This window comes from Lynx canadensis, chromosome C2 (assembly GCF_007474595.2).
Source record: "Lynx canadensis isolate LIC74 chromosome C2, mLynCan4.pri.v2, whole genome shotgun sequence".
NCBI lineage: Eukaryota > Metazoa > Chordata > Mammalia > Carnivora > Felidae > Lynx > Lynx canadensis.
The window spans coordinates 81,021,395-81,293,756 of NC_044311.2; the positions used below are offsets into that span (position 1 = coordinate 81,021,395).

A 272,362-nucleotide genomic window follows, 5' to 3' on the forward strand; every position below is an offset into this window, starting at 1 on the left:
AACGTGAGCTTTGATCCTGATTGCTGGACTTGAGGGATGAGCCCTGTGAACACCTGAAGGGAGAAAGGTACAAGCATCAACAATGTATGCAAAGGCCCTGAGGCAGGAGCATCCCAGGCACGGTCTAGGGCAGTAAGGGGGCCAGTGTCACTAAGCAGGGAGTGTAAAGGAGGTGAGGGCAGAGAGGTAACTGGCTCAGTCTTGTGGGCCATTGTAAAGGCTCAGCCAGTGAGACAGAAAACAAGTGAAAGATTTGGAGCAGAGGAGAGACACAATCTGGCTTACGTTTTGAAAGGATGACTGGTTTTTTCATGGCGAATACACTGACAGGGGGACAATGGTGGAAGTAGGGAAGTAGTGGGAGTTAGGAAGCTGCTGTATTCCTTCAGCGGAGAGACAAAGGTTTCTTGGACCAGCGCGGGGAGAGACGAGGTGGCACTAAGACAGCCGCTGTGGAAAGCAGGGAAGATGGCCACTTAGTAATTAGGAAAGTGAGAAGGCAACAAAGGTCAGAGCCGGACTCCTCAGCAGGGAGACTGAACTTAGCCCAGGGCTATGGCAGGTCAGAGGAGGCTTCCTGGAGGAAGAAGCATCCAACACTAGAGCAGACTGTCCAGGTTTGTCTGGGGCCATCCTGGTTTTAGCCTCAGCTTCTCCCCCAGGAACGGGTGACACTGGCCCACAGTGAGAGTTTCCTGGTGAAGCTAGGGGAGTTGGGAGCTTGAGAGTGCTCCATGTAGAGAGAAAAGATGGCAAACATCTGAGAGGCAAAGGGGGGACTGTGTTTGGGACGAGATAACCAGGAAGAGAGGGGCCCCGATGTGCACAGTTCTGTGAGCCCTAAGAATAAAAAGTCCATAGGCTTTGTTTTGATGTCAGCAGAAGGGTTTTGCACAAGGAGTGGTAACACTAATAACTTGACAGTTCTATCCCTCATTTCCCTACTTGTAAAAGACTTTTTTAAAAAAATCATTTCTAAGTTTTTACTCAAAAGTGAAAAGCAATGGGGCGCCTGTGTGGCTCAGTTCATTAAGCATCCGACTTCAGCTCAAATCACGATCTCACGGTTCATGAGTTCGAGCCCCGTGTTGGGCTCTGTGCTGACAGCTCAGAGCCTGGAGCCTGCTTCAGATTCTGTGTCTCCCCCTCTCTCTGCCCCTCCCCTGCCTGTGCTCTGTCTGTGTCTCAAAAATAAATAAACATTAGAAAAATTAAAAAAAAAATGAAAAGCAAGAAATCAATAAACAGAGTAGGAAATAAGTTTGTGCTCAGCTGAGTGTCCAGCAGCTACTAGGAGTCCTCATGTCCAACAAGGTCATGCTCTCTATGGAACCAGTTTACTTTTCCTACTCATGTCTCTATTTGCATCAATGACATTCTTTTCCTAGGCTCGAGAGCTCAGACTCATGATTTTAATCTTCTTTCCTTGGTGACTCTGTTAGCCACCAAGTCCTTATTTCTTTTTTCTTCAATATGTTCTCCTTAGTCATTTTCCCTCTTGTCCCATGGTCCCCAGCCTGATTGGGGCTGTCCTCATGGTATGCCTTGGCAGTAGTGGGCTCAGATGTGTGTGTGTGTGTGTGTGTGTGTGTGTGTGTGTGATAGAGGGGAGTGGGATTAGACCTCTCTGGGTGCAGGAAGTAAGGGGACGTGCTGTCTATAGGGAATTCAAAACCATCATTTTAAAGTCAGTCTGCTTTGTTTTACTTCTACAAGAGAGGAATTAATGACAATAACAAAATCTCCCCGCTGGAACAGAGCACTCCCATTTACTCCCCAGCCCCAGCCTTGATTTCTGTTAAGAATTTCTTCGCTCGTCTCCCTGATTCCTGTCTTTTTTCTTCCATTGTCTCGTATGCAGCTGCAGCATGTAACATCCGTGTCTAGCTTCCCCAAACCTCAGAATCCTTCCTGAGGTTTACAGGATCAGCCCCACACCACACAGTCTAGTCTAGCTCTTGGTCAAGCCCTCAGTAACCCGAACCCAGACTGACAGCTGAAACTGATCTGCTCTGCGTCCCAAGCTCTCTCTGCTGTGATGGCCTGTGTCACAAGAGCCTTGGTTTTCTGCTTCATGAGCTGGGATGCAATCCAGTTTTGGATCCCAGCACTGCCAGAGGCTGCTGTGTGACTTTAGGCAAGTCACTTTCCCTCTGAGGGACTCAATTTTCTTATTAATCAAATTAGGATAACAATGTGGGTAAAGCTAAAGTCATAGGATTACAGTAAGAGTCAAACGGCATCATGGTTGTGAGAGCGGCCACCCATGTGAACCATGAGGATTTCGTTTTTTCTTTTTTTCTTATATCTTTTTAATATTTTTATTTGAGGGGGGAGGGAGGAGAGGGGCAGAGGGAGAGAGAGAGAGGATCTCAGGCAGGCTCCATGCTCAGCACAGAGTCTGACACAGCGTTCGATCCCACAACCCTGGGATCATGACCTGGACTGAAATCAAGAGTTGGTTCCTCAACTAACTGAGCCACCCAGGCGCCCCGAGCCATGAGGATTTCTGTAAGTCATAGGGGTCAGACTTGGGACAGTAGCTGCCAGGGATATAGTGCTGTTGATGGTCAGGACAGCCGGTAACTCTGCTTTGACAGTTTGTTTCACGTACCCCCTTTCATTTTTGCCATTCTATATTCTACTCATCCTTGAAGGAATGGCTCTAGACCAATTCCCTCAAAAAATTCTACCTTTGCTGTTTAAGCCTGCCGCCATCTTGTTCTCTTCAAAAACCACCAGAACCTACATCCTCTGTGTTCACACAGGTCCCCTGCGTATCCTCTCATATCACATCGTCTTCCCCCCGAACTTTAAGGGCCACCTCTTATGTTTGTTTAGCATCCCTCTCAATATTGAACACATATTCGATGTTAAATTGAGACTTGTCAAAATGAATGAATGAATGAATGAATGAAGGCATCATACTTTTTTTCTTTTCTTTTCTTTTTTTTTTTTTTTTTTTTTTACCCCTTAATGCAAAGTATGCTGATAGTGCCATCTGCTGCTAAGCTTTGATTCTGTGTTTTCTACACCATGGAAATGAAAGTGAGAGAATGCTTAGTAAAAGGACTAGAAAAAAATTGTGCCTTCCAACGAGCTGGAACAGGGACAACTAAGAAACGTTGCTGAAATATCCCAGTGCAGGAGGCTAGGGCATCAGAGGACCAGATGAGGTGGGCAGGGAAGCCAGGATCTCCTTCTAGACTGGGGCTGACAACTAGTTTGGAATTAAAACAGCCTCTCAATATTGTATAACCAGTTTCTCCTCCCCTGTCTGTGCCCCTGCCCCCAGCAAGAAGCGTGCTGTTCATGGCCAGAGATAATTTTTAAATCTAACTGTATGAAAATTAACTTAGAAGATTTTGAGATGCTTCATGGGAGCATGCATTAAAAAAAATCATGAGAACTGAAAAAGCACTGCTAGAGAAATCATAATCATATTCATTTTTCTTCTTTTTACAAAACTGTTCTCCTGTAGTAAAAACAACGGTTACCTTTTAACGTTTGCCTGCTGTGTGTTTGACATTTTCCTTCTATTGTCCCAATTAAATCTGATCACTCAACAGATCATTATTACTACTTCTTTTATGGATGAAGGCATCGAATATGAGGGGACAAGAAATGTGTCCATAATCAGAGAGCTGGTAAAAGGCTGCAAATATTCCAAGTCTGGGTGGCACAAAGCCTGCGTTCTTCCCAGCTATTCTCCCCTGACTCTGTTGAGAGTGCTCTGGATGGACCAGGAGTCAGGCGACCTGGGTTTAAGTCCAGTTTCTACCAGCAGCTTTTGGAGTAAAGTCGGATAAATCAATTTCTTCTCTAGGCCTCAGTTTCCCCAACTCTGAAAGAAGGGTTGTAGGACCAGATACTCTCCAAACCCCTTCCAACCTGGAGCTGGCTATTTGCAGCGGCCTTTATTTGCTGAATTATAAATACAGAACTTTATTGTGTCTGTGATTCTCCCTTGAGTTTCCACCACAGGCCTGCTTGATCTTCCCAGTCTAAATAGCTCTGGACAGTACAATGTGGACTTGAGAAAAACAATGACCCAAAGAACTCTGTGCTGAGCTTTGCAGGCCACTCCAATCTCAGTCTCGTTTTCTGTAGTTTGTAAATCACGCTGCATGTAAATGACACTTTTCTCCCCGCACAGAGTTTGAAGCGTGATGTACATTCTATGCTTATTCTGAAGGCAGTGCGGTTTGAAGCTTTCAGTATGCCAATTTGTCACCTGTGACATATTTGACAACCGGTCTTTAGTTGTGAGTGCCTCAGTAGGCAATGTGTCCCAGGTTGATGGGCACACCTCGACAGAGCAGAGTCCCCAGGAACAGAATCTCCGCATGGTGCCGAGCCTTTGAAGTGTCTCGCTGGCGCTTCAAAGCAAAGTTCATGGTACAGGGAGCAGCATCTGATGTACTTGTATTACCCGTAGAGACAAAAATCATTACACAGATGCCAAATGTCTGGAAGAGAAATCTGTACCCTGTGCTCAGCCCTGCGGCCTGGAAGTTCAGAGGAGGCTCAAAGAGCTCCCTGCGAGGAACCCAGAGCATGTCTGAGCAGAGCTTTCATCACACCTGGCACACTCAGAGTAGTCGTGGCAACCATCTGGCTGAGGACAGTAGCCTCCTTCCAGATTCCCACTGGGGTGTGAGGAGTGGTGAGTCCTGGGGTCAGATAGGCTCGTTACAATTCCGCCTCCCTCCCACCTCTTCAAAAGAATGGCCGGAACTGCAGCGTGTCCTTAGAGAATCCAACCACTTAGTTTTCACTCGGGAAGCTGACGTCTTTGTGACTTTGACTTAAGGCAAAGTATTCATCTATTCCGGGCTTCCTTTTCCCTGTATGTGAATAACGACCTTGTCTACTGGGATGTTGCAAAACAGTGACCACAATGCTATAAACGATGAAGGAAAATGGAACATTCCTCCAGGAATCCAGTCAAGGGAGGTCCAACAATGCCTTCACGCCTGTTTTTCACTTGTACAAAGTACCTAAAAGCAGAATACATTTCAAATGAAGACCACTCAGAACCCAATTTGCTAAAACATATTGTCACGTCTTTATCTTAGATGGGGGGGGGGATAGTTTTTATTTACTTACCAATATGAACTTTAAAGAAATATAATTCTAATTCATATGATCTTGTGAGAATATCATGTCCTGAAACTCTCAACTTCAAATCCAGTAGAAATACTGGTGTCTGTTCAGTAAATGTGGCTAAACACTGGAGTATCAGGAGACCCCAGCATATTCCTCTGACCAGAAGCCTTGAAGTTAGCTTCTAAGCCTCGGGGCTCTATAATTTATTTTAAATCTAAGCAGTATAATTACCTAAGACCTTCAAAGGCATTTGCAAAGGTGAATAAACCAAAAACAGGTACAGAGAACAAACACAGTAAGTATGATTGAACACTTATTGAAGGAGGTCCTATCGCAGCCCTTGGGTTTGAAATGAGGCAAATGGGTCCCATTAACTCCTGTTGGAAATGATTTGCTTCCAAGGATTCCCAAAGCCTCTGAAACCCTGTGCCCTGCTTGTCATTGGAAGAGATGTCCTTACTAAAGCATTGCGCAGCTTTCTGGTTTAGCTAACACCTTGACTAATTTTACCAAATGCTTGAGGCTTTTCAGACAACACACCTGACTGTCCTCAGGTGGGCTGGGATATGCTCATTATTCCCATTTCTAAGATGAAAGGTTAAGAATTTGAGTGAGTGGATTGGCTCCAGGGCATGTGAGATCAGATGCATGGGAGTCCAGATTCGTGGACTCATGGGCAGAAGGAAAGGCCACTGGAAGAGCTCACTGAAGGAAGGGGTTTACTTCAGCTCCCCCTGACACTCACTGCTCCTCTGCTTTTCAGGAAGAGGCATGGTCCTAGGCGGCTTCACCCCACCCACTTAAATATACCTCCTCACAGGGTAATAAGAAACAACTTCCTTACAAAGTGGTATTTATTCGGATTTTCACAGCATTCATTAAAGTGCTTTCCCAGGGCAAACTGCAATAAAGATCCCATTCCGCGCCCCCTCCAGAACACCAGCTTTTACGTGAACTCTTTTTCTGACAGTTTAACATTTCAGAACCCAAGAAATCATCCAGGCAACACCATGTGCTTTTTCAGTGGAGGATACTGTGCTGTGATGAGAGGTCACGTGGTTCATTTCTGCTTATCGGTGGCAGAGTCAGTGTCCTCTGAACTGGTGCCTTTATGGTGAAAAAAGGTCTCTGCAACCACTCCCTTCTCTCAACTCACATGGCCTTTTTTGTCCCTGTTTCTATTGAAACTTTTTATCTTATTTTCTGTTTTTAATGTTTATTTCTTTTTGAGAGACAGAGCACAAGCTAGGGAGGGGCAGAGAAAGAGAGGGAGACACAGAATCTGAAACAGGCTCCGAGCTATCAGCACAGAGCCCGACGCAGGGCTCAAACCCACGAACTGTGAGATCATGACCTGAGCCAAAGTTGGAGGCTCAACCAACTGAGCCACCCAGGTGCCCCCTATTGTAACTCTTTATCACAGCACTTCCTTCATTTTGCATTGTTTCATTTGTTTACATCTTTTTTTTTTTTTTCCACTTTGCTTTGAAATCCTTAAAGGAAAGGATGGGATCTTAGTAATTTTTTTTGAATAACTCCTTAAACCCACCATGGAGCAGCCACTCAAAACTGTCTGATTAATGAATTCAGGGGCGACCAGAGCTCTACTCCAACCCTCCCCCGCAACTGTTCATTTTCCCTGTTTACAAAATGAAGATTGCACTGATGTGTCTCTCAAGATAATTGTGTAGTTATGTATGATTGCCAAGTGCTTCGAGTCCATAAAAAAGCTTTATAAATGCCAGCCATGATTACAACCCTTTGAAACAATGGCATATGTGATTTACAAGTGGAAAAAGATGAGACATAGCAGGTAATGTGTCTTCCTTAGTCCTCTTTTCTACCCCCGCCCACCATGAGGTAGTAATTCCGAGGTCGAAGCACCAACTTGGGAGAAGAAGGGAAGGTTTAACTAGAAGCTGAATAGGGTTTCCAAAGCCTAGGCCATCACACTACCATCGAGAAAGGAGGCACCTAAATCTAACCAAAGGGGTCAAGGGCAAGAGTCCCCAGATAGATGAATGACACCCAGTTCACTGTTGGGAGACTGGAATGAAGAAAGCAGGTGGGTGGCCCTTCCAGAACAGACGCTTGAGGAGAAGGACAGATAGAGTGGAAAGGCTGTTAAAGTCTGCTCTTGTTACCTTCGGTTCCCCTTCCTCTCAGGTGTATCCTATCAAGTGGCTAGAAAAGGTATGTTGTAGAGTGAATGAAAGGAGCATTCAGACGTTCCTCCTGGCAAATATGTGACAGGAAAAGAGAGGGCAGGGACATCTTGTTTGGTTATTTTTCTTGTGGGCCCTTAACAAGATTTCTGAGGGCAGAGGTGACTCCCATGCCAACTTTTCACATGGCTGATGCCATCCATTGCGAAGCAAGCCAAGATCCATGATCAGATTGTTCCAGACTTGACGTTGTTTAGCTTCAAAGGTCGGTAGGGGGCACAGAGAACGTGGTGATTTTCCGTGGATAGGCTGTAAGGGGAAGCTCTGACAGCATCAGTCTGCAGCTCCAACCCAGCAGTGAGCTCAAAGAGTGCTTGACGTTACCTGTCTCAGTGGGTCTGGGGAAATCAACCAGGTTGATCAACCAAACAAACAGCCCTATGTTTCATGCTGGAAACATCAAATTATCTGGGAGTAGGGGATTTGCGGGTGGGCTGTGGGACTAGGTGGGGAGGTCACTTCACATTGCAGGCTTCTTGGCAAGAGGAAGAGAGGGATCGTTACCATGGGCCCAATCTAACCTGTGGTCTGGAGTGTTTGCCAAATGGCTCCTGTTTCCCTGAAGAGTTCTGGATGTGGGAACAGTTCAACTTTCTCCCACTTCTCAGCCACACCACCGTCAGTCACCCCAGAATGTTTAATTATTTGGCAGAAGGGACTGGTGAGGTGGCCCCCATCATCTCCTTCCTTGACGTCAGTTCTTCCCTGTGGCGGTCTTATGTGAAATCATTCAGCATTTGTACTTCAATTAAAATTCACAGGTATATATTATTAAACGGTAGTGACTCATTCTGTGGCTTTTCCTCAGCTGAATAAGCGCCAAAAAGTGCTATGTACGCAGTAATGATGAAGACTGCGTTAACACTAAAATTTCTTGTCAAATAATTTTTATTCAGGGCTCTGAAGAAAGCACCTTGCACATCCAAGAATATCGCTCTGTCTCGTGTCAGTGTTTTCTCAAGAAGAAATTGACCTTCCAGGTTCTTTGTGCCTTGGAGGAAGAGGAAAATGACCCCTGACTGAAAGAACCCTCTCTGTGAGCTTCATGAAGGCAGTGCCTGGTACATAGTGTTTTTTTTCAAAAGTGGGGCTGATCTAATTGAATTATGCAAACTGCATTCGATGTATCTCTGAGGAGAGAAGGGGAACATACATCGCTCAGCAGGAAAATAGGAGAGGAGCAAAAGTTCAGATTTTCTAAACATCTTACTTTTCTCTTCACGCTAATGTATTATTTTATATTTAATACACCTGGAAGAATGGCCAAGGGAGCAAACAACCCCGTTAATTTTTCTCCCCTACTGTTCAATTTTTTTAATGTTTATTTATTTATTTTAAAATTTTTTTGACTTATTTTTGAAGGAAAGAGAGAGAGGCAGGGGAGGAGCAGAGAGAGAGGGAGACACAGAATCTGAAGCAGGCTCCAGGCTCCAAGCCATCAGCCCAGAGCCCGACGCGGGGCTCGAACCCACGAACTGCGAGATCATGACCTGAGCTGAAGCCAGACGCTCAACCGACTGAGCCACCCAGGCGCCCCAATGTTTATTTATATTTGTGAGAAAGAGAGACAGAGTGTGAGTGGGGGCGGGCAGAGAGAGAGGGAGACACAGAATCTGAAGCAGGCTCCAGGCTCCGAGCTGTCAGCACAGAGCCTGACACAGGGCTCGAGCTCACGAACAGCGAGATCGCGACCTGAGCCGAAGTAGGACACTTGCCCGACTGAGCCACCCAGGCGCCCCTCTCCCTTCCGGTTCAAAAGGCTGTGCTTCTACCTGAGACACAGACATTCCAAGCTAAGTGATCACAGCCTCCAGTTTCCCTCCACTGCCGTCCATTTCCTCATCTGGGAAGTGGCATAATGATCTGTACCCAGAACACGTCCTGGGGTGCTAGTGTGTGAGCAAGCTCTGCTTAGAAGCATCCAATGCAATAATACTGTGAAAATAAAAGCTTTGTGGAACTGCAGGCTTTTCACCCAAAGGAGGGATGGTCATCAGACCAGTGGTAGTTCCCCAAGAGGTATAGCCACAGAGGCCCGGACATGAGGTCATAATAAGTGGGCGGGCCTTCCAGCCGGGGCTGTCTCCAGCACATACAGCATTTCTGAGTGAATCAGAAAAAGGCACCGCTTCTGGATCGACACAGCCGTCCAGGTCCATAGACTGGGGAATAAGTACCATCTCGAGCTAAATCGAACAAGGCACCCCTCCCTGTAGTGGACACCATCCAGCGCCAGCATTCAAGAGTCCGCACGCCCTGGCCGGGCATCCTCACATCACTCGACTCAGCAGCCCCGGCTCAGGTTTGTCTCAAGTCATCTGATGACACTCCCTAACTATCTGAAGAAAATCGTGTATGGTTTGATGCGGAGCAGATTAAACAGTAAACGCTTTAGTGGATACATGATGTCCCAGGTGTAAAACGACATGGGCAACCTGAAAAACAGGAATCACTCCTCCATGCAGTCAGCACATGGCTGGCGACGTGGATCCACACGACATCTATGGAGGCCATCACCCACTTTCTGCGGGGCCGCGTCTCAGCATCAGCGCCCAAGTCCCTGCCCCTCCTGGGGCTCCCGCAGCACCCAGGAAGTGGGAGCTACGAGGAGCCAAAGACTGTTTTCTTTGTTGATGCCTTGTTGCCAGAAAACAGAAATTAGATCTTGCCCAGATTCTCCTATCAGCAAATCAGAGTGCCAGCACATGCTTCTCAGCGAGACAGCAAGCAAACAGAAATCTACCTTTTCAAAGCTCAGGACGTTTTAGCCCTAAAGTTGGGTTTAAAGTTCTTGAAATCAGATGTGTACATAATGAACCCATTCCTGATTCTCCGAGTGTTTGTCGAAGTGAATCTGATTATATTTGCACACATTTCTAAGATCGTCTTGTTTTTGTCTTTTATCTGCTTTGTAGTTTGAGTGAGAGGGTGGAGGGCATTTTGGAAACGATTATAACCAATTATGTCGCTGTCAGAAAAGGCAACTGAGGCCCAGAAAGGGAAAGACAGTAGCTCCAGGTCACACAGGCATACTTGATCCAGCTGGGATTATAATCTAATGCTCCTTGGGCTCTCCCAACTGGAGCTTGGGTGGGAAACAGACGGCACATAACTCACTATGACTCAGTTTTTCAGTCTCAAAGGATGAATATGCTTATTGTCAACCACGACCATAAACGGCAAAAGAGTAAATGTGATTTTCAGAAAACGTTTTGATCTGCTGGCTCACTTAAGAACTACTCCTCTACCAGTGCCCATCACAGGGGCAGAGAATCTCCCACTGGTTAGCGGCACAGGCTCCCCCAGGCCGGAACCACCCAGGGCTCCACCCCAAACAGTGTCTCTGAAGAGCTTCCCAAGAATTCTGGCCGCGGACCAGTGGTTCTCCGGACTAACACCGCTGCTAACCATTTCTGTTCCTTCAAAAATAGTGCTTCCACTTTCCTTGTGGCCCCAAAGCACCTGCCAGCACAACCATGGCCCAGTGGTGTCCCTGGGCTGTCCGCAAAGCCACAAAGCCATTCCCTGAAGACAAACCAAACATTTGGGAGAAGACAAATAAATGCCAGATGTTAGAATAAGGCTCCCTGTATTAAACAATCAGACACAAGCACAAATCTGTGAACTGGATAGCAGCAAAGATGAGGGGACACCGAAATACATGCAGGTGAATATTGGAATCAGTCAGAAATCCATCTTTCTTACGAAATGCCCCTTCTGGCCAAAGGACCCCACACTCAGGCAATGTGTGGGCGGTGCCCTGATTCAGGCAGGATTGAAGATTTTCTTCCTAAGTCACCGGGGTGAAGAGTCCTTCTACTTCAACCCACTGAACCACCTTTTAAAAGATGCAAGTCTGAGGGCAGTCCTTTCTGGAGCACTGTGGAGGATGAATCGAAGCTTCCAGTGTCACTTTGTTCTCAGGTGAAAATACCAGAGCCAATTAACTCCACCAAGGCCCTGCGAAGGCTGGGGCCCTCCGTCTTCTGCCGTGCTTTTCAGAGCCAATCAGTGACGCATGAGGCAGTGCAGACCCCACTGGGGGCTCCTCAGACTCCAGCTCATGGCTGCCAGGACCGGGAGAGGGTGTTGCTCAAGGGCACAGGGCCAGAAAGGCTTCGCGTCCAAATCACATGCTAACTTTAGAACTGGAGCACGCATGAGAGGTGTAGTTTCGCCAAGAATGCGCTTATTCTTTCTGCTTCAGCTTTCGCATGTGCAACAAACGAGTGCATGTGTGTATGCACATGTGTGGGGGTTGGGGTGGGGGAGGGTTGATGACCCGATGAAAAACCAAGATAGACAGACGGAGTGAGGCAAAGCAAGCATCCTCGAGAACAAAAGGGGGCTCTGGTGACTCGGATTAACCTGTTAATTTATACCATGGCTCTGTACAAAAATAAAAAGGTTCTCATAAGATTAACAATTTAAATAAATATCTGATAGAACTTTTTCTTTCCTCATTTTTATAGCTCATCTTTGGGGTTGATATTCAGTTCATGCTTCCCTTGTTGTTCTTGATCCAGAATTGCGATCACTTCATCGGCCTGTATTCGCTCCTACAAAAAAAGAGAATTTACACATTTCTATTACAAGAATCAGAATCAGCCCCAGTGGCAGGTGTTTCCCAAACACTTCCAGGCATCCATCTGTGCATAGATTGGTGCTAGATCCAGTTAAAGACTAAACCTCATCTCTGTCCCTCGACTGGTGCCTTCTGCTGACTGCCTCATGTCCTAAGCAGTTACTTTCCAAGATTTCTCTTTGGCCAAGAAGTCTTGTGTATTCAACTGATCCATACCCTTTCTACTTTGTGGTTCCATAGATGTCTCCCACTCAGTTCTCAATCCAGTGTTCAGGCTGGAGTCAGCGTTTTCTGCCCCACACACCTATGCTGGTCCTCCACACAAGTTCTCTCTGTCAGTAAAGACTGCCCCTCCTCAACATTTGCCCTAAAAGCCCAGCCATGGTTCCTTGGATCTAATAAATCACCTACTCCCCTCTGTTCTACCTCCTGTTTCCACTCCTTTTCAGTGCACATTACTGCTGCCTTAGTTTAGAGCAGGATTTCTCAACTGTGGCACTCCTGACATTTTGGAGCAGATGATTCTTTGGTGGTGGTGGTAGGCTTGTGCCCTGTAGAATGTTTAGCAGCATCCCTGGCCTCTGCCCACTCCAGGTACCCAGCAGCACCTCCCTCCCATCTCTAGACATTGCTGAATGTGCCCTGGGAGGCAAAATTGCTCCCACCTCAGAACCACAGGTTTAGGCTCTCTTCATCGAACTCAGCTTCCAAATCATATTCCCATTTCACACTCACTCACACATGCTTCTAATGGGCCTTCTGCACTTTAATTCGGACCCTGTCACTATCTGGTTCACAGCTCACAACATTTACTTGGGTTCTTTTTACTTGAATTTTCAGGCCCAATCTTCTTGATGTGCTTATAAGGAGTTGCCTGAGTCACAACTTTCTCTCTTCATTGGTTCTCCTTGCCTTCTCTTTTCACCTCACCTTGTTCTGTAACTTCCTGAGTTACCTCAAAGTCCCCGAATGCAGCACTCTCCAAGAAATCCCTTGCCCTAGTCTAGGTTAAAGGTATTTCTGGATGCTTCCATCATATCCTAGGCATTCCCTTCCCCATCCATCAAACTGTCAGAAGGCCCAGTTGGTATACTTCCAAATGGCACCTGCAGCCTTCCATGTTCATTCACCCTATCACTATTCTAGCCCACAACATGTAGGCCAGATGCTTCCTTTCCTGTACATACTAGAGTATGACAATGTCTTTCCTATTCTGTAACTTCCTAGGTTGGGGGTAAGTGGGGAGCAGAGGAGGGCACATGGCTTCCCCACCCCAGTTAGAACAGAATTCAGGATTCTTAACTAGTTTGTCATGTCTGACTCCTCCTCCTCTGTGTCCCCTTTTCAGACCACTGTCCATCTTGCATTTGCCTACCACGTTCTGGCCACTCTGGATTTCTTGGTGTGTTAACCACTCCAAGCCACCTCTGATCTCTGGGCCTTTGCCACCTGGTCTCTACCTGGAATACTCTTCCCAGGATCTTTATCACAGTTGGCTTCTTCTTGTCACTCAGATGCCAACTCACATGTCACTTGTCTGGAGCACCCTCACGATTTGTCACCTCCCCTTTACTCTCAAACCAGTTACCTTGCTCCCTCTTCCTCTTTTCCTTATTTTCTTTTTCCACTAGAAGTTAAGTGCCATGAAAGCAGGAGAGCTTGTCTTTTTGGTCATTCTTGTATTTCAGGTGCCCGGAAAACCCACTGACATTTGGCAAGGGCTCCGTTATATTTGATGAGTTAACACATGAGTGGATGAAGGGTCCCTTCTCTGTTTCAAGTATGTCTCTCTCAGCTGCATGCTAAATGCCATCTTTTCAACGAAGCTTTTCTCGTTTCCTCTTTATGTCCCCTAACATGTGCAACTGCCCCTAATAATTCTTACTGAACTTTACCTGGTGTTTTAATTACTTTAGCTCTTGCACTCAATCTTCATTCTGACCTCCAGCTCCTTGAAAACAGGAGTATGTCTTATGCAGTCCACGTTGCCTATTGCTGGCCCCTAGCACAACGCCTTGCGCAGCAAGTTACGGGAAAACTATTTGGTGGCTTGAAAACAAAGCCCTTTTTCCATTCAAGACCTCCGAATTGAAAATGACACTCACATGAAGTCAACCCAAAGGACCCAATGTACTAAATAACAGACACTAAACCGCTGTGATGCTAAGATGCCTGAGCGCTACTTCATGAACGTGGAAACAATAACTTGCTGCTTAACAAACTGATGTACAAAAATGGCACAGACTCTCAAATCTGACTGCCACGAGAGACATCCCAAATCATATCTCTCCTGAACGGAAAGAAGTTCGTGAGCTGGAACTGCGTGTACAGGGAACTGAAGCTTCTGATATTGTACATCCTTAAGAATTTATGATGCTATCCACTCCTTGGGAATTGATACCTTCAAAACAACCTAGAGCACGTGCAGAGATCGGCAAGCTCTGACGACTCCTCCATAGGCTCTCCCTCCTCGGGGATTTAGTCTGAGAAGACGCACCGAACTCAGGACTCTCAAACTTTGTTGCATGTTAGAATTGCCCGGGGAGTTTTAAAGCTCCCCACACCCAGATCACATTCCGTATCAGTAAATGATCCCCAGATCCCCAGAATGCCTGAGGATGGAAGACAGATGCCAGTAGTTTGTAAAGCTCTCCGGGTGGTTCCAGTGCGGAGCAGAGCCTGAGAATCCCCTAGGCTAAATTTTCTAGTAGTTGCTCAAGAGGTTCTGGTCATTCCCTCCTGTGACCACTAGATGCCGCTACTGCCCGGGTTCTGGAGAAGTTTCCCAAAGCTCTCTGGATTAGGAAGGAGCCACAAGAATTTTCTTTGTATTAGTTTATTTTGATAGAAAATATCTTGGAAGAGAGGGCTGGGATACTCAGGAATGAAACAGACTGAATGTCTGTTCAATTGAACACTAAAGAAAGGAAGGAGTGTGATGATGTTCCAATAACATACGACCCTCCCTGTCTACTCATCTGTCTAGATTCCCTGGTGCAGGAGTCTAGTGGCGGTGGAGTGGGGAGGGGGGGGGTGGTGTTGGCATTTCGGAGTGGAGAAGCACGAGCAAAGAATCACACCTGAGGGAGACTGTTCGGTGCCCCCTTGTAGTCTTCAGAATTATGTGCTCTGCCCCCCAACCCTGTCAGGACCACTCTTTTTCCTTTCAGTGCCTGGCTGATGGCTATCATCTCGGTCAGGAGTAAGCTTCTTGATGCCCCCTACAAAACCCACACTGCTGTCTTCGATCTACTTCCTTGTTGACTTCACCAAGCTCCTCACGGTCACAGACTATGTTCTGTCACCCTTGCACCCCCAGGGCCCCTAACAGAGTTTCCCGGGCACAAAGTAGATCTTCTGTAAATGAAGTATGTGAAAGAACGCTTACAGAACGTGGCCTAAAAACCGTGTGAGTCAGACTTGATGGCAAAAAAGTATGAGGCAGAGGAATTAATTTTAAACAGTTTCTGACTAAAGTGGATCCAAGCAAGGTCTCTAAAGAGAAAGTTGGACAGAATGCCATTTTAAAGACTAGAATTTCAGAGCTTGTCAGTACTCGGGGCTGGAGGGGATGGAAGACTATGAAGTTTCTGTTTCCATTTCAGCATCCCATGGCAAGCTATTGCCGAGGCTTGGGCTGGAGCCAGTTAGTGACAAGGAGCTTGGTGCTTCTGAAGCATGCGACTCCACCAAAAGGTCGTGACAATTTGAAAGTCATTCCTATGTTGAGCCAACATTTTCCTCTCATGGGCTTTTACCCATTGGTCTCATTCCTCTGAAGCCTCACAGATAGAGACTATTACCTCTGGTCAGGGCATCCAGAAGGACGGGATCACAGTCCCTTATTCAGATTGTCTCCTTCCAATGTAATAATAATATTTTAACAGGTAATGTTTAAGTTAATAGTAAATAATAATAAACTTCCAGGTTCACTCATCATCTTCCACACGTGTCTCATAAATTATTCAGTGCTCTTTTTAATGATTTGTTGAGAAAACAAATCAGTTTTCTGGTGCCCAGCAGAAAGCGGTTCCTTTCTCCTGAAGCCACAGTTTGTAACTAAGCTCAAGACAAACTAGAGACTGCCAGCTATCACTCTGATGTCTATTTCCACAAACATTCACTTATTAGAACCCATCTGATCAAGAAATGCCTTCCGAGCCCCTCATCTTTCTCTCAACCTCACACTACAGGCATCAGAGGTATAATTGCTTCGTCATGGATCTGAACAAGAAAATTTGAGCTTGCTTGGAAAAGAGAGGCAGTGTTCGAAACCAGAAATAAAGGACTCTGTAATAACCTGGTTGGTTGATCGATTGATTTTTATGATCTCTAAGATCCCTAATGGGTATGGAACAATGAAAGGACTTTCCCGAGAAACCAATCCAGGAAGCAGGTCTTCGGGCATCTAATTGGCCTTCTGAGTGGATCACATACTCACCAATTCTCTATAAAGTGGATCCAAGGTAAACCAGAGAGCCACAGCGCACCTCTGGCCCTTGGTGACTGCCTTCACTCCATGCGGATTCTCTCCTCCGGAAGAGAAACTGATCATGCGCCCACACTTTGGTTTGATAGAGGCCTGAGTAGGAAAGTGAAAATTAGATTCTCAGTTCCGTACCATGGGAATTCTACGCCCCTTTCTCTACCCTTCTATGGGATTATTTAGGTCAAGTTTTGCATCAAAGTAATGGAATCCTGGGGTTGAAATAGACATGGATTGGTTCAATTTCCTCATCTGTAAAGCAAAGATGAGTTCAAAATAATATCTAATTGAGTCACAAAATTATTCAGGGAGAATGGCTGGCATAGTCCATGGCACAGAGCAAGTGTTCAACACATGCTATCTTATGGCCAGCAAACTCCACGAAAACAATGTCTCTTTTATTCCTCCCCACCCCTACCCCCACCCCCCCACCCCCGCCTTGAGTGCTAGCACAGTATCTGGCATAACGTAGATGTCTATTTCATATTTGTGGAATTGTGGGATGACAAAAACAAATCAAGGGGACATCTAGAGTGTGGTAGATTTTTATTATTGATCTAGGTAGGCTTTCCACGGGTGCACTCCTCCTCTGTCTTTAATTGTACATTTATGGTTTGTGAACTTTTCACAATACAAAGATTTTTAAAAGGGAAGTCTAATTTCATACGATGCTTTAATTGCCATTACAATATGCCTGTCCAATGGTCCTCAGCACGTGCTTTAATCCTTCCAGTGATGAGAACACTCTACCCCTTGAGGAGACCTAGTCCATGGCCTCCAGGGCTCTGAAATGATCGACATAGTCCTTCCAAGCTTGTGCGTCACTCAGGCGAAACTGTTCACTAATGTTTAAGTAGAAGAGGGTAGGGAGAAAAGGGACACTGCTAGGGGAGCCTAAATGTTAGATAAAATGAGCAGGCTCTCCAAATCGAGTGAACTTAACCAACAGAATATAAGGGGCCTTGCTTCTGTATTTTAAGAAGTGCCTGATGTCCGTAGAATTCATTTTTCTTTTTTGAGAAACACAGAAACATTACTCATTCCATACTACAGCTTAGAAAAGTAAAGTAGGGGTGCCTCGGTGGCTCAGCAGTCAGTTAAGCGCCTGACATTGGCTCAGGTCCTGATCTCATGATTCACGAGTTCGAGCCCCCCATCGGCCTCTATGCTGACGGCTCAGAGCCTGGAGCCTGCTTCAGATTCTGTGTCTCCCTCTCTCTCTCTCTCTCTCTGCCCCTCCTCCACTCTCTCTCTCTCTCTCTCTCAAAAATAAATTAAAAAAAAACATTAAAAAAATTAAAGTAAAAGAAAAAAATGTTACCATTCTACTATTGGATAAGAGGAGCTCATTTTAACTAGTTATTTTCTGAATACATGCCCATTAGAAGAACTTTTGGTTTCCTTCACCTTAAAATGGGAGGCTATATTTTTTCACTGCCAGCTTCAGGAGGAATATTTGCAAAACTTCCTGAATCCCTTGGATACTACCTAACACAGGTACCCCTAGACTATAACTTACATATGAAAAGGTGGAGGGAGGTGTATTAAGGAGTCAGAAAGTCTGAGGTGTGTGTGTGTGTGTGTGTGTGTGTGTGTGTGTGTGTATGTGTGTTAAAGGGGAGAGCAGAGAAAAGCAGTTGCTGGTTACTCTTCTATTCACAGTAATTGAGGAGTGATTTGTTTTTCCTGGAGAGAGTTGATTTCTTAAAATGCATTAAATTTTTTTTTTAATATTTATTTTGAGAGAGGAGAGAGAGAGAGAGGGAGAGGGAGAAGGCGAGCAGAGGAGGGGCAGAGAGAAAGAGAGATACAGAATCCGAAGCAGGCTCCAGGCTCCAAGCTGTCAGCACAGAGCCCAGCCCGACATCAGGCTCAAACTCACAAACTGTGAGATCATGATCTGAGCCGAAGTTGGACACTCAACTGACTGAGCCACCCAGTCGCCCCGAGAGAGTTGATTCCTTATGCAGCTTCATCAAGGTGACTTTTCTGAGGTAAATCTAGAGAGTTTGCTAGGTATTGGTGCCCTTGGCATCAACCGGATTTCATTTTTCTGGAGAAAGAATGTGTTTTACATTTCCACATAGAAACAGCAACATAAATGATACTTGGAACATATGAAGTCCAGTGGAAAGCCTTTGTAGACACACCGCTTTGAGATCTAGTTTCCAGTTTTCTGAGTGGCTTATGCCCTGGCGCTGGTAAGGATTCACTCAACCACACGTGGTTGCCAATGCTTCTGTGTGATTATCAAATGTCAGCAGTAACATTTTACAATATTGAAGAAAGTGTGTGGGGACAATTTAATGCTTTCTCCCTGATGGAATTGGATGAATTGAAAGTACTTTTATACATGAAGAACTTGGGAAAGTGTAGGAAAAGAAGCTATCAGCTGCCTGAAGCATTTGGAATTGATTATAGGTGTGTAGGCTCACAGAAGTCTCTACAACTAATTTTCTCAAATGGAGAGCGTCACCTGTTATATATCAGCCACATAAAGGAATAAATAATTTTCATTTATGACATTACTTCTACAGGAAAATATGTTCAGAAATTTAGATGACTGTAAACATACTTTTGGCACACAGTTTCATATTGAATTTAACTTTTCACGAAGCAAATAGAACTTATTAAATTTCATCTCTTTCAAACTTGCAGAGAAACCCAAATCCCAAAATACTCATGTTTTACAAACATGCTGCTGTTGAAAATAATCCATGTATCTTCCAAGTATGATAAAAGAAAATTCCTTTTGCTTTCCATCTAACTGATGATTAAAAGTCAGAGAAGCCTTTGTGTTGAGCTTGTAGATGTAAATCTTTAGCCACCATTTAGTTATTCATGCAGTTCCCAGACTTTTCCAAAGTAAAAAACTTAGAAGACTTTTCTTCCTTATAAAGCCCTAAGTTGGGCCATTTCTCTGCTTCATTTTTCCCTTCAGAGTCAAAGAAACGAAAAGTAACACTATCCATTTCTCTTTATTCGGGCTGATTACCTAAGAATTTTAATTACTCACAAAATGCTTTAAAAACTCCACCATATGTGTTCATCTGAAGTAGAGTTAATCCGTGAAAATGAATCTGTCAACTTGGAGCTTTTGAATCAAAACATTGTTTAAATCGATTTCTCTTCTTTTTGGGGGGGGGTAGTGGTGGTTAGATTCAGTACTTTTTAAAATAGTTACAACTTTCTGTTAAAAGTATAGCTACATTAAACAGCAGTATTATCTGCTTTCACATCTTTAAAAGGCAGAATTACAGGGGCGCCTGGGTGGCTCAGTCAGTTGAGTGTCCAACTTTGGCTCAGGTCATGATCTTGCGGTCTGTGAGTTCGAGCCCCACGTCGGGCTCTGTGCTGACAGCTCAGAGCCTGGAGCCTGCTTCGGATTCTGTGTCTCCCTCTCTCTCTGCCCCTCCCCTGCTCATGCTCTGTCTCTCTCTCTGTCAAAAGTAAATAAACATTACTTTTTTTTTTAAAAGGGCAGAATTACAGTTAACCTTGCATTCGATAATTAATGAATGACTGATTCTCACATTGTAGTCCAGGCATCACTTACTTTCAAACATTGCGCATTTCCAAATATGGCCACTAGATGGAGGAGAAGTAAAGAAATCTTTTCAACCACCTGTCTGATGTTCTTTCCAACTGTGTGAGATGTAAGCATTTAAAAATTTGTTTTAGTTTTAGCAGAGCTCAGAAAACAAATGCTTTCTGCACAGAAGCTTTTAAAAAAAAAAAGATAATTTTGTGTCAGGATTATAAACAACCCGGATCATCAATTTTGATTCAATTTCCCAGATCATGAAGCATTAAAATACTCTGTTGATACTTAAGCTGTTACAAAAAAGTGTGAGTCATGATAGCCTTTTAGATATACATCATTGCATGAAACTGTATGAAATAATTTTTCTTAATTATTCCAATGTTTCTGGACAACCTTAACCACAATTTCCATAGGGTTCCCCCTCATCTGCTTATACCCCAGTAGGTATGCCATGAATGATATATGGATGTTTCACTATGAGTAAAGGGTACAAAATAGGAAAGGAAAAACATAAAATTCAGAAAAAGTTGTGGAAACAGCTTGAATAATGCAAAATCCTTGAAGTTTGTCAGATACATGCCTCAACTATTTAGATTTTGTATGGAAGAAAGATATCATTTACATAATCCATTTACAATTCAATTATCTCTTCCCTTGGAAAACATGTTTTCTTACCATGGTGTATGTGCTCTGGCTTAAAGTCCAAAGGATGCTGGCTATATGGCCTATTAACTCAGTAGACTGGTTTTCCAGAGGCATTGATTTGCTTAGGAAGACAGTGATGGAAATTAACTGTTGATTTTTACCTATGAAGGCGTATTTAGAATCTCATCCAAAGTGTATGAATGTATATATATATATATATATATATATATGTATATATATATATATATATCAATTTTCAGGTATAGGTTTACTTACAGTCAATCATATATATACATATGTGTGTGTGTACACACACACACACACACACACACATTTTGATAACTAAAGGTCTAGAGCCCAATGCTCAATCCAAGCATATTATAGAACACCACGTTGCTTGAAAGCTATTCTGTAGAATCATTTGTCTAGCCCTAGGCATGGATGACTTAGAAATTGGTGTCTTTTGGGGAGCCTGGGTGGCTCAGTTGGTTAAGCGTCCGACTTTGGCTCAGGTCATGATCCCACCGCTTGTGAGTTCAAGCCCCATGTGGGGCTTTGTGCTGACAGGTCAGCCTGGAGCCTGCTTCAGATTCTGTGTCTCCCTCTCTCTTGGCCACTCCCTCACTCATGCTCTCTCTCTCAAGAATAAATAAAACATTAAAAAATTAAAAAAAAAGAAATAGGTGTTTTTATGCTTCCATCAGACTAATATATATAATATATATACTATCTATATACATATATATATAGTATACTATATATGTATATATGTATACTATATATGTATATAGTATACTTATATACATATATATACATATATGTATATATAATATATATAGTATATATATATGTGTGTATATATAATATATATGATATATATATGTGTGTGTATATATATCTTCTAGTCCATTTTACAGATGGGCAATTTAAAGAATATATATGATTGGTGATTCCATTTCTTTTTTTTATTAAAAATTTTTTTAAATGTTTTTATTTATTTTTGAGACAGATGGAGACAGAGCATGAACAGGGGAGGGGTAGAGAGAGAGGGAGACAAAGAATCTGAAGCAGGCTCCAGGCTCTGAGCTGTCAGCATGGAGCCTGACACGAGGCTCGAACTCATGAACTGTGAGATCATGACCTGAGCTGAAGTCAGATGCCCAACTGACTGAGCCACCCAGGCACCCCAGATGGTGATTCCATTTCTAACATTTTATGATGTATACATTTATTGGGCCCCTTTATACCTCTTGAATTCTCAAGCTCAGATATTTGAAATCCAATAGTCTGTGAGTCCTCGGAAAATGGCAAGATTGAGATAAATGCTACATAAATTTGCCTGCATAGGTTTACTTACAGTCACAGTCTTGGCATCCATCTCAGTGAATATGAATTCTCCTCCTTCAAAGTCATCATTCATATATAGGAGAGCGCTATAAGAAAAAAAAAGAAAAAAATGTATACTATTATATGTTTACAAAAGCATCATCACAGAATACTGACAAATGGTTGTAAACTGACAAGCCTGATTGGTAAGTTTCTTTTGAACTAGACATTGAAATAACCGACTTTCCTAACCCTAAAGAGTAAGTAAGGACAGATATAGTTTGGGCCCTACCCCGGAAGTATTTATTTGTCTCACTTATGCTAAAATTTTAATTCTATTTTAAACTTCAACTCACATTTCACTTTTTCCCAAGAACACCTAACTAGATTTAATCTACCCCTTTGCACCTGCCCACACTACTTACAACTCTCTTCTTCCCTTTTATGCTTGTAACTCTAATGGATGCATTTTTCCCCTAAGTAGCTACAGAACTCCAGGAGGTGTGGTCTTGCCTTGAAGATAGGGGGTGCTCAAGAAATGTTTTTGTCTGGAGCACGCTGCAGTTAATAATTAACACACTACTATATACATGAGGACTGTAACTCCTGACAATTCTCTTTACACACTTACATAACATCCCATTTCTTCCTCTGACTTTCCAGTTTCTTATGTATAAAAGGCTGACCTAGGTAAGTGGCATTGTAAGATCCCTTTGTGCATTGAGACAGCATATCCCTGTCTTCTCAGACTGAACTATACATACGACAAGGGATATGTTTCGGTGAAAGCCAAATGATCAAATAAACAAAACAAAACAAAAGAAAAACCCTGTAGTTTTTACATTAAAACAAAATGGGCACGTTGTGGATTAAGATGCAACAAAACGTGCTTGGAATTTTGTGGCAAAAATATGAGATGATCACGTCGCTTCCTGGTTGTGGCAGCTGCTTCGGGAGCTTATTTGAGAATCTCTGCCTCACAGAGATGGATATGATGACAAGCAAAACAGATCAGTTTTCTAGTTTCCATGGGTTTTTGATAACTGTTGGGCAGAAGCTTGCTTTAGAAGCTTGTGCTGGTTGTACCTGTAGTCCCGGAATGTGTAGGCGGGAGGCTCCTTCCAGCATTCATTGGCCTCAGGATCCAACAGGCAGTTGTCAGCATGGATGGGATGACTGAGGTCAGTTCTTCTCTCCTGCTGACCTGCCAGAAAATGGAAGGAGAAAGTGGCAGAAGAGCAGTAACCTCTAACAGCAGAGCTGACAACCGGACTGTCTTCTCCTATCGCTGGTGCTTTTTGGAAATTTTTGGAGACATAAGTAGACCCAGATAGATTTAAGAACCAGATAGGCAGTCAAGAGACTGGTCTTGGTTTGGTGCAAACTTGATGTAAAACCTTGGGCAAGTCACATCTGCCTGTTCTGCTATAAAAGTTTCCTGACATAAACATACATAATTGAATTGCCCTGCATTCCATGGGTTGTACTTCATGTAGGGCAGAAAAAGGGGAGGGGTGAAATTAAAATGTAAAAAAAAAAAAAAAAAAAGATCCAGCTGAAAGTTCATATGTTAAAGTCTTAAAGTCTTCTCCCATGACACTGTCCCTTCCCTCCTACTCAGGAGGGTGTGGAAGAGAAGATCTAGGGACGAAATAATGACAGCAAGGAGTGAGGCAGTCTCTGCCTTTTTAAGAACATATCTTTCAACAATCCCTTCATCTTCCATGCTTCTACTTAATGCTTTTGGATGCAAAGGGGGACCGTGATTTCCAGGTTCCTGATTCCCTGGAAGGTAAAGCCTAAAGCAGAAAAGTATTTCTCTGTGTGACTTTAAGCTACTTGCTTAAATGGACTTGAAAGATAGGCAGAGCAATGGTCGTTTGGAACTTTAGGTGACCAAAAAGGAGTAAAAGAAGGAAGGGAAAAATAAGGATTAGCAAGCTTCTTCTGTTTTAGGAATTTGGAACTTTGCTAAACCATTAGTCTAAAATGTAATAGAGCTTTGCGTTACATTGTTTTCTTTCTCATGTCACTGTGGGTGGAAGAGAACAAGTTCACACTCTGGAATCTTACCAGACAGGGCTGTTCGGCAGACCATGTGTGTATAGGAAAAATACAGGGTTGAGTTCAGCATGAAATAGGATTCTACAATCTTTCGAGCCTTCTCGCTGATGTCATAAAACAGACGGGCACTCTTCAGTGGGACTCGGCCTTCATAACCAAACTGAAGAAAAATAAGAACACTAAATAGCACTGGGTTGATTGGAAGACTTGAGAAAAACAGACACCAGGTTTCAGTAAGGCAACAGAGGGATGGCATGTCTGCGTTGACTAGTGGGAATACGATTACATGCTTGTGGATTTGGGTTAGTAAAATGAGCCATTGAAAGTCACCCTTCCTAATCACAGAGGGAACACTGAAAGCTAATCTCTTCATCCTCTCTCCTTTAGAGAACTTTCCTCTTTCTCCCCAATGATGCCTGTTGAGGTACAGGATAATCACGTGGTTCAGTATGATTTCACCATTGGACCAGGAGCTCCCTGAAGACAGGGGTGTTGTATATTATCTGTCAGTTGCAAGTTGATGAGATATAAAGTTTGATAAATTGGTGACTACATGAAGGGATCTAAAACAGAAGGCCCTGGGTTGACACTTAGGAACCCAAGCCCAAAAGAAGCTATGACTGTACCTTGAGTGCTTTCAGGACAGTGGCACCTTCAAACTTTTCATTGGGTGTATGGGGTGAAGTTTTCCCTCTGTATCCATCACCAACGAGCATGATTCCCTGGAAGCAATACACAAGAAGATGCTTTATTAATAACAACTATGAATTAATCAGGTCTCCATTTTTTTCCTTGACTGCCAAGAAGCTAAGGACCAAAGTCAATACTCAGAACCATCCCTATTTTGTACCATGATGCTGGTATCATTAATTCTTCCAATCAAAAGAGATATCTTTATTTAAACTTAACTCTACATTTTCCTTACAAAATATCACTTTTTGTAGAAATGGGTAGAATATAAATGATTAATATATTTGTTTATTATCGATTAAAATAAAGAGATTCTCTTAGTGACTTTATATGGTAGCCAGGGCATGTGCTGAATGGGTCTTGTTCTAGGTATGAAGCCACTAACTACCCCAGATCCATTCTGTGTCCAGATCTAGACAAAAGTAAGATAATTCCAAACAAGGCTATGAAAATGCTCCCACAGTCAATGTCCCTGTCCTAAAGAAAGTGGTATTTCAGATCTGGTTCCTGACTCCAAGTGAGCCCAGGACCAGACAACTCCAGGGCTCATGCCAGGCCAGCCCAATATCAGGCTCCCCTCCCTCTCTGGTCCTCACACTGGCCACGCTGTGGAGCTCCCGGCACTGTTCTTCCGACAGGACGTTATCCAGGAGAACCCGCTGTGTCCCGTTCAGCTGCTCTGAGTTATAGACAAACGTGATGTTCTCGTAAAGCAGAGGACCACCTGAAGGGACAGAACACATTGTCTTCTCTGTTACCTCTGTTCCCAAGGGGGTGAGCACACAGCATCCAACAGTTTTCAATGTGAAATTCATGAGACTCCATTTGCCCATGAATGCTTAAGAAGGCAAAGACAAATTGGAAGCCTGATAAATTCAATATGGATTCAGGAAAAAAGACAGATGTCCGACTGTCAGGCTTCTCCATGGCATCACAATAATATTAACACATTTGTTAGTATTTGGGGTTTGATAAACCATCTTTTCACCTGATTCCAGTGATGAGCCTGTAAAGTAGACTCTGAATCTCACAGGATTCTCTGTGATGACTCTGAGAAGACCTTCCAGAATTCTCTGGGCAACAGCACCCACCCTTCTCCACAACCCTTGGTCCATAATTCTGTTACAACACCGCATGCAATTACTTGATTACATGTTTGTGCACCCACACATGAGATACACACCTCAGTCTCACTTGTTTGTAGAGAAATGTCTTCACTCCACAACTCAGCTGGTAAATCCATCACCAGAACAGTCACACCCAAGCCAGCCAACTCCTTCCCCGTCTTCTTCCACCACTTAACTGACTCTAGATGGTCTTGTTTTTGGAATATTTGCTTTTCTCTGTTCTCTGGGAAAATCTTTATATCATTTTCTTTGCACAGGAAGGTTTCCTATAGCCACCTGCTCTCTCCATGAATAGAGCCCACATCTTTATGAAATTAGCCCATATAGGCTTTTCAGAAGGTGATGCTCTGGGGTCATGTTTTAGGTGGTAACTTACAAAATCTAGACCTGACAAAGCCCTTTCCTCACAGACATTACGACTGAAGGACAAAGCCTCTGCTGGTGAGGAAATCTTCAGATGTAACAGAGTACAGCCCTCTTGACCAGAAAACCGAACAGAAAAGAAAAACAGGTTTTTGCTCTTTATAGTACTCCAAAGGGACCTGACGCAGGTGCTGTCAGTAACAACAGTTTGGCCTGGATGGAGGCACTGGGGGGTGGGGGAGCAGGGGCACAGCTTCTCCCTTCTTCCCCCAGTCAAGCAATGGTCACCAACACACTAAAACACATCAGTTAAAGAAGGAAGAAACCAGTCGAAGTTTCTGTCTATTCTATTTCTTGAAAACAAAACCAGTCAAAGTTGGGAAAACAACAAATTCATTAGTCTAGTTAGGATGAAACAGTCCCCACAGCCCACAATTAGTGAAGAGACAGTGTTTCTCAATCTTCGGTAATATACAGTTATCTGTTAAGGAAACATCCCCTAAGGAGGTGCAGGGCTGACACATTAGTTTGCCACAATTTTGCTTCCGTGCTTACAATATGATAGAACTATGAATGGTATATTTATCCTCAGAGTTTCCAACAACTATAATTCCAAAACTGATTCACAACATTAAATAAAAGCAAGACCATAAAACCAACTACATTCAAGTTAATGATCTTAATGAAACGGTTAATGTTATTTTGCAGAAACAAGAAAGCTACCTTCCATGTGAATATTCTACTAACTGATCTGGCCCAGGTTCTTTTCAGCCAGCATTCTTCATAGTATTTTTGGTGTGTAATGACTCATTCCACTGCAACTTTTCTCTGTTGAAATTACTATGAAATTGTAGTGTTCCATGATGAATTTGGGCCTTTATCTGGTCCTAATACATTACTTACCAGTTTGTTCTACTTCATTTCTTGTCAGCCTTCAACCACTGAAGTATTACGAACTGGTGTTGATGTAACAGTAACTGCACCCAATGCGGTATGAAATCTCACGGTAGTACTTGGCTATAAGGTCGTTATTTACATGACCCACTAGGGGCCACATCAAAACTTATAAATACAGAATTTCTTGGATTCCAGGAATATAACCACAAGTTATAATTTCAATACCAATCTTTTGGATGAGTTAAAAAAAAATACACATACATACACAATTCGGTGCCTTTGTTTCACAGAAAGTTTTTGATGAAAAAAGAGTTTCTTGATCAAATGTGTTTGGGAGCACTAGGTTACATAAGATTTAAGAGAAGTTCTTAGAACTTTTAGTATCTACACAGGCATTATGAATATCCTGAGTATCAAAACAATATGAAGCAGTTCTCACCATTAATCTTACCCTGCCTTCCTTCCCTCCCTCCCTCCCTCCCTCCCTCCTTTTCTTTCTCCCTTCCTCCCTCCCTCCTTTCCTTCCTTCCTTCCTTCCTTCCTTCCTTCCTTCCTTCCTTCCTTCCTTCCTTCCTTCCTTCCTTCCTTCCTTCCTTCCTTCCTTCCGGCAGAAAGACTCTAAGATGGCCCCCTAATGATGACTGCCTCCTGGAATTCATGGGTTTGCATAATTTGCTTTCCTCAAGTGTGGGTGGGGCCTTGAATTTGCCTCTAAGCAACAGAATATAGAAAAAGTGATGGGATGTCACTTCTGTGATTGTATTGCATGAGAATGCAACTTCTATCCTGCTAGCAGACTCAGTTTATTGCCTTCTCCACTTGCAGTTTGATGAGGCATGTGGCTGCATTAGACAGACTCACGTGGCAAGGAATGAGGCAACCCCCAGTCAACAACTAGGAACTGCACACCTCCATCCACTAAGACTTTCAGAACCAAATTCTATCATCTGAGCTTGGAAGATCATTCCCTAGTCAAGCCTTAAAGAGACCCCAGCCCTGATCAAACTACTTGACAGACCCTATGACAGACCCTGAAGCAAGGGACCCAACTAGGCTATCCCCATATTCCTGACCTCAGAAATGGTGGGAACTATGGCATAGTTAATGCATGTTATTGTAAGCTGCTACATTTGTGTTATTTTTTTGTAGCAATAAAAAAACAATAGACCCCCCACACTCCCCAGCAGAACCTCTTAACATAAAACACAGGTTGTTTGAGAAAGGCTGCTCCAATCTCTACAGCTGATTAACATTTGTTGCCAAATTGAGGCAGTTTCTCAAATATCTGGGAAAGTAAACTGGATATTCCACTCCCATTTAGAAATGTAAAAGAGATGTTCTGTCAACAAGCAAGACAAGATACTTGTAGGTTTGCTGAAAAGCATTTTCTGATATAAAACCCAAATAAAAATGGATGACTGAATACGGGTTTAGTGAGCTCAGTTACTTTGTACTTTGTCCTATTTTTTTTTCCTTTTCTATGCTGAGAGTGTATTACTTTAAATATAATTACCTTATTTTCAAATATGGCTTTAACAGTTACTAAAACTAAAACATTTAGAAAAATGTCCACCATTATCAAGTGCTCTATAAGTATTTGGTATAATTATGTTGATTATTATAGTATTATCATCAAATATGCCTGGTATATTGTGTTATGTTTTGACTGAGGCATCTTAATAAGCATAAAAGAGTATATTTTAAAAAGTGCTACTGGGATATCGACAATTCCCCCAGTGCTGCCACATGGAACACACAAAAATCAGGTGAAGAGACAAAATGCAGCATGGAGTCTTAACTCCCTACACACCAATAGGTTCAGGCAGAATCTGTTCTAGATATCTGCTTTTCATGTAGTTAACAGAATCACCACTAAGCAGAGAGTTTTATACAGAGCTTTCCTACACATGCATGTAACAGAAAAACAACCAACTACCCAACTATTAACCAAAAGGAAAAAAAAAAAATAGGCAAAACAAACCCTGCTATCCAAAAATGCACATCTAGCAGCCTACAAATGACTAGTAGCACACCAGACAGAGGAAAACATTGAAATAAAAATAAAAATGTGGTCCAATAAGTTGTGGTTCCTGGGGCCGATTTGATGGCTTCAGCCAACTCTTAACCACAGCTCAAGGAGATTTAGTTAAACAAGTTAATTCTTCTCTCATTCATAAAGTATGTGCCTGGCTCTGACTCTCCGGTTGCAATAAAGAGGGATCGTCTAGGAAAATATTCCTTTGTGCTCACTGCCTGTGGCTCACATGGCAGGAAGAAGCATTTGACCGTAAATATTATAACATCATACAAGTCACAACAGGGATGTGCTGAGTAACAAGCCCTTATGTGAGCATAGCCCTTTATGGTTTACAAAAGACTTTTCACACTGGTCTTCTGCAAAAAGTGGCAAGGCTTCTTTCACAGCCAAGGGTCATACTGCCCAGAGACACCAAGTCTTTAGTCATCCATCACAGCACAGCACATCAGACTAGTTGATCCTGAAAAGTGGGACTCCTGATTCCAAGTTCAGTTTTATTTTTGCTATACTGACTGGGATTATTATGGAGCAAGACCTTTGGAGACTGGTATTGAAAGGAGAATGGGTAAGTGACAGATGGTTTTAGTGAGAGGAGAGGCACGTTCCATGGAGTGGTGTCACTCAGGGATGTCGTCCTGGGTCACTCCTGCAGTGTTTAAGAGCCATCCAGTTGGAATACTACTAAAAACTGTCAGGTAACCAGAGTAGATGACGATGGCTTTGTGAATGATGAGAAAAGCTGAAACGTATTCTACACGGTGAAGCATGCATCCTTTCTCGCCTCCCTGACATCTTTCAGCCAGACTAAGATATGTAAGTGTTTTCTGGTTGGGAACTTTGCCTCTGTCTACCACTACCACTGATTTAGAAACTATTTAGATCTCCAGTGATTACACAGAAGGCTTTCCAGTGGTTTCCCAGAGAACATCGTAAGAAGCGGTGGCCCGTTCAACTAAGCAAATTCTAGAGAAAGGACAGAATTTGGTAGCCCAGCCAATCACGGTCTCTCTCCATCCTGTACAGTCTCCCGCTCTACTCTTTATACCAGCCTTCCTAGTCAGGTTCTGGACATCAGAGTCCCTGGTAGCCAGAAAAAAATGCTTTGAAGTTTGGCAACTATCCTGGAGGTTCCCAAACATCCACAGCAAAGTGCTGGCTTATTGGCATGTACTTCCTGGGTGATTTCTCAGCTTAAAAAGCAATGTGAACTCTGGCTGACCATGAAATTCTCTGGCATTTGTAAAACAGCTCGGGCTTTGTGGCTGCAAACTGAGGTCCAGGTCAGATTAGATGAGCATATTATCCTGTTTACTGCCTCAAACTGACTTGGAAGCTAAGGAAGGAAAGGGCTGGGAAATGTGAGAGCTAGAGAGAGCCAGAAATTTTCAAATCAGCTAGAGGAATGTGCTGACATACTCTCTGGTTGGGGAAAGGAGAACTGTACTTCTCAATGCAGGTTTTTAAAGCCTTCTTATCGTGCACGTATTTAATCAATAAAGAATACACTTTGGATATCTAGACACTTCTATGTTCCATCTCCAGGTAAGGAAGGGAAAATGGGCTTTGGATTCAAATGCCTCGGTTCAAATGCCTCCTCAACCTGTTAAGAGCTGTTGAGACACCAGGCGAGTCACTGTATCTCTGTGAGCCTCACTTTTCTTGCCTGTGAAGTGAGGACACTTGTCTCACATGAGATGCTTTCAGTATTTAAACAAATGGTGGGTAAATTTGCTTGAAAAATCCTAAAATAGATAGCTATCATAATAATTGTTAAGGGTCACAACTGAGTACCATCACTGGGACCAATAACTTATGATTATAACAGTGTTTAGCTCCATTTATAAACTACTTTTGACAACACTCTATATATGTTTGCACTAATTTTGAACTGATATAAATAGGCATATGATGTTCTGCTCTATCTCTGTGCCTTTGTCCCACTTGTTTTATCCAGCAGAACGGCCCCCTCCACACCTCTGTCAATTCACTAGAATCTACTTACCACTCAGAGCCCTGCTCAAGCATATGTGCCTCAGGCATCTTAGGTTAACTCTTGTATATCCATATGACCTGCCTCTTCAAGTTCCCCTGATGCAGTCTATTCTGCGCTATCTAGCACTCACTCCCTGCACAACAGAAGGAAGCCCTGGGAACAGTCCAAGCCTCAGGTACTTAACCGAGGGTCCCAATGATCATTCAATCCCTGCCCAGCTCACGGGATTCCTGCGGGAAACAGATGAGGGAATGACCTTGGAAGCCCTTATATTGAAAACCAAAGGCAATGATACACAAATCTGAGACAGTCTTGTTTTTGAGGCTTGCTTTCAGAAGTTTATAAATGTCCTAGCTTAGTCCTAACTCGTTACTTTCCAGAGAAAGTGGGCTCTTCCTTAATTTTAGTAAGAACTAGCCAAGTCTCATCTCCTTTCCCTCCTGCTGTAAGTAAAAGTGCACAGATACTTACCCTCTCTTAAGTCTCGATCTATCTTGGGTGATGATTTTTTCCCCATTGACAATCCATGAACTTCTGCCCCCTCCACGTTCACTCCTGAAGGGACCCTGCCGTTAAAAACAGTTGGAATTGAATTTCTGACTGCATAAAGATGCTCAAAGACAAAAGCCACCTTACTCAGGTAGTCTGTGACTCCAGATTGTGTATTTTTGTTTTGCACAAGTCCACCTGTTTTTCAGGATCAAATTAACTGCCACTGCCTCCATGAAGACCTCTATTTCCTCAAAGACTGTGCTCTATTTCACTTCTCTAAATCTCCTTAGCACCTTTTTTTTTTTTTTTTTTACAGTTAATTGTATCGATAACTTTATCCCCTTGGGATTAGACATTAAGTCTCAACAGAGAGAAAAGAATTATCGTGTGAATCTTCGTAATGTTCAGAGTGTTTTATTTTTGTCTGGAGCAGAGTGCGTCACTGAACAATGACTGAATAGAAATAAACCGAGACCTAGTGTAGTGATTCTCGACTATTCCAAGAAAGAAGACACAAGTTTTAAACTTGGCAAACATCCAGATCATAGCAATGATGTCCTTTCAATATCCATGGATTGAATAAACCCGAACACGCAGGTGCGCTCTTAGGTATCTTCTGATAATTTTAGGCCACCCAGAGGTTGAGGCCTTGAAGCCTAGTGAAAGACCACAGAATTTTGAATAGGAAGATCTCAATCTGCCAGTCCCTTGCAGTGACACTCTGAGAGAGTCCTTTGCCTTGTCAGAACCTCAGTTTCTGAATTTGAAAATGAATAGGATAGACCATGTCATCTCAAACACGTAACTCCAACGTTCTAGGATTCCTTGAACTGTTCATAACATATACATTGACTTTTCACTTCTATCATTTAGAAAAACGAGGTCCCTTCACTTCTGGTTAGATTAGCTCCACCTAATATTTTAGCTTGCAGTGAAACTTTTTGAGCTTCTTGCTTTCAAATGCAGTAAGACAATTCAGCATTAACAAGGAAAAAATTAAGCTCTATTCTGTTAATAAATCACAAATAGCATCCAATTTTCTCTGATTTAGAATCACAGAATATTTCGCCTTCAGGGATCACCTGCTCCAACCCCTTAAACTGGAGGAAAAACACAAGACTGGGAAGGAAGATAAATCACTCAAGGTCACACAGAAGTATAGGAAGAGCTGGGACCAGAAGGCTGAGGAACTAATTCCCAGTGTGGAATCTTTTAATTATGTATTTCTGCCTATTTCATAGAGACAAGGTCCTTATAATGAGTATGAATCTAAGTATTTCTCCTCATTAAAAATAAACAGATTGTGTTCTGAATGAAGAACTCACCGATTCTCATCCTGTCGTCCTCCATATCGGATCCAATAATTCTGTTTTAAATTAAAAACAAAGAAACAAACATAAAAACCACTTCAGTAGTTTTATCACTAAAACATAACTCACAAAAATAAAATACACACTTAAAACACTCAAAAGACCTAAATCATTGGGAAACTTGCACACTGTATAAAGATCCAGTAAATAACTTAAACAGATTAATAATAAAAAAAAACACAGCTAAAGTTGATGCTATTTTGGCAAAGACAATATGCTGCACAAATGGATTTTTCAAAGTAGCATGGAATTAGCCTAAGCATTTATATTTTTTGTCCAAGAAATTATTTGGAATTTGGTGTCAGGAAGACAATTACATGATCATTTAGTCCAACTCCCTTATGTTTTTTGAACAAAACAAACACACAAAAATGTACAGCTTGATTAATCATCTGTGTAGGATCATAAAGTGACTTTTTCCGAAGTCTCTTGGGAGAATGAAATTTTAAGAAAATAGTAAGTAGGGCTGGTTATAAGCATGTTAAAAATGTTTATTAGAGGGGTGCCTGAGTGGCTCAGTCGGTTAAGTGCTGGGCTCTTGAAGTTGGGTCAGGTCATGATCTCATTCATGGCTCCTGAGATCGAGTCCCATGTCAGGCTCTGCACTGACAGCGTGCAGAACCTGCTTGAGATTGTCTCTTCCTCTCTCTCCCTCTCGCTCTGCCCTTCTCAGACTTGTTCTTACTCTCTTACTCTCTCAAAATAAGAAAAATGTTTATTATATACCTTAAATTATCCTAATTTTTTAATGTGCCAGTAAAAACTGACATAACAAAGACAGAAATGAAAAAAATATGTTACAAATAGGATATATTACTAATAGTGCTTTAAAATTTTTTTAATGTTTATTTATTTTTGAGACAATGCAAGAGACAGAGTGTGAGTGGGGGAGGGGCAGACAGAGGGGCACACAAAATCTGAAGTGGGCTCCAGGCTCTGAGCTGTCAGCACAGAGCCCATAATAGTGCTTTTTATAAACATATGATAATGTACATTATATAAAGAACTTATATGTAGTTAACCAACAGGTAAGCAAATAAAAAACAGGTATGCCCAGATAATTCAAATCAGAGGAAAAGTAATTAATCAGAATATGTGAAAAATTTATTTTTGCCGGTCATCAAAGGAATACAAGTTAAAACACCAATGATATACCATTTTGTACCTAAGAAATATGAATGATTTTAAAATGTTATTTCCCATTGCTGAGATGTTTGTAGTAAACTAGTACTTAAAAAAAAAATTGAAAGAGAGAGATAGAACACGAGAGGGAGAGAGAGGCAGAGGGAGAGAAAGAGAGAGAATGAGGGAGGGAGAGAAAGAGAAAGAGAGAGAGGGAGAATCTTAAGCAGGCTACATGTTCAGTGTGGAGCCCAACAAGGGGATTGATCCCACAACCCTGGGATCATGACCTGAGCCAAAATCAAGAGTCGATGCTCAACTGACTGAGCCACCTACGCACCACAGTAAACTGGTACTTTTATGAATTGCTAGGACCAATGAAGGTATGAGAAAACTCTCTTAGAAAAGCAATTTCAACAACTTTAAAACTTCTCATATCCTTTGATGGCAGAATAATCCCACTCCTGGGAATTTATTCATAGTTCAATACAGAGAAAAATGCTTCCTGCGTTAAATATGGTAGAAAAAAAGTCAGAAACAAAACAAACGCTCAGTCTCAAGAAAATCGTCATTCATTGCATGTCAATTCCACATATGCAGCTAAAAATGATTTAAAAAGGTATAAACATGTAGAAATTGCTTATGAAACCTTAAATAGAAATCAGAACAGAGATCTCTCTGTACCACAGTGCCGGTCCTGCAAAAAGCGTGTCTTCACATGCAGAATGACCGGAAGCGAACACGGACAAGTGGAGGAAAGTCAGCACAATGAATAGTACAATGGAGATCGATTTTGTTCTTCAGCAGGGATTGAAGTCTTTTAATGGTTAAAATGTATAAGAGAAATACAAAATGTTGCATCCAGAGTTCAATAAATAAAACCATCAGGTACAAAACACTTCTCCCCAGAAAAGTTTGCTTTTGACTTTGAGTCTCAGTGCTATGGAGATCTATTAAAGTCTTTTAACATTTAGCATACACATTGAATAAGCATCCCCCCCAACTCCCTGGGTTTTGTTAATGTAAGGCAAGAGATTAGAATTTTCAGTAATTGAAGCTGGGAAATAAAATCATAAATAAGAAGTCCATCAAATAGTTCTCTAAAGGAAACATTTTCTTTTTCCTCTTTGCTCTTACTGGCTCTGTGTATGAAAATCCCAGACCCTCTGCAGCTGATTTTATTAGTTCCGATTCCAGTTTATGACGCTTCACGAACATTGCCAAATCCTAGAGGGAAAAAAAAGTGAAAGAAAAGTTTATATTTAAATAACAGTTAAGAAATATGATAAATGTTCAAGTGGAAATATTTTTCATTAGACAGTGACATATGAGCTAAAAAAATATGCACAGCTACAAAAAAAAAGTCTCCATCTCAACAGATTTTCACAAGCTATCACACATGAGAAAAATATGCTCCTGGCATTAATAAGCAAAGTACAAAAGAACTGGATTCTACAACATTTACTGAATTGCTAGATAGCTTTAAGAGCGGTGCTACATTTTTACCAGTTCTGCCCAGTGCCTCTCACAGAATGCAGTTTCCTCTCAGGACATTGGTCTCACCTCTCTGGCCTCAATGGATGCTGGATCACCACTGTCATCTAGCAGGCTCTCATAGTAATCCACATTGTCTAGTACATCCTCATCATCCGGATGGAGGAGAAGATAAGCTTTAGCACACTCCAAGGCTTTCACATATTCGCCAACTGAAACGCCAGAGAGCTGCAGCATTAGAGTTAGCCTACGTCCATCTAGAGGATTTTTAAGAAATCTAGAAACTGTTAGAGGTCAGCATTCAACATGAATAAGAGGGAAGACAAGGTAAGGCTGGAGAGCACACACAAAAATAGTCACCAATTAAAACAGATTCTCAAATACAGAGAACAAACTGATGGTTGTCAGAGGGGAGGTGAGGAGGGGGATGGGAGGAACAAATAAAGAGGATTAAAAGGTACAAACTTCCAGGTATACGATAAATAAATCACAGACTTGAAACATACAGCACAGCAAATACAGTCAATAAGATTGTAATAATGTTGTTTGGTGACAGATGGTGACTACACTTATGATGAGCCCTGAGTAATGCACAGAATCGTTGTATGCCTGAAACTAATGTAACACCATATGTTAATTATATTTCAAAAAAAAAAAATAGCCACAGACAAAAGGAAAGACATGATTTCAGGTGTTTAAAAGGTACTATCTTTGGTCTGCTTTGGTGCTAGATGTTTTGCATCAATTATTAAAAGTTTCCACCTGAAGATGTTTGCTACAACTTATATCATTTAATAGAGATAAACAGAGCAGAATTTTTGGGAGTTAATTCTGTGTTTGTACTGAGTTTGACAACATGATATCTAAAACCAATTTCAGCAACCACAAGTCTATTGATTTCTTTTAAACATAAGGAAAGATGCTCAGTCTCTCTTTCTCAATTAGATACATAGAAATTAAAACTAATTTGAGATAAAAAAAATTTCACCTAATGGATTGGTGAAATATCTAAAATTTCCCCAGTATATTCTATTGATGGGCAATGAAAAATGTACTCCATATGGAAGAAAATGTGGCAACCTCTATCAAAATTTTAAATGAATAAACCATTTAACACAGCAATTATACTGCTAGAAATTTGTCCTATATATATATTTATGTGTGAATGTGAAATAACTTACATAAAATGTTATTCATTTGATCCTTGATTGAAATAGAAAGCTGTAACAAACAACACAATGCCCATGAATAAGGAGACACATAAAATAAATTATAGGACAATGATATGCTGCTATAAAGAAAAATGAGTGAGGAAGATCTCCATGTACTGACACAATCAGGTCAAACCATATAATATTGCCAAAATTTGACCATTTTTGACTTAAGCAAATGGCAATTTCATAGGCCCAACTTACTAAAAAGCTTTAAAATCTGGTGTGTGCATATATATATATATATATATATATGCGTATATATATATGTGTGTATATATATATATGCGTATATATATATGTGTGTATATATATGCGTATATGTATATGTGTGTGTATATATATGCGTATATATATGTGTGTGTATATATATATATACACATTTTTATGTGTATATATATATATTTGTATATATATATGTGTGTATATATATATGCGTATATATATATGTGTGTGTATATATATGCGTATATATATATGTGTGTGTATATATATATATATATATATACACATTTTTTTAAATTTTATGTTTAAATAATCTCTACAGCCAATGTAGAGGGCTCAGACCTACAACCCCAAGATCAAGAGTCACATGTTCCACTGACTGAGCCGGCCAGACACCACCGATATATATTATTCAGTGAAGAAAACATCGTAAATAACAGTATAAATAATGTGCTACCTTCTATGTATAAGAGGGGGAAATAAGTTGGTGTGTGTGTGTGTGTGTGTATTTCAAAGAGATAAATCAGAAACTGGGTCGTAGGGCATGAAATTGGGTTGCAGGAAAAAGGAAGAGAAGGAGGTTTTTATGATATTTAGTCTTTGGACCTATGAATATATGACTTTTTTTAAGTTTATTTATTTATTTTGAGAGAAGTGCAAGTGGGGGAGGGTCAGAGAGAATCCCGAGCAGGCTCCACACTGTCAGAGCAGGGCCCAATGCAGGGCCTGATCTCAAGAACTGTGAGATCATGACTTGCGAGGAAATCAAGAGTTGGACGCTTAACTGACTGAGCCACGCAGGCGCTCCAATATATGACCTTTTAAAATTAAGTAGAAAAATTCAATTTAAAAATCATGTAAAGTGTCAGCCTAACTTGCAGGGCATTATCACAGCATTTGCCCACTTGTGGTTTCACCTGCTCTCATTGGCCTGAGCTGCAGTGATGTGAGTTGAGAGCAAAAACATATTAATTCCCACTGCCTCACTGGTAAACTGAGAAATACAGAAGAAAATGCAATGTCTGTAATGATGAGCAACACCCCTCCCTCAAAGGTCTTCAGGATAGTCCATGCTTTACCTCGATAGTAGGCAAACTGTAGGTAGTCATAATGCAGGGGAAGAAAGTTCTCAATTGGTGAGAGGCGGCCAGGGCGGGTGGCAAGCTCCCTGACGCATTCGTGCTGACAAACCAGCACCTGCATATAGTGATCTGGAAGACAAGAGAAAGAGGTGGGTCCCTCCTGTCTGCCAGAGTGTCCAGACTTCAAGGTCAGAGCCACAGTTAATAATAGGGCATTCCTCACCTCACCACACTGCTAGAGTGACCTCATTATTATCTTCATTTTATGAGCAGAAATCGTTTTCACCAAGGAAGTAAGTGACTTGCCAAGGCCTCCTGATCAGTGATCACTGAAGTAACTAATAGTAGATTCCAAATCTTCTGGACCCTGATCTTTTCTCTGTACTGCACTCTCCCCTTCCGTGTATCTTTTTTCTACATCTCCTGAGAGTGACACAGGCCATCTCACCCCACCCATGCCCTGCTGCTGACATATCTTTCCTGTTTAATAACTCTGAGGCCTCTCTTTGGATACTGGGTGGCCTGAAGTGTTCTGGGTGGAGATCGGATGTTCAGATCCTGGTCATGCTAAGGAACAGTTGAGAGGAAGTAATTGCCACACAGTTTGTGTACAGAAGAGAAGCAAAGATGCTTTTTCTCCTTAACATTTCCAAGAACTTTTCCTAAAGGGGAATAGAATATATATATATATATTATATATATAATTTACATCTATTAGTCAGGAACCTATTCCACTCACTTACAAAAGGCTCTATCACTTGAACATTGGAAATTCTAATACTATAGGGACTGGTAAAATAGGATAAGGAGGAAAACTAAAGAATTTGGATACACACTCTGACTCTTTGTTCCCCTTTATTTGCTCCCATCCTTCTCACTTACAAATAGGATTCTCCAGTGTAGAGGTTGCCACACTCCCTCTAGCTCTGGGCTCTATCTCATCCAAGCATGAGCTGAGGAAACACAAGTGGCTAATGTCCCAGAGAAGCAAACATTTCCTACATTTTGCCCCAATTATTTTTGCAATGAAGATGGAGACAATCTTTTCCAGATAGAAGAGAGTTTATTCATGCTTGTGCAGAGCAGATTCTCATGAGAATGACGATAAAAACCTTCTGACATTATGACTTTATATTTTATTACCGCAAATATCTCCTTTCAAAAAGGTTCTCTGTTGGGCGGAGTTTGGCTTGTATCTTGATGACTTGAAGAGGGACCTCAGAACACAACAAAAAGGGTGTTTTCTGGTCTGTAGGAAAATGCACCAGTTTTTGCACAGTCTGGCTAACTCAACCCAACGTGGCACAGCAAACAGAATCCCTACAGCCCACTGGTTCTTAACTACAGTTGGAGGCTGGGAGGGAAAGAATGAGTTCTATTTGTTTAGCATCTTATAAATAAATAGCTATATAAAAATCCAATAAATAGTTGTTTTATTTCTTAGGAAAACAACAAACAACCTTCAACTGTTTTGTTCTTAGTTACTTGGCCATTGGCATGTCTCTTACCTTTTAATACCCACTCCTCCTAATTCCAAATGACAAGCAAAAGGGAGAGGTGGAAAACACACCCAACAAGAACGCCAAATCTGAATGGAGGTATTTTTCAATGTAAGATATAAATAGCAACAAAATGAGAGTGACGCAAGGATATTCTTTAGAGTTTCAACAAGCACAGTCATAAACAACTGCATTGAGAAGCCATTTGTATTTTTCTCCAATTTTTAAAGTTCTTCTAACTCTAAAAATTCAAATATTCTGACTTCCTAAATACATTCTGTATTTTAAAAGCCAGTTTCAGTCTTAATTTAGAACAGTTTTGAAGCAGACAAGAATTTACATACAGCTATGCTGTATTTTATTAGTTGTATTTCTTTTCTCCTTTTTATATCACATGTTATTATACAATTATTATGTTTTAATAAGTTTGAGATCTAAGTCACTTGTGTGGGAATACTTTTTAAAATTTCCTTCTCATAATAAATTGGATATGCATCGAATTCCCTAAAAGACTTACCATATTTCTGTAATATACAATATTTGAGTTTTAGGAACCATGCCTTTTTAAATCATTTGTCTTTACTGGAAGTGGGGGTAATGTTGGTGATAGGTGTAGTAAGCATTAAGAGCCTACATTAGGAGATCTCTATTTTTTTCCAGCAACCAACATATTATGATGACCTCGAGAAAATCATTAAATGTTTTTCTGTAAGTATCAGTTAGTTAATTTTCCTAAATCAGATGTAGGACATTTGTGAGACCTCTTCAGTAGCTATTAATGGAGGCAGGTGTAGAGGAGATTGTGGGGGTGGAGACAGGATACATATCCTCCTTACACTACTATAATAAACTATAATAAAGGAAAAGGATTTCCAAATAAAAGATTAAGTGTAAAGAAATACTCAACAGTTGAAATGTGAAACACATATAAAACTGACATTCAAATGAACAGTGCTCTCAAAAATGTAGGCAGATGACTCTGCCAGAGGCCTAGCAAAACAAAACCTTTGGGGAAAAAAATCCTCAATAATTCAGATATTTTTACTGATTTTAGGTGAATTGAGTTGGGTTTTGAGTAACTGATAATGAGGCAAAGAGTTCATCCAACAAAATTGATTTCCAGTGTACTTCTTTTTTTCTTTCACTTTTTTTAATGTTTACTTATTTTTGAGAGAGAGAGAGAGAGACAGAGAGCGCACAAGTGTGGAGGGCAGAGAGAGAGGGAGACACAGAATCTGAAGCAGACTCCAGGGTCTGGGCTGTCAGCACAGAGCTAGATACAGGGCTTGAACTCAGGAATCAGGAGATCACAACCTGAGCTGAAGTCAGACGCTTAACCAACTGAGCCACCCAGGCACCCCGATTTTCAGTCTACTTCTTAATCTGAATTTTAAAAGATGTTTCCTAAAATGTCCCTCTCAAAGACCTTAACAATTTATGACCTACATGTTCAAAACATAGAGTATGAATAACCCTTTCAATCTGCACTGTGAAGATGGAAAGATCATTTCCTTCTTTTCTCCCTCCCTTCCTTTTTCCCTCCCTTCCTTCCTTCCTTCCTTCCTTCCTTCCTTCCTTCCTTCCTTCCCTCCTTCCCCTCTTTTTTCCTTCCACTCATTGGTTTAAAAATATTTACTAAGCACCTACTATCTGCCAGTCAGTATACTTAGGTGCTGAGGACCAAGCAATTAACAATACAGAACATTAGGCAAGTAATAGAGGAAAACAACAAGTTTCAAAGTCTGTGAGTGAAAATGAACCTAGGAGTGGATCAAAGACAGAAAAAGAGAAAGGACGAAAATATACACAAGTGCACAACAATAAGGATGAATGTCCTTATTAAAGGTTTCAGATTTTATTTCAAGTACAATGGGAGTCTTTGGCAGGGGGGGTTCTGTGAACATACTTTCATTTTTTAAGAAGACTGTTCCGTCTGCCTACAGAGTAAAACCTCATCAGGACATGAGGGCCAGAAAGGAGGCTATCACAGTGGCTTTGTTAAAACATACTGTTGATTTGAACCAGAGTGGTAACAAAAGGGGTGGAGAGAATTAGGGAATCTTACATTCTATTAGGAGGTAGTATAGTTTAGTAACTATGCTAGCAATCATAGTTTGGTAACAAATCAGAAGAGAATAATAATTAAGGGAAATGTTGGATTGGAAGGTAACATTTGGGATTTGGTTTGAACTCCTTAGGTGAGTGGTACTTTTCGTGGAGACCGAAAAACGTTGACACTTAGGGAGAACAGACTCACTTCCATAATTTGCCTTTCTACAAGTATTGGTGAAGTGGAGCATTGTTTTTTATATATTTATAACTTGGAACACAATATGCACTCAACACTTATTTGTTAAACACGTATTATTGAATAAGTTATCCTTTGCCCATTTTTCAATTATGTAGACCTAAAACATATGAGCTCTAGAGTGAGATAAGCCTAGGTTTGATTCCCAACTTCACCTTTTTTTGTTGTTAACGTTTATTTATTTATTTTGAGAGAGAGAGAGAGAAAGGGAGAGAGAGAGAGCATGCACAAGCAAAGGAGAGGCAGAGAGAGAGAGAGAGAGAGAGAGAGAATTCCAAGCAGGCTCCATATTGTCAGTGCAGAGCCTGACTTGGGGCTTGATCCCATGGACCATGAGATCATGACCTGAGCAGAAATCAAGGTCAGACGTTTAACCTGCTGAATCACCCGCTGAACCCAGCCACCCCAGATTTCTAGCTTCACCCTAATCACATTGCTATGAGGTATAAATTCCTCAGACAACTACAAGAAGTTGTTTAGAGGATTAAAAGATATATAAATATGTAAAATGCTTTCTACATTTAACTGCTATATAAATGTTGCTTATTATTATGACTATCAATAAATCAGAAATAAATTACCACTACTAATAATAATTTACAGGTTCTACTCAAATATTATGAATATTAACTATTTGCCTCTAAATATTTTGCAACTTTTTCCCCTTGTCATTTGTAATTTAGCTTAATTTATTGTATCGCTTGTATTATAAATCTTATGTAAAGTCTGTCTTTTCATATTTCTTGTCTTTTGTCATGCTGAGAAGTGGTTTTCTTCTCCTTCCATTATAAAAATATTCTTTCGCATTTTGTTCAAATAGCTTTATTTTCATACTTACATTAACATAAATAGAATTTATTTTTGTGTTTTTGCATATGCTTCCCACCATAAATGGTTAACTAGCCAATCTCCCCAATTATAATTCATATTACCTATTTTAAAAGCCACTTGGTAATATATTAAATTTTCATATATAATGAAATGGTCTTTTAATTAATTGAAGAAAACTACACAAAAGTATTCACTAATACACTGTTTACAATAATGAAAGCCTTCAATGTCCTTAATATTCATCAGTAAATGAACCAGTCAATTATGCTTTCCACATATATTGGAACATTAAACAACCATTAAATACAATACGGTAGATCTACATGTACTTACATGAGAAGAAGTCCACCTACATTGTTAAGCATAGAATAAAACAAAAAAACAAATATGCTGAAAATCAGTACCCATAGTATTGTCTTATTTTTATAAAAAATGAACTAATAATTATTGATAAATACATAAACATTTACATATGCATCTGAAAAAGTTTGGGACCACAGTCAACAACATTTAAACTAGGTAGATTTATTTATTGGAGATAGGATGGGCTAAATATATCTTCCACTTTTTTGCAACATATACTTCTGTATTATTAGAATAGTTTACAGATTGCATGTAGTATTTCTATAATCAGGAAATAAATAAAGGGAAAAGTAAGCTTTACCTGCAATGGCTTCATAGAGGCCAGCTTTGTACCCTAAGTACTCATACTCTTCGAATCTCTGAGGCCCCTCACACAGGGCTCTGCACTCCATATCTTCACTGAAATATTCTCTTAAAGCTTGTTCAAAGTACTTGATAGCTAGCTCAAAGTCATCAGCCTCATAATGTTTAACTCCTGCACTGTAACTCTCCTGCAAAGAAACAGAAAAATATTGGGGTGCTTGAATAGCAGGATTTAGACAGATTCAGGATCATTTGGGCAGGGGGCACTGCGCTCTTGTGCTGTGGAAGAATAATGAAGGGTTGTACTGGAAGACAAAAGGTAACTTCCGTGGCTTCAAGTAATTGTAAATGAGATGGGAGTTACCAGCAAGCTGAATGCTGTGGCTCCAATTTCATATTCTTCCTGAGCACATGCAAGACAATATTTTCTAACTCCATCTGCATGTAGCTATGGCCATGCACCAAAGGCCAGGGAGATTGATGTGGGTGGCTGTGACACATCCACTTTCCAGGGCTGGACCAATTTAATAATAATAATAATGATGATGATGATGATGGTGGTGGTGATAATAGGCTTCTGAAAATCGTCTTCTCTTACCCTATTCTTCAATTATCTTGGAGGTCACATGTTGAGAATGGTGACATCTCCAGTTGAAAAAAAAAAAAGCCTTCAACTTACTGTGATTTTAAATAAGCTTTCATTTAAATGAATAATTACATAGCTTTAAAATAATCAGAATTTTAAAAGTATAGGTATGATGAAAAACCACCTGGACTGGGAGCTGGGAAACCACAGTATGACCTGAACAATTCACACTGGCTTCAACTCCCATATGTAAAATCAAAGGGTGGTGGGGGCACTGACGTTCAGAGAGGGTGACAGATGTTTATATCACATTCTACTTTTCATCATATCTTACTTATTTTCTAAAGGTATTTTCATTTTCTCTCAATTTTTTCAGCCCTGATAATGACAATATTTCATCTGAGAACTCTGAAAGTATAAAACTATCACTGTATTGGAAACCGAGACTCAACCTGAAACCCCCATGCACAGGAATCTGCTTTGAGTCAAATGAAACTTAGGAGCACCTTCTGATTAGGGCAATGGTCCCCAGTGCTCACCAGATGTGGTTTGGCTTCTCGGTCTACCAACTGGAGTACTTCAACACCGGCCATTGTTCTATAATTCTCGATGTTCTGCTGCATTTCCATGTGCTCAGGGTTGGCCATAAAAAACGTGTGGGCTGCTTCCACTGCCTTTTCCAGCTGGTTAAGCTACAGAGGGGGAAAAAAAAAAAGGAGCCAAATGAAGACAAACATTTCTAACCCAGCTTGGTACTAGCCCAAGGACTAACAACTAAAGTGGCAGGGCCAGGTTCTAGTTCATATTCACTATACACAACCCCCATGCTGACAAGTGAGAGGGTAATAAACAGGGATCCTAAAATGGTATGTGGAAATCTGGGCTTTGGTGAAAATTGATACACATGCTCTATTCTAAGTTCATTCTTTTCCTGCTCTTTGCTGAGCCATCTGCATTTTCAGGGAAATTGAATCTTTATGCTTCTGTTTGTTTCATGATTGATCAAAACAGAAAGCTGCCAGGGCGCCTGGATGGCTCAGTCAGTTGAACATCTGACTTCAGCTCAGGTCATGATCTCACGGTTTTTGAGTTCGAGCCCCGCGTAGGGCTCTGTGGTGACAGGTCAGAACCTAGAATCTGCCTTGATTCTGTGTCTCCGTCTCTTTCTGCCCCTCCCCCATTCATACTCTGTCTCTCTCTGTTTCAAAAATAAATAAAAACGTTAAAAAAAAAACACACAGAAAGCTGCCAGTGTGGTGCCACCTCTAATTCATATTTTTGACATTTTTATCTTGTATTTTTCTCTTCTTTTCTTTTTGTTCCTTTTGCCTTTCATCCTGACAATGGGAGTATAAACAAACCTATGACTTTCCAGAGGATGGGAATGAATATACCTCTCACTCCACCAAATTTGTTATCCTGCTCTAGAATGTGAAGAATACAAAACTAAGAGTAGTAGAAACCAATGCATAGGAAATGTTGAATACAGCACATAAAACTTTCTACCACACTCCTTTTTGATTGAAATATTTCATTCCAGACATATAACTTTGATTCTCATTAATATAAAAGAAGAATTTTTAATAACCACTCCATAGACACCACAAAATCCTCTCCTAAACCACACAATACATTGCTCTCCATGAAACGCAATGATGCATTTTTTTCCAAGAAAATAGGATTAAATTTACTCAACCTGAGACATTTTGCCCTATGCTCTGGACACAGAGAATGTCTAGAGACAGATCTGTTTGTTCCATAACAGAAAAGTGAATATTCACATTAGCAGTCTTTTTCATGGCAAAATTCAAATTATGTTTGATCTGTTTTGGAGTATGGTGACATGAAAATGCATCGTTATTAAAAACTACACAAAAAAATCACAGAACAACATGTAAGATTCAATTGAGTCTGCTTTTGACAGTCTTGCTACACAGATATTACTAAAAAAGAAGTACTGAGTTCCTAAGTCCCCAGCTACTGCCATTCCGTGATAGATAATCTTAGTCCTAACCACAGAAAACATAAACTGCCTTATTTTAAGACCTAAGATCCTTAATTTTGTCTAATAATAGTAAAATCTCTTTTCCTCTTGAATGTGCCTACTCTTAGCTATTGGCCTTCCTTCCATCAAATCTTGTCTTGTCTGCTTTCCCTGTCCCCTTTACCTTTGTCCTCAATTCTGTACTCACAGAATGATTTCGCTTGTCACTAATTTGGGATGTGGTTTCTTTCTTAATTTACATTTTCTCAACTTCTCACATACCAACACAGATAAATATGAATTGTATGGACATCTACACAGTGATGAGGATATAGATATAGAGGAAAAACAGTAGGTTCTAAATTGGGTGTGGCTACACTTATTGGTCAAGTAAACCTGGAAAAAGTCATTTTAAATATTTGTGCCTTAGTTTTCCTTTAAGACAAACAAAGTTCTCCTGTAAGACAAAAACCCCATACCACCATCTACTGCATAGGATTTTGGGAGGATTTAATTGTGTAATGTATATAAATGTGCTTCATAAATCACAAAAATCCTTAAAAAAAAAAAAAAACAGGGGCGCCTGGGTGGCTCAGTCAGTTAAGCATCCGACTTCGGCTCAGGTCATGATCTCGCGGTCCGTGAGTTCGAGCCCCGCGTCGGGCTTTGTGCTGACAGATCAGAGCCTGGAGCCTGTTTCAGATTCTGTGTCTCCCTCTCTCTCTTCCCCTCCCCCACTCACGCTCTGTCTCCCTCTGTTTCAAAAATAAATAAACGTTTAAAAAAAAAAAGAAAAAAAAAGAAAAACAAACCAATAACAGAGAGGGAGGCAAACCATAACAGACTCTTAAATACAGAGAACAAACTGAGAGTTAATGGAGGGGAGGCGAGTGGCGGGATGGGCTAGATGGGTGATGTGATTAAGGAGGGCACTGGTTGGAATGAGCACTGGGTGTTATATATAAGTGATGAATCCCTGGGTTCGACTCCTGAAACCAATACAACACTGTATGTTAAGTAACTTGAATTTGAATAAATAAATTTAAAACAAAAATACATATTTTAAAACAAAAATTAAAAAAAATAAACAAAAATACAATTTATAGATGATCTGTTTCAAAGATATAAATATATATTCAATAATGATGGTATAATCTATAGCTTCCATGGACACATAATTTACGAGAATATAGTAAGGTCTTCGTGGTTAGTGGAAACTGTCTTTAGTCAAGAGCCAAACTATAAATTATGAACAAAACAGATTAGCACTGACACACTCTGATTCTATATAGCACAAGCCATTAAAGTTGACAGAACATAAATAAATATTTATGATTTTTACTTTCCTACCTTCATCTTCGGCTCAGGCTATTCCACTGACTTAGAGAGTCTTCGTCCTTGGTCTTTTCTTACTGAAATCTAACAAATCCCATAAGGCCAAGCCTAAATCCTGTCTTCTCTAAGAGATCCTTTCTCAACATTCCAGCAACAGGCAAGTACAACAATACCATCTTATCCCTATTCCTCTACAAGCACTTATCAGACTCTTCTGTGCTTTGCGCCTGAGTATATTCGTTTTTTTCTGGTAGAGCTCTTTGAGAATAGGGGTCATATGACTTCTTTTTGTTTGTTTGTTTTCCACCTACTTTACATATAGAGGATGTCTATGATATGTCTAAAAAAAAAGAGGAAAAAAAGAACTTCTAACAAGTCAATCTTTTACACACACATCAAAAAGTGTATTACATGTGAGTGTGCTTCCTAAGCTCTACTGTATTAAACGGATGTCAGTTTAATAACATTTATGAAGTCATCATTCACACTGAGAGCTTCAATACTGATTAACAACACTGACTATGATTCAGTAGCTCTCAAAAACTGATGTTGACAAATTGGTTCTTTTTCTTAAATTTTGCCACATTGTTGTTGTTGTTTTTTCCTATTTGATGCTTTCCCCATTTATAAGCCAGTATTGAGCATAATACCATCTTCACCAATATAAATATTAAGAAGATCTGGGGCACCTGGGTGGCTCAGTCGGTTGGGCGTCCGACTTCGGCTCAGGTCATGATCTCATGGTCCGTGAGTTCGAGCCCCTCATCGGGCTCTGTGCTGACAGCTCAGAGCCTGGAGCCTGCTTCAGATTCTGTGTCTCACTCTCTCTGCCCGTCCCCTGCTCACGCTCTGTCTCTCTCTGTCTCAAAAATAAGTAAAACATTAAAAAAATTTATTTTTGAGACTGAGCATGAATGGGGATGGGGCAGAGAGAGAGGGAGACACAGAATCTGAAGCAGGCTCCAGGCTCTGAGCTGTCAGCACAGAGCCCGACGCAGGGCTTGAACTCACGAACTCATGAACTGTGAGATCATGACCTGGGCCAAAGTCGGACGCTCAACTGACTGAGCCACCCGGGCGCCCCTAAAAGAAAACTTTTAAAAAGACTTGATAACTTAAGGTTAAACCATAAAACTTATTCATGAACTGGCCATGACTTTTAAATCATTGTGAACCAGTTCAGGAAACTGGAATTGGCTTCCAAAGTCTATAAAACAAGTCATTATTTTAACTGGAAGCTTGATATCTTTGTACTCAATTTTAGAAATTAGATATACACATCTGAAATGGTAGGAAAGGTCCAAGTGAACATGTGTGTGCTGCATATAATGCTGTATTTTGGGATGGAGATTATTATAAGGCCTTGTAAGTACTAGGTTTCAACTAAGGCATGATCGTCGAAACAAAGAAAAAGCAAACTGCCCTTAAAGGCTCCACACTGGACCTCCTTTAAGACCAAAATAAAATAAGCCACAGGAGAGGGTAACTCTATACATTAGGAAGAAAAAAAAAACCCTGCAGAATAAAGAGCAACTGAGGAAAGGGGAATGGTCTGACAACAAGATGGTACTTTTCAGGGAGCCGACCGCCCCACTAAGATATGAGAAATTCTGGCCAGAAATGCGTTCAGGACACACTGGGCCATTTCAACTCAGGCTGTGAAGTGAACATTTTCTCCTGCCAGCCCAGAAGCATGACTGTACGTGGCAGTCATTCTGTACGGAAAAAGAAATGAATGCTGATTAAATCAATGCCCTGCTGACATTCAGAAGTTACTCTGTCCACTGGTGAGTGAACGAAACTCTTTTGACTCACTAATGGTTTTCCATAGCTAGTAATAAAGAAGCATTTCAAAAGTACGCATTGACTATTTAGAAACCTTCAGTAGCTATCCATTGACCACAAAAGAGATTCCAGAAACTATGTACTATGACATTCAAAACCTCCAGGATTTGGCCCTAACTAAATTCCTAATATAACTTCCTCATCTCTGCCATATGTAAACTTTTCCCACCAAAGTTCTAGAGGAACTTCTAGATGTTTTATAATTTACCATCTTTCTATTCAAGAAAATACACAAAGGCAAGCACTCCAGTCATTGACAAATTCTTCATTTAATTCATTCACTTATTCAGCAAATATGTTTTGTATTGAATCAGTGCTAGATGCTGTGATAGTTGATGAGAGTATCTAACAGGGTCAAAACAAAGACTCTGCTTTCTACGTACTTACAGCCTCATCCCAGGGGACGAGGCTAAAGTAAGTAAGTCATTAATGAACTTAATTTCACATTGTGCTGAATGCTATAAAGAAATAAATGAACAAACCATACTATAAGAGCTGCCTGGGGTTGGGATGGAAGCAGGACTCTATTAGATAAATTAGTCAAAGAAGGTCACTCTGCAATGGTATTTTTCAGCTGAGATCTAAATGTTGAGAAGCCAATCATGTGTAGAACAGGAGGAAGAACATTCCAGGCAAAAGGAAGTGAACTGAAAGGGCCCTTTCCTGGCAAAAGAAAGTCAAGTGGAAAAGGTATTGACATGTTTTTAAAGCAGAGCAAAGACTAAAGAGAGACACTGGAAGAACTGGAGAAAGAGAGATCATGGGAGAGTTTATTCAAAGTGCAATAGGGAACCATTAAATAATTTTAAACAATATCTGAAACACATTTTAATATAACAATTCAGACTGATGTGTGGAGAATAGATCTTTGGTAATGAGCAAGAGAACATACCAGTAATTCAGGTGAGAGATAATGCTTTTACTTTTAAAATAAAAAGAGGACAAGCATGGGTCAGTGCCCTGTCTTTTCCCCTTCCATTCCTTTCTCTCCCTCTCCATTTTACCTATTCTTTCTATAGTGATGTTTTTCAATTCAGACACATAGAACAAAGCAAACCATTCTAAACTTCCCAAACACAGTTTAGGGGTCATATGTAAGCTCCCTGTCTTCTGAATTAGGAGATATATGAAGCTCAAATAGTTTGAATATGAAATTTAGGACAGCTTGTAAGACATATGCAAGAAAGGCAATTCTAAAGCACATTTTAAAAATGTAAGAATACTGTACTTCTGAGATAGACTATTTAGAATCGCTTTCTATCTTCTGAAGCCTTTTTATGCAACCGGGATAAATCAGCAAGCCCAAAATAAGTAATTTCCATTCTTCTACTCAAACATTCATATTTCAATAAAGAAGGGAACTCTCTCTCTGCTTTCACCACCCTAACTTTGGGAATGCATCCAACATCATGCATTTCATTCTGATGAAGTGCTATATTTTTTGCCTTGGCTCTTTACTTAAATTTCACAATATAGCAACTTTAGAGAATTTTTAACCCACTAGGAGATTTCTTACCGAACGACAAGCAAGTAAGTTGACACTGAAGGCCTTTCTGTTTCTAGGTCACAGCAGAATTTTTAAATTTTAGTTAGCAGCAGAAACACACTGGCTGGAGGGAAAGGAAGTCACTTGATAATAGCATGCACATCATGCTAAACACTGAAAATTCATTGGCTAAAAGGCATAAACATCCTTTTACAAAACAATAAGATGTTTTGTTTTGTTTTGTTTGTTTCATAATGGTGACACCGGACATTTTTGTAGCATTTGCTAATATCTCCAAATTTACCTCAAATTTTTGCCAACTCAAAGTTAATTTTTCTTTACAAAACCAACTAAGCAAACAAATAATTTTAAAAATTGAACATATTAAGAGAATAGTCTTAAAGATCCATTAAGTTTTGAAACAAAATTCGAAAGCATGTTTTTAAGTACTGGATTAAACTAAATCCCATGGATTATAGTATTTCAAATGTAAAGGCCAGGCTGTTTAATAAGAATTCAATTTTATTTTAGAAAATTCCTAAACATTTCCATATAATGTGGTCAGAATTTGAGAGATTCAAAAAATAGCTAACTGAAAAACCACTTTGGGGGCCCCTGGGTGGCTCAGTCAGTTGTCAGTTAAGCGTCTGACTTCTGCGCAGGTCATGATCTCAAGGTTTATGGATTGGAGCCCCACACTGGGTTCTGTGCTGACAGCTCAAAGCCTGGAGCCTGCTTCAGATTCTGTGTCTCCCTCTCTCTGCCCTTCCGCTGCTCATGCTCTCTCTCTCTCTCTCAAAATAAGTAAACATTAAAAAAAAAAAAAAAAGGAAACCACTTTGCATTCTTATTTCACAGTTTCTGATGGTGTTACTATCCTTTATGTTGTTAATATAAAAATACCAATGTGTTGAATTATTTTTATACTTTAGTTTTTTATACTTCAGGAAGTAATTGCTTGCTTCTCTTGACAAATTTATAAAATTGATTTTACCGAGGCGCTTGGATGGCTCAGTCAGTTAAGCATCCGACTCTTGATTTCAGCTCAAGTCATCATCTCACTGTTCATGAGATCGAGCCCCATGTCAGGCTCTGCACTGAACACAGAGCCCACTTGGGATTCTCTTTCTCCCTCTCTCTCTGCCCCTCCCCTGCTCATGCACACATTCCCCCCGCCCCCGCCTTTCTCAAAATAAGTAAACATTTAAAATGAAAATAAAATAAATTTTACCAGATATTGAAGACTGTATAATATATTGTATTGCCCTTTTTGTTCTGACTACTAAGAAGCTCTGAGCTTAATTTTATTCTCATATACAGTAACTGTATTATAGTGGGTTTCTAGTATATTAGACTGAAACTGGTATACTTCCCTTTTATCTTTGATTTTTTTTTTGTTTTTATTCCATTTCAAAAATCTAATGATATAAATAATTACCTTAGGTAATTCAAAGTCCTTTTAGACACAGGAGAGGTATAAAAGATAAACCCCCATGGTAAGGGAAATTTCTAGTAATTAATTCTTTCCTACATCTTAATGTAGAAAATTTAGAAATTTCTAGTTTTAAAAAATACATATTGGGGCGCCTGGGTGGCGCAGTCGGTTAAGCGTCCGACTTCAGCCAGGTCACGATCTCGTGGTCCGTGAGTTCGAGCCCCGCGTCAGACTCTGGGCTGATGGCTCAGAGCCTGGAGCCTGTTTCCGATTCTGTGTCTCCCTCTCTCTCTGCCCCTCCCCCGTTCATGCTCTGTCTCTCTCTGTCCCAAAAATAAATAAACGTTGAAAAAGATTTAAAAAAAAAATACATATTAATTCACAGGTTAGGTGTTCATGCTAATGTAGAAAATGAACTTATCTTTGCATTTACAGAATGTGAGTTTAAAATGTAGTCATGGTTATAAGTAAATATTTATAGCTTTCAAAATGCTATTTGGTAAGGATTAGATGGGAGATGGCGTTTCTAAAGAGTAACGTTTTCTCTGTGGAATAAGTTGGAAAGGAAGAATATGCATTTTTAAAGCATTTTCTTTTGCCAAACTGCTTATACTCTTTCCTTCAATTACTTATGGTCCTGGGCCTGATTAATAGACTCCAGCTCTTTCTGAACTCTGGTAAGTTTCAAGCTGATGTTTACAACTTAATGTTAAACACTGACTCTTGAGTAGCTACAGTCAAATGAGGTTGACCTCATGAGCCCAGGGCAACAACAGATCCTATCAGCTAAGTTTGCTAGAAAGTTTCTTATCTAAATAAAAACCATCTTTCAGGGTAAGGAAAACACTAAAGTGAAGAAGCAGTACTTTTAAACGTACCATTTCCGATTAGAAACTATTTAAAACAAAAAGCCCTCGAAGCTTTTGAAAAAGAAGAAAACCTCAAAATATTAGCCAAAAAAATACGTGTGTGCTTAATTGGACAAAATCCCTCAAGCCATCTGTGTACTGTATTGTCTAACTCCCTAACAAGAGGATAGCCAAAGCTTGGATGCTCTCTGGGTAAGGAGAGAGTACTGTCTTAGGGATGGAATGTGTCACAGATCCAATGAAACTAGTGTGTGTGGCTCACTGGTATGTGCCTGTTGTTTTTTGTTCTAAACATTAGGACAGGGTAAGATTGAATAACTGGGCAGGATCTTAACCTCTGAAGTATTGTCCAGAAGTCTCCCTTGAGGTGTCAGAGGATGACTAATGGTTACCGAAAAGAAGGTTTTGGGCCAAGACCTCTCTGACATTTGCTTCCTGCTACTGTTTTTGGAATCACAGCTTTATTCCTCTTTAGAAATTTCTTTGGAAGGCAGATGTCACTCATTTCCTGTTCCAGTTTTGCCAACGTCTCATGGCTATTGCAGAAGTCATCATTTTAACTGGTAAAGAATCTTATTTGTGTCTTGATTATAAAAAGTAAAATAAAATTAACAGAAATCCAGTGTCCCCCTTTGTGAGCTCAGAACTGGATTCCGTTCCTCTGGGATCCCCATGTTGATGAGCACAATCTTGTTCACGAGGTTGTTAATAAGAATTTACCCTGTGTATTGTTGTATAGTTTGCCAGGCACTTCACAATACTACTAATAAAAATAAAAGTAATAAAAATGATCATTTACTGTCTACCCAATTCCTATTGTGACATTCTTCAAAAAGCTAGAAGAGAAGGCTCCTACCTCATGTCAGGTGCAGGGCAGAAGTACCTGATCATTATTTACAAGTGCACATTATAATACAAACAATGAGCTGTAGCACCACATAGAAGCCAGTGCTGGGATAGACTGAGTTGCCCTTAATGAACTTCCTGGTACCAAAACAAATTTTGTTGTTCTAACAGTTCACTCATGCTTTGCTTCTGCCTGGTTTTCATTATGATAAATGGAGATGAATGTTGTCTTTCCCTAGTGACCCATTAAAAAAGCTCTCGCTGGCCATCACTTCCCTGGAGCCAACAGCCAGCTCCCTAATTGCTTACTACCAGAGTTATGTCTCTGCAATCAGCAGCGGCCGGAGCACATTCCCCCTCCCCAAACTGTACAAAGTTGCAAAACTTTGACTTCATTTGTCAAATACGATTGCAAACTGGCAATTAACTATGGATGTGGGCTTTGTGCTTCTAAGATGGGCTTTAAAGATCAGTAATAAAATAGTTTCATGTAGACTTGCCGCTGACCTTTCTGTTTTTGAGACTATGAAAAAAAAAATTTCAAAACTTTTTGTGTGCCTGCAACATTGTTTTGTGGAATAACAAAGTGGGTATAAAATGCTTGTCATGGGCAAGGAGGGATGGGAGCCCCTAGGACTGAGAATCAAAACCCAGGTTTACTTCCTATTTCTCTCACAAGCAACCGCCTTTCCTGAGTGGATTGCGGGTGGAGGCGCACAGTCAGGGAAAAGAAGTAATAAATTGGGCCTTGCCTTGTTAAAAAGTGTAACAGTGCTAGGATAACACCGGAGATAGCCTGGTGAAACTGATGACTTGGGGAGAGCTTTAGAGTTTAGCGACTGTATAAGAAAATGCTGGCATTGTAATTCCCAACATCTCCCTTCTACTTTGTGTTTATGAAACAAATTTAACATTCCACCCAAACCACTCCACTGTAAGAAATATAAGAAAAGCAAACAAGCAAATCAAAAGCTTTTCCACTTGTACGTTTTTGGTATAACTATGCCACATTCCTCTTTGAAATACAAACTCTCTCTAGCCCCTATAAGGGTGGGGAGATTTACTTCAAAATGTATTTCAAAACCTTTACTTCACCTCATGTTAAGGAATGCACCATGGCTGAAAGCCAAAGGGAGTTTCACTCTAAAGACCCCTCTTGGAGGGCTCTTCAAGGGGAGACTAAGGTCCCTTCAGGTATTCAGCCCATCAAGCTGACTAATGGGTGTTCCTAACCTGACAGGCCACATGTTCTTATTAAAGAGGTGGTTTTGATGATAGAGTTCTTTCAGTGTTCCATAAGTTCCTCTGGCATCACACCTGCACTTTTTAAAGCATTCAGCCACAGCAGTAACCTTCAGGCTGTATTGTAAATTAAATATCCCGGCCACATACACAAGCTAAATTATAAACACAAGCATTTTCTCTGTACCTCAGCCAACAGACTATACTGGAAAGAAGTTCCAGTCCATCTGAATGTCTGAGGAGGTTAAAGCTTGGAGAAGTTCACTTACTGACTGAACTTATCAGGTAGCACCGTTTCTTCAGTTACTTTTGTGGTACTTGCATTGGTCTGTGGATATGAACTTCCATTAGCAATAGGTAAGCAGGGCTAGAAAGGCCCTTTAAATTATTTAGTACCACTGCCTCAAGTAGAAAAAGGTTGTGAATGGAAAACGAATGGCAAGACTGTGGTTAGAATCTCTTTTATTAAGATGTTCATAAACATGTGTTTGGGATTTTAATCCCTGTTATTTCAAAGTAGAGGCAAATTCATATATATCTGGTCCATGTAACAAGCGTTTGCTGATCACCCCTGCCATAGAAAGAACATGATAGGTGTTCTGTGAGGATATAAAATATTTTCAGTATGGTCCTTGATCTTTTATTAAATACAGTCCAGTAGGTTAAGAAGACATACACAGACTATTAATATCAAGAACTAAGTTTCTACAGGATCAGAGGGCAGAGTAAGTGGTAACTGGCAACACAGCACTAGAGAAATTGAGAGACATTTGAAATCAAAGTTGCCTGGGAGGTCCAGGGAAGGCCTCATTGAGAAAGTGGGAATAAGGCTGGGTGATGAAGAATGAAAACCATGTGGATGTCTCAGATGCATGGCTAAACTGGCTCATGTGTAAGGTCTAGATTACAGAGTAATGGGGAAAAAAGGTGAACAGGGCTGTATTATGGGACTTTCTGAACACTAAAGTGAGGTGTTTCGATTTTTACTGTTGGAAAAAGAGAAACAGATACACCTATGTGTGTATGTATGTGAGTGTAGTTGTGAACATCTCCCCTGCCTCATTCCAAAAAGGATTTGAAAAATAAAAACCAGGGGCGCCTGGGTGGCGCAGTCGGTTAAGCGGCCGACTTCAGCCAGGTCACGATCTCGCGGTCCGTGAGTTCGAGCCCCGCGTCGGGCTCTGGGCTGATGGCTCAGAGCCTGGAGCCTGTTTCCGATTCTGTGTCTCCCTCTCTCTCTGCCCCTCCCCCGTTCATGTTCTGTCTCTCTCTGTCCCAAAAATAAATAAACGTTGAAAAAAAAAAAATTTAAAAAAAAAAAAAAAGAAAAATAAAAACCATATTTGAGGTAGCAATGGAAAACTTTTTCTTCAGATTTTATTTTATTTTATTTTTTTAGAGTAAGTTGAGGTTCACAGCAAAATTGAAAGGAAAGAATGGAGATTTCCAGTATCTCCCTTACCCCCACATGAAGATAGTCTCTCCCATTATCAACACCCCCGACCAGAGTGGTATATTCGTTACAACCAAGAAAACTACACCGACACATCATAATCACCCAAAGTCCACAGGATTCACTCTTGGTATGTATACTCTGTGGAATTTGGAGAAATATATAATGACAGGTATATATCATTACAGTACCATACAGAGCAATTTTGTGCCCTAAAATCCTGTTCTCCATCTATTCATTTTCCCTGCCCCAACCCCTGATTTATCTACTTTCTCCACATAGCCTTGCCTTTTCCAGAATGTCATATAGTTGCAATCATATAGTAGCATGCTTTTTTAGATTGACTTCTTTCACTTAGTAATACACGTTTAAGGTTTCTTCATGTCTTTTCATGGTTTGACAGTTTATTTATTTTTACATTAAATAATATTCCATCATCTGGATGCACCACAGCTGATTTATCCATTCACCTACTGGAAAATATCTTGGTTGCTTCAAGATTTCATAATTGTGAATAAAGCTCCTAGAAACATCCACATGTAGCTTTTTGTGTGTACCCAAGTTTTCAACTCCTTTGGGCAAATACTAAGGAGCAACACTGCTAGATGAGTATACTAAGAACAGTGTAATTTTGCAAGACACTGCCAAACTTCTTTTGGAGTGGTCTCCCCATTTTGTATTCTCACCAGAAATGAATGAAAACTCTTGTTGCTCCATATCCTCACCAGCACTGATGTCAGTATTCTGGAACTGGGTCATTAACAAGGTGTATGGTGGTATAGCATGGTTGCTTTTTTTATTTCCATTCCCCTGATGACATAAGATGTGGAGGATTTTTCCATGTACTCATTTATCATCTGTACATTTTCTTTGGTGATATGTCTGCTAAGGTCTTTGGCTCATTTTTAAATTGGGCTGTTTTCTTATTTTTGAATTTTAATAGTTCTTTATATTTTGGGTAACAACTGTTTATCTCAAATGTGCCTTTTGTGAATATTTTTTCCTAGTCTGTTGCTTGTCTTCTAATTTTCTTGACATTGTCTTTTGCAGAACAGAAGTTTTTTTTTTTTGTTTCTGTTTTGAATGAAGCTCAGCCCTCAATTATTTCTTTCATGGATGGTGCCTTTAATGTTGTATCCAAAACTTACTGTCATACCCAAGTTCATGTAAGCTATCTTCTATAAGTTTTACCGTTTTGCATTTTACATTTAAGTCTATGATCAATTTTGAGTTAATATTTGTGAAGGACATAAATTCTGTATGTAGGGTCATTTTCCTTTTTTTTTTTTTTTTTTTTTTTTTTGCATGTGAATGTCCAGTTGTTCCTGCACCACTTGTAGGAGACATTGTTCTATTGTACTGCCTTTGGTTCTCTGTCAAAAACCAGTGGGCTATTTATATATGGGTCTATTTCTAGGCTCTTTATTCTGTTCTATTGAGCTATTTTTCTATTCTTTTGCCATACCACACTATTTTGAATATTGCAACTTTATAATAGATCTTGAGGTTTGGTAATGTCAGTCTTTCACTTTTGGTCTTCTCCATAAATATCGTGTTGGCTCTTCTGAGTCTTTTCCCCCTCCATATAAACTTTAGAGTAAGTTTGTGGGTAATTGTAAAATAAACTAGGATTTTGATTGGGATTATATTGAATCTATAGAACTGACATCTTCTCCACTGACTGTCAATAGTGAATCTTCCTTTTCTATGGACCATGGAATCTCTGTTTAGTTCTTTGATTTCATTCATCAGAGTTTTGTAGTTCTCATATATTTCTTGTAAATATTTTGTTATAATTACACCAAAGTATTTCATTTTGTGGGGTGCTAATGTAAATGTTTTTGTGGTTTTTCTTAAAGTTCAAATACTACTTTATTCATTGGGGTATATAGGAAAGTGATTGACTTCTGTACATTAACTTTGTATCCTGTAACCTTGCTATAATCATTTATTAGTTCCAGGAGATTTTTTGTCAATGTTTTCATATTTTCCACTAAGATGATCATATCATCTGTGAATAGTTTTATCTCTTTCTTCCCAATCATATATCTTTTATTTCCTTTCCTTGCCTTATTGCATTAGCAAGCACTTCCAATTAGAAGCTGAAAATAAGTGGTGAGAAGGGGCATCCTTGTGATCCATCTGTTTACTTGTTCTTAGAGGGAAAGCTTCACGTTTCTAACTGTAAAAATGATGTTAGTTGTAGGTTTTTGTTATATTGACTTTATTAAGTTGCAGAAGTTCCTCTCTCTTCCTAATTTACTGAGAATTTTTATCATGAATGGGTGTTGGATTTTGTCAAATGTTTTTCCATATCTATTATATATGATCATGTGATTTTTTCTTTTTTAGCTTGATGTAATAGATTATATTAATTGATTTTTGATTGTTGAGCCAGTGTTGCATACCTGAAATAAATTCCACTTGGTTAAATGATTAAGGTATCTTTATGTCCTGGAATGTGGTCTATCCTGGTGAATCATCCAAAGAGCTTGAGAAGAATTCTCCTGTTTTTGGATGAAGTAACATATGGATGCCCACTATATTTAGTGCACTGATAGTGGTATTGGGTTCTACTATGCCCTCACTGATTTTTCTACCTGATGCATCCGTCTGTTTCTATTAGAGGGGTGTTGAAGTCTCAAATATAATAGTAGATTCATCTATTTCTCTTTGCAGTTCTATCAACTTTTGGCTCATGAGTTAGATGCTCTGTTGTTAGGTACATACATGTTAAGGATTTTTATGTCTTCTTAGAGAATTAACCCCTTTAGCATTAGGTAATCCCCCTTTATTATCTATAACGTCTTACTTTGAGGTCTGCTCCTCTTTTTAAAAAATTTTTAATGTTAATTTATTGTTGAGAGAGAGAGAGAGAGAGAGAGAGCATGAGCGGGGCAGGGACAGACAGAGATGACAGACAGAGATGGAGACACAGAATCCAAAGTAGGCTCCAGGCTCTGAGCTGTCAGCCCAGAGCCCGATGCAGGGCTAGAACCCACAAACTTTGAGATCATGACCTGAGCCCAAGTCAGACGCTTAACTGACTGAACCACCTAGGTGCCCCAAGGTCTGCTCTTCTTGAAATTAATATGGCTACTCTTACTTTATTTTAATTAATGCTAGCATTAATCCAGACATTTACTTTTAATTTATATGTGTCTCTAAATTTAAAGTGGATTTCCTGTAGACAACATGTATTTGGGTCCTGCTTTTTTATTCACTCTGTCAGTCTCTGTCTTTTAATTGGTGCATTTGGACCATTAAAGTTGAAAGTGACTATTGATACAGGTTGATGAATATCCACAATATTTCTTGCCCTTTTGCTTTGTTCCTATTGTTCTCACAATACTGAGGGGGCTTCTATGACTGGGTCCCCCTGGACATTTTAACTCTCAGAATTGTCCACACTGAGCTTACAGCAATTGGTCAATTAGAGTTCAAGTTTCCCTACCCCAGAACTTGTTCCCACAGTGATTTCTTCTTGTGAGCCATTGCTCTGTAAGCCATAACAACTTGTATTCACCTATCTCTTCAATCCTGAGGGCAGTGATTTGCCTTGTGTCCCCACCTCTTTTTTGGATCCTAGAATAGTTGTTGATTTCTCAGTCCGTTCAGCTTTTTACTTGTTGCTAGGATGTGATAGCAACATCCAAGCTCCTTCCTTACAGAACAAGAAGCTGTAAGTCTGAAATACTTTAAATTTCTCAGAAGGAAGAAGGGTATGAGAATAGGAGTATATTATCAACTTGATATCTTCTCTCTTTGAAAAGATTGGTCTGGTTGTCGCAGGATAAACTGGGAGTAAGGGAAGACTGGAAAAGAGGAAAAATTTGGGGGCAACATTATAATACTCTCTCACACAAAAAGAAGCAAGTTTATTATCCTAGTCAGCATGGGCTACCATAGTGAAATACCATAGAATGGGTACCATAGACTACCATATTTGTTTTCTCACAGTTCTGGAGGCTAGAAAACTGAGATCAGTGTGCCAGCATGGTCAGGTTTTATCAAGAGTGCTCTTATGGTCTGCAGATGGCTGCCTTTTCATTATGTCTTAACATGGCAGAGAGAGTGTGAAAACTCTCTTGTGTCTCTTTCTACAAAGGCACTAATCCTACCATGACAGCCCCACTCTCATGGCCTCATCTAAACCTAATTATTTCCCAAAGGCCCTATCTCCAAATACCATCACACTGAGAGTTAAGGGTTCAACATATTAACTTGGGGGGACACAATTCAGTCTATGTATTAATCAAGAAAATATAAAAGTTAAGGATATCTTTAAAATTTCAAAGCCAGTCAATTAAAAACATGATAGAATAATAATGGAAATCACTATTTTTTAAAGGTGGTTCCAAAGTTTGATTATGGGATAGAGAAAATAATCATTTCATTTTGAACTAGGTTACGTGTGATATAATGCAAAAGAGTACATCTTAGCACTGAAGAAACTTGACTGGAGAACTGATGACTAGAGAGCAGTTGGAGTGAGCACTGGGCAAAGTCTACACTTGAGGCACACTGGAGGTCTTTGGCCCACATAAAGTGAGACTTCCAGACTTCCAAAAATGAGAGCATGAACAATTATTATAAGTGGCTCATAACAACCTAGAAAGACAGGGGAAAATGTCTGTGGGTTTGTAATTAATCTTTATCTTGTTAAGAAGTATATTATCCTCAATGGCCATAAGACTTATTTTAAAAAAAAAGCTTTCCAGAGCGGCTGCACCAATTTGCATTCCCACCAACAGTGCAAGAGGGTTCCCGTTTCTCCACATCCTCTCCAGCATCTATAGTCTCCTGATTTGTTCATTTTGGCCACTCTGACTGGCGTGAGGTGATACCTGAGTGTGGTTTTGATTTGTATTTCCCTGATAAGGAGTGACGCTGAACTGATGAATGGATAAAGAAATTGTGGTTTATATACACAATGGAATACTATGTGGCAATGAGAAAAAATGAAATATGGCCCTTTGTAGCAACGTGGATGGAACTGGAGAGTGTAATGCTAAGTGAAATAAGCCATACAGAGAAAGACAGATACCATATGGTTTCACTCTTATGTGGATCCTGAGAAACTTAACAGGAACCCATGGGGGAGGGGAAGGAAAAAAAAAAAAAAGAGGTTAGAGTGGGAGAGAGCCAAAGCATAAGAGACTGTTAAAAACTGAGAACAAACTGAGGGTTGATGGGGGGTGGGAGGGAGGGGAGGGTGGGTGATGGGTATTGAGGAGGGCACCTTTTGGGATGAGAACTGGGTGTTGTATGGAAACCAATTTGTCAATAAATTTCATAAAAAAAAAGCTTTTATAATTAACTAAGATAAACTATATTAAAAGCTAAACGTATTTATTTAGGGTAAGGCTTTTTAGACTTTCAACTACTATGATAGATAATTTCCATGAGTCAGATATTGTATCCTACATTTTTCTAACTTTTTTGACCAAAGAACTATCCTTCTGCTTCAGTGTCTCAAAAGACTAATCAGCTCTCTGAGACGCTACTTTGTTGTATACATACACATGCATATGCCCACACACACACTCTGGGCAAACTTTGTTAACTTTGATGAAAGAATGGCTTTAGTTGTAAAGTCATCATGTAAGTGATCCCACAATCTCAAAGTGCTAAGACTGAAATTGTCTTTAGACATAATTTGGTATAAGACTCCCCATTTTGTTATACTTATGTAAATAAGATAACTAAAATACAGAGTGAGATATTTTTCCTTTTTAAAAAAAAAATGTTTATTTATTTATTTTGAGGGCAAGAAGGAGCAGGGAGAGAGAGAGAGAGAGAGAGAGAGAGAGAGAGAGAGAGATTGAGCAAGAGCAAGAACCCCAAGCAGGCTCCGCGTTGTAAGCACAGAACCCCACATGGGGCTCAGTCCCACCAACCATGAGATCATGACCTGAGCCAAAATTAAGAGTCAGATGCTTAACCAACTGAGCCACCCAGGTGTCCCAAGTAAGAAATTTTTGTTAGGGCCACATGGATCCTAATAGAAGTGTTGAGCCCCACAACCTGGTCTTCTAAGTTACTGATTTTTCTAGTAAATTTCATTGTGTCTGAGACAAAGTGGCCAATCCTCCTCATTCAGCAGGAAAATAAAGAGTGTACCATTTTTGACAAGTGCATATAAAAAACTCACACCCAAAATATATCTCTCCAAAAATCATAAAAGGAATACCTTTCTCTATGCCACCCAGAATAAACTAAATTAATGCTGCAAAGTAGGTACTAATAAGTACAGAAGAGAACTATGACACTGTGTTCAAATGAAGAGACTGGTTTGAATTGAACCACAGCCTAGAAAAATCATATCAAATAGACTGTAAAATTACATTCAGTGGTTTAAAAAACTCAGGCTTTCTGATTTTGACTTTACACACACTGTGGATTTACATTGGCTTCCTTCCCCTGGAAATGTTATATTGTAGTTTAGCAGCTGGATGTTTGGTCTGTACTAGAAATAGAGGGCCACTATTATCTTCTATAAATGGAGTCCAATGTTCCCATTTTGTCTGCAGAGGGTACTATAAGCTTTGTATTTCTAGGAACTGTGAGGCTCAGGATACTCTACTTTGTCTTTCAGTTCAACCTGACCAACATTCAATGAGGGTCCTGTGCTCGGTACTGGGTAGGTGGGAATGGTGGACAGAAAACTGTGATAATTCTTGCTTTTTAGCAGCTAATCTGGGAGAAGGGGTGAGAAATCAGAGGGAAAAAATACCTATAATTTGGGGTTGAGTAAGGGACCATAAAAAAAGTAAAAACAAACACTGTAAAGGTTCAAACTAGGAAAAAGCACCTCTAAATGGATGGTTTTGGATCTAGGAAGTCTTTATGGAAATCTTACAAATATGGCTTTTGTAATAGACCCTGAAGGATGGATGGCATTTCAATAGGCATAGATGCCAGGAATGGCATACCAAAAAAAAAAAAAAAAAAGTGTTATTTGCGTGTGAGGATTAATTTGTTGGGAGTGCAAGTGTTCAAAGTGGGATTTGGAGTAGTCAAGAATACTTAAAAAGTAGGCTGGGGCCAAAGTGATGTGGGTTTGGAGCTAAGAACATATTGTGTCCCATTTGGGGGAGATTTGAAAACCTCAGAGCATTGGAATAGTCTGAATCTTTTGAAACGATCTTCCAGAAACATCACTATGTCACTGTAGAGGAGTAAGTCTACTTTACTAAGTTATATTAGTAACACAGGATGGTCTGCAGCCAGACAGATAGAGTTAATCAATCCTTCTGAGCTACAGGTGCCAGTACACCTGACTCCCTGCAATCCGATTTCCAGCTGGTCCTGAATCGTGAACATTATGGAACCAGACCACGTACTCACATGTCCAGAGTAGTTGTCAAGCATGCCAATAAAGTGCAAAACTGCCACATTTCCCATTTCTGGAAGACCCACTTTCTGTTAATCTAAAGCCTTTTATGTTTTACAGACTCCATAGCAAGTCCAGTTTTCAACCAGAAAGAAATCTCAGCCAAGTCATGACAAGGAACATATCTTCCATCCGTGAGTTGTCACCTCTGCAATCCGATTTCCACCTCTGCTCTTTCAACCCCGAAGAACATATGGACCTATTAGAAAATAATCTAAGCAGCTTTCATTCTTTTCATTTAAAAACATTCCCATGATGGAATTCTCACTTGCCTAGTGGAATTCTCACTTGCCTCTACCTGTAGACAGCAAGGCAGAGAGAGTCTGTCACTTTCATTCCTCTTTGCCACCTCCCTCATGTCAGCAGAAGTCTCTATGGGAATGGCTATATGAACTGACAATTATTAACCTTGTGCTTTCCTCTTCAGGAGAAAAAGAGATCAATAAGAGATCAATCCTGCTGAGATCAATAAGAGTAAAAGGGAGACCAATGGGAGCCTAACCCTTCCTACTGCCAGTTCTCATGGAAAAGAAGCTAAGAGCAAATGCCTGGATGTGACGTGCATATTCTCAGAGGGAAGAAAGTATGTATGGATGTGTGTACCTAAAATAAACAACAGCCATCTACCGGTTATTTTACAAAGAAAGTTAACATAATTTATCTCAAGTCATTGTCATATATAGATTGGGCAGATATTAATATCCCATGAGAAAAAGGAAGCTCGGGGAAGCTAAATAATAATAGTTGAGCATACAGTATTCCAGAGACCTGAAATAAACATATATTACTACATGCTATAGACTGAATTGTACTCTCTAAAATTCATATGCCAAAACCCTAACCCCAAGTACCTCAGAATGTGACTGTATTTAGAGATCAGAACTCTAAAGAGGTAATTAAGTTAAACTGAGGCCTTTAGTGTGGACCCTAATCCAGTTTGACTGATGTCTTTATAAGAAAAGGAGACTAGGACATAGAGACACCAGTGTAACTGGCACACAGAGGAAAAGACCATGTGAGGACACAACCAGGTGGCAACCATCTGCAAGCCAAGGAGAGAGGCCTCAGAAAAAAACAATCCTGCAGACAACTCTGATCTTGAACTTCTAGCCTCCAGAACCATGAAAAAATAAATGTCTGTTGTTCAAGCCACCCAGTCTGTGGTATTTTTTTTTATAGCAGCTTTAGCAAACAAACACAGCACATTTTAAACATAAAAATAACAGTGAGGAAGAAGTCAATAACTTCATTTACAATTGAGAAAACTAAAAACCATAAGGAATTGAATCTGACTCTAAACCCAGTGAAGGCTTATACCAGAACTCAGGCCCATAATCTCTCAGCTATATTCTCCCAAGTGATAAACTGATCAAGACAACACTAGCAAATTAACTAGGGCACTCTAACTTTTAATTCAGGTTCTCTCCACAAAAGTATCATGAAATTACCTCGGTAGACCCATTGGACATTAAAACAGGATGGGAAACAAGATTAAGAAAAATCAGAGTTCCAAATGAGAATTAAAATACATGGTTTCTTTTATTATTTCTCAGGATAAAACTAAAAATTTCAGGGCAAATTAATCTTCTCTCCTCGGCATTCTGGAGCGGTACATCTGTTTTTATTTATGGTACTTAAACCTCCATTTTGGCTTATTCCAAAAAGGAGTTTGATCAAGACTCTCTTCCTTTAAGCATCTCCTTTCATTTTATTGTTAGGTAAAAAGTTTCCTAACATAGAAAACTCCCAAAGGGAAGATACTTTCCTGGTATTATTTTAATGAGCTGGTAAAGTTCCTGAAAAATGCTAAAAACCCATAATACCAGAGAAGTCTGCCTAGGAAATGTCATCTTAATTTTGTGAAGCAGAATTTCTAAGATTCCATATAAACTGATCTGATCAAATTAACAGTGACGTTTGTAACAACAGGGATGGACTAAATTAAAGCACAATCATATGGTAGAATATTATACGCCCACTGAGGATAATAAGACACGCAAAGATGTTCATAATATACCCTTGAAAGAAAAAAGCAGACTGCATAGTAGTGTGTATGGTATGAATCCATTTATGTAACAGAAATTCACTAGAAAAATGTTATGGACCAAATGTTCATATTAGCTGTGTTCAAGCAGAGTCAGGGAACTTCATTTAGGGCTTAACAATTATTATTTTTTATTTTGTTTTCTAATTTTCCAAAACAGATATATGGTATATGGGTGTTTTGAAGGAAAAGAAATGAAAGTAGAATGAGAAGTAAGCAAAAGTCTAGGTTGATCGTGATTTTCTGAATAAAGAAATATTTCCTTCAAGGAAGGGTTTAATCTTGGAAGAAGGTGTGTTATTGTCACCACTGAATTTGATTTATATAATTTAAATAACTGAAATTCTGAAAAACCTCTGTGTGTGTGCATGTACATGTGCGTGTGAGCGCATGCGTGCACATGTGCATAAAAGGCATAATGTCTAAATATACAAAGAACCATTAGCTGTGGGGAACATTCTTGTAAACTCCTAATCCCCTTAGTCTATTTACTACATTGAAGCCAGAATGATCCTTTCTAAAATACAAATCTGATCTTATCTTTCTCTGATTTAAATTTTCAAAGGCTCCTCCACTGGTATGAGGAGAAAGTTCAAATTCCTTAAGTGACTCATAAACTCCTGCCTGACTGGTCCTGGTTTACCTGCCCAGACTCACCTCACACTATTCTCTGTTACTTTCTAAACATGGGCCTGTTAACTTTTGTGTCAGTTCCATTCATCTCTCCTCTTTCTGGTTACAGTGCTCCTTTTCTTGGGAAATTCTTCTTCCAAATCTTTTTCTGATTAGTTCTTATTTATCTTTAGTGGTTTACTTAGACATTGTTTCCTCTGCTATGTCTTCCATGAATAACCGAATCTCACATGCCAGATAGATCCGTGAACTTGTCATGGTACTTCCCTCCTATAATCATAATTACCCATTGACATATTTGAGCACTCCATTGGTTCTCTGGAGACAGAATTCTGAAGACTTTTTTTTTTTTAACCAGCATACAGAAGCTTAAGAGATATTTCAAGTGAAAGAAAGAAAGAAAGAAAGAAAGAAAGAAAGAAAGAAAAGAGAAGAGGAGGGAGGGAGAGAGAGAAAAGAGAAAGAGGGAGGGAGGAAGAAAGAATAAACTCACTTGTAGAAAAACAAAACAGAACCATCTTCTCTTTTTTAATTTGAAGGGATGTTCAATTCACAAAAAGTTATGTTTCTGTCTCTCTGACTGGTTGTTGTATTCCTAGTGATTAAGCCTCCTTGGCACAGCTTAGGTTGTCAATAAGAACTTTATCAGAAGCTGTTCATGTAGTTTTCCACTCTTCAAACACTTATTGTCATTGTGGGCTAGCACTGATTACACCTTAGGCACATAGGGCACGAGTGTGTCTCTGCATATACATGTATATAATAAGAGACTAGCATTGTGAGGTCTACAACCAGTAAATAAGCAGACAATAATCAGACATTGAGTTAAGTGCAAAAAAGAGTGATGTGGTAACACACAGAAAGAACACTTAACTCAAAATGGTGGCATTTATTAGGTCGACAAGTTTCTAAAATTATGGTAGCCTGTTAAAATTATAGCACTCTCCAGATAACTATTTTTCAAAAAGAGTTTGGTTATAAATTGGAACTAGTAGGTCGTTCTAAAGAATTTTTAAAAAAATAAAAATAAACTAATGGTAACGTTGAGGATCTGTTAGCAAACCTTGATTAACTGAAAGACATCTACTTAAGTAGGCATAGATTTACAACCAGCTACGGAACGATGAATTCATCAGTGGGAAGACAAGCAGATCTGTCTTCTAGCCACGTGGGATGGGGCAAGGGTGAGACATGTTATAAGAGAAAAATAGACAAATAAAATCTGCAAATTCCAAAGGGAAAACAGATTCTCCTTGTAAATATTTCCCCTTAGGACTTCTGACATCCTTTAGGGAAATGATAGTTTTAACAACCCTGGCTTTCATGCTGTTGCGTTTTCAAATATCTTTTCCAGAACCAGAGGGTAAATGGAATGGTCTTGGCTGCCAAATGCTGATGGCTTAAAATCTTTCATAGAGAAAAAAAAAAGAGTCAATTAAATCATCACCTCATAATTTTTGCATATGAAATATTACACCGAGAGACCAAGAATTTGGTGTGAGTAGGATATCAGCAAATCTGATTTGATCTTATTAAGAAAGGAAAAAAAATATGTGCTATCTTTTCTTCATATTTTTCTCCAAGAAAAATACTCTTCTGGGGATTTACTCTCTACTGGGGGGATGGGGGAATGTTTGGTGGCAAAATATAGACAAAGCATAGCTGATTTATGAGAAGCATTTATTACTTACAGGTCAGGAATTAGGGAGAGATTCATGAAGACTATAATAGTTGTGCTGGTCTTTGGAAAAAAAAGATGTGATTTGGAAATGAGGAGTGGGTTCTCACATAATCAAAGGTTTATTAAACTAAAAGAATGAATGAATAAAATAAGTCTAATATTATATAAAATGAAATAAAAAATGAATACCTATTTCATACTTTCATGAAGTTAGTGAATTCCTTGTATTTTCTTGTCATTGGAATTTCTCTTATTTTTATGCAAATAATTTTTATTATTTCTGAGAGAAAAGTAGACAGGGCACCAACAAGCATTGCTATGTGAGAAAGTATATCATTGGGGAAGGGGAAGTAAGACTGCATAAAGGAGGGGACATTTGGTTTTAATCTTGACAGACGGATAAGATTGACAGCTGAGGATGGATAGAAAAAGGCATTGTAGGTGAAGTAACCATGACTGAAAATAGCATGCTATGTATTGGGAAAGGAGTTTCAGTTGGCTGTAACTGAGGCTGACCATGGGAAAATGGGAAATTGGGCTAGAGAAGAGGTTTACATTGTGAACATACTTGAATGAACATAGACACCAACCCTGACCTGCAACATCTTTTGTGGCTTGAGTCAAAACGAGTGGCTCACTGTCTTCTCTGCCATTTTGGAAGGTCTTGTGGCATTTCCAAGGCCTTGGCCTTCTTTATATATCATTCTGATCTGCATCACTCTTTCCAATAGACAGCATCATGCCCTGAAGCTGATGTCTTCAGAGGTACAGAATATTCCTTACTAGACATATGAGGAAGGAGCTACCCATGTAATGAGGGAAATGTGAGACAAAAGCCATAGATTCTAGTTCTGGTTCTGCTGGGATCTTGCTGACCAATCAATATCTCTGAATCTGCTACTTCCTCTGCTGGGTGACTTCTGGCTTGCTATGTTTACATATCTAGATTATATAAATTCCAAGAATTATATAATCAAGTCAACCCATTTTAGATGCTAAATTAAAAAAATTTTAAAGGGTGCTTCAGTATATAACAAGCCTTATCCAGACATCCTTTGGCTATCCCTACCTTGCTTCATTCACTGAAGAATAATTCATTCCTGTTCCAGGATCTTCCTCACATGTCAATAAGAGATTGTATTCTACAGCAGAAATAGCAGTGATCTAGAAGTCAATACTTCAATCTTTTGGATATTACTGGAATGAGCTAGGGTACAACCAGTACCTTTGGAAAACCCTTTGGTTAAGATTATGATTGCTATATTCTTGCCGGGCCTGAAACTCTGCCCCAAGGTTAAGTCTACAGATAAAAAGTCCACTGGAAGTAAGCAATTAGAAAAATTTGAATAGAGAAGTGTGTGTGTGTGTGTGTGTGTGTGTGTGTGTGTGTGTGTGTGTGGTGAGGGGAGGTGGGGTATTTGCATTCTGCTTCTTGATCAAATATTTTCCCTTAGAGTTCAGGCGTGATGGTAGGTCTCTACGATATGCTCCTGCTCTCTACTTTGCTGGCCTTTCAATCCTCTGCCTCAATCGCTGGTCACTACATGTATGGCTCATTTATCCTGAAGGGAGAAGAAATTCACAACATAGATCATTGATGGGATTTCATATTCTGTTGGATTCAGTATATGATAAATCCTAATCTGTCTTAATGTAATTGTCTCATGTGTACAAGGGGAATAATAGCAATGCTTATTTTGTTATTATTTTATTTTATTTTTTAAATCCAGAATGTAATTTGTAGAAAAAATGACAAGTTTGTAAATTACAAATCTAATATATATTTACTACATTCCCACTGCTTTTTCCATTGAATCTCAGAGCTCAAAAAGATCTTAAGAGTCACCTGGCCAAATCTCCATCCTCTGTTCTGTTGCTTAAATCCTCTTCAAAGTTCCATCAATGGTCATGTGACTTCTGACTGAATACCTCAGTGACAGGAAATTCACTATCTTCCTGAGCAGCCCATTCTAGCTTTAGAAAGCTCTGGCCTTTCCAATGCCCTTGATTGTGCTAACTAGAATGTGTCTTAGAACTTCTAGCAACTGGTCTTCAATCCACTGGTCATGACCATTCCAAATAGGCGTAAGGTAACCCTTCAAACATAGGCACATTGAATCAATGAGTCTTTTCAGTAGAAAATGTTGTTCCTTTAAGAATAGTTTCATCATGGGCTTCAGATGTCTTAGCTCTGAAGGCAGATAGGTGGCAGCACTCTCTCTCATGGAATCTGCCCCCATCTTCTCTCTGTGTGTCCCTTGCTTTGTTCTTTAGATCCTTTCCAGCTGTCCTGTCAGTCAGGAGTGGTCTCTCCATAGTCTAAAGGATTTTGTTCAAGGAAGTAGTGTATCATATGGCAATGTCATTTCTTGTTCCTTCATAAATCAGACAGCCATGACTGCAGCAGTGAAATTCTACTTAGTAGTATAAATTTAAGCCACCTCAGCTGCTCTCTCAGGAAAGAAAAAATTTTTTTTTACTGTTGCTTCTTTAGTTACAGAAGCTTGGGGATCATCCCAAAAAATATTTCAAAAAGAGGCATTATTTCCAAAGGCTAAATAGCACACACATGGGATGCGAAAGATTTGTTGATTCTGTAGAGCCAGCAACAGCATGGTAAATATATCTGATTCCTGACAATAACCAAAACAAGTCCCTAAGACAGCTTGGATAATGGGAAATAGATTTTAAAAGAAATTATCCTCTGGATTTCTCCTTAGCACATTCATTGCCAGCAGTACACAGTTATGTGTTTGTCATGGAGCCACATCTCTAAGCCATGATGCACTGTGCAGGTGGTATGAGATATTGTATGCTGAGGGTGCTATGGCCCCTGTTATTCTGGAACAGAAGGCACGTTTTGTTTGTGGATTCACAACCAAAAATTTAACATTATATCTCTCTACAGCCTATTTCCTGAAAGGTTTCTCTCTTTGACTTGAATGATCTTGTCTTTGTGATTAAAGCCAAATTACTCAGGACATCGGAATGGTGCAAATTGGCCCTAAGAGAGCAGAAAAGTGCTTTAATGCCAGAGAAAACTTGCAAATGCCATAGACATGCAACCTCATTTATACACATACACATTAACCTAAGCACAACAGATTTGAACAAATCAGTGAAAATAAATGTGTTTAGCTTATCTTTCCTATGAATTGTCAGGGTGTGACAATACAGTGGTCAATTCTACAGATATTTATGGACTGACCCTCTTATTATTTCACATGTAGTTGTTCAATAATTATATGAAACTTTATCAGAAAATTTTCTACTCAGCAAAGAGAATTTCTAATAAGAGGGAAGCTACTTTAAGCAAGTTATGCCCTTAGACATTGTGGCCTGTCATACTGAACTATTCACATTTTCTCAGTTCAATATCACTTGCACACCGATGCAGATTTCTGCAATGTAATAACGATAATGAAATGGTTACCATGTATTGTACCACTGTGCTAAGCACTTTAAATAAATTGTCATGTTTAGCCTTCTTAATATCACTCTAAGGCAGGTGCTAATAACCTCATTTTGGGTGAGAAAACCCAAGCTTCGATAAGGATTTCAGGCCTTTCTAACACTACTCCTTCCCACTGCTAGTTTATTTTTATGTAAGCATAAGGAGGGAAAGGACTATAAGTGGCTGTGGATATATGTCTTCATGTATCACTTGAGGTTGTTGCGTTCCTCTCTGTAAATTGTTCATTGTTTTAGGACAGAGTAAATATTTTTAACTTTTCCTCTAATACAGACATCTGCAAACTTCTTATGTGGTAATGGGCCAGACTATTATAAAAATAGATGCAGAAACCTTAGTGCCACTGTGACTTATGTAGGAAGAAACTACTGGATTCTATACCACTCATCCCTATCCAAAACACACATGGGAGACTTGGAATACAGTTTGACTAAGTCCTCGCTTAAGAAAGCCAAGATAACTGTCATTCATTTCAATAACTGGGAAGATTCAACACAGTCACTTCTTTGACCTCACATTTAAGGAAAGGCTAGTTAGACAAACAGAGGAGAGGAAAACCCAAGGGGCCTGGTCCTTCCAGTGCCTATGAACACAGACTCCTCTAAAACAACAGAGATCAATGGTACTGATGTTACTTTTAACCACATGTTCCCCTGGAATAAATACCAATTTTTAAGCCAAAATACTTAAGCCCAGAAGTACAATGTGAGTATTCCATATTCAGAATACTTGGAGAGGTTAAGCTTAGTTTCTAGAACTGAAAAATTGTCAAAATACTCAACAGTATTGGTTCAATGATTTATTGATTTATTCTTACATGAAAATGTTCCTCTATCCCTACATCCATACATATCGTGATGCTTACAGTCATTTACAATACTTTTAATTTGACACTTTGCAATAGTAAGCAGACAAATGACCTTAGTCTATCTTCTACTGGCAGAACCTCAGTCAAGTAGCTGTACTGCCCTCTTAGTTTTAATAACCCCATTGATGAAATAGCAATGATGATCCCTGCATGGTCTACCTCAAGGATTTCTGTAAGGAACAAATGAAAGATATTACTGAGAATGAACACACACACACACACACACACACACACACACATATCCACAAACCCACAACTAATGTTGCTATCATTATTTCTATTTAAGTATGTCTTCTCTCCTCCATGATGACAAGAACCTGTCATATCTTTCTTATTACCTTGAGTGTTTAGGAAGGGACGCATTCCCTGGATGTTAATGACAGTGACGAAAATAAAATTTAACATGCCTTGTCCAGTAGACACAATTCTGCGAGTAGTCACCATCACTGGCAGCAGGAGGTGGCAGAAACCTGCTGATTAAGAAAGGTTCACAGTTGGTCTACTTCCATAAAACAAGTAAGAAGCTACCAAGTCAGTTCAAAGTCTTTTCCATTAGCTGTCACCTCCAGAAAAGCTATGGCATTCAATACCAGGTTGCTGGTGAAAACAAAGGGAGTGATTTAAGAAGCCCGCATCAAGTATCTTGATAGCATTGGACATGAAATCAGCACACAAATGTGGCATCTTGATAATGAGAAGGTCAATGAGATTTAGGAAAAATTAAAATTAATTAAAATATTATTTGGGGGGAAGACCTGGAAAACTTTCTTAATAACTAACTAAGTTTGCCTCTTCTTTTTTCTAACTCATCCAAACCCTTCTTTAAAGCAACTTACTGGATTCCCAAATATAGCATGAGCAATAACTCTAAAGAAGCTGTGATGAGTCCATCAAGGACTTTCTCTCATAAGCATCATTTTTTAGGGCTGAGTAGGCCTGACCTCAGGTCTCATCTTAAAAGTCAGAGCTTTCCCCTTTCATGAAAGCCTGCTATGTCTGATCAGTCCCAGATACATAGCAAAGATAAATAAGGTCATAGTTAAGTATGGGTCTCTAGTGTGAAGTCCATCCAGGGGTGGGGTGATTTTTCCTGTGCGTGGTCTGGCTGGGCGGCTGCTACAAACACATGTTGATTATTTTAAGTCTGCTGAAGTGCCTGAAGCCTAACTGGCCTTTCAGAAAAGCGTTCTAAGGAATCATTTTCCAAGGAAGAGTGGACTGCGTCAAAAATGCAAGACAAAAGGAAGCAATGTCTACAAAATCCCAGTTAAAATGCTAGAGCAAAGATTGGCTGGTTATAAAACTGGAAGGAGTTTTAGGCATCATTTAGTCCAAATCCCTCAATTCTATAAAAGAAGAAACTGAGACCCAGAATGGGAGAATGATTTTCCTAAAGTCACTTGGAAACCTCAGTCCTCAAGACCCTAACTAGGGATCTTTGCCTTACACCAGGCTAGAATCCTCCAGATGGTTAGCCTAAACAATGCCAAACTACAGGCATCTGGAAACTGATGCTTACACAACACCCAACATGAAATGTTTCCAAATAATCAAAAGTTGCAGTTAAAAAGTTAACATAACAACAACAACAACAACAAAACACTTGGGTGATTTCAGAGATTTCATACCATTTTTGTAAATGCTTTAATCTGGTGGAGAAATAATCAGAAAAAAACAAGATTGATTTCCTTTCTTATGCATCTTTGCAGCTTATAAAATAATAATAATTTGCCTCTGGCTCTGTTTATTTTTTGGCATTTCTTAAGCCTGGAAAAGTAAAATTAAATTGGCTTATTTCACTTTGTTTTTAAAGTCTTCCTTTTTTGAATTTTTTTGTTATTGTTTTATAACAATTAGATTTTCAACACTGTTTTAATGCCTGAATCCAAAGAAAACACATTTTCTCTTTTATAATTTCCTTTTTTTAAAAAAGTGGCTTTCTCTTCTTTGTAAAAATTTTATTCCTGCATTATGTATAAATCTTTCCCATCCACAGTTTTTAAAAATGAAGTCCATACTTAAAGCTCAAATTGTACAAATCTGTAATATTCATTCCAACAAATGTCTATCCCCTAGCTCTCCATCTGCTGCTTGTCCCTCTATCTCTCCATGCAGCCATTCATACATCCAACTGTTCATTAACTTTCTTTCTCTTAGCCTGTTTACTTAAAAATGAGATTCTTGAGAATTCTTGCCATTCTTTTCTCATAGTATTGTTATAACGACCTGAAATGAGAATAGCTCTGTAAACTGAACAGATCATATAGACATTAATTGTTCTATTATCTGGGTCTGGTTTCTCTTTTTCTTTCTCTTTTTTTTTTTTTTTGTTTTAATGTTTTTTATTTATTTTTGACAGAGAGAGAGAGAGAGACAGAGTATGAGCAGGGGAGGGGCAGAGAGAGGGAGACACAGGATCCGAAGCAGGCTCCAGGCTCTGAGCTGTCAGCACAGAGACTGACTGTGGGGCTCGAACTCACAGACCGTGAGATCATGACCTGAGCCGAAGCTGGACACTCAACTGACTGAGCCACCCAGGTGCCCCTGGGTCTGGTTTTTCAATCAGTGAAATGCATGTCCTTAGGAAAAGATGAATGAATATTTGCCGGGTGTTTTAAACTGCAAAATGAAAAATGTCAGTGAGAAGAGAATCTCTAAATTTTTATTTCAAACATCAGTACTTTCCATAAGTCAAGCAGTGTTTTAGGTGATTTACAAGCACTAACTCATTTAATCCACATAACAATCTTATAAACTAGGGACTATTGTCAGTAGGTAATATTATCAATGCATCGTCATACCTATTTGGGGAAACTGAGGTGCCGAGCACTGAAAAGAAATTGCCCAAGTTAATGGGGTTAGAAACAACAGAGTATAATTCAAATGCAGGCATTCTGGCTCAGAGGCATGTGATTTTTAAGCTATGATGCCTAACTAAACTCCTGCTACTTAGCTCTAGAGAGAGAAATGACCAAATAGGTAATACTTTACTAGAAGTAGGGATGAAATAAACGTGCCTTGTGGTATTCTTCTGTATTCTTCCATAAAGACAACCCCCCAAAAAACGGTATCACAACCAGCTAACCCCCCCATGTAAAATACAATAATCCATCCTTAACCAATGTTGGGGAGAATGGCTGGGTACCTGAAAAGTGTTCGAGTAAATAATTCATTCTGACCTTATAATGTAATATCAGGTTATATGAAGGAAGTCATTACTTGACCTATAAAAGTGCCTATAAGTATTAATGATATTTTCACTAAAATAAAATAGTTCTCCTTAGTAGGTACTGTTAATATTTAGTGAATCTTAAATGCACAATAGACTATATTACTAATTTCATCCATCATTCCTCTCAGGATTTGACTTTGCTGCTTTTCCCCCTCCCACTCTGATCCTTCTCCCCATGTTGGTACATGTGTTCTGCGCACAAGACATTCTCTGTGTTGGGTCTAAGCATCCACCCTCCAATCTGACATCACATAATACAGTTCTCAGACCAGGTTTCTTCCGACTTCTCTACCCACATTTTTCCCTGAGGCCCCTGTACTCTATTCCTTGCCTTTCATTTGAGGTGGCTTTTCTATTCCTGTCAGCAGGTTCCCTCTATTTGCATATATTTCTAGAAGAGTGAGTCAGATTTCTCACAATTCCCATCATCTGGAACCCAAATTTACAGTACCACACCCAATAAGAGAGAAATGTTACCCCTATCCTCAGAGGGATAATTATCATATTTAGCAAGAAGAATTGGAAAGCCATCTCACCCAGGATACCCCAAAGCAAAAACAGGTGACTGGTATTCCCTTTGACTCCTATTCTTACAGAATGAAAAGTCAGAGTGAAGGACTTCATGCAAAGTCAGGATTTGGAAGAATGGAAATTCATATTTGAAGAGCTTTTCCAGCCAAGCTGTGGAATTCAGAAACCTCCATTTCTTCTTTCCAGTTGACACACCCAAAGGGGAATTTTCATTGCTCCATGTTTCCATGTTGAGACGTCCTCACAGTGAGTGGCGTACCCAAATGAACAGTCACAGCTCAGACCAATGGTATTTTTGACCTAATCTTTGTAGGGCCCTGCATAAGGTTTGGTACTCAGTGAATACCTCCAGAATTCATTGAAATTCTATGATTCTTAGAATGGGGACCCTGTGTTCTGTTGCAATTTTATGGTGATTTTTATTTTTGTTTGGTTTTCTTTTAGTTTCCTTACAAAGTCTATTCTTTAAAAGCCCAAATGTATCTCTGCTGATATGAGAGAAGAAAATGATGATGTATCTGGACCTTGGCTAAGAATGTCTAGGGAGAGGAGGGAGGAAGCAAGAGAGAAATTTCCAGGAAGCAAAGAGGAAGGTAGAAAGCTTAAGATTACCACTTACTCATGAAGTCATTTACAGGCCTTTTAAATTTTTTAGGTTTTTGCACTAAAGTGCTGGCCTGTATTTCATAAGTAAATATTTGATTATCTCTTAAGAGCCGGAGTGGGGGGCAGTTAATATTTATTGAATGTCCATGGTAAATGTGGCATCCTACAGGTATCTCACGTATATTATCTGACTTCATTGAGCTCTCAATATCTGAATAGGAGTTCATGATCCCCATAGCTGGGATTCAATTCACTATGAAGTCCTTATACCAGAAGTAGACCTGTTATTTAATCTCTTACCAATAATTACAGAAAATAAAGTCAGATCATTGTCTACAATTAGATTAATTGTCACCAGATTACAGAGGGCACCTAATTACTAAGACAGACTATTAAGTTTTCACTTTTTTTTTGTAGATGTGATTTAACTGAGCTAGCAATATTATGATATTTGCCTTTTATTAATTAAAATAATCAAAATATAAATCTTTATTAAAAATTAATATTAAATGTGTAAAGGCATACAGAAGAATTCATTAAAGAAAGTAAATATCTAGTCCAGTTTGGTAATTTTCTCATACTTCTTTATAGCAAATCACCTGGGTTTTTGTTTTGTTTTGTTTTGGTTTGGTTTGGTTTTGGTTTTGTTTTGGTTTTGGTCTTTTAAAATCTTTTTTCTTTGGGGCTCCTGGGTGGCTCAGTAGGTTGAGGGTCTGACTTTGGCTCAGGTCATGATCTCACAGTCAGTGGGTTCGAGCCTGGCTTTGGACAGCTCGGAGCCTGGAGCCTGCTTTGGATTCTGTGTCTCCCTCTCTCTCTCTGCCTCTCTCTCTCTCTCTCTCTGCCTCTCTCTCTCTCTCTCAAAAATAAACATGAAAAATAATTTAAAATCTTTTTGCTATTTATGCAGAGAAAACCTAAGATACTTTATCTCACTAGTTGCTGTGGTGCTTTTCAGTGCATGCTTTCTGGATCACCTGCATCCATTCTGTCTGTTTCTGGAAGGAAAATTTCAATTTTCATCTGCAAACCATCTCTCAATCCATGTTATTGGGATGTGGCACTTGGCTCTAACTCTGAAAGTTCCTGAGGAAGAAAAACTATTCTTATCGAGTTACCTACACCTGGTTTTCCTGCCTTTTAATTCCCATGGTTTAAGCAATTTACAAAAGACTGCAGAAGCCATCTAGTCTGAAATCCCATGTTTTTGATGATTTTTCCAAGCAGAAGGGAGCAATATTACTATTCTATCACTCAAGATAAATAGGTCCTCTCCCTTTCAATAGTGTTCTTAGTTTATAGTCAAACATTCAATAAACATGAATTTGAATACAATGCCTTAGCAACCAGAGAAGCTAGTATTTTCTGCCTTTGGATATATATTTACTTTCCTGACATAGGTCTCCCTAATTTCAGGCTAATGTTTAAAAACACTTTCTGTAACAATATTCAAACTGAACACAATGTTCAAAAAAGTTTTAATATGGTCTCCTATCAAATGCCAGCCAACACAAGATTCAGCATGATGTAAAGGCATCTAAAAATTTTTCATGGACCTCTTCTATAAATAAAATTGTGCAGAAGTCTGATTAAAGAGGTAGTTGGTATACCAAATTACATGTCAGTAATTATCCTCATAATTTCAATTTCAAGTCGGGTTTAGTAATGTTGGAGACACTCAAAGAAAGTGAGAGCCAAACTAACATTTTCAGTGCTGGTATTCCTTTAGGTATGTTAGGTACAGCCTATAAGTGATGTAATTTGAATACTGATTTGCTTCAGAAATTGGACATCAGGTTTCACAATAAACATAGGAATTCAGCAGTTTCTACAAGACTGCACAGTTCCAGATATAAATGTTAAAAATAGGGAAATAATCACATATTCTCCATGTGATTCCAATCACACATATAAAATATTTGAAAACAGAAAGAAGCCAGACTCAAAAACCTTCACACTCTTTGATTCCATTTATAGACATTCTGGAGTTGGCAAAACTTCAGGAACAAAGAGGAGATCAATGGTGATCAAGGGCTGGGGGCAAGAGAGGTGTAGACTATAAAAGGGCAGCATGAAGAAATGTTGAGGGGATGATGGAACTGCTCTGTCTCTTAATTCTGGTGGTGGTTACATGACCCTTTGCATTTGTTAAAAGTAACAGAACTCTACACCACAAGGTGCAATTTAGTGCATGCAATTAACAATAGTGTTATATGTAAGTGATGAATCACTGGGTTCTACTCCTGAAACCAGTACTACACTGTATGTTAACTATCTTGAATTTAAACAAATAAAAAATAAATAAATAAATAAATAAATAAATAAATAAATAAATTTTAAAGATTTGGAAATATCTGCCAGAATGACTATTTTTCCCTTGTTTTTAATGTGGTTCTTTGGCAATTAAGAATAGTTGGTAAAACAAAGCGCTTGGCATCAGAAGACAAACATTTGACCCTTGGCTCCTGCATAATTTGTTGAATGACTTTAAGAAAATGTATTAACTCCTCTGGGTCATTATATATAAAACAGGTATCAGGATAATTGACACCCTACTCACCCCATTATATTTGGGAATTGGGTGAGTTACCCTATATAACATCCAATCATAGATAACATTAAAATTATCAAATGCTATATGAATATAAAGTTTATTGAAGATATATAAAAAGTTTTAACTTTCTAAAGACTACAGAATCTTAAATCCTTAAAGAACATATTTTCTGTTTTGAACACTTGATTCAATTTGCAGGATATCATTTGTGTCATTCTGTTTTGATCTACCAGTTACAATCTATGTTATCAATTTTTTGTCACCCACCAAGGATCCTATACATTTTCCTTTTATTTCTGCTATCTTACTGACGCTGTTTTCATGCCCTTTGCCTTAATTTACACTAAAAGACAGCAGGGTGGGAGTACTGAGCTATTGATAGCTCAAAGTTATCCCCATGTGAACAAAAGGCAAATGACCAAGAACCATCTGTTGAGCTTGAGGGGGTTTGGGGAATTGAAGCAAACCCGAATCTCACATTGGAATGTCTTATTGGACTTTTTCCCTTAACATGTGCTGCTAATTAGCAGTGAGATTTGGCATGGGGGCAGGGAATGAAAGGTACAAACAGGATATGTGCCCAACTGTTAGGTACTTTAGTTTAAGTAATATATAGTAAGCTGCAGTAAAGAGTCCCTGAAACTATCAGTGCTGTGACTATTTCCTGTTAATTATTTTATTCTTTTGCAATCACTGTCTGTCCTGTTCTATCTCTGAATCGGTTGGCTTCCTATTTTTCTACCTCCAGAACAAAATTTACTTCTGAAAGTCCTGGTTGTTGTCACCACCTCCCTTTTGCTGTTCTCAAATATTCACTGGTAGGTAGTTTCTGTTTTTTTACTCCATGACTCTCCCTTTTCTTCCAAACTCTTTCTCATTTTTTATTTTGTCTCTGATTTCTCATTTGAGAAGTTTGCTCTTAACTAATGATGCATCCTACATATTTAATGGGTCCCCAAACAACAAATAGTAAATGATGTATATATATGTGTGTGTATATATATATACATATATGTAAGTACTATATATATTTATAGTACTTACACACACACACACACACACACACATATATATATATATATATATATATATATATATATACATATGTTTATACTATATATTTACATGTAAATACTAGTGAAATCCCATCAGAACAAACTCCAAGGGAATGATCCAATTATTTTGCACTTTGGAATTGTGTTGAATGATTATTCTTTAATGACTAATAACATTTAAAGTGGTATATCATTTTGTAGTTGAGAATTTGCATCCTACAGATACAATTATTTCATGCTTAGTATATTCTTATGAGATTATTCTTTTTTATCTCCATTTAAAAAACAGCAACATTGAGTCTCAGAAACAATTCTAGCAGTTTCTAGCAAATCTGCATGATTGCATGGAGACAAGGCAGAGAATTCAACTCATAACCTTATGTCAAATCACATTCATTTATTTTTTACTTCTTCCTCAGTCTCATTCTCTAAACCTATCTTTGATCTTTATTCAAAGAAAACAAAATTAGTTCTCCCAAATTCCCTTAGTAGCCTGCCACAGGTCAGGGATACCCTTTGCTCTGCCCTAGAGTTGTGGTCGACCTGACCCCACCATCCCCACTATGATGTAGACCAGGCAATGACCATGGTATATTAGATACTTATATTGATTCATTTAAAGACAAAGGCCTCCAGATACATGGAAAACCTATGAGCTGAATAACAATCATTGAAAAACTACCTTGACAACATTGGCAAGATAGGAAGGATATATTTACTTGGTAATATAATGAAATTTTCAACTAACAATCAAAAGTTATCATGGATTAGCAGTTGTAGAAGCCCAAACAATTTAAGACAATAATAATTATCTTTGTGTTTGCATATTATTAATTATTTACTTCAGCCAACCATATACCCCACATCTTTTGACTCTCAGAAAGGGAGTAGCCACCATTTTAGAGATAAAGATATTGTAGGTCACACACATGAGAGGTCACACTGCTAGAATGGAAAGAATTAAGAACTATAATTTACACTTTTCCATCCCAGTTCTAGAATCCTTCCACCAAACACTATCTTCCCTAAAAGGGAAGCTAATTATAAGCCAAAATTCACATTAGCGATTCTTAATATTACTGGATTATTACTTTTAGAATCTATCGTAAGCTTTAGATTCTTCCCCATAAAAATGATCATGTATATACAAATTTGCATATAATTTGGGGGACTTCATAGATCCCTGAGCCTCAACAAAAATATGGACTCCAAGAAAGAATCACTACTCTGAATAGAGACTGCAGAAAATAATAAGATACTGAGATCTCAGCTTTTAGCAAATGGACTTTTTTACTCTCTCTTAATCTTTATCCCTCAGTCTCAATACCTCAGTCTCCCACACCTATGGATCCTATTTGCATGATACTGCTTTCTTCATATAGTTATTAATCAGCATGATTTCAAAGTTATTTTGGATGGCTGATGCTCATTAATCATTTGAAATATGAATGCTGATTCTATGGTAAGGCATTTTGTTAAGATCAAGTCATAGCAATTGAAATATGGATACTGTGTCTAGTCTTTTTTTTTTTTGCATCTGTTTTAGTGTCACATGTTGCACTCAATGTTTATTCAATGAAATATGATTTTTCTTAAAAATTAAGACAATGGACTATTCCCATAGTAGTGTGAGGATCAATATCTGGGTTTAAATAATATCTATAAGTTGTTACCATTTATTTTCATAACGAAGCCATCTTCCAGTCTGTGCTAAGTTTATACTTCTCCACAGATCTCAAAGACCTCCAAATCTAAGAACACGTCTGAGAATAGTTAGTTCACACTGATGATAGAAACTATCCTTTTGGGAAATAGGAAAAATAAAACTGAATTAGAGTCGGTATTGAGATATGTCTAAACCCAAGAGCAAACTAGAGCAAATATTTATTGACAAACACTCCACAGTATGAATTTTATTCTTTTTAAATGTTTACTTATTTTGAGAGAGAGAGAAAGAGAGAGAGAGAGACAGCATGAGCACATAGCAGGGGAGGGGAAGAGGGAGAGGCAGACAGAGAATCCCAAGCAGGCTCCACACCCAATGCCGAACCCAACACGGAGTCCAATGCAGAATCCAACCTGGGGTTCGATCCCATGACTGCGAGATCACGACCTGAGCCGGTATCACAAGCCAGGCACTTAACCAACTGAGCCACCCAGGCACCCCTCCACATTATGAATTTTAAAACTTCAAATACTCCTGCTGTTTCAACAAAACCACAAAGAGGATATGAACACTTGCCCAGGTGGCCAAGTGTACCAGTGTGATAAGACTCCCCTTGCCAAAAATTTCCCTTCTTGCCCTCCCCTGATTATGATATGGTGACATTCAAATACACCAATGAAATCCTTTTCTGCCTTCTGTTTATGTACTCCACCCTGACACCCAATAAAAGCACTTGCCCATGGGTCCTTGCTCTCTCCCTCCCTCTCCCCAACTACTTAATACAGTCAGCTTCCTTGGTGCTCCCCTCTCATTACAGGCAGTGAGTCTCTCTCTCTAGGATCTGTGAATACAACACTTTAGTTTCCTGAACCTCATCCTTGTCCCTTCTTATGGTTTTACTGGACTGTCTCCTATAAGAATACAAAACACACCCAAACAGTTTCATAAGGTGCTCATCCCCTATACTAATGACAAGACCCAGCACTAACGTGGAATCCTGACTGGTCCCAAGTCTCTTAGAGGCTATGATGAGCAACATGGTATAAGACACACAGAACCTGTTGGCACTAGAACTGCTGAGGCCTCTCCTCACCCCCTGAGCATCCACTCCACCCCCAAACCCTAGTTATGGCGCTGTAGTATTTCAATGCCCTCTGGTGTCTTCTGGATAAAAATCTAGATATAAACAAGAAGAACTCACTCCAGAATGAGGAAAAGAAAAAGAAAAACATGAAAGACACAAGCAAGAATAGAAGAAAAAAAAGTCATCCAAAATAAAAGCTAAATGTTTTTCAGGTTACATTCCATCTAAAACTCCAGGGATGAAATAAGGATAGTACCTGGCATTGTAGCCTAAAGAAAGTTGTTCCTCTAGGATGCGTTAATCACTGAAACCAGAATTGGAAGTAACTGAAAAGTCATTTATTTTTTCCTTAAGACAAGCCAGATACATACCGTATAGTTTCCTTCCCAAAGTACATACAGTATTTATCATACTCTGAATAGAACCATATGCCACAATAATTCACATTATATAGACAAGACAGAGGTTAAAAATTTAGAAAAATAAACTAGACTTAGTATGCTTCATTATAACCTTTTTTTCCTTTTTTTTTTTTTTTAACAAATGAGCATTATAAGGAAGGAAAATTTTATGGGACATATGATGGTTGAATTCTCCACTAATTATAAGGCCTATCAGATTCCTTCAAACATCACTGCCAATTATACGTCAGTGGCAACTCACAGTTAAATGAAAGCACATATTTAATTTTATTAGGAGTGATCCTTCACATTAGTATAGTGCTTCACAGTTTGCAACATTTAATGCACCTAAATCTGATATTATAACTTTATAAGATATAGCATATATTATCCTCACTTCCTTACTTACAGATGAGGAAAAGGGACCCAGAGATACGAGATTACTAGCTAAAAGTCTTACAAATTTAGTGGAAGATACCCATTGGATCACTCCACTCATTCAGTTTGGAAATATGTTAATCTCATAATATGTCCCAAGAACTACAGTGGAAATCACGGATACAAAGATAAGAAGACACAGTTTTGCCTTCCAGATGTTCTGAGTCCACCAAAGAGCATAAAAGTAACACACATAAGACTCTCATGTAAAGTAGACTGTGGTAAACCACCCCCCCCACCCCGCCAAAGACTTCCAAAATAGCATGGGAGTTACAGGAGAGAGGAATTGATATAAGAAATTATTTGAGGGGTGCCTGGGTGGCTCAGTAGGTTAAGCATCTGACTCTTTGGATTTCAGCTCAGATCATGATCTTATGGTTCATGAGATGGAGCCCCACATCGTTCTGAGCTGACAGTATGGATCCTGATTGAGATTTTCTCCTTCTCTCTCTCTCTCTCTCTCTCTCAAAATAAGTAAAAAAAGAAATTATTTTGGTTGATTTTCTATTGAATTGGAACTTGCCAACTATAGAAAATGAGACTTATTCATTCTTATTCCCCCAGAGTCTAGAACACTCTGTAGGTATTCAGCATAGGTTGGTTGGAAGGAGTAAATACAGTGAAGGCATGAAAGTTGTCTGCTTCCTGTATTTCATTCATATGATATAGCTAAAATGATTACTATGTGTTCTAGGAATAAGGAACAGGAACAAAAACTCACTGAACTACTGACAAACGAGAAGAGTGACCACAGTTGCATTAGATATTTTGTGAAGGGATATTCAGCCTTTTAATTCTTTCTACCTAATGATTCAATATGTGTGTCATAATGTTCACTGTAACTGGCACTGCAGAAATTTGTCTTGCAAAAGTGCATGTGACAGCATGTTTGGAGACTGCCAACTACAGAACAACTGCATGTTTGGCAGCATAGATTTCAGGGAGAGTTGAAAGTTCTGGGATGGGGCTGTTTGCAAAGAATTGCCAGAACATTTAAGTAGTTTTCATTGGGTCTATAAATGATTATGTTGTTCAACCTCATACGCATAAAGGAGTTACTTCAGGCTTGTAAAAGAGAATGGCAACTAATGTTAGTGAATCTGTCCCTTGCAGAATAATTTTGGAAAAGTAGAGCTAAGATTCAATGTGGACCGTGGTCTCATAAGACATGGTAACGATTCTGATTCCAGTTCCACTATGTGTGGTGGGGGAGAGAGGGGGTTTCCCTGCACCAGCAAGCGTTGCTCTGACACCGGCTGGGTGTCTTACGGTTCAAATGAATCCCACAGGTTAAGGGATCAGCGCCACAAGACTGACCTCATTGTCCCCCATGTCAGACATCAGTTGCAAGCCCAGGTTATCACCTGTGCTTCTGACTTACAGTCTACATATCGGAGGTCCCAAAGACTGCCTCCTCAGGTTAGATTATTTTGCTAGAGTGGCTCTCAGAACTCAGAAGACAATTTTACTTACTAGAGTACTGGGTTATTACAAAAGCATATAACTCAGGAACAGCCAGATGGAAGAGATGTATGAGGCAAAGTGTGGCACTTTCATGCTCTCGGACTGTTCCACTCTCCCCAAATCTCCATGTGTGCATCAACCTGGAAGATCTCCAAACTCTATTCGTTGGGTTTTTATGGAGGCTTTATCTTATAAAGTTATAATATATAATATGATTGATTCAGTGACTGGCCACTAATGACTGGTTCAACCTCTAGCCCCTTTCTCTTCCCAGAAATCAGGGGCATGGGACTAAAAGTTCCAGTCCTCTAACTAAGGTTGCTTCTCCTGGCAATCAGCCCCTGTCTTTAGGTGCTTTCCAGAAGTCATTTCATTAACATAAACTCAGTTTTGGTGGAAAGGGGCTTGTTATGAAAAGCAAGACACCCATTTCACCTTTATGGCTCTGAAGTGATTATAGGAACTGAGGAAAAGAGACCAACTATTATAACAAAAGATGCTCCCCTTGCTCTCATCAATCAGGAAATTCCAAGGGTTTTGGAGCCATGAGACAGGAACCATAGAGTAAGACCAAATATTTGAGAAATATATATTTGGTCATCTAGATAACCAAATATATATTTCTCATAAATCATAATATCACCAGTAGAATCTGATCTGAATGGTCATCTAAGGACACTCAATGTATGAAATAAACAAATTCATATCTATCCCTTATGAAGAGTCAATGCTTTCATCTTCCTGATCACGATAGGTAAAGTAGTATTTTTCTAGGAGTGGTGATGGTTTTGACTTAAGTCATCCACATTGTTTAGTTTGTTGTCCTTACATAAAGTGGCCCTGAGTTAGGACAAACTGAATTATTATCTGCGGAAAAGCTACTGGTCTTGTAGATAGATTGGATACATTTCCATTATACCACACACAAAAAGTGGGCTGACCAACATGTGACCCATTCAACAAATATTTATTGAGCATATACTACAAAGCTAATATGTCACAGTCATAAATTAAGTTCCATACGGTGGGTTATGTGACCTTTAGGTAAGCACTAAAATCTGTGCTCAACACAAGTTCTTCATTTGTTATTTTCATATCCTGTTTCCTTTAAGCTTTTTAAGAGTACATTTTCACAAAGAGGGTGGGAGTGAAGAGAAGAAAATTCTACTGCCTAATCAGCAAAATGTTTAAAATCTCAGTCCAATAACAGGTCCTAAGAGGTTCACAGCTGGCTTCAACTTAGTGCAATTACAGAATTAAAACCAGTACTTTTGTCAGAGCCTGCTCAAAACTTTCCATGCCTGACTTGCAAATGCTGAAAGCCACTAAAAGCTATTCTGCAACCTGAAAGGCCCCAAAGACCTAGGTCAACAGCTCAACATCTGGTCTGGCCATTGTTTGCCCTCCATTAACATTTTAAAACTTAAATAATTTCTCTCAATTGCTTTTATGTGACTTTAGATGTCCCCAAGGACAGGGAGAGGGACAAACTGCCTTTATTGGCCACAAGGACAATTTTTAATTGTTAAGTGGAAAGCAGTACTGTAAACAGAACTTAAAAAATTCATGGTCATGGGAAGTTCAACTTTGTGATATTTCTCAACATGTAAGAAAGTAATTATCCCATTTTTCTTACCTAGTTTAGAATCTCCCTCTTTCTCTCTCTCTCTCTCTGTCTCTCACACACACATACACACACACACACACACACACACACACACACAAATACATTCCCCAGACGGAAATACCTTAATGATTAAAGTCTATAATTGCCTGTATCTTACCTGGCAATTAGCTGTTTTCAATATCTGAAACTGACCCGTATTATCTGAATGCAATGGTAGAGGAGTAGAGATGGGGAGGAAGAATTTTTTTTATTTTGTTTAGGACCTCGCTGGAGTAGGATCCCCTGATGTCCTGCTAACCTGACAGGAATAGGAATCTCAGATTCTGCACCGTGTTGGTGGTTGTGGGTCATCAGCATGTTGGATGCTTTTTTTTTTTTTAATTGATCCAGTCCAGAGTTTGTTGCAAGTTTCCATGAAATTGCAGTGTAGACAGCAGAAAGAGCATGGTATTAGAAATCAGATGATGTGATTACAAAAATTTTTACTTGTTCACTCTGTATGTCCATGGTCAGGATGCCCTGCAAATGTCATTTAATTACATTGTATCATTGTTGCAATAATATTGTAATACTATGTTGTAATATTATTTTTATTATTATCATTATTATTATAAAAATGTAAGAAATTATTAGATTTGTGAGAGAAGATTTTAAAGATTAATTTAACCTCCTCCTTCAGAACAACAGTATGGACAAAAATGCCATATTTTCTATTTTGCACCATTTGCAGTCCCTAAACTAAATCTTTTGGCCTGAATTCAAAGGAATGGTTTTTATTTTACACTGGTGCAGTTACTGTTCCCTTTTAAGGGTAAGTGGGATTCCAGTACACTGACTATCTTAGTAACAAGAAGCTGTGAAAATGTGTCCCCAGAGCTCCACATTCTGGAGAATACTGGTGAACCCTTGTATTTGTTTTTCACTCAAATAAAATAACACTTTGGTAGGAAGCCAGAGTAGGAAAGAAGGCTGATCGATTCTAACACTGAAAATGAAGGCAGATAGATATTTTCATTTGAAATGTATCCATTAGAGATGGTCATTACATTTTCCTTCCTAAAATAATCTCTAGTAATAGAATAGAGCTGGATACATAGCATATTAGCAAAAGGTTGTGCGAAAGTAAACATAGGAAAGTGCTTGAAAATATACAAAATGAAACAATTTCAAAACCATTCCTATATCATCACTATTATAAGAGAATAAACATGTGTGTGTATATGTGTGTATGTGTATGTATATGTGTATGTGTGTGGGTTAAGATGCAGCATTACATTGATCACATTTCTATTAACGATAGTAAAACCTCATCTGAGTCCTACTGCAGAGAATGGAAATGCAGGAAGTTTTCTTCCTCTAAGAACTAAAGCAGCAAATCAAAATTAAGGCACCAGCTCTCTATCATCCAGAAGGCCTGTGGAACTCACTGATGCCTGAGGTGATGAAACCATAGTGATGAGTAAAACGGTGCTAGTTTGCTCTGGGTAATTCACAGGTCTCAGCATCGTCTTACTCTCCTTGAATGAGTTACTGTTTGATGTTGGTGGAAGGGAAGAAACCAGGATATAGGAAGCCTGGGAGAGCTTGGCCCAATTTAATTATGCAGGAATTTCCTATTGATTTTTAATAGGAAGGTACTATGCTTCTATCAAGCCCTTCTACTGTTCTTGATACTAAGCAGGTGCACGTCCACCATGATTCCGAATGATAATGAGAATAATGGTAATCAATCTGGACAGGCTTCCACAAATCCTCAGTCAGGAGTGTCTCCCCAAGTCAGGACGAGAATCCTGGACTTGCAGGAGGCACAGTGCCTGGGCTGAAAAGCAGCACAGAGGCCACAGAAGCCCATTCTTCTCATGGGGAACTACAGCTCAAAGATGAATGGCATGAGGGTGGGAGGTTTCTACAAGGTTCTTGAGGGTCAGTAGCAGAATCAGAGCTAAAACTCAGATTTTCTGACCCTTAGTAAAATGTTCTTTCCACTACACTCACAGTCCTCCTTTAGATCTCCAGCAAATGCAGAAGAGGAAGGAGTTAAGAATTTGACTGCTAATTAATCTAATTTGACTGCCAAGTCAGCAAGTTCATTTTAAAGGAAGAGGAAACAATAAAAGGAAATTAAAACAAACTAAGCTTTGAAGCCAACGAGACCTCGCACGGATTCCCAGTTCTATCAACTATTGGGCAAAATACTAAGCCTTTATAATCCTTACTTGTTTACCTAAAGTTTAACTAAAATATACATATCTGTTCCCTTTCTAGTTTCTTGGACATTTTGCTTTTGGTAAATAGTAAACAGCAGTGCCTGGGGAAGATGTGAAGCCTTAAAACAAATCTATGGCCTTGCAAATACTCCAGGCAATTTCCTCATGTCTGTTTGTACCTCCACTGCCACTGGACTGTCGAGGCTTTATGGGAACCCCTCCGGGGATAAGGTGCTCAATGGAGTAGATGTGGCTGTGTTGCATTGCAACCCTGTAAAATCCTCTCACGGGTACTGGTTCTGACTTCTCCAGCTATTTCTAAGATGCCCCATCTCATTTCTACCTTACAGTCATTCCAGAACTCAAAGACAGTTCTCAAACCATATCATCATTCCTCCAAGTTGAACTTGTCCATTCCTTATAGCAAAATGAATTCCATCTTTTTTCCCCCCTTTGGCAACTATTATGGTCTATGCTTAGTGTACAGTGTAGGTCCAGGATAAGCCACTGATGACACAAAGCCAACTCGGCATCCCACCGAACATTGAGATGGGACACTTGGAGGGTAGTCAATAGATGGCAATTCGTTTACCCATCTGCCCAAATGCCCAGATGGCATTTGATTACCCAAAGGTAATCCAAATATTTGTATAAATAACCTGCTTGAATTTGCGCCTCCATTTGCAACAGCCCTCTCATTTACTATGTTAGGTTTACATTTACTAAACCAACTTCAGCTAGAGAAGATATTCCCTCTGTAATTTATGAGCATTAGCAAAGCTACTGACTGTGGGTCAAGGTCAATCACTTAAATAGTAAGCATATGTAAATAAATGAGTTGTCTGCTTTTATCTAAGTGATATCTGGTGATATTTCCAGAAAGAAACAAAATCCAGTCAACTAAATTATTTCATAATTCAAATAATACTGACAATGTAGGTGGTCTTAATGCATTGAGATACAGACAGAAAACTACATTCTTACAAGTGACTTCATAGAAGCAAATGACATTTGGGGAAACTTTCTCCTCTGAAACTAGAACATGCACATCTGAAGAAGGGAAATCATAAATCACAAGTATTTATTTTTTGATAATCATGGAAGTATCATGCTCTTTTTTGAGTTCTAATTTGCTCGGTATCCACTCCCTGGCTTGTTGTACATCCTTTTATGTTTATCATAATAAGAGCTGGTGAAGTCTTCTGCAGTGTATTTCCAATCAGAAATATTCTTAAGACATAATTATTAATCCATTACCAAAAATTGCCCTAACGATATCCTGATAATGCACATAAGTTCATATCCTCCTAGCTGAGAACAATGTAGACAACAGGGAAAACAGAGCACAAAGTTATTCCCTGCATGCTATGATATTCAAAGTTTGAAATTATAATCTGCCCATAAAATAGTGCTATATTTTGAACGCACACATGGTGGAGTAAAAAACATACCTTATTTTTTTTTTTCTAGCAAATCTTCCTTAAAATCAGGTCTTTGTTATTAAAATAGGACTTTTGGAATGTTATCTGGCTGAATTCCAGGCAGAAATCCAATGAGAACAATAGAAATATCTTGCTTTACTGGACTTCCCAGGTAATAGTAAACACTGTGCAAACAAGTATAAAATTAAAAATAAAATTGTGTTTTATTTTAATTTAGTTAGGATTTTGCACATCTGTTAAATAATACACAGGGTCAATCAAGTGTTTTCAAAATAAAAGCAGAACAAAAGTACCAATAAGGGAATGAATAGATGTCCAACTCCATTCTCAAGATTTTGATAATTATCAGTTAATACTTCTACAGAATTAGGCAGAAGTAGAAGTTACCCCCCAGATACTCACTGCTTTCTCACCACACTTCATAATCCTAACATATGACATATTAGTTTTGGCTGAACCAGATGCCAAAAGGGAGAGATTTTACAGTACAGAAAAGTCAGGGCGGTGGAAAGATACAGAAAATCTCAGCCAAGGCACATTCTCTCGGCTCCCAATTCCCTTACAGCTGCCACACCTCTTCTTAGAATTCGTCACACACAGAATACAGTTCTGACATTTGTCTCCCTTGTGGTCCCTATAAGAATTCTAAGACATTGATACATTCTACTCAGGATTGGAGCATCAGACACCTCACCAGGGACACTTGATTAATTCTGCAAAGCCACACATTTATCAACAGAATATATACATACAACTTCCAAAAATAATATTATAAACTAGCTTAAAATAAAAATATATATAATGAGAAAATACAGTGTTAGGAGAAAGGTCAAAGAAAAATATACACAGGGATGAGTAAATAATTGTATCTGAAAAGTAAATTGGGATGCATCCATTCATTCAATAAGAATGGTGTGCAGTTGGGGTGCCTAGGTGGCTCAGTCGGTTAAGTGTCTGACTTTGGCTCAGGTCATCAGGTCATGATCTCTCTGCTCATGAGTTCGAGCCCCAAGTTGGGCTCTGGACTGACAGCTCAGAGCCTGTAGCCTGCTTTGGATTCGGTTCCCATCTCTCTCTGCCCCTCCCTCACTCACACTCTGTCTCTCTCTCTTTCTCTTTCTCTCTCTCTAAAAAAAAAAAAAAAAAAAAAAGTTAAAAACATTAAAAAAAAAGAAAGAAAGAATGGTGTAAAGCCTTACTAAATGTCAGATGAGGCTCCTGTCACTGTGATATAGTGGAAAACAAAAAGGGAGTCTTGGGGCACCTGGGTGGCTCAGTCAGTTAAGTGCCTGACTTCGGCTCAGGTCATGACCTTGTGGTCTGTGAGTTTGAGCCCCACATCAGGCTCTGTGCCAAAAGCTTGGAGCCTGGAGCCTGCTTCAGATTCTATGTCTCTCTTGCTCTCTGCCCCTCCCCAACTCATGCTCTGTCTCTCCCTCTCTCTGTCAAAAATAAACATTAAAATTTTTTTAAAAAGGGGTCTCTGTTTTCAAAAAGATCCAGATAGAGTTACATAACTAAGAAAACTGTTAAATCACTAAGATTATTACAGATATAACTCTTCAAAATAAAAATTAAAATTGGATAGTGAGATAGAGTAATTTGGGGAAGAGGGGATTCCTTAGGGTCCTTACTCCTCTCTGAGGAGGTAATAACTGAGATGGGACCTTAGTAACAAAGCCTGGAGACAGAAGACTTGGGAGAAAATATTCAAGGCAAAAGAAAAAGGATGCCTTTGACATCTTTGAGGAATACAAAAACTCTTCTGGTTTTTCCAGAACCTGATAATATATGGTTAAGCCTTGATAATCAAGCAAGGTCCAGAGCAGCAACGGCATGTAGGCCAAGGTAAGAAACTTGGATTTACTTCTAAATGATAGGAAAATTAACGCAATTGGGCATCACAATTAGGTCTGAGCCTCCTGGGAGCCAAAACCTCTAAACTTGCTTCTTCCTCAACAAGGGAAAATAAGACTGTCATTGTAAGAAAAGGCATCTGGAGAAAAAAAAAAAAAAATCAACTCAAATTTTCTTCTTCCCATTATCTTGCTTTCCTGTTTACTGGATTGTATCCTTCCCCACCCCACCCCCAAATTCCTTCATACAGTCTAGTTCTAATCACAGTGGAGAGAAAGAGAGACAGGGAGACAGTGACAGAGAGAGCTAATGTAAACTAAATACCGAAGTGTCATGGCCAGTTTCATATGTCCACTTAGCTAGGCTACAGTCCCCACTCCAACCTGGACGTTTGTGAAGGTGTTTTGTAGATGTAATTAAATTCCACAACAGTTTAAGTAGATTATCCTAGATAACAAGTGAACCTGATTCAATAATTTGAAAGGCCTTAAGAAAATAATTCCTTTTTCCTTAAGGAAAAATAAGTTCCTTCTGTAGACAGCAGCTTCAGCTCATGGCCAAGAGTTCAAGTCTGCCCTTCCTGATGGTCTGTCCTAAAGATTTCAGACTTGTCAGGATAGCCCCCCCAATCATGTAAGCCATTTATTTGCAATAAACATCTCTTAATATACATCTGCTTCCATTTTTCTGGTTGAACCTGACCATACAAGATCACACTTATTTTAAAGTAGTATCTTAAAGATAATCTGTGCCAAACACCAAAGACATAATGATAAACATACTCCTTCACTTCTGAGATCACAAAATATGGATTCAATTTTGTGGAAGATGGGCAAAGGAAGGCTAAACCCATGCCAACCATACACTTTCTCATACTATTCATCCCTTCCTTCCTTTTCTTCTTTCCCCTCTCTCCCTCCTTCCCTTCCTTTTTTTCCTTCCTTCCTTCCTTCCTTCCTTCCTTCCTTCCTTCTTTCCTTTTCTTCTTTCCCTCTCTCCCTCCCTCGCTTCCTTCTTTCCTTCTCTCTTTCTCTTTCCTAAAATCATGATCACTCAAGAGTTTTCATTTGAAAAATGGATTCAGTTAAGAAAAATGGTTTGAAAATAACACTAGATTTTGCTTCCTTTCATTAGAGATCCTTTTTACCTAGTAGATATGGGCTCTGACATTCATAACTAAATACATTACAAAGAGAGAGAGACAGGAAAAGCTAAAATTTAAGCTTGGTACCAAGTCATTGGCCTATTTTAAAGCTAGTACTTTTCATATCTTTGGCTAGCTGTACTGAGGTTTCTATATGTAATATTTACATAAAATATTCACACCAATATTCTCTTAGAGCAGCTTATTAGATTTGAAGACTTATAGTATCTGATTGGACTACAGGGACAAGAGCTGAAGATCAGCTACAATGTATTCTATATTCCAGAAGTGTTGTTGTGTTGCTGTTATTGTTGTTGTTGTTGTTGTTGTTGTTTTGATCAGCATAACATTCACAAGTTAAAAAAAAAAAAAAAAAAAACTTCTGTAAGAGACAGGAAGGGGATTCTCCTTGCTGCTTCCCAACTACATATCATCCCATAGAAGCTTCCAGAGGAATAGGAAAAACAGCTTTGCAGGTGTGTGCATATGTGTGTGGATAGCATTTCAAGAGCCGAAAGGCTGCCTGTCACAGCTGTATTAGAATTTGCTTCAGATTCTGGTTTCAAATTACAGAAGACGTGAGTAAGGGCACGTCCGTGACTCAGTCCTCAACCCTTGCCAAAGTAGTAGTTTTCTAGAAAGAAAACTACAGGAAAAAAAAAAACCAGAAAGTCAGAAAACAGAAGAGGAAAAGAGAGGGCTATACACATTCATCACTCCTGCTCATAACTAAATCCTGACGGTGTGATAATGGGCACAGGGTCAGAGCACTTAGGAAAGAGAAGCATGCGTATACAAGGTCTACCCAATGTTTCAACAGACACACGGTTATTTTCAGTCACATTAATTAAGTTCTGTGCATGGTGCTTGCACAAAAATAAAACCAGATGTTTAAGATATGATTCAACCCTGTATTCTCTCACATCCCTCCCTGCCCTCCCTCACCACTTTCAAGAAATTGGCTTTTTGCCTAAATGGCAGAGAAGGGAAGGGGAGGAGAAAAAAATAATTCTGGGGTTACGGCCTTACTTTTCTGTTGATGAGCAGTTGATGATGTGTGGTGAATATATTTGGCTTTCATGACCTCTCTGAGGGAGAGTTAAGAATTGTAGCTTTCTTGAGGCAGTTGGGATCCTTAAAGCATTATTTATTCATCATGCCATTAATTTACCAACCTTGACGAAAACTATGTTTCAAAATTGTCAGTTATATATAAACATGCCTTAAAACACACCCTCTGATACACACACACACACACACACACACACACACACACACACTGATCAACACATGAATGTGTTAATAAATATGTAGAGAATAGTTTTCATGGAATCAAAGCCATCAGATCTACCTGCTTTAATTGTATTTCTCAGTGTGTGTTCTGAGGATATCTGTTTCACAATATGTGGACATTTTTAGGACTTAAATAAATTTGAAACATGCTGGGTTAAACCAAGTAAATAGGTGTCTTCGTTGTGGGAATTTCAGAACAACTAATATGCTGACATCCATTGTGAATATCCATGGGAGCAATATTCTGTGTACTATCTCTCAAAGCTAGTTGACTAGCTGTGAGAAATGCTTATCTAAATGAACCCAAAGTGTTTGTACAGTCTCTGGTTGAATTTTTGTGTGTGAAGAAAATCACTACTTTCCAAAAAAGTCTACTCTATTCTACAAAAGATCTAAGTCAAAACATAATTTTTCTAAGGTTGAACCATAATCTCCCTCCCTATCACTACCACCACTGCCTCTGATTTTGCACTTTGGAAGAATGAAAAAAGAGTAATGTAATCCCTTTTTCCTGTGATAGCTCTTCAGACATATGAAGGCAGCAATTATATTCCCACACAGTCTTCTATTCTGCAGGAAGAAAAATCTCCAGTTCTTAAATGAATGTGTCAAATTACACATTCTAATCCTCTCTGTTTGTATGTCTTCTTTAAGAGAAGCTACCCAGAAGTGAACATGGAAATTCTAATATGCTTCTTCAGATCCAGTCCTAGATCTCATTAGTTTTTGTCTGGAGGACATGTCTTATCATTGATTCCCATTACTTTACTACAACTTTTGAGTCTTTCTCCTAAGCTTTGTAGCTAAGTGTGGTGTATATATGAGTTTTTTGGAAAATGTTAGAAAAAGTTGGCTGGATTCCAATTGCCCTCCATTGCAGAGACTCTGCTGTACAATAAGTGGGCTCTCTTTTCTGTTATCTTACCAAGTTATTTCAGTTTTAGGCAAATGTTATCACTCTAGGCTACCCCAAAGCTTACTACTAGCTAGAGTCCTTCTTCTGGTTTAATACTGATGCATTATTTGACACCCTTCAAGCAGTTACAAACCCACATGTAATACCAATCAGAAAACATTTCTCTAGCTGGTCATGAATATTAGAATATAATGGACACTGTCAAATGTCTTTTGAAATTAAGATATTAATCGGTAGCAATTTCCTGACCTGCAAGCCCAAGTAAGCAGTTCATAGTTGTGGATAATGTCATTTATATTAATCCACATCTATGACATCAGTAATAATACCTTCATGTGACATGATATGCTATGAATGTTGCGGGTACAGGATGAAGATAATCAAAACTGATGTAGGTGCAGATTGGGATCTGAAGGAAGCAGGCTGTCAGTAGCTAAGTGGTCACTTTGAATGACAGAAGAGCAAGGATGCAACGGAAGAAAATCATCTTAGTCACGATGATAGGCAGTCAGTACATAGCAAGGTTTTTGTTTTCGTTCTCTATAGTAAAATGGGAAACGGGGGCAGGGGGAATGACAGAATTTTATGGCATTAAAATAAACAATGCCATTTCGCTCTTTGCTCAACTAATGCAATTTAATATGAAATAGGTTACATAATTTGCTTAACCTTCTTTACCACTAGACACACTTAAAAAAAATGGATACAAACTGTGGGTGTTCAGTAGCTGCACTAATGAGATGTTACCTAAAGAAGAGCTGATCTTGAAAAATTATAGTTTGGACTATATTCTTTTAAAAAATTACAAGAAGCAAAAGAAATCTGCCATTTGGCAAATTCAAGTGTCTAATTGCTGCTGATAGGCAAAATCCCCAACAATTCAACTGAAACACAGAAAATAATAAAAATGTGCAATACTGGTTTGCCATTTTAAGAACAAATATTACTTTCAAATCATTTTCCCTCCCCAAGATTTAATCTGCCAGGTTTCAGCCCACAGTGAATTCTTGCAGCTGGGTTAGGATCCCTCAAGAAAGGGTGTTCAAAGCAGAAATGCTGAGGGAAGCATTTCAGCCAAGGGAGGCATTTCAGCTGTGGAGGAGGATGGAAAGTTTCTGAGCACAAGATTTTCCTTTCTCAGGCCTGGGAATGCCATCTGAAAGTCTTCTGCACCCATTTGTTCTATTCAGTCTTCCACAAGAGTCCGATCTTGCAACCAACCAACACACCACACAAACAAAAAACAAACGAGAAGTTCCAAAAAAAATAGTTCATGAAGGAACACCGTTGTGTTCCTGGTAGTACAGATGCTCATAAAGATAAAGGGAAAATAAAGGAGAGGTAGAATAAAATCAATAGACTCAAAATGATCACCACAGAGTAACAATTCTGGTTAATGTTTATTGAGCTCTTGCTCTGTGCTCAGCACTGTTGTTCTCCCCAGGAGGGAAGTAATATATCACTATTTTACACAAAATTAAACTGAGGGCAGAGAGGCTATTAATTGGACTAAGAATATATGGTTATGTATGTGTGAGTGTATGTAACTAAATTATCTGTGCGTATACACACTTATATGAGTGTGTGTATCTACATATGTGTGTGGATGTGTGCATATGCAAGCATACATATAGATCTTTACTAAGATATGACTGATGACTGATACATCGTACAAATTAAAGAATGCAATTTGATGAGTTTTGATATATGTATTCATTCATGAAAGAATACCACAATCGTGATAATGAATATATCCATTACCACTACAAGTTTCCTTGCACCTCTTTGTAAAATCCATCTCTCTCCCTTTGCTCATTCAGAGGCAACCACTGATCTGCTTCCTACATTTTTATGTTTTTTGAGGTTTCTTTTAATTCTATAAAATGAATTAAACAGTGTACACTTTTTTTTAGAGAAAGAGAGTGCAAGCAGAGGAAAGGGGAGTGGGAGAAAAAGAGAGAGAGAGAGAGAGAGAGAGAGAGAGTCTCAAGCAGGCTCCATGCTGTCAGCACAGAGCCCAATGTGGGACACGATCCCACAACCTTAGAATCATGACCTGACCTGAAATCAAGAGTTGGATGCTCAACCGACTGAGCCACCCAGGCGCACCCCAGCATATACGTTTTTATCTGTCTTCTTTCACTCAGCAAAAATAGCTTGAGATTCAACCATGTTGTTGCACATCTCAGTAATTTATTTCTCTGTATTGCTGAGTAGTATCCCATTGTATGTCAATACTGTAATTTGTTTCACCATATACTTATTAATGGATATGTGTTTCTAATTTTTAGCAATTACAAATAATGCTGCTAAAAACATTCAGATAAAAGTCTTTAATTTCTCTGATGATAGTAAGCAACTTTTCATATACTTATTTGTTAACTATAGATCATCTTTGGTGAAGTGTCAGTTTAAATCTTCTCCTGTTTTTTAAACTTGGTTTTCTTTTTACTGAGTTATAAGTGTTCTTTATATGTTGTAGATACGTGTCCTTTGTCAGATAATATTTTGCAAATACCTTCCTCCAGTCCATGGCTGCCTTTTCATTTTTATAAGTGTCTTTTGAAAAGAAATCCTTTGAAATTTGATGGGGTCAAATTTCTTGCTTTTTTTTTTCCTTTTACATTTTGTGCATTTAATTCCCTATTTAAGAAATAATCACCAAATCTAAAATTACTAAGATTTTTCTACTATATTTTCTTACAGAAATTTTATATTTTCAATTCTTATACTTTACTCTGTAATCCATTTCAGTTAATTTTTTTTTTTTGAGACAGAGAGAGACAGAGCATGAGCAGGGGAGGGTCAGAGAGGGAGACACAGAATCTGAAGCAGGCTCCAGACTCTGAGCTGTCAGCACAGAGCCTGATGTAGGGCTTGAACTCACAGACCGTGAGATCACGACCTGAGCTGAAGTCGGACGCTTAACTGACTCAGCCACCCAGGTGCCCCAGTTTCAGTTAATTTTTGTATATGGTGTGAGATAAAAGATTGAGTCTTTTTTTGGGGGGGGGGGGCATACGGCTATCTAATCTTTCTGTCACCATTTGCTACAAAAAAAAAATCATTTTTCCTTTGAATTGCCTTGATACCTTAATTGAAAATCAATTGACCATGTATGCAGAGGGCTATAAATGGACTTCATTCTCTTATGTTCTCAACCACTAACACTACATTACACTCTGAAACCACTAATGCAAAAGTGAGTTCACTGAAATAATGCCTAATCGGAGTCCCTCATCCACACTTTAATTTCTAAATGTTTACTTTATTATCAAGAAAGCTATTTAGGTAATGAAAGAATCTGGTTTATGTAATTATGGGGGTCTAAAGAAGATCAGAGTCAGAGGAACTACATTATGAATAATCTAAAAGTAGGCGCCTGTTCTCTGAGGACCTGGTGAAGTCATCACCTGCTACTCAGAATGACTTGAGAGCTCATCTCAGAAGGGACATCTGGCTGGCTTTGTCTTATCTTTGGGGTGTGTGTTTAAGGGTGGAGGAAAAATCATAGAATTGCAGCCCTGGGAGAGATGCTACTGACTCACAGATAGCTCTTTGCACTAGGATCTTCTTTATCATGTATAATATCTTTACTCTTCATCAAGCTTGGATTGGATCCCTACAGTGAGGCCAACATCACTCCCTCCTCTACTCAAAGCAGCCCATTCATCTATGAACCCTGCTTCAAAACTGGTTCTCACATTGTACAATTTCTATGATCCTGAAATTTTCACCTATCAATCCAAGTTTTGTAGTCCCACAAGGATTCTTCTTGGCCACCAGGCATGTGGAGATACTCTCAGGTACTGCCCTAATTCCCCCATCCCACCCAGTATGATGGGTAAGAACCAAGAGAACTAAACTTAATAGTCTTCTCTCTTCACATGATAGAGCTATATCTCCCATACTATCTCATTCTCTAACTTGAATAGTTTTCCTTCTTCAATATCTACCTTAAATGGTTAGCCCAAAACTGAACACATTTCTCTAAGAGTGGTCCTGCAAGCAGTACAGCAGGAAAGTCAAATATAATGTTCTTTAAACTTCCCCAAGCCCTCTCCCCTTCCTCAGCAGTGGGGGGCATGGGGAATACACACCTTCCTTGCTTTCTGAAAGAGGGACCTCAGTCAGTCAGGGGATTCCATATGTTCCCCAGTAGAAACAGGATGTGTGACAGGGACATTACATGGTAAAGAGAACACTGACCTCTGTGCTCGTAAACAAGCCTTAATAGTGCATTTTACAGTTAGGAATAATAACAAGGTGCACATAATATACAGTCTCATTTTTAGTAGTCTTCTTACTCATCCAAGTTTGTTTTGGTTTGGATAAAGACTAGAAATTTCTCAACTTGATTTTTCTTCAGCCAAAGAGTGACGTTATATTTAATTTTATAAAACCAAGTCTGAAAAAACTGAAATTCACATTAATGTGTTTTGTTTCTTTTTTTTAAGTATTATTTTAGAGAGAGAGAGAGAGAATGAGAGAGAGAGAGAGAGAGAGAGAGAGAGAGAGCATGAGTGGAGAGCAGGGTAAAGGAAAGAGAGAATCTCAAGCAGGTTCCATGCTTAGCACAGAGCCCAACCTGGGGCTCAATCCCACAACCCTGGGATCATTACTTGAGCCGAAATCAAGAATTGAACACTCAACTGACTGAGCCACTGAAATACCCCCATATTAATGTGTTTTAAATTACACCCTTTTATTTGAATAACAACCATGATAACAAAAAGGTTTTCAATTCATGTAAGGAAGACTTTAGATGATAAGCAAAACGTAAGAAAAATTTGGGGATAGGCACTCTTGCCAGATAGAAAATGTTATTTTTCCCATTCCTTAGTGTCACTAAAAACCAAAATGCCCAGTATTTACATATGTAAGGTATCTGTTAATTACATTTCAAGAGTCAGGCAATAGTCATATTTCACAAACCAGTCACATTCTCTTGAAGGAAGCTGAAGATTATTATGTGGACACTGGAGCAAGTATGAATAAAATAAACCCTGGTTTCCAAAAAGGCACACAGAATATACTATTATTCTCAATTTTATGTTCCTAGTTTTACTGATTTATATTCTGATGGATAAAATAATCTTTATAAACCAATTACATAGAATACAGCTCTAAAAAAAGAGCCTCTATCTTGTTCCTTCTTGTATGTACCATATATTGTAATTAGGTCTAATTTGTTTGTTTATATTGTAGACTAAAAGTTGGTGTTCTCCCCAAAATTCTTACATTGAAGCCCTAACCCCAAGGTGGCTCTATCTGGAGATAGGGCCTCTAAGGAAATAATTACAGTTAAATGAGATCTATAGGATTAGTGTCCTTATAAGAAGAGACATCAGAGAGTGTTCTCTCCCTCTCTGCCTCTCTCTCTCTCCTATCTCTAGCTCTATTCCTATCCCTATCTCTATCTATCTCTATCTCTATCATCTCTATCTCTATCTCTATCTCTCCCTTTGTGTATGCACTGAGGAAAGACCATTTGAGAACTGAAAGAAGGTAGCTGTGGGCAAGCCAGGAAGAGGGTTCTCAGCAGAAATGGAATGAGATGAAGCTTTGATCTTTGACTTCTGGCATCTATAACTATAAGAAAACAAATGTCTGTTGTTTAAGCCACCAGCCTACGGTATTTTGCTATGCAGCCCCCTACCCCCCCCCCCAAAATAGACCAATATGAATTGTTAAGTGGCTGTCTCCCCAACTAAAGTATAGGCAGTCCCATCAGGGCAGCTACCACCTCCCTTTGGTTATCAACTATATTCCCGAGTACTCAACACAGAGACTCCACATAGCAGTTGCTCAATAAATATCTACAAAAAATTATGTAACTTTAACTAGATTCTTCTCAAATGAAATTTGGAAATTTTAAAAATATTCTCATTCTATTTGATATTGGGACTCTATAAAATGGTTCTGCAACCAATTCTGACATTGGGATGGGGGGCTCCCCCATACCAACACATAATTCTTTAGACACCAACTTGGTGTCCTATAGTTCAACTCAATTCTGCCAGCATCTACCCAAAGACAGCATCAGATTCCACAGGTTAAGGGCTTAGTCCCTCAAGATTCCACCACCACCACCGTGCCGCCCCCCCCCCCCCCCCCCACCGAACACCACCTCATTTCGGACACTAATCTCAAATTCAGGTGTTTACCTGTGCTTTTGCCCTACTGCCTATAGATTGGAGGTACCAATAATCCCCTCCTTGAGTACAATTATCTTGCTCGAGTGGCTCACAGAATTCAGGCAACCTGTTTACTTGCTAGATTACTGATGTATTATAAAGGTTACAACTCATGTATAGCCAGATGGAAGAGGGACATAGGGAAAAGTATGTAAGAATGGATATAGAGCTCTTATGCTCTCCCTAGGTATACCCACTCACCCCACACATCCATGCATTCACCAACCCAGAAGCTCTAGAAACCCAGTCCTTTTTGGATTTTTTATAGGAGGCTTTAATACATAGACATAACTGATTAAATCATTGTCCATTGGCAATTGAACTCTTCTCAATTGACTTGAGACTCAATTATAGTGCCTCTCCCCCTCCCAAGGAGGTGAGATTAATTATTCCAACCCTCTCCTCACAGGGTGGATTCTCCAGGCAACCAGTCCCCATCCTTAGGTTACCAAAGGGCTTCTAAAAGTCATCGCATTAACATAACAGAAGACCATTTTGGCTTTTATCACAGGAAATTCCAAGGTTTTAGGAGCTATCAGCCAGGATCCTTGGACAAAGACCAAATATGTATGAGAAATATATTTTGGTCATCTGAATGACCAAATATATATTGCTTATAAATCACAATATTGGACACTGAAAGGCCAAATCTATAGGGAGCATTATTTCAAGAGGGCATGGATTAATTCATCTGGGTTAATTCATTCCTCTTTAAGAGACTTAAACTCTAACTAAACTTGTAGGTACCAACAGAAATGACAGAGACTTTTCTTTAGCAGCAGGCAACTGGGATGCCTGAAACATGCCAGAACAGAGTCTATTTCCACAGGTCCAGGAGACCGGATTAAAGAAACCCACACAGCTGCTCAGGCCCCCCCCCCCCCCACTTTCCCTGCCCGGGGAATGTCCTCAAATCTGAGCTCTGCCCAGACTCTGCTCTATCTTACACAGGCTACACTTCCCAGGCCTCAACTGCTCAGACAGACCGCCCCCCCCATCCTTCACCACAGACTAGAAACATGTCTTTGGAAAATGTGACCTCATCCCGGGTAACTTGGGTTCATTTATAGCAGAGAGGCCTGATGGAGCTGCCAACCTTCAGACAAGGGAGGAGGGGGAGAGGGGAACTGGAGCAGAAAGAGATGGAATTCAGCACCACCTATAAATCAATTTTGAAAAGTTCGGACAATTTGACTTTATTAAACATCTTCTTATCCTGCTTCCTTTTACACGCTGATGGTTGGGTTAGAGTCTTGCTCCACAAAGAGTGTGATCCTCAGACCAGAAGCAAAAGCATCACCTGGGAACTTGGTAGAAATGCTAATCTCTGGCTCCACTCCACAGCTCCTGAATTGAAACCACATCTGAACACAATCACCCAAGTAATGTGTATGCACAAGAGAGTCTGAGAAGCACTGGTTCTCAAGGTTCAGAGAGAGGCAGAGGAGGCTAAGTCCCTGGGGAAATATCTAAAACCCACCATTCAGGCCCTGCTGAGGCCTTTGCTCTCCCTCACAGTTCTCTCCAGGAGCCCCCTTCCTCAGAGCTGCCCCTTTTCTTTCCCCTGGGGGCAGAATCCTGTATCCTGCCTCCATCTGAAGCAAATGCTTGTTCTTTTAGGGGTTTCCTACAGGTGTCCTATAGTGGCCATAGTGATGTGGACACTGAAGAGGAAGAAAGAAGCTGCCACACTTTACCTCACAGGTCTCTCCCGTAGGAGACAAAGTTGTTGAAAGGTGGGCCAACCAGAGACCGTGTGGCGTGAGGTGTTTGTTTTAGGCAGAATTTTTCATTCATCTACATTTCAGTACAAAACCAAACTTCAGCTATTCAGATCACCTCAGCAGTTGCTGACTTAGAATCACTTAGGAGAGTGCATATTCTCCTACATGTACCCTTAAGGGGCCTGCACAACACCTTGGACAAAGAAAATTTTAGCTCATGTCTGTCAATCGGCTTGTTGACCACCTAGTCCTTTTCCAATAAGATGATGGTAAGTGATATTCTGTGCACAAGTAGCACTTATTAAATTTCTTACGGATTTTTTTATTTTAACCTGAGAGTAAAGATCATGGATATTAATAATCCCCTAGAAGGTAAAAGTATGCCTTGAACACAGGCCAAAACTGTCAGGACCCACAGGAACTGCAAGAGACAGACTCTTGGAGTTTCAAACATGGGTCAAAGTTCTGAGATGGGATGGGTGGTAAATGATCCCAAGAATGCTAGAAACAAGTTGGTAACATAGTTGGAGTGAGGAGAAGAAGGGGTGTGGCCAGGAATAGAAAGGGTGACATGTTTATATCAACTTAAAAGAGCAAAAGAGACTTAATTGCCTCGACAGCTTCAACAACATGCTTGAAGCTGGGAGAAGACCCCTCCTCCTCCATATCCCCGCTTTACTGATATGGACAGCAAGTTATAGGGAGGATGTAAAAGGGTCAGCAAAATCCAACCTTCATTTGAGCTGCTTCTGTTATTTTAACCTTGTGCAAAGGGTCAGAGTGTTCTTCCCCAATAATAAAAGGATGTTGAGAAAAGACCAGAGAAGGCACACATGCAAAGAAAACTCACCAAAGGTGAGATCTCTTTCAGGGAGAAATCTGGGTTTTACCAGAGAGTCTTTGTAGTGACATTCTGTGGCTTTCTCCTTCTCCTGCTGTGTTACTAGCTTAATGGATTTGGAAGGAGAGCATTTTTATTAGCTACCAATGAGGAACATCCAGTTGTGGAAGTTCTGTGTTGATAACCACCTCTCCGGATTGCTTGCTGGTACCCACCATTTCCCTGGGACAAAGGCTGAGCCAGAGAGGAAGCAGGCCCAGGCAGGTAGCACCTGCTTCCTGGCAGCTGCTGAGGCTGAAGTGGCTTCCTACCCCGTGCTTCTGTAGTCTTGTGGGCATGCCTCTCTCACCCCACCTCCAACATGCCACATTAGCATATTAACTGTCTTCATGGCTGCCTCTCCCCACTGACCGTGTGTCCTTTGAACAGCAGGTCTATGCCCTCTGCATGTTTATAAAGTTAATGCACACAGTAAGTGCTCAGTATGCGCTTGGCCAATGTATCAGGTAAAGACAATTTCCAGGAGTAAGGGACTCTCAGCCCAGGTGCACCAGGCAACACCAAAAGCATATACTGTCATCCAACACTAGAGAATGGAAAAGTGGAAAGGTCACTGTTCTCAGTCATGGAGGCCGTGTCCTCCCCTGTATCTCCAGCCATGGTGTCATCATGAAAGAAACAAAGACCAAGGGACTGAGAGAGCCATTAACTGCCAGAAATGGAAAAAGTGACATTTTGTTATTCATCATTATGTCCTTATTTCACTGCTCTACTGCACTCCCAAGACCATTCACGTACACTGTATCACACCCTCCAACAACCCTGGCCACCTTCCATTAATGCTGATGTCCTTGTCCTGCAAGCACTGTAGGATGTGAAAAGCAAACTGATGCCAACTACAAAACCAGGACAAATATATTCTTGAACTTCCTTTAGTATCCTGCTAGAGCCCTGGCCACACTCCCTTTATCACATATTCTTGTTTGTAAGCCTAACTGACCTCTTTTCATACCATGAAAGTGCAGGTTTCTGCTCATCAACAGATTTTGTAAGGCCAAGGAATGCCATCATGATTCTAAGTAAGTTACATTGGTAAATTCTACAAAGCATGGTTCCATTTTTAAGAGCAAAGGTAAAGGTTTTTTTTTTTTTTTTCACCAGGTATGACAGATCAATGAAGAAAAAATTCAAAGTAATAATCTTGGATTACTCAGATATTAAGGCTTTGGACAAAATCAAGAAACTTCTTTTAAAAACTGGGTATATATAAAATCTGTTTAGCTTCAGAGTTTTGAACATTTTGATGTGACCATTTTGCTTAAATAGAATCCAATGCCTGAAACAATGCCTGAGAAAACTACATGGGTTTTGTAAAAAAAAAAAAAAAAAAAAAAGCTGGAAATTTTTGCTCTTAAGCAGCTTTTGGAGGGAGGCATCAAATTCACTGAAATTCACTGCTTTTGAGGTTCGCCAAATGCCTGAAGGTTAAGGGAAAGAAGCAGCTATTTAAAAACTACAGTAACACTACCACTAATAAACTATAAAACTAAATCCTAACCCAAGGCATCTATTTTTAAATTAGGCTTAAGATGTGTAAGGAAGTTCATATCTAACTTGTAAGTCATTCAACAACCAAAGCTGCCAAGTTTCTGAAAGTTACAAGTGAACACAAAATCTATTCAAGCTCACATATTAATTTTGTGGGAATTAGAGGTACCATGAATGCCAAATCAGAAAAATTTCCTGGATATTTTAAACAGTCAGTGAGTCATGGAAGTATTTCCCTCTCACTTGCTCTAATTCCAGCTAGTATTTTTTTTTTTTTTTCGGTAGTTGTGCGTGCTTTTGGTCAAGACATCATTTCTCTGTTGTTAAGTAACTGAATGATACGTTGTACCTTAGTCACAATAGCCTAATTTAGACTATGATCTCTATTTCCTGAGATGTAGTATATTCCCAAGGGACAAAGCAAAGATTTCACACCAAACTATAATTTGTGCCATTTTGTCCCTCTGTCTCACAAATGGGTGAATCTGATTATAAAAACTTGGGAGTTTTTCAGAGTGGATTAGAAGCCAAAATCCACCTATTAACTTGTTAGCAATGTAGGGAACAGGAGAGAGGGATGGCAGGAATGATTACCTGAACATCTTGATTTTCCTATGCTATACTGAGTTCCTGCTTCATTCCTAATGGTAGGACTCTTAGCACATCCAGTGCCAGTGTTTATTTTTTTTAATTTTTTTTAAGTCTATTTATTTTATTTTGAGAGAGAGAGAGAAAAAGAGAGAGAGAAAGAGCACAAACAGGGGAGAGCCAGAGAGAGGGAAGGAGAGAGAGAATCCAAAGCAGGCTCTGCACCATCAGTGCAGAGCCTAATGCAGGGCTCAAACACATGAACCATAAGATCATGACCTGAGCTGAAACCAAGAGTCAGATGCCCAACGGACTGAGCCACCCAGGTGCCCCAGTGTCATTGTTTCTGACCATGAGGCATTCATAAAGGCATTGGGCTGGAATCAAAAACAAAACTAAAAAAAGCTTCTTTCACTGCTTGCCTTTCTTCTTACTTCCCCAACAATTGCCTGACAATCCCTTATCCATTTTATTTCCTTAGGCCTTAGGACGGCACTCACATAGTATGCGGTGTTTGGGAATTTACTGTGTACAAATTTCAACTGAGGGAGATGTGATGTTTCAAAAGAACACATATTTCATTGAAAGGCTGATGAAAGGAGCTTATGGATAGATTTCATTTAATGCAATATGGTTCTATGTCCTTAATGAAACACTCTGGTGATGAGGTGGGCGGGCAGGCAATGGCTCAAGGAAAGGTCAGGAATTACAAAGACCAGCAGCAGGATGATAGGAATGCAGATCTAACCACAAAATTCAAAGACAGAAATAGATCACCCAGTTTATGTTTACCAACCCCTCCTACTGTATGAAAACAATACTAAGCCTTGCAAAGTCTAAATTCACAATGTCCTACAAACCATTTCTTGTTCTCCCATCTTCTACTTGAGGCCACCAGTACATCTTACTCTTGTCTCCTTCCTAATCATTGGGCAAAATAGTGCCTAATGAGTAAATATACTCATGTATTCTTCTCTTGAGAAATCTTTAAGGATTTCTTATTGCCTTTGGAAGAAACAGAGTATGATGGAATGAAAACAACATGTGTTAAGATTCATGCAAGTATGGATTTGAATCCTAGCATATCACCAATTGACCTTGGGCAAGATTCTTAGTCTGATAGGCTTCAATGTTTTTTTTTCCTTTGGTAGAACAGAAAACAACAACTATTCATGGTTGTGAGAATTACATGACAAAAAAAAAAAAAAAAGAAAAATGTCAAAATGTCTGGTGTACTCAATAAATGGCAGACAGACTTTCTTTTTCCTCAAGGTCCTCCATAATATGCCAATTTTCTTTTCCAATCTCAGCATACTTTTACTTCTCAATGTGCACTAAACAAAATGATGCTCTTTTCCGCAAAATTCTCCACCCCACCCACCCACCCCCTCCCTCTCCCCCTTCCCAACCCCTCCCTCTCCCCCTCCCCCACCCCCTGCCTGGAATGTCCTCCAATCCCTCATCACAGGGATCCTGTCAGTTGTATTCAAATGCTTCTATCCTTCAAAGTTCAACTGAAATACTATCTTTTTATTCTGGAATCCTTCCTTATTTCCTTGAACCTTAACCTTTCCCTGTGAAGCTCATAGCTTCTTAGGTTTATCTGTCTTTTGGCACTTCCTAATTCTGTGTCCTATGCCATAAACATATGCACATGACATATCATATCTCCTCATGCCGTAATCCTTGATACAAACGTCACTTTATTTAACTCTCCAGTCTCAAAATGTTTTACAGGCCATAACCCATTTAACAAATTCAAATGAATAAATAAAATAATTTCTCACTCCCAATAACTAGCTCTAATACCTGAAACCCCACAAGCCATATGTCACCCATTGTTCTATCACATTATGCAGAATAGCTATATTTGTATGCCATGGACTTGATAGGTTTCCAATAAGACTTACTGATTAATGGTACGAGTATCATGTGTGAGCATTAAATTTTATTTTATTATTTTTTAAATTTTTTTTAATGTTTATTCATTTTTGAGAGAGAGAGAAACAGAGACTGATTGGGGGAGGGGCAGAGAGAGAAGGAGACAGAATCCGAAGCAGGCTCCAGGCTCCGAGCTGTCAGCACGGAGCCCAACGCGGGGCTTGAACCCATGAACCATGAAATCATGACCTGAGTCAAAATCGGATGCTTAACCAACTGAGCCACCCAGGTACCCCATGGGCATTGCATATTAAAGCAAAGCTAGACTATCTGTGTTGAAATCCCAGCCCTTCTGCTTACTATGTGGCTTTGGGCAAGTTACTTAATCAGTCTGTACTTTGTAATTTGTAAATTGGGGCTAATAATAGTATCTTGCTCCCAGTTGAGTCCTTATTTCCATTATTAATACCAACATCTCTTATATCTGTAAACCCTACCTTCCACCCCAACCATCAGCAATGACTTCAATAGGGAGCAAGACCCAGAAGGAATGTACTAGTGAGAAGAGAATACCAGCATGAGAGAATACCAGAATAGGTACGTGAAGGCAGGCATAGTTGGAACCATGTGCAAATCCTATTGCATAATTTTGTTTATGTTTAGTTCTGAGCTTCCATGAAGAGGATCCTTTATTTGTTTAAGGAAGTTACGTCAAGCTATTCTGTTAGGGTAATATATTGGTACTAAACCACATTCTCCAATGGATGGTTTGTGAAATGGCTTATTTTAAAGTTAAGAGAACTACCTTTACAGATTGCTTCATAACCCATGAAAAATGTGCCATGTATGGAATGTAGCTACTGGTAAAGGACGGGCTGCTTCTAATTAGTCAGTGAGAGACAGTCTGCAGATAGCATGAGATGGGGAGTAGTCAAATGTAAAACAGTAATTCTGACATGAGAGACTCAGAATTAATCATTTCCATGTCTGAGCCTAGAATCCTACTTCGCGGGATGCCAAAGGCAAAAGCAAATGTTTTGGGGACAAAGGTATTTTGCTAAACTCTTGCTCTGGTCCGTGCATTTGACTAGTATATTGTAGTACTAACAGCTGTCCTCTAGCAGACACTGCGTGACGGAAAAAAAAAAAAAAAAAGTTATTTTTAGAAGTCATATTTGCAGTTGCTTCCAGGCTTCTGTTTTGCATTTTTAAACTTGAAAAGTTCTGATGGCATGTTTAATGTTCTATTAAATATCAGGTATATGTTTTATTAGAGATTCAAATAATAACGTTCCATTAAAGTTTCCAACCTTGATGTTCAGTGACATACAAATGTGCCCAAGTCTCCTCCCATCCATTGTCATGATTGTTTTATTATAATTAGTATTACTCGTGGAGTGAATGAAGCTTGTGTGGCGACCAGCAGACACTCTCTGAGCTGCCTCTAAAACTCAAGCCCCGTCACCCAAGGAGTGTAGGGAAAGAGACTGAGAAGAGAAAAGCAGAGACCCTAAAGAAGACTTAACTATTTTCTGCAAGGAAGGAAACTGAGGCGCCTCCATTCTTTTTTTGTGATGAGTTAGATTTGAGACTGCTTATATTCAACTACACAGTTGACTTTAAATTTACACAATTAAGTTTAAACTGACCCTAAATAAACATTAAAACAAAATAAACTTAGAATAAACATTCTCAATAAGAAAATTCTAGGACACAATTAGGTCATTTGGTTTCTGATCCTTTCTGAGGCGTGAGTCACGAGACAAATCAATGCTAGATGAGCTGGATATGGATATTCAGAGAGGGGAACAGACAGTTTTAAACAGGCACATATTTTGTAGCTTGATATAAATACAATTAACAGCTCGTGTATATTTCTAGTCTTTGTGCATTCCCATACGTATATATTTATTTGACCGCTCTTTATTGAGATTCAGAGTGTGTGTGGCTCTCTGATAGGCACGAGGAATAGGTACAGGGCAAGCACATTCCCAGACTTCACTGAAATAACCATCTAAATGTATATATTTTAAAAACACAAAGATTGTCCACATTTTAAAAAGATAAAATTCTGTACAGTTTTGTAAATCCCCATCCGCCTAAATTAACACAGTATCTTGAGCATGTTCTTGGCAGAGGGAAGTAATAGGATGCCCATGCCTAAAAACCCCTTGTCCCAGAATGCAAGATGTCCAAGGTTTCCAGAAGAGTATTATGGCCTCCATTACAGAATCCAATTTCTCCCAGGGTCAGCACAGATGTCAGTATTTCAGAGTTTGTCTGGTTGTTCACTAAACCTACATCCTTTTTACCCTGGGCACAAAGATAGAGTATATTTCTCAGCCCCTTTGAATTAATTGTGGCCACAAGACTGACTTAGACAATGAAATATGGATGCAGATGTTTTATGCCATTTCCAGCCCTGACCCAGAAAAGCCTCCCATGTAATTGTGGACTCTTTCTCCTCTCTTTACTGGCTGACAGATGTCAATACCCAAAATGACCTTGAAAGCCATTTGTTGAAGATGGCTGAGGAAAGTACTCCCCACGACCACCCACCACCACTTGAATTTTAAGTGAGAATAATTCTTCTTGTTTTAAACCACTGATATTTAGGAGTTTCTCTTTTATAACAGCCAGAGTTATATCAATAAAGACACAGAGATTATTTTTTCTGTACCTACGCCATTCTAACTGATGGCTTGCTCGTTCTTGCTCTCCCTCTCTTCAGCCAAAACCTTGGTCAACACAGCATTTGAAAAGAAATATTGTTTTTTTTTATAATGCTATGTCCTTAATTTTATATAAAATGCCCACACAATATTTGATTGTCATATCTGCCTTTGTCACCAAAGGCAAAAGCCTTTTTGGGTTATTACAATAGCTTCCATCCATCTTCCATCAGTCTGTCCTCCTGCGATCAGTTTCACAAATCTGACAGTCAAATTCCTTTGCTTAAAATCATTTAAGACCTACCATCTATAATATAAAATTCTTAATATGCCGTTCAAACTCATTCACAATCTGGCTCCAACCTATATCTCTGGCTTTGTCTATTCAGAGCTTCCAAAAAACAAAAAAACAAAAAACAAAAAAACCATAGAGCCCCTCATCTGTGCTTTCGCTTATGGCATTCCACCTGTCTAGAATGTCTTCCAAATGCCTCCCCTTCTTACTTTTCAAGATCCAGTTCAAATGTCACTCTGGATAATGTTTTCTTTGACAGTCACTAACTGAAGAGTAATTCTCTCCACTATATTTTCAAGTAGTTTATCTTTACATTTAACTATAAAGTGTGTGAGTGAGTGTGTGTGTGTGTGTGTGTTGTTTTTTTTTTTTTTTTTTTTTTTTTTTTTTTTTTTTGTAGATGTCTCCATTATCAGATCCTTGGCTCTTAGTAGACATGATTGGAGTCTGAGCCATCTTTTCACCCAGCACAATGCCTAATATATGGCATTCAAGAAGTATTTATTGAACAAAAAGTAAAGGAAGAAAAAAGAGAAAGAAGAGAAGGAGGAAGAAGAAATACAAATTATTTTGAGGTTCTCTCTATATTCTAGAAACTTGAGGTCCATGTTTCTTCCACAGAAGCAAAGACACAAATACTTGTGTGACTCTATATCCTTTCACTAGTTATTTCCCTCACTACCCAAATAAATGAAAAAAGAAAGAATTAATGACACAAAAACTCCTAATGACAAATCCTCAGTATCCTTTCCATCATTCTGTCATTTCAATCTCTAGGGTTTTTCTTTTGGATAAGTAATGATTTTGCATTACTCTCTGATATTTAATGTTAGTCTACATGTGGGATGGACATGTTTACCTACCATAAGTATATACTTATGATTCTTCCCACCCATAAGTATCTGATAAAAAGGTTTCTTTTTAACTATTTGTGAAAGATGTCTAAGATAAATTTTATAAATCACTTATAAAATCCTTTCTCAGAACTTGAAAGAGAATATACTGTCAGCAAACATTCTGAAAGATCTTTAAGAAGGAAATTAACCTAGTTGAACTGCAACAAGCAATTAAAAGTAAATCAACAGCTAAATAACAAGAATTGGAAAAAAAAATACAGCTAAATAACAAGAATTGACAACACTGTCCCATCCTCTGAAACATTATAAAACTCCAGATACCATAACCAACCCTACTGGTTACTCTGTGGGTCCCCTGGTGTTCTGCCCACACTGGGGTGTACTCTTCCCTGCTTGTCATTCTGTCGGTCCTCTGGTTCTAGCCACACTGGGACCCTGCTGGACACACACAGATGTTGATGGGAAGTTAGCTTCATCTTTTTCTCACACAAAAGTTGTTTGGTCTTAGACATACCAGATTTGGTAAACTAGGCTCACTCTAAACCCTAACTGATGTCAAAACTGAACTAGTTCCTATTTTTTAGCATTTCTCAAGACCTGGCAAAGCCACATAGAGTAATACTATGTACGAGATTAGTTTTCTTTGGAAATCTATTGCTTGATCAATACAATATTCCTGGAAGGAAGATACACAGACAGGGCTGTTTTATAATGGGCAGAGTTGCAATTTCCTGAATGAGAAGTCTCATCACTTAAAAGGATCACCTATGCCTGCAAAATGAAATAGAATAATAAATAAATAAATAAATAAATAAATAAATAAATGGGTTATCTATTTTGCTCAGGAGGATGACTGAAATTTGCTGATCTGAACAATGTATTTTTTTTTCTTTAGCAACAATTTTCAGTTATCCTACTTACTGATGCTTTCACATCCAAAAAATTGAAATTAAAGTATAATTTCTAAGACTTTTATCAGAAAAAGTTCCAAATATTTTTTTAAAAATCAACTGATTTAATCCCTTATTATGACTTTATAAACCCTTGCTATATATGCCATCCCATGCCCAATGGTATCCTGAAAAACTATGGAAAGAAGGTACTTCATGGTGAAGAGGTCAGTGGCACTTTAATTATTAGTTCCAACAAAAACTCCATTCTCTGGTATATTGTCTAAGACAGCTTAACCCATCAGTGCCTTCAACATAATAAAAGCTCAAAAAATATTTGGGTGAATTAAGGAATGAATATCAGCCTCAATGTGGTTTGGCCCCAGACCCTAGAGTAGTACCCTCTAGAGAAAATACACCAAGAAGAACAAGAAAGTCTACGGTGACACACTCTTGGCTTCTCTTCTGGCACATTGCTAAGACTTTGGTTTCCAATGAAAGGAAACTGCCACCCTCAAAATGGGGTTTAATTAGGGGCGCCTGGGTGGCGCAGTCGGTTAAGCGTCCGACTTCAGCCAGGTCACGATCTCGTGGTCCGTGAGTTCGAGCCCCGCGTCGGGCTCTGGGCTGATGGCTCAGAGCCTGGAGCCTGTTTCCGATTCTGTGTCTCCCTCTCTCTCTGCCCCTCCCCCGTTCATGCTCTGTCTCTCTCTGTCCCAAAAATAAATAAACGTTGAAAAAAAAAATTAAAAAAAAAAAATGGGGTTTAATTAGCTCACCAACCTCACTGAGTTAGCACCTTTTGACTTTCACCAATGTCAAGGCTAGAGAAAACTGAGGATACACAGTCCCTAGAAATCTGTTCCTACTCTCAAAGTAGCTATTACATACTTGATGGGACATTTTAAGCTCCTTCCATAAATAAATGTCCCCTTCACCTACCCTAAGCTCCAACCCGACAGAACTTCTTCCTGGTAAAATTTGCAACAAGTTCTTTCCTGCTTTGCCAGTCTTTATCCCTGTATGTTAAAATTCTGCGTCTCTTGAGGTGCCTGGGTGGCTCAGTTGATTAAGCATCCGACTTCGGTTCAGGTCATGATCTCACGGTCTGTGAGTTCGAGCCCCACATCAGGCTCTGTGCTGACAGCTCAGAGCCTGGACCCTGCTTCAGATTCTGTGTCTCCCTCTCTCTCTGACCCATTCCCCACTCATGCTCTGTGTGTGTGTGTGTGTGTGTGTGTGTGTGTGTGTCTCAGAAATAAACAAACATTAAACAAAATTTCTAAATTAAAATAAAATTAAAAAAATCTCTCTTTAATGACTGAAATGGTCTGGCACTTGCAACCCTCAGAGATCTAGCAAAAAAGAAGAGCCAACAAAGAAGATAGAAAACAGTCTGTCAAAAGAAGGAAATCTAGCAAGAATAAGAGAAGGGAAGCCTAGAGAAGTTAGGGTTCCAGATGCAAGATCATGAAAGTGAAACACTGCTGACAGGTCAAGAAAGCTGGAGGCAGATAGCTGACCATTGGCTCTAGCTAGATGTGGACCACTGAGGACATTTATGAGCACCATTGCAGTGTGGTGGTGTAGCCAGAAACCCAATTAGGATGAGTTGTGGAGAAAAAGGGGGAAGAGGCAGAAGAGACAGCAAGACCAGACAAGTTTTGAAAGTTGTGATATTGGAGAAAAAAGTGAAGCCAAAGGAGGTTTATTGTTTCAAGATGGGTGCTTGAATGTAGGTTTATGAACTGATAGCAATCACCTTGTAGCTATAAATATACTGATGATGCAGAAATAAATAAATAAATAAATAAATAAATAAATAAATAAATAAATAAAATTGCAAGCATGAACTCCTTTGGAAAGTGACAGGGAAGAAGCTAGATCCAAGGTACTAGTCAAAATTTTAACCTATTAATCTTTATAGAGATTTATTTTACTTTATTGTCTTTTTTTCATATTACTATTACTACTACTACTATTATTATTATTATTGAGATAGAAAAGAAAGCAGCATGTCTATATGCCTTCAGAAGCTAGTGGGCTGGAGGAATTGATGGTGAGAATATGAGATTACTCTCATCTGATGACATCTATCTCATTTTCTTAGAGGTCATCGTATATTACAAGCTGTAGAAGAGGTTCTGGAAGGTATCTGGTTCAATTTTTGTCTTGCATTTGGAATAACTAAGTCCTAGGAATATCAAGTTCCTAAAGTTACAAAAATTGAATGTGTCCTCTGAAGGAATATGCATGATTTGCCTTAGTCATGCTGCCTCCCCTATTCTTCTCCAGCATAATCAAGAGTTGTAACTAAGAGCACCCAATCCAAGGAGGGAGTACTAACAGTTACAGCAAGGAGGCAAAAGTTTACAAGATAAAAAATCCTGATTATCTACATAGCCATTTCTCCTCCCCACATTAAACACTCTTATTTCTAACAAGCCATATTAATAGCCAGTCTTCTCAAAAAAGTTATCTTTAGTAAATACACATTGTCTGCCTGAAGCAGGAATTTCCATCACCTCAAACTAGCCTCAAATTCCATGCTTTTGCTATAGCTTTATGTTTCACACTTGTATGTTGCCCTCACTTCTTTAACTTCTGTTAATTGAGTCTAAAATGCTCATTGTTAATCTGGCCAGAGCAGAACTTCACAATCAAATTATGTATACACTGCTCAAGGTCTTTTTAAATGATTTAAAAGCAGAGTAAATTATGTCAAGGAAAATAATTTATTGGAGAAACTTTAGAAAGTAAAATCATCTTGGCTCTAATTCTGGATTCTAGAACATTTTTTCCACTAGCTTCCAAGAGATACATCAAATCTAAGTACCTAATTTCCTCAGTAAATTCCAACATGTTCCACAATGACATATTTGCACTGAAATTCATGAACTAAGCAAAATCCCATGACACTGGCTTTAGCTATCGTGATTTGTTTTAGGCATCCAGACGGTATCCAAATGTTTACAAAGTAAATGCTGAAATAAGTGTCCTCTGAAGGGCTTATACTAATTTCTAAATCCTTCTATTATAAACCACAATAAACAGGCTTTTTTTGTACCAGTCCCTAAAAGGAATCTTACATCTAGAAATACTGAATTAAAATATTCAATAATTTTTTTTCCTGGCAAATCAGTTAAATCTACTTACAGTTCTAGGGACATATAAATCCAGTCTACTTCTATAATTCCTAACTAATCCTAATCAATGGGCAAATGTTGGTTGACAGCTACTATGAATTTTTATTAGAAAAGTCAAAAATAGAATAATTTGATTTATTCCAAATTATCCCAATGAGAATTTTAAAAGCACTACTGGGCTATTTCACTACTTTCCATTCCAGGAAAGATTATAGTTATCATCTTCTTGTAGTATTCATGGGTCTTTCTAGGCACATAAATGTTGCAACAAACAGTTGCAAACCTGAAAAAGTTATCTGAGTGATTAAAAAGATAATTTAGGGGCGCCTGGGTGGCGCAGTCGGTTAAGCGTCCGACTTCAGCCAGGTCACGATCTCGCGGTCCGTGAGTTCGAGCCCCGCGTCGGGCTCTGGGCTGATGGCTCGGAGCCTGGAGCCTGTTTCCGATTCTGTGTCTCCCTCTCTCTCTGCCCCTCCCCCATTCATGCTCTGTCTCTCTGTCCCAAAAATAAATAAAAAACGTTGAAAAAAAAATTTAAAAAAAAAAAAGATAATTTATTTTTCTAGTATTTAAAATTTATTTCAAATTAGTACTGGGTAAATCTTCTCATCTCAGATCTGAGTTTGGGTGATAATTTAAGGAACAATGGTGAATTAGGAAAAGTATGTGCAAGGTTAATATCCTTAGCCATAAAATAAATCCTATCATATAGCAATGAGAAAAATAATCAGGGGTTCCTGGGTGGCTCAGTCAGTTAAGTGTCCAACTCTTAGTTTTGGCTCAGGTCATGATCTCACGGTTTGTAAGTTTGAGCCCCACATCAGGCTCTTTGCTGACAGTGCAGTGCGGAACCTGCTTGAGATTTTGTCTCTCCCTCTCTCTCCCTCTGCCCCTTCCCCTCTCACTCTCTCTGTTTCTCTCTCAAAAATAAATAAATAAACTGAAACAACTGAAAAAATCAATACCTCAATAAAATGGACAAAAGACAGGAACAATGATCAATAAACATATTTAAACATTTTTTTTAACGTTTATTTATTTTTGAGACAGAGAGAGACAGAGCATGAGTGGGGGAGGGTCAGAGAGAGGGAGACACAGAATCTGAAACAGGCTCCAGGCTCTGAGCTGTCAGCACAGAGCCTGACGCGGGGCTCGAACTCACAGACTGTGAGATCATGACCTGAGCCGAAGTCGGCCGCTTAACTGACTGAGCAACCCAGGCACCCCAATTTTTAAAGATTTTTCATATTGATAATCAAAAATGCATATTATGACAAGATGAATTTTTTTATCCATCAAATTATCCCAGTTTCTTTTACTTAAATATAATCTAGATAGCTGGTACTAATTCTAGGAAACATGTCTCAGCTGCTGCTGTTTAGAGTATTAAGTGGTACCAACTTTCTCAACAATGATTTGGCAATGTGTTTCAAATGCCTTAAAGTGTGTGTATAATTGATTTAGTAAGTCTACTCCTAGGAATGTACTTTAAGGAAATGAGGAGAAATGAATATTTAAATAAACCAATGAGCATTAAGCAATATTTACGAGAGTGCAAAACTGTACACAGCTCAAAGTAGAGGAAGTGTTTGTTAAACAGATTATAATATAGTCATATGATAGTTTCATTACAGCCATTTAAAAACATAAAGGTTTCATTTTATACATTTTTAATTAATAAAAGTTAGAAAAAAACATGCACCATATGATTCAAATTTTGTTTAAATGTACATATGTATTTAGCGGAAGTGTACCTAAAATGGTACATATTGAAGTGTTAGGAATGGTTAGGTATGGGAGATGATGTTGAGTGAGCATTGATTGCTTAATTTCTTATTTGTACTTTGCTTCTCTATATTTTGCAGATTATCTGCAATGAACATGTATTATTCCAGAAAAAGTAAATATTATTCTTAAGCCACTATTGTAACAGTCTCATATCAGAGTGTCTTCCTGTACTATTTTTAAGCTGCACTTATATCACTCTGCAAATAGCAAGAACAAAATCACATCATATATACAGAGACAATATAAACAGTAGCTTATAATCAACCCTGTGGAAGGCTGATTATCAGAATTTCCATTAACACTACTGGAAAGAGAGATCTAGAGTTCTGAATGGAGCGTGGGTGATGGTAAATGGTCTTTGTTAAAAGGATGCATACGTTGCAACTTATGAGCTGTGCACTTTTCTGTGTGTACGTTATCCTTCAATGAAAAAGATTAAAAATATTTCCAGCCATTGAATGCTGGCTATTTCCATGCAGGCTCACAGAGAGTTAGAAGGAAGCCCACGAGGTCACTCACCCTAACCTCTCAGCCCACTTCTTCAGAGCTACAGAGAAGAGATGCCGCAAAGGCTTGGATGTCATTCCACTGTCAGATAGGTTTGATAAAACCTTATTTTTCACAATGAACCACAAACAATATGCCTTTTTTCAACTTCCAGTCAAGTCTGAGCTAATCAACTACAGACATGCTTGACTGTAGATGCTAAGAGGATCATCAAGCGCTGAGGCCCGGCATGCACTCCTTCATCTGGCCTGAGAACTGTCACTGCCCCCACAGCTCTGGTGGCCGTGAATGAAGGATGATGACAGCAGCGTGGCCAGAAACTGTGGTGTGGTCAAGAAAAGTAGGACACACGCAGAATGGGGCCAGAATGTCTACAGCTTCGCTGATGGCAAACTGAATTTCTGTTTCAAAGCCAGTGGTGCAGTGGCATATGGATGCCCCACAAATGGGAGCTGAAGGAAGAGGTGCTTGTGATAGTGGAAACATACCTCACATGAACTACAAATAAGACTGTTTGGTGAATCGTAGCTGCAGATGTAGGAACCTTGCCTGAACTTTTAAATTGACAAACAAAACTTACAGGGAATATTGTTGAGCACAGTTTACTCTTTTTGGATGGATCAGTTATTGAAACAGATCATAAAATGAATGTTTATCATTAAGTTAAGAAACACTACTGCACAGACAAAAGACAGGACACTTAACCGACAAGTTCGGACACTTGGGTTACTCTCGAATCTCCACAGAAAAGCTATGTGACTCGAACTAAAACATTCCATCTTCTACTGTTTCAATTTATTCATTAAAGTATAATTGGACCACTTCATCTTAAAATCTCACTCATTCCAGGGAGTCCAAATCTAAATGTAAGCACTATGATTCTAAATTTATAATGTCACACTTATGGCTTCCCTGTAAAGGGAAAGAGATGTCTCACTTTTCCAAACACAATTTAACTCTCACATTTACAAGCGGTCTATCTGTATGAGTATTCTAGAACAATCGCATCTCATTACAGCGACAGGGGAAAGATGAAAAGAGACAGTGGTGCACAACTGAAGGCAAGCTAGTGTCTCCCTAACCAGCATCTCTTTTGTCAACTCTTGTTCCATGTCTTTTTCTCTCCCTTCCTCACACATAGTCTTAGGACCCTTCTAAAATAAAGAAACGAAAGATGTGAAAGTAAACAAAGATAGAAACGTACACAGAGCATCAAACTCTTAGACAAGTAGAATGACTCTGATCACAATCACTTCTTTCTAAAACCTCCTCTCCTCTAATTTTGCACAAGCTACTCTCCACTCACACTGAATGAGGACACCAGACAAACAGCACTTCCTCCAGATACCGCTCATCCACTCCGCTATCACTTGTTAGTCCATAATGTGGGTGATCCTTTGACCAATACAGAGGTAAAACAGAGAGGGACTCTGTACCCAAGGACCTCACAACCTAGCAGTGAATACCAGAACGTGAAACAAGTTACTGTCATGCAAAGCAGAAAAACAATCAATGCACTAAGAGGAGGACACAAAGGAAAGCATTCTTCCAACTTCAGGGGTCAGAGAAAGCTTCCTGAAGGGCCTTAAAGAAAAAGTAGGTAATTGAACAGATTTACCCATGTAGAGATGGAAGGGAGAGGCACCAGGAAGAGACAAGTAGGAGAGAGACTGGGCTGGTACTTAGGGTACCTGAAAAGAAGTAATGGAAGATCAGGCTGAATGATAGGATGGGTCAGACAAACTAGAGAGCCTTGAATTCCAGGCTAAGGCAGGCAGACTGTTTATGCTGTAGAGGGATTATTACAGATTTTGTATTAGAGGAACAATATGACTGAATATGCACTTTGCAATGATTCATAGTTCAACGTCTCCAAACTACTTTTCAGCCACGTTTCAGAGAAAATCCCCCAAGGATATTTAAACCCAGCTTAGTCTTATACTGCTTGTGGTAGCGTCAACTGTTGCTCTGCATGGTATTAGATGTGAATTAAACAGATTTTATTTCATCTATTCAGTTCATATTTCTTGGACAACTTTCTTCCTGGGCTTAACCTTTAATGTCAGCAGTGGTATCTTCCAACCATTTTAAGACATGAATTTTATATATATATATATATATATATATATATATATATATATACATATATATACACACACACACACACACACACACACACACACACATATATATATATGTGTGTGTGTGTGTGTATGTATATATATGTATACATGTATATATACATATATATACACACACACATACACACACATATATATGTATATATACACATATATACACACACATGTATATACACATACATATATATATATATATATATGTTAAAATTGAAGCAATTAAGGACAAGTGTCCTTAATTTTGAGATATTTATGTTCTTTGGAAGGAGCACACTCTGGATGTCAACAGCCAAGTGCTCCCTGCTTCCTGGAATCTTGACAAGAAAGAGGATGTGTTTGACCACAAAGTATCAAAAGCCAGAACATTCCCTGAAGTTCTTTCCTGGCTCTAGAAAATGGAATGCTGGGCAATTCTAAAATATCGTGACGTGCTGCATTAATCGTGTAAAGATGAGGTAGCTATCATAGCTCCAGCAACATCCACTAGAGCATGAAATAAGTTACTGCCATGCAAGGTAGAAAAGAATAAATTCACCAAGAGGGGTACACTCTTACAAAGTGACAGTGTCTGCTTACGGATCCACATAGTCTCCCATATCAAGTTTACCTTGTGACCCACGTAGGTGGAATAAACAGAAGTTGTTCCAGGTTGCTGTCACCTGTCTGTGGTCCTGGAATCAAATAAAGCTGAATAATCCAAAAGGTGTTATAATCCACAATTTCTGTCCTCATGTGTCTGAGAAGAAAGGAAATTCACAGAAAAAAGATGACAAGCTCAAGGCCACACCAGCTGCTTGGTGCAAACATAGAAATCAGCAATGAGGTCTTTCGACTACAGGTAAGGACACACCATCCTGTCTTCTCTTGTAAACAGTGTGAGGAAACTTGACTTTGAGTCAGCAGTGATGATTCATTTGATCAATAATTTCAACTACCTCAAAGGAACTCCAAAGACAAGCAAGCTAAAACTCCCCTTGGGCTTAGTATTTTTTTTTCTCATTCTGAATGGTGGTTTAAAACACAGTACCATCTACATCCAAGAGGCACTAAATTTTTTGAAGCGTCCCATACCTACTGTGGAATCTTTAACCAGGAGTCTGTATCTGAAAAATATAAAAATTAAAGAGAGAGAGAGAGAGAGAGAGAGAAACAAAAAAGAGGTAGGAAAACTTTCCTGACTGTTTTTAGCTCTGGTTGATTCTGACTCAGCCCCACTGGCATGCGTGATTGAACGTTTTGTGTATAACACAAATTCCAGCCCAGTGCCCTCCATCCGACATGTTCTCATTCCTGAGCCTGACAGCACAACTGGTCTCCTAGCAACTCTCAACATTTTCTTTGCCTAGTCATCTGTAGCAATTGGCTCTTTTTCATGGTTGTCCTTCTCTCATCTCCTGTCCAGACATAGGAAAAACTTTCTATGCCAGCAAAGGGGTCTTGAGGTCTGGATCCTGATCTGGAAAATCAGTTGAGAGTGAATTTCTTCTCTCCCATCCTAGGTTTCTCTCTCTCCCCCTTTCTCCTTTCTCTCTTCTATCACACACACACACACACACACACACACACACACACACCAGCAAACAGAATGGTCTTGCAATCTTCATGAGTGATGGCGATATTGTCTAGTACAAAAACAAACAAACAAACAAACAAACAAACAAAAAACAATAAATATGGAATCCTCCTTGCCTAATGGGGAACTTAGGAATGCTGCCTCACTCTTTGGTTACTTCATCATGTAAAAGGGGATGTTATATACCCATCTCAGCTCGTTATTGTGAGGCTCAAAAGACATAAGGAATGATAAATGGTTTGAAACGATAGAGATTTCAGTTATTACATTAATGGTATTAATTTTAACACTAAGAAGAGGAAATACCCTTTAGACACACATTTAGAAAGAAAAATAGAGGGGGCCAGTAATTACTGGAAAACCAGTAATTGTTCACTTAAGGCTTGACTCCAGTCATAACATGATTAGAATTTATCCCTTCTTCATCATCCAAATTTCAAGTACTGATTGCATCTTACAGAAATAGGAGACCAGAAAAAACAAAATGTCATTCAATCTAACAATTTTAAAATGACTCAAAACTGCTCCTGTTGGCCCAAGGCAAATCAATCAAGGGTCCTGCCGATTGCCTCCAACATGGCTTAAAACCTCATGTGAGAACTGACAGAGAGATACTCTAAGTCCTCTCAATCCTCTTAAGATACAATAAAGTAGGGGAGCCTGGGTGGCTCAGTCAATTAATGTCTAACTCTTCATTTCAGTCCAGGTCATGATCTCATGGTTTGTGGGCTCAAACCCCACATTGGGCTGTATGGTGACAGCACAGAGCATGCTTGGGATTCTCTCTCTCTACGTCTCTCTCTGCCCCTCCCTTGCTCTCTCTCTTTCAAAATAAATAAATAAACATTAAAAAAAGACATAATAAAGTATAACCGGAGTTTGTAGGTAGACAGAGTAGAGAAATACCTAAGGGGGAAAAGAACTGAGCAACTGTAACCTAGCTCCATGAATCCAGAGATCAAGGGTTCTTTTCCTTGTTTACATATATATTTTTTTTAATTATCACTTTGTTTTCATTGCTTAGAACAGGCTCTACTACTTGGGAACCTTTCAATAAACATTTATTGAAAGATGAAAAAATTCTGTAGTCAGGGAAGTCAAACTGCTCATTTTAGCAGTTTTGATTATATTTATGATGAGTTTGACAAAAACCAATGATTACTACTAGTAAACTAGAAAATACATGTCTATTATTTGGCACTTACAAGATCTCAGTAAATGGAAGATGCTGCTGTTTCCTCTTCTACTACTCTCCAGTGCAACTATCATTCATTATCACCTACTTAAAGGCAAGTGGTTAGGGGGAATTTTGTACAAGGAACTTTGTAATCTAGCAAAGGAGAACGGCAAACAATAATAGCTCCATTCGACAGGGAAACTTATTTTAAGACCAGATGACATATGTTTTCACAGACTAGAAAGGGATATAGTAATTCCAAGTGTTACTCTCCTCACTCTTAATTTCACAGCGAGGAAAAATTAGGCTCAGTTCCTTCAGCTGTTGAGAGTATGCCCAAACTTCTCTTTGTTTTTATTTACTCTCGATAAGATCATCATTTTCTTCCTGCAAACTAAGACTCTGCTCTTTCAGACAAGCTGCAAAGAAAGCTGTAGGTACACATTAATGTTTATAGTCACAAGGTGCAAGAGTGGTCGGCCAGCTCCTGTGGGCCCTTTGCTGGGGGTTCAGGTGGGTGGGAGCACTGTTTGCATGGAGGCTGTTTGCACGGCGCTGGGGGGCATGGGCACTGGAGCCCGAATGTCCGCCATTCTCCAGTCCTAGCTCAGTCACCCACAACCTATGGAACCACTGACATCAACCTAACCTTTCTGTGCCTCAATACTCCACACCTGTGCGGTGGGACATACTAGTACCTACCACAAGGGATTATTTTGAGAATTGAGTTAATACATAAATAATATACCATAAGTTGATGAACAATAAATGAGCAACTAATGAGTGATAAATATATTTAAATTTTGTTTTTAGTAGAATATGATTTGGCAGCATCCCTTTAGATGCCCACAGCTCATAATACCTTTCCTTGATAACTGATCTTCCTGAGATTGAGAGTCTACTAGTGTCTCAAAGACACAGAAACACTGCCCCAGTTTGCATTACACTTTCTACCTGCTTAACTGACTATCAATACCATACATGGGGCTGGGAACTGGTACACAGAAGTCAATAAGGCATTGAACTTCTTTTTTAATTCACTGACTTGAGGCAGTATGTTTTAATGGCAAAAAGCTTTGGCTTTAAAGCAGATAGATCTGAACTCAAAATACTGTCTGTCATTTACTAATTGTGTGACCTAGAGAATCAACCTACCAGGGTCTACTTTTCTTTCTTATCCATGGGGAAAGGGTGTTAATAGCAATTTTGGAGATTTATGAAAAGCCATTAAATAATGCATGAAAAGTAATTAGGACAGGGCTTAGACCATAAAACCATTCAGTTAACAACTTCACAGTTATTACAATAGGGTAGGGAAAGGCAGGTTATATATTATGTTCAAAGTAAAGGCAGAAGAAACAAATAATAAGAGAATTCACAGCCATGGACAAATTAGGGAGGTGATTACACAATCTGGAAAATCAGTTCAGGGGATGGCATTAGGGCCTGCCAGGCAAAAACAAAAACAAAAACAAAAACAAAAACAAAAACAAAAACAAAAAAGGACCATAAGTATAATCACAGATAAATAAGCAGGCAGAATGAATTCATGCAATGCCAATATTTTGATTAAGAGCATAAGGAGTAGGCAATGAGGCTACCAGTAAGCAAGGCTGCATTGTATGAAGGACCTTGGGTATCATAATAAGAGTTTTAGTCTTTATCTCATTGTCTCCAGATGATCTTGTTAGCAAAGGTGAAAGGGAATGAGATTTGGGCAAATTTTCTAACCCCTCCTTATGTGGTCTCTGTAAAACTTGAGGGGAAAATAATTGAAAAAAAAAAAAAAAAGAACACTTCTCCAGGAGACTTCTGTGATGGAAAAATAAGAGAGAATGGAATAAAAATAATGGCTTTCTCCTCTGTTGAATTCACCAACACCTTCTAGAACCTCTTAATTAAAGCAAAAAGAAACATGCTGATGTTTCATCCCCACACAAACAATAATTTGCTTCAAAAGAAGTTCAGGGTTTACATTACCAACCTTACAGCTATGGCTAACATTAACACCCAGTTAAGACATCTAATTCTTACGGTGTCTCCAAGCAAACAGTTGGCGCTTACGTGCCTCTGTTTCCCCTTCTCCATAATAGGCAAAGCATAAGTGTTCCTGTCTTTTCCATAAAGCTACAGAAGTTGTCAAATAATATGATGAATAAAAATCAATCTGCAAATTATAAAACTTTTACATGTTTTATGGCATCATTTATTATTATTGTAAGTTCATGTATGTAAATTACTTGGACACATAATAGACTAGGAATAGAGATTATAGTAATATCCATTTAAAGGAAGTCTTTAAGATTTTTTTACCTATTTTTCTTACTTTAGTATATAATTAATATGTAAAAAAATACAGCTTCATGTTACCATCGACGTCAAAATAAGTGGCTATAATGTAAGGGCTTCCTATATTAAGTTGTATGTTGTATCTTTACAAAACTGAAACTGAATACAAATGGAATGAAAAAGAGTAATTTGGAGAAAGGGAAAGGGCCTCAAATTTTTTCAGGAAAATGAGTCTGATTGCTAAAGTAAACTATCATCTACTTTGACCATTTTCTCCTCTTCAGGCCTCAGAGAGCAAGGGACCCTTTCTCAGTCCATGAGTCTAATCTAGAGGAGAGGCACTATTATACATCAGCCATATACCTGCCTGAGGTATCATCACCTTGCACTGTGTTATTTGCCTCAAGATCTTAAAATAACAAATTTACTTTAAGCCAACGCTATTTTAGAACATAAACTAAGTTTATAACATGAAATGCAGAAAAGCTGAAGTGATTCAAAGAGGCAATGATAGAACCAGCGCAGTAGGAAGAATAATGTGATGATACTCAGGCCACTCACTCATGCCAACAAAATTACAGTTCATAGGGAACAAAAATGTTCTGAATTGCTAGGGCTTTGGCGACATCCAATTTAAGGCATTTAGCTGAAAGGCTAAACAACTAATGGCTGACACATTGACCTTGTGAGAGGAACCTGGATGCGAATCTTGAATTTGCTTTTTCTTAATTGCATGACTATGCAGAAGATAGTCTTGGTTTCCTCATCTATAAAAAGATGATAGTAAGAAGAAGAAGAAGAAGAATGGCTACATCAGGGTTCTTATGAGGAATAAATGAGTTTATACAGGAGATGTGCCTAGCAGAGTGCCTTACATAGAACAAATGATCAATAACAACTAATTATCATTACTAATATCAATACATCATACAAGAAGATAGGGAATCACTTTTGAGAAGAGGTCATATACTCACACATTTTAAAAACACAAATCGAAGTTTCACTGTAATCATATTTTAAAGAACATAACATTCCAAGTTTAAGTAAGTGAATATGTATATTTAACCAGAATCCCATAGTGCAGAGAATCATGGTACTTACCTGCATTCACCTGAAGTCATAAAAACCAACCAGTGAGTAAAGATTTCCAGGTCTTCCTCTTATGAAAAAAATGGACTTTCTAAAAATGTGAAAATCCAGTTATGAAAATAATTTATGGCCTTGCTTCTTCAGCATAACCCATCCAAGATCGTATTTGGCATGAGTAGGCACAAAACATCTTGTGTATTTTAAGGGAAAGACAGGGAGAAAAGATGGGACGCTCAGGGTAAAGTCCTAACAGCAGGAAACACTAAAATCATCAGAAGTGTTAGGGAGGAGGTGTGCCTCATCCACATCAAAGGAAGAAAACCCACACCCGTTCGTTCTAACTTGGATGAGGAAAGGATTCAATTCCCTTGTGTGTCCTTTTCGACTAAAAACTACAGCCTACATAAATCTCCTCAAGAGTGAAAAAAAAAATCTCAATGTGCAAAAAGGATCAAACCCTTTTTCAAAGGATTTTTAAATGGTAATCTTTCAACTGGGGAAAAATGAGGGGGTAGAAATTATATCTGTCATCAAAGGATCCACCCATCTAAAAATGTGTAATTGTGGTGTGGCCTGCCCCATCACAGACATAAAAGAAGCTTTAAATAAAAGTTCTTTCTAAAATTAACTGAGTATAAAAATTCCCGAGGCACCCCTAGAGATCTAATCCATTCTCAAATCATGTATAGCCTTTCAGAAACATTTTGGATTAACATCAAACCTTTCTTCCCCTTTGCCAACTGCACCCAAGAGCAATCCTGGGCTCCACACAAGAGAACCCTGCCTTCTGGCTTCCACTGGGCCTGTAGCAATGTTCAGACAAAACAGCTAATTAAACTTGTTTAAAGATGAACAAATAATAACTACAAACTTGGTTGGATTTTTACAATGAAAATTTGGATGTTTTTGTTATAGGAACAATTAATAGGTTAAGGGCCTATGTAGTGCCCCATGCTCATTATTTTGAAAAAAAGAATTTCTCTCAAATTCAATAGGCATTCGTCAAAGCAACTTGAGTTGTTAATGAAAAGGAGATATAAAGAGTGTTGTATTCTCTCAAAGACTTAGCCCAGGTCAAACAGCTATTAAAGAGCAGAGTTGGCATTTGAATCAACCCATGATAGGTTAGGACTCAAGTGAGTTGATTGTGTATACTATGCATTTGGTGTATATGGCTAGAATTCCTGAATATCCCCTCACCACTCACCTCCTTTATCCTACACCAAGACCTCTTCCATGTCTTTGCAGCTGACAAGCTTGAGAATAGGAAGAGAACAAAAATAAGAAGTCTCTTGCTACCAAAAAAGGAATATGGATGGCAATTAATCTCATGAGCTTTTAACCAAACGTTCCCATCGTTTAAGATAGAGTTGCAGTTACATTTCATATATTTTGTGTCTAAATTATTTTGCGTCAAAATCATTTTATGTCTAAATTATTCAGAAAGCTGTCTTAATTTTCTCTATCTTTTGGCCAGAATGCCTAAGACTATAGTCTTAGTCACAGGATTTCCAAGTCCTGAAAGCATACTGGAAAGGGAAGGAAGCCCTACTGTGATGACCCTATAATCCAAATGTCAACTGAGTAAATGAATAGCCACAGATGCTAAAAGTAAAACTGTTATTCTGACCAGTGGTCTTGTAGTTTCAAAACTACATTAAATATTTAAAAAAATGTTAATATATAAAAATATGCCAACTCTATGAAATGCCTTTATTCCATTTCTTTATTTTTCTTTCCAGGAGACAATAGGAAACAATGCAAAGTACATAAAGTTTGGGGGTCAGACAGACCTCAGCTCTAATCTTCTCTCAGTTGGACTTTTTTTTTTTTTTTTTTTTTTTTTTGGTACAGAGAGAGACAGAGCATGAACGGGGGAGGGGCAGAGAGAGAGGGAGACACACAGAATCGGAAACAGGCTCCAGGCTCTGAGCCATCAGCCCAGAGCCCGACGCGGGGCTCGAACTCACGGACCGCGAGATCGTGACCTGGCTGAAGTCGGACGCTTAACCGACTGCGCCACCCAGGCGCCCCTCAGTTGGACTTTTTGAGTCACAGTCTCCTCAATCCTAGAGCAGAAGTGAGATCGCTCACAGCTTTAATTGAGATTAAAACAACAACAACAACAATGTAGCTTTTGGAGAAAACAATTAGGATGGCATTAACCACGAATGTTGCCTCAGACGGTATATGTGGGCTTGGTTTAAAGACGTTTTTGGAGTAGATGCTGGATTATTCTCATGATGCGCCTCATGAAATTCTTTCATTTCACAGAAGTCATGACTGAGGCCCAGAGAGAAATGGTGACTTTTTCTGGGTCACAGGGAGTCACGGGGAAGAGAAAGAGCTGGAACCCAGTGCTCTTTCCGCTGCACAGCACTATCTACTGGTGCAGTCACCTGTGATGTCTGCTGTTTTGACTGAGAGTTTTTAGTAGAAGCATGGTGTCAACCAAGAAGGCCATAATGAGGAAACACCTATGTTTGTCCATACAGACACACTTAAAGATAACTAAGCCCCTGAGATGCTACAAGTCTCTGGACATAAGGGGTTAAATACACAGGCTCTGAATTGAGAACAGAAGTGTTGCCACAGCAGAAACATGACTGATTTCCCAATTGTCACACAGGTGCCTAAGCACATTATCCGATCCTTTGCAGCTCCACACAGTCTAACAGATTCAACATGCTCCTTCCAAATGAATGACACTTCAGAATTACTCTTATTAGAGCTGACTACATTTTTCCTCATCGCAGCATATTTTTCATTGTTTAATAGTAATTACTTTTAACTCTTTGTTCGAAACAGGTTAGAAAACCTCGGTGGAGGAAATAAGAATGTTTACGTACAAAATTAACTTTTGAATTATTGGCATATTCGATATGTTTGGGAATGTCCTCCTTGCATTCGTTAACATAGATTATAGAAATGCAGTGCACTTTTACTTTGTTGATAACTTCCTCTTTACCTTACTTTCGTCTTAAAATTAAAAGTCCACACTTTAATACATTCCCAGTAATTTTACAAAATCAATAACATGTAATGGCCTGATCTTTAAATGTCTAGGGTAACTTTCCACTGGACAGGTAAAGAGAGATGAAAACTGTTCTGTCGAGGAAAGCAAAGTATACTGAAAAGATTTAATCAAACAAAATGTGTTATTCACTACAGCTTATTCTGATTGTTTGTGCCCCTCCCTGCCAAAAAAATTCCTATGGTGGAACCTGATTCATAATATGATGGTAAATGGAGGTGGTGCCTTTGGAGGGTGATTAGGTCACAAGGGTGGAGCCCTCGTGAATGGTATTCTTGGTTCAGAAAAGAGACCCTAGAAAGCTCCCTTGCTGCTTCTACCACATGAGGACATAGCAAGAAGTGGGCTCTCACCAGATTCAGAATACGTCAGTGCCTCCACCTTGGGCTTACACACCCTCTAGACCTATGAGAAATAAGTTTCTTTTCTTAAAAGCTATCCAGTCTATAGTACTGTTTTAGAAACCTGGACAGACTAAGGCAATTAACCAAAACTAGCCTCACTAAGTTAACTCCCACACTCATCGGTCTACACTGTTTATTTTGACCAATGGAATCACTAACGACACCATCACCCAAGCAACAAATGTTGAGGTCATCTTCAATGACTCATCCCCCAAATTCAGACTAAATCTGTTTGACTCTGACCTTCATGCATCTTGGACCCACTGCCTCCTCTTATTCCTCAAAATCACTGTCTCATTTTCATACTTCATTATCTCTGACATGGTGCTACTGAATATTCTCTCCCTGGAAGAGCAAAGCTCAGAGTGGAAATTTTGAAGAAAGAACCACAATATGAGGTGTTGGTGTCACTGGGTGCCCTTCTGGCTTCCGGATACCCGACTCTCCTTTCTACCTCCCAGCCTGCAGTGGTGCTCTGGGTTTCCTGAGCCTGCACACAGCCTGAGGGGATCCACTACTCCTGCTTCCATGGTAGAAACTTCAGAATTGACCCAGTCATTGACACAGAGACCTGGGGATGCAATGAGATTGCAGTGGGTAAAGACTCCACAATTTTATAAAAGGTTAGGATGAGGGAAATCATGAATCCAAACTCTTCTCTGCACAAAATCAAATGGGACCAAAGTACCTCAGTGAATGCCAGTCCAGGGGCTGGATCTGGAGAACTCCATGAGGATCTGGACAAAACTTCCCTGCTACCAAGAAGTCACATAAGCTCTCTCAAATATCCAGAAAGAAATTCTCTTGTCATGGAAAGGAGCATGGGGAAGAGACAGGAAATCCGAAAAACTGAGTATTTTCCCAAAGAGAGTGAGCCATTCAAAACAAAAAAAAACAAAAAAAAAGAAACCAGGAAGGAATGAAATATAATTAACTGACAAATTAAAGTCCTGCTCCATAGTCCAGCCCCTGGCCCATCCATTTAGTAGGGTGGATATTTATGAAGGTTAAATCTGTAGAACATAAGCTTTAACTTATTCATGCATTTGAGTAGCAGTAAGTAAATCTGTAACCCTTATATGATAACCAGTGCTATTGACTCTATCTTGAAAACTTGATTTGCACACTCTTACCCATCTATCCAGACTCAGTTAAAGTCACTTCTTATGAGGTCACAGCTTTACAAATGCCACCAAGTAAAACAAATTCTTTCCTATGCATATTCTACAGCACTTTTTATTTAACTCTATACAAATACTTTTTCAAATTCTATCACTGTTTAAACATTTGTATCACCTGCTTTAATGTAAGATCCTTCAGGGAAAGGTCAATGTGTTATCTATCAATCTGAACTCTTATTTAATGTAAATTAAAGATATTAGTACACACTGTAGGCACTCAATATTTGATTAAAAATAGATTAGTTATTCCAAATGCAGATCTATGAACTTCTATAATGCCCCCAATTTTCATGGGTTTTGTTTTATTTTTGATGACGATTTGTGGTAGGGAATAAGTAGAAAGAAAGGGCAGGTAGGTAAAAGAAAGAAGACAAAGACAAACTTTGCTGGATTAATGTAAATTAAAGGCAAAGGTGACTGCCTCACAGTTTCACTGATAACTAAGCTGAACGATGCCTTATTATATTTCACACATTTAACAAATATTAGAAATAAAAGTATCAGTCCAAGTGTTTAACAAGCTCTTCAAGTGAATGTCTGCTGACTCCTCAACACATGAATTATACAATGAAAGTTTCTCTTATCAAAACTTACATGCTAGGTTTCCAATTTGACTTTATGCAAGGCAAGTTTAACAGAGACCAAACATAAAATTTCCTGTGGAACACATGGAAAGAATCCTCATTTCAACAGATCTGAACTCTCACTTGATGAACATAAAATTTAATGCCATTTTTAAAGGAGTTCTTTCTTAGGTCCTTAAAATTAACATTTCCTTCAAAACCTTTTGGAATCACAAAAAATATTATTTCCTCAGATATAAAGATACTTAAAATTGCATCCGGATAATCATGCAGTGGGGTAAAATCCTTTGGCAATAGAGTGAAATGACTGTCCTGAACCACACCGAAAACTTTTGAGATGTCTTGGGAGGAAGGGAAAGATGGAAAATTATTCATTAAGCTCAAAAGGTCCATATTTCTTTGTTGATCTGAAAAGTGGTATGAACTAAGTCTGTGCTTCTTTGTACACTGCTGATGTCTAAAACAAAAAAACAAAAAAACAAAAAAAAATGTGGGTCTCCCTTGTGACTGAATTGTAAACAAAATGAGTCAGAATTGGCAATGGAAGGATAAAAATTGTGTCTAATAGCACATCTTTATCTTGGCTCTTACCTGATACCTGCAGTTTTAGGGTAAAACTCAGCACACCCCAAGAGACCAGATCAGAAGAGAGGTATAGGGAAGATTGGGTTTTCTTCCCTGAGTAATAACTATGGACCTGTAAGAACGTTAAACATTGATCCAAAGAAAAATCCCTGGGCTTGAATATTTTCTCACTTTTAGAAAAATAAGAAACTAAAATATATATATATAGTAATGAGATTCATTTTTATTAAAATGATAAATTTTACTTAGCATTTTTACATATGTGACTGGCATGAAAACAGTCCCTGCAATACTTGAAAATGTTCAGGAATGAACCTCCTTCCACCCATGGAATATATTTTTTAAGTTTATTTATTTATTTTGGGAAAGAGAGAGAGAAAAAGAGAGTGTACGAGCCGAGGAGGGGCAGAGAGAGAGAGAGAGAGAGACAGAGAGAGAGAAAGAGAGAAAGAGAGAGAGCTACAAACAGGCTCCAAGTTGTGAGTGCAGAGCCTGATGTGGGGCTCGATCTCACGAACTGCAAGATCATACCTGAGCCAAAATCCCGAGTCAGACACTTAACCCACTGAACTACCCAGGCACCCCATATTTTTTGCTTTTGTTTTTGTTTTGAAATGTACAATATTTGACTCTCACCTATACCACCCTTTAGTTCCCCTACACTTAAAACACCCTGAGTACTCAGCATGCAGGAGAGCCAGAGGGAGCAAGAACTAGACCTATTTTAGTTAGAAGTCTTCCTCACACCCCCTACGGTGCCTCTAGGCAGATGTTAGGAGCCCCACAGTCACACAATGTGCTCTATCCCTTTATCTTCCAGGACCCCTGCCACCACCATTCATACAAAATGACTGAAGAAGCTTCCAACGGAGTGACTCAGATGTTGAGGTTAATTAAAAAATTCCAACGTAGCCATTTGAAACAAGAGCAATAGAGGATGGGCCTCCACGTCCTGAGGCCAGATTATTAAGAACTGCCTAATTTCTCCTTCCTTGTGACTTTCTGCTTCTGCCCTGCCAACCACAGGCAGGACAAAGTAAATGGTCTCTCCCATTTCTAGGAGGCAGTCACAAGTGCTCCCCTTAGGCCCCATCCTCTACTGGCCTTGTTTCTGTATCTTATCAGGGCGAGGATGTAGTATTTACAGGAATAAGCCATGGAGGGCTTTGAGAGTGTGAGGAGAAGCACGTCAGAAACTAGGAGACAAGTGCTGGCTTTCAGGCTGGGCCTTACCAGCCCATGGCGTCATAATCATCTGGGCAGGACACGATGGGTGTCCAATTTGTGAGGTCTGTTAAAAAAGACTTGGAAACCACAAAGCTACCACCCTAGTGCAATTTGGGTTTTCAATCCCATATTTAGCTCTAGTATTGCCTGATACCACATCACATTTCAATCACAGAGTGAAGAAATGATGAATGGGGCCCTTTGTGGGGAAGGCTTTCTGGGCCTGGCAAAGTCTCAGTGGTTGGTGAGGTAAAGCCTGTGGTCAGTGTCTGTGCCATAAAGTGGAAAGAATGTCAAGTCAATGAATCCTCTCTGTAGGTAGATGATCCGGGACCCTGTGGGTGAGTCTTCAGAGCTGCTCCCTCCTCTGTGCCCCAACAGCATCTTTTCATTCCTCATTATGCATCAGGTCAAACCAGTTTCTTACTTAAATAAACATGGTTGTGTCCTCAAATCATCGGTCATTTCTTTAGAAGAGAGCATTTATTTCCTTTTCATTTATTTTTCCTTCTGGGGTCGATTAGATCATAGGCACTAAAAAATGTCTTGAGTAAAGTGCTTCTTAAAAACAAAATATTAATCTGGTAAAAAGACAAACATTTTACAGATCTACTTCTGCAATTCTCACTGGGCAGATTATGGACTCAAAAAATCTTTTCCACTATTACCTTAGAATAGGGACTACCCAGTAGAATTCTTTCCAAGCACTTCACCACCACCAAGTCTTTAACCAGGTTTCTCTTCCAATTTGGAAAGCCCCACCCTGTTTCCTCTGTCTGGGGGACTCTCATTCATTTGAAAGGCACAACTTCAATGTCAACTTCCCAGAGAAGTTTTTCTTGACTTAACCCAAGTTGTCCTTTCCCTGATCCACGTTTTCATGGTCCTTTTCACAGACGATTTTTAAAACTTGACATATACGCCTGCCTACACGCCCCCAAAACTATGAACCTTTAAAACTGGGATTCTGTCATGTTTAGTATATGATGTTTGTTCTATACATGAATTAAATAATGAAGCTAGTTTTTATGATACAAATGAAGAGGAATGTTGGCCACAAATAAATTTAAAAACAGGTAATCCAAAAATTATGCCTGTTGGCTTTCATAGTAATTCTGATGTGAAGACACAAATTTACCTTCTAGGTAAATTAGAGACAACATTAAGTTTAAATCTGTCGAATGCCTTCTGGTCTGAAATAGCTTTCAAGCTGATGGAACTAGTTCTAGGAGTCACAACTTCCAAGTGGAAACAAAAAATACACATAACAGTGACTTAACTTACTGAAGGCATACTCTCAGTTTCCTGCTTCTCCTTAATTCACAGTTAATGAAATAATATAATGGGCTGCCCAGGCTGATTCCTACTTTAAGAAAAGAAAGGAAATGTTATTATAACGTGTGCAGCAAGACTGACAACTTGGTTAGGAAAAGATACACGTTAAACAGGTATCTGGCAGTAGTTAGTATATGTGCCTTATGTACCTATGCCAGAAAGTTTTTTTCTTTTTTTTTTTTAATGACAATCTATAAAAGTTTAAAAGGAAATATGGCAGATGCCAGACCCCTAGTATATACACTACTTGGATAATACTAAAAACATTTATACCAAATGAAGTGAAATGAAGTGTTTTTTTTTTTTTTATTTTGAGACACACACACACACACACACACACACACACACACACAGTGTGAATGGGGAGGGGCAGAGAGAGAGGAAGAGAGAGAATTTCAAGCAGGTTCCACACTGTTAGTGCAGAGCCCGATGTGGGCATGATGTGAGTGAAGCTTGAACTCACAAACTGTGAGATCATGACCACCGCTAAAATCAAGAGCTGGGAGGCCTAACCACCTGATGGCCACCCTGGCACCTCTACCAAATGAAGTTTTTAAAGAATCTATAGGCTGGCAGAGGAAAACAGCATTCTGACAGGATGAAAGCAAAGAGATATTGGAAACTCAGTGTCTATTTCTTATGTTTTGACATTCTCTGTGAAGTGAAGAAGATGAGACACAGAGAGGCTAGAACATTAAGGAAAACACTGGAGAAAGGGGAGAGAGAACCTAACTTGAACTGTATGGTAGGAACCACCTGGATCCCTGGTGCTGCTAACGTATCACTAAGGACGTACAGTCATGGTTTCCAGTAGGTCTTAGCCACACCATATTTCTATCAAAGAGGAAATGTTTCAGCTGAAATAGCATACAAGGGCCATGTAGATATTCCAGCCAAGCTCCTACTAGAATAACCCCAGTGCCATGTGTCACTTCCTCACCAATTCTGTCAATCTTTGACTTGCTAAAAAACAAAACCCTTGGAGCAAACAGTCAGCTTAGCAAAAGAGCTGGTGCTTAAGACAAGACATAAAATCTAGAAAATAGTCCCATTAAGAGCTGCATCTCACTTACATGGCTGTTACAAAAAAAAAAAAAAAAAAAAAAAGTAAGGGCAAAGGACTTATGGCATTTTCCCAAAGGCAGGATACTGTCCTAGTTATCTAACATTAGAGGGCTTAAAACTGACTTATTAAGAGGCTTATTCTTTCTGGAAGCCAGGGCCTGAACCCTATTTGGTCTCTGGTATGTGCCCTTTTATTTTGAAAGCTCATTCATCTTAAGCAGTATTTTTTTTTCTGTTTTATTTAAGGTAATTAAGCACAAATTAATTAAACTTTTAAAAGGGCAAAGAGGAACAGAAAGGCAAGGAAAATCACATCCTTCCCCTACTCTACTTTCTTTCCTGTATTTCTTATTTTTGTTCATGAATCACAATCCATCAGTCACCTAGGCTCCAAACTGCTGGGTCAATTCTGATATTTCTCTTTTACCTTTACTTTATTAAAAAAAAAAAAGATACAAATGCCTATTAATTTCACCTTCTTAGGGACTCATATGCATGGCCTCTCTTCTCCTTTCCCAACATACCATCCTAAATTCCATCCCTTATTAAAACATGACTTAGTATTGTAAGAAATAAAGTCATGCAGAGAATGAAGAATTACAGATCTGGGGACTCTAAAAGATTCTGAACATCAACTCTGACAAAAAAATATTGAGGAACAGCAGGAAACTCCCAAAAAACACTAAAACCCTAGCTGTGAGCCTGTGGTGACAATAAGTGGTAGGTCCCAAAGGCATGGCTGTGTGACTTTCATCTTGCAATGTTCAAGGCTTAAATACTGCAAAGCTTTACAAGAGGGAAAGTTAAGGAAAAGAGAGAGAGTCAATCTTTATTGTAATGCAAATGCCCATCTGCCTCTATACAAGTGAATAAAGAGGCCAGCCTTGGAGATGATTTGGACAGAATGGTAAATAAATATAGGAGGGGGGGCATCAAGGGAATTTCTGAAATACTAGATAACTAGTCAGGGCAAAATCAGATACAGAAATTTGAGCAGATTAAAGGGAAGCTGTCAAACCAATGTCCTCATGGTTGTTGAATTCGCAGAGGTTGGTAGTTGGAGAGCGAACAAAAAGCCAGGACCATGCCAAAGCCTCATGAACTGGAAGCTGAAGTCTTCAAAGAAGATGTCCAGGAGCCAGGAGGGGGATCAGTAGTGGCATTGGTCAGAATGTGACAGAGTATGGAAGTTAAAGTAAGCAGCTGTACAAAAGGAGTGTCTGTCTTTGTTTTGGTTTAGTTTAACACCATGTCACCAGAATAAATAGTAGATACACAGAAAATAATTGAAAAGCTCATGGCTTCTGTTTAAGTTTGGCAAAACTCACCGTAATCATCTTTAATGATAATTCTAGGACAACTGAAGATTAAATATTATAAGTTTATATATGATTAAATATTATAAGTGTACATATATATACTTATATGTGTGTGTGTGTGTGTGTGTGTATATATATATATATATTTTACTGAAAGATCCCAATGTTATTTGTTTCCTTTTACATGATAAAAATCTCATGTTCTTTCTCCATTATCATCTCTACTTAAGAAGAAACATGGTGCTACGTAGCATAAACCAAAGTAGTTTAGGTTAATTCTGAGAGTTTCACAAACACTGATACAGAGCAATGGCTAACAATCCAGTATACTGTATAACCAGAATTGAGAATGAGCTCATCTGGAAGATTAATTTCTGTTCTATTGCCTGCAACTCTGGGACTACATACATTACCAAAAATGCTAATCAACAATCTAATACTGATGCTATTCCTTCCACCCAGCAAAGCAAAATCATGGACCACATCCTCATGTCTATATCCACATCCGTTTTGAGTTAAAAGCAGGAAATCTCAAGCCTCAAGCTACATTTCCTATTTAGCTTTCTTCAGCACTGCCACTCGCCTTGGGATTCTTGCAGAAAACATTACTTTGGGAACTTATTTTCCGTTTCTCTTGCATATCTGATGTCCTTCAATTCTGTGACCCTGGTTACTGGTGGCAACAAGAACCATTCTAGACAGATATGTCCTAATTTATGAAACAGTAAGCCAAATTTAGCAGCCAAGCAAAACAGTCCACTGATTCACATTTTCCCTGCAATTTCCACGGGACCCAGGCACGGTTCCACAAACACTGGGACAACGGTGGCCTTGGAAAGGTTGACTCAAGGTCAACATCCCGGATATTACAAATATTTTGGTTGCACTTGGATGCACAATATATCCACCACGATTGTTTGGTTATATCAAGCCAATTCTACCACCCAGGCCAAACCTAATCAATATTACAAGTGTGAAAACTTACTAAAAGAATAGAATCAGTATTTCCCAAAGTGTGATCCATTAGTTTTAACAGAAAAGCTAACATGTGCTTCATGCTTATGACTTGTTGGGCATATTTAAGCACTTTATATGAATTAGCTCACTTAATACTCATTATACTTCTAGAAGTTGTTCATTCAGACCAAAAAACCCAGATTTATTATTATGCTCATTTGCCAGATGATAAAACTGATTCATAAATACAGTAAATAAATTGCCCAAAGCTACAAAGATATACACAGGAGCTAGAAGTTGAACTGTGTTGCAGCCACCTGGCTGGCTTACTCAGTAGAGCATGCAGCTCTGGATCTCAGGGTCATGAGTTCAAACCCTATGCTGGATGTAGAGATTACGTAAATAAATAAATAGTTGTGTCTCAAAGACAAACTCTCTCAAAGTATAAAATAGTAAGAATTACTCCACAGAATAATACAGTGTTCAACATATTGTTTATAATTTCCCAATATGAAAGAACAAATCCCACCCAAAAGTTTAAGAGCTGAGATTTAAGTTGAAATTTCTCTTGGGCCACACAGTGGCAACAATAAGAGAGGGCTAAGTCCATGAAGATATGTCAACTTAGGGGAAAACTGAAAAAAAAAAAAAAACAAGTTATAATCCTCACTCTACAAGTCAAGGGAAAGACATGTAAATATAGAATAAAGGGCAAAAGAAAAAGCAAAACAACAACAATAAAAACACATGTAATTGTAAACCATCTCTTTCAATGTACCATCTTAGATTCCAAAAATCCTATAGCCCTATCGCTGATCAGAGAATGGGATCGAACACTGTATATCAGTGCTTATATGAAGCACAAATAGGATGTTCAGAAATGGAACAAAAATATACACCAAGAACTGGCCAATGAATTTAGTTCTACATAACTATGATTTCATTTATATGAAATGGACAATTGGGAGTATTACCCACAGGGCTCAAGAAATAAGGAGGGCGGTGTGGATTCCATCTCTGATGGGAAAAACTTTTGGTGATCTGACATTCATTTGTGCCATCGTGCTAGCTGCTGACTGGAAAGAGCATTCTCACACCCAGCCCCTCTCATGTTGTCATAGATCAGTGAGTACAGACACCCAACAGGGGCCAAAAGCTCCTATATATTAAAGAGAGAGGCAAATGACTGAATTATAGTCTTTTTAGCTTGGAAATACTACATATCAGAAAAGATAAAGACACAGAAGAATGGCATCATGAGAGCCTTGGAATGGAAACTTTAATTAGAGTTTATAGCTTTGTGGCTACAAAGAATGCTTCAAATCTGAACAGACAGCAGCTGTGATATGCTGGCACAAGAACACTGGCCTTGGAGTGAGACAGCCTCTACTGAGTCACGCTGCCATTCTCTCAGCGTCTGACTGGACAGACCAGAGAATCTGGGCTTTCTCACATGGCTCCCACGAAAAAGTGAAGACGTGTGTGAATGTACTTCACCAATTTCCAGGCATGATGCAAACAGGAGAGGCAATTCTCTTCATTTCCCTGGTAGTCCTCACCACTCAAAAGCAATGACAACCAGATCAGGAAGTTAAGCACTGCAACCTATCTAACCTATCCTGACTCTGTCACTGATATTTTGCATGACTTCAAGGAAGGAATTGCTCTGATAATGATGCTGGTTTCTCACACACAGTTCAAGAAAAAAGCCAAGAAGGGAACGACTCATAAAACAAACAAACAAACAAACAAACAAACAAACAAAAAACCCTAAGAAGGCACAGCACTGAAATAACTTCAGCTCTAGGATCATGACAGTTATTGACCTGATAATTAATGACCCCCCCCAACACACACACACACACACACACACACACACACAAATACACACACACACACACACACACACACACACACACACTTACTATACTATGGGGTCAAGGAGACCACACTCACAAGCTCACATTCTTTCATTTCTTTCTACCTCATGTATCACATCTAGAAGTCTCACTTGAAGGCCCAGTTCTTATTGCTGCTAGATCTCCCACATATTGCCAGATAATCTTTGGGAGCTAATGTTATCATAAGAATTCAAAACAAGAAGCTGTAAATATTCTAGCCACTGACCTTATCAAACTATTCCTGCTCCAAGTATTGTTTTAAGCAAAAGCTTCCACTCCCCACTCCCCACCCCCCACGGGTAAAGGCATGCATGGGTCTGGAATGTATTAAAGGAAGTCAGAGATCTTAATAATTGCAAGGATGAAAAGAAATCTCTACATATGTTCTCTTATGTCCACACTATCCACATTTGATTTATATAAGCTTGAAAGCATTTGGAAAAATACTTTTAGGCCATATTATTGAGCTTTATGACCAGTATGATACTGCCATTGTCCAAGTAAAAATGGGCAATTCAATGTGGTTAATTATATTTATATAATTATATAAATATATATTATATAATTATATTTATATAATATGTATATATTAAAACAATTTTATAAACTGTATATATTCTTTTATGAATAAATAATGACCTTGCTGGTACATTTGTATAGAACTTGAACATTTTCAAAATACTTTACTCAACCATAAAAGTAAATCTGTTCCACAAATAGAATAATATTAGTGATATCCCCATTTCCCATTTTACACAAAGGGAAACTGAGTTTCAAAGATGTTAAAATCTTTCTCAGGGATCTGTGGAATCTGTCTACTGCTTTATAGTCAGACTGTGTGCCATTTAAGGTTTTAAATGACACTAGGGTAGAGTTAATCTCGTGCTACTAATCAACTGAAAATTATAAATAAAATTGAATCTTAACTATTAGCGTACAAAACTTCAGAGGGAAGTCTATAGAACTGTGTAGCAAATACAACGTTTTTTGTTTGTTTGTTTGTTTGTTTGTTTGTTTGTTTGTTTGTTTCTAACACTGAAGTTACAATTGAACTGAGTGATAAGGTCAAAGTATTTTTTCAGGACTCACAAAGGCCTATTTCTAGGATGCCAGAGGGCTTACACATTTGACTTTCCTTTCTAATATATTCAGCATTTTATGTTGCCAAAACCTACCATTTTAGTGACTAAACATAAAAATTTTTCATCCTGAGAGTAAAATGTTAGGATTTATAATGACCAAATCAAGGAGCAAACAACTTAATTGCTAAAAGTTTCACAATTTAATAACAGTTAATGATTTTTTTAATAGGAGGAAATATTCTGCCATTTTATTTTATTTTATTTTATTTTATTTTATTTTATTTTAAGAGAGTGTGTGAGCACCAGAGAGGGGCAGAGGGAAAGAGAGAGAGAGAGACAGAGAGAGAGAGAGAGAGAATATCTCAAGTAGCTTCCACACTCATCATGGAGCCTGATGTGGGGCTCGATCCCACAACCCTGGGATCATGACCTGAGCTCAAACCAAAAGCCACTGACTGAGCCACTCAGGCATGCCACCTCATTTTATAAATGAAGAAACTGAGACCAAGACAAGGGAAGTACATCATCATATAGCCACAGAGAGTTAGTGGCATATTATGATTAGAGCCACAATATTCTAACACCTTCCTCTAGTATTATTTCCAAAGTATCACACCCAATAACTAATATCTAGTATCTAGTATTTCCAAAGTATCACACCCAATAACCAATAACTAGTATCACACCTAATAACTTTCATGTTATTAATCTTAAACTGACTTATAAGGTTGGACCAAGTACAAAGAATCAAGTAGTGATATCAGCTATGCATCAATGTCAGGTCAAAGACTCACATGTAATAATCTGTAGAATGAAAGAGGTATTAATTATGGTAATGTAATATTTATTCTAGGACAAAGGAAAGAGAAAAGGGAATCATCATTTAGGAACATTTTTTTTTTCTTAAGTCCTATGTAAATTGGTTTCCCATGTATAACCTAGTAGGCAAATCTTTATTATGTGTCCTATTGGAAAGATGCACCAGGATTATCAAATATTTATGTATCTGTGAAGAGTTACATCATGGTGTTCCAGAGGGGTCTCCTCTATGGGTCCATAAACAAATGAAAGGGCAGGCTAGTGGCAACTCAGCAAAAGTGCTGGGACTTTTTTATAAGCAGGACTTTTTAAATCAGGAGTAGGAAAGAATACTGTTAACAATGAACAGTAGCAAAATCCAGTTGATTTACGTAGGTTTGGTTTAGTGTTGGAGAGAGAAGCGTGACTGAGACTTTTGTTAGAGATCAGAAGGACTTTTCTGTAGCTTCTTGCAGTAAAGCATTGGTAATAGCTCTGCCAGAGTTTTGAAATTAGGTCCACTCCAAATTGTATTCATCATCATCATCATCATCATAATTTAAAGATAATTTAAAGAGTCTGCATGGAGACTTCTAGTCCTGAACAAGATAGAATAAACTCATTTCTCCCTAGACCTCCTTTGAAGTACACCTAAAAACTCTGGACATACTACAACAGACAAAGACAGGAAGACTGAAAGGTGGCATGAAGGAGGTGGACTGGCTAGGTGGATTCCAACATAATAGTGAATGTTCTGGATTTTCTTTTTGTCTCCCAGATATCTCAGATAGGACTCTGGAGAAACCTACAATATGGTAATACCAATGGTGGTATACAAAAAAGGCCCCCCAAAGCATGTTCTCTCTAATTAAAGGACCAGACAGCTTAGTCATAACAGAATAGAAAGGATTGTGACAGTAAGTGTCCTGCTCCAGCCAAACACGAGGGAAAAAACCATGCTCAGCTGGTTGAGCAGAAGGCCTGGACCTCCACTCCCGTCTTCCCCAGGAGAAGCAGCCATGACTCTTCTTCCCATCTAGAGAGTAAGGCAGAAATTTCAGGGAGGAGGGAGGCAGATAAAGGGATTCTATAAATATTTATGAAGTCTATAAATATAAAATCTATAAAATATAAAATTCTATAAATATAAAATCCTTTAAAGGATGTTAAATATTCTTAAATATGAAGTCCTGGGCAGACCCCCTAAAAACCTCCATAGGAAACTGACCAGGAATAACACTGGCAAAGGTTTAAGAACTGAAACTATAGTGTGGAATAAGGCCAGGTTTTCAGACCGGTCTCTGGATAGCACAGAAGTGACACAAATAAGAATAGCAGTGCAGGGGCTCCTGGGGTTGAGCTTCTGACTTTGGCTCAGGTTATGATCTCATGGGCTTGTGAGTTTGGGCCACACATCAGGCTTGCTGCTGTCAGCGCAGAGCCTGCTTAGAATCCTTTCTCCCTCCCCGGCTTGCGTTGTCTCTCAAAAATAAATAGACATTAAGAAAAAAAAATAGCAGTGCAAAGACTGTGTAAATGAAATTGGGTTTTCTGAGTATATGGTGATGCACTTGCTAAGAGAGGTATACCCCACCTTCCATTCTTAAGCATGGATGTTTTGATCCGTTGTATTACATCCAACTTAAAACGTTCAGTGGTACTCTGTAACCGCAACTCAATCCTTTTCAGATGTTACCTCGGAGACACAGTCCTCAGAAACCAGAGGACTGATGTGGATTATACATGTGGATATTGTTACTGCTAAATATTCCATGAGTGTGTGTTCCCGTGAGGGTTTTAAGGCTTGGTACTGTGTTTTGGGTTTTTTGTTTTGTTTTTTTTTTTCTCTCTCTCTCTCTTTTTACTTTTTCACATTTCTGTAAACTATTTACAGAGAATGTGCTGGTGACCCTGGTCTAAGATTATTTTAACCAGAATGAAGAAGCAGGACAGAGAGAGAGAGCTGTAGGACTTTTCTAATAAAAAAGTACTTAATGATTCCCCCATCTGAGGGTACAAGACAGATTTTCATTTCATAAGATCATGGAGTCTTATTAACTCTGGATTGTAAAAAAAATGTTAAATCTTATCTATCTCAATATCACTTTTGTGCTTGAAATTTAAATGCAGCCTCCCTGTGAAGCATTTGTCAGACTCATTTTCAAACACCTTCTTCTGGGGTTCCCAATTATATCTAAGTACCTGTTAGTATTAGGAAAAGTCTTCTGTGTTTGAGATGAGATCTTTGTTCTCTGTAACTTCTGTTAGTTGGTCTAAATTGTTCAGTTCCTCCATGCCATAAAGATCAAGAATAATTAATTGTCTCAGCTAATGATCTTTTTAAAACCTTGTTTCTTTAGTCTCTTCATCCCTATTTCAACTTTTATAAAACATAGTTTTGAGTCGTCTATCGCTTTGTCTTTCCTGCACATGCCCAAGTTTATCTAATACCTCTTAAGTTACCACCAAATGAATATTAGTGCAACCTTCTTTCAAGTTCTCCTTTGCAATGATTGACTATCCAAATGTGAGGACCAGCATCAGACACACTGGAAGTACTTCCTTTCTTGTGACCTTTCAAATGCCTTTTATCTCATTCTACTTTTTATTCCATTACAATCTCATCACTTTTTTCTTTTCCACAGGTAGATGGTTGAATCACTGTACCAGTCCACTAAAGTATTTTAGAATCTCTGGCTGGCAGAGATAAATGGGCTCTTATAAACCCTCTGGTCCAGTGTTTCCCTTGTCCAAAAGGACACCTTAAGGCCTAGAGAGAAACATTAGTGATAAAACCAGGGACAGAGCCTGAATTATTTGATCCTAGACTAATTACCCTCTACTTTGTTATTTGAGCTACTCGCCCATTTACCTGACTGTTATATAAGAAGCAGTCTAAATCACTGGTGTCTATGATAAAGAGATGTTTCTTGATTCCCAAACCTAGGCCATCCCCCAGGGATACTCAAGACCAGGGTGGGGAAGAGGCTTAAAGGGGTTTAAAATTCCCAAGATGTGTTGGTCTGTGGGAAGAGATTTTATCTACTAATAGGAAACAGAGAAAGTTTGGAATGTGTTTGAACAGAGTCCATTTTTTTGGAAAATACAAAGAAGAGGCCACAATCTCAAGGAAATTGTGAAATCAGAGAGTCAGAAAACATAGTGGGGAAGAGAGCAAAAGGACTTTTTGCAACACAATCCCAAGTGCCCAGTAAGAAGATGTTTTTGTTTTAGCCCAATGGTGAAAGGAGGCTGGTAAGTCTGTGCTCCATTGTACAGAGAATTGAACTTGAAGCCAGTAGCTCAAATTGAGCATGTCAGGTTCTGGTTTTTTTGCATCTCTAAGATTTTCTCTACCTTCTGCACATGTAATTATCTTCTCAGTTGATCATGATATGTTGGTTTAACTTTCCCTTTGCCTTTCACCTTCCTTCACAAGTTTGTCCTCTGCCCAGACACTCAAAGACAAAGAATGAGTACTTTTTTCCCCTCTCTCTCTTTTTTTTCTTTTTTCTTTTCTTTTCTTTTCTTTTCTTTTCTTTTCTTTTCTTTTCTTTTCTTTCTTTCTTTCTTTCTTTCTTTCTTTCTTTCTTTCTTTCTTTCTTTCTTTCTTTCTTTCTTTCTTTCTTTCTTTCTTTCTTTCTTTCTTTCTTTCTTTCTTTCTTTCTTTTTCTTTCTTCCCTGAGAGAGAGAGAGCATGATTAGGGGAGAGAGCAGAAGGAAAGAGAGAGAGAATCTGAAGCAGCTTCTCTGCTCAGCACAGAGCCCAAGGCAGGGCTCCATCCCACAAACCTGGGATCACAACCTAAGCCAAAATCAAGTGTCAGACACTCAACCAACTGAGCCATCCAGGCACCCCAAATAAGTACTTTTCTGTCAGTGCCAACCTAAGTGAGCCCACAAACTTTTCTTTAAAAACTTCTCACAAGAACCCAGTAGAGTAGGTATCACTACTCCCATTTGCCAGACAGAACTCGGGTTCAGGGGTGACTGGGTGGTTTAATTGGTTGAGCAACCAACTCTTGATTTCGGCTCAGGTCATGACCTTGATGGAATTTTGGAAGAGTGGTGGTGGTTCGAAGATGACGGCCAAGAAAGAATTCTTAAAGACGTCTTTTGTGCAAAAAGGTGATTTTATTAAAGCCTGGGGAAAGGACCCATTGGCTGGAAGAGCTGCACTGGGGTTGTGAAGAGTGACTGGTTATGTACTATGGAGTTGGGGGGAGGGAGGTAAAGTCAAGAGGGAGTTTCTTAAAGGGATTTCCATATGCTAAAGAAGACTCACAGATTACTGGAGGCCTGGCTATTGTCAAACTAAGGTTGTTTTCCCCTCTAGCAAAACATTATCATTAAGACAGTAGGGAGTTCCTGGAGATTAAGCTATTGATAATAAAGCCCTTTTCTTGTAATATTATTAAAATATGTGTAAACTGATGGAGACTCTCACTTTAACCATTTGTTCTCTGTCCTTTTGTTCTTGGGCAGCCAAGAGTGCCTGAGGAATGTCACACATATCCCACCTTGGAAGGGGGAGAGGCAGGTGAAGCATCGTGCTAATTTGTGTTTGGCTCTCAACTGGCCTTCTGGTCCCTCATCAATCTCACAGTTCATGAGTTCGAGCCTTGCATCAGCATGGAGCCCACTTGGGATTCTCTCTCTCTGCCTCTCCCCACTTTGTTCTCTCTCTCAAAATAAATAAATAAACTTTAAAAAAGAAAAGAGAAAGGAAAGGAAAGGAAAGGAAAGGAAAGGAAAGGAAAGGAAAGAAAGGAAAGGAAAGGAAGGCAAGGAAAGGCAAGGAAAGTAAAAGAAAAAAGAAAGAAAAGAAAAGAAAAGAAAAGAAAAGAAAAGAAAAGAAAAGAAAAGAAAAGAAAAGAAAAGAAATGAAACGAAACGAAACGAAACTCAGGTTCATACAAGTGAGCTTTGAGAAGGTCCTACAATGCATAAAAGGCAGGACTTTTTGAATACAGGTCTGTTTGATGCCAAAATGTAAGCCATGAGAAGTAATTGAGAACTCTGGCTTTGTCATCAGAAAAACATGTGTTCAGATTTTGCCTCTGTTATGTCGTACTAGCTGTATGATCTCAGACATTTTTGATGGGTTTTTTTGTTTTTTTTATTTTTGTTTGTTTTGTTTTTGTATTTATTTTTGAGACAGAGAGAAAGCATGAGTCAGGGAGGGGCACAAAGAGAAGGAGACAGAATCCGAAGCAGGCTCCAGGCTCTGAGCCATCAGCACATAGTCTGATGCGGGGCTCGAACTCACAAACCAAACCGTGAGATCATGACCTGAGTCAAAGTAGATGCTTAGCCGACTGAGTCACCCAGGCGCCCCAATCTCAGACATATTATTTAACCTTTTAAGCTTCAGTGTCCCTATAGCAAAATGACAAATTACCAATTAAATGACAATTAAATGATCAATGATCAACATTGGTTTGAGCTGTATGGGTCCACTTACATACAGATTTTTTTTTTTTCAGGAAATACAGCACAGACTGTAAATGTATTTCCTCTTCCTTCTAATTTCCTTACTAATATTTCCTTTCCTCTAGCTTCCTTTACATAAGAATACAGTAGATGACACATGTAAACATACAAAATATGTATTGATGGACTGTTTATGCTATCAGTGATGCTTCAGGTCAAGTGTAAATTATTAACGTTTACATTGTTGGGGGATCAAAAGTTGTATGTGGAGCTTCAACTGTGTGGGGGTTGGTGCCCTTAACCCCTGTGTTGTTCAAGGGTCAGCTGTACTAAAATCTGTATCTTAGGGTTGTTATGAGAATTTGATGGGAAAATTTTTTAAGGCTTTTAGCATAATACCTGAAACATAGTAATAGTAAATCAATAATATTTATAATTACTAAGAATTATAAAACATACTGCTTCAAAGCTCAGTCCAAATGTGTGATTTCTGTGGAGTTTTTTTAAGGTAATTTTATTATCTTTTCACAGAGATGGACACGGAGTCACAGAGATGGTGAGTAACCAGGCATGCCATAAAAGGAAAGATTGAGCTACTCCTACGACTTCAAAGAATCCTGAAGTAGCAAAATGGCATTTCCCTCAACAAACTGAAAGTCACTGAAACCACAATTCACTTGGACTGAGCTTTGAGGCAGTATATTTTATAACTCTAATTATCAGTAAAATTTCCTAAAAGGTAGCATTTCATATCTTACCATATATTGATTTTTTTTAAGCCTCAAACATACGATAGAGCAAATGTACTCTTAAAACAACCTGCACTCTTGATTAATTCTTCGGCTTTTCCACCATCTCCGCTTCCAAAAGTTTTTCTTTTTTAGTCCTGTTTTCCTATCTCAAAGTTTAAAATTACCAGCATTTTCTAAAGGGCATTCCTCATATACTACAAATCTTTAAGACATGTCTTTTTTTCATACTTAATTCCATCACGTGGATACAGAACATCCCTGAACAGGGTCCACATAATCTCATAGGAGTTTCCTTCAATGAACCTATTTGAAGGTAGAAGAAATGCTTTATTCATCTTCACATTCCCAAAAGAGAATGTTACCCCTAAAAGTGCTCAGAAAATTCTTTAATTGTTGATTGGGAAAGCACTGTAGTTTAATCTAAATTAAAAGGGAACATTTTTACTAAGAATCTCTTTTTTGTTTGGTTTCCTGTGGCATTTATTTATTTATTGGAGGGAGATCATATCACTTGGTGGATATTCAGTGCTGTGCATATACAATCTCCCCCAAAAGGATTCCTTCCTTCTCTGTTTCACAGAGGAAACTGAGTGGCTCTCCTACCCCAGGCGTTCTCAAAGCAGAAACGTTTCTACTGAGAACAGGCCTGTGGCATTGGAAGGCTTTCAGAATGACCAACATCTGCTTCTGAATGATTGGCTTTATGACAGACATGGATGTCAGAGTGTGACACCCACGTGTTGCTTCATGAAACTTCCTTATACACATGGGACCTGGCCTGGCCTTTGATTTCATTGCCTTCGCTTTCCTTGTTTCTATCATCTCTCCATCGTTTTCCCTCTATTTCTGTATCTCTCTTTGGTAGGGTCAGAATGTTTGTGTCCCCCTGATATTCATATGCTGAAACCTAGTCCCCTAGGTGATAGTATTGGGAGGTGGGTATCTAGGAGGTGATTAGGTTGTGAAGGCAAAGCTCTCATGTATGGGATTGGGGACCTTATAAAAGAGGCTCTAGAAAGCTTCCTGGCCCCTTCTGCCATGTGAGGTTACAGCAAAGCAGGACTCTCACCAGACCCTGAAATCTACAGGTGCCATAATCTTGGCCTCACAGCCTCCAGAACTGCGAGGGATAAATGTTTGCTGTTTATAAGCCACCCAGCCTGTGGGTTCTGTGATAGCACCCAAATAGACTGAGATACCCTCTGACTCTCTCTCTATCTCTTTGTAATTTTTTCTTTCCTCTGAAACCCTTTTATTTATATTCCCTACTTTTAGGCTTCTATATGTGGGTGTTTAAGGTTTGAGTCAAGCTGTTTTCTAAGATTACATATGACACAGAGCTAACCCCAAGAAAACTAACAGTTGCAGTGGGTAACTTTTACATGATTGAGTTTGGATACATTCCAAGTTGAAAGAGATGTAAGTTGGTTCTGGAGTCTGAAGTTTAGAACCAAGAGTGTTAGTTTGTATTGCTAAAGTAACCTGCTCTATCACATTCAGTTGACAAGTGGAAGTAGAGAGAAGCCAGATCCCCCAGGCTTTCATACAAGCTAACTTAGCGCACCCACAAAGGAGGACCAGCTATAGGACATGAGCCCAGGGATCTGCATCTTGGAGAATGAAGCTCTACTTCCAACTTCCAATGGGTTTCCCCTTATAAAAGGTGTCACATTACAGCCAAACATTTGCATAAATATCATGGTTCATCAGTAAGCACATTGCTATCTAGAATATATTGTCAAAAACTTGATTTATACTTGTCTAAACGTGATGTCCAGTTATCTTAAATATGCCTAAATATTTAAATCAGTGATTCTCATGTGCGGTGATTTTGACATCCAAGAAACATTTTGAAATGTCTGAAGACGTTTTTTGTTGTTACAGCTTGGAGTGGGGCTGAAGGTGTGGCTACTGCTATAAAGTGGGTATAGACCAGGCATGCTGGTAACCATCATAACATGTACAGGACAGCCCATCACAACAGAGAATAATTCATCCCAAAATATCAATAAGCAAAAATTCGGACACTCCAGCTTAAGGCCTACTGACCTGAAAGCATGTAGACTTCACCACATAATTGAGTCCTCGGTAATCCTATGGAAACAATGATTGACTATGAAAGTCTCTGTCCCTGGTGACTTTTCTAAATGCCATATTCTAGAATCAAATTCTGATTGTTGATCCTGGATTCAATCTAAAAACTATTATTAAGAAACAGCTCTTGCTTCAGTGGGGAAATAATTAGTAAGGTCTTCCGGATTAGTCTTTGATACTATAATTTGAGGTCATTCTTTTAAAAACAGCCAAATCTGGTTTTAAGGTAATTCACTGTGTCTGGAGTCCTAATTATGTGTTGATTTCTTCATGCAAGCCTCTTGATCTTGGCAGAGTAAAAGCTAAAAATTTAGCAGTGAAGCAGGAAAAATAAATCAAAATTGGCTCATTTAACATTTCTGTGATTGAGGGTTTGTTAACAGTTCCTCTGTTTTGCTTTGGATTTGTTTATTTCATTCTATCTCTTGCTTTTCTCCAGTCCCTTCCTGAGTTCCAGTATAATTACGCTGCAGTCCTCAGGAGTATCCCATTACTTGTCCAAAAACTGAAATCCACTATTTGCAGATAATGAATTCCAGTAGGATCTTCTGATACCCCTAAACTTCTGGAAAATCTGACATCTTGGATCTCCCTCTCTCTGGCTCTACTCTTTCATTTCTCTTCCAAAGAAGATTCTTCGCCTCATTCATTTTCATCAGGCTTACTGGGGAACAGCAATAACCCAGGTTCCTATTCCTGAGTTTTTCCCAAAGTGGGCAGAATAGTAGCTCAGGGAATAGCATCGTATAAGGTAGCTTTTATCTTCAGGGTTTACTCCATTTAGCAAATAATGTGTTTCATTTAAATTGGGTTGAGTTTGTGTTTTTAGGGCGAGCCTTATAAACAAAGTGGTCATCTGCAATGTCACAAAGGTGGGACTCAGGGTTCTTGAATTCTAATCCTGGATTTTCCATTAAATTGCTGGATGAGTTTGGACAACTTGATTCTCCTTCAGGCTTTATTTTCCCATCTGTGAAATGAGATGGTTGGAACACTGATGTTCCACGAATGTGGTAGTTAGCAGCTGCAGAAAGATGGGGAGCTGGGAGGGGAGGGGAACATCTTCCCAACATATGCCCAAGTCTTGCACAAGGCATATGGGGAAAAGGGACATTAAAAGAAGTCTCACAGGGGCGCCTGGGTGGCGCAGTCGGTTAAGCGTCCGACTTCAGCCAGGTCACGATCTTGCGGTCCGTGAGTTCGAGCCCCGCGTCAGGCTCTGGGCTGATGGCTCGGAGCCTGGAGCCTGTTTCTGATTCTGTGTCTCCCTCTCTCTCTGCCCCTCCCCCGTTCATGCTCTGTCTCTCTCTGTCCCAAAAATAAATAAACGTTGAAAAAAAAAATTAAAAAAAAAAAAAAAAGAAGTCTCACAGAAGTAGATACCTATGTCTGTACACGAAATTAAACAAGAAGCTCTTATGGCCTTCATTTCATCAGAGCCAGAAATCTGACATTGCTTCTACCACTACCTGCTTTTCTCTCTCCTGTGTTGACCCCCTCAGCCCTCTCCTTTTCACATGTAATTGCACTGTGTGGATCATCAATGGGACCAGGAATCAGGGAGGAGAGGAAGAAAGAGAGAAGTGAGTATAGAAAGCAAAGTAAAGCAGAAAGGGGTGTGGTCAAGTGAGACCAGCTTCTTCTGACAATGGTCTGCAACCTTCTTCCGTCCTGAAAACCAAAAATCTTACACTCCAGCACTAAAGCATACCAAATCATTTTTTAAAGATGTGTTTGGGCCATTTGGCAAATGAGGGCTAGGCCTCATGGAAATTACATAGCTAGGAAGTCAGACGGCAGGAAAGGAGGGATGGATAAAAGGACAGAACAAGAATTATAGGAGAAAAGCTGAATGGAAAAAAAGACAGGAGAAATTATTTTTCCTAATGAGAAATGCAAAATTTTCCACCAGACAACTATGACTCTTGGCTGAGTGGCTTATGCATCATGTGAATGAAAATGCAGGGTGGGCAGGGCAGTTCAGGAAGCTCTGCCTTGTGTCTCCTCTGTCTCCGAAGGCAACAGGTCCCCTGCAGACCTCCTCCACACCACTGATTCACCAGACAGTCCTTCAGAAAGTAGCCATGGCCACTGCATAGAGTCTGGGAAAAGCACTGGCCAGAAAGTAGAACACCTACATTTTGAACTCAGCTTCACCTAGTGACCCTCCTTGAATTGTTATGGAAACTCTGAGGCCAGTCTCTTTAGCTAGTAAGTGACAGGGACGGACTTCATGATCACTGAGGATCCTTCAAGCTACAGCATCGTTATAGTTGCAACCATTTTCACTTGTCGCCCTTGCTAGACCACATTTCATCAGCAAAATACTTATCTCTCTCTCTCTCTCTCTCTCTCTCTCTCTCTCTCTCCCCCAGCTCTAAGATCTGTATGTGATTCTAAGAAATCCTGTTTACTCAATTCCTCGGCAATACAGAAGAACCATTATTACAGCGAATCCCAGGACTTTTTGTTTTAGGTGAACCCAGCCATCTTTCAGAATGTATCAAGCCCCATCCATGAAGCAAGCTGACATTTTATTAAACATTCCCAGAGGAATTCCACACCGCTATCCCTCTGGAAATTATCAGGGAGCTAATGATATTAGTGACAGAATGCATTTATTTGATTCTCAGAGATGGAATCTGTGAAGAGAGACAAGCAGTGTATTGCTTTCCTTTATGAAAACCTGTAAAGGAATCCCTGATTCACCAGACTAGGAGAGGAGAAAAGCTTATAAGCAGTTCCTGCTCTCATCAAGCTGAATATTAAACCCTCTGTGGCACTTCCTATTTGTAATCGCTATGGATGACTAATAAAGACTTGAGCTCCATTTGGGAGGCCCCAAATGGACGAGCCCCCAATGGAGACAACTGAGATTCTGATTCCTTGGCTCATAGGACTGAAAAGCTCCTAGACAAAGAATCTCCAAGGTTTCCTCCCTAAGAAGTGGGACACAAAGATGCTACCAGTGGATTTTGATGATTCAGGCACGAAAAAGGCCCAGTTGTAACCAAAAAAAAAAAAAAAAAAAAAAAGCCATATCCCTGAGGAAATAATCACTAGGGCAATTTCAGAACAGCTATTTCAAGAAGACATAAAGTTAACTTCCTATTTGAAATAATTTGGGGGAAAAATGTATACTGTCTACATAGAGCTAAAAAAGTTTTGAAAAAGGGACACAAAAAAGGTTTCTATTCCAAAGTAACAGTTCAGAAGTAACTAGCAGTCGTGACCTAGGCTTTCCATTTTTTGTTTGTTTTGTTTTGTTAAGGCATTCATCTAGAAAGAGAAAGAAGTTGATAAAGCAGATTAAGAAAGTTCCTTGGGTTTACTTTTTTTTTCTTTTCTAGAAACCCCTAATAAAATAGATTATGGTCAAGAGATGACTCCAGGAGGGAGATAGGATTGCCTAACTTAACTGCTATTTCCGTTTCCCCCCCCCCCCCCCCCTTTAATCCTGAGAAGAAAAACAAAGGTCAAATGGCCCAAAGCACCAACTCAGAAACAAAACATGCAGGGGCAAGCTTTTTTTAAGTCAAAAAAATAAATAAGCAGCACTGGTCTTTTGCTTTTTGTTTTTGTTTTTTATTCAAAGGCTGGGAACAGTGGGAGAAAAACAGCTACTGTCAAAGTATTCCTGAATATAAAGCACAGAGATAAGGGGAAAAAAGTATCTCTCTTACGTTCGTTTAAATTCAACAAATATACATAAAACAGGCACAATGTGTCAAAGATTTTCTGAAGCATAGCTTTAAGTAATAATTAAATTAGGAAAAAAAAAAAAAAAAAGATGGAGGAAAAAGAGACTGACGTTTGCAACACTAGCCAGAACTCACAAGCAGAAAAGAGTGAGAAGTCAAGGAATCTGCAGTCTTTCTGTAAGTTTCTGCTGCAACTGACCAGCCAAGAAACCAAATAACTAGTATGAGGATACCTCCGGCTGCCATACAAAGATCTTTCCCAATAGTATCTCTACACAAGAAACCAAGCTATTATCATTCAACAAACATACACTGAGGGTTTATTGCTACTGCACTCTGTTTTTGATATTTGAGGGGGATACAGAAGCTGAGGACTCAACTGAGATCTATTATACCTAAATTTCTAATTTTAAATCATATTTTAATGCCTATATGATTAATAATCATCCAACTAATAATCATCCAGATCTAGAAACTCCCACTTTAGGAGATGCAAAAATGACTAAGACAGTTCTTGATGTCAAGAAGCTCACATAAGTGACAGGCAAATAAAGGAATTTCTCAGAAAACAAAGCTAAAAATAAAACATGCTATGAGAGGGAGAAATTCTTTGCTGTGGACATTCAAAGGAAGGAGAAACTGTGTTCTCTTGGGAGCTCCAGACAGAAGGAAGGAGGGCCTCAGAGAAAGAGGTATATTTGTGTTAGGATAATTACCATTCGAACATGTACAGAAGAAGGAAAAATCTACTATTAAACTAGTAAGAAGAAGTATGTTTATTTCTTCTATGTTTATATGTTTATTCTTATTATGTTATATCTCCAGTGTTTAGTGAGAAATAGGACACTTTACCTAAATCTTCTCTTAAACCTAGCCTAAACCAATCAGATAAGTCCTATTATTTCCCCATGTTGCAGATGGGAAAAGCAAAGCTCAGAAAGTTTACATAATTTTCTCACAGTCAAGCAGCCAAAGACTGAGGAACTAAAAGTTCAATTCCAGATCTATCCCATTCTAGAACCTACCCACCACCTAGAGAATAAACAAAGCCCAGATGTGCAAAAATATCAAATACACAAAAACATCCATTGCCCCCTCTAGCTGGAAGGAGGCAGAGAGGGGAATATAGGGCCAGGAAGGTTAGGGGGGAGCCGGGCTATGGATACTGGATTCAACTATGTGGCAGCAAGGGGAAACCACTAAAGGTTTCTGAGCAGGGAATACTATAATGAAAGTTCTATGTTAGGCTTTGGGCTATGACTGATGAGTCGTATCTAACAATCTGAAATGATAAAAATCAAAGTTTGAAGAGTCTCACCCTGCATTTAAACAAAAAGGTGTGGCTAGACACCAAGTGGGACTACTGCCTCATAGCTGTCCAGACAAATTCCCAACATGCCAGTTCTTAAGGAACATTCTACAGAGCAGCGCTTAAGATAAATGCAGTGAGTGTCTGTTATACCACAGGACAAGGACCTACTCATCCCTGGAGCTGTCCAAATCTGGCAGAAGGATAGCCCTGGGGACTGCAGGATGCCGGGGGACCTAAGGCGACCCCAGCGGGCAGCAGGCACAGCACAGGCATGGGCATTAGTTATCCACAAAGCCCAGACTCCTGATTCTCAGTCCTGTGCTCATTTCATCAAATCCTATTGCCTCTGCCATTAAATATGTAACACTTATGTGGGCCCCTTTCCCTCTCAGGTTCTCCCTTTCCCCAGCTGTGAAATGAAAAATTGGACTTGATGGGACTCAGATTTTGCAATTCTCAACCCATCTTCCTCTCCAACATACTAGTATAAAAAATCTGCTTCCATCAGTAGCTCACCAGCTGGGATATGGTAGAGGAACAGCAGCTCCTGAGAGCTTCTATAGTTGGTAAATCCTGACCTGAGAAGAACGGTACTTCCTTATCTCTAGGAAGCCCACTAGTTCTGACCATATTATAGACTTCATGGTTCTCAAATTCTGGTTGTGAACTTGCCATTGAATTCAGTCTGGCCCAGGACTCTCCTTTTCAAGTGCAGCCTGGTTCACTGAAGTCAAAAATAATTCAACAACATGAAGAGCCACACTCATATCCAGGCACATGCAGAGAACTCCTCATTCTATCATCAGCGAGTAAGCACTTCTGGACCCACACTTGTCAGAGCCTGAGCATACTTTGTTATTATTTGAGAGTTTTGTTTTACTCTCAAAGGATGGCGTCTGCATGCATGGGTGCGTGCGTGTGTGCGTGCATGTGTTTATGATTAAAATTCCCAGGAAGCCAAGCAGAGACTGAACTTGTGGAGTTCTTGGGAGAAGGGAGGGAGGAACCACGTTACACCTTATTACACATTTACAGAGACACCCCTACAAACTCCAGCCATCAAAAATGAATTTCCAAAGAAACACAAATATCTCCTCAAGAGATTATCAATTATGTAGATCCAAGAAACTTTGCTTATTAGAGTAGAGGTGAATAGGGAGAAGATACGTGTTCCGTTCTCAGAAACACTGCTGATAAAACAGAAATTAGCACACGGGTTCATCTTCTTGAGAGAACGTCTTAAACTTCGTTGGTTGATCCGTCACACCCAACAGTTCACCCACAGAGGTGCCCAGGAGTAGCTGATTCCTATGATCAATTCACCGCAAAAATGTGAGGCATGTCAAACCTATAGCTTCACCATTTTGACCCTCCAGCCAAGGGACTGAAGCAGAATGACTGCTAAATGTGACATTAACAGCGATGCAGGCTTCATTGGAGAACCAAAGAAACCGACATTTCAAAAGTTACCTCATGGTTATTTATTTTTATAGGACTGGAGACGAGTATGCGTTCCTTCTCCAGACACGAGAAAGGAAAATCTCCCCAAGGTGTGGGACTGCCAACCTCACGTCTGAGATTCCTGGGAAGACTGTGCTATGGGGACCAAACTGGACCACCCACACATTCTATTCTGGGAACTGGCTCAGTTTATCTTCAGCTGTCAGGTACTTAAGGTCTCTTCCCTCTCTGCTATTGACTCATTTCTCTAAGACCACGAAAAATCATGCCATTCATCCGAAAGAAAGCAGATTTATACTTCATGCATGCTTTAGCAAATTCATCAAGAAGCACAAGCAAGCAGAAGACAAATCTTGGAAAGGATTCAGGCTTTATCCTTATTTCTTACCCAAGATATTAGTCTAGTGGACTCCAGCCCCTTAGCCATAGCACTGGTAGTCTCAGTTGTGATTTCCTGAACTCCACAAACAACTGCAAATCTCCAGAGAGCCCTTCCCACAAGAGCACAGACCTTGTGGGATGGTGTTCACATGGATGAACATGGTGTCTATTTTTGCCACCCTAGAAATTCAGCCTCGTCTACCGGCTAACAGTAAGGGCCAACCCACAAAGCTGTCACTTCAACAGGTGTAGAAGAGACACTGACACCTTGACATAAAAAGCCAGAAAGTGGGGGACGGAGGAGAAAAGTATAAGTTCAGAGTGTCATGGATGGTGTCCAGAAATAGACTAAATTCTCTGCTGAAGCGTCCAGATAGATCGTCAACATTGCGGATGTGGATAAAATGCCCACATACACCGTATACTGCCGACACTAACTTCAGGCAGGTTGAATACACACAAATAAAACCCAAAGGAGAGTACTGGGCATCTGACATCAAATAACTCACTCCAGTGCTTACCTCCAGAAATCAGAAGCCCTCTGTAAAAGGAGAGTAAGTCAGCACTTTGGGTAGATACTTTTAGTCAGATTGCCTCACACAGATTCACCTCTTCAGTACCTGCTCTTTAACTTTTGATCTTTACTGCTTTGTAGGTGCAGAAATAGAAGAAAAGAAATAGAAGGTGCAGAAATAGAAGAAAAGAAATTTGTTTCAGAGCAAGGCGACTTTTAACTCTGTTGTTCTGAGGTTGTTTTCTTTTAAACTTCAGAGAAAAGCTGCAGACTGGGTGTACACCAGGGATGACTGAGTGGAGACGGAAGAGAAATGGGGGTGAGGTTGGATCAAGAAACGAAGGGAGGGAAGACCTTATACTAGACCCGGCTGTGCCAAAGTCTCAAAAATTAGCGTGGGATGGGTCCTTGAAACCTCATCGTATCAATGCTGTCCTCTTTTGGAGAGACAAGTTGATGCCAGTGGAGCTAATGGCTTGCGCCCGGTTCATCCATCTAGTGTTGGTTACACACCCTGGGCCACCAGATACCTAGATGCACAAACAGAAGACAGACAGGCAAAAGGAGACGCGGGCTGAAAGGTTAAGGAGCAGAGCCGGCCAAGGGACAGGGGCCGTGGGGGAGGGCTCGAGAGAGCGTCCCGGAGCCGCAGGGGGCGTTAGGTGCGCGCTCTGGGTACCTTGATGTAGGCCCGCTGCAGGTAGTTGTAGGGCACTCTGCGCTGGAAGTCGCTGCGCACATCCTCGCTGACGCGGTGGCGGGACGCGGGGCCCCCGAGGCGCTGGGTCTGGCAGCTGCGGTAGCAGCGCGCCCGCTCCAGCAGCGCGCGGAAGAAGGGCAGCTCGGCCGCGGGGCCGGCGCCGGGGGACGCGAGCGGGCGGCGCGCGGCGCAGTGGCGGGCGCAGCGCGCGCGGACCTCCCGCAGGCGCCGGTGGCTGCGCAGCGCAGCTTCCAAGTCGCGCACCGCTTGCTCGTAGTCCTCGCTGTAGTAGGCGGCCACGCCGCTGGCGTAGAGCAGGTCGAAGGGCTGCAGAGGCCCGGGCTCGCGCTGCGCCTCCGGGCGCGGGCTGTCCGGGGGGCCGCCCCACAGTGGCGGCGGGAGCAGCAGCAGCAGCAGCGGCAGCAGCGGCAGCGGCGCCCAGATGCGCTCCCGCATCCTCCGGCGCGGAGAGGCGCGGGACGGCCACGCTCACAGACGGCTCAGGCACCTGGCGTCAGGGCCCCGTCTCCCACCTCCGCGGTGAGAGCTCCGGCCCCGCCGCGATCCGGCTGCCCCGCGAGCCCCAGGTGGCCGCCGGCGCTCCGCCGACTGAGAGGCGGAGGCCGGGTCGGCCGGCCGCTCTTAAAGGGACGCCCACAGCTCACACGCTCCTCCTGCTGCCCGAGCCTCCGCGAGCCGCTCGCCGGCGCTCAGCGCGCGCCCTGCAGGCCCCGGCCGCAGCCGTCCGCAGGCCAGGTGCCGCACCGCCCAGTGCCAGCCAGGGAGCGGGCTCCGCTAGGGGCCGGTCCGAGACCGGTGCTTTCCACGTGGGCTCCCTTCTGCGTTGCAGAATGGATGGGAATGCTCCCTTTTTAAAGTGGAGGAAACCCCGGCTTAGGTTAGGACTCCAATCCTCTTCTGGAATTGGTGCATGGCCTCGCAGTTGGCAGAGCCCGTCACATTCAGGGGAAGCACTGAAGTTCCATCTCAGGCTGGGAGGAAAGCACCAGGGGACCAACTGGCCCAGGTGCGGAGGCTTGAGGATAAAGGCAATGAGTTCAAGTTTACAGAAGTGTGAAAAGGCAAAGGAAGGACTCAACCTTGGGCCAATGGAATCCGAGTTTCCTGCGCCTTCCCTTAGGGAGGGTCCGTCCCTTGCCTTTTCATCCCACTTTGAGTGGGTGTGTGTGTCTGCCTTGGAGCGGGGGGCAAGGGAGGAGCCAAATAGCCCACCTTCCTGTGCTCAGGTGGTATCACGGGACCTAGAGGACCATTGGAAAGGCGAAGCCGTCCTTAACGTTCTGCCTGTTAGTGTACCACCCGTGTATCTTGTGCAATCAAGCCTCAGCTTCCTCATCTTCTGCAACAGGCAAATGTCCCAACACAGCCAATGGTTTTCAAATAGAAATTCTTACTGTAGGAGTTGAACAAAGAGGCAGTTTAAACTTCCAGTACCCCCAGGACTTAAGCCATGAGCATCCATCTAGGAATGAGAAAGCTGAAAGAAAGGGCTGGCTGCCAGACTCCAATACACTTTAGCTGGGGGCTTTCCTGTTCCTCTGCTTCTCCTCTCTCATAAATACCTTCTGAGTCAAGGTGTGCCCCTCTTTCCTGTTTGTTGGCTCCAAACTCTCCAAAGATTCCAGAGAGCTTACTCACTGGACCCTTGACTCCAACCTGCCTCCTGAAGGCATTCCTGTGTTCTCCTAGTGCCTGTGGCAATTTCTCCAAAGTCTCCTCCGCCACTGAGATGGTGAGCAAGAGGGAAGGGTGATGGGAAAGAACCACATGTATCATCTAGTTAATGAATCTTCAAAAAAAAAAAAAGTCTTGTGTGTGGAATCCCCACTCTGCTGAGGAGGTTGCCAGAATTTTATGGTCCTTCCTTCATTCATCTTGCTGGGTTTGACCACTCTGACCATGAACAGCCTTGCCTTTGTAATTCCGAGGCGCCCCAAAGAATCATGCTGTTATTATTTTTCTCCACCAAACCTCTCTCATTCTGGCTCATTCCACTGATGGAAAAGCTCCAGTTTGGAGCTGAGTGTGTACTGAATGCTTTAAATGTTCAGTATGCCAGAATTTGCACTTGGGTCACCCGCCCAGACTTTTTCTCTAGGGATTGACTCTCTTTTCAGATAAGACTCAGAGTGCAGAGTTAATCAGTGCGCTTGTGGCAGGTTTTGAAGCATACTAGGTGAGGCAGTCCTGCTGTGTGGCTGGGGACAAAGTGCCAGGAGGCTTTGCTATAGATCATCCTTAGGTTCCATGTCATTCCCACGTCATTTCATAAATGTCCATTAAACTCCTGTCTTTGGATGCTTGCTCTCAATTCGGTATTCTGGGGAAAACGGCAGATGGATAAGCCAGGGTTCTTATTCCTGAAAGCTCACAATGTTGTACAGGACACAAACTTAATATGTGACACTATAATACAAGGTAGAATGTGGTACATGTTAGATTCTAGTCAAAGTAGTGTAGAAATGAAGAGCCTGCAAAGGTGGCTTCTGGTAGAAGAATCTTGGAAAACCGTAGAGAAGAACTGGCACAGAGTCAAAAGCTTAGAGTCTGTAGCCATACCAAACTTCCTCCTGATCCCCAAATCTGAGCAAGTGCTTTCGAATCTTCTGCATATCCTTCTGCTTTTATCTCCCTCTGTAAAAACCCTGTGTGTCTTTATAGAAAGCATTAATTGACATCTCAGAGGTGATTGAACGTTGGAATCAACTGAAAAGGCAAAAAAGCTGATAATCGGCTCTCACTCAGAGAGATTCTGATTTAATTGGTCTGGGGTATGGCCTCAGCATTGAGATTTTTTTTTTTTTAAGTTTCCTAAGTGATTCTAAGATGAATCCAAGATTGAGAACTACCAGCCTAGTGTCAATGCCATAGCCCAAAGAGTAAGCCCATGGGTCAGGACTCCAGGTGCCATGGAGGATTCATGAGTCCGAGATGTGCCAGTCCTCATATCCTCAGATATCTGTTCCCCCAGAAGGACATTCTAATCTCCCCTTTAAGGCTGGATCAGAACAAATGTTCATGACCATATTGGGATAAGAGCCATGTAAGATGGAGAAATTGATACCAGGCAAGGCTCTAACTGATGGCATCAACGTGTGTTGAGGAAGGCAGTCCTCTCTGGGTCTCTCACACTCTGGAATGTCTTGGGTGTGCCAAGAATGCACTTTCTCTTTACCTGCATCATATCTTCAACAACTGGGTGCCATGCCAGAGTTTTGGACTCACTAAGACTGGGATGGGGCTCCAAAATGTGTATTTCTAACAAGTCCCTTGGTGATTGGTTCTTTCCTTCCTTCCTTGAACCCTAATAAGTTCCTGAGGCTTTTTGTGCAAGGATCATACTTTGAGAATCACTTCGTTAATACAATTTCTTATGGAGAGTGATTCTCAAATTTCGTTGTGTATCCAAAAACTAGTAAAAGACACAGAGGCCCTGGCCTTTTGAAGTGGAATCATGTATGGACCTTAATGTTTCTACCAGGTCCCCCAGGGGTTCTAGATCCACCAAAGTTTGAGAACCTCCGATTTAGTTAGTGCTGTTCCCCCCATCCCCAAGGAGACATTGTTGTCACAACTAGGGAAGAGTACAGTTGTACACCCGGCTTCTAATGGGTAGAGGCAGGATGCGGTGCTAACTATTTCATGATGACCAGGAGAGTCTCCTACAACAAGAATTACCCACCCTAATGTATCAACAGTGCACAAGTTGAAAAACCCTGGGCTAGAACATGGCTTAAGCACAGCAAATCTTATTCAGTTTCCTTACATTATGAATGAGGAAACTTAGGCCCATGGGTCACGTACCTAGGCAGTGGCGGGAACAGCAGGATTCATTTGACATATTGACAAAGTAAAACATGCCTGCTGCATGTCTGGGACACTGGATGATAGTAGCTTTGTGAATTTTTTAAAAAGGGAAAAGAAACAAAAATGCATGAAAGTAAGAAAAAATGAAGAGGTGGAAAAGGGACCCATTGGAGGTGACAGATGTTGGAGTTTCTGCTAAGATGGGCACTGGTAGAGTGCAATCTTGCTTTTGTTCCCCATTCCTTACAATTCAGAGGACAGCCAGAGCACAAGAGAATCCATCCAAAAGCCTTAAAAGGGATTCCATCACTTCCTTTTTTATTATATTTGGAATGAATCTTGACAGAAGCTTGAATTTCCTTTTGACTTCTGTTTACAAGTTGACAGTATTATCGTACCCACTTGCTTTAGGAAACCCCCAGCAGGAAGGAATTCAGGAAAAAAGGAGATCTTCAAATGCTTCTTATTTTCCCCAAATCAGCTCAATTTTTCAAAGCTGACTTCTCTCTTTCCTGCAAAACCCTTATGGTACAATGAAAAGTGTACTCAGACTTCAGCAGCAGACTTAATCAACACTTTCCGTAAGCAAATCTCATAGTAGTTTGTTTTGATCATGTGTAACCGGGGCTCTCGCTTGCCCCAAACATTTTTGATTCCTTTAAAATGAAAGGAATAATTCTCACTATGCAACAACCCAACCCTGTTCAGCTGCTGTTGATGCTGGCGACAAGGGAGCTGTTTGGAATACTTTTTTTATTACACAAATAGGATCATCTGAAGACTTTTTTTTTCCTCCAAATAAGTTAATGTGAAAGGCAAACCACCAACAATCTATCACCATAAGAAAAAAAAAGTCCTCCATGGATGGAGAGGTGTTTTTTGTTTTTTGGTTTTTTTTTAGAAAAATTAATATTTAACTTACATTTAAAACCGAGCAGGAGTTGCCACATTCCAGGACTCTCTGTTCCCTTCCAATTTCCTTAATAGCTCTGTCCCTGTGCTTACCTTAATTCCTAATCAAGCTCTACAATTCCAAATCAAACAAAACACTGCAAACTCTCAGTCCCCACTCTCTTGTCATGGAGGCATTCTAAATTCATTCCTCCTGAGACTTGCATTTTAGTTGAATGAGAAAAAAGTGACATAAGAATGCTAATTATCCCCCAAATAATTTAAGCTAAAAACAGTTCAGAACAAGATCAAGAGAACTGGGTATATCCTCTGTGTTGGTTATTGTGCCAGAAACATGTAGTCATTTAACTTTCGAGTTCCTTTTTGGGAAAGACATTAGTCTTGTCATTTTACCAGCGAGAAAAACGAGACTTCTAAAAGAGGAATAATTTGCCAAAGGCTGCCAGTTTACAAGTTGCAGGCCCAGGGCTGAAGTCTGTTTACTGTTTCTCTTGCTGTACTTAATGGCCACTCCCTACTCCTCAAATATCTTCAAAGCTCCTGTCAAAATTCTGCTTTGGTTAAATTTGTACGAAGCACATTTTTTTCCTTCAGTCACCAACTTTGTTTTATGTACCTCATTCAGCTAGAGTCACAGACTCACGATTTTTTTTTTTTTTTTTTTGCAAAATAAATACGGACAAGGTGCATGTGTGTAAAACTATATGTATTAGCCAGAAGCTGAATATGACCCTGAACTCAACTTGATAAGTGACAAAATGCATATAGCAAGAGTCATGACCATAACTAAATAGGTCGTAATTCATTCCTACATAAGATCTGCCAGATCACTGTGCATGGATGCAGAGAAAAACCTTACTCTTTAGAAACGCTGGGAGAGATTACTCTGTACGTATGGGTGATCCATTATTCTGAGATTACCCTCATGCTCTGCCTATCTTTGAGACCCCCTTTCCATCTCCCTCTCTGAGTTCTCCATAGCAGGGACTCCCTGACCTCACATTTCAGGCTCAGCCCTGCTGCAGGCTTTTGAGACCAAATCTGGGCCCAGTCACCTATTGGTTCAAGAAGGTTTCCTCCCACAGCAAACTCAGCTTCACTTTCTTCTACTGGCCTACTGCACTCTTGAAATCTGGTTTAGAAACTGAACCCATCTCTTCTCCTATTAGAGTATTACAGCTGATAATTCATCAATTCTCCTTTCCAACTTTAATTTTAGAACCACTTGAGTGGATGCAGAAATTGAAGCAATGAATATCCAAGTATTACCTTTATTGTTAAAAAGCAGGTTTGGAAGCTGTGGTTTTGTTTTGTTTTGTTTTAATGTTTATTTATTTTTGACAGAGAGAGAGACAGAGCATGAGTAGGGGAGGAGTAGAGAGAGAGGGAGACACAGAATCGGAAGCAGGCTCCAGGCTCCAAGCTCTCAGCACAGAGCCTGACACAGGGCTCGAACTCACAACTGTGAGATCATGACCTGAGCCGAAGTTGGACGCTCAACCGACTGAGCCACCCAGACGCCCCAGCTGCGGGTTTTTATATATAATAAATGGTTTTTCTATGGCTTTGCCACTCACACCCTGACATCAAACTTACCTGCCTACTCTCAGGCCAAGGTAGGGAACTTCTGAAGAACTACTCAAGAAGTTCCCACAGCAAGACATATAAGGAAAATGGGGGCTTACCTCCAACGTTCTACTTATCTAAATAGAATAATGATCATCCCACTTACTCTGGAATGGGGCCCCACCTTGCTCCTTCTCTCTGTAACTGAGATTCTTCTTAAACCAAGCCCCTGTTTTCAGTTGTCTGACATCCCTAATGCCAGACAGTAAACTACCTAAATCAGCACCTAATTCTCATTGGCAGAAACTGGGGACTGAGCTTCATTTTTCTGCCGTGGCACCCTCTGTCTCATCTTACAGCCACCCCTGATGGTGACTACTAGATGGAAAGCTGAATACAGAACACTTTGGAAGAAATGTAAATATACTACTTGGCTGGGGTTCCTGGGTGGCTCAGTCGGTTAAAGATCCTACTTTTAACTACAGCTCAGGTCAGGATGTCATGATTCATGAGTTTGAGTTCCACATTAGGCTATGCACTGACAGTGTGGAGCCTGCTTGGGATTCCCTCTTTCCCTCTCTCTCTTCCCCTCCCCTGCTTGCTCTCTTGCTCTCCCAAAATAAATAAGTAAACTTTTAAAAAAATAGTAAAAAAAAAAAGATATTACTTGGCAGGTAAAGAACTTACACTAAATTCCCTCACAGCATTGGACTTTCACTATTGTTCAAGTTCAAATAATAGCAATTGAGGATTCTGAGCTGGGTACATTTTGTGGTTTTATTTGATCTATGGCATTAGGAAATGGGGAAAAACTAAGGACATAATATTGTAAAAACTGTACAAATAAAGTAATTTGGGTAGAAGAAGTTGACTTTTTGTTGTTTTTGCTTGTTTAAAAGAAAAAAAAAGTCCACAGAGGAAATAAGTTATGGAGGCAGGATTTGAATATGAGTCCAGAGCCCATTTTCCTCATGATCCCTGATCATGGGGACCCTCATCAGGAATTCCAGACGTGATTTCCTTTCAGCACCTGCCACCAGATGCTTTGTTCTATCCAATTTCTCCAACCTTCTCCTGGCCTCCAGATCATCTTCTGTTGGGATCACAGGGAAATAAAAAGAGCCAAATATTAGGGCAGTAAGCCTAAGCTACAAAGAACCCCTCAATTCTAGAACTAGGTGCCTGTCTCTCTTATTATTCTAGTCTGTTTTGCCCACACTTATCACCATATCCTTCTTTTAGGACATTTCTAACGTTTCCATCATGGATGGTCAAACCTGTGGTACCCTGCATGCTAACATCCCTGCTTCTCCAAATAGCATCTAGATGTCCCTCCACCAGGACTTTTGAGCCTCTTATGTTCTGTTCTCTAGTGCCTGATAAGTACTAGCAGCCCATCCAACCTGCTGTAGGGTGAGGTCTCTCCAAGTCTCAAGAAGATACATAGTCCTTCCCCTTCTTAGCCCCAGAAAACTCAGCATCTCATTAAGAGCCTTGCCTTGGCACATCTTCGACAAAATTGCTCTTGAGGTAAGAAAATTATAAATATAAATATAGATATAGTTTAAATATATATATATATATAGTTTAAATATATATATGTATATAAATTAGTGCTTCGTCTTTTACGAAAATCTCATTTGTAGACACAGAGATTAACAACGCATATGATTTACTATCAGCTACAAAGTGTGCGTGTGCGTGCGTGTGTGTGTGTGTGTGAGGAAAAGGTTGGAAAGAAAGAAAAATAATTTTGCTTCACTTTTGAATCAAGAAAAGTGTTCTCCACAGAAATTTTCAAACTCTTCAAAAAAAACTTGGTGATCCAAATAAAACTATCAAAACTAAAATACCAAAAATATCTCTTTAAAATTGATTATTTTGCTTACCATCGTAATTTTAAGGAATTCATTCCAACAAATACATTGGCAGTACTCTTACAAAACCCAACAATGTGCCGCTGCTGGAGAACTTGTCACTCATCATCCCTGAGTACTTTAGATTCTGACTTCACTACTCATTTTAACTCCCCTGAAAATAGATTCCAGCTTCCTGATTACCTGGCCACCTGTTCCTCCTCACCAACCTGGCTGGGGGCCTGTCCGCAGTTTTTTTTAACCATGCTGTACCATGTCCAGTCCACTTCTGCTGTGTTCACTTCCAAATTACCTTTCATTTGCCCTACCTGACCGTGTTCAGATCATCCAAATGGAAACTTACTCAAGGAGATAGCTCATGATCATCATCCTCTTAGCCTCTTGGGAAGAAAGAGACTTACTAGATCTCAACACCACATCTGTGTTCTAGAAAATGCTATTTGGATGAGTGAACAAAATGAACCTGTATTTCAAAAGAGACATGCACATAAAATAACCCTGCACAGGAAGGAAATCAGAATACCCCCAATCTCCTTCTGCCTCTGCCATGGACTAATTGTGATATCCCAGGCCTCTTTTACCCCCATCAGTGAAGGAAAGTGTAGAACAAAACTTCTGAAATCCCTCTCAGCTCTAAGTATGCTTGGCTTCTTTCATGTTAAAAATACGATGTCATCACATTTTTTCATAGTCCCCTAAAGCATTACTTCCCCTCACCCACATCTATTTCTGGGATAAAGTTAAACTTTGGTTCCCAAGCAAATTTCCAAGCTCCCTGGGGGTCATTAAAAGTCTCAGCTTACTGAGAGCTTGTTGATTTTGCCTAGAAATATCAGCCAGCCTCAGCCAGTAGAGCGGGAGACTGGCGTTATTGTTTTGAGACAACCCGTAGCGTAGTAACGATTCCAGACACTGCAGAGTTGATCCATATGCCCCAGATCCCTGGGGAACCTCCCGCTCACTCTGTCCAGCATGTGTATTCTTCTGCCCTCTGTCTTTATCCACAGGAAGGAATCATGTAGAGAATCCAGGATCTAGGGATAATAAGGAGTAGGTGTTTAGCTACCCTACTCTCCCACCCCACTTGATAAATGGAGAAGATAAGACACCTGCAGTGATGAAATAACTCAACAGAGAAAACAAAATAAATAAATAATTAGCCAAACTGATATTGTAACTCCTCTTTCTGCTGAATCTGTCTCCTTTGCCACCATGTACTTGGAAGAGTTCAGAATGTAAGTAGTAAACTGACCTGGACTTATTTACTTCTGGAGGATGGAACACTTCATATTTAAAAATTAACATTATCTTCAAACCACATTTAAATTTTTAATAATTACTTTTAAAGTACTGCAAAAATATGCATGTATATCTTTCAAAACTTTTTAGGCAACTCCTTCCTCTTACTTGATAATGCAAAATGTATAAATAAAATCTCCATTTTTCCCCTACTTCAATCTTTACATATCCACAAGAATACATGGACTGTTAACTTGACATTTGGCATCTGAAAGACTGCCAGACCTCAGGCTCTACCACACAAAGTATAATCACATGTTGATTTGTTAAAATAAACATAAAAGAAATCGTGTAGTCAGCTTCCTTCAAAGGAAACACCCTGGGATGCCACACGCTGATCCCATTTAGGACACCAATGCTTTGGGAAGGATTTGCAGAGATATTTTGCATATCATTTTATAATCAGAACTGAATTTTTACCAAAAAAGAGCCTTCCTAGACTTATTTCCCAGGATCAACTTCAAGTGGCATAGATGTTTCCTGAAGTCAAAAAGATAACGAATCTCCTTTCTCAAAAATATTGCAGGTACGGAAGCCAGTCTTTGAAGCAGTCAGAGGTGTTCCTTTTGATTCACGAATGGTGAATTATTTCATGGACAATAATAGCCATTGTTTTTCAGAATATAACATCACTTTGGGGCGCCTGGGTGGTTGAGTCAGTTAAGCTTCTGACTCTTCGTTTGGGGTCAGGTCTTGATCTCATGGTTTGTGGGTTCAAGCCCCACAATGGGCTCTGCACTGACAGCATGGAGACTTGGGATTCTCTTTCTCCCTCTCTCTCTGCCCCTCCCCTGCTAGCTCTTTCTGTCTAAATAAATAAATAAACAAAAACTCTTATTAAAAAAATAACATCACTTTAATTTTTGTAGCACTTCATCATTTTGAAAGTCTTTCCATACATGTAAGATAATAGATGTTGTCTCCGCACCTGGTCTGGACTCCTGGGCATTCCCTGTACAAAGGGTTAAAGTTATACTGCAAAATGGAAGAGTCAAGATCTCACCACTAGCAAACCATAGACAATTTGCTCATCCATACCCAGGAACGAGATATTTCAAGCTAATTGGTCCCTCCTCTTGTTCAACAATCCCATCTGATATCCCTTAGGATGGAAGACTTTAGTGAGGCAGGAAACAATTTTATTAAAGCAATATACTTAACTTTCCAGAAGTATGGCTGCACTTTGAGAGATAAGCTATACCAAAATCCTTCTCAAAGTTGGGGATATATGAAAGAGTTTCTGTCGACTGCGCCTTTCTTCTATGTTTCCCCCTACCTCATTCCTCATACACCCACAAAGAAACAAGATCAACAAACTTCTACATGCTCCCTCAGAAAGACTGCCAGACCTCATATCCTATCGCACTAAATTTGAAATTCTCTAGAGATCTGTTTCTGTATTATTGTAGCTAACAGAAAAGAACTCGTGAAAACAGGAGTTTATCCTTGTATTACATTTGCCGCCTCATTTTTATTGGCAAAACTTATATCCCTTTCCATGGAAAATTATACTATAATACTAAGGCTTTTTGACAAGGCTCAAGGATATTAAGGGCCAGATATAGATGTTTTCATTCATTCATTTTTCTTCAGTGACATTGTTTTTAAGAGGGCTTCTCATCTGACATTCTAAAAACAGAACAATGAAGACAAATTATGTATTTATTCATAATCTCCACTCTTTTTCCCATGAATGTAGATCAAAACTTCTCAAATTTTTCTGATAAGGAAACAGATCAAGACCCAAGGATTTGTGCTATCGTCAATCCCACAGTAAACCTGGAACTAAGTCAGCGAATGAGATTCGTAACTAGCTTTCTGATGTTATATCCTCCTACTACCATGCATACCCAAACTTCCCACTACCTACAATCATATACTGACTTACCAATCAAAGGGAAGGCTGAAGAGGACACCATGAGCATGAATCAGAGACAACCTTGCATAGTTAAACTCATGGGATGTTTTAGGATGAGAGAACATTTTAAAATTCTCTAGTGCAGATCCCCAATTCAGCTGAAGACTTCCAGGCCTAGATTGGAAAGTGACTTGTCAGCATACAAGCATACAGTGATTTGGTGACTTAACTAGCATGTAAACCACACTTTTGTAATAAAATCCTTTTTCTGGGGAGAATGACCTTATCAAATTTTAAACTCTTCCTTGCTGATTCCTTAGTTGAAATGCAATCTGTGAAATCCTTGCAGGTGCTTTACAAACCCTGAGACCTTTTAGAAACGCTGCTTCCACATCAGGCAAAGTTCTTGGATTTTATTTGCATATAATGCATTAGAAAAAAACAGTGCATCTCTGTAATTTTGAAAAACCCTAACTTCAAATATACCACAGTTCCAACAAACATATCCTCAGGAAAGTCCAGCAAAGACCTGGGGAGAAGACATTCTTGAGAACAAAGAAAACGTACAAAATCTCTCAAGGTTCAAAGTTGAAAATATCAATATTGTTCAATTGCACAAGACATTATAAGTGGCTTTGCTTTTATTTTCCATTTTATTTATGCTGTGCTCAGATTTCTGTAGAAAAGGATATTGTTTACTCTTAAGCTACATGTCAAGATGAGCAAAGGAAACAAACAGAGCTACTGTAATCAGATCTGAATCTGAATCCAGCAGGTCTGTAAAGTCTGAGATGGATCTAAACACAGTGGAAATTCAACAAAGGGTCAGAGAGAAACTCTGAAGAATAGTTTTATACACAGAGGGAAAATTGGAGAAACTTGAGACAGCAAAGACAGAGCCATTGGGTAGATCCAACCAAATTGCTTTGGGGACCCCAGAAACATGAGGAAGTGTCTCTTTATCTCAAGCCTTCCCCCTCAATCTCATTTGACTTTTCTAGTCTTCCCCATATCATGAAATCCAATATTTACCTGGTTGCTCAAACCATAAACCTTAAAATTATTCTTGAGATCTGTTTTCCTTATACTAATAGCTAATCACTTACCCTTTTGCATTAAAAATTAAAGATATATCTCTAATTCACTTTTTTTCTCTTTAGTACAGGCCACCACTCTAAAGCAAAACATCATAATCTCTCAGTTGGTAAATTGCAATAGCCTTCTTTCTGCTCTCCCAGCTTTCATGATTGTTTTCCTCCAATTTGTTCTCCATACAACAGTTAAAGTAATCTATATTAAAATTATGTAAGTGTGATCATATCATTCCCCAGCCAAATATTCTTCAATGATTTCCCACTGTAGTTGAGATAACATACAAAATTTTTGGCTTTTCTGCAAGGTAATGGATGATCTAGCCAATGCCAAACTCAGCCTTACCTCTTGCAAATTTCCTCCTACTTACTATTCTATTTTTACAGGACAACTTTTACTTTAGTAAGCTTGTCCAGATCTCAGATGCTTTCCCCATAATTCTCTCTCTCTCTCTCTCTCTCTCTCTCTCTCTCTCTCTCTCTCTCTCTCTCTCTCTCTCTCTCTCATTGGAATTCTCCCTCATCCCTCAGTTATCAACTTAAATGTTACTCTCTCCCATGGATTTTGGTTGCCTTTTTAATATCAAATCCATGTCATAATCTATTGCACAGTGCATTGTCATTTTTCTTCATGGCACTGGCCACAATAAATATGTATATGTTTGGATTTCATCTTTATTCTTTAGCAAAAAGGGATTCCTTTAGGAATCAGATATTTTGTTTACCACTGTATACCTAGAAACTAGAACAGTGTTTGATATATATCAATACTGTCAATTGACTAATTAATTGGAAGAACCAATAAATCAAACAATAAATAAAAATGTAACAAACATTCAGCTGATATATCCCTGAAAAATTCATGGAAAGCCCCTTCATCAATCTCCATGGCCCATGTAACTTACATCAATTTCTTCTCATCATCCCCTATGACAAGAGGAAAAAGTTAAATCCATTTACTTGACATCTCTGACAATATTTGAAAACAACTCTTGTTGTTTCTCAGTTCTTTCATCTTTAGCAAGATTCATAATTGCATGGATTTAATAGATTTCTTTTATGTGTCTGCTATGTGTAAAGTACTTGCTTGATTTAATGGAGAATGGAAGAATGAATAATGGACCCTGTGCCCCCAAAAGACAACCTAGGAGTTATAGAAGCAAACACAGTTCAAAGCAAAAGACGGCTTGTGTTTTAAGAAATTTCAAAAGACCATGTTATTTGTAGCTTAGGAGTTACAGAGAACTTCTTGAAAGAGAGAATAGTTGAGCTGCACTTTGTACAACAGACAGGATTTCAGTAGAGTGATATGAGGGAAAGATAACCTCATTCTAGGGAGATAAGAATGTAACAAGATGTACATGTTTAGCAAACATGGCATATTTTTTTAGAAATAGAAAGCAGCCCAATTTTCTTGGACCATATGTTATGAAAAGCAGTACGGTATAGCTAAAAAGGAGATATGATAGCAATTTTTGAGGCCACTGATTCTCAGGGTTTATATTCTATTCGTAGAGAATGGCCATCTATTGAACCTCTTGTGCATGGCAATTGTGCATTTAAAAGATAAGACTTGGGGAATACCTGGGGTTCTCAGTCAGTTAAGTATCTAACTTTGGCTCAGGTCATGATCTCATGGTTGGTGGGTTCAAGCCCCCCATTGGGGCTCTGTGCTGACAGCTCAGATCCTGGGGCCTGCTTCAGATTCTGTGTCTCCCTCTCTCTCTCTGCCCTTTCCCTACTTATGCTCTCTCTCTCTCTCAAAGATAAATAAACATTAAAAAATTAAAAAAATATATTAGACTGGGGCATAAAAAAACAATTGTATTAAGAACCCTGGGCCTCTGGAAGAGGGGATATTACTGAGATAGTTACTGCAGTTGCTTAGGAAATGGTACTTCAGACCAAAAGTAAGATGTGGTGAAGGAAAGGAAAGAGCAAAACTAGCTCTTGATTGTGATAAAGCTCAGGTATGTTCTCCATTTGTGAGACGTCCCCAGAAGAATTGAGCCTCCTCTGGCCACTGCAGCAATATGCTCCCTAACATGTCCTTCACTGGCTTCCTTTCCTTGTCTGTTTCCCTTCCCTACTTCCTTTCCAGTTCTTCCTGGAATCACCTCTCAAATATGCTACTTGCATTCACATCTTTGATTCAGAGACTATTTCTGGGAAAACTCAGCCTAAGTCAGATGATATTAATAATAATAATAGAAAACATAAAAATTAGAGCAAGCAGAAGGAAAGGATCAAAATTTATTTTTGATATTTTGAGTGGCATTGGAATTTTTATTATTATCCATACTTAATTGAATCAAATCCATGCAAACCATAAAGTATAATTTGAATTGATATGATAAACAAAGGCTTGTAACTGATGCCAAATTATGAGAATTTAACAACTGCAAATAATTTACATCTGTGCATTCAAGTTTTGTTGTTGATCACTCTTTTGTCCCCATTAAAGCTCAAACATCTGAGGGCTCTGGTTTACACACATACCAATACAGCCTAAAGTTGAATACCAAAGATCTTCTGAAATATCTCCATTTTTAACAGCAAAAACAAGATTGTAAAATCCCTTCCTTTTATTAAACATACGCCAAATAAAATTCCAACAGAATCACAGTTAAATATAAAACCTGTAGTCATCAGGAGAACAAGAAAAAATAAAGGTGAGTAGTTGATCAATAAGTAAGGAGGAATTTCAGAAACATAAAAGTAACTATGTTACAAAGTAAAAGATTAGTGGATTTAACTATATACTTTTAAATATTAAAATTAAATATTAAAATTATAATCAACTGTGAAAAATTTCAACATATATTAAAGTGTTATCTTTAATATCAAGATCTCTTGTATTAATATATTAATAATTAATATAAATATTAATTTAATAGAAAGTTTATCAATACAATGAATTCAACTGTAAAAGACTAAAAGACATTATAACAATACCAAAAGAAAGACAATGAAATAAATAGCATATAAGAAAAGTGTTGAAATTTTTAAAATATTCTATTTTTGTTTATCAAATTGTTAAATTTAAAAATAATACTGGCTAAAAATTCTATGAATTACTATACTCATTCACACTGTAAATGCATATCAATTGATACAGATCTGTAATCCTTTGTCTACACTTCCAAAGTTTAAAAGTTTTTCATAGCTTATTTCGTAGCAAAACAGACTTAAACTGATGAGAGGCTACTTATAGTTTTTATTTATTCTTTTTAATAACAACAAATGCATTTTGCTAAGGAAATATTGTGTTTGATTGTGTTTGATTGGATGTGTTTCCTTATACCTGATTAAGGATTTTACCTGTGGTTTATACAACCTATTTTTATTCCAAAATCCCTACATTTCTAAATTCCAACCTGGACTTTAATTTTGGGGAGGAGAAAAATTTGTCAGCATCTAGTATCTTAGAAAGAGTTCACATTCCCTTAATAGTAATACACTTAGGGACTTACTCTAAGGAAAGCTAGCCAGTAACATGTAACAATATTTATAAGTAAGGACATTCATTGAAGTGTTAAACCTAATATTAAGAAACTGAAAATAACTTGTATATTCATCAGGAGAAGAATGTAACATAAATGATGGATGTTAACATATGCTGGAATGTCATGGTAAGAGCATGCTTTCAAGGAAATTGAATGACAGCTGCCAGAATTCAGGGAAGAGCAAAACACATAAGCATATTTGGAACAATAATACCAACTCTATATTTATAGAAAAACTACTTGAAGGAAATTATTATCTCTGAAAAATGAATTATGGGTTGTTTTAATTTTTCAAAACTTCGTTCCTGCGTTTCATGGATCTTCCTCAAATCGTGTGTTACCCTTATAAACAGAAGAAAGGGCATGCTATTTAGCCACAAAATTTGAAATCTTTTTAATGATTTGAGCTCAGAAAAGAGCTTTTGAAAACAGAGGCCCACGCTTAGACATTTGGACAAATATTTGCATGGCACAGACTTGATTAAGTCACAAATGGTATATCAGTCTTTGCAATTAAATGAAAATACTTTTCATTCAGACATTGTTGACTGGTCACTCAAGCATATATTTCAAGGTTTTTGCTATCATTTGTTATTTGTTATAATGGAATGTAAAAAGAGCCTTAGACAACATTTAAATCTCAAAATTAAAACTCGCAATATGGAGATGAAAAATAGAGCATAGGGAATATAGTCAATAATGTTGTAATAACGTTGTGTGGTGACATATGGCGACTACATTCATCCCGGTGAGCACTGTGTACCCTACAGAATTATCGGATCACTATATTGTGCACCTGAAACTAATATAACATTGTATGTCAACTATACTTATATAGTAAAAATGTTTTTTTTAAGTTACAATATATTTGGAACTTGCTGTACATTTTTAAAGCCTTTTGCAGTTTTCCCACAACTGTCACATCTGTTTTCTAATTCATTCTTCGTGTATATTTCTTGTGATTCTGGATTTTATAAAAAAAAGTTCCCCCCAAATCAAAAAAGTACAAAGAATAACAAACTTCTGAGTTCCCACAACCTGGTATTAATAACTGCTAACATTTTGTCATTTTTATAAAAAAAATAATGAACACCCTCTGGCTAAACTTAAGTCAATGACTATATTCCTTGTCTACATTCACACATGTATCTTGAATGTATGCACATTTCTGTATATACACATATTTCTCCATGAACAATACATAGTGTTCTTTTGTGTGTGTGGGGGGGAGATATTTTAATTTATACATAATTTTATATTATGTATATTGCCTTTTATTTTTATTTCAAATTATATTTAAAATTTTATCCATATTTGAACACATACACACACACGTTTGCACTGTGTAAACTACCAAATTTTATTCTCATTTGCTCTTCAAAATAATCCTATAAGGTAGGCAAAACAGTGATTTTTTTTTTCCTACCTTACAGATAAGATGTTGAGTTACCAAGAAGTACAACACAAGGCTTAACTGAAATTGCTCTAATCCTAGTTCAGTGTTCAGTATTCCTTCTCTGATGAAAAGCATTTTTAGATAGAAAAGCCAGAACTTACGCAAAACATGGAAATTCATCAATAGTTATCATTTGATGTTGCCCTTGTGAACATCTGGAGATTTGCCTCTTTTCCAGGGACCAGGAGAGTTGGAAACAATGACTTTAACTTTTACTAGTATCTCTTGCTTGTTGAACTCATGACGTAATGAGATATAACTGTATGTGTGTCTCCCACTATTCTCTGAATTTTAATCAGTGAAGTAAGTCTTCCTAGGCCCTGGAAGACACAGCTATAGGCCCCATGGCTTCAGTTCTTAGTTTATAATTTTATGGTTACTTTCAGTGTAAACAGTATGAATTCAGACACTGTAATGTCTGTCCAAGATACTAGCCAAATTCCTGCACCTGATACAGCAGCTAATTGTTCTCCTGGCCAAGTTTGGTTCTACTTCAAGTTGCAGGCCTGCAGTGGGGAAGGGGATGAACTAAGCGTGCTAAGGTCCTTCTGCTCTGTCTCTTTCACTTACTCACTAGCTGTTTTCATGTTTCTTTTTCTACTGGAGTCTAAGAAAGAAAGAAAGAAAGAAAGAAAGAAAGAAAGAAAGAGGATGAGTAAGACATTTTTTACTTGATTGGGTGGCTTTCTGCTCCATGGATTTGAATGTTAAGAGTCAAATCTTTCTCTTGGTGATGTTTTTGTGAATTCTGTGGAGATTCTTTGCCGAATCACTCTCTTAAATTCCCTGGATACCTTTATTCCAGGTGGTTATCTGTAATCCTTTTTCCTGCACCTGGTTATCCAGGGTTACACATATAGTTTCTTGCCTCTCCCTCGTCCAGGCAACCCTTTTGGAGAGGACCAAGAAGACTCTTTGCTGGCTTTGTCTCATGTGGCCCTTAATCTGACCCTTAGAAACATTCAAGCATCCCTTAGCCATTGGGCAGTGATGGATCACAGTGCAGAAGCCCTCTCCAGTCTCTATCCCAAACCCAGGCCTGCTTTTGTTCTTTAGAATTCCTAACTTACAGCCTGAAAAAGCTTTCTCAGGACAGAGACAGCCAGTGTTCTGTAATGCTCCATTTTTGAGAACACATGCTAAAGCTCTTTTAGTTATATTTTCTTGAAACCCCTCCCACTGTGTTTGCAGTTAGAAGTTAACGGCGTCCCTACACCAAATGGATGGGATAAAGATTTAGAGCATAACAACATGTTTCCAAAGAAAAGTCCCTGCAAATCCCATGATCACACCTTCTCTTCCAGTGTTTTTATTTTTGCTCTGTCCCAGAGATTCCATAGCCCAGGTATCATTTCATGTTTGAAAAAAAGAAAAAAGAAAAAAGAAAAGAAAAAAAAGTTGGTAGGAAGGGTTTGTTTTATACTTTGGTAACTAATATTTATCTTATTGGCCTCTCAGTCAAAATGAAGCCAGGAAAATCCCATTCTAATTTCCTGTGGTACCTGACCAAGTGACCCAGGGCTGATTGTTTGCCACTCTGCCATCTCCCAACATTAAGATAAAGATTGAATGAGGTAATGAGTTAACACTACTACTGAAATCATAGGGTTGTTGAGATGATGCAATGAGTTAATAAGCCATGAGGATATAATGTATAGCATGTCGACTATAGTTCATAATACTGTATTGCATACTTGAAAGTTGCTTAGAGAGATCTTAAAAATTCTAGCCACAAGAAAATAAAAAGTTTTAACTATATGTTGTGATGGATGTTTACTAGACTTTGGTGATCATTTTGCAATATATACAAACATCAAATCATTTATGTTGTAGACATGAAACTAATATAATGTTCCATGTTAATGACACCTCAACAAAAAAACAATAAACTACATAAAAGAAAAATTCAACTAGACTAACATTTCTCCAACAAGTTTTTCTTAATTTATCCTGTCAGTATTAAGCATGCCTTCCTCAGTATTTCCAAAATACTGTAGGTAAATTCTGTCTCTTTGTATTTTCAAATTCATGTATCACGTTCTTACAAATAGATGTTTATATGCATTTCTTCCCCCTTAACTCTTCAAGCCAGGGACTTTGATCATTTATTTTTGTTTCCTAAACATGTTTGATGGATGAACAAATGGACAAGACTGAGAGGATGGCTAAACACTCAAAAATAAATAATGTCAGTAGATGATCAACTTTGCTGAGGTAGATGAATGAACGGATAAAACCTGAATAGCAAACAAGTCTCTGAAAGCTCGAAAAGAGCACAGAAATATGCACAGTTTACACATGACTGCGCCAATATTTTCCTATTAAAGCCATAAGAATTTGTAACAAAAACAGACTAAGGAAACATTGGATTCTAGTAGACGTTTAATGATACCAGGCTGTGTTCAGAAAGAAAAGCAAATATCTTTATAACCTTTCCATGTAGGCAATTTATTGAAAGAATATCAGTCTAAAGTTTTGTTTGTTTGTTTATTTTCGGCAGAGAGAGAGAGACGGAGCATGAGCTGGGGAGGGGCAGCAAGAGAGAGAGAGAGACACAGAATTTGAAGCAGGCTCCAGGCTCTGAGCTTTCAGCACAGAGCCCGATGAGGATCTCAGACTCATGAGATCATGATCTGAGTGGAAGTCAAGCACTCAACCGACTGAGCCACCCAGGTGCCCCGAAAGAATATCAGTCTAAAAAATAGAGGTAACCATTCTTCCTATTGCTATTAGATTATTCTAGCTGATCATCATGCTCTAAACCCCAAAGAGAGAAAATAGAAATTCACAATTGATCATAGCAGCTAGATGATGAAACTGTTGAATATTAACACTGAAAGGTATGTTAAAATTAGAAATAATCTTCTATAATCACCTTATAGTACTTACAATGTCTATGGATAACAGGCTACAATAGAGTTAAACATAGTGCAATGACATTTATTTTTTCTTTTGATTCATAAAGAAGTTTTAGTATTAAATTAATTCTTTAAAAATAATATGACTATATATAACTATATATTATTATATATATTATTATATATTATATATATTAATTAATTATTATACTAATATATTTGTATTATATATAAATATATTATATATATATAAATGTATATTATTAATATATATATTAATATAGTTAATTTGGGACTGAAAGGCACCCTAACAGAAAAAAAACTGATTTCCTTGACATTCAAAATCAACTCAATTATTTTTTCAAATGGATACTTTCTGCAGTTGTAGAGGCAGCTGCTAAAAACATTAGGAATCATTAAGAGAAAGTCATAGTGATGACGTTGTTCGCTTTTTTATTTGTTTTTACTATTTAAGCCAAAATATTCCATTTATTTAGTTGCATCAGATCTGAGACTTCGGGGATGTTTCGAGCCATGAAAAATAAACATGTTAACCCTCATAATTCCCCACGAATTCCTCTTTATAACATGGCTTTACAAACTGCCGTAGGAGCCATGCTGGAACTTTGGATATATCCTTTTGTGAAACTGCTATCCTGTCTACTTCAATCCTTGTAAGATAAGCAGTCTTGAGAAGGTCTGGTTGATAACATGAGGACTGGGGAACTGGTTAAACTCATTCTGCCTTCACCTTGCTATCTGACTTTGGGCAAGTTATTTAAGCTAAGCTTTAGTAATAAAATGGGGCATCTGTTTAATTATTAGTAAATTGGAGATGAGTATACTTACTTCCTAGGGTTAATTTTTTTTATGTTTACTTATTTATTTTGAGAGAAAGGTACAGAGAGAGAGGGAGAAAGAGAAGTCCAAGCCGGGGCTCGATACCAAGAGCTGTGAGATCATATCCTGAGCCAAAATCAAGAGTCTGATGCTTAACCGAGTGAGCTGCCCAGGTGACCCCACTTCCTAGGGTTATTTTAAAGCTTAAGGCCAATCTTTACTAAGGGCCTGAGAAATGTCTGCATATTCTATAACTATACAAGTAGTCTTCTAGTAATAGATTTTGATTGCAAGGAACAAAAACTAGTTTAAATAAAGGGGTAAGTGGGCAACAGTCTTCATGGTGGAAAGTAGTGGTTCCACTCTCCGTTTTCTCAGCTTGGGATATACTAATGCATTCGAGTTCAGCTCAGAGGTACTTACCCCTTGACTGAGCAAATATAGGCACACTTACTTGATATATGAAAATTTGAAGCTCTTTAATTCACTCACACTTTGGATGTTTGAATCAGAATTATAGGTGAGAAGCTGTTCCTCTTTACACAAGGGCAAGTTTTCCTAAGTGATCAACAGCTGGTCAGGATGTGGAGTTAGTTTGGTTGAAAACAGCCCTGATCAGTTAAATGTTCCTTCTCCAGATCCTCAGGCCCTGATAGTTTATAAGCCACAGACCACCTATGGACCACTCGAAAGGCTGGAGGCCACAAAGCATCCAACCCCTTTTTCTGTTCCCGTGACCCATTTTCTTTATTTAGGCCTTCTCTTTTAGAAACTGTCCTCCAATTTCTTGTCCTGCATGGGCTTAACAACTAATCAGAATTTGCTTAATGGCCAACCAGGTGGAGCCTCATGATTTAGCAACACAAAATATGCTTTACATTCTCATTGAATGTATGGGGTCAAATCATTAGAGACACAACTGCTGTTCTTAGTCATCTGTGAGGAAGGAAGAGTGTCTTGTTTTTGTTTTTTCCTTATTGATACATCAATAGTTGACAATAAGAGCTTCATGATAAAGAAGCAAAAATCAGTAAATACATAAACGGGCAGTTACCTGCCCTGCCATAATACCACAAGCACTTAACCAGATTTCCAAGTGAGGAAATAAAGTAGTGTGCACACAGGCCTCACTCACAGCAGAATGGCATATACTGAGAAGACCATCTCTCAGAGGCCACACTCTTTTCCCCCATTGCTTTATCTCTCTGCATAATTTTGCTTATCAGCTTTATCTATTTATTCTTTAGTATCAGCTTTTTTATCAGATCTCTTTATTACCAGCTTCTTCAATACATTCATCTTGTACATAATCTGCTAAAAACATGATTCTTGGCTATCCATCACCAGGTCTTAGGTCTGTCACCTACCTTCAGCTGACAATAGTCTCTGGGTGTCTAAGATTAGAGAGACAATTAGATTGCCCCAGATAGTGATTGTCTACAGTCAACTTCTTGGAACTATCACCAAGATAACCTGTTGACCACCAAAATAACCTCTTGGAAAAAGAAAGCAGTGTTTATTACTTAACACAACAAGGGTAAGGGGCATATTTTGATGCCTCAGTAGCATCTCAAAGACAGAGAGGGCAAGGGTGGGATCTATATGAGGATTTGGGGGTATAGTTTAGGGTAAATGTTTCAATGCTGGAGCTAACTTGAGATTGAATAAGTTTGTGACATAACAGTTTAGGGTTGGTGGATATAGAGGAGCAAGGATTTCTAAGAGTCTTGAATAAACAATCTTCTGATGAACTTATTAAAGTTACCTATTGTCCTAAGAAGGAGTAAGAAGAGCTAATTGAGTAGTCTGCTATTCATATAAACGGATTTGGGGGATAGTTATTGAAACAAACAATAAAGGCATTTGGAACTTCATCTTCCTGGCCTGGGTTTTCCTAAAATTATGTTAATTTAGACAATAAACTGTATGTTATAGATGGCTTTCTGTTCTCAGTTCTCAGTGCTGGTTGTCATTAGAGTCACTTGTTGGAGGAGGTTATTAAAAATATAAACTTTATCCCACATTGGGACATTAAATGTTTATCTTGAGGAAAGGTACTTGGGCATTGACAAATTTATAAAAAGTTTCCCAGGTGATTCTAATGTTCAGCCAGGGCAGTAAACCAATGACCTAGATGACCTTTTGAAACCAGGCCACAGAAGTCTTACATATCTGTCCATCCAGTGGTTTTGCATGTTTGAGCAGATATCCATCTGTGATGGTGGGGGAGGAGAAGAAGAAGCTGGGAAATGTGAAATATAACGTTGTTCCTTCTGGGGACTTTGGGTGGGGCAGGTAACTGGAGCCTCCTAGAGGTATTTGTCATGGGGAGTGCCTGATCAAAGACAAACCACAGTATGTGCACTCCACCCACATTTTTTATCCAGGTGTTAAAAAACCAACACCCCTGGAAGTCATAGGAGTTTAAACTGCCAGGACGTGAGTGTGTCAGGAGCCTGTGTGGACTGGATATACCAAGAATCATGGTTGATATTGATGACTAAAAGTGGGTGGAGGCAGCAGAGGGAATTGTGTTGTGCCTGGGCCATGGCCCAGAGGTTCCAAAGAAAAGACACACTGAAAATATTATGAATAAACTAATCAGTGATGGAGTGCAAGATTATGGTCAGAAAAATCTATGGGAAACATCGGGGGACTGGAGAAGTGGGAGACTGGCTAGGAACCTGATAGGGCACAGAAGAAGTGTGACAGGAATCGAGACAGGTATCCCATGGTTCTCTTTGTGAGGAAAACAAGCAGAGCAGGATCTGGAGATGAGGCACTAGGGAGAGCATCAGAAAAAAAAAAAAAAAAAAAATTCGGTCGGTCACATTTTAGCAGAGAAAAAAAATAATCCAGTCCAGGGATAGATGCCGGTGGTATTTGATCTCAGGCTACTTGACAAAAGTAGAACTATAAAGATTATATATGATGACAATCACGGCTAGCCTGAAATAGAGGATTAGTAGCAGAAAATGCAAAGGGATAATCCTTCAGTGTTACCAAGACAAAAAACAAAAACAAAACTTGTTGAGGCCAAATGAATAAAGAATACCTCAGAGAGTCATTATTCTCAGGGAGGGATCTGATGGCATCAGATCCATGGAGTTATTACTTATGGGCCAGGAAAGTTAGAAGGGAAGATATGCCATAATACTGACCAAAAATAAATAAAATGACAATAAAACAAATACTGATGTGGCAAGATTATAGAGACACAACTGTCATGTACTGCTAGTTTATAAAAATCCCCTTGAAGAGCAATTTGGCCTCAGAAAATGACCTGAAAATTCCACTTCTAGGGATAACCCCTAGAGAAATTCTTGCATATATATATACAGGAAGAAATTTACATGGATGCTCATTAAAATGTTGATTGTAAAAGGAAAAAGTTAGAAATAGTCCCAGTGTTTGAAGAATTACCAAATTAATTGATACATTTATGTGAGGGAATACCATATGTCAAAATAAAAAATTAGACTCTAAGAATTGGTATTTACAGATAGTAAGTGAAAAAGCAAGTTGAAAGAGGATACATGCAATATGGTACTATTTATATATACTTTAAAAAACACATAAAAGAGTCATAGATTTAATTTATTGATGCATATATGTATTTAGAAAAGATATGAAAACATAAATTGCATATGCACCAAATCCATAAGAACAATTGCCTCTGGAGAGAGAATTGAGGTTTGGGATGGCATTACAATTTGATGTGTAGTATTTTTTTTTTTTAAATCTTAAGCATAGGGGCACCTGTCCAGTTCAGTCAGTTAAGCATCCAACTCTTGATTTCAGCTCAGGTCTTGATCCCAGGGTTGCATTGGGCTCTTCACTGGGCATGGAGCCTGCTTAAGATCCTCCCTCTCTCCTTCTAATGCTCATGCTTGCTCTGTCTCTAAAAAAGAAAAATTGAAGCATATATGATAATTTATTATGAGTTTTGTAGGCTCATGGGTGCTGTTAATACATATATTTTTGCTTCACTGATCTTAAACCAACCAAAAAATAAATATGCAAACAAAAAAGTTTAATCACAAGATGTTCTTCACAATACTTGGTGAATTTTATTAACTCAATTTATCAAATATCATATACAACATTGAGAATGTCAAAGACAACAAGACTTGGTTCATAGTCCCAAGGAGTACACAATATCTAAAGAACACACACACACACACACACACACACACACACTTATTAAGGTAAGTGTAAACTCTTATGGAAATACATGTAAAGGAGATACAAAGGAAGATTGCTAAGGAAGGTGGGCAAAAAAAAAAAAAACAAAACAAAAACAACCCCCCCCAAAAAAAACATACAGTGTAGATAGGACCTTTTAGATTGGCCATTAGGAAGAGTAGTTTTTATAGCAGGCAAAGGAAGAAATAGTATTCAGGAAGGTAGAACAGGGTGAATAAAAAGGCATAAAGAACAAAAACCTGAGGGTAGTTTTAATAACAATGCTTAGTATTGTGTTATTGGGCCCTATGGATTGTAGAGGTAAACAGCAGTAAATGGACCTATAAATTGGGGCTACTTCATAAAGAGTTTAGAATTCCTTATTAAGAAGTTTGATGTACAAGGGTACATTTCAGTAAAATAATACTGATGCTATGGAAGATAGATTGAATTGACATTAATCTGGAGGAAGGATTGCAAGAATCCAAATAATAGATACTCACCATACATTACTGGATGATCGAGAGTATTTAGATAGACTCACTTCCAGGTCAGTCACTATAAATATAGCTTCAAAATTTCAGAGGTGAACTGAAAGTCAGAGGTGGAAAGATTAGTCTGCTCATGGCAACCCCAGCAAGAAGTCAACAGTGAGGCTCAAAATAACCTGAAAAGTAGAGCACAAAGTTGCTCTTCACCCAGTAGAGAAAGCTTTCTGTTGACTATTCCTCATTTATAATGAGTAAATAAAAAATATTTAATCCACACTCTCTAGGCAAAAAAGTTTTATTTGTTTGTGAAGCAAAACCAGATTTCTTGAATGGTTCTACTGTAAACAGGAGCCCTTTGTAACTGCACCCTTAAGATTCTGGTGAACCTGCCAAAGGGTGGGTCACCTTGGCTGGAGTAGAAACAAGATTGGCTCCTCCACAGGAAAACTGAGGATTTGAAATAAACAATCAAGGACCCTGAGAGCACTTGTTGAGTGGTATTGGTACTTGTTGGAGTGACATTTTGGCTGAGACAGATTTTTTTTTTTCTTCAGCCTCCACCTTCCTCTCCCTCCCCACACTGTAGAAAGAGCACCGCTCTGGGTGTCAGAGGCCTTTGAGCTTGCCTTAGTTACATTTTTTTATCCCATGAATTATTTATAAACCTGCTTCGCCTTTCTGGGTTCCGGGGCCCTCATCTAGAAATAGATTTTACCTCTCTAATTGTAACTTGGTCTGGGAGCATGGAATATGATATCCACAGTACTTAGTAGCTTGGTTTAACTTGCTGATTCGGTGTCCTTCTTCAAATCCCTTCCGCTGATTCAAGCAAAGGGAGCGCAATGTTTTTGAGGGATCTCAAAAACACTCCTATATGCCTTCTAGCCTTGGAGGGGAATGATGATTCAAATGCGGTCTCTGATCTTCACAAGATTTGGCAGAGGGCAGCCGGTCAGGGTCCATTTAGACGAAGATGAGTGTAACTCAACTGATTCCAAAGGATCTGAGAACATGGCACCCGGTGACTCTCCCATCAGTCTATAGTGGACTCTCTGGCTTTTTCAGGCTTCCTGGAGAACTCCAGGGACAAGTTACACGCTTGGCTGCCCCCTGTTCTAACATCTGTTTGAACCCATCTCTACAATAAGAATGTACACGCTACCTGCAAGCAATGGTTAGTAACGTCATCGTTAATCACAAAAACAGACCACTTTTCTGGCATTTTTATTTTGGGCTTCACCATTTAGAAAGAATTAAAAATAGAATGATTAAGCTACTTTTGCTGTTATTGTATTAACTACTCATTTTCTAATAGCATATGGGTAAATTGCTTGTTAATGCCTAATAAAAAAAATGAGAAACAGAAAATGATTTGGGGACACCAATTATTAGAAATGGAAGTAGATGTATCTGCTTAATTCCCTCATTTAACTTATGTTTCTTCCATATCTTGGAGAGGTAGATGATTATCATGGACAGAAATGGAGCTAGAGTTGTTTTTAATTTCAGTCTGATGATTTTTCTGTTCAGTAATACCTATGCCAACTAGAAATCTACAGACTATTTACACAGTAAAATAAGATTATTTTATATGTATTTCAGAGAAGACACCATAAAGGCATAAGTATCCATACATTTTTGATTTCTTGAATGCTAGAGTATGTGAGCAACTTGGTCTCTTGCATTTAGTCAAGAATATCTTTCCACTATTTCTGCATTAAACACTAATGAGCAGATCCCTTCGGAAATTTGGCATTGCTTCCTGAACTAGAATTAAAGAAAGTTTTCTCCTGAAATAACTGGAAACATAGCACGTGTTCTATTCATTGCTTCGTACCAAAGCCAGCCTCATAATTCCTTTTCTGATTTTGTCTGGACAGGTCCAAATTAGCTACTACATGACTAGCCTAGACAGCCTTTCATAATCAAAATTGGTTGGCAAACGGCAAAAACTTTGGCGAAAGATGTGTTTTCCTGTGCTCTTATAAATTGCTTAGTTTAGAAGGAAGTGAGAGTTAGACAATTGCTGTTTTTATAAAGAAGTGTCTTAGAATCATAAAGTGGTAGAGTGTATTAGAATAAAAATGCCTCTTTGGGGTCCATTTGGCCCTGCGTTTCTGTGGAAAGGACCAAGTTTTTGGTGTTTTCAACTCACTGCCCATTTGTCAAATACTGATACTCAGAAAAACAAAATCAAAATGAATTTCTGGAAACAGGGCCTACAAAATACAGGCACCACGTTTTATCATACTTCCAGAAGAAATGAAATCACTCTGCCAAAACGTTGTGCAATGTCTTTAAGCACTTGTTCTCAGTTTCTGTATTCATCACACAGCATTTTGACAGAGTAACAATGGCAATACCACTATCACCTTGAAGGCTGTAGAGGGCAGAGTGTGCTCATCTTAGCCGGGTACCTCAGGCCTTGAACTACTTACTTCCAATTAGCTGTAGTTATTTAACAATTGTTCAAAGGCCTGTTTGGCCTCAAACCCTGTGCTCTTGTCACCATAAATTTCATAAAAACATATTTTCACATAATGGAGTTGATATGAAATAAATTCAAGTTACGTATCTTCTCTTAGTAATTTTGAACATGCCAGAGTCAATAGAATCCTGGATGAAAAGTGATCCATTGGGAAAAGACAAGCTGGTGAACAGTAAAAAGCTCCTGAAGAGCTTAAAGAAGTCCACAAGTATGGAATAAAATTTTTTTCACAAAACTCTATTGGCTAATCTAGTTTTATTTATTTTTCAAGCCTTCTTGTTCTTGACACCTTCCTTCCCTACATAATAAAGGGTGAAATCAACTTTTCAGCAGATCAAGGCAGACTTACCAAAAAGCTAATGAACAAGGTAAACTTTCTGTAGACTATTCTTGAGGCTCGGGAGGAGCCCTGGCCCTGTAACCCTATGGTCTTCCATTGCTATAAAGTTTCTAAAAATTTTATTTTCTCTCCAATTCCTTCTGTTACATTTCCATTCATGAAGTGTGTCCTTGGAGTTGTCACAGGGAATTTGAGTTGGGAGGGAATGCATCTAATTTGGGTTCAGTGGAATATATTTATGTGGCATGCAATTACTTAAGTTAAAAGGGTTCAAGTTATATACACTATTAGCACTGAGCACACCCAGCACACAGATCTCGGCCTTTAATGCCATCTCCACTGACAGGAATCAAGGATGCCAAAGTCATGGATGGACCAGTGTTGGAGCAGGTCAAAATGAGCTGGATGAACGATTTGTTAGTTCTGAGAGTAAAGTGATAAAAAAAGTATAAAGTCATGTACAAGGACACATAAGAATGTGGGTTCAAGAAATTCATGAGTTCACATGATGATAAATAAGTAAATGATTGGAGAAAAAGAGAGAAAGGCTGAAAAACAATAAAGCAAAAGGGAAAAACATTAACAATGAGGGAATTAGGGCATAGGTTATAGGCAATTGTTCTTTTACAAGTTTCATTTTTGAAACTTCTCTGTAAATTTAGTTATTTCCAAATTCAAAGCTTTAAAGGAAAAAGTAGTCTAGTGATAATATTTTCCTAGGAATAATTTTCAGGCATACTCCTACAGCCATTGTGTCCATCCATCTCACGATGGAGAATATAGATGCAGGACCAGAGCTCATATTGTCATAAAAATAAGTCCTGTGACAGCCAGCAAATGGCCTAAAGGTAATGGAAAGCAAAACAAGGTTTGAAATGCATTGATTCAGAAGATAGTGTGGAGGAAATTCTTCTAGACATCAAATATATAAACTATGACAGCCATTCAAGTTCTCATCAATACCTGAACAAAAGGAAACCTCTTCTTGCAGAAATAAACCTAATCTTAAAAAAAAGAAATATATCTAATATTATAGGATATGCAATTATAAACATCATCTTTCTTTAAAAATTCAGTTCAGGGGCGCCTGGGTGGCGCAGTCGGTTAAGCGTCCGACTTCAGCCAGGTCACGATCTCGCGGTCCATGAGTTCGAGCCCCGCGTCAGGCTCTGGGCTGATGGCTCAGAGCCTGGAGCCTGTTTCCGATTCTGTGTCTCCCTCTCTCTCTGCCCCTCCCCTGTTCATGCTCTGTCTCTCTCTGTCCCAAATAAATAAATAAACGTTGAAAAAAAAATTCAGTTCAGAACTATGCAAAACAGAATGTGTCATATAATATCTGGATATTGTAGAATAAATCTGTAGCACTACTACAATAGTGAGTACATCTGTGAGTGAATATTCATGTCACATATCCCAACATATGGGAGCATGTCTTAGCATTTCTGTTTCACTTTGACCTCACAAGTCTGGAGCTTCCAGATGAAATAGCATGCAAAACTGCCTTTGACCCAGTGAAATGGACTGAAGCAAAAAGTATTCTTGTGACAAATCCCCTGCATTTTTCCATCAATAAGTCAGTATATGCAATATAGTAATTATGCGATCATACAATTATGTAACCCAGTATAACACATCAGGCAATTTCCAAAGCATTTGAATTTTTAATATGTGTTTACATATCCAATACTGAGTTGTAAGGTTGAAAAACATTTCTTAGAACTCAATAAAGAAGACAAAGTTTGATCAATCATGCTAGAAAAATGATTGGATTCTGCTTCTGGCCAGTATAGTTACAAAGTTTAAATTTACTTTTCCTCCCTCTACCATACACTTCTGAGATAACTAAACATCTGTACAAAATGACAAAAAAAATATTGAAACAATTGTTTTCAACACACTGGACCTCAGGCAACAAGGAGCAGCAATCACTTAGGGAGAAGCAAATGAGCATTACTATTGCTCTGGCTTACTGCCTTGACAGAGTTTCTTTCTGGCCTATGACACAGAAGGAGCCTTCAGACTCCATGACTGACAGACCCAACTGAAAGTCTGGGAAGACGTTGGCAGTACAGCCATGTTGCTGACAGCTATACGCAGAGAGTCCAGCAATCTGCAGTCTCCCTCAAGTATTCAGGAGAGTACAAATAAATGAATGGTTATGAGAAAATGGCTTGAGGCCAGGGAAACAACCACCTGAAAGGATTAGCAATAATTGTACTTGAAGCTCACAGGAGGCAAGAAGAATGTATCTTTCTACACAGCCAGACTAGGAAAACTCCTAATTTATGGGGGCATTGGGTGGAATGCTCAGAAGACAGGTCTTGTCTCAGTAGCAAGGTAAAATTAGCTCTAGAGTAAGTACTGCTCTACTCTCTTAGAAGAGCTTAAAAGCAGGACTCAAAAGGATCAAACTGCTTCCCAGTCACTTAGCATTCCATACCAAAGCTCAAGAATCTTTACATGAATACAAAACACTGAGCACTATATTCATTTCCTAGAGCTTCCATAACAAAGTGCCAAAATGTGTGGCTTAAAACAATATTGTCTTATAGTTCCGGAGGCTAGAAGTCTGAAATCAAATCAGCAGGGTTGTGCTTTCTCTGAAAGTGATAGAGAAGAAATTATTCCATGACTCTTTCTTCAATTCTGGTAGTCTTGAGTGTTCTTTGGCTTGTAGATGTATCACTTCAATCTGTCTTCATATGGTGTTCTCCCTGTGTGTCTTCACATTGTCTTTCCTCTGTGCATTTTTGTCTCTGTGCTCAAATTTCTTCTTTTTATAAGGACACCAGTCACATAACATTAGGGCTCACTCTGAAGACCTCATTTTAACTTGATTGCTTCTGTAAATATTTTTCTAATAAGGTCACATTCTAAGGTACTAAGGATTAGAACTTCAACATACCCTTTTTGGGGAAGACAAACTCATAACATGCACTCAATGCTGTAAAATTTACAGTGTCTGGCATCCAGTTAGAAATTGCCTGGCATGCAAAACAAAACAAAGCAGGAATATGTGACCTGTAATGAAGAGAAAAATTCACCAGTCGATACCAACCCAGAAAAGAAACAGGTTTTAAAATTATTAAAAAGTGCATTGAAATAATTATAATTGTGTTTTGTATGTTCAAAAGTTAGAGGAAATCCTGGTTATATTAGTTAGAGTCAAAGAAGATATTTTTTAAAAACCCAAATTGAATTTCTAATGATTAAATTACAGTGTCTGAGATTTAAAAATAATACATTGTGTAGATTAATGACAGATCAGATATGGCAGAGGAAAATATTAGTGAACTTAAGGCTTAAGAATAGACACTATCAAGATAAAATGTAAAGAGGAAAAAAAAAGTAAAAAAAAAAAATTAAGAGGACACAGCTGCAGTGGGGCTGTAGGAGAATGTCAGGTTACTTAGTTGACATATAACTCAAAGCCCTAGAAAAGAAGAAAGGCAGGACAAACAAGAATATTTGCAGGGGTGCCTGCATGGTGCAGTCAGTTGGGCATCTGACTCTTGATTTTGGCTCAGGTCATGACCTCATGGTTTGTGAGATCAAGCCCTGAGTCAGGCTTTGTGCTGACAGTGTGGAGCCTGCTTGGGATTCTCTCTCTTCTTCTCTCTCTGCCCCTCCCCTGCTCATCCTCACACTCTTTCTCTCTCTCCCAAAATAAATTTTAAGAAATATTTAAAAAAGAATATTTGCAAATATAACCAAATTTTTTCAAATTTGATGAAAACTATGAATTGACAAATTTAATAAGCTCAGTGTATTTCAAACAGAAGAATCATGAAGACAGCTACACTGAGACACATAAAAATCAAACTGCACCAAACCAATCAAAAAAAGAGAATTTTCCTAAAATACAGAGGAAAACGACAGTTTATGTACAGAGGAACAAAGAAGGATAACAGAAAATTTCTCATAGGGAGCAATGCAAAAAGCACAACAATGATGTAGCATCTTGAATGTCTTCAAAAAAAATTTTTATTATTATGTTTATTTATTTTTTATTTTTTTTTAATTTTTTTTTAAAGTTTATTTATTTTTGAGACAGAGAGAGACAGAGCATGAACGGGGAACGGTCAGAGAGAGGGAGACACAGAATCCGAAACAGGCTTCAGGCTTTGAGCTGTCAGCACAGAGCCCGACACGGGGCTCGAACTCACAGACCGTGAGATCATGACCTGAGCCGAAGTCGGCCGCTCAACCGACGGAGCCACCCAGTCGCCCCTATGTTTATTTATTTTGAGGGAGAGAGAGACAGAGTACAAGTGAGGGAGGGGCAGAGAGGGAGGAAGACACAGAATCTGAAGGGAGGCTCCAGGCTCTGAGCTGTCAGCACAGAGCCCGATGCGGGGCTCAAACCCATGAGTGTGAGACCATGACCTGAGTCGAAGTCAGATGCTCAACCAACAGCCACCCGGGTGCCCCACATCTTGAATGTATTTAGAGAAAAATGTCAACCTAAAATTTTATATTTATGAAAGTATCTTTCAAAATGAAGACAAATTAAAGCTTTTTGAATCATATAAAATCCTAAGGAATTCATTGCTAGTAGACTTGAACAAGAAGTGGTAAAGTAAGTTCTTCAAGAAGAAAAAAAAATGATACTAGATTAAAAGAGAAGAATCAAGAAGCCTGGAAATCATAACTGTATGAGTTAAATACATGTGATTTTGTGAAATTATTTCTTAATTCTAGTTAAAAGATAATTAGCTGTTTAAACAAAAACATCACCAATGTAGGTTGGTGTTTATAATATGTATATAAGTAATGTGTATAGCAGCAATAACATAAATGCCAGGAGAGGAGAAATGAAAGTAATACTTTTATAAAGTTCTCACATATGAAATAGTATAACATCACTGAGAGGTGTAGATTGTGATAAGGTAAAGAAACTACTGTTATAACCAAAGTGTTGTAGTTAATAAGACAACAAATGAGAGAAAATGGAATCATAACAAATAAAAGAAGGTAGAAAAATAAAGGGAAAGAAATAAAGAACAGATGAGAAAACAGGGAACAAAAAGCAAGATGGAAAAAAGCCTGAAAATATCAACAATCTCGTTAAATGTAAATAGTCTAAACACACCAATTAAAAGGCAAGATTTTCAAGTTGGATTAAAAAAAATACATGCCAGGGCACCTGGGTGGCTAAGTCACTTAAGCATCTGACTTCGGCTAAGGTCATGATCTCACAGTTCATGAGTTTGAGCCCCGCATCCGGCTCTGTGCTGACAGCTTGGAGCCTGCTTCAAATTCTGTTATCTCTCTCTCTCTGCTCCTCCCCCACTCATGCTCTGTCTCTCTTTCTCCTTCAAAAATAAATAAAAACATTAAAAAAAATTTTTAAATAAAAAAAATACATGCCAATTATATGCTGCCAAAAAAAAAAAAAAGCTTTTAAGTATAAAAACAGAGGTTATCTTTGACCTCAGCCCGAGCAACTTCTTACTAGACACATCACTGAAGGCAAGGAAATAAAAACAAACATGAAGTATTGGGACTTCATCAAGATGAAAAACTTCTGCACAGCAAAGGAAACAATCAACAAAACTAAAAGGCAGCCTACAGAATGGGAGAGGTAATTTCAAATCACATATCTGATAAAGTGTTAGTATCCAAAATGTATAAAGAACCCATCAAACTCAACAGCCAAAACACAAACAACTCAGTTAAAGAATGGGCAGAAGACATGAATAGACACTTTTCCAAAGAAGACATCCATATGGCTAATAAACACATGAAAAGATGCTCAACATCACTCATCATTAGAGAAATACAAATCAAAATCACAATGAGATACCACCTTATGCCTGTTGGAATGACTAAAATTAACAACACAAGAAACAGCAGGTGTTGGTGAGAATGCAGAGAAAGGGGAACTCTTGCACTGCTCATGCAGCTTCTCTTGAGAACAGTAATGAGGTTCTTCAAAAAACTAAAAATAGTACAATGCTACAATCAAGCAATTACACTGTTAGGTATTCGCCCAAAGGACACATAAACACAGATTCAAAGGGGTACATGCACCCCAATGTTTATAGTAGCATTATCAACAATAGCCAATCTATGGAGAAAGCCCAAATGTTCATCGACCAATGAATAAAGAAGATGTGGTATATATTTACAATGGAATATTACTCAGTGATCAAAAAATGAAATCTTGCAATTTACAACAACATGGATGGAGCTACAACGTATTTTGCTAAATAAAATAAGTCAGTCAGAAAAAGACAAATATCATATGATTTCACTCATCTGTGGAATTTAAGAAACAAAACAGATGAATATATTGAAAAGGAGCAGGAAAGAGAAAAATAAACCACAAGAGATTTTTAATGGTAGATAACAAACTGAAAGTTGATGGAGAGAGAAATGGGTGGGACATGGGCTAGATGGGTGATGGGTATTAAGAAGGACACTTGTGATGAAAACTGGATGTTGTATGTAAGTGATGAATCACTTAATTCTACTTCTGAAACCAATATTGCACTGTATATTAGCTAAAATATAAATAATAATAATAATAATTTTTTTAAAAAGGTTAAAAACAAAATGATTGAAAAATATGTAACAAGCTAATACCAAATCTGAAGAAAGTTGTAATGGCTATATCAATACCAGACAAAGTAGATTTCAGAACAGAGAATATTATCAGGAAAAATGAAGGCCATTTCACAATGATAAAGGATTGAACTAATCAAGAGGACATAACAAACCTATACATTTATGTACCTAATAACATAGCTTCAAAATGAAAGAAAAAAAACGATAGAAAGGTAAAGGGAAATCAGCAAATTTACATTTAGTTGAAGATTTTAATTTTAATTCCCCTCTTTCAATAACCGATAGAATAGACACAAAGTGAGTAAACGTATATAAGACTTCAACAACAGTATCAATCAACTTGATCTAACTGACATTTGTTTTTGTTTTGTTTTGTTTATTTATTTTTGAGAGAGGGAGAGAGAGAGAAAGAGTGCAAGCAGGGGAGAGGCAGAGAGAGAGGGGGACAGAGGATCCAAAGTGGGCTCTGCACTGACAGAAGTGAGCCTGATGCAGGGCTTAAACTCACAAACTGAGATCATGGCCTGAGTCAATGTCAGATGCTCAACCAACTGAGCCACCAAGGTGCCCCTGAAACGACATTTGTAGAATACTCTACTTAAAAAGGACAGAATGTGTTATGTGTTGTACACAAATATTTTCCAAGATAGACTATATTCTGGGTCATAAAACAAATATGAACAAATTTAAAAAGATGCAAGCCTTACAGTACATGTTAATATGGAATAAAATTAAACCTAATGTGGAATTAAATTAGATATGAAAGAGTTTTGAAAGGTATCTGCAAAAGTCCTTCGTATTTGGAAACCAAATAATGCATTTCTATATATAGCCTGAGTCAAAGATTTCAAAAAGGAATTAGGAAGTATTTTGAATTGAATAAAAACAAAAACATCCTCAAATTTTACAAGATGTCACGAAAGCAATATTTAAAGGGAATTTTATAGCACTAAACACTCATGTTAGAAGGAAATATAAACATATAAGCTGGTGATGTTAGAAAGCCTTGGACACATTACTACTCACAAAGACCATTCACCTTCACACTCTACAATTAATGATAAGACCACACAGAAATGATCCAGGTGGTCTTAGTAAATGTTTAAACACATGACTATAGGGGTGCCTGGGTGGCTCAGTCGATTAAGCATCCGACTTCAGCTCAGGTCATGATCTCACGGTTTGTGAGTTCGAGCCCTGCATTGGGCTCTGTGCTAACAGCTCAAAGCCTAGAGCCTGCTTCAGATTCCGTGTCTCCTCCTATCTCTGCCCCTCCCATGCTCATGCTCTGTCTCTCTCTGTCTCTCAAATAAATAAACGTTAAAAAAAAATAAAAAAATAAAATAAAATAAACACATGACTGTTTCAGAACTTCCCCGTTACTGTCAGATAAACATTTTCTTCCTAAATGCTCTTTCTGAATCAGTGAGAGATTACGGTCGAAAAATTTAACGCAAAGAGTTCAAGTGGATTTAAGGCCACACACTCTGTGAGCAGTGACCAACATCTATGACTTTGGAATTATAACCCAGTGTTTTGTTCTTATCTTAGACACAAGAAGCTCTGTATTACTCTGAAGCACGTATATGGCCATGCCATTGCACAGATGGTGGACTGCAAATGGTAGGAACCTGGCCAATTTCCCCCTGGGAGTTCTAGTACCACTACTCCCTTCCTCTTTATTATCTCCAGAACACACACTGTGGGGGAGGACAATGTGTTTATTGAAGAGCTTTACCGGGGACATGGCAAGGGGCATTCGCAACAGAGACTTTTTACAAGGTTTGACCAAAAGACTCCAGCGCATTTTCCATGTGATACTTCTTTTTCGCCGAAGATGTGGTTTGAGAATTTAATATCTCTCCACAGTTCTTGCTTGTTAAACCACTTTATTTTCTCTGTTTGAAAGACTTGTGGAATTAAGTTGCAATGGCTTCTGGTGAAATACAGAGTAGAGAAAAACAAACCGCTCGAAGTGGGATACAGATTGGAGAAAAACACATTTTATTGTTTTAGTCAAGAACGCCATTGGCTGGAAGCAGATGACTTAAATGGATTGCTGTCTGCCAGACCACAGCATGTGGCAGACAAACAGAAAACAATGAGGTCATGCAGGAGTAACTCATTATCCCTAACACAATATCAGTTTTAATAGAAGCCTGATTGGTGCTTGGTGTGATGTTTAAAGGCACTGGACTAGAAATCAAGACATGTTGATTCTAGTCCTGGTTTTACTGGTAACCAGATGTATGATTTTAGTCAATTCCTCTTTTTTGGTCTCTGGTTTCACTGTTTATGAATAAATAATAAATGGATAAGTTTAGATAACACTTAGAGCTTTTCCATCTTGGCAATCAATCCGTATTTATTTAGCACCAGTATGTACCAGGAACTTTATCATGTGCCGGGAATACATTAATAAACAAAATAAATTTGATTTCTCCCTTTATTTCAGCATGAGGAAAGAGCCAACAAATTGGTTTATAAGGCCTTCATGGGGCCTGCAATATTCTTGAGGAGCAGGAAAGCCCCAGGACTTCTCTCACTGTGCTTCAAGGGGGCTATATATTTGTATTCAAATTGAGATTTTACTACCATTCCCCACTTTGTTTTCATTACTTATTGCTGGAACAAGAGCAATCCTCACTAGTCTCTTTGTGTCTACCCTCAGTCCATCCATATAGCCATGCAAAATGCTATTAGAAATTACTGTCAGTGTTCCAAGAAAATATTAATATTATTCTCCTTCTTAAAAAAATATTGTTTTCCCAGTGGCAAACATAAACATGAACAGGTTCCTTAAGATGAGATTCAAAGCCCTTCTCCTCTGGTCTGAAATTCCCTTTCTATTTTTGCCCATCATATACATCAGCCAAACTACTTATTTCAACAACCTCAGTCTGTGTCAGAATCTCGGTTACCAGTGTCAGCTTCTGTCACTACAGCGGGAGCCCCAATGTGTATGCCAGTACTTGGTGGCACAGTAGACACTCCATAAATATTTGTGGAAGTGATTGGATACCCTTTGGGTAGGCTCTTGCCCTAATTGTTGTGTCTCTCACACTGTGAGCCCTTAATAAATAGCTGTTGATTGTGGCCTAACCTGTTCTAGGCAATGCTCTGTGAACTCCTAGCATCAGCTTCACTTAAGAGCTTGCTAGAAATAAAAATTCATGAGACATAGCCCAAGTATCTTTTAGTGTGCAGACTAGAGGATGTCCAGACTTCTCCAGAATTCTTATGCATGCTAAAGTTTGAGAAGCATGTCGCTAAACCATTACCAGAAACTACTTTATAGACTCTGACTCACTTTTCATTTAATAAAAATGTGGTTATTTAACCAGTGCCAAAACACTTTGGCCAGGGGTTCCACAGGTTGATAACATCTAAAGACAAAGTCAGAGTAAAACCTGAGCATTGATGAAGTTGAGAGAAATGCCAAGAATTGCTTTTGAGCTGCTTTGTTCTTCACAGCTCCAGTGTGGTCTTCAGCTCCACACCCAATAAAAAACACAAAAAATAAACATTTGCAAAGGTTCCATTATGTGATCAAATTCCCCTATACTGTGATATTGATACGTAGTCAGCAAGGGCTAGGGAGGTGTCAATCCTCCTTGATATGTTAATCCTACTAGATTATATATATATAACCAGTATAGTTTTAATTTACTGAGATCTCCATGATAGCAGCCCTTTATTTTTTCAACTAATATTTGTTGAAGGCCTACTATGTGCGATTATGCTATTGTGGAGTCACACAAAGAATTAAAATGCAGTCTTTGGACTCAAATTGCTGATAGTGTAATAGGAGAAACAATGTGCAATTTTAAAACTATGCCATTTGTATTAACTAGGAGTAAACACCAGTTGTCAACCAGGCCAGCATATGAGCCCTAACTCAGCTAACAGGGTTTAACAGGCTTTCTGAAGGAAATGGTATGTTGGCTGAGGCCAGAAGTACAAGAGTTATTCAGGCTAAAAGTGCAAAGAGAAGGAATTGAGTGGGGAATAGGATAAGAGGATATTCCAAGTAAAGGAAATTGCATTTCCATGAGCCAGGGAACAAGGCAGGACAGTAGCAAGGTGCTTGCATGGGACTCTAAGTTGTTCAGTCTGGAAGGAGCACAGAATACAAAAGGAGTGAGGAAAGATAAAGGTGATGAGAGACAGGGACAAATCACAAAGGCCTCCTGAGCCATATTAAGGTGTCTGAAATTTATCCTAGAAAATGGGTGAACGAAATTAGGGTGAAGAGGAGGATAGGAGGTGGGTGTCAGCCAGAAAGAGCTGAAGAGGTTTAAAGCATCAAAATGGCCACAGTCTTATTTCTGTTAGTCTGGCTGGCCTGTGGATCACTGATTGGAATGGGACAAGGCTGGGGGCAGGAAGGGCCAACAGAAGCACTGTGTCCCGAACCAAATCCCAGAGGGGAATGAAGGAAGGATGGCTTCAAGGGGCTAAGTGCTGAGAAGTGGCAGGATTGATACAATATTGGCTGTAGGATGGGAAAAAAAAGTCTAAGATAGTACCTAAGTTGGGTCTTGGAACAACCTGTGGGTGTGGGTTCGCTGAGAGGAAATGTAAGAGATGCCGTGTAATGGGGGTGGGGAGACAAAGAATGGGCAGCGGTGGGTGAAAGATATCAGTGTTGGAGTTTTAGCTTCAATGTGGGGATTTTGTTTGAAGGCCGGGGGTCTGTTGCTCTTCAAAGGCATGCTGTGAGAGCACCAGCTCTGCTTGAATGTTCCACAGACATTTCTGTATGAACATGCTCCATTGCATAGCACAAGAGCCTGCAAGGCACAGTGGATTGAAGAGGAAGCATAGTCATAAAACAGCCCTTTGTCCCGTTATCCAGCTCAGTGAACCAAGGAAAGCTCTGAACACGAAGACTCTGCCCCTGAGTTGCTCTATAACCTCTGCATGTTTTTCTGAATTTGTGAAGTGGGAAAAATATTATGTTTTTTGTACAGCTTCTTTGTACAGCTTCCCTAAAGAATGTCCATTTAAAATATACATAATACATTATACAGATTGAACATAACCATGAATGCATAACAACAGACTTGCAAAACATAAAAAAAGAAAAGATTCCTAATCTGTGAAACTTCTCACCCGTTTGGAACTTCTTTGAAGCCGCAAGTCCTGAGTTTTACAAACTGAGTGTTTCCTACCTTATCCCTCAGCATAAGCTCAGGGAGAATATAATATTTTTTCTTACGTAATTAAAAGCAAGTAAAATGTTAACCTTAGAAGGAACTAGAAACGAAACACAGAGCACTTTTCATGTCCTGATGAGCATGTCTAAGCTTTTGGCCACCTGGTCCTCAGGACTACTCTGTTTAGGTGTTCTAATATCTCATTTCAATTTGAAAATAGTATTTTGAGGGGAAAAAACTTCCCAAGATTGGTATCAGAGAATTTGGACTTGAGCCCCTGATTTGATGCTTCCTAGCTGTTTAGCTGACCCTTGGGTAGGTCTCTGTGTCTGTTACAGCTCAATTACTTCATCCATTCTATGGAACGAAGATGGCACTTCTTGTTTTGCTTTCATCACTGGCATCACCAAACATTTATTTAGAAGGATTTACCTAGGGCTTATGACAGACAGGGCAGTTTGCTAGGTTTGGTGAAGCAGAAGGAGTTTGTAGTATTGCTGTGGAGATCCTTGTTTAATTGGAAACATTACTAAATAACACTGCATTTACTATTCATTTCTGTAAACAACTGTAGAAGGGCAAAGAAGAGAAAATCGAACATCCTCGGTGAATCAAGGAAGTCTGCATAAAGGAGGTCGTTTTCGAGCTACATCTTAAAGATCTGGTTGAGTAAATGGGTGGTTGAAGGCCTTTGTTTTCATTTGGAAACATCTTTCATTTCATCTTCATCATTTCATGTGATGAAGATACGGAGTCACGCTGGGGGATTGTGAGACATAATTATTACTATTAAGAGTCATTGCTATCTATAGGCACAAGCACAAATGAAGAAAAGATTCAAGGCTTAGGTAATCGTTTCCATCAACAACACCTATACTTTTACCTCTCACTACCTTCTTTACCCAAACTATCCAGATATACCCTTGCAGTACCCCAGTGTGAGCGCTGCATTTGAACATTGTGGTCAGAAATAAGGGCAAAGTTATTACCCAAAGAATATTACCCAAGGAATCCGAGAGCATTGAATTGGAAAGGTGGGTATGAGTCAAAGTCTGCAAAATTCAACCAAGGACAAAGCCAAGGAATCCGAGTTCCCATGCCAGGTCCAAAGGGCAGGAGAGAGGTCACAAGATGGAAACAAAATCAAGGGTTAAGTGCAGAATGGAAAGTGGCCTAGCACCAGATCATGAAAGAAGAAAAGGTCCTGGAAACTACTATTGGAATATTGTACCTTTCTTTTATTGGTAATCGGGCACATGGAATAAATTGTAGATGGTCAGTTTTATTATTTTTCCTAATTCTGCTTTTGTATTTCCTCAATTCTGCTTCTTGCATTATTATATGATCTGTACTTGGTTTAAAAAGTTATGGCTTTTATTCATTTTTAAGTTTATTTCTTTATTTTGAGAGAGAGGCAGACAGAGAGGGAGAGAGAAAGAGAGAGAGGGAGAGAAAGAAAGAAAGAGAAAGGATCCCAAGCAGGCTCTGTGCTGTCAGTGCAAACCCCAAGGCGGAGCTTGATCTCACGAACCATGAGATGGTGATATGAGCCCAAATCAAGAGTGAGATGCTCAACCGACAGAGGGCTGAGCCACAATTCCTATCTATATTTACTTTCATTCTGCCCACCCCATAAATTCATTCTGCAGATAGTCTAATCCTGTCCCTTTTTATTTCTCATAAGTTAACTGTTAGAGATATTTATCCAATTTCCTTCAAATACCTACTAATGAAAGAAATTAAACCATTTTTTCTTGTCAGATTCTCCTCTTAATATTTGAGGTGCAGATTGAAAAATATAATACTCAGGATACGTGAAAACAGACACTTTCCCACTATTTGCAAAAGGGTGAGGAAAGATTTGTAAATATCTTATGAATGAAGGGTGTGAATATCCACTGACCAAATAGTTTTATTCACAACATTGAGCAAAATTCTTCAGGCTAAAAATCCATTTATTTTCAAAGAAATGCACAATACAATAGTAAGATTCTGTTTATATTCTAGTAGAATGTTAAAATTTAAAGAAAGATTTTTAATGTCCCATGTTGGCAAGGCAGTGAGGAAATGGACATTCTCTAGGACTAGTGAGACTTTAAAATAGTCAAAGCTTCCTAGTAATCAGTTTGACTATGTACGTAAAACTCTAGTAAGTGTCTCATACCTTTTGTCTCAGATTCACTTCCGGACATTTAGTTTCTAGATGGAAAATATTATGGCCCCATGTTCTGACTGTCCCAGGAACTCATTTCACAGTGAAGGAGGTGCAGCACTAAACGTACATCCCTGGAATGGAAAGGTCTTTTAAAGTTGATTTTAAATACTTTCTGAACTTTAGGCTCTTCCTCTCTCTCTCATTAGAAAGAGAATTCTAGGGGCGCCTGGGTGGTTCAGTTGGTTGAGTGTCTGACTTCGTCTCAGGTCATGATCTCATGGTTTCGTGGTTCATGGGTTTGAGCCCCTCATTGGGCTCTGTGCTGACAGCTCAGAGCTCGGAACCTGCTTCAGATTCTATGTCTCCCTCTCTGCCCCTCCCCTGCTTGCATGCTGTCTCTCTCTCTCTCAAAAATAAATAAACAAAAAAAAGTTTTTTTTTAAAAAAGAAAGAATTCTAAATTCTAAACCACACTTTGTGCAAAGACTATATGTTGGGCATATCTAACCCTGTGTTTGGCTCGTTATGTACTGTGAGCCCTCAAATCATGCTCCTCTTTTTTTTAATTACTAAATTATATTTTTATTTGAGATTTAGCATACTTTTCAAAGGGGAATTTTATTTTTGTTTTATTAGAAACTATAGGTGTTTACAATAAAATTTAGGTAGCTTAGAGCTTAAAAAACCAAGGTATTCCAAATACCAAAAAAAAAAAACATATATACTATTAAAAAGTTCAAACAAAATTAATCATTTCCTGTTTTAATAACATTGTTTATTGAGTTCCCTTGTCTGCAACTTATATTTTATGTATTATATTTTGTATACTACCTCATATGCATAGAACTTTTTACAGATGTAACATTTTTTTTTCCTTTCTCAAAACAACCTTATGAATAAGGTTCTAGTTCTGTTCCATTTTACAGATGGTGAAACTAAGTCTCAGGTTGGTGAAGTGACCTGTGGAAGATTTTGGCTTATAGTTACCAGCTGGGCCTGAGAAGCATGTGTTCTGCCTCCAGGACTCAGGCTCTTTACACAACATAAGGTGCATTCCTGGTCTCTTGGAAACTTCCCAGAACCACCCTGGAACTTTTGGCAATGGCAATGTCTCCCTCTGTACTAGACATTTTTTCAAGTGTTTCGTTGTTGTTGTTGTTGTTGTTGTTTCCCCAATGAGATCCTTTCTGTGTCTGAGACGAGTACATTCTGTGGCCTCTAGGTGTCCTCTCTCCTGGACTCTTGATTCTAGGTCTTCCCCCCTTGCTCACCTCAGTGTCCTACGTTACATCGTTCAACTTCACCAAGGCCACTTCTTGGTCCCTGTAGCTCTGGTTGTTGTGACCCTCTCACCCCCCTACGCACACACAAGCTGCTTGGCTGGACATCTACATAGCACAGTTTGGAAAATCCCAAAACATTTCTAAATTTAGTCTACTATTTATATTTCTTTTTGCACCCTAGAAATGTTATTCATCTACTAGACAGTTTTCTGGAGCCCAATTTCAAATCAAGCATACTTGGAAATTGAAGAAATATTTACACTGCTTCTGAATCAGTTGTGAAAATGACAGCATATAAATATATTGTTATTTATAAAAGCTTTATAGATACTGCCAGATGCAATAAAGTTTCTCAGAGAATATTGGCTCTTACTCTGGTGTCAAAGCAATAAAGAGTGATAATCTACATGGGATAGATCATCTATTTAATTTAGTAAGCCCTCTGATATTTAAGACCCACAACCAGACTGATTAAACTTGCATTTTGGTCTTTTGCATCAAATCTCAAGGCTCCAGCTAATATGAATTATTTGTTTTTTCTCAAGCATGACTTTCGGGCCATGACTTTCCTTATGTTGATCCTTTGACCTGGCAGAATAATAGTCCAGTTATTAATAAAAGCCTACATTTGCAAAAGCATCTCCATATATATTATTTTATATGGCTTTTACAATAGCCCATTGCCATTTTACAAGTGAAAACCAGTGGAAATTCCAGAGGGAAATGCCTTACTGAATGTCTCACCCCTGGAATGTTATAGATCTGAGATTTGAATCTAGGCTTCAAAGCTTCACTGTGCTATACTGCTGCTCCTGCTGTAATTTAATTGAAATTCAAAGAAAGGTGCTTTCAATAAATACAACCACATATTTATGTTATATATTAGCCAAATGCTATTAATGTCATTGGGCATAAAGATGAAAGAAAATAGAAGAATTTAGACTTATAAACAGCAAAAAAAAAAAAAAAAATAGACAGAGGCATCCTTCACACATTCAAATCTTCATTCCCCTCCTTTTTTTCTAATTCTTACTCATCATTAAGGTTTTATCTTAAACATCACTTCCTGTAGGGAGCATTTTCTGACCACTCCCCCTTTGGAGACTAGAATAGATGATCTTGCCATGGGATCCTATGGCACTGTGATTTCTCGCCAAGGCAATTAATACAGTTTAGTATCTCTTGTTTAGTTTTTTTATCTTTGCTGTTAGAACAAAATCTCCATAGGAGGAAGAGACTATATGTTTCCATTACCTTAGTGTATACCAGAACCATACATATCCCCTGGAACATGGTGGCCATTTGTATTTGATGAAAAAAAGAAAGAAGAGAGAGAGGAAGGAGAGAAAGGGGTTATAAAAAGCCCTTAGATTCTGGAGTCAGACCAAACTAAGCCATTGTGCATTTTTTTACTTTGCGTAGTTACTCGACTTCTCTCAATCACAGCGTCTCATCAGTAAAAGGGCCCCTCTAGAGAGAATAACAGCTATTTATAAGAGATCTTATGAGGTTCCTGGAACATAATAAACATATGAAAAAAAATTTTTTTAATCAAATCACGCAACATGTTCTGAAAGTTACATTGTGACTGGAGAACCTCTGCTTTCAGTCTTTTGGTGGCAGTTCGTCTGATGACTCTATCCGCATTCTAACCATGAAGAAAGAGCCCTTAGATATTTCAAAGTCAACATCACAAACTTGAATTTGTTGTGTTTCCTCTCAAGACTTCTCTTCCCCCTTTATTCCCTTATTCTAGTTAAAGGCTTCCCTATCCACACAGAAGACAAAACCAAAGCCAAAACTCTTGTCTCCTACCCTCACCCCCTCCCATTGTTTTTCTTGGTCTATGTAGTGCTTCTCAGGTCGGTGTAATTTTGTCTTTCAGGGGACATTTGGTGATGTCTGGAGACACTTTTGGTTGTCACATTAGCGAGAAGGTGGTGGTATCTAGTGATCAAGGCCAAGGATGCTGCTAAACATTCTACAATACATAGTACAACCACCCCCCCCCCCCCCCCCCCCAGCAAATAATTATTCGACTGAAAATCTCAGCAGCGCTAAGGTTGAAAAAATGCGTGTACAGTGAGGGGTTAGTAGACTTGCAAAACTGACATTCTAATTGTTGGTCTTTGAAACTCCTGGCAGTACTGGGCAATTTGCTGGTGGAAAAAGGGGCTGGCTTCCTCTAGAAAGTGCTGTAATTGTCCCAGATTTCAGTAGAATTGTGGCAAGTTTTCAGATGGAATCCAAGGGTGACTGTTCTGGAAGGAGTTGTATAGATTCTCTAGATTGTCTCCACAACAACAATCTCACAGTGTCTTCCAGGGAACCCTGGAAGCCCCGGAGACATTTTGAGGGAGTATTCAAGCTTAAAACCATTTTTATGATAATATTAAGGTATTACTTGCCTTTTTTCACTCATTACTTTATGGGAATACAGTAAAGTTCTCTGGAGTCTACATGATGTACAATACTGCCACATATTAAATTCACAAGCAAGTATCCAGTACAAGAATCCAGCTGCTTTCTATTAAAGCAGACATTAAAGAGTTTTGCAAAAATGTATAACAATGCTACTTTACTCACAAGTCTTTGTTTTTTAAAAAAAAATGTGCTTACTTTTTCATTAAAATGTGTTATTTATGTTAACATAGAGTAAGTTGTTATTTCAAACTAATAAATAATTTCAAAAATACTCAGTTTTCATTTGTAATATAGGAAATAATCAATAGATAAAACCATAGAGACAAAAGTACTTTGGGATCCATAATATTTTAAGAGCGTAAAGGAGTCAACAGACCAAAAGATTGAGAATTGTCATTGTAGTACATTATTTCTCATACTTGTATTTGTGTATTAAATGTATGCATATACATTATATGTTAAAAGATATACTCTGGGTAAGTAGATGTGATGGTTAATTTTATGTGTCAACTTGATGGGGCCCAGTAGTGGACAGGTATCTGGTCAAATACCCAATAATTCTGGCTGTATCTGTGAGGTTTTTCCAGATGTGATTAGCATTTGAATTCCTAGACTAGGCAAATCAGAGTGCCCTCCTTAATGTAAGTGGCCCTTATCTAATCACTTGAAAGTCTGAATAGAACAAAAAGGCTGACGCTCCCTGGAGTAAGGGTGAACTCTTCCAGTCTTGACTGCCTTGAGCTGGGACATTGGTTTTTCCCGCCTTTTAACTCAGGGAAACATTGGTTCTTCCAAGCCTCAGCTTGTTGGCTTTTAGACTAGAACTGCACCATTGGGTAAGTGTCAGACTTCAGCTCAGGTCATATCTCGTGGTTCATGAGTTCAAGCCCTGTGTCGGGCTCTGTGTTGACAGGTCAGAGCCTGAAGTCAGCGTCAGATTCTGTGTCGCCCTCTCTGTCCCTCCCCTGTTGATGCCCTGTCTCTTTCTCTCTCTCTCTAAAATAAATAAACATTAAAAAAGAATTTTAAAAATATGCAAAAAACAAAACCCAAAAAACTGCACCATTAGCTCTCTTGGTTCTCAGGCCTTTGGATTCATACTGGAACTATACCATTGACTCTCCTAGGTCTCCAGTTGGCTCATGCATGTCTTGGAATCTGTCAGCCTCCAAAGTCACATGAGCTAATTACTTATAAATGAATCTATTTATCTGTATATTTCTCCTGTAGGTTCTGCTTCTCTGGCTAACTGTAATATAGTAGGTCAGGGTGGGGTCTGAGATTCTGCATCCTAACATCCTTCTAGATGATTCTAATGCTACTGGTCCATGGACCACACTTCTAGTGGCAAGGGTCAAAGCATCAGCATCACCTGGGAATTTATTAGAAATATAGAATCCCAGACACTGCCTCAGATCTACAGAATCAGAATCATCATTTGAACAAGATTCCCAGGTGATTCATTTGCACATTCATATTTAAGAGACACTGCTCTAGTATGGTATTTCTCAACCCTGACCACATAGTACAATCACTTGAATAGCTTAAAAAAAAAAAAAATGCCTGGACTCCACCCTGCTTAAATCAGACCAATTAAATCAAAATCTCAGTGAATACTCCCTGAATCCTTCTGTTTTAAAAGTTACATGGAAAGGCACCTGGGTGGCTCAGTCAGTTGAGCGTCCATTTCTTGATTTTGGCTCAGGTCATGATCTCAAGGTTCCCGAGTTTGAACCCCATGTCAGGTTCTGCGCTGACAATGTGGAGTCTCCTTAGGATTCTCTCTGCCTCCCTGCCCCTCCTCCACCTGCACTCTCTTTCTAAAATAAATAAATAAACTTTCAAAAAATAAAAGCTACATAGTTAACATTAATATGCAATGATGAATGAAAGCCATTGGTCTAGAGAAAAGACTGAAGATCAACAATTGCAGTCTTTGAGTCTTTTAATACAATTTAATAATTAATTATCTGTTGATAATAATTAATAATTGATTAATTATTAATACTAATTAATAAAAATTAATTGTTGTGAGAGCAAAAGATGTCAATTTACTACCTAGCCTTTCTGAATATGGAGTCGATAGATAATCAAGCAGCCAAATGCTTGAATAAGACACCAAAAGAAACCATGGTACTTCTGTCTGTCAGAAGCGACTATACAACTTCTTGTGTGTTTGCGATCTCTTCTGAGAATGGAGATTTAGCTTTGAGGGTTTACTGAGTATTCTAGGTCTAGGGTTGAATCGTTATGACTTGTACGGTCGAAGTAGATTCACAGAGCCAGAAGTGATCTTCCAGAACTGGATGTAGCCTAGATTATCTAGATTCATTTATACATGGGGAAATTGAAGCTCAGAGAGGGCAATTCACTCACCATAGGAGGTAGTACAGTATAGTGGAGACAAAAGATGGGAGTTCACCTCAAAGCTCTTACCCCTTCTCTCTGGAGACATCCTCTGAAAAACAAGCCATACACTACAGCCAGCACTGTCAGAAGTCTAGAAGTACAGTGACCAGAATGCTTCCAGTGAAATTTTGCTCACTGATTACTACCTATTTTATATATATTATTGTATATATATATTTTTTTTTTCATCATTCAACAACTGTTTCTTACGCCTCTGCCAAGTGGTGTCAGGAGCTCAGTAGACCTCATTAAAAGCAGTGATTTTGTCATACTACAATCTTTGGTAGAATAGCCAAGCCAGCAGTCCTGATTTCCACCTCAGTATTTACTTAATGGCATGTCATACTGACCTCCTTGGCAGATGCCGATGGCTGAAAAACTGAACTATTCACCCAGCTGGGAAAGTGGGCCTGAGACCTTGATTCTGGACCCACAACACTGTTCTCTCTGCAAACAGACTGGGGCCTTAAGAGCAGGCACTGACATTGGAAATCACTAACCACTAAAACCTCCTCCCAGCTTTTCCTCCATTCTCTGAAAATAGTACTTAAAGAGAGAGAGAGAAATAAAGGAAAGAAAAGAAAAGGCACACTGTTTGATGTACTGTATGTTGGAGGGTTCTGGAAAAATTTATAATGTGTTCTGAGCTCAGAGACAAAATTTTCCAAAAGGACATTTATACTATTTTCTTCCAAGAGTCTGCATCCTGTTATACTCTGGAAGAAGTGACCTCATGGTGTTTGTATTTGTCTCTCTCACAAAACCTCTTTTATAGTATTAATGCATGTGCAGATCTTAGGGTACGTAATACATGAGGCTCTGAGTTGGGCAGGTCATTCAAAGAACAGGCCGTTGCTTTTATAATGGCGTCATCTTGTTTTATAGTGGCAGAGAGGCTGGGAGGAGGAGAATTGGATAGGAGGAAGTTCTATGCCAAGTTACTTGGAAAATATATGCCACAGCAATCGAAGGAACCTAATAAAAGTGAGAGAATATTAACTAGTGATACATGTTATTAGTCTCAGAGGAACTGACAGTAATCACTATAATCCCTTACAGACTATTAGAATTATAAGGTGATTGCTTGCACATTACTTCATTTGTATAATACTTTACAGCTTATAAAAGTACTTCCTCATAGATCATCTTCATTGTTTCTTCCAACATCCATGTGAGATATGCAGCACCGCTATTATCCCAAATTTGTAGGTAAGAAAACTGAGGCTTTGCAAGAAATACAAATGGATAAATTCTTTTACATAGGATTTCACAACATCAAAAGCCCTTTTACAGACATGAATTCAATCGAATTCCACAAGTATCTGTAGCAAATAAAATCATTATTAATCCCATTTTGCATCTATGGACACCAAGAGACAGAGTAAACGGCTTAACCCAGATTTCACAGTAATTTAAGTGGCAGAGTGAGAAGCTAGGTCCAAAATGACTCCTTAAAAAGTGCTCTTTCCACTATGTAAAACTGCCTCTTTACATATAGAGCATGGGCTTTTGGAGTCAGCCAGACCTGAGTATAAATCTTGGCTCTTACACAGGCAAACTGTAAGATGAAGTCTGAGAAACCACTTAACTTCTCAAAGCACAGCTTTCTAATCAACAAACTAGGGAAAGTAATCCCCACCTTGTGGAATTACTGTGAGGAAAAAAATGACCTCATATTTGTAAAATGTTTAGCATAGTGCTTGACACACAGAAAGGGCTGTTACTGCAATAAATTTTAATCTCTGGCCCCCACTGCCGCACAAGCCCAATGCTCTCCCAACTTTAGTCCCACTGGTGCAGCTCAAAAGCTTTGGAAAATGTTATTTTTCCCAACTGAAGCTGGGGACTCCTCTTGGAGCAGTGCAGGAAGATTCGCACTAGTCTCTGGAACAGAAGTCAAGATTTGAAGAGCCAATGCTTTCATCTTCCTCCTTTCGCAGCTCCTAGAACTCCTGCAAGCCCCCCCCCCCCCCATTTCCAGCCCCTGTCCTCAGATAAAGTGAGAACCACATTCAGAAGGAAAACAAACTGGAGCTCTGTCTGAACATCTGGTTAACATTCCAGAGCCCAGGACCCCACACTAAGAGGACCCTGCCCACCCCCCCCCCCCAGCCTCTCTCTCTCTCTCTCTCTCTCTCTCTCTCTCGGGCGTCTCGTCAACCTCAGCTGTCTCTGCTGCACCTCCAGGAAATCAAGCACCTGAAACTCAAGGCAGGTTTGAGGCAAAGCAATGCTTACAGTCAGGGAATAACGAAGACTTGTAGAGATCAGCGCTGACCACTTGTTTGATAAACACATGGCTAATTCTCATGGGAAATGGATATTTCTCAAAGCTTTTCCCTCTTCTGGAAACTCGGCACTATATTAAGGTGGAGTGACCGGTATGACCGCCCCTGCCTGGCTTAACAGCCTCACGTGCATCTTGCACCCACTGGTCCTGCACTGTGTTCAGGTCTCCAAACACACCTCGCCGATCGCTTTTAGTGCCTTTGCGAAAGTTGTTCTTTTTACCGAGACTTCGCACCCATTGCCTGAACTGTTGTTGCAAGGTGAGTTGCTATGTTTCACAAAGTTGTAGCTCAAGGAACTCTTCTTTGAAGAAATGCCTCCTGGTGGCCTCTGTCCCTGAGGAGCTGTCTGGGGTGAAGTTGGTGATTTTATCTTTCTCCGACCATCTTCATTTACCACCTAAGCCCTCTATATATGCTTAACGTTCACACGCCTATTTCCTTCATAAATCTCTAAGCTCACTGGGGTAAGTTCTTCTGTTGACCCATGAAGCCCAGCGCTGGACATATGGTAGGCATTTAGTGACTTTTTTGAAAGCCAGTATGGGAGTTTTTGAATCTTAATCATTTTTACATGCTGGATACCTTCGGCTACCTTGAACTCCAGGACTACTGTGATTTTTTTTTTTTTTTTGTCATCACTCATAGTTGATGACAGTGTTAAATTTTATTAAAGATTAGTATGAAAATGATTACTTTTTTCCCATCCAGGTTGATGGACGTTTTGAATTCTATCTCACATCCTTGACAACTCCTAGAAAAATGTGGAGTATTGAGAATCAGACTGAGAATCAAATTATCAACATCTCTCTAGGGAAAGTAAATTTGATCTTTTTGAGATTCTGTTTCAGATTGGTGTAATGCTTAGCTGTGTGTGAGGTGGCATGAGAGAAACAGACAATACCTCGGATGGCATCTGACACATGGCCACTGCTCAATAAATGCTGAATGTTTTGAGTTGATTGACACTTCACAGGACAATGAAAGAAGCCCCAAACACACTGCATTTGAATCTTACCCTGCCTCTCACATGATTGGGCCTCTTTACATGTCCATTTACTCATCTGGAATATGGAAGCAATAATACCTTTTTGTGAAGCCTTTCACAAAAGGCTTGATGAAGCCTTTTTGTGACAAGGGATACAATAGGAGATATGGTTGCAGGGGCCTGAAAAATAAGAAATGCTCAATAAATGACAGATGGAGGGGCACCTGCGTGGCTCCGTCAGTTAAGCATCCGACTTCAGCTCAGGTCATGATCTCACAGTCCGTGAGTTCGAGCCCCGCGTCGGGCTCTGTGCTGACAGCTTGGAGCCTGGAGCCTGTTTCAGATTCTGTGTCTCCCTCTCTCTCTGCTCCTCCCCCACTCATTCTCTGTCTCTGTCTGTCTCAAAAATAAATAAAAACATTAAAAAATTTTTTTAAATAATAAACAATAGATTGAATAAATGATTGACATTTGAAAATATAATTAATTCTGCTTTTTTAGATCCAATTTCAGTTCCTAATGAGGTTAAGAATTCTTAAAATGATGGTACTGATTTTATCGACTTATTCAAAATCCGTTAAAGGTAATAATTTATTGATTTTTTAAACAGAAAAGTTAAAACTTAAAGATGAGGTGAACAATAGTTTTTGTTTACAGCCACCTTTATTTGGGGTGCCTGGGTGGCTCAGTCGGTTAAGCGCCCAACTTCGGCTCAGGTCATGATCTTGCAGTTCATGAGTTTAAGCCCACGTCGGGTTCTGTGCTGACAGCTCCGAGCCTAGAGCTTGCCTCAGATTCCGTGTCTCCCTCTGTCTCTTCCCCTACCCTGTTCATGCTCTCTCTCTCTCAAAAATAAACATTAAAACAATTTTACAGACACCTTTTTTATAGATGTCAACATTTTTTTGAAAATCTGAAGAAGGGAAATGGTTACATAAGCAAAACATATTTCAATTGACACATCAATGCAATTCTAAAAAGATAATTTTTAAAAAATTTTTTTAATGTTTATTTATTTTTGAGAGAGACAGAGCACAAATGGGGGAGGAACAGAGAGAGAGAGAGGGAGACACAGAATCCGAAGCAGGCTCCAGGCTCTGACCTGTCAGCACAGAGCCCCAAGCAGGGCTCGAACTCACAAACTTTGAGAACATGACCAACCTGAGCTGAAGTCGGACGCTCAACTGACTGAACCACCCAGGAGCTCCTAAGAAGATAAATTTTTAATAATTTTATTAAATAATTACTTATTTCTTAGAAACTATTTTTATAAATAAAGACATATTTTCACCTGTAATATAGGAACATATTGTTAAAATACTGGACATAAATACAAGTAAATCAGAAAGAGTTGGAAAAACAGCTAACGAAATATCTAAGTACTTAACAAATGTAAGGACTAAAGATTTATTGAACACAGGTGCCAGCCACATATGGAGAAGTCCTTTGACTAACTGCTCACTATTGCATTTCCTCATAGCTTCCCATCACTTCTCCAGAGTCTCAAAGGCCATGGCGGATGGCGTATGTGCACGTGAGCTGGCCACCCCAGAGAGCTCTGCCTAAGTTTCTAGCTGATGTTTTACATGAGAATAAAACATTAACAGATGCTGTGTCTTAACGTTGCCTGCTGTCTCACTGGCTTTTCTGGTGGGTCCCTCTTGGCCGATGATCATCTGACGCCAATCCTGGAAAGCTGCCTGGGAAAGGGAAGGAGGTGGACATGGGTGGCTCAGTCAATTGAGTGTCCAAATTCGGCTCAGGTCATGAACTCGTGGTTCGTGGGTTCGAACCCCGTTTGGAGCTCTGTGCTGACAGCTCAGAGACTGGAGCCTGCTTCAGATTCTGTGCCTCCCTCTCTCTCCTCCCTGCTCACACTCTGACTCTCTCTGTCTCTCAAAAATGAATAAATGTTAAAATAAATAAATAAATACAGGGAAGGAGGGGGAAATGAAAGACAGTGAGAGAGAGAAAGAAGAGATTGTGTTGTGTGCTACTGGGAATTAAGATATCTGAATGCAGTTTCACTAAAGCCATTAACTTACTGAGGGAATTTGGGAAAGAGATATCTCCACCTCTCTGTGCCTTCCTTTCCTCATCTATAAAATGAAGTAATAAGATTAGATGGCCTAAAATCTTTTCTAGGGCTAGCTGTGGTATTCAGTGCTTAAATTGCAGTCTTTAATTACAATTAATCCTATGCATTTATAGCCTTACCAAAACAATAAAACCTCTATTAATAAGACCAACGTGGCCATTTGAGTAGGTAAGTTTTATCATTCCATCAATAAAAGGGGGAGGAAACTAACGATACGTTTACTATCTATCATGCACTTTCATACAGTTCTCCTTGCACATGATGCTAGTCCTGTAAGCTAGTCCTTCTCCATTTTAGGAAGAGTAAAATTAAGTCCTAGAGATTACTAGTTTAACTACTATCAGTATATTACTTAGCAAGTTCAGAATGTGACTGCTTCTATTTATTTACGCATTCCTTCAATAAATACAGTTGAGTAACATGCTCGGTACTGGATTAAATGTAGGGGTGTCATAGTAACAAAGTGTCTCCAAACATCTTATCTCTTTTTCTGCTACACTGAAGGCATATTCTTTCCAGAATATCTTGAGAATTTCAAGGAGCCAGATCATTTAAATTTTTCAAAATACATCAAATATTTGGGGGAAGACCTCAAAGTCATTTGAGAGTAGCTTTCCAATATTTAGGCTCCGATTCTTATTTTACATTTAAAACATGAACTTCATAGGCGCACCTGGGTGGCTCAGTCAGTTAAGTGTCTGACTTTGCCTCAGGTCATGATCTCACTATTTGTGAGTTCGAGCCCCACATTGGGTTCTGTGCTGACAGCTCAGAGCCTGGAGCCTGCTTCAAATTGTGTTTTCCTTTCTCTTTTCCCCTCCCTGCCCATGCTCACGCTCTGTCTCTCTCTCTCTCTCTCTCTCTCTCTCTCAAAAATAAACATTAAATTTTTTTTTTAAACATGAAGTTCATAATGAGGAAAAATGTACTTTATTAGTCTCATCTCTATAAACACAAAGCATACATATATTTCTCTTTTTTTTTTTAAGGGAGTGACACTAATACCTCACAATTTTCACTACAAAATTGTAGAGTATTAACAGCACTTTTAGAAAATATTAATTCTCCAATATAAAAGGCAAATATAAGTACTTGAGGAACGTACTATTAAAAGATTAGTTAAATATAATGAATAGAGAATAATAAGATAAAAAAGATTTCTCACAGGCATCCCTTATTACCGAGTGCATTCCACGTAGTAGACATTAAGCTAGGTACTGTGCAGGATCAAAAACTCAAAAGAATTCAGCTTTTAAAAAAAGGGGGAATTCAGATCATACCAAAGTGAATGAAAGATTCTGCTGAGTTTTTTCAGGATTGCTGCTGCTGCTATCTCTACTACTACCAGCAAAAACAATAATTCACCTTTACTGTGTTCTCACTTTTTGCCAAACACAGTGTTAAAGAGCTTTGAAAGCATCACATTAGTCTTCTCAATGCCTTTGTAACATGGGCACCATTCCTAGTGCCTAGATAAGGAAGACAAAGAATTAGGGATGCTAAGTAACTTGCATAAAGACATAAGGAGAAAAAGTGGTAAAGCTGATATTCAAAGGCAGATTCTTTTAAGTCCAAAGGTAATGCTATTAACATCTATTCTAATAGTCATTTTAAGATCTCAAGCCTAAGTAATTACTAGAGAGATGAAACCGTTAATATCGTAAAGCTCAAGGAGCGCCTCAGTGGCTCAGTCGGCTGAGTGTCTGGCTCTTGATTTTGGCTCAGGTCATGATCTCCTGGTGGTTCCTGGGTTTGGGCCCTGCATCTGGCTCTGTGCTGGCAGTGCGGAGCCTGCTTGTGATTCTTTCTCTCTCTCTCTCTCTCTCTCTCTCTGCCACTTTCACACACTCTCTCAGGATAAATAAATACACTTAAAAAATTTAAAAATACTGTAAAAATCAAGATATTCATTGGGACAAATACAATGAGTTAAGATTCAAACGTGTTCACTTTTCAGTGCCAGTAAGACATATAAGTGAATGTGAATGTCCAATGGGATTCGAGCACGAGTAGGTTTTAAACCTGCCCTTGCAAACAAGCCAGGCAAAGAGATAGCAGATGCTTAGAGGACAGCCTGCAGGAACGCTGAAGCTGATTATGGCAAAAGAGTGGAAGGAACCTGATGCCTGAGCACCTATGGACAGGCTGGGACTTTAGAAAGACTTTAGAAAGACTTCTAGGTAGATTTCGTGGTTCCATGCACCTGGAGATATAGTACAGGAGTTTAATATTTGTGCAAAGACTGAGGGTCTAGACACGAAGTGACCTGTTAAATTTCAGAAGGGGTAGCCTTGGGTTTCTCTATTATATTAGGTAAGGTAAAGTCTGAGAGATTCTAGTAGGATTTTTTTTCTTCTTCAAACTTTTTGGACTGTGACTCACAGTAAAAAATACATTTTAATCACAATCCAGTACTCACGTTCCTATAGATGCATATACTTAGCTAACACAAATATCTGATAGAAGGAATATTTTCGTTTACTATGTCATTATGTTTTGATAGTTTTCTTTTTTGTTTTTGTTTAAAATTTTTATTGGCTTTTATTTATTTTTTGAGGGAGAAATAGAGAGAGAGTGAGCTGGGGAGGGACAGAGAGAGGGAGACACAGAATCTGAAGCAGGCTCCAGGCTCTGATCTATTAGCGTGAGCCACCCAGGTCCCCATTATTTTTCTATTATATTTCATTTTTTATATTGCTAGATGCAATTAACTACATTAATTTCCCGACCCACTAATGGGCCACAACCTGCTGTTTGAAAAATATTTGCCAAGAGGTCACTGAGGGAAGGTAAGTACTAGCAACCTATCTTCCTTAGCCTATGAGACATGCTGGTCCATTATTAAGAATATGAGACCTGAGGGGCGCCTGGGTAGCTCAGTCGGTTGAGCATCTGACTTTGGCTCAAATCCTGATCTCACCGTTGGTGGGTTCGAGCCCTGCATCGGGCTCTGTGCTGACAGCTCAGAGCCTGGCGCCTGCTTCAAATTCTATGTTTCCCTCTCTCTCTGCCCCTCTCCCACTTGTACTCTCTCTCTCAAAAATAAATAAACATTAAAAAAAAAGAATATGAGACCTGAGGATGAAAGCGAGTTCAGAGTCAAGAATGCAGTTTGGGGGTTTTGGGCACAGGGTGATGGTTGAAACAATTTGGTAGTTATCTGGAGGGAGAAAAAATTGAATTAAGGAGAAAGTAAAAAATTGACCTGTATAGAATACCCACAGCTCTGCACTGGATGCAGAAAGCTGAATGAAAGACCAAAAAAACACAATGTTGATTTGAGGACTTTAATAAAGTATAATTTATGGCAATTGTTTGGAGTCAGGGATTATTGATCTATTTTATGTTGTTTTTTTAAATAACTCACCAGTGTATGCTGGTGCACTGTGGGCTAAAAATAATTTATTCTCAGTGGGGTTGTGAATCAAGTTTCTTGTCGGAAAAGGTTTACAAGAGTACAGGAAAGACGGTTTGTTCTGCCATCTAGTGGACCGTTTTATTACACTGCCAGCTATAAATTGACAAGTACTGGATTGGAAAACCCAAAAACATTTTAGCAAACACACTTTTTTTTGTTTGTTTTTTTGGAGATAGAGTGTGGGTTGGGGAGAAGGTGAGGGCAAGAGAATCTTAGGCAGGCTCCACACTCAGCACAGAGCCCAACAAGGGCTCTTTCTCACAACCATGAGATCATGACCTGAGCCAAAATCAAGACTTGGATGCCTAACTGACTGAGACACCCAGGCACCCCATAAAGACACATTTTAATTACTCAGAATTCTATGTAATTGTATTGAGTGAAAGCGAGTCAATAGGGCTACGAATATGAAAATCTGAGGTAGACTCTTAATGTTGAGATTGGCCACCTTTTCAAAATATCCCTTCTCACAAAATTCTAGGAAAAACCATACATTAACTAGGAATAAGCCTAACATAAAATGAGTAAGACTTTCATTAAGATAATTCTAGAACCCTGTCAAGGAATACAGAAGAATGGAAAAGTATGCTGTGCTTATTGAAGGAAGATTCATTATTAGAAATATGCACACTTTTTTCAGATTAGGTATAAGTCAAATAAAATCCCAGGAAAATCCACCCGTTGGTTTTAATGTTTAAATGAAAGGGAAAATATGAAACAGTAACCTCCCAAAAGATAAGATAAAAAACTTGTTTAAAATGTAAAAAGGTATCATAAAATAATAGTTATTAAAATATGTAAAATTATGCCGAAAGAGACATATAGGCCAATTGAATAGGACACAGAGTCCAGAAACAGAATTATGAAAATATTGAAATTAAGCTGATGGTTAAAATGACATTTCAAATTGGTGGGAAAAAAGAGCAAGTATTCAATGAATGGTGTTGCCAAAATGTGTTAAGCATTTGGAAAAAAATAGTTATTTTCAAGCCACGTATCAGTATAAATTCCTTATGGCTTAGAGAGGTAAATTAAAAAAAAAAACAGAATTATAAAAGTGTTAAGGAGAAAATGCAGGGTAATTTTTCTAACCATATGGTGGGGAAAATCTAAGCAAAACACAACCCCAGAGCCAGAAAGAAAAGGTTTGACACACTTAACTACATAAAATTTTTTAATTTGTCTGTGCTGACAGACACCGTAAACAAAGTTGAACAACAAGTGACAGACAGGAAATTATATTCAGAATATAAAACTGCTTCTACATCTACATATCGATAAAAAAACAGGTCAATAAAAACTGGGCCATTGGTGTGGACCAGGATTCACTGAAGAAATACAAATGGCCAATAAAGTGATAAAAATATGCTCACACTAACACTAATCAGAAAAATGCAAATCACAATCAAAATCAGATATTTTTACTTATTTTTAAAGTTTGGAAATACTAAGAATGTGTAATAATGCGAGGAAGTGAGCACTCTCAAACACTCTGGAAGGGTAATCAACTGTTGAAGCAGCTTTGGAAGGCAGTTTGGCAGAGTCTATAAAATTTTGAAATGTACATATTTTTGACATAGCAATTCTACTTCTGGAATGAATCCTCAGGAAATATTCACATATGTTCACAAACATGTATCTTCATTGCTTCATTTTTTTAAAATAATAGCGAAAAATAGGAAGTACTTTAAAGCAAAATAATTTCTCTCACTTTCCAAAACATCGTGCTCTCCTGGCTTTCTCCCTTCTTCAATGCCCACTCAGATTGGGTCTCCTTTCTTTATTCCTCTTCATCTCCTCTCAGTTCTCCTGTTTTAGGTCCCCAGGACTCAATCCTAAGACTTCTTTCCATCTATCCTCATTTCTTTGGTGACCTCCTCTGGCCTCTTGGATCTGGCCTCTTGGTTCTGATTTAACATCTGCTGCTCTCCACTCCACACTTTCTTCCTCATACATTCCTCCTCTGACTTCCAGATGCCTGCTGGTGTCTCCTTTTCTGTATCTTGTATGTATCCCAAACATAACATGCAAAAAAACCAAACCAAACAAAACAAAAACCCCAAAAACAAAACAAAACAAAAAACAAAAAACAAACCTCTCGATTGATCTCTTCCAAATCTGTTCCTGTCTCAATTTTCTAGATCTCAGTAAGTTGAAATTTCATCATTCCAGGAGCTCAGGCCAAAATTCTAGAAGGCATATTTGAAACCCCTTATCTCTATTTAATTTCCCAGAAATTTGTACAGCCCTATTTTGTCTATTTAGACAAAGTTTAGAGACATATGAAAATTGTACTCATTGTTCACCTCCTCCATCCTAACTACTCTGGTCTAAGCCACCACCATCTCCTACCTGAATGACTGAAACAGCCTCCTAACTGGTCTCCAGACTTCCACTCCCTCCCGTGGTCTACTTTTAATAGGCCAGATAGAGTGATTCTTTGAAAATGAAAATCAGATCCTGTCTGTCTCCTGCTTAGAATTCTTCACCGGCTTCCCCTCTCCCTCACAGCAAAAGCCAGTATTTTACAATGTCATATAAACCTTACCTCAATATAATTTCCTCTCCTCCCAGTGCTCCCTCTCCTTGCCTTTCTCCCCTCCCCACCCACCGCCAACCAACACTCTCTCTTGGCTCACCCTACTCGAGACATTTTGCCATCCTTTCAAATCTTCTAACTCCAGACATAATGTTGGCATAGGGCCCATTCACTTCCTGTTCCCTCTGCCTGTAATTTATCACTTGTTCCCTGACCTATTTCAAGCCTTCACTCAAATGTCACTAAGCCTCTCCTGACTACCCTATATAAAAGGGCACACTTCATCATTATCATTTAACATAGTGTGTATTTTATTTTTTTATGAATTTGTGTATTTATTTCCTGCCTCCTCCAACATTGGTGTTTAAGTGTTTTTTTGTTTGGTTAGTTGGATAATTTTGTTAATTTATTATTCACTAATGTACCTCCAGCTCTTAAAATAAATTGTTGGGCACACAGTAGGTGTTCAGTAAGGATCTGCTGATTGAAGGAATGATAGAAGTCTATCAACAGGAGAGTATCATTAGACAATGATCTTTAAAATTTTGTTTACCTATTCTTCAAAAGGACTTTGAGAAACTATGACTTCAACTTTATTTTAATCACAATGTTTTATTGCAAAATATATGATTTCTGATGTTTCTAATATTGTGCGCATGATTTAAATATATTTTCATCCAAATCTAGGTGTTATAAATTCACTCATTCAATTTATGGAAAATGTCTGCCATATAATCCAAATAGCAAAGATAGTTCTTGCATTTGTGTCAAAAACATTTGACTTCATTTTCAGTTTAAATAGCATACAAATAACTGGGACAACCATGTCATTTCCAATTCTATGCTATTCCAATTGCCTGAATAAAATAAATGTTATCTCTCAATATGTTAAAACTTTCTGTCCCTTGTTCTTCCAGTCCCTTCGCTCAAGAAGCTATGCATTTTCCAACTGTCTTTTGATTTGCACCCCAAAATCATTTCTATCTTGAGGCAATTGCATCATAGTGAAAGATAAGGATTGGTGAGAGGTGTACTTCTCTGCTGTTAAATGGGTGAATGGTGATTGATCTGATTGATTGATTATTTGATTGCAAATGTGGAGGGAAGAAAGGAGAACTTTCAGTCAATAGGATCATTCTCAGGCAAATCAATTTTAGGTAAAAGTTCATTTGAAAGTTGAAGATCTGAAAATCATTTCCTTTTTCCATTCCCATACATTCTTGGAAAGTCTAGGTATGAACAACCCTGGGCACTCAGACGCCCATGCCCAATTCTAAAGATAAATCTATTTTTGTGGAATTCTATTGTGGAATTCTATTACAATAGTGATTTAAAAAGATGATGAAAGAATGCAGATTTCTTCAAGAAATAATTGTAACTGAAAACAGCCCACAAGCTGCTTAACAATGCTTCTTATGTATCTCTGAAATATGTATTGAATATATTTGCATATGTGCATCAATTCGTAGAAAGGGGCTATAAGAATTTGTACAAAGCCATCAATAGTGGGTACCTTTGAGGTGGGGTGGAGGAGTGGTGGCTGGGAGACATGGAATAAGGGATTCACAGTCTGCTCAGTTAATTTTGTATACTTAAATTCCTGGTTAAATTTTATACGTTAGTTAAGAAAAATTATTGAGGTAAGAAAAATTAATTAAGAGAAGTACTAGCAGACTCTGATATTATAGTGCTGATATCATCTTTTGTGTTTTTTTCTTAGAGCAGTTTGTAAATATAGAATATTGCCAATAGCTTTACATAATGAAAGTCAGTTGAAGCAAACTTGCCTCTTCCCTTTATACAATTGCTATTTTCTTATCCCATACTGTTGATAGTCAACTTCAACCTCATCACGTCACGTGTTCTGTTACAGCTCTTTGTACCTATATCTGTTCCTCTCCCTAGATGGTATTTTCCTTAAAGGGCTATACCATTTCGACTTAGCAGTCCTCATACAATGCCTCGGATAGAGTAGGCTCTCAATGACATTTTGAGTGAACTAATAAATGAATAAATGGATGGAAGTAAATGCTCTGTACCCTTGTCCTCCTCTTTATCTCAATGATTAAAAAAGAAATAATTTTTTTAAAAAAAATTTATCTTGCATGCCTAATCATCTATACGTATTGGACAGTGAGTTCTAGACTTTTAACACACTTACAGACATTATCTAATTTTTCTTCCCCATTTTGTTGTGAAGAACCATGGGTAGACCTAGACTCAGCTTACACATAGAGAAGTAGAATCCCACAGATAGAAAGTGTCTTTCTAAATACACAGCCACAAACACTGTGACGTTAGGTTCTAAGTGTTGATCTAGCAACATGAAGAGCCATGGATGAGTTTAGTACTTGGCCAATAGATCTTCTAACAGAACATCATGATATTTGAGATTTAGTAGATGTTTGAAAAGAAGTCTGAAACTGGGCTTTCTTTCCTTAGCACCTTAGATATAATTTATTAAAATATATTTTAGAAAGTTTCTTTAAGAGTATATAAAGTAACCCTTAGCTGTACTTGAAATCTTTTTTAAAAATGCCCGAAAGAGGCATCACAATATATTTGCCAGAGGAAAAAGGAGAATGGCTGTTTTTATGACATGGGTGTGTGTTCATGCATGCACATTTATCAAAACGGAAATTTACAAAAGCAGAGAAAAATTTTATTTGTGTTTGAATTCTGTCGTGCTTTTGATATTGAATATTAGTAGCAGCAGTAGTGAAAACAATGTCGACAAAAACAAAATAACAAAGTGAAGTAAGATAATGGGTCAGAGAAATCAGTACCCTTCTCCCTGCCTCCCTGGAGATAGAAAATTTCCTCTGCATAGAAGCAATAAAGCCATTTCTAGGTTAGAAAGAAATTACTACAAAGTTTTATGAAGTGCAGAGTTAAGACAATATTCTACTTCTCTAATTGGTACGGTATTTTCCACATTTATTTAAAGTTAATACAGAAAGAAATGTAATAATTTCAGAGATAGGAATGAATAGGTGAACTATTATATCTTCAGTATAGAACCCTTAGACTAACAGGTGTGGTCCAGTTCAAAAACAATATTATAGTTTTTCTTTAAAAAAAAAAGACTGCATTACTCATTTGAAATATAATAATCAATTCCAAATTTTCCAGGAATACATCCTCCTATTCTAATAGAAAAGACCCAACAGGAGAAGCCAGAAAATTTAGGGGAAAAAATCTTGATAAATGGCAACTAAATACCAGAAATTTAACTGCTTTATACACCAATCAGATCTTCATATTAAGGACTGAGTGAAATGTTAAGGTCTTATAAAAATTGCACACTATTCTAATTACTGCAAATTTAAAATATGTCTTAAAAATTGTATTTACTCATCTTTTGCAATTACTTTTGTCTTTACCCTTACAGGATAAAGGAGGTTCTACTAAATCTGAAAGTAATAAATTAAATTAGCAAGTAAAAATATCACTCAATTTGGACCGACAATTGAAATATTGGTACCAAAACTTCATAGATAGTATTAAAAAGAAGACACAGCCTAGGAATAAATATTTGCATTGTATATGACAGGTGAAATGTTCATATAATCAATACACAAAAGTCTCATTTATATCAATGAAAAATACTTTTTCTCTCCAAATGAATAATAAGCAAAAGATACAAACTCACAAAAAAAGAAATATGACATATCAATTCCCACGTGAAATAAAATTTCAATCTCTCTAATAATCAAAATTCAATAAAAATATCAAGATATTTTTTTAACATAAAACATTGGAAACAATTTAAACTACTGAAGAAAATTATTTTGTAAATGTGATCAAAACTTAAACAATGGAGTTTATTTATTATCAATTATATGACTTAAAATGATAAAATATTTAAATGGCTTAAAGACCTTGTGAAACATTGGTGTAATATAACATTGAATCCTCAGTAAAATAATAAATTTGAGGAATACTTAATGGCATAATTTTCAATACAGAATATTAAATGAAAAAGGCAAGATTTAAGTTGAAAATATTATTTTAATTTTATTTTTAAAATATAATGACAGTAATTACTTGAGACAGTCATTACTTTATGCTCTTGTACATGTAGATCCCTTCCCCCCTCACACACACACACACACACACTAACTTCCTGTCCCATACCATTCTATCCTCTATCTTTACTTTAAAGGAAGTCACAAAGAAAGCTTTAAATAAAAAGCAATCATTCTGAAGTCCTCAGAATGCTATGTTCTTGATCTAATACCTTATTTTCTGAAAAACAGTCTCAGCTAATTTCAATATATCTCACATTCCTATTTATCTCAACACTAAAGTGTTGTCTCAGTATATGTTCTAAGAAGCTCAAGTGAAGACAGGTGTTTTGCCTGCCTCCTCTTAACCGTAACTTAAAGATTTATTCTTCCTTCTTCAAAAGCTCAGCTCTTCCCAAGTTTAAACCATCTGTCTGTGTCATTCACAAGGCTTCCACAAAACTATCACCTCCTGGCCTTATTCATGGAAATCTTTATCTTCTGGATCACTCTTTACCTTTCCATCTTTCCTGTGCTAGTAATTATCAACATCACCATCACCATCATCACATCATGCTCATTCTCATTATTATTGTCACAGATAATACCTGTAGCACTTAGTATGTAACAGACACTGCCCTAAGCATTTTATAGGTTTTAATGCAGTTCCCACAAAATCCAAAGAGGCAGAAATCATTATTATTCTCATTTTGAAAAGAAAAAATCAGACTGAGGTTAACCACTTGCTTCAAGTCTCATAACTTGTTAAGTGGCAAAATTGGCATTTGAACCCCTGTGGTCTAGCTCCAGAGCCTATGTTCTAAACTATTTACTTATCTTGTCTTTCAGTATAAAGACTTATTTTTGATGTCTTCAGCATCCAAGTAGACATCCAAAGCTCTCATCTGCCAGCTCCTTGACCACCTGTTGCTGGAGAAAAATCACAGAACCAAAGATAATGGGTTTCTTTTTAAATTAATTACTACATTCTGAGCCTGGGTTCTTCTAAAACCAGAGCCTGAGAAAAGGTAGATATGATGGCTAATTTTATGTGTCAGTTAGGGTAGGCTATAGTGCCAATTATTTGGTCAAGCACTAGTCTAGATATTGCTGTTAAGGTATTTTGTAGATGGTGGTTAACTTTTTTACAGTCAGTTGACTTTAAGGGAGATTATCCTTGATAATGTGTGTGGGCTTCACCCAATCAGTCAAAGGCCTTGAGTGAGCATAAGCTGAGCTTTCCCAAAGAAGAAATTCTGCCTCAATGAGACCTTAACAGGAATCCAGCTTGGGTCTCCATACTTCTGGCCTGTTCTACATTATACAAACTTGCCAACTCCCACAATTACAAAAGCAAATCTTTTAAATCTCTACTCTTCTTTCTCCCCTCTCCTTCTCCCCTCTCCTCTAGTATGTATGTCTACACACACACACACACACACACACACACATTTTATTGGCTATGTTTCTCTAGAGATCACTGACTGATACAGTAGGTAGGAAAGAAATGTAAAACATGAGTTTATTACCAAGTTGGTTAACCATGTAACAAACACTTGAAAGATGAAAATGAGAAGAGACAGCTATGCAATGCTTTGTAGGGAATACTTAAGGTAAATGAAGTAACTAACCTATAGTTAGTTAATGATACTCCTTTTCAACCTAGTGAAAATTTGGGCCAGTCAAAAAATAAGAATATGTGGCTCTTGCCTACAAGGAGATGAGTGTATAGATATAAATTCAATAATTCTCACATGTAAATACTAAATGGATCATAAAATAGGTAAAAGTAAAATGTGATGGGAATATAAGAATTGAAAAACAAATGTTACTTCCTGAGTCTGACAATCAGGGAAAGGCTGTAATATATCAGAGCCTTGATGTATCATCGTAATTTTCAGAGGCAGAAATGGGAGGAAAACATTTCAACCACTTTCAAGAAACTAAGGGGATTGATTCTTCAACAGGAAATTCTTCAACTCTGTGTTGAAGTGTTGTGATACCTGAATCTCAGCTACTAATTTGCATTCAAATTAGTATTATGGTCTTTGTGTTTTGGTTTTGACATTTATTCATTTGAAAGGATGGCAATCTTTTTAATTCTGCTCTATTCAAAGGATTAACTAATAAAAAATGGCTTCATAAAATCTTCATTCTATAGAAGATGTTATTTTGTTATAAATATTTATGGTTATTGGTTATTTCCAGCATAGCTGAAAATGGACTCCAAAGAAATCATAACAAAAATTGTATTTTAATATGGCCTCTAGAGCATGTGGTCTTGTTAAAATTTTATTACAGTGTCTCAATAATACAAGGCCTTTTAATGTAGCTCTTAAAACTAAAATCAGTAATGATTTCACAGATCTCCAATATTTATAAGCTAAGTAGCTCATCTCATTATTCAGGGCAGTGTGTAACACATTTTCCTAGAAGACTATAACCCTCTCAGCTCTGCTGCAAGGTTTAAACTGTCAGAATTCAACTGTCACTTGAAAGTCCTCAATGACTGAGGATCTGAAAAACAATCTTTATGCCTATAGGTGGAGCCACATGAACATAATTTTTAGAATTACTTCATTTAATTATTTATTTAACCTTAAATCATGCCTCAGGCAAATACACCTCTCTCTCTCTTCCTCTCTCTCTCTCTGTCTCTTTTTTTCTCTTTAACAGAGAAGTCAATTCTTCTTTACCATTCTTTTGGTTATTTCTTTTTCTTTCTGTTTTGTCTTTCCTTGTTTCTTTCTCCATATGTCCCTTCCTTCTTTCTCTCTCCCTTCTCCTTCAGAGTATTAAATGTATTGCTGAAATATATTTTTATGCTAAAATATGAGTCTGACTTTTATACTTGAAAGGATCCTTGTGATGCTCTACTCTAGTCCCTTCTGCCTGGATTTTTGAAACTAAAGTTTTGGTGATTTCAGGGTTCATCAGAAATTTTTCCTTCCCAATTGACTAGATATGTCACAGGATCCTAAGGGGAAAAAAAAAAGTTTTATTTCTTTCCTTTATAAGCTGTACTGCTTCTTGCCCTCTCAAGAGAGTATTTTTCTTTTCATATTCAATATACTAAACACAACTTTACTTCTCAGTGCCATTACAGAAGACTCACCTTTTTGCAAAGGGGCAAAAAAAAAATGGGGGATGGGGTGATAGTGATGGCAATTCAATTCTTTGCTCAGCAAATACCTCCTAAGCACCTTCAAGGTACTATCATCGTATGTTAAATGTTTCTCTCCTTTTCTCCACTAACAGCTATTAAGTCAGTGGGAAGGGGGGAAAAAAGGAACAACAGATGACTATAGTAATGAGATAGGATAAAAAACAAATGTGCATCATTTAAAGTAAAAGGAAAGATGAGGTCAAAAAATGGCCTTTCTCATGTAAGCTATCCAGATATCAGACCCCCAACATCACTTCTACTCTGGTTTTCATTCTATGAAATTTGTCACTTTGATTGCCTGGAGAAGTCATAGCTTTCTTTAGATCTCTCAACAGGAAAACAAAAACTTGAGTTTACATGTCCTGAGGGCTCTCATTGCAAAAGATACTGCATTCGATTTTGTGGCAAATTATTAAGGAAGTAGAAAACATCCGTTTTGTTCTTGAGGAACTTAAAACCAAAGTGAAGGTGGAACTCACCCCTTTGGAAAAAGAAGACAGAGGTTGTCATAGAAACATCGCACACATCCTTTTACATTGTGACCACAGAGAGATAGACTCAGTCCATAGGACGCAGTCGAAAACCTTCATAGAAGAAGCCATTAGCAGTATTCAGAAGAAAAGTGGTTCAATCCATTGTCCAGGAATGTGGGCAGCAGGCCATGCAAAGGAGAAAGGATGCATATGAGCTCCCTAGACAATTCCACTGCTTCATTTACATAGGAAGGTGAATAAGTCTGCTGGTCAGAATAAACAATAGGAGTTGGGGCAAAGCAAAGTATTTTGGAGATATTTTGAGGGAAGTGGTAGGAGAAACACCTGTAGTTTTAGATTGATTCAAGTAGAAATTTAGAAACTTATGAAAAAGAATCATTCTTTTACATTTTACCAGGGACATTTTCAAACCTACATCAGAGTCAAGTGGTACCACGAACCTCCATGTGCCCATCATATGCCTGCCGATAAATATCAACATTTTGCCAAATATTTGAGTGGGTATTTGTTATTGCTACGGAACATGTGAATTATTTTGTCTCTTGTGAGTGGTAGTGTGTACTTGGATAGATTATCAGAAAGGAATTATGGATTTTCAAGCCAGAAAAGGTTTAAACATTCATGGTAAGTCAAATCAGTTCTGCTTTTAAACTAGCTTGCCATAGGCCAGAAACAGAAACAAAATGGCAAGTCCTTCAGAAGTCAGATTTCTGGTATGAAGGTCTTCCCCAGGGAGCTGACATAAGGTAGAGAGACCTTAATGGGGCCAGTGCCTCTCACTGGGCGTAGAAAGAAGTATAGTCTAAGTGTAACTAAAGAAGACAATATTCTTGCAGAGTGGAACCAGCAATAACAGCCAGATAGTAACTTTGTTTCAGATACTGGAAGGAGAAAGGATGTTTGATAAGAATTCTACAAATGCTATGTTAGGCATATACCCATGTTATTCCATTTAAATATCACCAAAAAACCTCACAACGCTTTAAAAAATGTCCCCAGGTTACATATAAATAACTGGGGCATAGAGCTGCTAAATCACTTAATTGCTGACACAGGACTGGCTGGAAAAGCAACCAGTTCAGTCTGATCCCCAACTGTGTTTGTTCCCCAACCAAGCAACCAGAAAGAGAAAATGAGGTCTTGTTCAACATTGTGCTGCTTGGGGACCCAAGGCCAGAATGACTTCTAGTAGTGAGCAGTGTAGAATGTTCTGATATCTAGAAGAATACGCAGTACAGAAAAGAAAGTACCTACTTGAAACAGACTGTGGACTGGGCACAACCAAAACCCCATGCTTTTTAAAGTCTTTCCTGTGTGTGTGTGTGTGTGTGTGTGTGTGTGTGTGTGTGTTTTATCTTGCATGTGTCTGGACATGAAAGGGAATTGTCCACATATAGCACACAGAAAAGGACTTTGAAAGATGATGGTGGTGGGAAATTCCAGAATGGAGTAGATGGGTAGACCTGGTGAGTTGGGCGGGTGTTGAAGAGAAACTGGGAGGTGGAAAGTGAGGGCAGACACAGTGCTGGCTTCGTTCTCCCCTGGAATTTCCCTCACAGGCTGCCTTTGTCTTCTCTGTTATGGGGACAGGTTTGCTTGTAGAGCACCAGTAGCCTTTGGAAAACTTGTTTCCCAAAGTTTGATTGGGGTACAGCGTACAGGGATAGACATTTTTAAGTAATGCTGTAAGTTTTGTGAGTATTAGGGGAAAAACTGGTCTTAAATTTGTGAACTGGTGGATGTGGGGAGTTAGAACATAGACAATGTATCATAGAGACCCAGTTTGAACTCTGGCCCCACCTGATCCACAAAGGACTATAAGCAACATACTTGATAATTGAGATCTTGATTTCTACAACATTGGAACAATGAAAAACTTATTGCCAGGTATATTTGAAGATTTCAAATAATGAAGATCATCCGTGTAGCTCCTGACACCTAGTAGGTATTAAATATGTGGCAACTGTCATTACATGAGTGGTGGGGTAAGAGAGGACAAGGGAATGTTATGGAATGGTCTCAGGACGAGAAACAGGAAACATTTTGATGTGGTACCAACAGAAAGTGGTTAAGTAGGAAGGGAAGGGTGGGTTTGGGTTTTTAGAATCACTTTTGGAGAAGCTAGTAGGTATATGTTATGCTTATGTTAGCATCCCCATTCTGGAAAGTGAATCATTTTCCTCCCCATCATGCCATTTCTCTTAACATTCCCACCAAATACTGGGAATTTAAAAGATAATTTCCTAAGTGAAAGCTGAACTTCTAGGATCTGGGTTCCATGAAACTACAATGTTGACAGCTGTTAATGAACATTTTTGGCATCTGGATCATATCAGCTTTCCTTGAATCATAGATCTTTTATCTTTCCCACTTTTGCAAAAGCAAATTAATAATATCGTTTCCATGTGGCTATATTTCTTTGCATAGCAGGACATAAAAATGTGAACTGCCCCTGGGAGGAAGCCAATGCATTGTATATGACTGGTGGTGCCAGCTGACTCCTCCCTTTAGTGTACATTATCCTGAAAGTAAGTACAAACACATTCTTTACATTTGTACAGCTCTTATGAGTTTGTAAGTTACTTTCACACAGATTATTTCATGTACTTTTTATGACAATAGTATGAGATAGGTACTGATAGTCTCATTTTCTACAAGAGGCGGCCAAAGTTCACAGTTCCAGCGTCTTTCTCAGCACTGCATAGCTAATGGGAAGTTGATCCACATGATCTGAATTCAAATTCAATATAGGTTTCACCATGTTTCTCCATTTCTTATTTTCAGCATTCAATATAAGATAAAATGTAAAAAAAAAAAAAAAACAAAAACGTTTGTCCTGCCCTCAAAGAAACCCCAGTTTCATTTGGCAAGGAAATAACACACACACACACACACACACACACACACACACACATCCCTGAGTAAGACATCCCTACAGGCAAAATACCAGTATATGATGCCAAGTGCCTTACAAGTGTTACTCACAACAGAGTTAATAATGAACAGGAAAAAGGAGTTTGAGATCACTAGGAGTTTGAGTAGTCAGGGGCATATCATAGAGAAGGTAAGAAGGATATTTTTGAAGAGTAGAAAGCCAAGCACCATTTGAGATGACTGTAATGATCAAGTTGTCCTCCACCCCCAGCACTTACAACTCTCATCTGTAAGCATTCCAAAATGAATAGGACATTGCATTCTTGGCTGGAAATGAAACAAGCAAATGAATCATCTGAAAATGCAGGGTTGGAGTAAGTTCTCATGCGATTAGTATGAGAGATACCCATGTTCCCGGGCTCCCTGCTGACAGTGTACCCACAGTAGCCAAATCCACGATGTCCAACACCTTTCACGTTCTGCTATCCAGAGCCTCACTCATAAGCAGAGTTCAACAAACCAAACCATAACTTTTTTGAGTCAGGGTGGTAAGCTCTGTGGACGGGGACACAAAGGAAAGAGCACTACACTAAGAATCAGAAGAAAGGGACTGTGTCTTAGTGCTGTAGCAACTGGCTGAGTATATCCTTGAGCAACTCGCTTCATCTCTCTGAGTTCTAGTTTCGTCATCCATAAAATAAGCCTAATGGTGTCTATCCATCCTACCATTTTCTGAAGCATAAATGAAGCCATATATGTGAAAGTGTCCTGAAAATGGTAAAATATTATATAAAATATTACACAAGTGTATAGATTATACAAATATACATGGTATACAAATATTATAGGATTTACAAGGGATCTTTTCTATAAAATCCACTCCAAGTCTTTTTGTCAACTTTTCAAGCAGTTGTGAAAAACATTTTTTATCCTTATCATAATTCCCAAATATCTGCTGTCTATGAAGATAACTGTGAATAATTCTACATAAATAATCTGTGAAAAACCAGTTTTCCCTTAATCCTACTCTTCAGTGAAACTGTTGGTTATCATTCTGAACAGGAATGGTATTAAGTGAGCATTTGTATGATTATTAGAGTGTAGGCTGATATGTAGGGTTGGGATAGGAGTTGGTGAAGATGGGGAAAAAATTAAAGTATAAAAACTAGAAATTATCCTTTTCAGAAAACTTGCTAAAATGGGCTAAAAACAACCCATTACCATCTGATGCTTTACTCTCTACCACCGTGCTGTTCAAAGTGTGCTCTATGGACCAGCCTCATGGAACATCACCTGAGAACTTGGTAGAAATCCAGATTCCCCAGCCCTGCCTCAGAGCTACTAAATCAGAATCTGCATTTTAACAAGATTCTGGGTGATCTGTGTACATATTTAAGTTTGAGACTCACTGGCCTATGGGGCATTTTCAGATCCATTTGATTCTTGAGACTGTACTGTTACAAACAGTGTTAATCAATACCTTTCCCTCCCACACGCCATTTTCCAATGAAACTCAGAGAAGTTAAGCCCGAGTAACTTGGCTAGGTGTGGTGGCTGAGGAGTTTCAATGTCAGCTTTCTGATTCTAAAGTCTGCTTCTTCCATCACAGACCTCTTCTGTTCCATCCTCACACTCTTAAGTATATTGTAGGAGGACCCATGTTGAAACCAGCTCTGATCTCCAGGAATCCTTTCTGACTGACTTATATATCCAAGGTTCCACACTCACATGGCCCTGCCTGATGAAGGAAATATCACAGTACCAAAGGAAGAACTGCTTCCTTTTGTGGCACATTCAGACCCTTTGGGTCTGTGCCAAGGAGATGATGGGAAATTCCCATTTTACATTCTTCTTCTTTTACTTAGATAATTGAGATCTTTAATGACATCAGACTTTCTGAGATCTTTCTGGGAGTTCGTTCTTCACTAATTCCATCATCAGAATACCACTGTTATAAGGGAGTCACCCTGGAATTGCTCAAACCCAGTGGCTGACTGGGCTTCTTTCGGTTGCCTCAGGGTGGCTACTTGGACCATAGAGTCTGCTTACATCGTAAGGTGAAGGCCTAATTCAATTGCTTACTAGAAGTTCTTGAAATACGTGACTGGATGTCCTCCAGCTTTCTCTTTCTTAAAAGATTCCCATCCTTGTCATAGAAAGTATGTTTGGGATAGAAGTCAACAGGCAGTGGTTTGAAAAGTTTCATAAGCAGTGATTTATTTACAGCTGGGAACTGGAAAATTAGCTACATTTCACATAATGTAATATGCATATGTAGGCAAAACATTTAAAAAAGAAAACAACTCCCAAATGAAAAATCCAACAAATAATGAAGATAACAAGGGTGTGCTTTGAAGCTTCTTGGCATACCAATGGTGCAAACTGTAGTCTAACCCAGAGGGGAGGCTTTTATTGTGTTCCTTAAGAGTGAGCTCAATTGGATTTCCAGGGTGGGTAGACCTGGGCCTACAATATCTCACTCCCTTCCTATCTACCCTATGGAGGCAGCACAGAAAATAACAACAGTTTCTAGAGACCTTTAAACCATGGTACCCTCCCCCCAAATCCTTACTGCATAGCTGGACTCAAAGTCATTCTTAAAATGAGAATTAATGGCCAGATGATTGTTTCTCTTTAGTTCAGGTCAATGAGAAATTCCATTTTAATCTCCACTAGGTCTTTCTATTCATCACTGGAGCCCCAGCAGCTCTAAAAGATGCATTTAACTCTTGCACTATTGCATTGTCTAGCTACAGATACACAAAGATCTTTGCTTATAGTGTTCTTTTAGCCTGAAATGTTCTTCACCAGTTCTACTTTTCAAATCCCAGGCACCATTCAAGACAATTCCTTTGTGAAGCCTCCTGTGATTATTCAAATCAAATGTAACCATAGCTCATAGCTTGTGTCTACTAGAACCCTTGGGTTTTCTGTCTGTTGCAGAGTTATTGGTGTACTGGTCAATGTTTCTTACTGGGCACATATCAGTCTGCTTTACTAGATTGTGTTTTTCTTTGGGTGATTTCACAAGCTCTTATAATACCTGTTTTTTACCCACTGTGAGAAGTGTGGGTACAATAATAAACCAGCATTAACACTAAATCAGAACAATAACAAATCATAATGGGAATATCTCACTCAAGGTGAAACAAGAAATGTCAGGCCTTGCTCCTGCATTTTGGAGTACCCAGGTCATGATTATGACCCTCAAACCCTGTGCTCCTTTGAGGCTGTCTGTGCACCCTCTGGGCTGTCTTCAAACCTGTAGGACTTGTTCTCCCATCTCTGTGAAAAGAGCTCTTGACTTCAAAAAGAGGTTCCACCCTTTCTTATTTTATGAAACCTCATATCATGCTCTAACATAAAATAGATACGTGCATTAGACTTTTAAGAAGATGTTTTTTATCTTTAAGAAATCACTATTGTGGCACAGGTGGCATAAGAAAAAAAAATAAAAATTAAAAGAATAAATATGATTATAAATACTATTATTGTCTCTAAATAATTTTGTCTTAAGTTCTTTTTTATATGAAAGCATTCCAAACAGTTCTGAACAAAACTAGCAGTTATTCCAGGATCAGGACTTACGAGAGAGTTGGCTTCTGAGAGGAAGTACAGAAAACACAAACCTCTTCTACATAAAGGTTCTGTAAAGGATTCTCAAAAGGGAGAAATGGAGGCGTGTTCCTTGAAGAGGTCTCCAATACCCTGAGATTCAAAAAGTAGATGAAAAAAATTAGAAGGAGGAGCTTGAAATGACAAAATATTGCTGGTGGAGTAGCTGATCATAGGGGAGGTGATGCATGTGTGGGGCACAGGTGTGTGAAAACATCTCTGTACCTTCCACTTAGTTTTGCTGTGAATAAAAGTGCTCTAAAAAATTAAGTCTTAAAAAAAGAAATGTCTCTGGATACTGCCAAATGTCCCCTGGAAGGCAAAATCTCCCTGGTTGAGAACCACTTCCTTAAATTTGTTAGAAATGCAAACTGTGGGCTCCACCCCAAACCTACTGAGTCAGAAACTAGGAGGTAGGTGAGTTTCAACATGCCTTGTAATTCATTCTGATGTAGTTAAGTTTGAGAACAACACTGGTCTTCTCTACTCCTCAGGGCAAGTGTATCCCAGAGGTTACAGACTGGTATTCCTTAGTGCAGGGACCATGGATTACCTGCATCAGAATCACCTTTGTTGTTTGCTACCATAGCATCTGGGGGCCCACCCTAGAGTTCTTTAATCAGAATCTGAATGTGGATGGAGAAGATGAGAGTGAAGTGGGAAGCAGAGATCTAGTTTTCCCTTTTTTCTTTCTTTCTTTCTTCCTCTTTTTTTTTTTTTTTTTTTTTTAATGTAAGCATATTCCAATGACTCTTATGTTTTCAGATGTTTGGATACAACTGACTGGTATTGTCTCTTTGTTTTTTTTTTTTTGTTTTTTTTTAATGTTTATTTATTTTTGAGGGGGGAAGGGGCAGAGAGAGAAAGAGGGAGACACAGAAACCAAAGAAGACTCCAGGCTCTGAGCTGTCAGCACAGAGCCCAAAGTGGGGCTCAAACTCACAAGCCATGAGATCATGACCCCAGGGGAAGTGGGATGCTTAACCCACTGAGCCACCCAGGTGCCCCTGGTATTGTTGCTTCCAACTCTCTTTATTCATATCATTAACATCCCAAATTCTAATTTTATGTTTCCAAAACAACTTTCTGATAACAATTTGGCTTCTGGTTTGGACTTACCTACAGCAGTGTTTCCCAACCCTAGTAGCATTTTTGAACCACCTTGGGAGGTTTTAAAAAGTATCAGTGCCCAGTTTCACCCAAGTCCAATTAAATCAGAATATATGGGGTAGTATTTTTTTTAAGAGTACTAGATAATTCTAATATGTAAGTAGTCCCCAAAACCACTGCCTATAGGGGGAAATGTACCACTCTTACCAATGGTAATATTCTAGTAGGTTTAATGCTTACATATCTCATTACAAATAATAAAGGTAACATTCTGGTTCGTATTTCATTCCCTTTATGTGTCTCTTTAAATCCTTTCAACTTCTGAGGACCATAGCTAAATACCAGATCCTGGAATGCAGTGATGTAATTGGGATATTCTTCCTTCTTCCCACACCACCACCTGCTAGCCTTTTCTGTTACTCTTTGTAAGTCAACTTCAAGGGTTTGTTCAATTACTTATAATAGAGAAATGGCGGAAAATTGATATCTTCAAAAATAGAGGCACTTTGATGTTAATGTAATCAAATCTTTAGCTCTTACTTTCAATTCATAAGAAATATGGAGGACAGAGGAAGAAAATCAAACACCAATAATGAAGGATTTGCATCAACATACAGGGTGGACTTTTAGAGAATAATTTGCCTGTATTTTCAACAGGTCAATATTTTGAAAATTAAAATAATAAGTAAACAGAAATAATATGTTATGACATTAAAAGAGGGAATATTTTAAACTAAAAGAGAGTTAAGAAACAACTCTCAAGAGGCAATGTCTTGATTGGATCCCAGTTAGACAAACCAGCTATAAATGAAATTATTGCAGCCTTTGGAAGAATTGGAATATGATTTGGGTATTAGATGATGTTAAAGAATTATTCTAAATTTTGTTAGGTATGACAATAATATTGTGGTTACATAAGGGAATACACTTTTTCGTTTTTATAAATGTATCACAGAGACAAAAATGCTGTGCTATGAATGATTTACTTTAAACTAAAGTCAAAAAATTCATGATGTAAATGTAGCAAAATATTAACAAGTGTCCAGTCTAGATTATGTGGACATAAAAGTATCCATTATACTGTACTTTCCTTTTTTTTTTTCATTTGTTTGAAATTTTTTTAGCAAAAAATGGGGTGGCAAAAACGAAGAAAATAAGAGAATATATAAAGTCAGTTACATAGTGGAGAAACTTCTGGAATGGGAACAAAACCACCTGAATCTGCTCTTGACTTTGAGAAGTGCCCTCTCTGCCTCATTTGCTCCTACGCTAAATGAGGGGGTTAGACTAAAGTCTTTCCTGCTGCAATTCTGTGCTGAATGTCCTCCTACACAATTTTATTAGAATCAGATACAGTAACTAGACCCTTTAAAAGCAAGATACTGCCCTCAAATACAACTTAGAACATCTCTGGGTACTAGCAATTGTGGATGGAGAGGTTTTATCTGACAAAGATTTTCTATTAACATTTTAATATGTATAGTTTAGCATTTCTCTTTGAAGTGTATGGAAAACTGGAGTCCTATACCTATGATGGGAAAGCCTGAGAACAAATTTCTTATTTGGAATTCTTTGTAGCTGAGAATCCTGTCTAAAGTGCAATCCTGTGTAAAGTGTGAATAAGATTAGCATTTTGTTTTGTTCCAGACTTGACGATTGAAAGAAGAACATGATTCTAATGGGATGATGGTGCTTTATTAGGGAATCAGGAACAGGCTGTTCTTGGGATGCCTGGGTGGCTCAGTCAGTTAAGCACCCAGCTTAGGCTCAGGTTATGATCTCACAGTTCATGAGTTTGAGCCCTGCATTGGGCTCTGTGCTGACAGCTCAGAGCCTGGAGCCTCCTTCAGATTCTGTGTCTCCCTCTCTCTCTGCCCCTATCCCACTTGCACTCTGTCGCTCAAAAATAAACATTAAAATGACAACAACAAAAGAACAGGCCGTTCTAAAGTCCTCAAGTGGGAAACCATGCTAAAAAGGATTTCAGTCATTTGAGCACATCCTTGCTAAGCACCCCTGTGTGTATGTCAGTGCTGTTGGGGGGGACACACACAACAAATATTTGTGGGGCACCCACCATGTGTCAGGCACTCTTGTTAGTCTGGGGGCATTTTGAATTCAGCCTTTCAGGTGCTTATCAAAATGGAATCCCTAGACACCTGGCTGACTCAGTCTCTTGATGTGACTCTTAATCTCAGGATTCAGAGTTTGAGTCCCACATTGGGTATAGAGAGTACTTAAAAATAAAACCTTTAAAAAAAAACTGAATCCCTGTCTTCTTGCAACATTTATACATTCAAATGGGGGGATATGTTCTATAAACATGTAGATAAGTAAATAAGAAAATGTCAGCTACTGAGAAGTGTTGTTAGAAAAATAGAGTAATATGTAGTATGTAATATGTAAGTGTATGTGAGGAGGGAGGTCTTTTAGGAGGCAGTGAGGGCTTCTTTGAGGAGGTGCTATTTTAAAATTTTAAAATTTAAACTTAAAATTTTTTTAAATTTAGAAAATTGAGACCTGAATAAGAGGAAGTCAGTGAGTGATACACAGATAATGTCTGAAGATAAACTACCTACTGTGTGCAAAGACTGTGAGCTCTCTACTTTTAACTAAGTTAGGCTTAATGGCAACCCTTAAGAAGGAGGGACTATTACTTATTATCTCCATATTAAAGGTGAGCCTACTGAAGCACAGAGACATGAAACCACTTGCCTGATGTGACAGACCTGAAATTTAAACGAGGAAGCCCATGACCAGTGCCTGTACTTTCATGCCATGGCGTCACTCAGTAAGCTGGGGCAGGAGTTTATTTCAGGAAGAAGAAATAGAAATTGCAAAGCTCTCAGCAGACAATCAGTGTGGTGTGTTTGAGAGACGAAAAGAAGGTCAATGTGGCTATTGCCAAGCAACCACAAGGGAGAAAAGAGGCAGGAGAGCTAGAGCAGACCTGATCATTTAGGGCCATGTGGGACTTTTTTTCTGCTCACAATGGGAAGCCTCAAAGATGTTGTAGTCAACAGTGTGACATACTCTGCCTTTCATTTTTATTTTTATTTTTATTAAAAAAATTTTTTTAACGTTTATTTATTTTTGAGACAGAGAGAGACAGAGCATGAACGGGGGAGGGTCACAGAGAGAGGGAGACACAGAATCTGAAACAGGCTCCAGGCTCTGAGCTGTCAACACAGAGCCTGGCGCGGGGCTCGAACCCACGGACCGTGAGATCATGACCTGAGCCGAAGTGGGACGCTTAACCGACCGAGCCACCCAGGCGCCCCTGCCTTTTATTTTTAAATGGTCACACTGCCATGCAGAGAATGGACCCTTGGGAGCAAAAGTGACACATAGTTGGACTAGGGTTTAATTTCAGGGACAGATACCACAACGTTCTTATATGTTGCATGTGGGATGCGAGAGTAGGACAGAAATCAAGGTTGATTCTTGGGGTCCCTGAGAAACCAGATGGATGATAGTATGATTTAGACGACTGGGGAGTGCTATGTCAAGTGTGAGCTGGTCGTTAGAATCCGAGTCTAGGTTTTGAGTTTAGAAAAAGTTGACTTGGCTTATCGTAGCCTGAGAGAAAAAGAAACATTTTGATAAGCAGAGTCTCTTCTGAAATAAATTCAGTCTCGGCAGTGGAAAGAGGCATATGTGGCCAAGAATTTATCAGTCTAGATCAAAAATTGCATACAGGTGGCCTAAGGATATGTTTTACTTGGAATTCAGAACGTTTTAAAACTTGGATCTCACATAAAAAATGCTTCTGGCTTCTCTTTAAAAATAGGAAGTCTAGGGAATACTGAGCCAACATTTCCATGTTTGGAGCTCTCTACTTTTCCACAGACTTTACTCTTCCTTGTTCTAGTGCTCCTGTTCTGACTTTATAGGAATTGGAAATCATGGCACTTGAACTAGATTCTAGTCTTCACTCTGCCACTTATGACTGTTTGATACCTTGTGGTTATTTAACTGTTCTGGGCCTCAGGTCCTCAACCATAAAATGTATGCTGTGACTAGCTCACAGAGTTCTTCTAAAAATCACATTAAATAATGGGGATGAAGGCATCTTATACCGATAATGAACTCTAAAACTGTGAAGTATTTTTTCCTTGGAAAAACAAGAGTTCTGGGGCACCTGGGTGGCTCAGTCAGTTACGTGCCCAACTCTTGATTTTGGCTTAGGTCATGGCCTCACAGTTTGTGTGATTGAGCCTGTGTCAGGCTCTGTGCTGACAGCGAGGAGCCTTCTTGGAATTCTCTCTCTCCCTCTCTCTCTGCCCCTTGCCTACACTCATGCATGATGCTCTCCCTCTCTCTTGAAATCAACTTAAAAAAGTAAAAACTGAGAGTTCAGATTATCAATTCATATTGGTAAATTGACACTTATCAACTCATATTGGTTAAGTTCTCAATTTAATGACTTAGGTATTTTAAAAGTTTAAATTACTTCTATATAATAAAGTCAAATTTAAAATAAAACAGAAATGGGGAGGAATTCATTTCCCAAATTGAGAAGAAGAAATTCTTTCAGGGAAGATGTATGCATAAACTACTGAGAATGCTAGACATTTCGGTGGGACAAGGAGTAAAAGGGAAAGCAGAAGAATGAAAGGGCAGAGAAACAGGAGTCAGAAACCACAGATTCTTGTTTTAGCTTCATAACTTCTCTGTGTCAACTTAACATGTAGTTATAAAAGGAGTTCATCCTTCAGGAGTGCTTTACATACATTATTTCACATAGCACAACAATCCTATGAGACAGGTTGAACTATTGTCCCCATTTTATACAGGAGGAAATTAAGGCACAGATTAGTTCAGGAATCTGCCCATAGTTATGCAGCAAACAAGTGTGAGAACTGGATGAGTCACATCACTTCTCAGTGTCTCAGAATAAAATGTGAAGAGATGAAACTTTATTTTGTAAAGATTTTCCTAAAGTGCTATAGAGATGTATTCTGTAGACGCATGGATACATATACATGCCTACATGCATCAATACATACGATGCATACATACATCAAGAAGCTGTTATTAATTCCAGTAAGGTATTGCAGTTCTATATAATTCATTTAGAATGCCTATGATATCTTAGAGGCTGTTCTCATGTGATTTATCAAATCTTAGTTACAAACTAAGTCATGAGGTGGCAGTTTATGAAAATAGATGCACCACTAATGAGTTGTTTAATATTTTATTTTAAACTTATTAATGTATGCATCTACTGAAATATATATTCAAAATGTTTCCACAAATACATTTGGCTAATACAACCTATAATTTCTTTTTTTTAATTAATTTAAGAAAGGGAGAGGGCACAAGTGTGCGTGTGGGGGAGGGATACATGCCCATCTTTATTTTAAGAGAGAGAGAGGCAGAGAGAGAGTCAAGCAGGTTCCACACTGTCAGCTTGGAGTCCCAGGCAGGTCTTGAACTCACGAACCATGAGATCACAACCTAAGCAAAAATCAAGAGTTGGAGGCTCAACCGACTGAGCTCCCAGGCACCCCCAACCTACAATTTCTATGCCCAGCACAGAGCTATGTAATTAGGCAATTTATGTGTGTTTGTTGTTGATGTTGAGGCTCCAAGCACGTTGTACGAATGAGATCTCACCTACTCAACCTCCCTGGCTTCCCCTTTAATGCTAATATGCCAATTCCTTTGGTAGTCCATAAATAAAACATGAGGCTGGGAGATATTGATCTGAGTTCTAAAACTTGCTCTCCTGCTTACCTACTAAGTGGACTTTGAAAAGTCAATATCTCTTTTGGGATCTTAGTTTGGCCACCTATAAAATGAGAGTTGGGCTAAGTGATGTCTACGTCCCTTTCCTCTTAAATTCTGGAATTTTTGAAAACTAGGTATAGAGTGAAATGGTGCCCTTTCATTGTTTTTGGCTAAGTATTGGTTGGATTCCTCATTAAAAATAAATGAGTCTCCAAGAGTTTCCAACAGGACTAGAAGAACAAAAATGAACCATAGGTTAGTTGTTCTTATTCCTGAAGTCCATGGCTTATGCTTGACTGCAGGTCTTACACATTTTAATAGCCCTGTAGTTCTTCACTTGAATTGCTAGACTGAATGCAGACCAGGGACTCTGGCTGTGCAGGGTGAACCTTGTCTGATTGCATCAGCAGGGTGGACTGGGATGCTCGATTCAGTTCAGAGTAGTCATTCAGCAGTTCAGTGACACATAGAAGGTCATGGACTTCAAAGAGAATGCTGAACACAGAGATGAAGGCCTGTGCAGAATGGTCCAGTTAATGATCACACTTCATAATTTCACGGTGTGCTGACTCTCCCAGACATTGGTGTTCAGCCTAACTTGTACTACTTTGGCTTGGGAATCAGGAGCCTTCACCTCCACAACCCTCACTGATTCCTCTGCATGTTTAACTGAGTATTTCCTTTACATAATTTTTTTTATGCTTAGCGAATTCAGCAAAAGAATGATCCACATTATGTTGGGGCACTTTGCTCCATGATTTGCAAGGTTCTTTTCACATCATTGGTCATTTCTCTGAGCCTGTGAGGTGTACAGGTCATACACAATGACTTAGACCTTACAAGTAGGGAAACAGAGTCAGAGAGGAAAGAACTTGCCCTGTATCACATGGCTGGTAAGTGGCACATTTACTTTACATCTTTTATGCACTATGGAGGAGCGGATATAATGTCTTCTTTTATAAGATACATTTCATGTCATTTAATAATGACCATTTCTTGCTCCCTTGTAGTATGACTGATGATATTATGATTAGTGTCCATCTGGTTTCCCTTTGTATACAGTGGTTTTCAAGCCATGTTCTCCTACAGTGGGTTTCAATAGGTCTCTTAGGGACCATCAGAGTGTGGTGATGGGGAGAGGGATACATAGGTCAGTCATAAACACCATCCCCACTCCAACTGAAGCATCTTTGCCATTATTTTCTTTACATGGTGAACTGTCTACTCACAGAAAGCCAACCCCAAATTAGGTTAGTAAAGACCTTATTTGTTGCCTTACTGAGGATGATAGCCTGGGAGACAGTCTTTCAGATTGCTGTAAAGAACTGCTCTGAAGCTTGTTAGCTACAGGGGATTATATGTATGAAAAGGGAAAGGTGTAAATACTTGCACATCACATGATCTCATTTATTATGGTTGTAATCATTGTTCCATATAGACACAAGAAAGACCCTTAGGTCAGCTGAACACATTATGTTTCTATCACTTCTGATTGTTTAAAAATATTGTTTGTGCCTCTAACTGGTTTTCCAGTTCTTCCCTTTTTTTACTTCTCCTTGAGATCACTTGAGACAGTCACAGGAGGGTGACATCATCATCCACTGCAATTTTAGTGCACAGAACTTCTTCACTACATTGTGAACAAAGGCATCTCTAGACAAAATGTTTCAAAAACCACAGAGTAATCATGTTCTTTTCAAAGGAGGCCATATTTTATTACAGCAACAAGCTCTAATTGGGTACCAGGAAAAAGCACCGGACTTTGGCTTCAGGAAGAGCTGTATTCAAGCTTCAACTCACTTGTTATAAATAAACCTGAAGAACCTCTTCAAGTCTTAGTTTCCTCTTGTGTGAAATGATAACAGGGAGGAAAAGAGGAAGAATTATCTCTGCACTTCCAGATCTTCTAGTTGGACTAAGAATCAAATTGACAGGAGACAGGTTAACAGGAGAAAATCAAATTTAATTTTGTACATACAGGGAATCAATCCATATAGACATGGAATTTCAAAGACAGTCAAGAAAAATGACAGGTCCTCTCTCTAAGTTCTTTTTAGACAGTTGTGGGGGCTGTAAAGAGCGTTTCCTGAATCTGCTGTTTTTATTTTTATTTTTATTTTTTAACGTTTATTCATTTTTGAGGCGGGGGCGGGGGGAGCAGAGAGAGAAGGAGACACAGAATATGAAGCAGGCTCTAGGCTCTGAGCTGTCAGCCCAGAGCCTGACGCGGGGCTCAAACTCACGGGCTGTGAGATCATGACCTGAGCTGACGTTGGACACTTAATCGACTGAGCCACCCAGGAACCCCATGAATCTGCTGGGTTTTGATTGCTTTTAACTTAAAATGATCTTCATGCCACAGTGGCTCAACTTGGGGTGTTCTGCCCTTGTCCTCTACACCTTCTGTATTAGTTTGCTAGGACTGCAATAGCAAAGTACCACAAATAGTGGCTTTAACAACAGAGATTTACTACCTCACAGTTCTGGAGGCACGAGGTCAAAAATCAAGGTGTCAGGAGGAATGGTTCCTTCCAAGGGCTGTGAGAGAAGGCTCTGTTCCAAGTCTCTCCTTAGCTTAAAGATGGCTGTCCTCCCCCTGTGTCACCTCACATTGTCTTCCCTCTAAGAGTGTCTGGGACCAAATTTCTCCTTTTTATAAGAACACCAGTCGTATTGGATTAGGGTCCACTCAAAGGACCTCATCATAACTAATCACGTCTTCAACAACCCTATTTCCAAGTAAGATTCCATTCTGAACTACTGGGGTTAGGACCTCAACATGTGAATTTGGGAGGTTCAAAAACAACTCAATCTTCCTTACAAGAGTTAGATGAGATGCTACATTTAAAGTGCTTTCCTAGGGACCTAAGCCATAATACCTATTTAACAGGCATAAGTTTCCTTCCTTTTGTACAATGCTACCCCCATTGCTAACTTTTCTTCCAAACACTCCCTTCTGTTCCTCTTTGCTATAATCTTTTCTATCCTTACCTTTCCCCTTAGCCTCTATTATGACCTTTTAAGGCTACTCACCTCTACTCCTCATTTCTAGGAGAATTTCTGAATCCTAGGTTGAGGTTATATAGGTCCCAAGCTGCACCTTTCGTGGGAGAGTATCCTAGGAATGAGCCCGAGACTAATTTTTCAAGATCATTATTGTTCCTCCATTTTTTCTTTTTAAAAGGTGGAGATTGACCACCTTGACCCCGATCACTGCAGCATCTGAGGGAGGCCCTGGGCAGCTAGAAGAGTTGTTGAGAATTCATTAAAATTTGGCTCATGGAAATGCTTCTGACAAAACTTCCCAGAGAGGTAACGTCAGAACTTTCTGAGAAAAGTTCATAAACATGTCTGAGCATGAGGGGGTGGTTTGAACAGCAGATGCCAGATTCTGAAGAAAGAACAGTGCTAATGGAACAAAAGTTCACTGGGGCAAACAAAGGAAGGGAAAATACAACTGCATTTTTTCAGTTCAAGTTTGTCTAAAACCAACATGTCAGAGGTACCTTCCACCAGTCTTTGGTTAGCTATGCCTCTCTTAGAGTGTTGAAATATGGCTAACTCCCACAGCAACCTGGCATTCCCTCTGGCACCTGCACAGTGTTATTGACCAAGAGGATTGCTTTAAAGTGACACACTTTAAAAATTCTGTGGGTACTCATGGGTAGAACTTCTCTCCAAAGAGCTGCACACACAACAAATTGAAACACGAAAATTAGAGTGCAGTGGTTGGGCAGATTGCGGGCCTGCTTCTGGTTTGCTGAATCCACCTGACACATGTCAAATAGCTAGACAGAAGCATATCATTAGGAGTGGAGGAATTTTTTTGTGTGCTCAATGCAAGCAAGGAGTCCCAGGACAGAAAGGCAGAAGTTGATTCTGGGGTAGGTGCATTTTCAAGGTGACTGAACTAACTACACTGACAAATGTAAGTCTCCTGCTCCTCAGGCTGCTGTTTGAGAAAACTGGGTCACTGGATTAGGGGTTCCTTTTGTAAACCTGTCCCTGGTGTCTTGATATCAGTGCATACATTTCTAGATGTCTGCAGATGGGATTGGGAGCTTTGGAATGTCAAGGGGAGCTCCTTTTGATGAAGGAATTGGGTGGGTGGAGTTGAAGCTGGAGGCTAATCTCTTTATGCAGGTGTGTGTGTTTATGTCTCGTGTGCGTGCGTGTGTGCGTGTGTGTGTGTGCATGCTGACCTGGGCTTGGCTAGCTCAGCTGTTGTTTTAGAAGAGAAAACAACAGTTCTTAATTCCCTAGAGCACCATCAACCATCAGCTAATGTTCCAGCTCCGCGATAGAGGTGGTCTTGGGAATCACAGTAGACCACCCACACAGAAAAGAAATGAAAACAATACCTAGCCCCACAAGCAGGTTTGGCACTTTTAATCTCAAAACATTCAGAAGCAGGAAATCTTTTGCAGTTTATGATCATGAAGTCCCTGGCACAGGCATCAGCAGTTGAGAAGGAGTGAAGCTAGGTCAACATGAGGCTTAATAATATCAATAGTGTACAGCAATAACAATGGTAATGTATACTTTCCATCTCTCTTTGAAGAATTCTGTTTTCCCATGGAACTTTCTTGAAGACAAAAATGCCCTCAGTTTGGAGTGGCTTAAATTACTGTTTTGACTCTGGCATTAGCTCTATCACTTTGTGCAGTTACCTTTACTTCTCACAACCATGTTTTCTCATCAGTAAAAATGAGGCTACACGGACCCCTGGGTGGCTCAGTCAGTTAAGCGTCCTACTTTGGCTCAGGTCATGGTCTCACAGCTCATGAGTTTTGAGCCCTGCATTGGGCTCTGTGCTGACAGCTCGGAGCCTGGAGCTTGCTTTGGATTCTGTCCTTCTTTCTCTGACCCTCCCCCACTCACACTCTGTCTCTCTCTCTCTCTCAAAAATAGATAAACATTAAAAAAAAATGAGGCTACACAAGGAAGCCTTCCTCACTGGCTAATTACACAGATGTATGGATGGGTAGATGGATAGAGAGATGACAGATAGATAGATGACAGATAGATAGATATAGATAGATGATAGATACAGAAGAGTAATATCTCCCTTTTGCTTCAACTTTTGAAAATCAAGATTCTCCACTTTAATTTAATTTACAGGGTACTTTACTCAAATTACAATTGGGTCTTCATAATCAGCATTAACAAAACAACCACATTGGTGTATTTCACTGCACTGGGGCTTGGGGTAGTCACAAAGACATATGCAGATGGGCTCGCTAGAGAAGCAAGACCCACACCCAAGAGTCAGGCAGGAAGGAGCAATATTAATGTGAAAACTCACACTGATAATTTAAATATGAAGGTTCCTCACATATGTTATTGGACTCATTTCTAAACCCCCAAAGACACTATGCCCTCTTATGTCTCACTCCATAGACGTCTCCTTTTGTGCATTTCATAAAAGTTTTTGAGGAGTTATGGTCTCTATATTACAGTACCTTCCTGACAAATCCAAATGATGATTTTTCTTCCTGGCATCTCTCTTTTCAGTAAACACTCCTCAATGGTTCAGTGAGGTTTATTCATTCTTTTCTTCATATTTTGGAGAAAGCACTATGGCAGGAATAGCCCAGGAGGACGGTAACAACATACTTGTAGAGACTGGAACAGGAAGAAGAGTTGCTATTTAAACATTTGTACAGCCTTCCTACAAAACAGAAAGTTCTGAGATTTTAAGTCTTCATGGATCCTCACTGTCTCTAAACATAAGGGATGGAAAATAGCAAAAACTCTCCAGTTTCCAATTCCAAATACTTTATTCATGCCATCCTGTGCAGTATCAAAATAGCCAACGACAAACCCTTTGATGGCTACAAACCAAGTAAACACTGATCACAGTCATAACTATGTGGCAGCACCCACATGTACGATGAAGCCAAAGCTTCTCCACACACTTCCTTCACCTTTATAAAAGTGTTTGAGAAAGAAGATTGCAGAATGTAATTGTTTTCAAACCTTAGTGTTCCAAATGAAAACTTGTTCCAAATTTGGATGCCTGGGCCATATCTCTGGGAATTCCCATTCAGCTTTGGGAAAAGGCCCACAAAACTGATTTATGGACAGGTATCTCAGGTAGTCTCATGCACGTGGTCTGGACAGCACACTTAAAGAAATACCAACACAGCATCTAAGAGCTTAGGATTTCAAGTAAGAAAAGTGTAGATTTAAATGCCAGAGCCTGTTTTCCAGAGTGGCTGCACCAATTTGCTGTCCCACCAACAGTCCAAGAGGGTTGCCATTTCTCCACATCCTCTCCAGCATCTATAGTCTCCTGATTTGTTCCTTTTGGCCACTCTGACTGGCGTGAGGTGATATCTGAGTGTGGTTTTGATTTGTATTTCCCTGATGAGGAGCGACGTTAAGCATCTTTTCACGTGCCTGTTGGACATCCGGATGTCTTCTTTAGAGAAGTGTCTATTCATGTTTTCTGCCCATTTCTTCACTGGGTTATTTGATGGGGGGTGGGAGGGAGGGGGGGTGGGTGATGGGTATTGAAGAGGGCACCTTTTGGGATGAGCACTGGGTGTTGAATGGAAACGAATTTGACAATAAACTTCATATATTGAAAAAAAAGTAAAAGCAATTTAGCATCTAAAAAAAAAAATCCCAGAGCCTGAAGTTCCTACACATCATTGGGAGTTGTTCAAACTGTTAAAGTTTTAGTTTTCTCAATGATGGAATAGAAATAATAACACTTAACTGAGAGTGGTCATTAACTCACCTTGAAGGGAGGTGATGTGTGCAGAGAACTTGGCTCAGTGACTGCCACATAGTAGGCACAAAATCAACAGTGGCTATTATTTGATATGACTCCTGGCCTAAACTCTGGCCACTTTTTAAAAAGTTTTGACTCCTTGAAGGATAACAAATTTATCCCCGAGTGGAAAACTAATAGTGTTGGGGTGCCTGGATAGCTCAGTTAGTTAAGCATCTGACCTCAGCTCAGGTCATGATCTCCTGGTTCATGGGTTCAAGTCCCTTAATGGAATTTAGGATCCTCTCTCTCTCTCTCTCTCCCTCTCTCTCTGCCCCTCATCCACTCATGCTTGCTCTCTCTGTCTCTCAAAATAAATAAAGTTTAAAAAAAAAGAAAATTCATAGTGTTATTTTTTTTACTGAGATGGCAAAGTACAATAGCATGAGTTTATAATTTGTTTATTTTTAATGTTTATTTATTTATTTTTGAGAGAGAGAAAGCACAAGCACAAGTGGGGGAGGTCCAGAAAGCGAGAATCCCAAACAGGCTCCATACTGTCAGTGCAAGAGTCCAGTGCAGGGCTTGAACTCAGGAATCATGAGATCATCATGACCTGAGCTGAGATCAAAAGTCAGACACTTAATTGACTGGGCCACTCAGGTGCCCAGTTCTTCCCGCGCCGGTCAACTCTATACAACCACATTAAAGAATATCAAGTTAATTTGAACATAAAGACATGATACATTTGTCCCTGAGGGATCTGTAATAGAAGCTGAGTGCTGACAAATGTCCTTTACACAGTCATCTGGGGGTATGTTGAAAAAGATTTTGACAGTCATCATAGCATGAGGTAGTAAACAACGTAGAACTGGGGACCTGGGTGGCTGTTCTCCTGGGGACATGGTGATAATACCAGTTCTGTCTTCTTCACAGTAATGTAAGAATCATATGAAGAAATGTAAATGAAAGCAATTTAAAAATTATGCAACATTAAGATAATAGGATAGTTATGATGAGGCATCTGCTCTAAAATCCAGAAAACAACACACAGAATAAATAATGGACCATTTCATAAAGAGAGCCCAGTATTAAGGACTGATCATAAGTCTAGCCACATGCCACCCACTGTTGACTGACTGGAAGACCAGATGTCCACATGGTAGAAATGAAGAAGAGCTGATTCAAGAATCAGATAGGAGGCCCAGATTAGCTCATTTTAAAGTCGAGTGCAGATATCACAAGATTCTAAGAAACACCGCATCTAATTAGACATTTAAGAAAATACAGAAGGAAAATTTATTCCAAATTTTGTAGTTAAGCTGGCAGACTTTCTAGAAATAAATTTATAGTGAAATATGTATTTTTTTAAAGGCTGTAGTTTTAGGCAACAGCTCAATCAAGCGAGAAAACAAAACCAAAATTACAGACCATGTTGTTTACTAAATGAAAATTCTAGCCTTTATTATGGCTGTGGGACTTGGATCTCTCAGAGCTATCACACCTGGCTTGTTGAGCAATAGATACCTGTGGCACCATGAGTCAGACGGTACTTTAACTGGCAAGTCAGGAAAATCAGGAACATACTCCTAAAATGACATCTTTCCACCTGTATAGGAACCCTTGCTACCCAGGAACTACTGCAGCTTAATGTAGATAGGAACGGGGAGGGAGGAGGGGGTAAGGGGCCCAGGACTGGGAGCTTCTCTGAAGAAAATATAATTTCTATTGACAAACCTTCAGGCAATTTATCTCCACCTTCTGTGTTCCCTCAATACTTTATATTCATCTGTACAAACTCATTGGGTACTTGTTGTGATTCCCCCACGAGTCAGGGATATACCTGATTAATACAGTGGCATTGGGCCTAACACACAGAGCCCAGCATAAGGCTAATTGGGCACAATAGCATAGGTTAAGAAGTATCCCAGTTCCAGAAAATACCACCAGTTGGTGGTAGAACATATGAGGTTCAGTGGAAACCTCCAGAACAAAAATACACATTAAATTTAGGTACAAAAATCAGGTACATTAAATTTAGGTACAAAAATCTTTTACAATAAAGGGCCATGCAATCTGATAGCAGAGACAGCATCAAGGTCTATAAAATGTGAAGGTCTCCCTGTGAGGTAAAGAGGAGTCATTCTGTGCTGGCAGAAGGTCAAGGACACTGCTCCGGTCTTCCCAGTAACCCTACCCAAAAAGATAAGTGATAACACTTGCTAATACAAAAGGCAAGCCTCAGTCCCCAATTTAGCACCTTGAATTCTGGCATCTGCAGGCACTGCTCTTTTAAGATGACTTCCAAATGTTTTTAGGGACCTCATTTGGTCAATTCTCAGTCAGGACTTTCCTCGACCTATCTAGACAATTGGATTGTCGACCATTCATTTCTTTCTGAAACCCAGAACTATGATATTTATGATGTTCTATGGCAGCATTCTCTTCCAGTCTTCTTCTACTTTACAGGCAAATTTGTTTGCAAGTTTTCTTCCTTCCTTCACCAACCCGTGATTATTTACCACAAAACTCAGCCTTTGACCCTAATCTTCTCTCTCTAAACAATTACCTTGTAAAGATTTAATTCACTGGCAGAACTTTAGCTACATCAGTGCTCAAGAGACTCCTTCACAATCTCTATCTCTGGCCCTGACTTGTACTCTAGTTGCAGATTTCCAAATGTTTGCAACACGTCTTTTCACAGGTGCCCCATCGTCGACTCATTACCTCTCATTACCTCATACAAATTTGGGTGAGTCTCTCCGTTGGTTTTGGTTTCAACTTTCTCATGAGTTAAATAAAATGGTAGAAGAAATGTTTTTAGGTATTCAGTACAGCTTTCAAATTCATGGTGAATGTTTCTCCAAATGAAACCCACAAGTTTTCTAATGTCATTGCATTTTCTATCATTTTTATAATTGTATTCCTAATGCTCCGAGCTAAAAACCACAATGGATATTCTTGCCAATATTCAAATTCTCAGACAAATCTTATTATTTTTACCCATTTCAGAATTTGAGTGGCTATGGTTGGACTAAACCAAGAGATGTGAACATCAAAAGTCTCAGAAGGGAAAGTCTAGAGCCTGTTATTACCAAATTGATTTAAAACTCTACCTGACATATTTCTTCAGAGGTGTCCCCAACAAGAGTTGAGGTCCAAGAAGAAAAGATTGACATTTGATTTAATTCTAGTCTCATCTTCTAACTCAGTGCTCAATAAGTATTTGTCGAATTATTTCAGTTATCAAGTTCTAGGATATTTAGCTATTCATCCCCAATTAGTACAGCAGGAGATTGCTTAATTAGACAAGGATATGGAAGTTTATACTTTTCATAGGATTGTGATAGAAGGCAAAAGATCAAACTCAATGTCCAAGAGGCCACCACAGAGAAAAGGAAAGAAAAGATCCTTTCAGCCTCTAATGAAGCACAGACTAAAGAAAATAGGGCTGCAACTATTGCTGGAAGGGCAGGGTCCTTTTGTGGTCTCCCTTGTTTTATGATCCCTAATGAGAGTAACTGGGCAATGAGTCAGGGTTATTAGCCAGAAGCCAGAGAGTGGTTGAGACAGAGAGCAAATCTTACCCTGGAGTTTTGACATATTCCATGAAATGTCTTTCTGACCTCCTTGCTATCGGAATTGTTCAAGCAGAAGCTAGACAAGTGTGGGGGCAAGGATGCTGTGAGGGGAGTCTCAGATGCAGAGTCTCAGATGGAATTGAACTAGTGGCCTTTAAATTCTCATCTATTATACTTTTTTTTCCCCAACTACTATATTTTTTAAATCAGGCATGTTATTTATTGAGCATTTCATCAGGTACTCTCTCTATATATACATAATTATAGCCAACACATAACATTTTACTATGTACTCAATAGAGTTCTTTGTGTATATGTATTCCATAAATCTTCATACAAGCCTATGGAGAAGGTATTGTTTTAAGTTCCATTCTACAAATGAGGAACTTGAGGCACATTGAGGGTCAGCAAATTTCAAAAGGATATTCAGCCAGTAAGTAGCAGAGTTGGGATTTTAACCCACGAAGTCTGGTTTCTACTCATATACTCATATTCATTCTACTGCACTGCTGCTCTCAGCTTTACAGTAACTATGTGCCAGTGGAATTACTACTCTTTAGAGATGAGAAACAGGTACAGAGGTATATACCGTGTGCCTTTGGTCACTATGGAGTCTTCTCCAACGTCCCTGGTTCCCCTACATGGTTTAGTGCTGCTCCCTCCATGCCAGAGAACCTGCAAAAGCTTTTTATCTCTACTTCCAACCTCTCCTCCTCCCACTCATCCTTCAAATTGCTGCCTGATGTCATTCAAGCATCACCATTGGCTCTTTGTTGTCTGTGGCATCATGTTCAAATATGTCAAACCTGTGTGGCTTTTCATGACCTGCTGCCCTTATGTCTTGCAAACTTTTCTCTGACTCTTTAAAGTATAGACTCAATTCTCCCTCTTATTTTATCATTGTTCCACTCATTTTGTAGGTCTGGTTTCCTAGAACCAATAACATGTCTTTGTTAAGGAATATATTTTGTTTACAAAGTCCTCAAATACAAGCTTCTTTTTCTGTCTCTGTCCAACATTCATTCTGGTCCCAAGGTCTCTCTCTCTCTCCCTCAGTCTACTCTTCCTCAACGTCACTACAGTCTTAATTCAGACCCTCCTCACCTTTGTATGAATTACTTCTACATTTCTTGCTTTCTTTAATGCCAGTCTTGTGTTCCTAAAAGCCACTGTCAACAAGGCTGATTAAAAAGCCTTTAATTTTTGATAGATAATCATTTAGCTTACTGGGCCTTAAAAGCCAGGCTAGGGATCTGGATAAGGAAGTTTTTCATGTGGTATAAAATAATATTTGAAAAACTCATGCTTTCTTCTAGACTGTATAACTAAGGAGTGTGTTGGACATGCAAAGGAAAAGCAAAGGTACTTGAGAAAGGGCCAGACAAGATGTTTGTTGTTGTAGCTTCCTTTATTCCTCATCCCTGCTATGATTCTGTCTCTGGAGAAGGTTGGTTTGGTAGTGAAAAGCCAAGGGGCAGCAGAGCAAAATGCTGTAGATGGCAGGTGTTTGCACAAAGCTATAAAGCTTTGGTTCAACCTGTCCGGGCTGACCTTTAAGCATGATGAGAGCTTCTGACTGTTATTGTAGCAGGACCCTACAGCCATCCCGCTGCAAAAAAAAAAAAAAAAAAAAAGCAGATTCTGGAATGGATTGAAAAATAGAGAAATCTTATCATGTGTCTTGATTCCATTTCCAATCTCTTATATTTTGTTTCTGTTTCATGAAGGCTCTTTGGCTTCCTCCACACCCTCAAAGTGGATCTTGACACTCTTCCTCAGATTTAAACTACTTGCCCTCTCTCTTACAGCTCCTGCTATTAAAATTATGCACATGTTTCACCTTTTGTAATTACTCAGCAGTTCTTGAATGTTCTGGGGTGGGTGTTGTTTTATTATTTTGTTTTTCTCTTTGCTTTGCAGTTTGAGAAGATTCTATCAATCTATCTGCAAACTCACGGATTCTTTCCTCAACCTTGTCCAGTCTCTGATAGGACCATAAATGGCATTTTGATTTCTGTTATAACATTTTTTACTTCTATCATTTACTTTTGGTTCTTTAGAATTTCCATATTCCTGGGTGCCTGGGTGGCTCAGTGGGTTAAGCATCCAACTTCAGCTCAGGTCATGATCTTACAGTTCATGAGTTCAAGCCCTGCATCAGGCTCTGTGCTAACCGCTCAGAGCCTGGAACCTGCTTCAGATGCTGTGTCTCCCTCTCTCTCTGCCCCTCACTGCTTGAGCTCTCTCTCTCTCTCTCTCTCTCTCTCTCTCTCTCTCAAAAATAAATAAATAAAGATTAAAAAAAATTAAAAAAAGAATTTTCATATTCCTGATTACATTATCCGTTTTTCTCATGTTGTCTGCTATTTCAAGTCCTAACATATTAATCATAGTTATTTTATTTTTTATTTTATTTTTTTAATGTTTATTTATTTTTGAGATAGAGAAAGAGAGAGAGAGATACAGAGTATAAGCAGGGGAGGGACAGAGAGAGAGGGAGACACAGAATCTGAAGCAGGCTTCAGGCTCGGAATTGTCAGCACTGAGCCCAATGTGGGGCTCGAAATCATGCACTGTGAGATTATGGCCTGAGCTGAAGTTGGAAGCTTAACCAACTGAGCCATCCAGGTGCCCCAGTCATAGTTTTTTAAAATTCTTTGATACTTCCAACATCGGTGTTATGTCGGAGTCTGGTTCTAATACTTGTTTTGCCTCTTTAGCCTGTATCTTTTCTTGCCTTTTGGCATATCTTATAATTTTTTACTTAAAGCTGGATATCATGAATCACATAACAGGAAGTGAGGTAAATAGTACTTTAGTATAAGGATTTATGTTAATCTGCCTAGGAAATGGACTCTTTAATGCTTGTTGCAGTTTTAAGTGCCAGAGGCTTCTGATTCCAGTCCAGTCTTTGTTTTATCTCCTGTCTTGACTTTGAGCTTCCCTAAGTACTCTTCCTCAGAGAAAGTATATGTTTTGTAGCTCTTTTAGCTGTAATCCACTGTTATTATGCTGGAGTTTATTGGTGGTAAAATATGGGGGAGGGAAATCATTCCATAATCCTGTGATTAGATTTCAGTCTTTTAATGGGTCTTTGTTTCTGGCCATGACCTTCAGGAGAGTTTCTTCAGTGATTTAGCTTCCTCTCCCCACCCCCTCAGGTGTTACAGGAAGGCTAGAGGGGACTGAAGTGGGAGGAGTGTTCTCCCTCAAGTAGAATAAAGTTTTAGTAGTCCTTTATTCTTGAGAATAGGCCTTTGTTACTGGAGAATGCTTGTATATTTCACAATGATTATACTTCCCCTCCCCTGCCAGAGACAGAGCATCTTTCTTGGATCTTCGATTTAAGAACCCAATGGGGTACCTGGAAGTAAAACCTACAAAAATGTGGGAATTTACTGAAGACTGCAGCCCCTAGGAATTTCTCATTCTCATGATAGTCTACACTCAGACTCTAGCATTTCATTAAAATCATCATTTAAGTGTTCCTATTAGCTTCGTACCTTCCAAATCAGATAGGTGGGTCAACTGTGTCTCTCTGAATTTATGTGTTTTTCCAGGGTGGTAGTTTTCCCTGTGATCTCACTTGAGTCCAAGAAAAAAATAATTGATTTTTAATTTGTTCAGCTTGTTGTTGTTGTAAGGACAGGAGTGTTGACTTCTAAGATCTTTCCATTGTCAGAGCACAAGCCAGAATTTGTTGGATGTAGAAGGAATGTCTTCAGGAAAAAGACATGTATGTGCTATATGTTATTGAACGTTGCATTTAGCTTTATGCTCAGAATAGAGTGGAAACTCAACAGATTGTAAAGTATTAGTGTTGAGTCAACAGAAAGGGACAAACCTTCCCACATGTTAAGAAACTGGTATAATTAAGTTAATCTCCAGAATCAGTGAATATTTTAACCATAATAATTGCATAAGTCATAGAAGACACTTATACAATGCAAAAGCATAATAATATTTTGCGGTGTTAGATGTACATTTTTGAATAAAATTACAACATTAATACCAAGTACATTATTCATGCTGCTTATAAGTCTGAAACTCAAAAGGGCAGCCTATAAATTTTCACCAAACAATAGCACCGACATACTTCATTCACATGTCTGTTCATTCCCAAGCACCATATTTTACATAGCTGCCTGGAATTTTGGCAGAGAACTTCCCAGATGCTGCCAAGATCATGAGAGAGGAAATGGGTCTTAACCTAGCTGATTCCAAGTTTCAGGAAGCAAGAGATCATGCATTTCTGAGTATTCAGCAAATGTAGACTTGGGGATGAGAAAAATGGGTGAGCAGGAGAGAATCTCTTCATTACTGAGACAGAATTCCTAATAAGGCATGAAGTACTCATTAGAATATAGCTTTATGTTACAGTCCTGTGTTCAATAATAAAGGAAACAAATATTTGTATATGGGTTTCTTTGGGTAGCTCAGCCTCATATCCCTACGTATATCAGCCTCAGCTCTTCCCTTCCCTTCCCCATCTACTGGAAACGCTTTTCACAGTATGACTCTCCTCTTGCCACTTAATCCATGCAAAACCTGTGCAAGTCTTCAGCAGAGCTAAGGCTTTGGGACCTTTATGTTTTTGTTTTTATTAGAGAAAGAGTTCCTCTACCATCAAAACCTTACCATTTTAGATTAGAATGAATCTTATGGTGTTGAAATAGGATCAGAGATACCAGTATGGACTCTTGATGTTCACACACACACACACACACACACGTAAATATAGAGGCGTATATATGCTTAGTCAGTATATATACATATATTTCTAAGATGTTAACGTCAGGAGATGCTTGGTGAGGATATGTGGGAAATCTTCACACTAGTTTTGCAACTTTCCTACAAGTCTAGAATGATTTCAAGATAAAAAGAAAAAAGGAAAGGAGGGGTGCTTGGGCGGCTCAGTCCGTTATGCATCTGACTTCAGCTCAGGTCATGATCTCGCGGTTTGTGAGTTTGAGCCCCGTGACGGGCTCTGTGCTGACAGCTCTGCTTTGGATTCTGTGTCTGCCTCTCTCTCTGCCCCTTCCCCCTCTCTCATTCTGTCTGTCTCTCTCTTTTCTCTCTCTCTCTCAAAAATAAATAAACGTTAAAAATTTTTTTAAAGGAAAAGAAAAAGGCTAAAAAAGGTCATATGACATGTTAAAATGTTTAAACAAATGAAAGAACTTTCAACCTTCGCCAACACCCCACCAGGTGTCATCTGTCCTTCCCCCCATCAATCGTTATGGTGGAAATTATATAACAAAGTTTTGGAATTCTATTACATAATTTCAGAGATATTTTTCTAATCCCTAATGGGATGAGTTAAGAAGAAGCTTAGATAAGAAGGAGAAACCTGGTTACAGTCTAAAAAGTGACCCCTCACCCCTTCCCTGTCGCATACATGGGCTAGATTTCCATCAGGAATTCAGTTGAGTCCCAGAACAAGTTTGTTAAGCGGTCATTCTTTCCCAGCAGCTGTGGAGCAGAGAAGTCTGACTGTGAGAAATGCACAGATCTGGCTTGAGACAGGAATTTAGGAGTAGATTTTAAAGGGAGCTCATGCTCCCAAAAAAGAATTTTTTCTCAGAATAAAACAAAAATGGATCTCCTAGAAGTTGGAATGTCCCATACCTTTTGCACCCAAACTACAAGTTCAATAAATAATTGTGAATTTTATATTGGGAAGGAAATATATTCTAGCCAACAAGTCTGGATTGAAAATCAAGAATGTCTAATGAAACCCAGCCAGGTCAATAAATTCCAGATGCTAGTGTGCTGCAATCCCCCATATGTCCCTTTCTAATAACCACAAGTACCTTTTTCCTGAAAGAAAGAGTTAACAGTGTTGCTCTCTATAGGTGTAGTGTCTTCATTTTTCATTATTGTAAGGTTTTCCAGTGTCTTTTATTTGTCTTTTATTGATGGACATTTGCCTATCATAACTACATCACAATGCATGTTCTTGTACTTATAGCCTATTTGTACACCTGCAATAATTTCTTAAATCCTACCTTTTATTAACTTTTGTGCAAATATAGACTAACCAAGAAAAGCAAAACCTATTTACTGATAGTTTGCTATAGCAAGGGAGTCAGCGACTGTCACTTGCATTCTGATAGAGACTCAAAGGCAGGCAGGGTGGGACAGCTTTGTAGTGGAGAAAATGGAAGGCTTCAGATGTGCTAAGATTGTAGACTATTAGCCTGCAGAAGCTGTAGGTGGGCCAACCAGAAGCGAGGTGGCAAATCATGTGTGATTGGTGAGGGGTGCATATTTGACTTTCCCTGGTTGGTTGGAAGTTGGAAGTGGGGAAAATTAAGGAAACTATCAATTAATAATGAAGCCCTGGTCATTTGGAGTCAATTATTAGAGGAGTTATTGTTTAGCTTCCTGAATTATTACTAGAGATGGAAATCGGTCTTCCTACAAGTCTCCATTGTAATAGCAAGCGGGCTTTCTGGGCTGTTTATTATAGAGAGTAAATTGATTTCCTGGGCAAGTTGCTGCAGGTTGTGTATCAGTGCTCTATTTTTATACATGGCCTGGCTATTGTCCATTTGTATATTCAGTCTCTAGCTTTTATGATTTAGGTTTGGTCATCTAATTTTCTTGAGCCTAAAAGCATAAAAATACAAATAAAAATAAAAATGTCATCATTTTTGTGAAAGTTGAATAATATAATACACTGAATAACTACCTTACTCTGTGACACATAAATATTCTCTTCTTTATACGTCTTTCAATTTGGTAGATGCTTGGCCTATCAATGATCTTCAAGCAGCATTGCATCAAGTATAGATGTTATTTAAACGTATTCCAGCATCAAATATTGAAAGGTATCTTGTTGTTCCTTCCAATCCTGAGAGTCCATGGCCGTGTTCTCACTTGCAGCATCTTTGTGTTCCTTGCAAGAATAAAGGTCCTTGAGTAAATTAATACATTTACCCAAGGTCATAAAGCTAGTTAGGATAACTAAACTTAAATCTAGGGATATCTGATCCCAAAGTGTGTGTGTGTGAATGTGGGTGTGGGTGTGTACTTTTTTTCTTTCTTTCCTGTATATAAACGCCTCCCAACATTTTAGGTACATTCTTCCAACTTTCCAGACCACAGAAATACTTTTAATGTTATAATGTACTGATAGAAACCCAATAGAGAACCATGAGCTATAATAAATACTTTGAATACAGTCAACATTAAAAATGATTTCACAACTGAATTGCTGCAATAACTGATTAAAAAAATTGTTTTCAAATGTGTTCCTTCCAAGCTTATAACAGATGAAAATGGAGAATTCAAATTATTTCATATTTTGTGAGTACTACTGAATATGAAAATCATATTTTATATATATCCATTAAAGTAAAGAGGAAAAAAATGAAGTGCTTAACAATAAGCTGATAGATTTGAATTAAGCTTTTTCAAACATCATCAGTACATACATCTTGGAAAGATTATCACTATTCTCACCATCTTTTTTTTTTTCCCCCAACATGATTTAAAAAATTTTTTTAACTTTTATTTATTTTTTGAGAGAGAGAGAGAGAGAGAAAGAGCACAAGTTGGGGAGGGGCACAGAGTGACAAGGAGACACAGAATCCAAAGCAGGCTCTAGGCTTTGAGCTGTCAGCACAGAGCCTGACACAGGGCTTGAATCCATGAGCTCTGAGACCATGTCCTGAGCCCAAGTCAGATGCTTCACTGACTGAGCCACTCAGGCGCCCCTCCAACATGATTTTTTTTAAAAAGTCTCTAGTTGTTTAATTTCAACTTGAGTAAATCTGATTTTTGCTTATTCCATTTAGTCACAGTTTGAGAGACTCAAGATTTTTTTTTAATGTATTATCCTTTTAGCCACAAAATCTATATTTGTGTAACCTAGGTATTCAAGATAAACATAAAAGACATTGCATTTTTGGGGCATCTGGGTGGCTCAGTCGTTAAGTGTCCGACTTCGGCTCAGGTCACGATCTCGAGGTCCGTGAGTTCAAGCCCGCGTCGGGCTCTGGGCTGATGGCTCAGAGCCTGGAGCCTGCTTCAGATTCTGTGTCTCCCTCTCTCTCTTACCTTCCCCTTCATGCTCTGTCTCTCTCTGTTTCAAAAATAAATAAACGTTAAAAAAAATTTTAAAAAGACATTGCATTTCTTCAATAATAAAAGAATACAAAGTATCTTTATTTTTTAATGTGGTATTAAACATAAATTATAAAAGGAAAATACTTCTCTCATCATTTTGTAAGAACACTTATTAGCATTTCCTCAAGAAGGATCTTTGAGAAAATACTATTAGAATAGAGCTACAGGCACCAAGCCCTCAGCATTAACAACAATTAGGATGCATTGGAATTTTCCAACCCTGTCAACTCTTTTATAGCTAAGATTTCTCTCTCCCTGTATCTGACCAGTTGTCCCAGAGAACTTGAGTTTTTAAAATAGCACTAAACTAAAAAGGAAGAGGCTTTCAGCATATTGAAATATTCCAACTAAAACATCTGCTTGTTTACATGTTTAACATACAGAAGCACTAAAGTTAGCTGAAACTCATAGCACTGAGACATTTCTCTATCTCATCATTTTAGAAGAGGATTTTATGCATGTCTCATCCATAAAAATTATACCAAATGGAATTATGAAGTCCTTTCCAAGGCTTAGTAAAGCTTGCCACCTTGTTACTGTCCTTTCAAAAAGCCCAGGCCAGCTCTCGTCCAAACCCTATGGAATAAGCTGGCTGATGCCAGTCACCTCCCTAAAAACCTGAGGAAACCTGCAGCTCAGAAAGGTCTTTAAAAAAATAATAATGTTTTATTTATTTTTAAGACAGAGAGAGACTGAGCATGAGTGGGGATGGGGCAGAGAGAGAGGGAGACACAGAATCTGAAGCAGGCTCCAGGCTCCGAGCTGTCAGCACAGAGGCCGACGCAGGGCTTGAACTCATGAACTGTGAGAAGTTCGTGAGCTGAAGATACATACTGATATTTGCAACACACATAATATACATTCTTTTTGAATAATCATACAACATTTATAAAACTTAATCATTTATAAAACTATTAAAGTAAAATACTGCAAAATTCAAATTGAACATCTGTGATATTTATTCATAATGTCCTAACATGAAATATTAGTTTCTAAAGTTTAACTAGAAAAAAATTCAACCACTTAAAATTTGAAAGCAGAAATAGGGGTGCCTGGGCGGTTCAGTCGATTAAGGATCTCAGTCTTGATTTCAGCTCAGGTCTTGATCTCAGGGTCATAAATCAAGCCCCATGTTGGAATCCATGATGGGCATGAAGCCCATTCAGTAAAAAAGAAAGAAAAAAAAAGCAGAAATAAATATATTCAGTTATTTTAGAAAAAAAAAAAGCAACATACAAACCTAATAAAAAAGCAGCCAGGAAAAGATAATCTCCACAGAAATTAACAGATAACTTTTTAATAACAAGTATGAGATAACATATCCAGTTTTCTATACAAAAATATCTACCAATCTAGAATTCTATACTATTACTCATGAATATGATAAAAATAAGGACATCATAACAAAAAGAAAAATAGAGCCAGTAGATCTGTAGCTGGGGAATATGAAAGGATGATCTTCTATGGAAAACAAAGTTATCCCAAATTGGAGGCTGTAGATACAGGTGGTAAGTCACAAATAAATTTGAAAAGGATGGGGGTCAATATAAATGAGTATTGTCCAATTAGTAGTAGTATTTTCTGAGTTTACAGCATAGACGGGATTGAAGTATATTACAACAGTGGTGTCTAAGTCAAAAGGATCTAAATGGAGTTAAAAATGTCTTTGCTACTTGTAGAACACAGATTAAAAAGCAAATGGGTATTAGACTTAATAAATTAAGGAATCATACTTGAATCTCTGAAAGAGTAATCTAGCATCCTTTTTTAAAATGTTTATTTATTTTGAGAAGAGACAGAGAGAGAGAGAGAGAGAGAGAGAGAGAGAGAACACATGGGGGGGAAGAGGGAGAGGGAGAATCCCAAGCAGGCTTTGGGCTGTCATTGCAGAGCCTAACAAGGGACTCAAACTCACAAACCATGAGATCATGACCTGAGCAGAAATCAAGAGTCGGATGCTGAACAAACTGAGCCATCCAGGTGCCCCAGAATATCTAGTATCTTAAAGAAGAGTTAGAGAATACATAACTTTCCTGCTACTATAAACAGGAAAATGGAGTAAAAACTAAAAAAAAATTCAAAAGAAGGGGACAAAGATACAATAAAAAGATTGGGATGAATTATAAGATATAGATTTAAACCAATTATACTAGTGACACAATTAAAACATAAGGATATAGAAAGAATGAAAGTGCAAGGGTGGAAAATACATACCATGCAACTATTAACCAAAAGAAAGTCAGTGTAGCTATTGTGATATCAGACAAGTAGATTTTTAAGGCAAAAGAACAGTCACTTGATATGATGTAAAAAGTCACTTGAAAATGATTGAAGATTTAATTCACAAAGAAGTTATAATAATTTTAAATGTGTATGCAAATAACATTTACTAAAAATACAGACTCAAACTATATACGGTACTATAAAAGCTGTTTAACAAAACACTAAAAATTCTCTATGAATATTTGAAAAATGTAAAAACTTGACCTAATTAACGTGCATGAAATACTATACTCCAAACTTCAAAAGGTGCGTTTTTTAATCCCTGAAAAAACACTTATAATAATTGACTATATTCTATATGATAGAGTAAATCTCAGTGAATTTCAATGGACTGACATCACAGTGTGTATCCTTTGACCAAAAATGAAATTAAAATAAAAATTAATAATTAGAAAAAGAGGTAGCTACAATAAAAATTGTCACAGTTTTTAAAATTTTAAAATGAACTTCATGGTGCAGCCATTATGGAAAACAGTACTTGAAAACATTAAAAATGGAAACCTACCATATGATCCAGCAATTCTACTTTTGAATTTGTATTCAAAAAAATTAAGCAGGGGTCACCTGGGTGGCTCAGTAAGTTCAGTGTCTGACTTTGGCTCAGGTCATAATCTTGCTGTTCCCGAGTTCAAGCTCCGCATAGGGCTCTGTGCTGACAGCTCAGAGCCTGGAGCCTGTTTCAGATTCTGTGTCTTCCTCTCTCTGTCTGTGCCCATCTCCTACTTGTGCTCTGTCTCTCTCTCTGTCTCTATCTCTCTCTAAAATAAATAAACATTAAAAAATTAAAAAAAAAAGAATCAGGATCTCAGAGAGATACCTCAGTCCTGCAACAGCACTATTCATAGTATCTAAGATATGGAAACAACCCAAGTGTCCACTGATGGATGAATGGATAAAGCAAATGTGGTATACACAGGTGAGGAAATATTATTCCATCTAAAAAAGGAAGGAAATCTTGCTACTTGTGACATGGATAGACCTGGAGGACATTGTGCTAAATAAGCCGGCCATGGAAAACCAATACTGTATGATCTCACTTATGTGTGGAATCTAAAAAGCCAACTCATAAAAAAGTGAGGTGCTGCTTACCAGGGACAGCATGAGGGAGTGAGGGAGGGGGGTGGAATGGGAGACACTGATCAAGGGCACAAAGTTTATGTTATATAAGATGACTACCTTCTAGAGATCTCACACACAGCATGGTGACTATAGGTTACAATAGTGTACCATACACTTTTTTTTCTCAATTAAACTGTTGTTTTAATGGGTTTCAAAAAAACAAGAGAGAGAGAGAGAGAGCTTCAAATTAGCCCATCGAGCAATGAAATAAAAATGGAAGTTAGAACATATATTTAACTGAATGATAACAAAAGTTCCATGTTTCAAAACCTACATGATGCAGAGAAAGCTGTGCTTAGAGGAAAATTTTTATCTTTAAATTTATGTATTAGGAAAGAAGAGAGAAAATCAATGAACCCTAGCTCATTTATCTCAAGAAGGTGTTTTTTTTCCCCTTAAAGAATAACAAGTTAGGGGCACCTGGGTGGCTTGGTCAGTTAAGCATACGATTTCGGCTCAGGTCATGATCTCACAGTTCGTGAGTTCCAGCTCCACATTGGGCTTTTTGCTGACGGCTGAGAGCCTGAAGCCTGCTTCAGATTCTGTGTCTCCCTCTCTCTCTGTCCCTCCCCCACTTGCACTCTGTTTCTATCTCAAAAATAAATAAACATTTAAAAAATAATAATAATAATAAAAGAAAAACAAGTTAAATCGAAATAAAGCAGAACAAAAGATACAGAGAATACAGATATCAATTAAATTTTAAAAAATTACACTGCAGAGAGTATCTGAAAAATCAAATGTTGGTTGTTGGAAAAGACTAATAAAATTGCTAATCCTTGGTGAGATTATCAAGGGAAAAGAAAGACAAGAAGGAAAGTGGATCTGTTTCACTTTAATGATTGGAAAGAAAGAGCCAAGTTAGAATGAAGGAAAGAATGCTATCATGGGCAGTGTCTTTTCAAATGCAGGTGGGTAAATGTTTTATATGTTTTTGCAAAGCAGTTTTTTATAAATGATCCACTTTTTCCACAGAGATTTACTATGGCAACTAGATTTATGACACTCCCCTTACAATTTTCAATTGCTGATTAAAAAAATAGTAGTTATCCTCCCAGAACATTCTAACACATAATACAGAACATAATCTTCTCTTCTTCCTTGAAGTTCCATAAAAAGACAAGAATTCCCCAATTCTCTATCAAGTGAATTGAAGTAAAACAGTTGAATTTCTCTTTATGCTCACAACAGGCAGGAGAATGTGACTTGAGTTACTCTGACATGTCTTATGGCTTGTAATGAAACTAAGCAAATTTGCAAACATACAGGTATGGATATATTTACTTTTGTGCCCAAAGAATTTAAAGTATAAAAAGGGCTGGTTGCTTAAATCTTTAAGCAATAATCCAGATGTTGATATTTTAAGCAGAAGCACTGGCTAGATCTTATTCTTGGATTTTGAGTGTTGTTATATTTCATGTCTAAGTATTCTAGAATTTGAACCTGACATCAAAGTAAATGGCAAGATATAAAAATATAATAATAAACACTGCTATCTTGCCTTAAAAATTTCTTTATTGGCTATCAGATCAGAGGCACATTGCCCATTCTAATGTTCTAAATTTTCACAAAATGGTCCCAGCCATTTTCTCATGTTTAGCTGTTTACTACTTCTGGTCAGGAGAATCCAAAGGCAATAGACTATTCTGTGCCCCCCACAAATATCTCTGACAATCCTGGGATATCTTTGTTCCTGCTGTTCTTATATTTTCATGATGAAATCTTAATTGTCTTTCAAGGCTTCTCCATGAAGTCTTTTCTAAATTTTATAACAAGATGTGATCTCTTCCAATTATTTGCAACCACGTAACGCATTTCTTTTATTTCTTGTGTAACTTAAAAAAATAATTCAGCTTCATCATTTGTGAAATTTTCTAATTTTGAACTTCTTAAGGATTGGACTGTGTCTTCCAAATATTAATATCCTCATTTGTCTAAAAAACTTGGCTTGAACTAGGTTGCTGCATAGTCAGAGCCCCGATTAAAGGAGACCATGATGTTTTGCAATCATAATTATCAAATTGTAAACATTATGTTGCCCCTGATTGAATATAGTTACAGGCCTTTTTCCTTCTTTCCAATGTAGCTGCAATGAGTTTATAAGAAATTAAGTCTGTGAGGAATGAGACTTAGCCAGGTTCAAAGTATGATTTCCATGGGCTATAAATACTAAAGGCTGTATATTTTAAAATTATGCAGTGGTCCAAAGGGTTTGAACAGTACAGGGTTTTTTGACCACCAGCGTTGCTGAGAAATTGCCATGACTGCAGAAAGGGAATTGTATGCACTGCAGAGAAGTCTGGCAATTAAAGATGAAGCTCATACTGGTACTCTTTGCTCAGTGATTGTACAAACAACAGAACAAAGAAGACCCTGCTCACTAGAGAATTTTATCTGAACACCATTTGTATATTGCTGCAGCTGCACCTACCGTCATGTAGTCTGTCTAGCCAGAGGCAGGTGCCCCACCCATCATCATATTCAAAAAGAAAGAGTTAAATGCTAGAGAGAATCCACATTATAAACAATCATTAGTGGTCTATGTTGGGGAGTACACAGTTCAAAGTCAGTTTTTGGTGTCTTTGTGTTTGTGTGTGTGTGTGTGTGTGTGTGTGTGTGTGTGTTGTTATTTTTCCTTCTAAATGGTGTCTTTATTCGGTTTCAGTGGTGGGTTGGAGTCTTAGTTCTTGCAAAGAACATTCATCAACTAATCCATGATAATAGATTTGTTATTTTGTGGCAATGGAGATAGTCTTTGTCTTAAGAAGTAGGACAACAGTGTTAGACCTTAAATTCTTTGGTTATAGTAGTCCATTTCTCTCCCTGACAGTTTTACAGTCTGGAAAGAGTCTGCTGATAGTTGACAGTTGATGAAGTGAATTAAAAGTCAACCGGTAACCCAGGTCCCTTGTTACCAACAAGGTAACCCAGAGTTAGCAACAGCTGGAAGTCTCTAACATGCCATGGCTGGAGGGACCAAGGAAGGAGGTGGCAAACTGGGTGCCTAGGGTCCAGGGTCTCCTGGAAGAAGCTGGAACCATGGGAAATGGGAACTAGATCACAGAAAAGAGACGGAGTCAGAGAGGCTGACTATGGCCTGGAAGGAAGAGGAAAATAGCTGGGTTCTCCCTTCCTACAATCTCCAATCTCCTATCTCCCATTAGTAGAAACAGTAGGAAGCCAGCTGACATATAGCCTGGTTATCACTATCTGCAAAGTTTAGCCTCCTACAATATCAAGCAGTACATGGGAAGAGTGAGGGACTGATCTAAGGGGATTGGCAAAGGAGGTAGGAATGGATGGGTGAGGGGTCGCATATTTGGAGGTATTTAAATAGTTCAGTGGCTTAGACTAAGGTAGCAGCAGAGAAATGGAAAAAAAAATAGATGATTTGAGGCATATTTACAAGAAAAAAAGAGCATGACTTAGTGACAGATTAGATTGAAAAGTATGGGAAAAAATATATTGTGAACAATTTTAACCATTTTCACTGAAGGGGTTTATTTTGTATTTTCCGCAGAACTATAAAGCTGCCACTCAAAATAATCCCTGAGTGTTTAACCAAATTATTTCCCCAATTATTGACAAGCAAGAAAAAGTGGTCAGCGGTTGGTTGGATCTTAGAGAAAGAAGGAGATTGGCTGCTTCTGGGGTTACCACAGTTATTGTCATTGGTTATTGTTATCAGGAACCACAGGAGAAAGCAGCAAGTTATATAACCAAGGAACAGAGGATTTACAAAGTAATATATTTCCTGGATATCTCTTCAGGCTGAAAAGTAGTATTGTTTTACTGGTTACAGAGACCATCTCCCTAAAAAAATGAGAAGGATACCATAGCAAGCAGTTTCGGTAATAATTGCCAGGAGCGCGCGTGTGTGTGTGTGTGTGTGTGTGTGTGTGTGTCTGTGTATTAAGAACTTTGAGAAGTTCTATAAAGAGCCAACTAGGCAGTCCAAAAATAAGCTTCTAAATTCAAGGTATCAGAAGAAAGGTGGAGTCTAAGGTGTGGCTAAGGTATTCACGGGTCAAACACAAATGGCTCCAGACTTGTTTCATTCACTTGCCACTGCATCTAAGTGGAGTGGGGGAAGTGGAGTGAACAAGAGAGGTCAGGAGTCCCTAGACTCACCATCAGCAGCTATGGCCAGCTAAGTTCTTAGCAGAAAGCTGGAAACATGACATGAGATCCTTCCATTATTATTATTTTATAAATTTTTAACTTTAGTAACAGTGTGAGCAAAAGATAATTGAAGCAATTTTATTAATAATAATCCAAGTGTGTAATGTGAAAGCATCTCTGTGGCCCAATAAGGAGACATTATTTAAGGGCTTACCACATCCAGGGCTTTTTACGCCAGCTCCTGAAAGGACGACAAAGAAATATAGGGCAAATTTCAGCACAGTTACGACAAAAGTCTTTCATTTTTAATTTTAGCAACATAATTTATTAGCTCTAGTAGCACTGAAGTCCAAGAAAATTCACCTTTCTCGTATATATTGATATCTCACATATACTGAAGATTCCATGTACATTCATGGAAAAAAATCTATGGATGTATGAATTTTTGAATCAGAAAAACTTAATATGTATGTATAAAGGTTGTAGAACTTGAATAGATAATTGTAATGTGGATATTATCAAACTAGAATGAATGAGAAGTCTGAAATAGACAAAAGAGATATTAAACAGTCTTCTCAGAAAATCCCCCAAATGTTATTCTAACCTGCACAGGATCTCTGAAGACCAACAAGATAATTATAGGAGATATATTTTTGTACCAAGAATAAGGAAATAATTGGATGATCTACAAAGGAAAACAATTGAAAACCAGTTAGGAAATCAGGTGACTTCCTGAGTTGGGGGCCTGAAGAGCAGGGTGTAAGTGTCTGGATAAAAAATATATGAAAGGTAAATTGAGATTGAGGTCTTTGATTTTGTGGAGGATATTAACATCTAACTTGCATTCTATATATACAAAAACAATTGAACTACATTGGAAGATAATGAAAAGATTTACAGGTACAACCAGGATTTTGTATAAGATACTTGATACCTACTATCAAGAGTCCAATGAGGAACTTTGACATTCTAAACAAGCAAGAAGCAGGTCCTCAAATTAAAAAGAATTTTTGGACAGTCATTCAGGAAAGGAAATGAGGAAAGGGTGGGGTCCTCAGTAGATTCAGAATAATGTTCAATTCTCCTTCTCTGGAAAGTTCCCTGACTTTTGCCTTGGGTTTTCAGCTTTATTCAACTCCATAAAAGGCTAAGGGAAGTCATTTGTTCTGGAGCTTTGACAAACTGGTCAATGGGAGGAGGAAGATAGCAGAAGGAAAGGTGTAGAATATATTTATGAGGTCAGGAGGAGACTTAAAATGTCCACACTCTTTAGAAACCATTTTCCAATTTGGAGCCCTCTACCTTGTGATGTTTAGGCCAAAGTCTGGCATTTGTGCATCATCCTGTAGATAGAAGTTTGGCAATATGTATGAAGGATTATAAAAGTATTCAGTAATCCCATTTATGTAAACGCAGCAAAGAAAATTTAAAAGTAGGGAAAGGGCCATATGCAAGAAGATGATTACCAAAGTGAAAATGAGAAACAATTGAAATGTACAGCTGTAAGAGAATACTTAAGTAATATGTCCCATTTTTAATGGACAGATATTAGGTGATAAAACAGTAACTATGGAGACTAAGCAGAAGCATGTAAAGTATTAATACAATAAAATGTTGAATGAAATGAGTAGAACACTAAATTAAAGGAATATTCTGGTTATAGCAATGAAAAAAATCATCTGCCATGGACAGATACTGGACGATGGTAAGCATCTTTCTCTCCGTTGGCTTGCTTTTCTGCAGCAGCTCATAAAAGAACATCTATCATCTTGGAATTTTGGGGGCAGGGGGAAATCTGCCTTCTGTTTCCTTCACCAATCCTTGCCTATGAGAGATGGGTGATTTATCTGATTGGTGATTTGGGGAAAAGAGGTCATCGCACATGTATAATCTAACATTTTCTCTTTTTTGGGTCCTGGCCAAGGCTCAGCCTTCAGACATTCTTTCTTCCAGCATCCTTCAGTGGGTAAGCATCTTGGGACAGGCCCTGCCCCTGCAGAGAATTCTTGACATTTTCTAACTCCACTGCCTATGACTAGGTGCATAAATCAATTCTATGGGGTAGAAATAGGATGTTCTTTTGGGCCCAAGATGTTCTTGATTAAGTATTTTCTAATCAAGCTTTACAGAAAAAAGCTGATATTTTTATTTATACGAGAAGCATGGGATATTACTTTATTTTATGATCTAGGTAGAATGAGGATATTATTATCACCTTCAAGAAAACCAGAAAAGACAGAGATGCAAAAATAATAAAACACTAGCAAACTCAATTCAACAGCACATTAAAATGGTCATATGCTATGGGCAACTAAGATTTCTCTGTGGGATGCAAGGATAATTCAACATATACAAATAAATAAATGTGACCATCACGTTAACAAAATGAAGGCTAAAAATGATATGATAATCTCAATAGATGCAGAAAAAGCATTTGACAAAATTCAATATCCTTTCACGATAAAAAATTCTCAACAAATTATGTATAGAAGGAATGTACCTCAACATAATAAAAACCATAAATGACAAGCCCAGAGTGGACATCATACTCAATAGTGAAACATTGAAAACCTTTTCTCTAAAATCAGGAGCAAGTCATGGATATCCATTCTTGCCACTTCTATTTAACATATTACTGGAAGTCCTAGTGCCAGCAATTAGGCAAGAAACGTGGACAAGAGGGAACCTTGTTTGTTGGGAATGTTGGCGGGAATGTAAATTGGCATCGCCAACATGGAAAATACTATGGTTATGTTGATAACTAAGATCGCTAAGTTATGTAGATCTTCCAAAGGGATGGCTCATTTCATTCTACAACATTGACAAATTATCTTTGTTAATACTACCAATCTCATCAGGAAAGTCTAAGTATTGGTGAGCTGTCAAGCTCATGGTGGCAGATACATATTTTACAAATTGCAAATGGCTATACAGTTTTATTTGAAAGTGCAAATGGTATCATTGGCAACAAATACTCTCAGTTGTTTTCCATGAAGTGAGGCTGTTGCTTATTTTTTCAAGAAAATGTTTGCCTAATACCCAAGTTCGAATAACCATAGTTTGTCTTTTAATCATTCTTTCAGGTAAAAATGGTGTCCCATGAAAAAAGCAGCTGGTTCAGTTTTCAACTCAAATAACCATAAAATTGCTTTTCCTTCAGACAGATTTCACACTTTGGTATGGAGCAGAGTGCTTTATGCAAACTTCTCATTTCATCACGTAGAATGTGTACTAGGCTTCTAGCTAAAGGTTGAGGTTTAACAAAATCAATAATTCTTAGCACTTCATGAAGGATATTCTTCGATGAATGAATGGAACTGATGTGGCAGAGAAGAATACAGTGACTACAAATAAAGTTTGATGTCAAAGCATTGGTTCATGCTCATACACCGAAAGTTTTGTACCATCAGTGGAAAAGGCACACTAGTTTTGACTTCAGAAGACTGCTGAACAAGTCCCAGGGTCCTCCAGAAGACTGAACACCAAACTCTGAAAAACCTATGAATTTAAGTGATTGTGCTGTAGAACTGGAAAAGATTTTAATTTTATGATTTCCTTTAACACATTGATAGGACCATCCTATTTGTGCAAAGATCCAATCTCATTATATCGGAGAGACCCAGTCTTACCATGGAGAGTAAATGTTGATAACAATACCAAAAGAAGATAAATGTAAATGGAAGTTACCAAGTTGTCTAAATGATTGAATAAAATGTTTTTTTTTGTAATTATGATACTATTTGTTAAGAGGAATGTCTTCAAATACTTGATTACATTTCACTAGAACAATACATTTGCAAAATATTTTATAAAAATTCAATTTGAATGATCAATAATTCAATTTTTTTTTACAAATTCTGGTAAGTTTTTTTTTAAGTTTTTATTTATTTATTTTGGGAGAGAGAGAGTAAAAGCTGGGGAGGGAGAGAGATTGAGAGTGAGAAAGAGAGACAGAGACAGAGAGAGAGAGGATCCCAAACAGGCTTTGCAATGTCAATGCAGAGCCAACATGGGGCTGAACTTACAAAATGTGACGTCACAACCTAAGCCAAAATCAAGAGTCAGATGCTTACCCAACTGAACCACCCAGGCATCCCACATTCTGATAAGTCTTACCTTTCAGTTACATATAAGTGAGAATTTTTGCTGAACCAGTCGCAAAGAATATGAGAAGATAAACTAAAATATATGTTTTCCCCATGCCATTATAAAGAAAAGAATAACTAATAGTAGGTAAATTTCCTGAGTGACTATTATGGACAAGAAATATAACTATTTAATACTAACATCAACTCAAAAAAAAATTTGGTACTCATAATTCCCAGTTGAAGCTGAGGCAATTGAAGCTTTGAGAGGATTAATGATCTCACCAAGGTCACAGAATAGTAAATGGAAAAGACTTAATCATTAAGCTATATTTAAGTGTCATTGTGGACTCCAGAACTGGTTAAGGAGAGGTAAGAAGGCTCATGTCTAAGTGGGTGCTCCTCATTCTTAGAACTGTAGCTGGCATTACTATTCATTGGCACTGACAAGCCTCACAAAATCTAACGCTTGAGTATGTTCCCAGCAAGAGTCTCTCCTGAGAGGTTCTCAGGCACCAGTGTGTCTTTGATGTGATCTATGAGATGAGTCACAGTTACAGAAAGCCTGATGATGTAGCCATAAGGCCTTGAGGCTGGTCAGAGAGAGAAGGGCCTGATGTGAGCTTTAGAAATGATGACAGCTTTTACACTTGGTTAAGGATCAAGACTGACAGGGGATCTGGAAGGTAGTTTTCTGGGGACTTGGCAGGAAAAAGAAATCTCTAGTGACAAATGGAATATAACCTCATAATGTACTGAAAGATAACTCAGAGAACAGAGCTTACTGGGGAGAAGTTTCTGACTTATGACATCCATGGCCCTGCATTTCAGTGAGCTTCTTGCCTTTGGAGGTAAAAGGGTTGATCACTCGTGCAGGATGCTGGAAGAAGGATTCAACATAGTCTAGATTGCACCATTGACCTCTAGGATCTCATTCAGGCCTACATGGAAGAAAATTTTGAGCAAAGAGAAAATACTGCCTTCCTACTCATCATTTTCATTTCCACAAGTTCCCCTCCTGGTGGTCAGTTCATCCCTGGAATTCTACAAGCATGTAACTAAGCAGGGCATTTCATCTTCTTTCCCATGCCTCTACCATCTCACAATGAGTATCTTAAAACAGAAATATAATACTATATCTTATACAAAGGATGTGGGAAAAATCAGACATAAAAAATTATTACTGTTCTTCTTTGTTAAGAATCCATGGAACAAGGTATAGGACAATGTTAAAGGAAAAGAAGAAAAGTTAATTACTAATAAATTAAGAAATCATTGAATACCTGCTCTGACACAGTTGTAGCAGCTGGAAATATAGCAGTGAACAAAACAGAAAAATTCTCGGGGTGCCTGGGTGGCTCAGTTGGTTAAACAACCAACTTCAGCCCAAGTCATGATCTCATGGGTTCAGGCCCTATGTCAGCTCTGTGCTGACAGCTCAGAGCCTGGAGACTGCTTTGGATTCCGTGTCTCCCACTCTCTATACCCTTCCCTGGCTTGTGCTCTGTCTCTCTGTCTCTCTGTCTCTCTGTCTCTCTCTCTCTTTCTCTCTCAAAAATAAATAAATGCTAAAAAAAATAAAAACAAAAAACAGAAAAGTTCTCCATTTCTATGAAGTGTGCATTCTGTTGGAGACAAATGATATGCACATGAACAAATAAGCATATACTGCATCTATTGTAGATAAGAATTATGGATAAAAAGCAGATAAGATGTTAGACAGTGATGAGGGTCTGGGTTACATGTTGTTGTGTTTAGATTGGTCAAGAAGCGTTTTTGAACAAGGTGACATTTGAGCAAAAACCTGGATGCAATGAGAGATGAATTAACCATGTGGATAGCTGAGGGAAGAGCTGTGTTGTCAAATGGTATGGCAAATGCAGATGTCCTAGGTTGGTAATATGGATTTTGTAGGGGAGAAGTATTTGTGGTTAACAAAGAATGAGTCAGGGAAAGGAGATGACATCAGAGAGGGAAGCAAGGGTCATATAATACAGAGGTCCTTACAGACAATGGGCCAAGGTATGGGATTGGAATTTTATTCCAAGTAAAATGTAAAAACTGTGGAGGGTTTTAAGCAGAAGAAAGACACTTATGATTTGGGTTTTAAGATAATCATGCTGTTGCCTAGAAATTGGACTCCAAGTAGATGAGGATTAAAGCCCAGTGAACAATGAAAAGGTCTAATAAAACATCAGTAGTCTAAATGAGAGACTGTGGGGCTTGGAGTTAGGCGGTGAGAGTTAGATTTGAGAGTTAGATTTGAGATCAATTTTGAACTGCAGCTCACAG

General features: G+C 38.8%; 1 protein-coding gene across 1 annotated transcript; it reads right to left on the bottom strand.

Moving 5' to 3' along the window:
* Positions 1-9,034: 9,034 nt before the first annotated feature.
* Positions 9,035-159,575, bottom strand: P3H2 (prolyl 3-hydroxylase 2). The gene is made up of 15 exons (XM_030330074.1): positions 159,084-159,575; positions 44,518-44,670; positions 43,391-43,580; positions 38,086-38,217; positions 35,640-35,782; positions 35,214-35,303; positions 32,910-32,950; positions 31,564-31,658; positions 25,271-25,398; positions 24,611-24,706; positions 23,994-24,144; positions 23,007-23,124; positions 21,952-22,027; positions 16,361-16,501; positions 9,035-11,893 (listed from the first exon to the last, which is right to left on the bottom strand). Exons 1-15 carry the CDS (start codon positions 159,558-159,560, stop codon positions 11,801-11,803), a joined length of 2,124 nt encoding a protein of 707 aa, XP_030185934.1. The 5' UTR covers positions 159,561-159,575; the 3' UTR covers positions 9,035-11,800.
* Positions 159,576-272,362: the final 112,787 nt, after the last annotated feature.

What these genes read in the sequence shown, in the direction of transcription:
- P3H2 (XM_030330074.1), bottom strand. Translation starts at nt 159,560, where the DNA reads ATGCGGGAGCGCATCTGGGCGCCGCTGCCGCTGCTGCCGCTGCTGCTG. An exon ending in TGCAGCGGGCCTACATCAAG is followed by an intron (nt 44,671 to 159,083) that starts GTACCCAGAGCG and finishes CCCCCTCTGTAG; the next exon opens with CTTAACCAGCTGGAAAAGGC. An exon ending in GGACGACAGGATGAGAATCG is followed by an intron (nt 31,659 to 32,909) that starts GTGAGTTCTTCA and finishes TTTTAACGGCAG; the next exon opens with GGTCCCTTCAGGAGTGAACG.